Source organism: Callithrix jacchus, chromosome 21 (genome assembly GCF_049354715.1).
Source record: "Callithrix jacchus isolate 240 chromosome 21, calJac240_pri, whole genome shotgun sequence".
Classification (NCBI taxonomy): domain Eukaryota; kingdom Metazoa; phylum Chordata; class Mammalia; order Primates; family Cebidae; genus Callithrix; species Callithrix jacchus.
Window position 1 is genome coordinate 1169306 of NC_133522.1, and position 288358 is coordinate 1457663.

The 288358-nt window shown below is 39.3% G+C and overlaps 5 protein-coding genes across 30 annotated transcripts in view; 3 read left to right on the forward strand and 2 right to left on the reverse strand.

The window, feature by feature from the left end:
• Positions 1 to 2112: 2112 nt before the first annotated feature.
• GABRR3 (gamma-aminobutyric acid type A receptor subunit rho3) lies at positions 2113 to 57313 on the forward strand. 4 transcript variants are annotated; one of them, XM_002761293.5, is made up of 9 exons: positions 2113 to 2551; positions 11773 to 11885; positions 21328 to 21395; positions 26853 to 27076; positions 30736 to 30818; positions 31879 to 32019; positions 37925 to 38077; positions 46591 to 46787; positions 52873 to 57313. In XM_002761293.5, exons 1-9 carry the CDS (start codon positions 2334 to 2336, stop codon positions 53170 to 53172), a joined length of 1497 nt encoding a protein of 498 aa, XP_002761339.2. In that variant the 5' UTR covers positions 2113 to 2333; the 3' UTR covers positions 53173 to 57313. The 4 variants fall into 4 exon arrangements, with proteins under 4 accessions (XP_002761339.2, XP_035138857.1, XP_035138860.1 ...); XM_035282966.3 differs by lacking the exon at positions 37925 to 38077; XM_035282969.3 differs by lacking the exons at positions 2113 to 2551; positions 11773 to 11885 and adding an exon at positions 17947 to 18101.
• A 9209-nt stretch (positions 57314 to 66522) lies between these two features.
• On the forward strand, positions 66523 to 111162 carry RIOX2 (ribosomal oxygenase 2). Of its 20 annotated transcripts, none has more exons than XM_054249099.2 (12): positions 66523 to 67015; positions 67147 to 67334; positions 71532 to 72002; positions 77188 to 77307; positions 79687 to 79815; positions 83793 to 83896; positions 87619 to 87721; positions 88452 to 88623; positions 91791 to 91879; positions 93345 to 93434; positions 93888 to 94004; positions 110015 to 111162. In XM_054249099.2, the coding sequence occupies exons 3-12, from the start codon at positions 71571 to 71573 to the stop codon at positions 110030 to 110032; spliced, it is 1374 nt and encodes a 457-aa protein (XP_054105074.1). In that variant the 5' UTR covers positions 66523 to 67015; positions 67147 to 67334; positions 71532 to 71570; the 3' UTR covers positions 110033 to 111162. The 20 variants fall into 20 exon arrangements, with proteins under 20 accessions (XP_054105074.1, XP_078214666.1, XP_035138802.1 ...); XM_078358540.1 differs by having other exon boundaries at positions 66523 to 66572; XM_035282911.3 differs by lacking the exon at positions 110015 to 111162 and adding an exon at positions 94532 to 94806.
• On the reverse strand, positions 94260 to 242198 carry CRYBG3 (crystallin beta-gamma domain containing 3). 2 transcript variants are annotated; one of them, XM_002761299.7, is made up of 22 exons: positions 241914 to 242198; positions 219871 to 219937; positions 185657 to 186048; positions 168450 to 174555; positions 167056 to 167100; positions 166396 to 166511; positions 165269 to 165416; positions 159838 to 159974; positions 158161 to 158275; positions 157226 to 157261; positions 153457 to 153590; positions 150143 to 150269; positions 145162 to 145304; positions 144912 to 145038; positions 143646 to 143678; positions 137989 to 138098; positions 134568 to 134694; positions 110766 to 110905; positions 107737 to 107860; positions 97834 to 97992; positions 96748 to 96907; positions 94260 to 95972 (listed from the first exon to the last, which is right to left on the reverse strand). In XM_002761299.7, exons 1-22 carry the CDS (start codon positions 242060 to 242062, stop codon positions 95884 to 95886), a joined length of 8784 nt encoding a protein of 2927 aa, XP_002761345.5. In that variant the 5' UTR covers positions 242063 to 242198; the 3' UTR covers positions 94260 to 95883. The 2 variants fall into 2 exon arrangements, with proteins under 2 accessions (XP_002761345.5, XP_017822646.3); XM_017967157.4 differs by lacking the exon at positions 219871 to 219937.
• LOC144576571 (actin, cytoplasmic 1) lies at positions 104516 to 105805 on the forward strand. Its single transcript, XM_078358550.1, has one exon. The coding sequence runs from the start codon at positions 104598 to 104600 to the stop codon at positions 105723 to 105725; it is 1128 nt and encodes a 375-aa protein (XP_078214676.1). The 5' UTR covers positions 104516 to 104597; the 3' UTR covers positions 105726 to 105805.
• A 42607-nt stretch (positions 242199 to 284805) lies between the features above and the next one.
• Positions 284806 to 288358, reverse strand: part of ARL6 (ARF like GTPase 6) — a 44588-nt gene continuing 41035 nt past the window's right edge. For 2 of the 3 annotated variants that reach the window (XM_008986428.4, XM_078358551.1), the window contains one exon: positions 284806 to 285325. In XM_008986428.4, the coding sequence (XP_008984676.1) occupies positions 285300 to 285325 (26 nt within the window). In that variant the 3' untranslated portion in view covers positions 284806 to 285299. Of the gene's footprint in view, positions 285326 to 287256; positions 288071 to 288358 lie in introns of all 3 variants that reach the window. The other variant, XR_008478289.2, reaches the window with a different exon arrangement.

Sequence of the window (288358 nt, forward strand, 5' to 3'; positions counted from 1 at the left end):
AGTGTTTAGGATGCCTCAGGGAACAAAGATCACATCTTTGCAGAGTTTACATTCTAGCAGGATTAGACAGATTATGAACAATAAACATAACGTAAATTACATACCACATGCTAAACAGGATGAAAGGTAGGTTGGTAACACAGGTTGACAGAGAAAAGAAAGAATATGGCATTTTATAAAAGAGTGGTCAGGGTATGCTTCATTCAATAAATGATATTTGAGCAAACATTGAAATTTGTTAAGGAGTTAGAGACATAGAGATCCAGATGAACAGTGTGTCAGGTAAGGTTGACAACCAGCGCCAAGGCCTGGGGTAAGGGCGAGACCCCTAACAGAGTAATAAAATGTGTAATGCTTCCCGAATTCATTTAGCATGGAAGAGTTTTTCAGAAATCATCTTCCATGTAGCCAAGAAGTACTTCGGGAAATGTTAGTGTAACTATTGCTTACTAAGGGAAGAGGGGTCCAGGTAATAGTGCCGGGGTCAAAGCGTTGGTGCCCTGGATCTCATAAGAGCACTGAGATGGAAAGTGCTAAAACAAACTTTGACCACAGTGCAGTTTTCCAACAACCAGCCTGACAGTAGCTTAAGATGAGCGACTTCTCTTACACTTCTTCCATTGGCTCCTCAAAGCAGGCTTACCGGCTCAGAAATACCTGAAGAAAATGCTTCCGCATTTCTAAACATTACAGAAATTAAAATGACAACAACACCCATTGGATTAACTAACATCTAAAAGCCTGATAATACCAATGTTAAAAAATATTTTAAGAAATAAGAACTCTCATTCGCTGCTGGTGGGGAAGTAAATTGGTACAAGCACTTTGATAAGCAATATCATTGTGCACAGTAAACTGGAAGGTGTAAAAGTTATTCAGCCTAGTCGTTTTACTTCTAGGTATTTACCCTAAAGAAACTCTTACACATGTGTACAAGAAAATATTTATAAAAATGTATTGCAGGATTATCATAGAAAAATAAGAAACAATGCCCATCAACAAAAATGTGAATAAATACAAATGTCATGTATCCATAATGAAATGCCACATAGCAGTTAAAATGGATTAACTAGAAATTTATTCATCAACATAATAAATCCCTAAGAGTATTGTTGAAAGAAAAAGTAGCTTTCAGTAGTAAAAGTTGAGTATGACAGCATTTACATAAAGTTTTAAAACATGCAAAAGTTTGTACATTATTTATAGATGCATACATATACAATAATAGTATAACTGCACATAATTATAAACACTAAATCAAGGCTAAGAAAAGAAGCAAGGATTTATTACAACATTCTATGTATTTGTAATATTTTACATTAAAATATATTTTAAAGAGGAAAGACATGCTTAAGAAATAGAAGAGGACGTTTTAATGCATGGGCTAAAAGAAGACGTAACTTATACCGAAATAAATAAATATGATAGAGCAGTAACACTGCATACAACGTGTCAAGGGCACAAACTGATTTGAGGAAATTTAAGAATTTCTCTCACAACACTGCGTTTTGGGGAAGAAAATGGTTTTCATTCTTCGTAAGTCCTAGTAATAAGGTCAGCTGTTGCTATGTGGCTCACCTTGTGGTATTCCAGTTAAAGAAGATTAATTTCAATGACACAACCATTTATTGGTGCTTTGCATATGTGAAGTAGAAATATTTTCTTAAATGTTTTCTCTGTGTATGCAAAGCACTTTGAGGAGAGTGTGTGGCCACAATCTAACAGCGACTTTGTATGCTTTGCACACTAACCAGGATTAAGTTTATTTTTATTGACTGGGCTGCTTGCTATTAAATAAACCTTAAACAACATTTGTTATCAATGAAATATATCATCATCTTAAAATATGATTATTTACCTAAAAAAAGATAATTTTATTTTGTGTCTGTACTAAGGCAGTCTGTATGCATTTGGGGAGGAAAAGATTCCTTTCTGGATTAAAAGGAACCATAGGATAAAGGAATCTTAAAATGTGTAATTAAGATTAAATTAATCATCTTTTTTCCCAATAAGCATATTATTTTGCTGAGTCACTAAGTACATTTAAATGATATTGCATTGGATTAAGAGGATTATTGCCTAACCTCACTTCTTTGTTTGCAGAGGACTGCTGCTGAGGGCTTACGGAGTATGGATTGAGCATCACACTAAAAACCATCCTGGGAAAAGGGACCGAAGGATGTAAACTGAAAATTTTTAAAATCTGCTTTGTGTTCCGCAAATTGTTGAAGATCCAGATAGAGATTTGCATATAAATGATGTGGATCAATTTAATCTACTAAGACAAATACAGCATTGAAGACGTCTTTTTCTCCTAATACATTTTCCCTGGCATGCCGTTTATTTTTCAAAACACACCTAAAGAAAACATCGTGATCACAGTGTTAATTGCACCCACCGGCATCCTTTTTGTTTTTTTCGAAGAGATGGTCCTGGCTTTCCAGTTGGTCTTCTTCACCTATATCTGGATCGCATTGATACCAAATGCTTGTGCTGCGTCTAACATCAAGATGACACACCAGCGGTGTTCCTCTTCAGTGAAACAAACCTGGTAAGATGATCATAGTGCAGTCCATGGAATTACTGCCCAGTTTCTCTCACCAGCTGCCTCAGACCTACAGGGAACCTAGAAATGTATCTTTAATGAATGGTAGCACGTTTGTGACCATGTCTGTCTCTACAGATAGCATTCATGCATCGTCATCAATTATCTCTGTTTGACATCTGAAAGAGCAAGATCTTGGAATTTGCTAACATTTGTAAATTTATTTATGCTTATTTATGGAGAAAACAAAGGGTTCGTGTAAGGATCCTCTTTCAGGGAAAGTATTTCTTCAATTAGTAATACATTTATTATGAATACATTAATTACTTGTTTAATGTTTCTTCAAATTCATTTTGAGTAGAAATTAGTCTGAGCACCACCTTCTTTGAATGTCAAGTACTTGTAGGGTACATAGTTTCATGGACTGATGAAATAGTATCAAAGGGCATTAAGGCCATTTGTCTTTCAAGAATAATTTTTGTATGTTTGACATATCCTGAAATCAACACATCATCATTATCTTCCCGTCAATAGTCAGGAGTATGTTTGGATGTGCCAGTAAGGGAGATAGCTATCTGTGACAGTGACCTGTTTATACACCCACTTGCCCAGGTTTTAGCACTAAAAATGCCAGGAATCCCTTCAGCCCCAGGTATACTTGAATGATTTGTCACACTAATACCCATATACTTTTAATGATCAAAGAATGTCTTTGAGAAAGTCTTACCTTTTCAACAAGCACCAGATTTCCAGAAAGACCCAAAAGAAAAAATTGAGGAAGGAAGACTCGAGTCTCGTCTGGTCCACCCTGGCAGCCAATGGGTGTTTTAGCTACATTTCCCCCACATCCCGAGTACATATTATGCATTCACTGTAAGATCAGGAAAGAGAACACAGCATTTTAGTAAATATCTTCTGCAGTCTCCAGTTTAATGACCAAAACCAAAAGAGGTGTGTTACTAGAATACTGATTCCTGCTCTGCGATTAAAAGTCAGGTACCACCTCTCACACTTGCCTTCCATGCTTCTGCTCCCAGGCCGAGACCTGAGATGACACGAAGTTTTGTTCTATGTAACAACTTTCCCAGTCTTCTTCACAGCGATCAGCTAAGGAGGTATTTGGGAACTGTAAGATGATACCACCAGACTCTGTATTTTTTTCAGATAGCTTATTACATTTTATAGTATATTTTATCTAATTTTAAAAATCAATGGACACAGCTTAAAATATTATCTGTCATCCAAAGAGTAGACTTGTACAGTCTGGTGGATGTTTAGATGAGCAGAAGAGAGATGATTATAGTAGCTAATTCATCACACCAGCCCACCATCAGCAGCAGAGTTGTTACAGAAAAAATCTACCATGTGTACTTTTTAGGTGACATTGAAAGAACAAGAGAAGAACATTGGTTCTCTGAGGTGAGGCAGAAATTTTTTTCTGATGTTAAATGCCTCATTTTTCAATCCTATATAAAGGAAAAGAAGAATTTTAGAGCCTACACAAAGCAGACTTCCCTCATAGGAAACACCAGGATTTCGGCCATTTGGGGCCAATCGTATTTGTTGTCACTTCTCTGTATCCTAAATGAAGTGCTTCTTTGAGTCACAAGCCAGAATGGGATTCAGTAACATTTATATCTGCTTCTTTTGTTCTTAAAAGAAGAACCCTCTTGGGTACTGGAGGTTGCATAAACCATCACACTCATCCAGAAGTAGCTACTAAGAATGAAACCCAGGTGTTTTCCCTGAGTGAGCAGAATAATACAGCCAGCCAATTTCTGAGCTGTCACTCAACCACCCTATCATGCAGATTTTAGGGCATTTGACCAAAATACAGTAATTACTGTATGCAGTCATTTTTAGAGTTGGGGCCAGGAGTCTTCCTACCTTACTATGTGAATAGATACTGTGAGGTTCTTTGCCCAACACCCAACCTGATTATCAGCCAATAATTAAGTAATGAATGAATTCATTAATAATTCACTCTTCTATAATGCAAGGGAACTAATAGAGTAAACATGAAAGGAGACATGATCTTTGAAAATTATAAGGGGGATTTATATATCCATTGTTCTGGGCCAGTCTTCATACAATAAGGCTCTTAAATGTTTTGCTTTTAGTTGTTTTCATTCTGAATATAATCTCACTTTTTAATCCAGAGTTTCCCTTCTTTCAAAATCTAAAGAGTTTAAAAAATATATTTATTCAATGATATCTTTTGTTTCCTAAAAACAAAGTAGGGAGGAGTGTGAATAAAGTAAGTTATGGCAGGTGAAAAATGTTCCCCTTTTGCCTAGAGAAGAAATTTTGCTCCCAGATGATGCAAACAGGATTAAGCAAATAGAATCAATGAATATTTATTCATTCTGTCGACAATTATATTGAGTGATATTCATATGCAAGTGCTGAGTTGGGGGCTAAAAATACTATGGGAGCAACGCATTGACTCTGGCCTTGAAAATAATCAGCAGAGTGCTGGAGTCTGTTCAAACTGGCTTGCAAGCTCCAATCAGGAAATTTATCAACTGGCTGTTAAAAGCACACATAGATAAAAATTAAATATATGAGCCTCCAATTAAATTAAATAATTTCTAAAATAAAGGTAGCAAATACTTAAAACTCACCATTTCCTAATGATTTCTCTACATTTTACTATCATCTGTTGTTCCTGAGGTTATTTAGGGCTATTGTATCTGTATGATAGAAATACTACAATATACCATACTGTGCCATTTATACTATACTATACTATACTATACTATACTATACTATACTATACTATACTATACTATACTATACTGTACTATACTATGTGCTAGACACATCTCTGCCATGCATGTTGGTGGCTTGAAATCAGCCATGGTGGGAGTATTTACACCATGGAAATAAAACACTATAAACAGGGGCTCTTTTTCCTGAAGAGGGACAGAAGAGAGTGGCAGAGAATATATGCTTCTCTGAGGGAAACGGCTGGTCAGGTTCAGCCTTCTCTGGTTTTTGTTAGTTTTTTAATTTTTAATTTTTTTCTGAAACGAGGTCTGTTCTGTTGCCCAGGCTGGAGTGCAGTGGTACAATCGTAGTTCACTATAATCTCCAGCACCCATGCTCAAGTGGTCCTCCCACCTCAACCTCCTGAGTAGCTGGAACAACAGCCATGTGCCACTACACCTGGCCAATTTTCTTTTTTTTTTTTGAGAGATTGGGTCTATGTTGCCCAGGCTGGACTCAAACTCCTGGCCTCAAATGATCCTCCAGCCTTGGCCTCCCAAAGTGCTGGGATTACAGGCATGAGCCACTGTGCCTACAGCCTTCTCTTCTTATAAGAGAACTTGAGCCTTGTGTGGCCAGATTTTCTGATTTTTTCAAAAGAAGCAAGAAATCTAGGCTTTTATCTGAAATTGTCCAAGTTAGTATACCATGTGGACTAATAAAAAAAAACGTGTCTGCAGACCAGCTGCTAATTTGGTCTAATTTCCTCATTTCACAGATGAGGAAACTGAGGCTTCATCACTGAGCTTGTGATCTGACAGAGACCCAAGGGAGATGTAGGAACTGTCATGTTTCAACTGAAGCATTCTCTCTGGCTGGCTTTCCCACAGAAATGTTCATCTATCTAGATGTTTTCCCTTTAGGAGAGACAGGCTATTGATAAAGTCAGGTGTGTATTTCCAGAGTTCAGGAGTTAGGCGTTCAATCGAAGCCATAAGATTCACTACATCTAATGCACCACATTTTCCCTAAGACATTTCAAAAACATCCAGCGCGTAGAAATAAACACTGGATCAAGAATTACAAAGATTTTCTTTGTGATGAAAAATTGGACCAACTGATTTTCTCACTGCTCTACCTTATTCCTTTGATTTGCATCTATGTAGGTAGATTAATAGAACATTTTTTGCTTCATTTTATATTTTTCTAAAGAAAAATAGTAAGTCTACAAAACATTTTAAAATTTTGCCTACGTTATTTGGAACAGTTAGCTGAGCTTCAGCGTGCACTGGTCCACAATAAAGTTTGGCTGAGAAAAACGTCCGTGTTATCTAGAGGGCATGCTTCTAGAATGACAAGGAGAATGGAGTGATAAGGTGGAGAGCTTTGACCAGATTCCTATTTGGAAAGAATTCTAAATGGCAAGTCCAATTTGGTCTAGATAATTTATGATACAAATAACAATAGTAATAATGGATCTTTATATGGAAAAAAATACCTAGAATCTCAATTATGCTTTCCTTTTTCCAAGTTCATGTCTAATCCTTATTTATGAAATGACGTGATTTTTTTCATGTTTAAAATCATAGCATAGCAACCATTTTGTAATTCCTTCACTTTCATTTCTCACAGTGCTTCGTAGACACTATAATGGTATTTTTAATCATTTCATATTATTAATTCGAATTAAAGAACAAGAATTACCTCCTTTGTTTTTGAACATTTATTTTCAGGTTTGCATTATTATAAGTAACACCAGTAAATGTTTTCCCACATTTTCCTTTACCAAGAAAATTATAATTTTTCACATTTTTTTTTTACCAAGAAAATTATAATTTTTCTGGAATTGAATAATTGAGTCGAAGCATATGAAATATCCTTATAGTTCTTGAGATGAATTTCTAGCAGAGTTTACCAATATTTAAACTCCCACCTGCAAACTAGAAATATTCACATTTCATCATATTCCTTTTTTTTTTTCTTTTTGAGGTGGAGTCTCACTTTGTTGCCCAGGCTGGACAGCAGTGGCACAATCTTGGCTCACTGCAACCTCCGCCTCCCAGGTTCAAGTGATTCTCTTGCCTCAGCCTCCTGAGTAGCTGAGATTACAGGTGCCCGCCACCACACCTGGTTAATTTTGCATTTTTTTATTGATGGGGTTGCCATGTTGGCCAGGCCGATCTCAAACTCCGGACCTCAAGTGATCCACCCACCTTGGCCTCCCAAAGTGCTGGGATTACAGACAGGAGCCGCTGCGCCTGGCCTCATCATATCCTTCACAGCACAGGCAATAACATTATTTTTTGTCTTTTGCTAATTTGATAGATACAAAATGACAGTTATGGCTTCAATTGGTATCTCACTCTTGACCCCCTCCATTAGATATTTTTTAATATGCTTATTAATTATGTCCTTCCTTGGATAAATACTCTCTTCATGTCAGACCTAGTTCTTTTCAAGTTCCGATTCTAGTTAATTCATCAAATATGTAGGCCTCCAGGCTGGAGGGAAAGCCGTTTTATAAGGCAGTCAACCGAGTGTTTGTGACTGAAGTCAGATGACTTTTTGTCATTCCACTTATAAAACTCCAGTGCAGCTGAATGAGTTAGGTGTATCTTCTTTTCCTCAACCAGTTCTAGTTTTTAATTCTTTGGCTATTATGACCTCCTCAAAGACCCTCTTAGTCCCCCTGAGACCACTCAAAATCTGGCCTTTCCTTCCTCCCAGACCTCTACTTTTTCGTCACACAATCACAGTAGAGTTTCTGCCACTGAGAAGAGGGAGCATAGAAATACGTTTTCTTTGTGTGGTCCAGGAAGGAAAAGGCCCTAATTCAACGAGAAAACTCACACCTATTACCAAGGTTACAGCCCTACTGTTTGTCAGTGTTCATAAGCCTTTGTAGGAAAGGACAAAATGAAGAACGCTGATGACAGGCTCTCCCAGAAACTGACATCTCTTTGCTTGATCCCATCAGGATTCAGACTCCTAGAACATCCTCTCCTGGGACAGAAGAAATCCAAAAGCTGCTTCTCATCAGCTGCTAAACATTATATCATTTATTCTAGATTGGGGGAGAGGGTAGAAGACACAAAGTAGTTTAAGATGAGAACATTCTGAGCTAAACCTGATGCTCCATTCTATAGTGATCCTTTATTAAGCATATTTCCTTCTGTTTTCTTGGTTTTATTTCATCCTTCATTTTATTAACCTTTCTATGTATGCATCAGAGGCCTTCAAACCAGGGTGCCCATGGGGTATGATATATTATACCTCTAAGGGTAGATGTAGATATTTGAGGGGCATGTAGACATGAGTAGTTTTAAAACAGTTTTTGGATCTTTAATTCCTTCTGACCTCTTTCTTAAAATTGATCTATTCACCACCTGCAGTCTTCTTTATTACCACCTTTTAATGATTGCTCTGTCCCACCTGGCAATATGCAGGCATCCCTTTCCCTCCTTCTGAATCCTACAAGTATTTCCAGTGTGTAAGTTGCTGGGTCCAGGCCAGGTGCGGTGGCTCATGCCTGTAATCCCAGCATTTTGGGAGGCTAAGGCAGCTGAATCACGAGGTCAGGAGTTTGAGACCAGCCTGACTAACATGATAAAACCCCATCTCTATTAAAAAATAAAAAATAAACAGCCACGTGAGGTGGCAGGCACCTGTACTCCCAGCTACTCGGAAGGCTAAGCCAGGAGAATTGCTCGAACCAGAGAGGCAGAGGTTGCAGTGAGCTGATACCACACCACTGTACTCCAGCCTGGGTGACAGAACAAGACTCTATCTGGAAAAAAAAAAGTTCCTGGATACAAAGAGATCGTTACAAACGTGTTGAGATAGTGAATGATGCTACACAAAACGTCTTTTTCTAAATGGCAATTCTCTTATTATTTGCTTTTAATAAAATTGAAGGAAGAACCTAATTAGTCAGGTTATAAGCCATTAAAATAATTGTTCAAGATAAATTCTACAGTGTGAGTTTTGAAAAATAAGGAGTTTAAATAATTAAGTTACATTGTTAAAAGAATACTGAAACAAAGTTTCTTCAAATTCCATGTACTTCCACATATATGAACAAACTTTCTCAACATTTTTATCTATAAAGATTTTTTAAAAAGAATAGAATTCCCAATTTTATTCCAGCAATGACTAATATCCATTTGCTGATACACAGAATAATTGGGGAAAATGAATCATCACTTCATTTATAAATACACTTCTGATAAAATTTCATTCTTAATTTTAGTATCAACATTTATACAAATTATGTTTTATTCTACTTGTAATTGTCATAGAAAATTAAAAAGTTAATTTCAATGTTTATACATTTTTCTTAATGCATGATGGAGTGATAAAATTCTATGAAGTAAATAAAATGGAGATACAAGTATTTTTTTAAAATGATAAAAATTTCTGATTTTTAAAGAACTTGTTCAGGTACATTTAAGTACATAATGTGTATATTTAGATTCATTTGATCCACTTAAAGGAATAACATGTTTTATTTGAAATCATCAATATTGAGTAATTTCAAAATATATGATGAAGAAACATAAATGTCGATTTAAATATGTGTGAGGGGAATACACAGATTTTCAAAATTCTTTAAAAGAGTGTTTAAGCAACAGATGCTTTTCGAGAAATAGAAGATACAAAAAAGGCAAAAGCAGATAAATATGGAGCATCTCATTGTGCACCTGAAGAGCCCTCAAGGTGCATGTGCTTTTGCACACTGCCAAGAGAGCATTTCATAGCGGGCTACATCTTAAACCTTCTTGGGATTCTTAATTAAGATTTGTCCTTTCTGGTCTCATGGAGTGGTATGCTTCTGAGCAGACACATTAGTGACATGCCATTTAACTGTATTAAAAGATTATTACCAAAGGGCTTTACAACTTTTCAGGAGTTTTCACTCTTAGTTACATTTCCATTTTTCTTAAAATAGTAACAAGTAGCTACCTTTTATTAAATGTCTACTATTTTCTAGGCCAGTGACTCTCTTGAGAAATTATTATACATGCAAATTTTCATGCCCCAAACCTATTGAATCAGAAACTCTATTATGCCCAAATAGAGCATAATTAGGATGTATGCCAAGGAAGATAATATTTATTTTGACTTGGTGGCTTGAACATAGTAGGCATTTAATAAAAGCTAGCTGCTATTTTTTTTTTAAATAAATAGTTCCTTCTAGCTCCTTGGAAAAACTTTTCTAGTTAATTCTAGATCCATGGAAAATTAGTAGTATGTGTTCAATTATTCATAGGCTATAATGGCTTAACATGTTTAAAATAAAACTCATTGCCTTCTGCCAAAACAGATTTCCCAACCTCCATATTTCTATCAATGATAAAATATACTTCTGTAAACCTCTGATGGTTTCAACCAGAAAGTTCTTTATTGAAAGGCCACACTCAGTGATCTCAGATGCCCGTAAGCCTGGACTTATTTCTTCTAGCACCTGCTCCAGGTTCTGAAATTCTCCCCATCAAAGGCATTTAATTGTGTAAGAAAGTTTACCCACATGTCTTATATTAACATTCACATCAGTTTTCTGGAGAAGACATGTACTGATACAAACGCATATCAGCTATTCAAAATGACTAGGATTCACTTAGGAGAGCCCTCAGGGTCTTGTGTTATTGCTCCTGCTGCCGATGATGCTGCTGCTGCTGCTGATGATGATAATGATCACAGTCACCTTTTTCTGGAAGGAGGAGATGAGCCATCAGGGCAGAAAACAAATCAGGAGGTCCAGCAACTTGCCCAAGCTCACCGACACAGGGAGAGACAGGGCCTCATTCCCAATCAGGACACCTAGTGCCAAGAGGCCACTGCCCACTTTCCTTTGCTCTAGAGAACTGTACACAAAACCAGACATCACCCACTTCACAATTTGACCTGGCATCAGGTCTAAATATTGCCATCCCTCAGGCTCTAGAACCCCCATCGGGAATTCTGCCTGGTACACTCTCAGCCTGCACCCTGTATTTTCTGCTCATTTTATCCTTGTAAAACACTGTCTTCATCTGTTTACAATCTTGCGTTCTTTTTATTTTTTCACTGTCTTAGCACAGAGATTATTCAGCTTCAGTGACCCCCAACGATCACTTAGGTAGCTTGTTCAGGTGCAGATTCCTAGGCCCTGCTTCCTAGGGGACTGACTTAGTTGATCTGGGGCAGGAGTCTGTGAATCTGAGTTTTGATCACCTCCACTCAGGTAATTGGGATTTTCCAGGTTTAAAAACCATATTCTGAGAAATAATACTAGTTTGTGCATTAAGTCCAAACTGAGTTTGTGACTTAAGGTGCCCCCAAATTTGGTTTACCTTATTTGCTCCGTACTTACATAATAAAGAAGAGTTGACAGCTCTTCGACTTAATATGAACTGAGAAAATGAGCTTTTATGTATGTATTTCAGAACATGCTATGTTGAGCACAGATGGCTAACCTAAATCAAAATATGCACAAGCATTTGTATCTCAAAAGTATTTTTTTCCCTTTGGGGGAACAGCAAACAAGAAACTAGAATGAAGAAAGACGACAGTACCAAAGTGTGGCCTCAGAAATATGAGCAACTTCTCCATATAGAGGACAACGATTTTGCAATGAGACCTGGATTTGGAGGTAAGTTCTGTCCTCAAAACTCTTGTTAAAACCCACCGTACTGTCAAAATGGAGGTAAAAAGAACTAAAACAGATTTACAAGAAAAAAACAAACAAATCCATCCAAAAGTGGGAGAAGGATATGAACAGACACTTTTCAAAAGAAGACATATAGGAGGCCAACAAACATATGAAAAAGTGTTCATCATCACTGATTATTAGAGAAATGCAAATCAAAACCACATTGAGATACCGCCTTATGCCAGTTAGAATGGCAATCATTTAAAAATCTGGAGACAGATGCTGGAGAGGACGTGGAGAAATAGGAACACTTTTACACTGTTGGTGGGAGTGTAAATTAGTTCAACCATTGTGGAAGACAGTGTGGTGATTCCTCAAGGACCTAGAAATAGAAATTCAATTTGACCCAGCAATACCATTACTGGGTATATACCCAAAGGATTATAAATAATTCTATTATAAAGACACATGCACATGTATGTTCATAGCAACACTGTTTGCAATAGCAAAGACCTGGAACCAACCCAAATGCCCATCAGCGATAGACTGGACAAGGAAAATGTGGCACATATATACCATGGAATACTATGCAGCCATAAAAAATGATGAGTTTGTGTCCTTTGTAGGGACATAGAAGAATTTGGAAACCATCATTCTCAGCAAACTGACACAAGAACAGAAAACCAAACACCCCATGTTCTCACTCATAAGTGGGTGTTGAACAATGAGAACAGATGGACACAGGGAGGGGAGCATCACACACTGGGTCTGTTGCTGGGGGCAACAGAGGGACAGCGGGTAGGGGGTGGGGAGGTCGGGGAGGGATAACATGGGGAGAAATGCTAGATGTAGGTGATATGCAGGATGGAGGCAGCAAACCACATTGCCATGTATGTACCTATGCAACAATCCTGCATGTTCTGCACATGTACCCCAGAACCTAAAGTACAATAAAAAAATAAATACATAAAAATTAAAAAAATAAAACAAGACCAAAATGCAAGTACAAACTATTAGTTTAAAACAAAAAAAAGATTTTTATAATTATCTTCTCTTTAATGAGAACAATTGATGAGTTCTCCATTTTAAATTGACCAAAAAACTCATCTTTCTACTCTTCACACTCTGGTAAATAGTATGTGTTCCATAAATAGTGAATGGCTATATGTTGCCTATATATCAACTTATTGTTCTGACTAAAATCCTTAAGTCGGATACATGTTATGTATAAAGTCTTATTGAATATTCTTATGAGCTAGAATGCCTCGCTTTTGGGTAGGAACTAGGATGACCAATGCCATGGCTCCCTATGAATGTACTCTGCTGAACTGTCTTTTAAAACATTTTCATCCCTTCTAGCAATCAAGATTGATCCAGTGTTGGAACACCCTTTAATGCACTATCTTATTCCATCCTCACAGTGATGCTATGAAATAGGCACTATCATGATAATATTGCAATGTGAAAACTTGGTCTCAGAGAGGTTAAGAGATTTGCCCAAGGCCGTGATAGCTGAAAGTGGTAGAACTGAGTTCACCTGCGATGGCAGGTGAAGAAGATGGAAGTTCATATCACAGGTACATAACTGGAACAAAGATTTTCTTCTCCTCAGATTGCTTAATGTACACATAGTTGCATCACTGAAGGTATCAAGTTTTCCAACAATACACAGGGGCTGGTGAAATCATCAGGTTAAACTCTCTGGCTTACTGCTAAATCCATCCTGATTCTTCTTTCATTGACAAAGCCTCCAGTTTCCACAATTCCTGAACTGACAACTTTTGAGAGTCCTAGCAATGTGGAGATGAAGGAAGTATAGAAGAGGGTGAGAAGCAAGATCCTCTGGCAGTAGAACAGATACAACCGTCTGATGAATAACTAATCCCATTAAGTGTTCAGGGTTGGGGGATACTCTTCTTATAATGTGGTTGTTACCAGGGAAAGCACTATAGGCATGTGGGTACTGCAGAGAACTAATTTGTTAACAGGCAAAACAAAAAAAGTGTGTTAAATATTCTTATGTTGAGGGTTGGGGATTTTTTGGAGGGGATTTGTTTGTTTTTTCAATTTCCTGAAATCCATTTGGTTCCAATTCTTTTTTTCTTTTTTCTTTTTGAGATAGAGTCTCACCCTGACACCCAGGCTGGAGTGCAATGGTGTGATCTTGGCTCACTCCAACCTCCACCTCCTGGGTTCAAGCAATTCTCCTGCCTCAGCCACCTGAATAGCTGGGATTACAGGCACGTGCCATGACACCAAGCTAATTTTTGCAGTTTTTAGTAGAGACAGGGATGCACCATGTTGATCAGGCTGGTCTCAAACTCCTGACTTCAGGTGATCCGCCCACCTCGGCCTCCAAGAGTGCTGGGATTACAGGCGTGAGGCACCTCACTCTGCCAGTTCTAAGAATTTGACCTTGATTTCATCACGTTTGTGACTCAAACTTTGGTGAACATCAGAATCACTGGGGAGGGGGGGTGCTGAAGGCACAGCTTACTGGGTTCCACCCCCAGAGTCTCTGATGCACTGGATCTGGGCGAGGCCAACGATATGCATTTCTAGTAAATTCCTAGGTGATGTTGCTGGTCTGAGAATCACAATTTGAGAGCCGCTGATGACGTGATCAGCAATCAGATTAAATCTTGGTGAGTTTAATTTTTTGTTTTCCAGAGCATTTTTCACACTTATTGAACCATAATTTAAGATTTCAGAAGCCTTGAGATTAAGCAGGTTTAGAAATGTGTCTCTTTTTTTCTTGAGACTCTATTTTTTAAATCTTTTTAAACTTTCTTCACAGCTTCTCTCATGTATCCATACAACAGTTCTCCCAAACACGTTTAAGCCAGCTACCGTTCTCAATAGACTGTGTTCCCCAACCAAATTTTCCCGAAGTTTTTATAATAGCCTCTACAACTACCACACAGATATTCTGTACTTGGTCCTTGTGATTCTATAAAAGCTCTTCAAAATATTTCCTCTAGCACCATACAGCAGGAATCTCAGCCGATAAATTTGCCGGGCGGTGGGTTTTCGCCCACGAGGGGGCGCCAGGCACACAGGAATGGCTTGAAACTGGCCTCTGCAGCCACAGCTGAAAGGAAGCTCTACCTGATGTATTTTCAACACGAATCCAAAAGGCTGCCCTAATTCCTGTCAGGTTAGATTCCTCAATTAAATTCGTTTCTATCCTAGAGGAAAGGGTTTTTATGGAGATTATTTGAGGCCATGGAAAGCCAGAAAGATTGAAAGAAAAATGACAGTCCTTGAATGCAGACCTTGAACCAAGCGGTCTAGAGGAGGCTTTTCCATCAAAGTGGTCGGAGGACCAGCCGCAGAATCACCTGGAGTTAGAAATGCAGATGCACGGGCCGCAGCCCAGGATTCTAAATGCAAATCTGCAGTGATTCCCCTAAACCCTACAGTTGAGAAGCACTGCTGTAGAGGACGAAGAGCAAACTCTGCTCTTTTATCTGAAAACATGTACACCTCCGTTCTCCATCCCAACCTCGTCCTCACCACCCCCCCACCCCTCCCCCGGAAAAACATGAAATTGAAATTTCCACTCTGCTTGATCTGTCAGAGACGCATTTTAAGATTTGTTTTACATGAAAATGCATTTTTAAAAATACTTTCTTTCCCGAGACGACTTTCTGGGGTTATTAAAAATGCAATTGAAATGTGCTACTTAGTGGCAAGCGGCAAATCATCCCATGATTAAGAAATTTTTCTGACAATCATAGACTGGGGGGAAATGGCATCCACATGGCTTGTGTGTTTAGTCCGTTGGAGCAGAAAAATCCATAAATTCACTCAGAAGTGTCAGTCTGGTAGGTCCGTGAAATACAGCCCTTAACTTTCTCTTGCCTCTCTTGGTCGGAACAGCTCCTTACACCAGTGACCCACTTCTCTGTTCTCACGGCTGCCTTCCTTGGGGAAATCAGACTGCAGGATATAAAAGACAATCTTTAATTTATCTTCTTTCTTTATGCTTGTCCACAACACAAACACAAGCACATACTTCTTTCCTCTTGAGCTAAATGTAACTTCAGCACTTCTCTTGACTGAATGTGTTTTCCTAATTAGCTTTAACATTAAAACCAGCTGCTACTGCAGTGTTTTTTACTTTTATAAAGCATTAGAGGATTAATTGACTCATTATGTGGAAACAGGAGGATATAAATTTAGGAGAGCTTTTTGTTTAACTTGGGTTATAAATTGCAGCTCATTTTCTTTATTTATGTTTTCCCTATCTTTTTTATCTCCCATAACTAAGGGCTTTTTTTTGTTGTTTTAGTTTTATGGATGATAATATCTTTGTTTCTTCAAAGTGAAATCATTTCAGCATGCAGATACCGGCTACAGAGTCAAAACAAAAGTTAAGGTTATAAAAGCTGCTTGTACAGTCTTTACTTGTCAAACCAGAGGACTGTACTGAGAGTCAGAAGGATCTGGCTACTTTCCTGTCATTAACCGGGTTTCAGGCACAGGTTGTCCCCTCTCTGAGTATGCACTCCCTCACGTCAAGTGGAGCTAACATCAGTTTTCTCTAGCTAACAAAGCAGCTATAATGAAAACAGATAATATATTATATAATGAACTTTAAATGCATTATCCAAATCAGATGCATACCTTTTATTTAGCCCTCCTTATTCCAGCCTGCATAAAAACCAAATAGATGGTATATCTTTACCTATACAAAAAAGATAATAAATGTGTGTGCTGCTACTTAGTGATCCTGGGAAATTAACACCATCATCATAAAGGTTGATATTTATTTAATTTTTATTTTAAATGCTTTAGGTACTGAATTAATAAAAGTATCTAAAAATTATTATTTACACTGTTACATTTATTACTGATCCAATAGATAAGGAAGAAGTTGGTTTTAACACATCTGAATGGGGTTAGACTAAGGACTTGACAAGCTTTCTTTCACATAATCACAGCAACCGTATAAAGTAGGCACCATATATTTAGTTCTGTTTTGCAGATTACATGGGGAGTTTGACAGTAACTCAGGTTTATATGGCTACAAATTCCATGGATTTTAATCGATATGCTTTATTCCCACCTTTTATTTGTGACTCAGCCCATTCTTTGTAAAAGCGTGCTCTTTGGAGCCTTTACCCATCTTCCAAACTCTGATTCTGCGTCTTGGTTTCCCACGCTGCTCACTCTCTACTCCCTCGTCAAGAATCCTAGGGCATAATACAATTCCTCAAAGCCATGAATAAGGTGCAGTGGGACATGGAGCTCAAATGAGGCAGAATTGAGGGCCTGGGGCAGTGGCTCACTCCTGTAATCCCAGCCTTTCGGGAGGCCAAAGTGGGCGGATCACCTGAGGTCAGGAGTTCGAGACCAGCCCGACCAACCTGGTGAAACTGTCTCTATTACACACACACACACACACACACACACACACAAATGGCCGGGGGCAATGGCTCATGCCTGTCATCCCAGCACTTTGGGAGCCAGAGGCTGGCGGATCTCGAGGTCAGGAGATCAAGACCACCCTGGCTAACAGGATGAAACCCCGTCTCTACTAAAAATACAAAAAAAAAAAAAAAAAATTAGCCAGGCATGGTGGCGCGCGCCTGTAGTCCCAGCTACTCGGGAGGTTGAGGCAGGAGAATCGCTTGAACCTGGGAGGCGGAGGTTGCAGCGAGCGGAGATCGCTCCACTGCACTCCAGCCTGGGCAAGACTCCGTCTCAAAACCAAACGACAAAAACAACACACACACACACACACACACACACACACACACACACACACACACACACACACACACACACACACTCGCCGGGCTTGGCGCAGGCCTGCACTCCAGCCTGGGCAAGACTCCGTCTCAAAACCAAACGACAAAAACAAAACAAACACACACACACACACACACACACACTCGCCGGGCTTGGCGCAGGCCCGCTCACGCGCACGCGCACGCACACACACACACACACACACACACACACACACACACACACACACATTCGCCGGGCTTGGCGCAGGCCTGCAACCAGCGGCCCGGAAACTGACGTCACACAGTCGCCCGAACCGGAAGGCGGAAGCTGCCGCCGGCCTGAGCGGAACGCGGCTCGAAGGAAAGAGAAGAAATGAGGCCAGACGGCACCCGAGGGCATACATTTTCCGTGCAAATGGAAGAGCTCCTCCTCACCAGGAACAGTGTAGATCTGGAGGACGGAGGGAAGAAATCCAAGGTGTTTCCAGAAACCCATTCCTAACAGACTATGTTTTAACCCCCATCTCAGATCAGCCTTCAGACCACCCTAGGCTCCAGTACTTGGGCAGCAGTGGCATAAGTGTGTCATTGGAGGGTAGTGTTTTGTTTTGTTTCTTTTTTTGAGACAGAGTTTCACTCTTGTCACCCAGGCTGGAGTGCAATGGCGCGATCTCGACTCACCGCAACCTCCGCCTCCTGGGTTCAGACAATTCTTCTGCCTCAGCCTCCCGAGTAGCTGGGATTACAGGCGCGCGCCACCATGCCCAGCTAATTTTTTTGTATTTTTAGTAGAGACAGGGTTTCACCATGTTGACCAGGATTGTCTCGATCTCTTGACATCGTGATCCACCCGCCTCGGCCTCCCAAAGTGCTGGGATTACAGGCTTGAGCCACTGCGCCTGGCCGGAGGGTAGTTTTTTAAGTCTGTCCCCAGGCTTGCAGACAGTCGTCAGCAACTAGGATCTATTTATAAATCAGGGGGTACTAACTGCAAGTTGCTCTCAGCTGTTTTTCTTTTTTTTTTTTTAGTAAATGATGAGAAGCACTGTATCTTTTTCTTTTCCTTTTTTAAAGAGAAGATTGGACAGATTATCTAAATGTACGTAGGATTGGGAGTAGTGGCTTGGAGTCCTAAGGGGCAGGTTTATATTTTTGCTTAATTGCAGTAGTGTTAACATTTATTTTATGCCATTTGTTGACTGCCAATTAGGTTCAGTAACTGTATTTTGTCTAGTCCTCAAACGAGTCACCAAGGCATTACTAGACAAATTTTATAGATCAGGTAGGCTAAGCTTAGAGACGGTACTTACTCTCGCCTATGTAACAGTTGTGGAACTGGTTTCAAACTCTAGCCTATGTGACTTTAATGCTAGAACTTCATTCAGGACATTCTGTCACTCCTTTCCAAATTTTTTATTCCCTTGGAGTGTTGGAATTATTGGGAAGATTTACCCACTGTGAAATACAAGGTAGAGCTAGAAATACAATACAAGAAATTGACAAAGATATTTTCATGAATTTTTATTTTGATTTTTCTACTAATTCAAGAAAAAAGGCACATCCACATAAAAAAGCAGCAGTGCAGAACCCTATGAAGGTATAAGAGTGAGTTGGTCCCAAGTTAATGCATAATCAAAATTACTGTTAAACATTATTTAAGAATTGTCATAACTTGGCCAGGTGCAGTGGCTCATGCCTGTAATCCAAGCACTTTGGGAGGCCAAGGCAGGTAGGTCACCTGAGGTCAGGAGTTTGAGACCAGCCTGGCCAACATGGTGAAACGCTGTCTCTACTAAAAATGCAAAATTAGCTGTGCATGGTGGCACGTGCCCCTAATCCCAGCTACTTGGGAGGCTGAGGCACAAGAACTGCTTGAACCCAGGAGACACAGGTTGCAGTGAGCCAATATTGTGCCACTGCCCTCCAGCCTGGGCAACAGAGTGAAACTTTGTCTCAAAAAAAAAAAAATGTCAAAATTAGTGTTATAAGATGTATAATAATTGATCCAATATGGCAGGAAGGAGATAGTAGTTAAGATGCAACTGAGGTATGCCAGAAGCCTGAGGCAGGAATGTATTTGCATGTCAGCTCTGTGCCTGGCCAATTGAAACCCTTCAAAGTAAAAAAAAAAAAAAAAAATGATGTTGAGGGCATGGACTTGAGAAAGCAAAAAAGGGAATTCGTTAATAAAGTGAAGGTGACATCAGTTAATTATTGGGGGAGTCACAGAGAAGATACAGGGGCTGGCAAGACATACCTTGAGTTTCTAAATGGATATAGTGTTATGCATTTAAAGGGCTGTTGAATTATATGGGTACCTGTCCCATGTAGCATATCCAGGCATTTCCCATCCTCAGCCTCGGTATGGAAGCTTTGTCACCCAGGCTGGAGTGCAGTGGCACAATCTTGGCTCACTGCAGTCTCTGCCTCCTGCATTCAAGCGATTCTTGTGCCTCAGGCTTCTGAGTACCTGTCATTACAGGTACTCACCACCATACCTGGTTGAATTTTTGTATTTTTAGTAGAGATGGACTTTCACCAATGTTGGTCAGGCTGGTCTTGAACTCCTGACCTCAAGTAATCCGCCCACCTCAGCCTCCCAAAGTGCCGGGATAACAGATGTGAGCCACCATGTCCAGCCTAAATCTTTGAATCTTGATTAAAACAACCAGCTTGGATTCATTTAGGCAGGATTTATATTTTCTCAATCATAATTGAAAGCATTTTTTTAAACAAAGGACTATACGGACAATAAGGTTTGAGAATGGCTTATATGGAAAGAGAACATATGAAAAACTGCATATATAAATATAGGAATTATTTTAACACATAAGTACATAAAATTCCCATTGTAAAACTGAATGTTGATGTTACTAACCAGTTTCACCTCACACTGAAAGTGGCAAAATCATTTCTTAGGTGTAACTACGAAACGTCAGTCTAGTCTGGATTCTCTTGGGTGGTCATTCAGGTTTTCTGGGCCCATGAACCTGATTCTGGGCGAGTCACCTGTACGAGTGTCAGCAGCTCTGTCTGAAATTGCTCCAATTCTGAGTCAGTATTTTCTCATCGAATGCATTTCTAAGGATATTTTCTTCCTAAATGCAGCCTGTGGTTGTTGCTGATCTGCAAAGGGGCATTTCTGAATCTGATCTGTGGTGTCCCTGTGTCGCACTGCACTTTCAATCTCAATAAAATTTACCGTGTTCCTCTACTCCACCAACCATGGCACGAATGGAAAAGGCAGATTTTTTTTGACAGCAGAGAAAAGATTCCAAAATTGCCCAGTGTCAAGGATTCTGTGACACTCCCTGACTATAAGATATGACCATTACCATATAGAATACCTAATTCTACGTACTGTTAGATGTGTTTTCAGAACTGTTTTCCTTTTTTAAATCACTAGTAGCTAAAAAGAATAAATTTTTTTTTAAAAAACCAGAGACACCACTCTTATACTATAGAAGGAAAATACTGACATATTCCCAAGCAAATGAGTAATGATTATTGGAATTCCTTTTATTTGCACGTGTCTTTGTTATAATAATTGAGTATATAATAACTGATTCAACAAATAATGGAGAAATGTGTTGTTTAAAAAACTAATTCATTTGCTGTCCAAGGGCATTAATCTTTTTGTTTTGAATGGTTTTAAAATAATTCTAATGCATTTCTCAGCATATTACCCATTCTTCTTTCTGAAGGGTCCCCAGTGCCAGTGGGTATAGATGTCCATGTTGAAAGCATTGACAGCATTTCAGAGACTAACATGGTAAGTTTCTTCATGGGATATCATTGTTCTCAGCAGTGTCAAAATCAAAATCACTAGTGTTTTAATATATGATTTAAATTATGTATGTTATTTATGTCTCCTACTTTGCTTAATAATAGAGTCGTGATTGCTGTGCTCTCTTCTATCCACTTCATTCTACCCTCGATTACAGTTCTCTTTCCTTATCTACTCTTCTGTTTTCCTTAGAATGGTTTTCCAGTGGTAGAACATTGTAGAACATCATGATATATTTACCTGTGCAGCAAGAATTGAGAATAATTGTCTAAAAAGAAGGATGACCGTACTATATAGGTGATATGAAATCCCAGTCATGCATCCTTACCCACAAAACGATAAACAGTTGAACCAACATTGATAGACCGCTTTCACATATGTCAAATGATACTAGTTTTGCTTATCTGAAGACAACCAGTAGCAAAGGACAAAGGATTATTCATGGGACTAAAAATTTAATTAAAATTTTGTCTGTTTCCTTATATTTTTCCAGAAATCTAAAAGAGACCGACATTACTTAATTTTGCAATGAAATGTCTGTATTTTCATAGAGGATTATTTGTTCTATGAAATATCCATAAACTTGAAAGTGATCCCTTATCTTCAACCTTCCTGTTAGCTGTTTCTGTCTTTTATGACATGAAAAACATGCCTTGCTTTTTTGTTTCTTCTTCCCATCCCTTAATCACTTTAGCTGTTTTTATGTTTTAATATTATCAACTGTAATTTTCCATCTCATTTTCTCTATTCCCAATTTAGGGCCACCTTCCTTGTTTACATAATTACCAGAGCCAAGTGATTTTAGGTTTTTCAAGTTTTTTGCTCTAAGAAAGAATAGTTAATACCATGGCTAGCTTATACATACAAGCACCTACATATCTATTTTCAGATGTATTTCCTTTTTACTTACTCTTTTTCCTTTAATTTGTTAACGTAGTTTTGGAGTTTGGTTGAGCCCTCTTTAGTTTGTTTTTCTATCCCAAATAAAGAGTGCCTTTTTAGCTTCAAAATTTCAACGTCTGTGTCCTTTTTGTCTTAGTCCATTTGTGTTACTATAAAGGAATACCTGAGGCTGGGTAGTTTCTAAAGAAAAGAGGTTTGCTTGGCTCCTCGTTCTGCAGGCTGTACAAAAAGCATATCACTACCATCTGCTCCTGGTGAGGGCCTCAGGAAGCTTCTACTCATGGTGGAAGGTGAATAGGAGCAGGCATCACATGGCAAGAGAGGAGGAATGGGGGTGGAAGAGATACTAGGTTCTTTCAACAACCAGCTCCTAGTGGCAGGGTGAGGAAGGAAGGGGACTGTCATGGGAAAAATCGAGAACTTATTCATTACTAAGAAGATGGCTCCAAGCTATTCCTGAAGGATCTGTCCCCAAGACCCAAATACCTCCTGATATGGTTTGGGTCTGTGTCCCCACCCAAATCTTGTCTTGACATGTTGAGGGAGGGACCCTGTGGGAGGTGATTGGATCATGGGGGCGGTTTCCCCCATGCTGTTCTTGTGATAGTAAGAGAGTTCTTATGAGATCCAATGGTTTACAAGTAACAGTTTCCCCTGCACATGTTCTGTCTCTCTATCTCCGGCTGCTTGTGAAGGTGCTTGCTTCCACTTTGTTTTCCACCGTGATTGTAAGTTTCCTGAGGCTTCCCCAGCCATGGAGAACTGTGAGTCAATTAAACCTCTTTTCTTTATTAATTACTGAGTCTTAGGTGGTTCTTTATAGCAGTTTGAAAATGGACTAATACACCTCTCATCAAGCCCCATCTCCAACATTGGGGATCAAATTTCAACACAAGATTTGGAAGGAACAAACATTCAAACTCTATCACTCCTTCTTGCCTAATGGCTCTGTGTACTTATATTTAAATTGCTTTTTCCATCTCATTTAATTCTACTCAGTTGCTGTTTTTTCCATCATCTTCTTTAGATCCACCTCTTCTGTTCTCTATCAATACTACACCACCTTCAAGTGTTAGGCCCTAACTGGTACCTACTAGTAAGATACAGCATATAAATATGTTTTGGTTTGGTTTCAATTTTGGATTTGGTTTAAATTTTAGTGTTTTTTCTCCATTCTACCAAAAGTTTTAAACAATTTAATTTTTGGGCCAGGAGCAGTGGCTCAGCCTGTTATCCCAGCACTTTGGGAGGCCATGACGGGCAGATCATTTGAGGTCAGGAGTTCAAGACCAGCCTGGCCAACATGGGGAAACCCTGTTTCTACTAAAAATACAAAAAAATTAGCTGGGCATGGTGGCACATGCCTGTAGTTCCAGCTACTCCGTAGGCTGAGGCAGGAAAATTGCTTGAACCTGGGAGCTGGAGGTTATAGTGAACCAAGATTGCCCCACTACACTTCAGCCTGTGTGACAAAGTGAGACTGCATAAAAAAAAAAAAGAAGAAGAAGAAGAAGAAGAAAAATCAATGTTTGAGTGTCTTTAGATAGGGCCTGTTCCCCCCAAGTTGTCCTGGAAGCCGTGCCTTGCTTTTCTTCTCTTGATTCAGCCTGCTTCTTTGACTAAAAGTTGCCCACCTGGTTCTTGGAGTCATTCGAGATTGCAGCTCTTATCCGGATGCTTGTTATCCTCTGTTTTCTTCTTTAAAGATGGCAGTCTGCTTTGCTGTTTGTTTTTTTAATAAAAGCAACAGAGTGCCTCTTCCATCAATTGGGAGGAGTTATTTTCTTTTCAAACTTCATTTTCCATCTGAAAAAAATTAGTTTGTTGTTTATCCAATCTACTCATTTGCTGGCCATTTTTATGTACATGAATCCTTGAATTTCATTCCATTTTCTGGAATATTTTACATGTGTGTTCTTAGAAACCTTTCAAAAGCTTTTATATATATGCTTTGGAATAAGTATTGTTGCTATATAAACTGTAGCATATATAGTAATTTTCAGAGTGTTTAATTTTAAAATTTAGATTCTGGACCAGGCACAGTGGCTCACGCCTATAATCCCAGCACTTTGGGAGGCCGAGGCAGGTGGATCACGAGGTCAAGAGATCGAGACCATCCTGGTCAACACGGTGAAACCTCGTCTCTACTAAAAATAAAAAAATTAGCTGGACATGGTGGCGTGCGCCTGTAGTCCCAGCTACTCGGGAGGCTGAGGCAGGAGAATTGCCTGAACCCAGGAGGCGGAGGTTGCGGTGAGCCGAAATCGCGCCATTGCACTCCAGCCTGGGTAACAAGAGCGAAACTCTGTCTCAAAAAAAAAAAATTTAGATTCTATGTATTATTTTTGTAATAATGCAAATACCACAATTAAGGATAAAATGAGAGAGACAGAAAGTGAACAAACAGGGATCTGCTAAAGGAGCAGGGCCTAGAAAACATCAGTCACTAAAATCAAATCATCTTTTCATCTGTATCCTTAATTCATATTTTTATTTTTAGCAATTCTTCCAAATCACTAACTGAAAGACGTTCTAGAAAAGTCTAAACACCATCTTCTGTGACCCATTACACCTTGTTTCAGTCTGTGAACTCTCAACTAATGGTCTGCCTTGTCCTTATCATTATCTAATTCAATATTTATTTCAGTTCAACATAGGTCTTAAACATTCATTTTGCCCCTCTACACCAAAAGGGAATAGCACTCATAGGACTCACTACTCGAAAAAGACTGGTTTATAAGATTTTGATCCTTTCCTACCCAAAGTCAGCTCCTACTGGTACTTCCACCAAGCCTGTTGTGCGCTGAGAACAAGTTTTATTTCCCCTGTCCTGACATCATATTGAAGTCATTTCTGAATGACCCAGTTTGCATCTAAAATCCTTATTGTCTCTAACAAGCAGCACCCAAAACTGGGTATCATCTTTACTCCCTGAATAAGGTTAGCTTTGCTAGTCTGTATCACATAAAACTGGACTGGGTTCACATGCCCAGTTTGAAAATGCTTTCTTGTTGTCAGGATTCACCCTTTTTCCCTAGTGTATGTGTGTTTGGTTGGTTTTGCTTCTCATTTATCATCTTTCTACTGTCTCTTGTCCACCCTAACTTCACTTTCGATCCATCTAAGTTTTGTATCATTCTCCTTCCAGAATGCCGTTCGGCTTGCTCCTGGTGATTGATATTGCCAGCAAGTAATGATTTGCTGTATCACAAACACGCACCCACGTCTGCTATTTGACTCCATAAACTCAAATGTTTGCCTAGTGACCTTTAGATCAGACCAAGCATCTAATTCTAAGTATATGCTTATTAAGGCACTCTATGCAGTAACCCACACAAGTCCCTGTATTATGTTAATGAATGAATCATTCTGTTTATTTGCCCTCACCCTAATCCAAAATTACGCATGGCTAATTAATGGTTCCCAGATTAATCCAGAGCCATAAATCAATATAGCTCTATTCTGAACCTAGAACACACTAGCTCATAATTAATGGGTGACTCATTCAGAGTTTACTGAAATGTATCCCTTGTTTGTATAATAAATGCCAAAGTTCTAGCATATGCACTAGTTCAAGAAAAATTTGATTATCGTTGGAAAATAAAAGAGAGAAGTAAGCAATTGTGAAATAGTAAGAAGTTATTGTGGTTGTCCAGCAGCCAACAATTTGGATGAAGCTAGGGGAGTTTCTCTTCAAACAACCAAATATTTGGAATATCTAAGAGCCAAACAAAGCTCATATTATTAAGTGAATAAACTTTTTTTTTCTACTATAATGCTAGTACAGTTTTTTCCTCTCAGCAATTCATTCTTACAATACAAGAATGAACATTAACGATTCAAACCCCTGAGCCATACTGAATCAGAATATCTGGGAACTAACTTCTGGGAAATGTGCCATTTCTACAAACTTCAAAAATTATTCTTTGCACATTAAACTTGGAGAACCACCATTTTACAACATGCTTCCTGTCTCAAGCTGAGGACAATTCCTGACTCTGTCCTAGGACTTCTGTCCTATTGCTTTACACGAATAGCTCTAATAAACATTTGATCCACATTTTTGTGGGACTATAGTTTATTCAATTTGGGAAAACTTCTTTAACAAAAGGAACGTGAGCATCAGTACAAAATCAATTTTAAAAATGAATATTCATAATGAAAAAAAGCAATCAATAAAATAATAGACAGTAAAATAGTAAAGTTTCAGGTTCCTTTCTTCTGAGATCTCTTTAGGTGATTTACTGGAATGCTTGCACAGAAATGCTGCCCATTTATAACCTGGTTCCCTTTCCCCAACTTGAATATTCTATTATAGCTCCCAGAAATTCTTAACATTCACCAGAGTTCATGTGAAAGAAAAGCTGAAAGCATAACCTCCTTAGCTTCATCCTAGATCGATCTGAAACTACAATGTTAGCCATTCACTTATAAGTCATTAACACCCATGAGGATGAGTCCTGGGACTAATAGTGTTGAGTGGTCACCCTGAACCATATTCCTACTGGTTTTGATTGGTTTCTTCTTCTCTCTGTCTAGGACTTCACAATGACTTTTTATCTCAGGCATTACTGGAAAGACGAGAGGCTCTCCTTTCCTAGTGCAGTAAACAAAAGCATGACATTTGATCATAGATTGATCCAAAAGATCTGGGTGCCTGATATCTTTTTTGTCCACTCTAAAAGATCCTTCATCCATGATACAACTATGGAGAATATCATGCTGCGTGTACACCCTGATGGAAACATCCTCCTGAGTCTTAGGTAAGGAGAGCTGCCTACTGCCTTTGGCTTTCTTGTACTGCCGCTATCTGCACCAAAACTGATGATTCTAGCTTCAGATAAAACTCACAATGTTGCTATCTGTTTAATGTTTCTAGAGATTGGGACACAATCATAAGATGTGGTTTTTCCCTAGTTCTAACATCGAGTTTGAAATAAAAATGATTTGCTGTTCTGACTATATCCACTCTGGGTATATGTTGGTTGGACAAATAGTGAAGCTGAATTATGGAAATCCTAAAATCTGGCACACAATTTTATAGGCAAACAAGCCTGCTTTTCCTTCTTTCCAACTCCATGCGAATGCTGCACTCCACCAAGCAGTTTTGGAACCTTGGATTAGTTATACAATTTTTCTTAATTATCTCCTTCATTTTTCATGGGAAGGCATAGCTATCATTCAAGCTAACACCAGTTTGCTTTCTTTTACTTTGCTTTTAATTTAAAATGTGCATTCCAACACTTTGCTATAACAGCGCTTCCTCTTATATGTTCCATAGTTTCTTTTAGTCACATGAGTCCTGTGCATATTGAGTGGGTTATGACAGATAATTACTGTAAATGTTTAGTAAACCCAAGCAACTCAGCTTTTTTTAAATGTCTACTAACCTTAGAAACATTCTAAAGTAGGCTGAACAAATGATAGATATTTCTGTCCTAACTTCTGGAACCTGTTATCCTATATGACCACGAAAAAAAAAAAAAAAAGGAAGGAAAGGAAGGAAGGAGAGAAAGAGAAAAGGATCCTTGCAGATGTGATTAAGTTAAGGATCTTGAAATAGGTAAGAAATTATCCTGGATTATCTAGGTGGGACTTAAATGCAATCTTAAGTTTCCTTATAATAGAAAGGCAGAGGAAAATTTCATGTATACAGAAAAAGAGAAGACAATGTGTCATAAGCCAAAAAATGCTGGCAGCCACCAGAAGCTGTAGGACAAATGGATTTTCCCCCAGAGCTGCTAAGAGAGAAGGGCCTTATGACACTTCGATTTCAGCCTCATGATACTGATTTCAGAGTTCTGGCCTCCAGATCCGTGAGAGAATAAATTTCTATTGTATTAAACTACCAAATATGGAGTAATTAGTTATAGCAGCAATAGCAATCTTATGTAGATTGTTTTTGCTCGTTAAAATACCTCAGCACAGAGCTGTTGCCAGGCATTGTATATGTGCTGTCAATTTTTTTAAAAATGCAGTTAAAGGAAAATACCACTTTCAATGATTTTTTTTTGGTGGGGGGGTATGGTAGGGAAGAACAGGATCTTACTGTGTCATCCAGGCTGGGGTACAGTGACACAATCTCAGCTCACTGCAGCCTCTGCCTTCTGGGTTCAAGTGATTCTCCTGCCTCAACCTTTCCTGAGTAGCTGAGATTACAGGTACCCACCACCATGCCCAGCTAATTTTTATATTTTTAGTAGAGACGAGATTACACCATGTTGGCCAGGCTGGCCTCGAACTCCCGACCTCAAATGATCTGTCCAACTCGGCCTCCCAAAGTGCTGGGGTTACAGGTGTGAGCCACCATGCCTGGCCTCAATAGGACTTTTAAATCAGGAGTAGCATAGGATTCATAGGTACTGGAGTCAAGCCTCAGTAGGAATCGGGAGCAGAACGGCACTATCTGGACAAAGAATCAACCATTTTAAATTAATTTTGGTGGGGGGAGTAAAGAATTAACTCAGTCGATTTTTCTTACCCTGCACATTCCAGGAAATATTTGGCCCTTGCCAGCCTCCTGTGGGGTAACCCCTAACCCCTTGGAATATCCTAACTGATAAGAGTATTTTTATTTACTTGGAGGCTGGGGCTGAGCCCGATAGTTTCTGCTAACAATGTGATTTATAGTGGAGGCTTTGAGCCACTGGATATCAGCTTGACCTCTGGAAGGGCTGGAGACTAAGGTCAGCCATGTGGGTTGCCAGTCAGTACTATGTGGCTACTCTCAATTAAAAGTATGAGTATCAAGGCTTGGGTGAGCTTCCTTGGCTGGTGATGTCCCAAGGGTGTTGTCACATATCATTTCTGAGAGAATTAAGCACCATCTGTATAACTCCATTAGGAGAGGACAACTGGAAATGTGTTTCTGGTCTCTCCTGGACTCTGCCCTGCCCTGTGCTCCTTTTCTGCTGTTGATTTTCTTTTTTTTTGAGACGGAATTTTGCTGCTCTTACCCAGACTGGAGTGCAATGGCACGATCTCAGCTCACCGCAACCTCTGCCTTCTGGGTTCAAGCAATTCTCCTGCCTCAGCCTACCGAGTAGGTGGGACTACAGGCACACACCACCATGCCCAGCTAATTTTTGTATTTTTAGTAGAGACGGGGTTTCACTATGTTGACCAGGATGGTCTCAATCTCTTGACCTCGTGATCAACCCGCCTTTGCCTCCCAAAGGCGTGGGATTATAGGCGTGAGCCAACGCGCCCGGCCTCTGCTGTTGATTTTCATCTGTATCTTTCCATTATTATATAGGTAACCAAGAGTAAAACAGCTTTGCTGGGTTCTGCAAGTCCTTCTAGTGAATCACTGACCTTGAGAGTGGTCTTGGAGATCCTCTAACACAGGAGGAACTCAAAATTTTTGTCAGCACAGCTCTTCCAGCCAACAGCAGAGCCAATCTAAGCCCAGAGCCAGATCCCCCGGTTCTGGGACTCGTTCTGACACCACCTTGCCTCCCAGCCTCTTTTATCCTTAATTCATTCACATGTACTATGAAGGAAGTGGACTGAAACACCTCAGAGGGCCCCTTCTAGGTTTAAAGTACTAGGAACACACCAAAATGAATATGTTTTGTGACACAAAGTAGTCCTTGGCTTGATGTATTGTTGCATGACTATTGACAGTAAAATTAGCCCACAGAAGATGAAATGGTCCTGCTCCTCTGATTAACTCAAGGACACCACAGGTAGGAGCATCTGTTGCCTTTGTGTTTTGCAAACCTGCTCAGGGGCCTTTTACAAACCTTTGATCTGCTATTGTGGGTACCAAAATTTCTACTTTGAGGCAAGATCATAGTACAGCAGCCTCTGCCTGAAGCCAGGAAAACTAGGAGGATATAAAATTTGAAAAAACAGTTCTTATCAGTATGCAAGCCTTTTGGCTTAATAGCACCTGAATTATACATTGTACACATAGATCTATAACTAAGAATGCTCCAGGCTTTTCACCCACTACTGGAAAGAGGATTTCCTCAGGTAAACTTTCTTTGTAAAGGAAACCTTTACCTACAGGTTTTTATAGCCACCATCCCAACCCTTTGTTACTATAGGCTATTTATGTGGGAATCTTCCAGAAAGCAAAAAATATTCAAATCTATTTAAAAGTCTTCTTACTTTAAAGTGTGTTTTTCTAGAGACATCAGAGCCAGAAAATACAGAGGGGGCTGATCAGGAAATGATGAGCTCAGAAGCAGGTATGAGAGCTGAATTCACTCACTGAATCTGTGGCTTAAACAAATCATCTACCCTCTAGAGTTTGCTTCCTTGCATATAATTTGGACAGAAGATAACACTGCCCGTTTTGGATTATTCTTGAAAGATACACAGAATGGACAAACAATAAGAAAGTTTCAATGTTGCATGCTCATTTGGCCAGATGGTTGAATGATCTGCAGTATTCTTTTTCTCATTCTCTTTGTAGGATAACGGTTTCTGCCATGTGCTTTATGGATTTCAGCAGGTTTCCTCTTGACACTCAAAATTGTTCTCTTGAACTGGAAAGCTGTAAGTCTCACTTCCTGGTGGAGTGAGTACATCATTTGAACACATCATCACATATTTACATGTAAATAAGCATGCTTTTAACAAGCATTTTAAAATCTTGATATATTTATCCAAAATCAAAACAGTTGTGGGGTTTTTTTTGTTTTGTTTTGTTTTTTTTGTGGGGTTTTTTTGGTTTCTGTTTTTTATGAAGGTTTTGATGGCAGTTTGTCTGTTAAAGAAGATTTGGGGGGAAAGTATTTTGATAATTGTATATCCTGCAGTTTCCATAATAAAGGAACAGCTCCCTAAAAAGGTCTATTCTTGCTAATGTTACATAGATTGACACAGACTTTCCACATTTGGAAAGCTCTGGAATTAATGTTCTCAGATGAATCACAATCCTTCATTAGGTAGACTTGGGTTCCCTAGAGAAATCTAGCTCTAGACATAGACACCCTTTATCAAAACCTCATCACAGGGTATCTGAGCTGTCAATCACTTTTACCCATCAGCTATTTTTGATACAAGATCTTAAAAGCTGACTGCAGTTTTTGAAAATGTGTCTAAAATGCTGGGAATCTCAATAGATGTCTACTCCCGAATACTCTGCCCTAAATCCATTAGAAACTTTTTGTACCACTATTTGACTTCAGAAAATTTCTTATAAGATTGGCCCATTTTGGAATTTCATCCAAGGAAACGAAAAACAACGAGGGACTAACAGGCTGGAGTCAGGCCTGTGACAGTGAGGGGATGCTATGGTGTCACTCTGACGTCTGGCTTAGTACTCTAAGAGAATGCACACAAATATGGGAGCAGCTATCTGGGGAGTTGTAATTCATTGTGTGGGCACAAGATCAACATTATACTAGTCATCAGGGTCTAACTTTTAGAGATTCTTTTCTCTTTTCCTAAAAGTGTGTGTATGATCAGTTCATTGGCAAACATATTTTTGTCACCTAATATGTTACATATCATTGGACTAGGCACTAGGGACACAGAGCCACATAAAACATGGTTATAGAACTCATCAAGCTTACAAGAACTGACTCCACTTACAAGTATTTTCATGTTTTAGATGCCTACAATGAGGACGACCTAATGCTGTATTGGAAACACGGAAACAAGTCCTTAAATACTGAAGAGCATATTTCCCTTTCTCAGTTCTTCATTGAAGAGTTCAGTGCATCTAGTGGATTAGCTTTCTATAGCAGCACAGGTACAGCATGTTACATGGGTAATTCATCAGCATTTATTGGACATCTACTGTTTGCAAAGCACCACAACCTGTGAAAAAACCGAATCCAAGCGATTGTACCCTTTGGCCAAGACCGTCATTCCTGTCCTTTACAGGGAGCGACCTCCATCTTTGCACACCTCATTTCTCTCCTGATCATGCACCCATCTCTAACAAGATGCCTTTCTTCCATTCCTGACTCCTCAGTCTCAATACAGCAGACTGAGTAATCTCTTTGGAACAGGAAGTTCAGAATTCTTTCCTATTCTAAACTTTTCAGTGTCTTTCCGTCACATTTACAACAAAATTGAAGTTTCTCAACGTGATCAGTCTTCTGCCTGATGTGGGACTCACCCACTCATCCTGCCCCTCACCACCTGCTATTCTTCTGACACTGGCCTTCTTGCTTGCCCACCTCATTCCATCAGCAGAACCTCTGCCTGGCCATCTCCTCCCTCTGCCTGGAAAGCTTTCCCCCAATGTTCTCATGACCAGCTTCCTCACTTCAGTCAGTGCTTTCTTCAAAGAGCTTCTCAAACAGTGCTTTCCTAACCAAACCAACCTGTGTAAAACAGGATTCCTTTCTCACCATTCCCCACCTCCGTCATCACAGCACCTACCATCACCTGAAGTATGCACTCATTTGACTGCTGTATTGTCTGAGTGCCTCACCAGGAAAGGGATGGGGAATCTGTCTGCCCTGCTCACCATTTCTTCTGCAGCACCTGGAACGTGCTTGGAACATGATAGATGCTCAATAAAAACCAGCTGAGTGAATCCATCCATAAAGTGCATTGTTGCCCCAAACAAAAAGCCCATCCAAAACTGGGCCTGTAGAGTACTCTTTACTATGACAGATGTATTTCTGAATTGACAAGTTTTATCCAAGACAGCTTTTAAAGTTATTTCTGATCTCCATTGAAGTTGGAAGCAGCCTCCTGTTCCCCTCGACCCTCCTCACCCTCCACTATCATTCCCCTGCTGGATAGTAATATTCTGGGTCATTGTAGGGCGAATCCATATAAAATGCCATTTCAGATTCAATGAAGCCATGCTTAGACCAGCCGGAAAGTGTACCAACAGCTGTCCCTGAGTTTCAGAGCTGTCCTGGCTAGAATGCTTTTACCTCCTCTGCCTTGATGGTGGTTCCTTTTCTCCTCAAAGATTCTCTACTCTGTTCTTAGATCTTGGAGAGTAGTTATCAAAGTTTTATCTAAAAACCTGCATCTTTAAGAGAGAAGTCGAAGTTTACATTGCAGAGAAGTTAAATGATTCTCTAGGAGCAGCAGCTATTTAGCTGTTTAGACCCAGAAGAAATTCTCTGTTTTACCCCGTTATTTGTCTGCATGGCTTGGGATTCAGCAAATGATGCTATCAATTTTAATCGTGTTTATTGCCTTTTCTGATTATATAAGTAACACATATTAATTTGTTTTGATCACTGATATATCCCTGGCTCATGGTACATGCTCAAAGGCTAATTATTGAATGAATGAAAAAATGTTAGACAATTTGAGGAGACCTCAGAAAAATTTAAAGGAAAATCTCTTCATAATCCTACCTCGTAGAGATAAACTGTATTATTATTTTGATATATTTTTCTGATCCTCCTCCTTCTCCTTCTTTTCTCACTTTGCCTTTCTCTATATGAATAAATATAAGCATATATTTATCAGGACTTTTAATGTTTTTCATTAATGCTAAATTAAATTAATATTTAAATAGAATGTATGCAATGAACAACCATGATATATGTGAAGTATAATTTATAAGATTTTTAAAATTTTACTATTGCTATGATGAAATAACTTTGGCATATGATACATTATAAATAGATATTTGCAATGTTTAATGCTAATATGATGTACTATATATGAAGCATAGAAATCCAAAAGAATTGTCTCCTGCACAGAACGTATACAAAATGTACTATAATAACAATGGCATTTCTTTAGCTTTTGAAGCACCATTATCTATTAACATATATACAACCACCTTCTTAACAAGAAGTTAAATTTTACTTCAAAATTCTGATTTTATCACTAAGTCATTCCATTTTCTCTCCTCTAATCTTATTTGTGCTTGTCAGACTTTTTGAGCTCTACCACGCGGGTCCAACACTAGCTGATTTTTATCTTTTTCTGGTCATGTTTTAGAATCTCTCCAAAGCCAGACAAAATGTTGGCATTGAAAAACTTGCTGCTCACAAAGATGCTTACATTTTAAAATGAACTTACATATCCCGAACATTGAAATGTAGTTATATTTTTAAGAAATAGCATTTTGGTTCCTTAGAAAATGAAAAAGTATATATCATTAGGTTCAAATGTACATGCTTTGTGTAGCATGAGATGGAGAGTTATCCATAATACGTTACCATTTTTTTTTAAAGCAAGTTACAGAAGAATACATTTTAAAATTCCCATACTTGTTATTGAAGAAAGTATTTATACATATTTATAAGTGTTTATATACATATGTGTGCATATCGTGTGTGTGTGTTTGTGTTAAAAGCCTAGAAGGATTAACAATAGATACCTCTAAGAAGTAGGTATAAATTGGGGAAATTTTCAACACTTGTATTTTTTAATTTGTTCCAATATACTCTTTTTTTTTTTTAATGACAGAAATTTAAATGGGCTCTGAGAATAGGAAAAATGCAGAAGGGAAACATTTTGGGAGTAGTATTCAAATATCAAATTAATAATCGTATCTGGGTTTATTTGACCATCCCTTAGGTTTCAGAAAGATTACATTTAGAAACTTATTTTAGTTCGTGAGCATGTGAGAGTTCTGCCTCACATCATCCATGAATATCTTCTGACAGTCAAACTCAAGTGTCTTTTTCAGACTGGTTTCCTGTTTAAGTATTTTAGCTTCCTCAAAAATAATTTTTGATTTTTTTTTCGCTCCTATTTTTACAAGTACCAGCCACAATCACCACTCCCAAATCAGCTCTGTGGAAAAACTATACACCTGATTCTGGCTATAAGAGCCAAAAATACAGTTATAGGACCTTAGTTTCCATTTTATAGCTGAACAACAGGGTCTTTGCAAGCAGGTGAGGGATTCTGCCTCCTGATCTCTTTCTCAAAATCATGCACTATTAATTTACAAAGAAAAGAAGAAGTGACCCCTGCCCCCAAAGGATACATTGAATAGTTATTCTTTATCATAGCATAGTCTAGTGGCGGAATATGTTAAGTACTATAAAGAGACCAGGGAACCAAAAAAAAGAAAAAGGGAGGAAAAAAAAAAGACCACCTAAACCCTGTGTCCATCATTTATTAGCAATGTGACCTTGGACAAGTTGCTTAATCTCTCTAACCCTCTACCTTCTCATCTTTAAGTGGGTTTCATAATACTCATGTAGACATCATAGGGTTGTGAGGATACATGATGTCATATAATCAAGTACCTTAGGATGTTGTCTGCCAGATAGTAGATGGTCAATAAACATTAGTTAGTAGCTGTCATGATCACGCTATTTTCATCCACGTTGTCTTGATCCTAGTTTCAAAGTGCCATTGAAGGTGACTATCTCTAGGTATAAAAACCTTCTTCATTCTTGTCTTGGGACTCACTCCCCAGTTACTGGCCCAGTCTTCCATTTCCCTGGCTACCAACTCTATAGCCCTTTTTTCTCTTTTATTAACACCTCTTCTTTCTACTGTATGGCAAGCTGATGGAGGCAGATGTACCCGCCCCCATCCAAAATTTAGTTCAGATGCAAAAACTGATGATGCCATGCACATGGCAAATGGGCATAAGGTGATTTATTTATTACTCACATAATGAGGCTTTCTAGAGAGAGAGGGACAGGCTCCCTAGCAGGTCCGAAAATGGCTTGAGAGAACAGGCAGGGGCTACTGGCATGGGTTTTTGTGGTAGCTAGGGGGTGCAGCTAGGGTGAAGGCTGCCTGTTGTAGGACAAGATGCATGCTTTGAACTTCTCACAGGTGCCAAAAAAGAGAGACCTAGGCTTTTTATTACTTGTTTAGATGTAGCACAGAAAGAGAAGTTGGGCTTGAGAGCTTTTAGCAGTCAAACATCAAAAATAGAATCAGACTCTTTATTGTACTACCCAAAATGAGGCCTTCCTGTCTTTCCAAGAAAGCACCACCTTTCCTGAGAGAGAAATGGATCCCCATGACCTGCAGGTTCAACTAAAATACCACCCCTAGTCTCGAACCACAAGGCAGAGCAGCAGTTTCGCTTCCTGGTTACTCCACCCCACCCCCACTCCACCAAAAAAAAGGACAACTGTTTTTCAGAAAATTACGAATAAAGGATGTAGATAACTAATTCTGTTTCAAGTTAATAATGAACAGAAAACCATATACCTTAATACTGTCTTCCTTTTGAATTGCTTTCACAGGTTTTCCTTATTTTAACCTCACAATAATTATATGAAGTAGCAAGGTCAGATAGCTGTTACTGTACTCTGCAGCCATCACTGAAACTCTCAGTTGTACACAGTAATAAACTGGGCTGTGACATAGGTGATACAAGACAATGAGAAGCTTAAAAACAATATACATTTTAACTTTATAATGTACTATGTGATGTATCTTTTATTACTCCTGGTAATAAAATTGTTTGGTATTTCTGAAGCATATATCAACTGACAGAGAGAAGCTTGGAACTAGGTAAGGAAAAGAAAGATAATGAGCATTTAATTGAGAATAGGATTCTAGAAGTAGAGTCTGCCAGTTCAATGTGGGTTGGCCAGATGTATTCCAAATGCCTAAGTACTTGACGTCATCCATCTAATAAGTTTGCCATCTTAGGTTACTAAGAAATTACTGCTGAGACTAGTAGAAGGGTTTTCCAACTCTGCAATACCTGTGATTTTTCTTTTATAACTTTTGACCTATAGTCCCTGTGTTTTGAATAATGTTATCTGAAAGTAAACAGCATTTATCACAGAAAAAATAATCCTGCTTATTCATAAAAGATGTATTTTCATGTTACCTCATTCATTGCCCTATTTTAGTAAAGATTTAACAAGATTGACACATAGTTTTTGTGAAATAAAGCAAGGTGATATAAATTAGAAATGTATTAGAAAAAAAAGGAAAAACCAGGATAGGGTATTACATATAACCTGGTGTGTGGTCATTAAAGAGTGGTGCTCAGAGAGGTCTTGCCGATGTCTGAAAATTTGACGTTAAACTTCCTAGTAGTCAATGGGAGAGGTAAACCTGAACAAAATATGTGTGTGGATGTGACCACAAATGGTGCTTTTAATTGGCACAATTAATATTACCAACATGAGTTTATATAATTTAAATAAGATGCAAAGAAACGTCATCATTTGGTTACTTTTTTGTAGATTTGTCATACACAAATTATGGTATTCATGAGACTTTAAAATTATAAAACTAGCTTATGGATGCCATTTTCTTTTCCATTTGAAGCCCTAGCTTTCTCCATCCCAGGTCAAAATCTAATGACCCACTGCCCACTGTGAATCTTGTCATTCAGATAAATGTTTCTTTTCATTTGTTGTAGCTAATAAATGGTCTGTTGGCTCTTTAATGCCATCATTGGTCGTGTATTGAGGACTTTCCTTCTTGCAGAAATGCCGCAACACAATGTATTGTGGAGAAAGGTCTTTAGAGGCCATCCCACAAAATATAACCGCTATTCATCCCTGAACTGTAGGTGTGGAAGTTAAAGAGGATCTTTGAGTCACTTAATTAAGCACACTGTAGTTCAGCTGGTTTAACAAACGCTGATGGAGTGCCAGGCCCAAACGTGGAGATGAGGATATCATGTTCCATGTCCCCAAGAGCTTGGAGTCTAAAGAAGCACATCATTTCACTAAGCGCAGTGTTTCTAAGAGGAAGCTTGCTCTAATGAAAACTTTGGCTTTTTTCCATAGGTTGGTACAATAGGCTTTTCATCAACTTTGTGCTAAGGAGGCATATTTTCTTCTTTGTGCTGCAAACCTATTTCCCAGCCATATTGATGGTGATGCTTTCATGGGTTTCATTTTGGATTGACCGAAGAGCTGTTCCTGCGAGAGTTTCCCTGGGTAAATCTCTCCCCATCTTTATAAAATGTTCACATGGAAGAAAGTTCAAGGGAGGTAAATAAAATGGGTGATACATGGAGAGGAAAAGAGAATGGTGGTTTAGTAGGGATAGTCAGAGATGAACATCTAGGTTGCAGTATTTATCTTGACGTCTTCAAGAGCAAATTGTAATTGAGTTATTTCCTTGGGAACCCAGATTTTAAGTATGAAGGCTTTGCTGACTGACCTGCAGCTGGATGATAGTAAAGAAAGAGGGTGAAATTATGAAGCATAAACAGCCTCACTTTTAAATCTTGTCTCTTCTTTTTTAAGAAAATCTCCCCATGCTTTATGTAAGTCCATTTAGTGTTTCATGACAAACCCTTACATCACAGAAAGGGAGACATTCAAAGTAATTCACACTATACTGTTAGTGTATTAATAATAAATTACCTCGGTGGGTTAACAAGAACATGGAGGGGATACTTGAATTTGAAAATATGAATACTAATTAGAAATTAGGACTTAACCAAAAGGCCAAAATCAGAAACAACCACAGAGGAATTTCAGGTGCAGTAGCACATTAGTTGGCAAGAGATTTTAGGTGGAGAGACGTTGCCAGCCTCATTAAGTCACTACACAGGGGTGATTATCTACACCATCTAGCATGCTGTATGCCTCTGTCACACACGCTGATTTATGGGAGCCATTTCAGACCCACTTAGCAGTTACTGGGATCTTAGAAAGCAGAAGGTGCCAACCTAAGAACTTAGATGACACGTTACTTAATAAGAACCCAAGAGATAATTCCACTTGCCTCTTTTGCTGGTCAGGGCAGAACCCCCTCATTTTATCTGATGTTGTTCTTTCATTTGTAGTGCTCTATCTAGAGAGAAGATTGTTATTATTATAATAATTGTTACAATTATTGTAATTATCACACAATTCATTCCAGAAAGGGTGGTTTGTAAGTTAATGTTCACAAATTATATGCGTGCTTCAAAAGATCATTTGAAATACATAAATTATTAATATTAACAATTTGCTCACCTCCTTTCCCTATTAAAAGATTCAATTTACAAGCATTTGAGACTTGAATATCTTCAAGGAAAAAAATACCATCTGAAGAAGTAATTAAATTATTTGGACTGTTTCTTCACACCAGAGCGTGTGCCTGACCTCAGTACTGCAGTGTGGCAGCATAGACCCAAATACGAGACCGAGGGCACATTTCCAGCCCTCGAAACACAGAGAGAAAAGCTCTAAGTCTATAAAGGTTTATGAACATGATTTTCAGTCAGATTTCTGAAGTTGACTGCTCTGCTCTTATACTGTGAAAACGACAGCAATAAGAGCTACTTCCATGGAAGGTTGGAGTGAATTGAGAACAGTAAAACACTTTTAAGACACCCTTGAAATTATCTGCTTCTTGCAACCACGTCTGATCCCTTAGGGTTAGGAAATTGCTATGCAGATTTATGTAAAATGCATGCAAATCAGAAGTGTCCCTCTCCCACTTTGAAAAAAAATTATTTTAATAAGAGAACAGTACTGTTTCTATAGAAGTGTTACCCTCTCAGGCTTTTGCTTCCTTCCACCCTCACATTTTTTTTCAAAGATACTTTGCTCTCTGCTTCCCTCGCTCTTTGCAAATGCTGTGCTACCCAATTCTCTGGAAGGTTCTGTGACTATCTCTTCATCTGGCCCACTTGCCTTTTCTTATTTGCTTCCTTCCTTCATCTTCTCTACAGCATTTGACATTATTAGGCTCCTCTGCAAATCTAGGACCAACTTTAGTGGTCAAGAATTTCAGCCTCATCTTCCTCATCTGCAAAATGAAATTATTAATACTACCTGTTAAAGGTCATTATGAGAATTAAATGGGAGAATTAATCTAATCATGTCAACTGCCTAGCTTGATGCCTGGACAAAACCAACCACATACATAATGCATTAGTTTTCAATACTCTCCAATAGTCTGGTTTTCTCCTCCTGAAGACTTTCCTTTTCTCTTTACTGCCTTTTCCACTCCTTAAGTATGAGTAACTCCCTCCCAAGGGTCTGCTCACTTTTGACTCTTATCTAGTGGAAGAAACTTTTATTCCAACTTCTGTCCCTATATAAGTATATGCTATTTGGATACTTTCAGTTGTATGCTGCACTTCACCTGCAGTACTACAAGCATTCAGCCTGTTTAGAATCAAGTCTTACCTTGGGAACCCAGACTTCAGGGATGGAGGATGTCCCACCTGACCTGTAACTGGATGATAGTAAGGAAAGAGGGTGAAAGTAGGAAGCATAAATAGCCTCACTTTTAAATCTTATCTTTTCCCTTTCTAGGTACTCTTCCATGCATTACCCAAGTCCATTTAGCTTTTCCTGACAAACCGTTACATCACAGAAAAAAAGAACCTTCAAACAAATTCACACTATACTGTTCATTTCTTCATAATAACTTACGTTGATGGGTTAGCAGGAAAGCCACTTATTCTCTTCACCTATTCTCTTTCCTTATTCTCTTCAGGGCCTCCCGGTTTGTCCAGCCTTTCATATCTGAAACCTCAATTTCCTTTTTAATCTTTAGCAGTGATCCTCAAACTATGACCTCAGGACGCACTTACACTCTTAAGAGCTAATGAGGACCCTAGAGAGCTTTTGTTGCTGTGGGTCATGTCTATTATTATTAGCCATATTAGATGTTAAAATAGAATTTGAAAACGTGTTAATTTACTTAAATCTAGGAATAATCAACATTGTAAGTTAACATGATAACATATTGTATGAAGCGTAATTATTTTTTATAAACAAAAAGTTTAGTGAGAAGAGTGGCATTTTAAAACATTTTTGCAAATCTTTAATGTCTGCCTTTATAGAGGGCAGTATGGATTTTTATCTCTGTTTCTTCATTTATGCTATTGCAATAGGTTTTGGTTGAAATATAGGGAGAAATCTGACCTCATCAGATACATAGTTTGAAAAAGGAGTAGTATCTTAATAGTCTTTCCAGATAATTGCAGATAGCTTCTCTTCACATGACACCAAAACTCAGCAAGTCATAATTTCTTAAAAGTTTAGTTGCAATGTGCTATCTGAAACCATGTCAACAAATATTTTCTACTCTGTTAGATTAGAATCCATTGGTCTACCTTATACCTTGAATAGACTTTTCCCTGATGCATTGGTCGTTTGGAAAATATTGGTTCACTGAGTTATTCAGATCTTCAAAATGTTTACATAATTCATTATACTGATTTGGATCATAATCTCAAAAGACACAATACCGAATGCCATAATCCTGAATGTTGAAATCCTGAAAGATCAAAATCCCTCAGGTCTAAATCCCTAAAGTCTAAAATCTCAAAAATCACAATCACAGGATAATTGCACCATGTTAGGCCAGTCCTTGGGCAGTATCTTTATGCAATTGCCTATAACTTACCGCTGCTTCATAAATGAAATTTTCTTTTTAGTTTTTGGTCTCTTTTTCTTATTTTTTTTTTTTTTACTATTTTTATTGTCAGAATTATATTTCTTATAATTTTCTATGCTACGTATTTTATCTTTGCATCATTTCTAGTAGTGGAGATATAAAGTTAGACTATTAGGGAGTTCGAATTTGTATTATGCCTTTTTGCAAATTTAGCTCCCTGAAAGTGCATTTTCACATTAGCTTTGTAAGTATTGTGCATGTATGTAAAAATGTTGGAACTTTCTCAATAAATGAAGATATGTCATTTTTGTACATCTGCATTTGTGAAAGATAAAATTTCGTGAGATCTCAGCTCTTTGGGTGACTGCATATGTGGTTTTTGATCAATCCTCAGAGACTTAGGTTGTCCATCACGGTGTTTGAGATGACCACAGTTATAAAGCCGGGTACCCACAATAACCCACCCTAGTGATATGCGGTTATGTTTCCGTTTTGACCTGTTTCTGTATCAGTATGGTTCATCTGCTCATAACTGCTATATCTCTGCAACTGTAGTCAGTATACCTGAGTGTTTATGCTTACAGAAATACGTTTTTTTATTGCCTATTTTACTGTGTAAAGTGGCTTATGAAGTGTCGTGTCATTTTTTATGTTTCTTGAATAAATTACCTTTTTAAAATATAAATATGTTTTACATTTTTCAAAATTATTTTTTAGAACCATATTTTCAGGATTTTGATCTTTCAAGATTGTGATTTTTAGTATTTTAGACTAGAGATTTTGATCGTTGGGGATTTCAACATTTGGGATTATGGAATCTGGAATTGTGTCCTTTGGTATTGTGATTGGTTCCTCCTCCCCACCTGTTTTTTTCTGTCAAAATCCTTCCATCTCTACATGGCTGAAAACCTTTAGTGATGACTCCAAGCACACATGGTCTCTCTCATCTTTGAAAACACGACTCTTCATATATCTCCTAAGTAGCTTACTTCCTCTATTTCATGTTTTGCTGTGGGGCAGGAGTGGCTTGTCTTTTGACCTCTATTAGGATGTGAGCTCCTTAAGGACAAGGGATCACTATTACGATTTTTGTTGTTCCTTCAGTGGGTAGCGCAGTGTCCTCCTGCACGTATTTCATGTTCGATAGGTAGTTGTTAAGTTGCCGGTGTGTAGTCCAGCATATTTTTAGTTGCTAACTGGAAACAATAACGGATGACTCATTTGCTGGTGAAGACCCTCCCACATTTGCCATGTTTCGGGTAAAAAACAGTAGAGGGTGCTTAGCATTTAGAAGTATGTTCTGTGTTAGGCAATTCTTGGCCGGGCGCGGTGGCTTACACCTGTAATCCCAGCACTTTGGGCGGCTGAGGAGAGCAGATCATGAGGTCAGGAGATCAAGACCATCTATGAAGCTTAATACTGTGAAACCCCATCTCTACTAAAACAAAAAATTAGCCGGGCATGGTGGCACATGCCTGTAGTCCAGCTAATAGGGAGGCTGAGGCAGGAGAATCGCTTGAACCCAAGAGGCAGAGGTTGCAGTGAGCCGGGATTGTGCCACTGCACTCCAGCCTGTGCGACAGAGTGAGACTCTATCTCAAAAAAAAAAAATTAGCTGGGAGTGGTGGTGTGTGCCTGTAATCCCAGCTGCTAAAGAGGCTGAGGCAGGAGAATCGCTTGAATTAAAGGTTGACAGATGAAATATCTGTCGGAGGTTGCAGTGGGCCGTGATTGTGCCACTGCACTCCAGCCTGGTGACAGAGTGAGACTGTCTGAAAGAAGAAAAAGTATGCACTGTGATTAGGCAGTTCTCATAAGAGATAATAGCTACCATAACTTGGAATGTATGATGGGTCAAAAATACTATTATGACTCTCCATTAAATTTGGTATGGAGAGAATGTGAGACAATTATGTAGTTGTTCAAGGATATTTAAATATTATACTTTCTCCTCTCATTTTCACTTCCTCATCCTTTTCTTGCCTCCATCATTCTTGCTTGATCCCTATGCATGACGTATTCTATTCTCTATAGAATGCATTAAGTAATGGACTCATTTACTGTAAAACAGATATGGCAGAGGAAGCTTTCAGGCCTGTAGTTACTCTCAAAGAAAAATCATCTCCTAACAGAGGATATGCCATATATGCTTGGAAAAGGGAATACTTAAGGAACTGGATAAGAGCAGCTCATTTAAGCATCACAGAGATACCAGAATTTCTACTGACACTTATTTGTACTCTTATACCACCTTCATGGGAAAATGGTTATTAGTTTCTGGTCATAGAGTAATGTTGGAATGTCAGGCCACCTTCATTTCCTTCATATCATGTAACATTTTCTTTCTGCCTAGGCCTATATGAAAAATATTTTTACTCACTTGAAGGTGAATATAACACCCCCTCCCTTCAAAAGAACTACCTGCAACACAGTTATTGAGGGGTGAACTCAGTGGTGTTATAGTGACGCCCGTCTGCCCCACTGCTTCACCACCATGCATGGCTAAAAATAGCCAATGAAACGGAATGATTAGTAATTCTCCCCAGACTAACGTGTTCTTAAGACCCCATGTATGTCTTTAAAAGTTAGTATGGTGAAGCTGCAAGAGCTCGGAGGAGTTGAGTCAAAGGGTCAGACTAAATAATTTCTCATAACACTTTCCTAACTATGCGTAGCAACATCAGTAGGGGGGAAAGATAATTTTCTAATCCAAACACATGAGCTTCCTTCAATTTAGTGGTTGCTTCATATAATTCAAAACTCCTTTATTGGGATGTTAACTTTAATGGGTTTGGAAGGACTACTATTTGTCAAGATTGATGTATCTTTGAGGGGTGGCTCAAGACATAATAAGTGTATTTAATGTAGCTATAATACTCCTGACTTCAAGTTCTATTGCTTTAGGAATTTATATCTCAGTTTTCTCATTATTCACTCCCCCTACCCAACAATCACTCCTCTCCACTCTAATCCTTTCTTTTTTATTACTCATCTTAAAGAAGGAAAATCCGGAATGCTGGTTTTAAAATAAATAAAGCTATAATAAATTAGTTGGAGTAAGTACCCTTTTAAAGAAAATGATTAATGGTTTATTGCTCTCTGGCAAATATAGATAGTGCAGTTCCTTTTTATTTGCCCAGTAGTTACCAATTTCAAATACATGATGAGACCAAACAAACTTGTGTGTTTGTTCTAAACCCTTATTTTGTCCACTAAGCTCCTTATTACTGTACATTGAGGAAAACATTCAGTTCTATCTTTTTTATCTTAGAGAACCAGTAGAGAAGACCTTAAAAATTTTTCAAACAAATGAGGTTGGCACTAAGTGGGAATATTAGTTCATGATTCCTTCACTTCCTGCCAGTAAAATCTTGAAGACAGTAAGGCATTGCCCCTTGGCATAATTCTGCACTCTGAACAGAATTTGCATTCTGCTCTGACATACAAGGTAATTCCTTCGCCACTCTCAGCTTCTATTTCTTTTCTGCAATGTGTGTCTAATTATTTACCTAGATGTGTGATGGGTAAATATTTGATAAAAGCAAGCAGGTTTTATTTAATAATCTTGGCTTCTGCTATACCTGTAATGTTAATAAAAATTCCATGCTTAATACAATTCCATGCTTCATGTTTATTCCTTGCTTCATGTTTATGTAGCACGTATGTTTTAGAGCCAGACAATGCAGACATCACTCTCTGATCGTACCATTGTTGAGGGAGACCTGGGACTTGATGAGGTAATGGCCTGTGTTCAATGTTAAGAGCTGGAATAGCATTTAGGTTTCTTATTCTGACATTCAAATCGTGTGAAGGTGAGAGCCCAAGTCCTCCCATGGTACTGTCAAATTGCCAAGTTGTGTCGATCTTGATCATACAAACTTAAAAACTTTGTTTGGAATAGAATGACTCTATAGAATTGTTACTGTGTTTGATATGGGGCTCTCTCAGATGAGAGCTTCACAGAATTATTACAGAAAGGATAGAATGTGTTGGTGAAAGCAGTCCACATGCTGTGGCTGTACATTTAGGAGTAAATCACAGTGCTCTTCCTGCTGTTTGGGACTCTGTCTGTTGACATTAAAATGTCCTCACAACTTATAAAAATCATTAAGGATTCCATTTGCACCTCCCTGGTGGGAAATTAAGAAATAAAACCATGCCAGCCAGTGTACATTTCAGATATTTACAATAGTATGCTTTCTCTCCAGGCAGCACTCTTGCAATATCCCTCTGAGAAATAAATGTAGACATGGAATGGCCCTCCCCACAGCCAGCATTTTATTAAGAAAATCTCAGAGCCACTTATTCCTCCATTTCCCCCCAGAACCTTGATCTTCTTAGCTCTGATGATCAGGCCAGAGAAGGGAAGGGGGAAGGCAGCAGAAAGAGAGAAGTAGGGAAGAGAAGAAAAGGGAAGTGGGGGGGGGCAGGGAGGAGAAAGGAGGGGAACAGGGAAGGGACTGCAAGGGAAAAGGTGACTGGAATTCAGCAGTTGCTCGGTAAATGTTTACAATGAACTGAACCCCCCCGGCACACTTAGAATCAGTGGAACTGTAGTTTTGTTAACAAAGGACAAAGAGAATAACAATGATTTTTAAAGTATTCTCTGTGAAAGGATAATATAGAGAATAGCAACACTGGAGAAGAAATCAGCTCCCCGGAAACAGGAAATATTAAAGGTAGACAGAAAGACAGGTTATGAACAGTAACAATTGTGAAGGAATGCGAGAGGTTAGAGGAAATGATTTTAGAATTTTTTTAAGTTGAATACATGTTTACCTTTCTGGGATGCTTAGAAGAGGCCCATCTGAGGATAGAAAATAGAAATGTCAGAGTCTGGTCACTGTGAAGTCTTTAAATGGAGTGAAAAAAATCCTTCTGTACAATAGGGTGAGAGCAAGAAAAAGCAACAGGAAAAAAATCCAGTGAGAATATCTTGTTGGCTTGAGATGGATACTTGGTCAGCGTACACACACCTTCCCTCCTCTTTGTTCTATCCCCAGATGGATATTGTTCTAGAAGACGCACCCCTGGTGTAATTCAGCACCAGACCCTGGAAGTGAATGGTTGTGTCACTAAGCTTGTCACTGTTCTCAAATGACAGGAATCACCACAGTGCTGACCATGTCCACGATCATCACGGCCGTGGGTGCCTCCATGCCCCAGGTGTCCTACCTCAAGGCTGTGGACGTGTACCTCTGGGTCAGCTCCCTCTTCGTGTTCCTGTCAGTCATTGAGTACGCAGCTGTGAACTACCTCACTACAGCGGAGGAGCGGAAGCAATTCAAGAAGACAGGGAAGGTACAGCCTCACTTTGACGATCAGATTCCTTGGGGAATGTAGAAAAGACTACCCTTTTTTTTTTTTTTTTTTTAGGGGGCAGACCCATGGCTGGGCTCAGCTTTATTTATTTTTTCTTTTTTTTTTTTTATTGCATTTTAGGTTTGGGGGTACATGTGAAGAACATACAAGATAGTTGCATAGGTTCACACGTAGCAGTGTGATTTGCTGCCTTCCCCACCTTCACCTATATCTGGCATTTCTCCCCATGCTATCTCTCCCCAACTCCTCACCCCCTGCTGTCCCTCCCTGTGTCCATGTGTTCTCATTGTTCAACACCCGCCTATGAGTGAGAACATGCAGTGTTTGATTTTCTGTTCTTGTGTCAGTTTGCTGAGAGTGATGGTCTCCAGTTTCATCCATTTCCCTATAAAGGATACGAAGTTATCGTTTTTGATAGCTGCATAATATTCCATGGTGTATATGTGCCAGAAAAGACTACCCTTATCTGTCGCCCTCTCTTGACGGTGTTGTAAGCCTTTGTTTTAAGTGCATAAGGTAAGTGAGGGACAAGAGGCAAGTGTCCAGTATGATGACAATTCAGCCCTGAACCTCACTCTCTGCTGGCTGCTTTTCTCATCCTCACTCACCCTCACCAGGAGTTGGTGTGTGTGAACTTCTCTCAATATACTCCCTTTACCCAACTGTACCCTTTGAGTAGAAGGGGTTGACATACAGACCACATTCTTTCAAGTGGATGATGGTGACAATAATAACAGCTCACGTGCAATGGGGGTTCATCAAATATTGGCATCATGCCAACCACCTTACATTTTATGTCAGTTAAGTCTCATAGTAACCCTGGAAGGTCACTGGTTTATTGCCCTTGTTTCGCAGAGGTGAAGTAAACACAGCCGGGTTGTAACTTGGCCAAGGTCACATAGCTGAAGAGGAATCAGGCTTTGCTCCTGGGTCTCCTTGACTTCAAAGGCTGTGTGTGCCCTCTCAACTAATAAATGATATCTCTCCACCGAGAGCCAGCATTTATTTTTGGGGGAGAGTGGTAGAGCATAAAGGGAGGTTGTTTCCCCACAGTATCCTAGAGTCATTTCTAGGATACTGTGGGGAAACAACAGTATCCTACTGTGGTCTCTGGACTCTAAATGTCATCCACGTTTTTTGTGACATTGTTTAATGAATGTAGATAGATTGCTCTCTACCTGCTTCATTTCATGGAGGATTTGGGCACCAGTTTCTTGCTCTTACAAGAACTTACATAAGATATTGTACTTGAGAAACTTAACTGATAAGAGTTATTTCTACTCTACTCTTAAGAGAATAAACACACATATGCACATATACATATGTGCATATACTATATATGTATGCATATACATCCTATATAGAGAGTATCTATACACATACACCCATAACTTCAATGAAATGTATTCACATTGCTTTAAGATTATTTTACATGAACATTTATATACACCAAACATTATTAATATTTTTTATACTTCTGAGAGCATCTCATACTTTCAGAGTATTTTGTTTTGTTTTGTTTTTTGAGACAGTCTCACTCTGTCATCCAGGCTGGAGTGCAGTGGGACGATCTTGGCTCACTGCAACCTCCACCTCCCGGTTTCAAGTGATTTCCTGCCTCAGCCTCCTGAGTAGCTGCAATTACAGGCGTGCACCACCACGTCCAGCTAATTTTTGTATTTTTAGTAGACACTGGGTTTCATCATGTTGGTCAGGCTGGTCTCAAACTCCTTACCTTGTGATCTGCCTACCTCACAGGTAGGCATCCTGCCAAAGTGCTGGGATTACAGGCGTGAGCCACCACACCCGGCCCAGAGTGTTTTGATATCCTCTTCTCACACCAAACCTTCCTGTCAGCCCTCAGTGTAGATCTTGAAGGGACTCTTACCTCTATTTTATAAATGAAAAAGCAGAGTTCTAGTGAAATGAAGTGATTTGCTGACAGATTCTCAGCCAACAGAACTGCAATTGCCATTCAGATCTGGAATGCTCACTTCATCCTTTGATTTTGCACCCTTTGAGTCCAAGCTCTCATAAAGGCTGATTTTGTTTTCTGGCAGATGCTTTCATTTCCTTGCTGGCAGCATGTGACTGTGTTTGCCTGACACGTACGCACACACAGTGAGTGCTATGCAGGTGTAAGGAAACCAGGAGCACTTAGAGCAGTATGTGCCAGCGGTGTATAGGCATCACCTGGGTCCTCGATAAACTCTTAACTCAGGAGGTCTGGGGTGGGACCTGAGACTCTGAATTTCTAATAAGCTACAGGTGTGGCTGCTGCTGCTGATCCGTTTCCCACACTGAATAGCAATGATTTGGATAATCTGTGAAGTGAAAGGTGACAGGAAGAATGTGTAAGGAGGGAAAGAATTTTCTTCATGTTTTATTTTGTTTTTGTACAAGGAGTGGCTAACACAAGAAATAGGCATTGAAGTACTTCTGGCCCGCCTCCATCTAGTCCTTTGACTCAAAATATCTACAACTCCCTGCCCCCATCTGCCACACAACATGTGTTCACACTGCCTGATTGTTTTCTGCTTGTTGATATTGTACACAGTCTTTTTGTGCCACTATGCAAAGTTTCTTTTCAGGTAATAAGCATCCTCCACTTAAAAAATTATTTTTTAATTTTTAATTGTAAAATTACTATAACTTAGATTTTACAGTCTAAACTGTTTTTAAGTATAGTTCAGTAGTGTTAAGTATATTCACACTGTGGTGCAACAAATCTCCTGAGCTCTTTCATCTTGCAAAACTGAAACTCTATACTCATTAAGCGGCAACTCCCCATATTCTGCTCCCCCAGGCTCTGGAAACCACCATTCTAATAATCCTCAGTTATCTCAAAGAAATGCAGTTATCTCAAAGGAATGTCCTATTTGCCATTCATATCTTTGTGGGACAAAATGAAGAAAGAATTGAAGTCAGAAGTGATAGCAGGCCAGGCACAGTGGCTCGCGCCTGTAATCCCAGCACTTTGGGAGTCTGAGGCAGGCGGATCACTTGAGGTCATGAGTTCTAGACCAACCTGGCCAACATGGTGAAACCCCGTCTCTACTAAAAATACAAAAATTAGCCAGGCATGTGGTGGGCACCTGTAATCCCAGCTACTTGGGAGGCTGAGGCAGGAGAATTGCTTGAACCTGGGAGTCTCAGGTTGCAGTGAGCCAGGATCACACCACTGGACTCCAGCCTGCACAACAGAGTTAGAATCTGTTTCCAAAAAAAAAAAAGACATGATGGTAAACCAATCCCACCACATCCCACCAGCCAGCACTATCCACCCTCTACCACCATCCACCAATACCACCACCCACTACCACCACTCACCACCTATCATTTACCACCCACCACCCACCTTCTACCCATAACCACCATCCACCAACACCACCACCTACCACCACCATTTACCACCTATCATTTACCAACCACCACCCACCTTCTACCCATAACCACCATCCAACGCCAACACCCACCACCACTCACCACTCATCGCTTACACCCACCAACACCATATGCCCCTAACCACCATCCACCAACATCACCACCCACCACTACCACCTATCATTTACCAGCCACCACCCACCTTCTACCCATAACCACCCTCCACCAACACCAACACCACTCATCACCCATCGCTTACCACCCACTACCACCATGTGCCCCTAACCACCATCCACCAATGCCACCACCCACCACCACCACTCACCACTCATCACTTACCACCCACCATCACCCTCTACCCCAACCACCATCCACCAACACCATCACCCACCACCCACCATCCACCACCACCACCCACCACCCATCATTTACCACCCACCACCAGCATCTACCCCTACAGCAACACCACCACACACCACCCACTCACCCACTGACCACCACTTACTCCCAGCCACCACTCACCACCTACCACCACCACATCCCCATATCCACCACCACCATGCGCACCACCCAACACCACTGTCAACCACTGTTTACCACCATTCCCAACCACCATCCACCAATACCACTACCATCCACTAACATCACCAGTCAACCACCACTACATCCTATTACCCACCACCATTATCCAACACCATCATCTACCACCATCACCCATACCATCACCACCAGCATCCACCACCACTCACCACCCACCACTACCATATACCCTCATCACCATCTACCACCTACCAACACCACCAACCATGACCCACTACCAACTACCACCGCCACCAACACCTACCACCACCACCATCCCCACTCACCACCACTACCACCACTCACCATCCACCATCAACATTCCCACCTACCACCCACCACTTACCATCATCCATCACCATCCACCACCACCACTTACTGCCACCCACCATGACCAATGTCCACCACTACCAAACAGCACCATCACCACCACCAGACACCAATACCCACCACCACCATTCACTACCAGTACCACCACCACATACCACTGCCACTCACCACCATAACCACCACCAGCCAACACCACCCAGCATCTATAACCCTTCACCACCACCACCACCACCACCACCACCATCCATCTCACATTATTACCATCTACCATCACACACCACTACGACCCAGTACCATCATGTTCACATACACATTCCAACCACCTCCCTCCCCAAGATACTCAGACGGGAAGAACAGCAGGTCTATGGAAAACGTATCCCTAATGTTGATCATTGCTCAGAAAGAGGAAAAATAGCTACTTTCTTTCTTGGCCGGGTGCGGTAGCTCATGCCTATAATCCCAGCACTTTCAGAAGCCAAGGCAGGAGGATTGCCTAAGCTCAGGAGTTCAGGACCAGCCTCAGCAACATAACAGGACCTCGTCTCTACTAAAAATAAAATAAAATACTGTCTCTGCAGATGTACCTGTTATGTGCCCATCTGCAGGGGACGATAAGACACTTTACTCTCCAGGTGCCAAGGTTTGGCTTTCATGCTCTCCATTGCCCGAGCATGGCAGGCCACTCCAAGCCCCTCCGGGCTGGAACTGGTGTCAGGAGAGCCTTGGATGAATCATATGCCCTGGTGCTGGGGTTGCCCCACTCCTCTGAGCTCTTCTTTCTGATCAAGCCCTGCTTAAAGTTCAATAGAAGAGCATGAATTATTTAAAAAATCATCTCAGCGTAGTGGTGTGTGCCTGTAGTCCCAGCTACTCAGGAGGCTAAGGCGGGAATGATCACTTGAGCCCAGGAGGTCAAGGCTGCAGGGAGCTGGAATCACACCACTGTACTCCAGCTTAGATGACAGAGTGAGACCTGTCTCGATAAATGAAAACAAGAAACAAATTTTAATTTAAAACTTAAGAAAATAAAAAGGGACAACATAACTCAAGTATGGGTCTTTGATTAGTTCACTGACTGCACAAAATAGTCTTCATGTCTTTTGAATTCATAAAATATTAGGTTTTAAAATCACGATGAACCAAATACATGTTTTGGCAGAATTTATTTTGCAGCCTCCAGTTTGAATTGTGAATAATCTCATCCAGTTGTAGTCTCTATTTGTTCATTTTTGAACTTCCTTGTAAATCAAGCAGTGATTTTGTGTTCTCCAAGAGCAGTCAGTAACAGCTGCTTTGCACTGCTCCAAAGTAGTGGGAACCGCTGTCTTCCTCAGAGTAAAACCTTAAAGAAAATTTTAGTTTTGATTCAGTCAGGCACTGGAGCCAGAAAGCATTGATTATTTGCTCCTCCCTTCAGAAAAATAAACCAATTTCATGTTGTTTAATGGGCTATGTTAGGGTCATTTATAGGCAATCTTAGGCAAAAATGGGAAGGCCTGGCTAATTTGCATTTGAACGGAGAAGCTAAAATCTTTCTCTATCCCAACCCCAGTTTAAGCATAAATGGATCACCAGATGACATGGTTTTAGTTCTGAACCAAAAAATATATCTCCTGACCGAGAATACTGCTATATTTTCTACAACGAAGAAAAATACATTGAAAAACAAATTGCTGTTTTGATAAATCATATTTAACTTTATTAACATTATTGTAATTCCTATTTGTAAAAGCATATTCAGGACCTACTTTAAAAGAAGTTTTTTTGACAGATTTCTAGGATGTACAATATTGATGCAGTTCAAGCCATGGCCTTCGATGGTTGTTTTCATGACGCTGACATTGACATGGACCAGACTTCCCTCTCTCTAAACTCAGAAGACTTCGTGAGAAGAAAATCGATATGCAGCCCCAGCACCGATTCATCTCGGATAACGAGACGAAAATCCCTAGGAGGACATGTTGGTAGAATCATTCTGGAAAACAACCATGTCATTGACACCTATTCTAGGGTTTTATTCCCCATTGTGTATATTTTATTTAATTTGTTTTACTGGGGTGTATATGTATGAAGGGGAATTTCAGATGTATACCACTTTAAAGCCAGACAATGTTTAAAAACAAAACTCTTGAATATGAGTTGGACAATTCTAGATACAAATGGGAAAGAGGCAGTCACGTCTCCTGCCCTAAAGAAAATTTGAAATCTGACTGATTTATTAATTATTTCCTAGGAAAGTTTGACTCCATAAATGAGAGTCACAGGCATGTGTACTGCAAGAAAAAGATTTCCATTGGGAAGGGCTTTGTAACTACTTCATCTGGACCCTCCTTCTTTCTTAATGAAGTGTTCTTTATTTAACTAGGGAAGAAAACTGGACTGTAACAATAATTCAAGGATATTTTGTTTCTTGGAGTGCCAGTCAAGTGCCAGGTTACCTACCAGAGCTCAACCGTCCTAGGCAAGAACATCCACATCGAGGTGGCATCATTCACACTCACACAGTGGAGAATCCTCTCAAGGATCTCCAATCTCCTTCTCCCATCTCCAGTCAAGTCTTCAATCTTAGTTAAATGTTGTTTCAGGCCAAGCATGGTGGTTCACGCCTATAACCCCAGCACTTTGGGAGGCCCAGGCAGGCAGATCACTTGAGGTGAGGAGTTCAAGACAAGCCTGGCCAATATGGTGAAACCCCCTCTCTACTAAAAATACAAAAATTAGCAGGTATCGTGGCACGTGTCTGTAGTCTGTGCTATGGGGAGGCTGAGGCAGGAGAATTGCTTCAACCCGGGAGGCAGAGGTTGTAGTGAACCGAGATCGCACCACTGTGCTCCAGCCTGGAGGACAGAGCAAGAGTCCATCTCTAAATAAAATAAGTAAATAAATAAATATTGTCGGGCCGGGCGTGGTGGCTCACGCCTGTAATCCCAGCACTTTGGGAGGCCGAGGCGGGTGGATCACGAGGTCAAGAGATCAAGACCATCATGGTCAGCATAGTGAAACCCTGTCTCTAAAAATACAAAAAATTAGCTGGGCATGGTGACACGTGCCTGTAATCCCAGCTACTGAAGAGGCTGAGGCAGGAGAATTGCCTGAACCCAGGAGGCTGAGGTTGTGGTGAGCCGAGATCGTGCCATTGCACTCCAGCCTGGGTAACAAGAGCGAAACTCCGTCTCAAAAAATAATAATAAATAAATAAATAGTCTCCTATGTTTTTGAGCATAAGTGGAGGGGGGAACCTAAATTTCCACTCATTCTTCCCATTCTAATGTTAATACATCAGTCATCAATAATAACATCTTGTATTTTATAGATGATATATTATTTTCACAGCTTCTTAGAGGTATTTAATTAATCGCTTTGTCAACAAGTGTTTGTTGACCTCTATGTGTGCCAGGTACTTTGCTAAGTGTTATGCACTGAAAAATGAATATGAAATAGCATCCTGCCTTCTCTGAGTGCACAGGCAGTAGGAGCAGTAAACTGGAGCTATAAAGCATGTAACAAATGTTAAAATAGATGTATGTACACTGTCTTGGGTGAGTTCTGAAAGCGGGATACCAAAGAAAGAAAAAGAATATCTACAAAGGGATGTGGACTCTCAGTTTATAAACAACTGGAGATGCTTCCAGATACCGTATTGAGTGAAAAAAATTGAATGAAATTTATTTATCCCATAGTAATCTTTAATAACTTTGGTTTACTAAGTAAACCAGGTTAAGTGGGTATTAAACAAATGTTTGTTAAGTAGAAAAATCTCCTATGATCAATGTTCATTTTGCAGATTCGCAGTGTGCATGCTTTTGTTTTGAGTATTTTCTGAACAACATATTTTTGGCCATCTAGGATGTTAATCTGTGCTGTATTCTGAAAATATAATCCTACCAAAATACTACTATTAAATCAAGCTTAAAAACCATTCATTAATAGTTTTTGAAAAGCGTATTTATGGTCTACAATGAAATGAAAAAGGGGTTTAATACATTATATTAGCTCGATTTTGGATAGTATGCTATAAAAATATAATCCTTGGGAAGTTTCAAAAGAATTGGAAAAGTTGTATTAAGAAAAGCCGTTGGCAGGAAATAAGAAATACTCCCATACCTATTTTGATTGCTGGGATTGAATTGAGAGAAATAAATTAAATGGTGTATTACTTTTAGTGTATTTCCTTTTATTTCACCATAAAGTAAATCAAAATAATTTGAATTTTTTTTTGCCAGGCGGAGAGAAAAAAACTTTCTGCTTTTTAAACCAATAACATTGGTTTCGGTTCTCTGTTGTGAATCACGAAGGTTCTAGAAAAGTATCTTCCTCCTGGGTGCAAAATATTAAAAGGAAAATTACTTTTCTGATATGACTTCCCTCACAGGCAGGCTAATTCTGGGATACTTCATTCTATTTTCTTAATACAACTTTTCCAATTCTTTTGAAACTTCCCAAGGATTATATTTTTATAGCATACTATCCAAAATCGAGCTAATATAATGTATTAAACCCCTTTTTCATTTCATTGTAGACCATAAATACGCTTTTCAAAAACTATTAATGAATGGTTTTTAAGCTTGATTTAATAGTAGTATTTTGGTAGGATTATATTTTCAGAATACAGCACAGATTAACATCCTAGATGGCCAAAAATATGTAGCTATTATTTAGCCAAGCACTACAGTTGTATTGCATTCCTGATTTTGACAATACCAGATGTTTTAAAAAGGGACAAATATACAGATGAACAGAATAAATCTATACTGTTCTCTTCATCCAATACTCAGGTTCTTCGGGCGTTTGTGTTTTTTCATATACTTTGAAGTGTAACATTCAATATGTCGAACGCTTCCCCTGGGCGTATTCATTTCCCTGTTTTAAATCAAACGCATCACTGAATACATTTGGCAATTTAGCCTAGGAGAATGGGTCTCGATCACACACACCCACACACTCAGCATTCCTCTGGAGGAGCATTGATGCATGGTTGTTAGCCAATCAAATATAACTTTTGTTAATAGCTAGCAATGCAGGCATTGCATTCTTCAGTAATATATGTCTAACACTGAGCAAGAAAATATGTTTACTGCTCAAGGGAATTATTAGAGCATTTGGAATGAGCTCCTAGGAGTTTTGCCAGTTTTCTTCTCTTGAGATTCGTGGCTCATGAGGACTGTGAAGAGAGGGCTGTTCCCATTAGCTTCATTTCTCCTAGGGAGCAACAAGATTTCTGTTCGGTTCTTACTCCAAGAAGAATGAAACCATGCTTTACCTGAAAAATGTGAAAGTGAAGATAGCATATAACAGTTACCTCATTTTGATTTTCACTTCATTTCCTCATCACAATCCTGAACAGACTGTGCATGATTGTTCACTGAGGGATAAGCCTGGATAAAATGCAAGGATTTCCGAAAATAAGCTGCTTTCTAAGATTAAGAAGAAGCCAGCTAGCTCTGTAAACTGCCTAAATATAGAAATGAGCTATTTTATAGAAACTACTTTGGAAATCCCATGAAATAGTATATTTTAACTTAGTTTTATTGTTTCTGTTCTGGTTAGAAAATAAAGCTTAATTATTAAAAAAAATTTTAAAACCAACTGGCAAAAAAAATCATCTACTCAGAATTAAAAAGTTAACATTTTAATGTATATTCTTAGAGGATTTCTATACATAACTGACATTTTTTCAAATGGAGCCCTTTTGTAAACACTTGTTTATTATTTTAAGCACTTCTATCAAGCACTGTCTGCTGGGGATATTGTAATAAAAGATGGACATGGCTCCTCCCCTTGTTGAACTTACATTATGTTGAGGAAAGTGTCCATTTGTAGCCAGATTTTCTTCTCTGCATTATAAACAACTTCCCATGTCTCTTTCCCTGAAAACCGATTTCTATACACTGCAGAGCTGTCCACTGAATGGGTGTACCATAGTTCATGTAATGCGTCTCCTCCTGTAGGACATTGTTGTTATTTCCTATTGTGTGCTATTACAAGTAGGCTGCAACTAGCAATGTAAAGAACATTTAGAAGTAAAATTATTTTAGATACAAATGAAATGTCTAGCCGTATTCAAATGTCTTCACTTATTTCTTTTCGAAAAATCCCCGTTTGCAACTAGAACCTGCCATGTCAGACTCACTCACAGGCCTGCCTAGAAGCTCTGAGTTAGAGATTACTGCAATTGAAGAACCTTTTAAATTTTTAGTTCATTTTTCCCCATGAAGCAGAGCCTTCTTTATATATCTGCTGGCATTCCCTTTTCATGATGGAAGTTTCTGCATTGTCTAAAATAATTATGGTAAAGCAGTCCTATGTCTAAAATAATTATGGTAAAGCAGTCCTATGTCTAAAATAATTATGGTAAAGCAGTCCTATGTCTAAAATAATTATGGTAAAGCAGTCCTATGCATTGAAAACCTGCTTCTTTCCATGACTGCTGTAACCACTACAAGCCTTTGCCATCTTTCTAAGTCAGAGAGTAAGTGACATTGCAAATACTTGTATATGATTTGCTACAAAATCATAACTTGTGACTACATTGTCTTAATCCTTGCAGGTGGGTTAATCTTCAGGAGTAAGGTCTGTTCTTCCTATTGTGCCACTTATAAGCCTGTTCAAACCACACACACACACACACACACACACTCTCACACAAACACATCCCTGCACATACAATTTTTTTAACATGGAGATGAATGAGAGAAAGGATTACATCTATTTATATCTATTTCTGTAATTATTATTAAGATCAAAATTTTAATGAGCTTAACACCCTCGAAGAAAAAGAAGTGGCATGAAAACTGCTATTTCAACTACAATTCTATACTAGTGCTGCTGTTTCTTGGCAAGGCCTTAGGTAAAGCAGTCAATGTTATATTCCAACTACCTCGTTTATGGAACGGAGCCTACCTCATCTTTCTCTGTAAACACTGCTTTAAAACACTCTATCACACTACAGTGTCTTGCTTTTCCAACTGCAAATTTTTATTTCCTAGATTTAACAGAACTTAACCATATTTTTCTTCTCTTTTAAAGAAACCGTGAAAAACAAAATGCACTGGACATTTAAAAAGATGATTGTATTCAGTTTATTGCAATAGAAAAGGCATTTAATAATGAGAAACACCTCAACGAGAAGGAAGGAGGTCAAGGGCTTCAAAGAGCCAGGTATGCAAGTGAGTCACATTCACTGAGGAAGGGTAGAGGTGGGTCTGATCTTGGAATATGTGAGAGCAGAGTGGTCATTTCTCAGAATACAAAATGTGGCGGGAATTTCCAGACCTTTGCTACTTTCCAGGAACACATGGGCTCAGATGAAGTTCAGCATTATCAGAACCACATTGTCAGCTGTTCCTCCCTTTCAACCCCCGCTGAATCATAACACTATTTTTGGTCAATGATGGGGCCAAGTGTAGAAAAGAGATTTCACAAAGTCACTGAGAAAAAGGTACAATAGTTTTCTTTTCAATATATTGATACTTAGTTTGTCATAGGAAAGACTATTATCAATTGAATTATTTGATATTACTCTTAATCCTAGGATCAATGCAATTCATTATAGAATCCTACTTTATGCAAGAGTGTTTCTTTTTTTTAAGACAGGGTTTCACCATGTTGGTCAGGCTGGTCTTGAACTCTCGACCTCAGGTGATCCACCCTCCTTGGCCTCCAAAGTGTTTGGATTACAGGCATGAACCACCATGCCTGGCCACTGCAAGAGTGTTTCAAAGGCTTTCCACAAAACTGTGCTGCGAGTTGACCGCTCCTTACCTTAGACAATCAAAAATAGGTGAAATTATAATGTCATTAGCAGCTCTTTTGAAACACATTTTGTATTATGAAATAAGCCTTTCTGAAGTTTGAGGTACAAGGCAGTGTCCTTTAAAAGTAACACATATGTTCCAATATTCCAAAACTAGCTAATTCAACAAGGCATCCTAAGTAAGGAAGAAAGTACTTAACATTTACATAATTTCTTTTACTTCATCAGCGATCATTAAGGCAGGTGTTTCAATATTTTGTACTTCAAAGAATGTTATAAACCTAAACCCACACATCAAATAACTTTTTGGAGCAATCACACCACCCAAAGTAACTTAAAATATATTCTTAAAATTAGATTGTATCTTGGGCAAGGTCATATCTAAATTAAATCATGAATCAATGGGAAAGTAGCCTTGGGACCAGCTAAATTGCTTTTAAATAAATATGCAGCTCAGGTAGACAAAAGAGAATGAGAAGGTTTTGTGAAAATGAACTTTAATAACTGAATAAGATTTATAAAGATAATATGAATTAGGAGTAGGTAAGAACAATATGGCAAAAGAAAGACAAGGACAGAAGTTTAAAATGTGGCTGCTCTGCAAAGTGACGTCCTGAGAGTCCCTTAGTGTATCTTGGGGGGAGATTTGAATTTGAAAATAGAATAAACTATATTTGATTATTTGGGATACTATCCTGGTCTATATTAATGGAATCAGATGATTATTGCTTTTTTGTATAAAATATATGCCTCTATGCAATAAAAGCAATTAACTGCATGTTGGTCACCAAGTAATCAATGCAACATGCCACCCTAAAATAATCGGCCCATTTCAAATTGTTCAGGTTATCTGAATTACTTAATTCCATCACGTTATTATTATTTAACCCTTTGATGTCATGGCTGTACTGATGGAACTCCTGGTGAGCTCTACTTCGTTCATGTGGGCTATACGTTTATTATATTGCTGAACTGTGTTTTTTATGAAATAACCTGAACTTGTAGTAGGTGCAGACAGAAAATGGCTTAATTTTTCACCAACTGCTGTCAAACGTACTCTATTGGGTATTCTTTCTCTGCCTTTTGCTGACATCGCAGACAAATCCCACAGCTTTTGGGATACATGAGTTATTTATGAAGACTTGTGTGATTTTAATCTGTTTCCCTACCCTCCAGCCCCAACTAGTTCAGACCTTAACCCGGGACTGAGTACAATCTGCTCTTGAATACAGACATCTCCCCATCCTTCTTCATTCCACCGGGTTTGGAGTAGGGACTCGGGGAGAATTAGGGAATAACTGGAAGAAGTCTCTTTACTTAATGGGATGTCCTTCAGCTCTCTTGGTTTGTTGCTGTTCTTGGTGGCAGGCAGGGCTGAGTATTCAGTTCACCAGGGGCTTCACCCTTGGGTTTAAGGCTTTGGAGTCAACATCTTGAAATTCATAATAATCTAATCTTTGAACTTGTTTTGGGAATGAAGTCTGAAGGAAGAAGGGAGCCTCTGCCCCACCTTGTGGGATGGTTCTGGACCTCTCTTTCTCACCCCCATCTCCTGCCAGGCCCAATACCCTGCTGCTCGCTGCCCCAGGCAAAGGCCTAGACAGATGCAGAGAATGTTGGGATGGGGTGCACATCCCAATGGAAATAGCATTTGTGGCTGGTCATGGTGGCAGCCAACTCTGCCATGGGCTCTCAGCACTACAGTGTGTCTAGAGGGCAACCAGGCTGGAGCAAGGCCCTTGCCCACTCCCTATCCAGGTAATTAGTGTGTCCTGGCTGGTAGGTTGCCATCTCTTGGTGTTCCCCCATCTGCTGAGAGTTGAGAAGATTGATGTCCCCATCCCTGGCCAGGCACAGAAGTATTGGCCCAGTGGCTAGCAGGAGGGAGACCTCGGCAGCCTGTGGCCATGTGCTCCCGAGCACACATGGACACTGTAAACTAAAAATAAAATGTTAATCCCTTACTGATTGAAAGAAACCCCTGTGGGGAAAGGGACCCCAGAAAATTCTTTAAATTGAGTTCATGGCCATGATGGAACTGAAGGTCAGAAAAGCCTCATTATATGCCCCCTCCCTTTTATGGTTTTGACACAACTAACTGCAATTATGGCAAAATGGAGATCTTAAGACAGATGGAACAGACCCTGTGGGAATGAGGCGTCAATATAAACAGGACCTACGGCCATGCCAGGCAAGAGTTAAGTTACTCACCCCTGCACTTAGAGAAAAATCAGCTGTGTTCTAACTGCCGCAAGGCTTTTATTTTTCCCTAGCAGCTAAACAAGTACTAGTCTTGAAATAAGCAATATTAAAACAGTTGCGGCTTAGCACTTCAGTAACTTTCTCCTGATAAGAAGACCACTGACCACAGCCTGGTTCTGGTAGACCACCGACCACAGCCTGGTTCTGGTAGGTTTACGGAGGTTGTGCACTTGCCAGACTTTTGCATCCTAAAAACACCTTTTGAAATACAGAGCCTAATTGTAGTATATTTAAATGTTAAGTCTCCACCTCAGAATGAACATGGTCATATGTTATTAGATACATGCATATTTGTTCCATATGCAAATGTCAGAGCCAGCTTCATGAATATTCATAGCTTTCCCCATAACCTGCTGAGCAGTCTGTCTGGCCAAATGGTTCAGCGTTAAGGTCCCACCTCCTCCCCTGCTCCTTTGAAAGTGCCTATCTTTGGTCTCAGCTAGAGGCATACTTCCCAGCCTGAGGGATGGGCACCTTAAGGGAATAACCCTCTATGAGAAATAAACTCTTCTTTTCTTTCCAATTTTATAACTATTTTTTCTTTAGCAGGGCCCTGGGTGCCCATGAATGTCTGCACTCACCTTCCTGCTCCAGGAAGGAAGCACATTTAGTAGCAAATAGAATATAATCACCCTGGTAGTGAAGACGGAGAGACAAAAGAAGGGAATGGTTTTATCTTTCAGTACCTTTCATGGCACTCTTTTGAAAAGGGGCTCTACATTTTCATTTTGCAATGGGACCCACAAATTATGTAGCAAGCCCTGGTGACAGCTACTCAAATGCTGAAGCTTTCAAGGAATGTAGGGTGTGAGATAAAGGAGCAAATGTCTGCTTCTGGCCAGCCACACCGCCCTTGCTATGAAGAAGCAATGTTTTCTCGTTCTGCTTGTCAGCCTGCCTTCGGAAACCCCTGACTCAGTGACAAGCGCGGCCCCCGAAGAATGCCTTGAAGATGCTAAGCAGGACAGAGCAGATTCCCACATCTCTCCTGAATCACTGCATTTTTAGAAAAGAGAAGTTCAGTGATCCAGCTCTTGCCTCTTCCGTAAGATAACATCTGACAGGATTAATGATGATGCCTCGGTGATCTATAACCAGATGTACTCTTGCACCCAAACTTTGATGAGATTTTGCTTGAACACGCACAGAACCTCCGCCACCTAATGTGTAAGTTACAGGTTGAAACACTGCTTTGGAGCAGTCTAACAGAAGCTCTGAAAGGCTCTCCCTAGTTGCAATCGTCAGTAAGACTCTGAATGAAATTAATTTTAATTCTTTGAAAGTCTAGCTTTTTCTTTAGTTGACAAAGAGAAGGTTGATTTGGAGGTACTGGGTTTCTTGACATTAACCTTGAGGTCTGTGACACATTGCCTGAGACCCTCTGTCTCTTTTCCTGTCTGGGCCAATGGACCCGAGTGCCTCCTGGTCCACTATGCCACTGTTTGTCACTTTTCCACACCAACTACTCAGCCCAGAGGATGCTCAGTGCTCCTTGATGTGATAATCTGTGTGACAGCAGGCTGCCCTCACACTGCCTTTTTGCCTCAGAGTGCTATGATGAGGTCACCAGACAACTCCTTCTTCAGGATGCTCCGGGTGAGAAGCAGCCTCCACATTCCCAGGGTCGTATCTCCAGACTGCAGGAACTTTCCAACCCCAGTAGGATCATCTCTGACAGCAGGCCCAGAGCAGACCAGCAGATTCCACAGCTCAGCAAGCATCAAGTCAGTTACCCTCCTACAGAGAACCCAGGCCTCCCTGCCTGGGCTCTGGAGTCCCTGTCACTTGACTTGGGGGAGGGAGGGACTTGCTACAGAAATTCCAGCTAGCCTGAAAATCTATGATTCCCAAAACTCCCTACTTCCACAAACTTCCCCTAACTTTCCTTCTCCTTGTATAGCCTGAATGTGAGTGATGGTCACAGGACTGTCTCGGGCCTTTTCAGTAAGCCCTACAGGTCAATGCCTAACATCTCCTCTTAAGAATATATTTAAATGTGCTGTTTAACTGCACTACAGTGTGAGATTAAGAGCTGGGGTAGAAGGTACTCCCAGGAGGAATTCAGTAATGTCTACATAAATTTAGGCTGTCTCAACTAGGGGTGGAAGCACAATCAGCATTTGGGGTGTGGAGACTATGGATGCTATGATACAGGCTGCAATGCACGGGACAGCCTCCCACACAAAGAATTACAGACCAGAATGTTGGTATTAGCAAGGCTAAGAAACCCTGCTCTAATGCCAGGTGGCACCCATTAAAATCTTGGTTCTATCTCCATTACTCTGTGACCTTTGGCGAATAACTTAGTTTCCTAGGGCCTCAGTGTCATCACATGTAAAATTTGGATAGTTATAGTACCCTCCTTTTAGACTTTTGTGTGTATTAACAAGTTTGTGTACTCCGTTTTCAAAAAGGGCCTGAAAAATGAAAAGTGGCGTTGAACAAATAAAAAAATAATAATATTGTCTCCAGATTTGGAGATTCAACTGAAATTTCAAGTCAAAATCCCACAGATGTTATTTCACTAGAAGTTATGCCTCTAGGCTTTTTTTTTTTTTGAGATGGAGTCTTGCTCTGTCACCAGGCTGGAGTGCAGTGGTGCAATTTTGGCTCACTGTAACCGCAGCCTCCTGGGTTCGAGCCTTCCGCCTCAGCCTCCTGAGTAGCTAGGACCACAGGGGCGTGCCACCACACCGGGCGAATTTTTTTGTATTTTTAGTAGAGACAGGGTTTCACCATGTTTACCAGGATGGTCTCGATCTTGACCTCATGATCCGCCCGCCTCGGCCTCTCAAAGTGCTGAGATTACAGGCGTGAGCCACTGCACCCGGCCGCTCAGCCACCTCTATGTTTATAAATAATATTTTTCTGTAATTTTCTTTTTCAGCTATTTTCCTTTTCTATATTCAGAAAGTTTATATGAGGTATATTTTTCTCTTTCTTGAAAGTTTTAAAAAAATTCATCAGCAGACCCATCAGTACCTGACTAGTTCCACCTTAGCTGGTCATTTTTAGGTCATTATGATAAAATTTTAAACGAAAATAAGTAAGCTAACGTTGCATCGTGATGCTGCAGGCTCCCCATCCATATATACACTCTGTTAGTCCCCTAGGAAACATTTTAAATAGGAGCTTGTTTGCCTTTTAGCAAACCAAACCAAAGAGTGTGAACAGAAAGCACCTCTGCAGGAGTATATATTTTTATAAGAATCATGGGCAAGTCTACTCCAAGATTTATGATACCACGTTAAGTAAGAAAACATCTCTGTAAAGAAAAGTCATTGGAAAATCCTGTGGCATATTTTTTCACCTGCAAGTGCTGGCTTGTTTGAGAAAGGAGGCCTGCAGAATCATTTAGTTTCAGAAAAGTCATGCAGCCTAACACCAACCTTCCTACAGGCACAGGCAGTCAAAGAAACTGGACTCTAAGCAAGAAAAGAAATGGGGATCTAACCCAACTCAATTTTGTGAACACTGAGTAACTGCTCTGTGAAGGACTCTGTTTGAATTCTCAGAATTAAAGAAGGCATATTTCCTGCTCCCAAGGAGTTTAAACCATAGTTAGATAAATATGCAGATGTAATTCCAAACACTCATGATATGCTTGTTATCAAGTTAAATATATTGACTTCTATGAGCTGTATCATAACGAATACAGTTTTAAAAGACCAGCTGGGTGCAGTGGCTCACGCCTGTAATCCCAGTACTTTGGAAAGCCGAGGCTGGCAGATCTCGAGGTCAGGAGATCAAGACCACTCTGGATAGCATGGTGAAACCCAATCTCTACTAAAAATATAAAGATTAGGCAGGCCTGATGGCAGGTGCCTGTAGTACCAGTTACTCAGGAGGCTGAGGAAGGAGAATTGCTTGAACCTGGGAGGTTCAAGGTTGTGATGAGCGAGATCGTGCCACTGCACTCCAGCCTGGGCAACAGAGCAAGACTCTGTCTCAAAAAAAACAACAAAAAAACCCAAGACCGAAACAAAATACCTCAGCCTGGGTCATTCTTAAACAAATTTGACTTTTCTGATGGTACTAAGAGACCAAGATTATCCCATGGTGACATGACGTCAATTTGAAGGTGCCCTTCTTGATGAGTTGTGTAAATTAAGTGAAGTATGCATGTACAAAAGGCATTTAATTCATTCTATGGAATCATGTTCAAGATATCATATCGGATTTAACAATAATGCCTCTCACATGGAATAGCATTTTACAGTTTTAAAACTCCTTTGCTTATTCCGTCTCACCTGAAGCTCACAGCTTCTTTCTGAGTTAGATGGAATTAACCACTTTTGGAGAAACATAAACAGAGGTCCAAAGACTATTACTTGATAGGCAGCATGGTGGCTATGGTCTGAATGTTGGTCCCCATCCTGGATCCATATACTGAAACAGAATCACCAATGTGATTAGGAGGTGGGGCCTTTGGGAGGACATTAGGTCATGAGGGTAAAGCCTTATAAATGGGATTATAAAGAGGTTCCCCAGAATTGCCTTGCTGCTTCTACCAGTGAGGATGCTGTGAACCAGAGAACAAGCCTCCAAAACTTCAAGAAATCCATTTTTGTTGCTTATAAGCCACCCCGTCTAGGGTATTTTCTTACGGCAGCCCAAGCAAAAACAATGGGCTGTCAAATGACTGTGTAAGTTTGAGCAAGTTACTTAACCTTGATATGTCTGTTTCCTTATATTAAAAAGTTAGGTCAATATAGTGGTATAAATATTAAAGTCATATACAAGAAAGACATAATTTAGCTCTCTACTGGACCAAAGTGAATACAAACACACAGTTTAAAGCAACGTGTGTTTCCTGGAGTTGTACAACACGGTAGCATTATAAAATAAAGCTTTAAAACAAAAACATAAATATTCATCATTTTATAAGTTCTTCAATGTTCATAGAATGATAAATAGAATCAGACTGATTTTTTTCTTCTAATGCCCTTTGAAAATTGGACCACAAATCCTTAAACTTGTGCTAATAGGTTTAAGGTGCCAATAGGTGCTAATAGGCAATCCAGCACTTTGGGAGGGTGAAGCAGGAGGATGCCTGAGCCCGGGAGGTGGAGGTTGCAGTGAGCCAAGATCGCACCACTGCACTTCAGCCTGGGCGACACTCACATACCAAAACATTTTGAGGGAAAAAAAAGGCCTTTTATTTCCTTCCATATGCGTGAACTCGGAACACAGCCTGGTAATCAAGCCTCAGGGGTCCCACCACGTGCGGGCTGGCGTGGGGCAGCTGCCAGGGGCGGGAGCGCCGCCCGGAGCGTGCCCACGCCGCCCCGCCCCCAGCCGCCGCGTGCCCGCGCAGCCCCGCCCCCAGGCACCCCGCCCCCCGCCCCCAGCCGCCGCGCGCCCGCGCAGCCCCGCCCCCAGCCACCCCGGTCCCCGCCCCCAGCCGCCGCGCGCCGCGCCTTGGGCTCGCGGCCGCGCGCAACAGGCCGTGCCGGGTGAGTGAGGCGCTCTCGCTGGCAGCGCGGCGCCGGGACAGGCCGGGTCGTGCGGGATTCCGCGGGGCGCGCGCCGCTGCTTTAGGCACCAGGGCCTGGGTGCGGGTCTGGGGGCCTGCGGGGCCGGCTGGAAGCCTCGGAGGCCGGCGCTGTGGTTGCGGGCCGCGGACGCGCGCCCAGGCGCCCCACCTCCCCGGGGACCTGGGCGGGGTAGGGTCGCGGAAGCCTTGGGCACGGAGGGTCGCACGAGTGCTCTGCTAACGGTCCCGAGTCCGGTGACGAGCGCACGCAAAGTCTGGAGGCTCAGCAGGGACGGTGGTCCCGGCCTCCGCCCGGTGGCGGCAGAACCGCCTGTGCGAGCGCGGCTTCCACGTGGGCTGCGCCGCCGGGCGTGAGATCGGGCCTAACAGACACGCTTTACAGCTGGGAAGCCTGAAGTTCAGGTGTGTGGAAAGAAAGGAAGCTGCATTACATCCTGCTTCCAACCCATTTACCAGCAAATAATTCCACAATGATTGGCCCACAGCTGGGTCGTCCAACAGGTTACAGAGACTAGGTTATTCACTGTTTTCAGGGAGGATATACGGAGGAAGAGGATCTGATCTCACCACTCCTTGGCTGTAAATTTGGTGCCTTGGGTTTCATTTCACTGGGCTCGTCTTTGAGCGGAGGAACCGATTTCCCCAGCTTCTTCCGCTGGCGCTGGTTTTTGCCTCCCGGACATCAAGCTTTGTAACCTCATGGTCACCAAAATACATTGAGGTACAGTCCGTTTTCTCTCTCAAATAAAACTGAAAAGATAACAGCTGATCGCCCCTTTATGTCAATAGGAGAGCCAGTTTTCCCTCTCTGGATTAGCATATCTGTGAGCCAAAAAGAAAGGTTTAAGTCAGACTAGGCAACCTTGTTCCAAGCAGTATATAATTTCTGACAGCCGTGTGTTTAACTGAGCTGCGTTTGACTCTTGTCCTCCGTTAGTGGGCCTGTCATTCGTCTAGAGAGCGTATTATGTTAATGCAGCTTTCTGGGCCCCAGCCCTCAGAAGTGACAATCCAGTGGGCTTGATAAGGGACCCAGAAATTTGCGTGCTAGCAACCTTGCTACTAACTCTAAACTACATTCTGTAAAACACTGCCCAGGGGATGTAGACACTCATACTTCCCTCCCTGCTTTAGTAATAACTACTGATGTCTAAAGTGACTTTTAGTTCTTTCAGTACTGTTGAATCCTGAAGTGACAGCTGCCATCAGAAGAGTAATCCCCACTGCACAAGCCATCTGTTTTCTCCGTAACTGTTTTGTGTAAGGCCTTTGTGATTTGTCTCCAAAATTGTATGCAGACAAAAGATGCAGACGTGAAAAATTCAGCACACACCTTGCCTGGTTCCGGGGATATACAAATCCCTTCCTTCAAGAGCTTCCTTATGTCTTCATGTCCTCAAATATTATAGAAAAGGAGCTTAGGATATCTTAAAAATATAATGACTATCTGTTGCCTATAGTGTGGTTATCAACATTGACTTTTCTTACAGGGTTTATCTGTGGGGTAGTCACCAAGGTATGAACCACAGATCTTTTAATCTTTTTACATTTTAATGCTTATAGTTAACTCAAATGGAAAACAGTTGCTTTTCAAAAACTTTTCTGTGACTTTATAGAAATATTTACTTTTATTGGGGTGGTTTCTGAGGTTTATGGGCAAGCTTGTGTTGGCTCTACTATTATAGACAAAGCATTGTCTTCTTTAATTAACATATTATTGGATTCTAAGATATGTGATTTACTTTTCGCTGTTTCCGAAATTGTGATACGTACCTTAAGACTTTTATATGGTTAATGTAGTAGGATGCTTTATCTGTTCTCCCCTCTGCTCTAGAAAGCTGTTAAAAGCAATGGTTGTCTTACAGTGTGAGTGGTGTGAGAATCAGAGAAATAGTATATTTGCCCAGAAACCTCTAAGCTAGGCTCCAATTAACTGGGCCTCAAATCATTTCAACATGAACACAGAGAAACAAATGATGTAACTTTTGGCAGTATGGGTAGTGAAATTTATATTCTAACGAAAGCAATTGTTATACAGTATTGAGGTTTATTTTGTTAGTGCTCCTAGATGGGAAAGATTCTTTAACTGATTTTATTTTGGCTTAAGTGCTTTGCATTCTTTGTTTAGCCACATTTTCTGGTGAATGTGCTTATACTGCATTCATATATTATGCTTAAAGAAAACAAGCTTTTGGTTTTCATCTTCCTGCTGCTTAAATTTTAAACTGACCAATTGTGAGAGATAAGAAATGTTTGGATGAATATAAAATTACTCTATAGGGTGCCTTTATTAATACAAACCTAGTAAACCAATCTAAGTTTTTAAAAATTAAACGTGAGCAATGTGTTGTGATCCCCAAGACCATCCACAGTTCAGCAATTTGCTAGGAGGACTCTGCTGATTTATTACAGGGAAAAGACACGAAGCACAGTCAGCAAAGGGAAGAGGCACATGGGTGAAGCTCTGGGGAGACCAAGTGCAAGGCTCCAAGTCTTCCAGCGGTTGCACCGGCTGTGCTCAGTTGCTCCAGCCACTAGCTGTGTTGACACTTGTGAAATGTTGCCAACCAGGGAAGCTTGTTACAGGCTCAGTGCCCAGGGCTTTTACTGGAGGCTGGTCACTTAGGCCACCTCTACCTGGCACATTCTGGCGTTTCCAGACTCCCGGAAGGAAAGCAGGTATTAGTATAAACTGTAATGATTGTACATTTTAGGTGTGAGGAGTCACTCCTATCAGTTAATGGTAGTGGAAACTCCCGAGATCTTAAGTTCTCGGACGTCGGCCACCAGCTGCACTTTCAGAGGATAGCAGTGAGGCCTCTGTGGGACCTCCTCTGCATGTGCAGCACTCCCTCCCGAATCCATTTCCTGTCTGTCTGTATTTCTACAGATAGGAAACATCACTTCAGAGTTCCATGCAGTAGCAATGCTGTGTCTCCACGAAGGCTTAATTCTTTCATGGAGAATTCAACCTGGTCTGTTTCACTTAAAGGAAAAATTTTCAGAAAATGTGTCTTCACATACCACCTATCCTAAACACTAAAGTTTACTTTTTTTCCAAGTGTAAAGCTTTATCCCTCTCCTGTAGGATTTTAGTATCCATTTGTATTAGTTTTCCACCACTTCCTGTGTTTCCGTATCAAAAGCAGTTGGTCTTTTGAAGGAACCGAGCTGTTTAGAGAGGTTATCTTGACATTTCCTTCCTTTGTTTAGTTTACATCTGGGTTTCATTCTAAAGTTCTTTTATAAGTTGCAACACAGCACACAGTATGTAACACATCGTTCAGGAAGCTTACTTCCCAGGCCAGAACACTGATTCCACTTAGTCTACAGCGTAGACATGACAATGTCATGGTCATTCAGCTTAGTCTGAGCTGAAATACTGCTTAGTTATAATGACCAAAGAGCAGAAAATGGTATTTTTGCAATTCTGATAACTCACCAAGGTAGGAAACTATACCACTTATAAATAACAAGTCTGAGAAATTTTGGTTTTTATAAGTGCAGTAGTTGTTAACCTTTTCCGGGGGTAAGGACTCCTTTAAGAATCTGCTGAAAGGAATGGAGATCCTTCCCAGGGGGAAATGACTGAGATAGTATTTTGCAGTCTCGGGAAATTTAAATAATTTGAATTACAGTTCTTGGAAACAGATGAGGGAGACCTGCTTTATAAGTATCAATAGTTGTGCTTTGGAGGCAGTTCTGATGGAGCTTTGCAAGGCTTGACCATGTGCCTTCTGCCACTCAGCAGTGTCAGCAGCAGAAGCACCACCTGGGAGCAAGTTAGAAATGCAGAATCTCGGCGGGGCACAGTGGCTCACGCCTGTAATCCCAGCACTTTGGGAGGCCGAGGCAGGTGGATCACAGGTCAAGAGATTGAGACCATCCTGGCCAACATGGTGAAACCCCGTCTCTACTAAGAATACAAAAAAATTAGCTGGGCGTGGTGGCGCGCGCCTGTAGTCCCAGCTACTCGGGAGGCTGAGGCAGAGATTACAGTGAGCTGAGATCACACCACTACACTACAGCCTGAGCGACAGTGAGAGACTCTCTCAGCTCCACCTTGAAGCTAGTGAATCATAACCTCAATCATAATCATTGAGATGCTCAGGTGTTCTGTGTGCATCTTGAAGTGCTGTTAGGGGTTAATGATATTGGTATTATTTAATATCTTATTTCAGTTAAAAATTTATTTTTTTCAAGACTTTAGTAACTACTTCTAGCCTTCACTTTGCAGCCTTTAGGGTTTTTGTTTGTTTCTTTAAATGAAGGGAGTTTCTGATAAAAGTGGCAGTTTTTAGGAATAAGCTGAGAGCTGGAAATGAGGAGGTTCAGGCGGTTAGTAAAGAAGCAGGAGAAGGCAGTGGCCTGCTCCAGCCACCTGGTGACACTGCGGGCCCAGGGCTCCGGGGTTGACCTGCGCAGCAGGTGGGGTGGTGCTGTGGGGAGGAGCACCTGGCAGTGGGCGGCCTCTAGTCAATTGTTTGTAACTCAGAGTACATCTAATTAGATGCGGGCCCTGATGCTGGTGGGAGCCAAATCCAAGATATTTGACTTTGCTGTGTCAATGGCCACAGGCTAAACCTATGACTGGGAACTGCTGAGACAGCTGAATAGTTTTGTCTAAGATAGTTATACTGCCTAATAAATAATGAATACCATGACTGAGTGCTTGTGTAAAAGGAAAACACATTTTTCTTTAGATGAATATGTCATCTGAGTGGTGGTTGAGGCTGAATCATATCCTAGAAGAAATGGCATTGGCTTAAGGCTGTCTCCTGTCCTGGGGGACGTAGCTTTGACCTATGAAGAGTTCTCATGAGGTGTCATGGTCATTCAGCTGTGTGTGGGCCATCAGCTAACACCAGTGTGGGCACGCCTTGTAAACCTAACCATGTGTGTTTTGTTCTTTTGATAGGTTTGCATTTCCTTACTGCTTTATCTTGAAGACAGAACGATGCCAAAGAAAGCAAAGGCTGCAGGGAGTAGGAAGGAAGAAGGGCCGGTTCCCTGTAAGCAGATGAAGGTCGAAGCAGCTGGGGGGCCTTCAGCTTTAAACTTTGACAGTCCCAGTAGTCTCTTTGAAAGTTTAATCTCACCCATCAAGACAGAGACTTTTTTCAAGGAATTCTGGGAGCAGAAGCCCCTTCTCATTCGGAGAGATGACCCTGCACTGGCCACATACTGTGGTTCCCTGTTCAAGCTCACAGATCTGAAGAGTCTGTGCAGCCAGGGGCTGTACTATGGAAGAGACGTGAATGTCTGCCGGTGTGTCGGTGGGAAGAAGAAGGTTTTAAATAAAGATGGCAAGGCACACTTTCTTCAGCTGAGAAAAGATTTTGATCAGAAAAGGGCAACGATTCAGTTTCACCAACCTCAGAGATTTAAGGTAACCAGTTTCCCCATTGCAGAATCCTCATACAATTTAAAGTACTAGCATTTGGCCGCAGATGAACTCAAGGGTGAATATGTAGTTTGATGATGGTTAGGCTCCTGCCAGTTTGAGAAGGAGTAGCACCTCTTTGATCTACATGCATTCTAACTAGGGTTAAGATTATGTGTTATGTTTTGGTTAAACTGTTAGAAACTGCAACAACTCAGGGTCGATGTTCTTGGGTATCATCGAGCTGTAAAAACAATTATATTGCAAGTTTCTAAAGTTATTAAAGCGGCATTAAAACTGCAGGAGGATGTTCTGTGAGCCAGCTTACGTTTCTCTGGATGATGGACGTTTCTGTTTGCTTTGTCACATCACTATAATTTAAGGCATGATAGCATCAAGGTGACAATTTTTCCCAAAGTTGCCTCCCTTTACTGCCTACATCTAAATAGAGCCTTCAGAGCCATGACCAGATCACGGACTAGATACAAGTTCAATAAAGAGACTTCACCCTTAATTACGCCCAAATGGATGGCTTTACGGTGCAGGTACTGGACCTGCTCCTGGTAAGACTTCGTTGATGGAGGAAATCTTTGCTTTGTGAATGCAGAGGACGGACAAATATTTAATTTTTTTTTTCTCTATTAGGGATTGACATTTGGGAAATAATTTGCCTCTTCTCTGCTTGGTTTCTATATTTCTGCAATGCAGATTTAGTATGAGCTAATCTGTTTTCCTCAAGGTTTGAGATCTTTATCTTATCTCATGACAGATGGCCCAGAACAGGTGAGGGCTGTACTGAATTTTAGATAAACTTGTGTTTCCATTCAGAAACCTCCTTCTGTGATTCTTCTTTAAATCAAAATGGCAACACGGGAGGAGAAAGAGAGGGCTTTATGCAGTTCTTTATTGAGAGGAATGGATTCTGGCTTTATTGATGGCTTCTGGGGCTCTGCCATCAGTTACCAATAGTGTTTCCAGTGATTTAACTCGAGGTGGCTTGTTATATCCTACTGGGCTTCATCTGGTGAATGCCCTTCCCTTTCCTTTGTGTCTAAAAGGTTTTGAACCTATTCATACTCTGTATGAAGTGTAAGTACTCAGGTTTTTCCCGACAAGTCCTGGTTCCAATTATTCCATCTTAAGCAATCAAACAAAGTTGAAATGTCCCTGAAATGCTTACCTTTTGGCTTAGGAACTTAAAAAGAATTTACAAATCATTTGTCAGACCAAGTTAGGATTTGAATTCAGAAAATATGGACACAATCGATAAAATCCTTCTCTCTCAATTAGTCCTGGACTAGAAGTAGCACTTTTAAGAGTGGTTTTTAGAAACCTGAGAACTCTAAACATAAATGAATTCAGGGAATTTGATTTGGTTGTAGACCAGCAGAGAGATGGTATTTGGCATATGTGTGGGGTCCATTGTGGCTGTCATTTCTCTTTAGAATCATCTCCCCCAGGGCTTCTCTCTGCTCGTCCACTTAAGCCCTGCACATTCCTCGTCTGGGATTCCAGTGTCAAAGAACCTGTTTCTTTTTGCCTTGTTGACTAGGCTCTGGCTGAGTTTATTAAAGCAGGAAGGATGAGCTTTCTCAGCCCAAATTCAACCCTCAGGCTAGACTAGGATGTGCCCTTTTTTAAAACAAATCTCTACCACCATTACTGGAGAGACCTGTAAGCCATAGGAGCTCACCCTCCTACACTAGAGTCTGAGTTCTAAATACCATATTACGAGGAGGTTTGGTGTCGTGTGTTTCTCTAATAGCATCAGAATAGAGAAAGCCTAGAGGCACTTTATCCCTGGCCAGGTTAAGAGACTTAGAGTGAATGCAGCGCTTTGTTCACTGGGTCTCAAACTGTGCACAGCTTATTAGTATAGTTAGTTTAAAAATGAGTAAGGAGGTAACCAGGGAGGCATAATAAGTTGTTTTCATTTGCTTTGCGTAATCTATATATTAACAGTTCTGGTGACATAAATTATCACAATTATTTGTATTTGGCTTAGCAGACTAGAGTTTACCAAATAATTGTATATATTTTAACTTTTGAACTTTCTAATCGGCAATTGAAATTGGGCAGTTTTTGTGGACTCCGTTTTCTTTTTCTTTTTTTTTTGAGACCAACAGAATCTTGCTCTGTGGCTCAGGCTGCAGTGCCGTGGCACGATCTTGGCTCACTGCAACCTCTGCCTCCTGGGTTCAAGCAGTTCTCCTGCCTCAGCCTCCTGAGTAACGGGGACTACAGGCACACGCTACCATGCCCGGCTAATTTTTGTAATTTTCTAGTAGAGACGGGGTATCACCATATTGGCCAGGCTGGTCTTGAACTCCTGACTTTGTGATCTGCTCGCCTCAGCCTCCTAAAGTGCTAGGATTACAGGTGTGAGCCACGGTGGCCAGCAGTGGACTCCATTTTCTATGTGAAAAAAGTGGAGTTTACAGATGTGACCTTTCCATAGCTATTCCAAGCTGATAAGGGTTTCTGACTCCAAATGTAAGCCTTTTTCCTACCATACTTTGAAAGATGTAAAAATTGAAATTTAGTAGGGCTTTTTGTATATTTGCTTCTGCCTTTCATTGGGCATATACATGGGCTTCTGTGTTAACCATGGCCTTGAGTTTTGATTCTGAGGGGTAGGTCAATGGAGAGAGGCGGTCAAGGAGGTCATAGCCAACCAGGAGAGAGACTTCCGCCTTCTCCCTTAGATTAATGGAGAGAGGCGGTCATAGCCAATCTGGAGAGAGACTTCCACCTTCTCCCTTAGGTCAATGGAGAGAGGCGGTCATAGTCAATCCGGAGAGAGACTTCCGCCTTCTCCCTTTCATTGTTCCAGGTCCTCCTTGGCTTCTCCAGATACCGAGTCTTGTGGTAAAGGAGAAGACAGGTTTCAGCCTTGTTTGTGCTTGAGTCAATGTTAGTAAAGCAGTATTGCTTGTATATTGCTTTGCAATTTAAATAGCTTTTGTGATAAGTTGTTTTATGCTGTTCGCCACAATGTTTGAGTGGGAGTGGTAATATCTTATCTTAAAAATAAACAACTGAGGTCACCTTGCTTGTAATTATAACTTGATCCGAGGTGGTTTGACTCCAGATCGCTTTCTAGTCCACCACAGCTGGCAGATTCAGAAGCTAAAGGTCCAGGTAAAATAGAAAAATTGTGCCATTGGTAGCATTTTCAATAACCTTTAAGAAGAAAAGAGACATATTCATTAGTTACAGATAGTTGGGTTGGGAACCCCAAAATCATTTACACAGTCCCGAAAGACCTCTCATACCATGAAAGAGAGAGAGGCCCTGGTTTTCCAGTGGTTCCAGTTACTGTGGAAAAATAATTACAGAACCAGCTCCTGCTGGCCTTTCCCTGAAAAAAATTAGGCTCCTTTGGAGCTCTGTTAACTCTCTGGAGCTATTCAGATAACATTAAATATTTTTTCTGTGTTAAGTAGAAGCTCTGAGATCTGAAAACAGAAGCCCAGTGATCTGTATGCAGATGTCCTTGGCTAAGTCCATGGCTCACACTTGTAATCCCAGCACTCTGTGAGGACAAAGCAGAAGGATCACTTGAATCCAAGAGTTGGCCTGCCTGGGAAACAAAGTGAGACCCCCATCTCTATACAAAAAGAAAATACCTGGGCATGGTGACATGCAGCTGCAGTCCCAGCTACTTGGGAGGCTGAGGTGGGAGAATCATTTAAGCTTGGGAGGTCAAGGCTGCAATGAGCTGGGATTGTGATCACACCACTGCACTTCCGCCTGGCTGGCAGAACAAGACCTTGTCTTAAAAAGTATTTCTTCTTGTTGACCCAGTTCTTCCCAGTTCTTTCTTACTTGATAGTTTTAATACAGTGGATCCTTTTTCACTCCTGTGGTAGAAGGGACTCCCAAGTGTGGTCATTGCTTTGCTCAGCCAATATTTAAATATGTTGTAGTATAGTATGTGTGTCAGGCACTATACCTTCATATGTTTAAAACTCCAGTCTCTTTGGTGTCCTTTGTAATTTTTCTTTTCTTAAATTATCTGAAAAGTGTGGACTCTGGAGCCACGCTGCCTGGATTTGAATCCTGACTCCATCTTTTACTAGCTGCATGTTCTCATGCCTCAGATTCCTCATCTGTAAACTGTAGATCATGATAGTACCCACTTTAAAGTGAAAGTAATGATAGTACCCTCTTTATGAGGCAGGGTTATTGTGAGGGTTGCATAATTAGTACGTGTAGAGCACTTGGAGACAGTGCCTGGCACATAGAAAGTGCTAATGTCTACATGGCCTAATTGCCCCCTCCCCTTTCTCATCGGTCTTGGTAGACTCAGGCTTCTTTCTCTCTCATGGGAATATATGGCCCATTGCGAGGCCCCTCAGTCTGATGTCTGCTTTGAAGAGTTGACTAGTGGAGAGAGGGAACATTACCCAGCCTGTTATTCCTTCTCTGTCTGTAGCTTGTTCCTGTGTTACCATTTGTGTTCCCATTTCTTTAAATATCCATTTTGTGTAGGCAATTCCCAAGTGTAAATCTTCAGTCCTTAGTTCCTGCCAGAACTTCTGACTGACTTAAAGACATTTCCACTTGGGATGGTCTCAGCACCGCAAACTTAACATTCCTAATATGAAAATTTTTTGTCCTGAAAACTTGTTTTTTTATCAAGTCGTTCAGGTCTCATTAAGTGGAAAGGGGAACTGATTGTCCAAGTCCAAAACCAGGATTATTTTTTCACTCCTGTCCTTTACATTGAGTCCATCAGCAAGTCCTGTCTGTGCCACTGCAGAGTGCGTCCCACTCTTGTACTTCTCTCCACGCCTTTCCTGCCACCCCGGTCACCTCTCACTGGAGCTGCTGCCTGAGAAGCTTCCTCACTAGTATCTCTGACCTCCACTCTTCTACAGTGCATTCTTCATACAGTAGCCAGGGTGAGCTTTCAAAAATGTAAATTGGATTGTATCCTTCCCGGCTTAAAATCCTCCCAGTTGCCTGCCTTGTCAGTCTCCCCTTTATCTGCTTACATCTGTTATATGGTGTTTCTGCACTGGAATGGAAGATTTTTGAGGTCACGGGTATTGGCTCTATCATTGCTTAATTCCCAGTATCTGGCATATAATACTTGTGCAGTAAAGACTTCCTAAGTAATAAGAACATGCTCTTATTTCTAATACATTTTTCACTTCCCCCCTTTCTGTTTTCCTTTTCTGTAAAGGATGAGCTTTGGAGGATCCAGGAGAAGCTGGAGTGTTACTTTGGCTCCTTGGTTGGCTCGAATGTGTACATAACTCCTGCAGGATCTCAGGGCCTCCCACCCCATTATGATGATGTTGAGGTAAGAGAGGGAGAAAATTGCCCCGTATTGGGAAGAATGAGTTGCTTGGCCCGGTTTTGGATAGTTGTCAGGGTGAGTTCACATTATTCTCTAAGGCTCTTAGATCTGTCTTTGTTCTTTCATCTAAATGAAATCCGTATCTCCAGATACTGTACAGAGGTAAATCCAAAGTAAATCCCACTAAACTGGTTTCCCACTTTGTCTCAAAGGGAGAGATTGTTTCCACCCTTAACTAATTTAAACAGCCATACATTCCTTTGAAACAAGCATTTATTGAATTTATCTACAGAAAAGTGTGATTGGCTTTTCCTTTAATTTAACAAAGTATGGTCTTAATAAGGTGAGGTCACAAGTAATCCTTACATCTGCTTTCATTTTGTTCTTTTTCAGTAGCTGCCAAAATTATGTATATATTTTCCATTTGTGAAAATCTTGGGGCAGCTTGAATGAGGGTCCTGGTTTCATTTAAGCATCTTGGCAAGTATCGATTTCAGGCTGATGTGGCTTCCAAAAAAATGTAGCTCTTTGGCTTAGTTGTTTTATTTTTCTACTAATAGAAGGTGTAAACAGAGTTGTTAGTAAAAAGTCCACTTTTGCTACTTTGGTAGCAATTTGACATCAATACATTTCCCCAAAATGTTAGTTTTAATGTTTTTTAATAGAATATTAAAATAACTTTGACTGAATAAAGAATAAAAAACTTGAAGTTTTCCTACCTGCCCAGGCCCTTTCAACATTCAGGATTTAGACATTCGGTAATACCTGAAGCTTGCCTTTTCCATCGGAGATGATGGGCTTTCAGCTGTCTGACAGAAGATTTAAAGGAATGAGATGGTGGGATAAAAGAACTCAGCGAGGCTCTAAGAAAGTGAAAAGAATGAATATCCAGTGTCAGGATTCATGATTCCCTGTTTTTAAAAATAAAATCCGGTAGTGGCAACTTTCATTTAAGTGTTGAATGACATGCATTTTTCATTTTTCATTTTTATTTTTTATCCGAAACTTGTACAGTTGACCCTTGAGCAGTTTGGGGGTAGTGGTGCCAACACCTTGTCCAGTCAGAAATCTGCTTGTAACTTTTGACTCCCCCAAAACTTAACTACTAGTAGGCTACTGTTGGCTAGATACCTTACCGAGAGCATAAATTGGTTCACACCTATTGTGTATATGTGTAATATACTTCATTCTTCAGTAAAGTAATCTGGAGAAAAGTTATTAAGAAAATTAGAGAAAATATAGTACTGTACTGTGTCAACACTGTAAGTTTCGATCATTTGTTTCAAGCTAAATCCATCTGAAATGGTGGGCAGCCACAGCTGCAGGCCGCAATCTGCAGGACACATCAAGCAATGCAACTTTTTCTTGTAATGTTACGACCTTTTTCTGCTTCTCAGGAGGACTTGCAGTAGCAGTGGTGGTGCTTCATGTGGGTCCCTTGGTGTTGTTCAAGGTTTAAGGTGTTGCACTAAACATGATGAAAACGATACAAGAACTGTGAGCGATCACTTTTTACTGTGATACACGGCGCGCTGGAGAGAGGAACTGCTCGCGTGGAGATAATTAGCATCACACTTGAGTTCATGGCAATAGCGATAGGAGGTAGCACAAAATTACTACAGTAGTGCAATGTGTACTCAAGTTAATTTTATGTAGCTATTCCATATTGCTTCTTTAAGTTTGTTTACATTTCTTGACTGCAAGTGGTGCCATGTATTGTCTGGAAGTATTTGTATGGGTAAGTTTTGATAAATTTTAACCTTTTCTAATGTGTGTATCTTTTATGGTAGTAGATGATAGACTAGTATCTACATATGTTTCTATATTTGATGCATTTATACCATTCTTAATTCTTTTGATATGTTTCATTTCTTTTTCAAATTGTTGCAAATCTCCCCCAAATTTTTCAGTATATTTATATAAAAAAATCGGCATATAAGCAGCCTGCACAGTTCATCCCCAGGTCCTTAGGCCAGTGGCTTGTGCCTGCAGTCACTTTGGGAGACCGAGGTGAGAGGATTGCTTAAAGCCAGGAGTTCAAGACCAGCCTGGGCAACAAAGTGAAACCCCATCTCTAGAAAAAAGATAAAGAAATTAACTGGGTGCTGTGGTGTGTGCCAGCTTCCCAGCTATGCAGGAAGCTAGGGCAAGAGGATTTTTGGAGCCCAGGAGTTTGAGAGGCTGCAGAGAGCTGTAATTGTGACACTGCATTCCAGCCTGGGCAGCAGAGTGAGACTGTCCCTAAAAAAGAAAAAAAAAAACCCTGTATTGTTCAAGGTTCACCTATAACATCGTCTAAGCCCTTACAGGGCTACTATTGCAGAAGCACTTTGTGAGTTGTCATGAAGCTCTCTGATGCTCCTGGGCCTTGTGGATCTCTAGGTTTTCATCCTGCAGCTGGAGGGAGAGAAACACTGGCGCCTCTACCACCCCACTGTCCCCCTGGCACGAGAGTACAGCGTGGAGGCTGAGGAAAGGATCGGCAGGCCGGTGCACGAGTTTACACTGAAGGTATGTGGTGGCCATTGTAGTTTTTTCTGTTGCTAAGACAAGTTCAGGCTGAAGGTTTAGAGTTCGTGTGATGGTCCCCATGGGAAGAATGTGTCCCTGGGTCTCAGGGCAGGGTGGCTCTCATTGCCATCAGCCAGTGCATGCAATTTCTGAAGGTGTCTTGGTGGTTGCACTTGGAGAAGTGAGCTAAGGAAGTATTAAGTTTGCTTCCCAATAACCTGTCCTCATGTACAGTTCAAGTTCAACCGGAAGTAAGAGAATTCAGTGAACCACTGACTCTAGAGGAAAAATGGAAACGCTGGCCTTGGGCAGCTTCTCCACATCTAAGACAGTGCTCAGCACAGGGCTGGAAGTTGCTTAGGCAGAGCATAGCCATGGTTCCCTTAGTTTTTTAGTTATTAAAATTCCAGTGTGACTCATTTTTATTATGGTTATATGGCAGACTCTCTCTGCACCTGCTGCATGCAGTTACCAGAACAGCAGTAACCAGGAAAGCTCTTGAGGATCCCTTCTTTGGGGATTCAGGTGACTTGATCATCTTCCTGCTGAGCAAATCTGTCTTTGAGCAGTGAACCTCGATGGGAACGTAGCCAGTCCCCAGCAGGAGAGGTTGTTGAGGAAAAGAACCTTAGAGGGATAGGAGTAGTTTCATAATTCAATTTTATACTCTTTCTTAAAATATGTAACTTAATTTCCTTGAGCAATAAAACAATAGTTATTTTAAACCATTCCAAAGAATCTACCAACCCGATACATTTGCATATACTTACTGTTTTTCTTATGTCTCGAAGTTATAATTAGTCTGTTTCTTTTTTTTTTTTTTAATTGCATTTTAGGTTTTGGGGTACATGTGCAGAACATGCAAGATAGTTGCATAGGTACACACATGGCAGTGTGTTTTGCTGCCTTCCTCCCCTTCACCCACATTTGGCATTTCTCCCCAAGCTATCCCTCCGCAGCTCCCCGCACCCCGCCGCTGTCCCTCCCCTATTCCCTCCAATAGACCCCAGTGGTCTGTTTCTTATTCAATGCTTTGTGTGTTTTTCAATTTTAAAATCCTTGCCTGCTTCCCAGTAACTAAGGGAAGCAAACTCACTTTTTAGGGTAGGCGACTGTGTTATAGGAGACGTAAATCAATAAACAACAGGAAAGGGAACCTTACTGGGTTCACACTTCTAGTCAGTGGGCTGAAACTATGGCCCATGGACCAGAAAACCTGGCCTGCTGCCTGTTTTTGTAGTAGTTTGTTGGAACACAGCCACACCTATTCTTTAAAGTACTGTGTTGACGCTACGCCAGCTGAGCGGACTGGTTGCCACAGAGATCACGTGGCCCACAAACCAAAATATGTGTTGTTTTTACATTTGGCTCTTCACAGAGTCTGCCAACTTCTGCTTTTGTTGCACCATGTTTATAGAGATTCATGGTTGGTTATCTTTAAAGACAGCCATTTATGGTCTTGGAGGTCAGGGCTGAGTTTCTCAGGCTGATGAGCTGGCTACTTGCTCTGCCTGAGAAGGTCAGGCTTCACAGTGGCCTTTAAGTGTAGAGGGTGTGGACTCTTCATACTGTTGTCACACCCATTAAACACTCAGTGAACACTGAGTCTCCTGGAAGGAGAAAGACCACGTTGTACAGGGTTGCGCATGTGAGCTTGTACCCAGCGGGCCTCTTCAGCAAAACCTTGTGTCAGTGCCCAAAGATGAAACAGACTTCGTGGCTGTGGCGGAGGGTGGGGGGGCGGGCATGGGAGAGTGACAGTGGGGGTCCTGGAACCCTTATCTTACACCAGTGGCAGCCTGTGCAGGTCATCTGCAGACCCAGGCCCTCAGGATGAGATCACCCCTGTGATGGAAACTCCACTCTGTGGCTCAGAGATCTGACAGATCTGAGCTTGAATTCAGCTGCTGTCACTTCTTAGCTGTATATCTTAGCATCAAGTCATTCATCCAAGTCCCAGTTTCCTCTTTATTAAAATGGAGATCATGATATTTACCTTGCAGGCTGTGAGGGTTGAAACGTAATATTTTGGTGCCTCCTTTACAATAAAATTCTTTAGAGAAAATATCTGTATGTCTGTCTTCGTTTTGCCGTTGCTACTTGTCAAATGACCACAAACTCAGTGGTTTAAAACAACATAAACTCATTATCTGATGCCTCTGGAGGTCAGGAGTCCAAAGGGTCTCACTAGATGGCTGTACTGCGTTCTTTCAGGAGGCTGTAGGCGAGAATGTTTATTTGCCTCTTCAGCCAGGATGGTGGGGCAAGTGCATATGAAATGAAGGAAACAGTCATGTGCCACTGACATTTTAGTCAACAACAGACTGTAGATGTGACAGTTCTCCCATAAGGTTGTAATGAAACTGAAAAATTCCTATCACGTAGCGATATCGTGGTCATTGTAAAACGTTGTAGTGTTACTCTTACGTGTTTATGGTGACGCTGGTGTAAACAAACCTACTTCTCTACTAGTCGTATAAAAATGTACAGAGGGGCCCTGGGCTTTCCCATTCGTTTACCATCTGACGGACTCACCCGGAGTGAATTCCAGTCCTATGTGGATGTTCCACTTTTTGTTGTTTATACTGTATTTTCACTTGTCCCTGCTGAGGTGTATTTAAGCACATAAACACCATGTTGTTACAGTTGTCTGTTCAGTGCAGGCACGTGCTGTATAGGTTTGGAGCCTGGGAGCAATAGGCTATACCGTGTAATCTAGGGAACAGGCCATCTACCTAGATTTGTACGTATAGTTTGATGTCCCATTGTGAAGTGACGTGTGACTGTATATGTGAGAGTGTCACTCGGGCTGGCACAGACACACTCAGTAATGATAGTTATAATTATCAGTGAAGCATTCACTGGAAGTACTGTCAGTTTGCTGGCATTCAGGGGAAATTTGCAACCAGGATAGCTCTTAAGAGTATATATCATGATATATTCTTGCTTTGAGGAGAATCTTAAACACTTTTTTAAAGTCAGTGTTTCTTGAGCTCTTTCTCCAGGGCTCATGGTCTTAAACGTTGCACTAGACTGCTGCTTGTAGTTGCAGAGAGAAGATGAGCTACCCTCAAGATTCCCTCTTTTCTCTGTGGGTAGCTGCTATACGGAATGTTTTGGCTTGAGTGGGATTACGAAGAAGGTAGCTCCGGGCAGGAGTAATTTAGGGAGAATGTTTTAGTTCAGTCACTTGGAATAGGGTAGAGGCGATTCAGCTGCCCGAGAAAATGATGGATCTTTCATTACATCTGATTTTTCAGTTCAAATAAGGATTGTATAGTTTTTCACCCATTCATCCCAACATTCATTGAGCCGGTGTTGAGCGCTAGGTGCTTTGCTAGGGTAGGTTCTGGGGAAGGCAAGATGGGTAAGATACAGACCCTCCCTAGAAGTACTCGGAAATTATCAGGAGGTGGGGGACTGGCAGGTAAAATGACACAGTCCAGTCACGTGCCCATCATTGCCCTAAGAGTTTTGGAAGCAGCATCTCTAATCCTCAGAATAATCCTGTGAGGTTTGGGGCTATTACCTTCATTTTTACATGTAAAGAAACTGAGGCTTTGGGCAGGTAAGTAAGTTGCCAGATCAGCAGCCAGTAAGTGGCAGTGTCTTTGTGACTCTAGGTTAAAGCTCCTACTGTTAACCACTGAAGCATGCAAGAGGGAGGAAGCAGGCTTCCCAGACACAGGATGTCACCTTCGGTGATCCCTGCGTCAGGCTGGGGTAGTCTCAGGTGAGTCTGGTCTCAGCTTGAGAATGAAAAAAAAAGTGACTTCAGGCACTGAGCCTCGCGTGGATTGTGGTTCACAGTGACAGGCTCACGGACACAGACGCCTGAGCCCAGCATACAGACTAGATGGCAGTTTCTAGAATGGACAACTGAGATGCAGAGTCCATATTTATCTCCTTGAAATAAAGAGGACTGACAAGGAATACTTCTTACTAACTTCTCTCCCCTTTCCTGTTCCTTTCTTTAGCCAGGCGATTTGTTGTACTTCCCCAGAGGAACCATTCATCAGGCGGACACTCCTGCGGGGCTGGCCCACTCGACTCACGTGACCATCAGCACCTACCAGAACAAGTAAACACTGCTTCCCGGCTGCGTGTGCGAGGGCAGCTCTGAGATGTTCAGGAGGGACAGGAGGGAACTACCCCAGGGTTTCTGTGTCCTTTGCTGACTTCCACATTCCTTTGATGTCCCATGAGTGTGACCGGCCCCTCCAGACTTGCTTCTGGGGACATCATGAACCTGACTCTATGTAGGACATGAGGCATTGACCAAATAGAGAGTCCTATAGTTTGGAAACAGAGTCTAGCTGTGGGTGTGTCAGTGTGTCAGTGATGCCAGGCTGCGGTCGGACTCCCTCTTGTTTAAATATGATAAAATATATATGACATAAAACACGCTGTTTTTAAACATTTTAAAGCATAGTTTGACATTAATTACAGTCACACTTGTGCAGCCATCACCACTGTCCATTTCCAACATTTTCATTCCAACAGAAACTCTGCCCGTTGAAATCTCTTGGTCTCTTTTAAGGGTTTCTCTTTTTACAGTCCACGAAATTAAAGTAGGCCAGGCAGTCTGGAACAGCGGGACTGAAATGCATGTTCTGACAGCACTTCATGTTTCATTTCAGCTAGCGCATCCTCACTGAGTGGCAGTGCTTCCCAAAAGCAGCAGCCTTGCTGGTCCAAATCATATTTAAAAACACTAGTCATGTCACGCGTGGTGGCTCACCTGTGTCATCCTAGCATTTTGGGAGGCCAAGGTGGGCGGATTGCCTGAGGTCAGAAGTTTGAGACCAGCCTGGCCAATGTGGTGAACCCTCATCTCTACTAAAAAAATACAAAAAATCAGCCAGAAGTGGTGGTGTGCGTCTATAATCCCAGCCACTTGGAAGGTTGAGGCAAAAGAATTGCTTGAATATAGGAGGTGGAGGTTGCACTGAACCAAGATCATGCCACTGCACTCCAGCCTCAGCGACAGAGTGAGACACTGTCTCAGGAAAAATCAATACTAGTCATGAGCTCTTGCGTTAGGCAGATATGTACTAGACATTGTGTTTGTTGCTGGGAATTCCAGGATTGAATTGAAGCGGCTTTGAGAGAGCTTATACTTTGGAAGTGGTTGTGGGAGAAGAGAGAGTGTGATACATTCTATGGTAGGTTTGCGGAGAAGACTTGGAGCAGAGAGGAATGTATTTAGCTAAGTAGGAGCAGTAGAGAAGGCTTCAGAAGTGACTTAACACCAATGCTGAGTGAGTCTTAATAAAGGGTGAGTAAGTAGGGGTGGGTCAGCAGATCCGAGGAGGAGAGGACATTCTAGGTCCAAGGGACAGCAAGTCCCCTCCTACCTTCAAGGCCAGAACTTGCAGAATAAGTTAGTAAGCATATTTCCCTTTCTTTATCGGACTTTTCAGTGTGAATTTCACCTCTATGTTTAAAAGACTTACTGGAAGAACTAGCCGAGGCCTGGCCCGAGTTTGGTGCTATCTTTGCCCACAAGTAAAAGACCCAGGCTTGTATTAGGGTTCCATTAATACCCTCATCACTGTGGCTAGGTAGATTCCTTGCATCTTAAGGGACAGACAGTCACCAAAGCCAGCACAAGGAGAGCAAGGTCACTGGTGGGCGTGAGTCCTAGAAACTGTGGAATTGCCAGGCTACAGAGAGGCTGGAATCAGAAGTCCATTCTGGATTCAGAGCAGCTCTGGACCAGATAGCTTGGCCCTGTGAACATCCGTGCATCTGCTGGGGTCCTGTCGTTAATGTTTCTCAGCCGTTCCCTCTCCGTCATTCTCTTTTCCATTTCTCTTACTGCCATCAACTGGTTTTCTAGTGACTGGTGTTTTGCTCCCTCCTCCTTCTTTAGCTTCTGTTTACCGTTAACACTGAGCCATCCGTCACCAGTGACTGCTCTGACCTCTCTCTGTCTTGCTGACCCTATTAGTTTTAGCTTCCACTAAGGACCTGACTCACTGTTTCCCAATCCTAAGAGTGAAGGACTGGCTGGCTGCCCCTGGGGCCTATCCATTTCTTCTCCATTCAGCTGGGGCTGGGAAGAGCTTTCTAAATATAGACGTTTCCTGCCTAGGGCTGTGGGTTATCACCATGATCAATGTGTCTAGGCTGGATTTTGACCTGTGTCTTGGTCAGTGACGCTGGAGCTAGAATGGGGGGATATGACTTGAGGATCATTGCTCCCCAGAAATGATGCTGTGCTTTGAGCCTGGTGATCCTTCAGGTACCATAGAAAGGGGAAGATTTGGGGCCTCTCCTAAAACCTGTCAGGGTTCAGGGTCTGCTGTGTGTTGTCCATTTGGTTGTTTTACGGAAGTGAACCCTTGGGGATATTCCTAAATTTTGGGAAGTCCCAGTATCTATTCTGACTCTTAGAAGAGCATTTTTTTTATTTTTATTTTTTTGTGAGATGGAGTTTTGCTCTGCCACCCAGGCTGGAATGCAGTGGCATGATTTCAGTTCACTGCAACGTCCACCTCCCAGGTTTAAGCAGTTCTTTGGTTCAGCCTCCTGAGTAGCTGGAATTATAAGCATGTGCCACCACACCTGGCTAATTTTTATCTTTTTAGTAGAGACAGATTTCACCATCTTGACCAGGCTGGTCTTGAACTCCTGACCTCGTGATCTACCCGCCTTGGCCTCCCAAAGTGCTGGGATTACAGGTGTGAGCCACCGTGCCCGGCCAGAAGAGCACTATTTAACTTCTACTCAATTCCTCCATGAGCTGTTGCTGTATGACTTCCACCCACATAACCCTGCAGAGGAAGCACATATTTTATGCTGCTGAGAGATCTGCATGTGCCCTCCAGGTTGAGATTCAATAAAAGATGCAGGGTTGGATTAAGTCACAAAGCAGTGAGGCCACCAGCTAGTAGATGTCTTGGGAAAAGTGTCTCATGTGGCTTTTGTCCTCCTTTGCAACTTTTCTGGGAGGGAAGCGTAGCAGTGTTAATTTTGCTTACTGAGTGAGAAGTAAAAGTCATTCTGTGAATTTCCATTTTCCACTAGCTGGCAAACTGGTGTTTGCTCCCTCCTATTCCCTAAATCTGCTGGTGACACAGGAAAATTTTAAATAGCTAGGAAATGTTTAAAGAGAGCATCCCCACAGAGAGTGTTTCTTCTACCGGCACACACTTAGGAATGAGCCAATTCCAGATACCCCAGAGGAAGTAACGGTAATTGAATAGGGATGCTTGTCCCTAGATGTTATTTTTAGTCACTGGCTTCTATCCCCTGGTAAAACCATTGCTAGAAATAATTTTTTTGGAATTATTGATGGTAGATATTCAGGAGTAGCATCCCTTCTTGTGACAAGGAAAATGTAACGTACAAGTGTTCAAATAATTACACAGTCCAGAGATCTTGCTGTTCCCCTAAATTTCTGTTGCATTTATTGCATATAACATTTGGTTTTCGGTCCTATAATGACTGTGTAAATTTCCTACAAATCTCCCCTCATAGACACTGTTGTTAAAAATTGGGTCCATTGAACTTGCTGTTTTATGAAGTCTATGATTATTTTTCTGAGAACTTTTAAGAGAAATCGGTATTGAAGCCTAGCTTCCTGCTTTGCAGGTGAGTGTCTGGAATGGGGAGGGAGGAAGCAGGGTCTTAGATTTCCATGCTGAGTAATGTCCAATTAATGGAACTCAAAAATGCCTGGACAGGGAAGCTGAAATCCAATTTGTAGCTCTTGGCTTGATTCGTAATAAGTATTTTATGTATGTTTCGTATATGTTCACTGTTTGGCCTTTTTTTTCCACTTGGTGCATATCCTAGTTCATGGGGAGACTTCCTGTTGGATACCATCTCAGGGCTTGTGTTCGACACCGCAGAGGAAGACGTGGAGTTACGGGCCGGCATACCCCGGCAGCTGCTCCTGGTAAGGAGTAAAGACAGGTGGGAATGAAGGATGGTAGCGGCAGCCCAGGCCAGCTGATGTCCTACCTTAAGGACCCCGGGAGACTTCTTCCCACATGAGCCAGACTTGTCTCCTTTGCTGCACTGCCGAGCTGCGTGACTTGGAGAATGCATGGAGTCCCGTGTGATCCAAAGAGCTGAGATGCTGTGTGGGTAGCTCCGTATTTCACAGTGGCAGTAGCAGGCAGTACAGCCAGGAGAACTGTAGATTTAGCACACGTAAGATTACTAGTTAAGAGAGACGCACCATACTGGAGATCCTGGCCTCGGTGTATTTGTTGGCTTTCCTGTTCTTTCATTACATTTTGAAATGGGAATGCTATTTGATTAGTTTTGAGATGAGTGGGTTAGTGCTGAGTCGAGCAAAGGCTGCTTTCTCTGTCAAGCATTCATCTTAGGACAGTGACTTGTTTCCCAAAAGGCAGAGCTCAGGCTGTACCAAATTTCCAAGGATCTCTATTTCTAGGCAGAATTCTGAAAATTTTTTGCAAACAATAGGCAGCTTAGAATGAACAGTGTTTATAAGGAAATGATGAGATATTCTTAGGGACTCAGGTTGTCCCTTCCCCTTTGGAGTGACATGGATTAATGTCTATGCCAGGTGGTTGGCAGTTTTGCGGTCTACTGTGGAGACTGAGCTGGGCAGTGAGTTCTGCTGGCATCTGGGCCAGGACTCACTTCTGTGTTTCCAGCAGGTGGAATCCACAGCTGTTGCAACAAGACGATTAAGTGGCTTCCTGAGGATGCTTGCAGACCGGCTGGAGGGCACCAAAGAACTGCTTTCCTCAGACATGAAGAAGGATTTCATTATGCACAGACTGCCCCCTTACTCTGCGGGAGGTGGAGCGGAGTTGTCAACACCAGGTGGAGCTTGCTGCTTTCTTATGGGTGGTTAGAGGCTAACGTGGGGTGTTTGAGGTTTTTCTAGGTAGGCTTGTCTTTGAACAGATGCTTTAGTGTTAATGTGAACCTATCCATCCTTAGTATATATGGCCGGGCGAGATGTGCTGCCCTCATCCTTTAGCACCCTGCCTCTTAGAAGTCATTTGCAGAGAACTTGTATTCCAGCATGTTGGTTTTGTCTTTTGGGTGAGAAAAGCCTATGTTTGTAGGTACTGTGGTATTCATAGTCTTCAGGAAGTTTTAAAAATTTGAACATCAAAATAACCTTGTTGGAATTAAGTCAGGGATGGGCGTTTGTGTTGCTTGAAGGAATACCGGAGGCTGAGTAATTTACCTAGAAGTTTATTTAGTTCATGGTTCTGCGGGCTGTACAAGAAGCATGGTACTGGCATCTGCGTTTGGAGAAAACCTCAGGCTACTCACAGTTGAGGGGGAAATGGAGCCGGCATTTCCCCAACACGTGGTGAGAGAGGAAGCAAGAGCAAGGAGAATACCAGGCTCTTTTTAACCCCAGCTCTCGTGGGAACTGGTGGAGCAAGAATTCACTAACTGACCCCGACCCCAGGGAACTTACCTCTTCATGAGGGGTCTGCTTCCTGCAATGTGACCCAAACACCTCCCCTTAGGCTGCACCCCCACACTGGGGGGATCAAATGCGAACATGAGATTTGGACAAACATCCCAATCATAGCGTGGGTAAAATGGTTACCATCAGCCAGTGAGATTCAAGAAACGGCCAAGATTATCATCGACCTTCTCCAAGTCACAGGTGCCTAATTGATGACAAATTAGGTTTAGGCTGCAAATGTTAAAACATACTTCTGGGTGTTATTGATGACTTCCAGATGGATATGTCAATGTCCTATAGCAAAGATCACCAAGAATGTACTCCTGAATTCAGACAAAAGTTGGATGTGTTGACTTGTTGCAGTGGGAAGACCACACACCATTGGGGACCGCAGCGCATCTCAGTAGGTGTGAGTTGGGTGGTTTTGGTTCACGGAAGCAGGGCTTTGCTCTGGATTGATGTCGGGAAATGGAAGGATTCTATGATGAAGTCTCCTGAACGTTATGTGGTAGGCAGGAGCAGGGTCTGAGGCTGAAGTTATCAGTGGTAAAGCAGAAGCAGCCATTCATTAGCCAGACTAGGGATGCTTGGTCAGTGTTGTGATTTGGAATATGTTCTTGCCTTGCCTGAGTTCAGACATGCGTATGTATGGAGTGGTGGTGTTCGGTCTTGACCTATCATGGTCACAGAGTGATTTCTGATGTTAGTATTCTGTGGATTGCCTCTGTTTACCAGGACAGCACCAAGACCTAGCTGTGACTGCCAGACCGGCTTTTTGGCTGCTGTTGGTTCTCAGGGTTGAGTGAAAGGAATATTTCTTTTCTTTTTTTGAGACAGAGTCTTGTTCCGTCGCCAGGCGCCAGGATGGAGTGCAGTGGCGCAATCTCGGCTCACCGCAACCTCTGCCTCCCGGGTTCAAGCAATTCTCCTGCCTCAGGCTCCTGAGTAGCTGGGATTACAGGCATGCGCCACCGCACCCAGCTAATTTTTTGTATTTTGTAGTAGAGATGGGGTTTCACCAAGTTGGCCAGGATTGTCTTGATCTCTAGACCTCATGATCCACCCGCCTTGGCCTCCCAAAGTGCTGGGATTACAGGTGTGAGCCACCACGCCTGGCTGAAAGGAATATTTCTTACTAATTTTTATAAAATTCTTTATCATGACCAAGTGAGAACCACTGAGATAGATCATCTGTAAGGTCCCTTCCAACACTGATTGTATGTTCACTTTTATTATAGTCTTTGGAGGAAGCTGAGAATTTGTTTTTGATTGCATCTATTCAAAATAGCAAACGTTTTAAAGTACACTGTTGAATCTTTAGCAGAACGGTTTGCTTGAACACCAGCTTACAGCCCACACTACTTCCGGGTTATCCTTATCTTAGCTATTATATTCAATAAAGTGACTCTTTCCCCATGCAGATGACCCTGCAAAGCTAGTCTGTTTTTAGTGGCTGCTGTTCCACCAGGGTAAATCCAGTTTGGAAAAAAAGATTATGCTCTGTGGACTTTATTAGATGGATTTTATAAGATACCATGCTTGACCTACATAGACTGAATAATTTACCAGGGTCGCACACCTAGCTGTCGGTGGAGCAGGTCGCACACCTGTTGGTGAGCAGGTCGCACACCTAGCTGTCAGTGGAGCAGGTCGCACACCTAGCTGTCGGTGAGCAGGTCGCACACCTAGCTGTCGGTGAGCAGGTCGCACACCTAGCTGTCGGTGGAGGTGGAGCAGGTGGCACACCTAGCTGTCGGTGAGCAGGTCGCACACCTAGCTGTCGGTGAGCAGGTCGCACACCGAGCTGTCAGTGGAGGTCGCACACCTGGCTGTCGGTGAGCAGGTCGCACACCTGGCTGTCGGTGAGCAGGTCGCACACCTGGCTGTCGGTGGAGCAGGTCGCACACCTGGCTGTCGGTGGAGCAGGTCGCACACCTGGCTGTCGGTGGAGCAGGTCGCACACCTGGCTGTCGGTGGAGCAGGTCGCACACCTAGCTGTCGGTGGAGCAGGTCGCACACCTAGCTGTCGGTGAGCAGGTCGCACACCTAGCTGTCGGTGGAGCAGGTCGCACACCTAGCTGTCGGTGGAGCAGGTCGCACACCTAGCTGTCCGTGAGCAGGTCGCACACCTAGCTGTCGGTGGAGTAGAGCAGTCTTGGTCTCAGGTAGTCCTTCCAGAGCCACATGTTGAGCAAGAAGCTTGTCGAGGATGGAAACTGGAGTGAGTGTTGTGTGCAGAAGGCAGCACAGTCTTACGGGATGCGTTAGCTACTGTGCTTCGATGGTGTTACTGTTACCTATTTATTGTACTTACAAACTTACATTATTATTTACCTGATTCTATGTCTGTCTTCACTGTAAGAATGAGCTCCATGCCGGTGTGAACTATACCGTCAGTACAGTGTTGGGGTGAGCAAATTCTTCAGCTGGAGAGTACGCCATGTCTGGATTTAGCTGTAAATTGTTAATAAAAGTGCTCCCTGTGTGATTGCGTCTGTAAGCAAGTTTGAATCTGCCTGTTTCCTTTCCTGAAGGCCGGCTCTCTCTCTTTGGGTTCTAGGTGGAAAGTTACCGAGGCTGGACAGTGTCGTGAGACTGCAGTTTAAAGACCACATTGTCCTCACAGTTCTTCCAGATCAGGATCAATCTGTGAGTATCCAAGGGGAGGAGGTTGCCTTTCTTTTCAGGGTATTTTTCATCAGAGGCCTCAGGTTATCAAACTAACCACTGGTCTCTGCCCTCCTCCTTTTAGGAACCCAGCTGCATTCAGTTTAATGCCTTTTCTTCAGGTCAGATGATGACCAGATCTCACAGTTCCAGTTCCATATTTTCCTGCCCTCATCCCCAAAGAATCTTCCTTCATTCCCTTTATGTGGTGATTAATGTCTGGTCTTTGCTTCCCATCCTACTTCAGGCCTTATTGTTCTTGCTCGGACAGCCAAAGACCTCACTCCTGAGTTTCCCAGCCTCAGTCCTCCACATTGTGCACATCTGTCTTTCTCTGTGGTTTTGTGGAAATTGCGTCCCCTTAAACGCTGTCCTGTAAATTATGGAGAACAAAGTCTATGTTCTGTAACTTTACTACCTAGCCCGGCGATTCCCCAAACTGGCTAACTGATCATAGAGTCAATTGGAAAGCTTTTTAAAATGAAAAATTCCTGGACTTCATCTGGTCTTGGAACCTTTGCATTTGTGTTTTCATAGAGCTCCCCACACAGTCCTAAGGACCTTGGAACAATCGCATACCGTATAGCTTCACCCCATTCCTCCTCATCCGCTGTCTGAGGAGGTAACCCATGAATGATCAAGGGGGTGAGGGGGCACTCAGCTTTTCCCTATAACCAGATTGTTCCCGCCATCAGGGCCAGACTTGGAATTTACACACACACACACACACACACACACACACACACACACACACACCCCTCAAAAGTATACGTTCCTACATTCCTGTTTTTTTTAAGTGATTCTGATAACCAATTTGAGACACTACACTAGGCTAAGATTTTTTTGCCCTTAACCAAGAATGTTAAGAGGTGACCAAGAATGACTAAAGGCTCTGGAAGAGACGATACACTGCCCTGTGTAAGAGGGGGAGTGAAGGGAGGTAGGGACCATTTGGGAGGGAAGGGTACTGTAATTGAAATGGAGCTTTTATAGATCACACAGCTGGTATTTCTCAGGAGTTAATGCCTTCATGATGTTCATAAATTGTCAGTTTATACCTAGGAATGTCAGATTTTTTTGATTGAAAAAAGAGAGCGCAGGTATGATTAAAAAGAAACTGAGCGTTTCATTGATAAGTTGATACATAAATCATTGCTTTTTCATTAAATCCTGAAGATGCTCTTCCAGGTAGCACTGCAGCTGTTTTAACAACTTAGAATGCCCATTAATTGCCACATACAAATGGTAACCTGTGGTGACTAATGAAGCATAGACGTTGTGTGGATGCACCCACCCACCACGTTTTGCCAAAAGGGTTCTTCCCAGTATTCAGTACACCTCCCTTGAGCACCAAGGCTTTTAAGACTTTTCTTGGTGTTGACCTATTGGAAAAGCTCCCTAGTACTGACACCCTCAGTGATGGCCTCATGCATTTTTTCCCCCAAAGGATGAAGCTCAAGAAAAGATGGTTTACATCTATCATTCCTTAAGGAACAGGAGAGAGACACACATGATGGGAAACGAGGAGGAAACAGAGGTTTGTTCCAACTGAAAACAAACGTCTTTCCTGTGATTGGGGTGGTTGTTGGGAAGAATGGATCATTTTTTATTTCTAGGTAATATGCTTTTTATGGCTGCAGTATGGACGCACCATTTTGCACTACTCAAAGAGCTCTAGTGTGGGAATGATTAAGGCAGACACTTCTGTGATACGTGACAGTTTTAAAACAAACTAGCTGGGCCCTGTAGCTTTATAGGAATGGTATAATATACGGCATTTCAAATGACTAATACCACTTACTACGTAAATTAGGGTGCCTTTTATTACAGAGGTTGGCATCTTTTATGTTATCAAATGGGAATGTATCTAAAATACTCATGAAAGGGCATCAAAAATAATGATGTGTTGAGAATAGATTTACAGGAAAATGCCACTTCAGTGACATAAAGAGTGACATATATTTTGACTAATTAATTTATCCTTTTTCAGTCTCATGGACTTCGCTTTCCTTTGTCACATTTGGATGCACTGAAGCAAATCTGGAACAGTTCAGCTGTTTCTGTCAAGGACCTGAAACTTACTGCAGATGAGGAAAAGGAAAACCTGGTATTATCCCTCTGGACAGAATGTTTAATCCAAGTAGTTTAGTGCCTTTGCAGAATCAAATGCCGACTATTTTATATGCACATATTAAAAGCAAAGACCTGAGCCGAGGCGAAGATGAATTCAAGTTTCCTTACCTGCTTCTCTCCTAACATAAGGCCTCCCTGTTACAGGTGCTCAGCTGGCCCGATGTACTAACAAACAGGGGCACATGAAAACAGCAAATTACCCAGTGTCTCAGAAAATGACAAAACTATATTTTCACAAGTTCATTTAATCCAGTGTGGTAGAAAAGGCACAATTCCAATATATATCCTTTAGAATTGAATGTCGTTAACCTGGCTTTGTTCTTTGGAAGAAACAACTTTAAAAAGCTTTGGCTCTAGAAACAATTTAAACAATTAACACAATGAAGAAAAAGTTAAAAATTTTTTTTTTACAATGAAAATATACATACCTTTGTGTATAGACAAGCCCCCACCCATTAAAGTTATCCTGTAACATAAATTTTATTAAATACTGCCCCACAGATGAGAGGCACTTAACACCTATGGACAAAAGGGAGTTACAGAGGCTGCTTACAAGATGGAGAAAAGCCTGGGATTGAAGGAAGAAAAAACTCAATATTTACATGGAAAGACTAAGTCTATAAAAAATAAAATAGTGGGTCTTTGAGTTTAAAATAGTCACTGTTATTTTACATTCTAAAGTGCATATAGGTTAATATTTAAAAAAATATCATTGAAGAATGTAATCTTTTTTTTTTTTAAATAAAAATAGAGCATTTTTCTGCTTTCGGGTGAAAGTTGGGGATAAAAGGAAAGTTGTCTTAATGGAAGTTTCAATCCAATTCAACAGGGAAAACTGCTTGTGAATTGTGCAGTAAAAGGTGGTAATGACTATTGGAAGCTAAGTCAAAGCAATTTCCTACCTTACTGGCATAAAAGTTATTTAAAATGGGAGTGAAAAAACTGAGGTTTCCATTATTTAGTAGATAAAAAATCAACTCTACATTTACTTGAAAAGATGGTAAGGTCGAGGTTCAAATGCTACTTCGTTTTAATTAGGACATTTGAAATTTCTCTTGAGGCCAAAAAAAAGAAATGATGCTTCTCCTTAACTCTAGGATCAAGTGTCAGCAGAGAGACAGGCAACCACTGTCGTGGAGTCTTGTCACCTAAAGGGATGTCTTGGTTAATACATAAGAGTGCAAGTTCGGCCTTAGATATTTGTACTTTTTTTAGTTGGAAAGACTGAGGAAATAATGGCTGCAGAAAACACTTCACTACTTGTGCCTTATTCCAAAGAAGCTGAGGTCCCTGCCTGGGCTTAGTTACAAGTATAAACACTTACAAGGTGCGCTAGTTATAAAGCCGCAGTATAGAAACCTTAAAGTTTATGTAGGAAGGCTTAATATATTTTCAGATGTTGGTAAAAAATTACTCATCTGTTTGCAAAAGTATAACTCGACCTATAGGAATCTGTTTCTGTATGCTTTGTACTTAGACAAGCATCTAGGTAGGCTAGTCATAAACAATACGGGATAACAGCATCAGCAGTGTTCAATACATCAGGAGGAGGATTCACGTTTGGTGGATAGGAGAGAAAATACACACTTAGGAAACTTGCTCACCACAGCTGGAGATCACGAATAGAACCTTTCCCAGACATCACCATATTTTCTTCATAGGAACACTGAGTAATGGCAAGAGTATTTTGAGCTTTTCCATGGTTAAGAGCGATAGTCTCAGATGTTGGAGAAAATGTTCATTCTGCTCAGTGATCCAGGAGTGTGAAGACAGTAGCTTCCTTTCCACATCCACAAGACAATGACAGATGCGAGTCTCCTCCTCCTCTGCTCTTTCTAGGGACGGTGGTTCTCTCACAATATTTCAATGTCCCATTTCTGTGTTTCTTCTCCCTCCAGGGGCTGATTTACAATTACATGAGTCTTGTCACAATAGTTTCCTCCTAAAACAGAAATTCCAAAAGAAAAGATTATTTGTTCAGGCCGGTGCTTAGCAATTCACAATTTTCACAAGCTTCTGTTCCGCTCACCCTTTCAGTGGATTAATGTGCCATTTACAAAGAAGTCTGAAATGGGAAGCTGAGTTTCAACAGGCTTAGCCATTATTCACCCAAATTGGACCTTATTATGACTCAAATTGAAATATTAAAAGGCATAATACATGATTGTGTAAGTGGGGCCTTACAATGCAATTCTTCAGAGCAAAGTGCTCTGAGAGAACGCTGGCTGAATGTCAGGTACTGTGTTTTTGTTTCTGCACCAACAAAACTGTGACTAACCCAATTAAAGCAACAGCCATGAATAATATTGGCCCTGACCTTGCTGAATTCAAAAACAAGGTTAATTGATACCTACCATAAATTCTAGCTGAGGGTTTTTAAGGGCCATAGCAATTCCTGGCAAAAAACTAGGTATGTTTCTAAGAAACAGATGACATTCATTTTATGGTTTATGGTGCTTCAAATTTAGAACTGTTCTGAGTTCATGTAGCAAATGAAAGTTTTACAACTGTACTAATGAACAAAAACCCTCGGCTTTGTTGTTTGGGTTTTGCTGCTGGTTGTTTTGTTTGTATAACTGTGTATCTTGACTTTTTTCAAGCATAATTTTAAATGACTTAACACTTCTCTTATAAGGATGTCCTTTACCCAGAATGAGGACATCTGGAACTGAAACTAATACCCAGGGACACAGAATTGGGTGTCATCAAAGGCCCACCTTTAACATCAAGGACAAGTTGATCACTGAGATAAGAGCTGATAGTTCCGTTTTTATTCAGTCTCCACTTCTGCCTGAATTGCCCGTGTTCAGTCCATAGAGCTACTTTAGCTCCAGGTGTGTCTCGGCCACCAATCACATCAAGACACGTATCACTGGCCTAAAAGGGTTAAGAAATGATTAACTGGCAGTACTATGTTTGCTAAAGTTGAATTTCCTCCCTTTTCTTTTTAGGTAAACAAATCATAGACATGAAGTGTGTGTGTCTTATCTAAAAACAATACTAAATAGTATAATTTCAGCGAGCCCTTCTGAATGTCTTCTTTATGGCTGTGGGTAGGAGACGGTAGAGAAATAAACCTACTGAAATAGAGGTACTTGTTTTTAACAGGATGGCTACATCTGACAACAGATGTTGCAGAAAGATTTGCTGGATTGGAATTAAATGTTAAGTCCCTGTTTGCGTAAAATGTATTATGTTGAGCTTGGTTTTCTTATGAAAACATTGGATGATGGGCTAAAGATATCCGACAATAATTACTTTTAAATGCTTCTCATTTTTGAAGCATGAGAAAAAGTAAGTAATCCACTGGTGACACAATAAAACACAGACTTAATGTTTTTAAACTAGGGTTCTATTTCCAGTGCATTAAACATAACGGAGGGGGTTATTTTCCAATAACAGCTTTCTTCTACTGCTACTTCATTGTGTATTTTGAGTTTCCACATATTTAGAATCACAGAGACAGCTGATTGTATCAGGGCCATCAAGTAACTTACAAAAGCACACTGTCCAATATTAGATCTGGTGACTTATACCACTGGTTGTAAAAAAAAAAAATCACTTAGTTATATCCAGAGTATGTGATGACCTTTGTGTTTACCTAAAAATTGAAACTGGATTTTCTAGATCAAAAAATTAAGTCAATTTTATTTGAATATTTTAATAATATACATGGCAGTATTTTTATAATCAACACCTGTTTCTATGAAGTTACACTGTTATATCATGCTAGTTTGACAAAATTCTAGTTTTCAAAAGAAACTGAATGGAAAGTGGTATACCATATCAGTGGGATTGCTTACCTTGGATTTAAAGATACCTCGGCCGTAGTGCCAGATCTGAGTATTCTTTCCACTATAGGGAGAAAGGCACACAGATGTTGCCCTGGTATCTGCTAGATTTCCAGTGACTGTCAGATATTCATCCATGGCACGGTTCTTTATTCTGATGTACACTGCAGGCTATGACAGGAGAGAAACAGCCATTTAGAAATAAACTTTTGAATCTGGAAGTGAATCTTTCTACAGGAGGAAAGCTGCGAGGGAAGGTGAGAAATAACGATCTTAGTTATGATCAGTTTCACTCTTACTCCCTTTTGTAAATATGCATACATTAATATGGTAAATTCTTAGCCCACGGACCACAAAGCTTAAATTGTACAATCTCTCACATTTTTTGAAAAGTGCCCTTTTGAATGACAAAAGTTTCTTTCATTAGAATCCCATGTGGCGAGGAGTGGGGCAGTAAAGAATTCGGGACTTGATGAGTTTCATTCAATAACTAGTGTGTCCCAGCTGTGCTGAGGGAGGTAGGGGAGTTAGAACAAGGGTAAGGTATTACCTACAAGGGATTTTCTAGCAACTTCAGAAAGACAAGTAATCAGACGTACTGTGAAGCTAAGCCTACATGCTGGAAGTTGGCTTGGAGGTCTTGAAAAACCCAGATAGTGGAGGGCCCTAGTAGCTGTAGCTGTGATTACTCTGTTTACATAAGACCTTTATAGTTCTTCAAAAGTAGAGACCATATATGTTTAATGACTATACTCAGGTATTCAAAAATTGGGTAACAAAAGACTTCATCTCCTTGGCCTGGAAGCTTTAAGATACACTTAAAAAGCTTTAAAATATTAAACCTGGGACCTGCCTCTAAGAAGAAGAGCTAATATTCATTGTACACATAGTATGTGTAAGCAGCATGCTAAATGTGTTCTGTGCCATTATGTTATTTGTTAGAATAACCACAAAAACCTTTTAAGAAAGTACAAGTATGACCCTAGTTTTGCAAATAAGGTGAACACAGATGTAAAGAAGCCAGATTCCTCTTAATCAGGATGCTCTCAGACCTGTGCTGAAATGCACTAGTTGCTCTTAGGCACAGGGAATAAGAGACAATTCCAAAGGTGGAGGTGTAAGACAATGAAAGGGCAGGGCACATAATCGAAGCACAACAATTTCAGCCCTATGACTTAGGCCTCCAGGACACCCAACATCCCCACCTTTGGTCATCTCATTGCCATCCCAATTAGAACCTTGGCTGAGTAACAACAAATGGTCTCTTCAGAGAGCACTTTCATGCCAAAAAACGTAAGTGCTAGGTAAATGCAGCATCGTCATATGGTAAGAGCACCAATGAACAGTCTCCTGTTTTTGAAACTTTTGATAGCTCAACATGAGGCCAACAGAATGTTGGTAAGTAAGGCTTCCTAAGGAAGTACACATTCTCTTCTTATAAGCCATTAGAAGAACAAATTATCTGGCCATTTAAAGTAGGTGAACAAGCCCTCTACTTGGCAAAATGTTTTAAATGTTTCAAGTCTCTACTTCCAACATTAACAGTGCAGCAGTACCATACGTAAATGCCTGTAACTTAGCCTGATCTCCCGCTGCAATTATTCTTGAGACTTCAGTATATTTTTATTACATTTTCATTACCTTGTACATGTAAAAACAGGCATGACCTTCACAGATGACAGTGTTCCAATTACTTTAGAACCAAACATCAGTTTTAATCAATTAACTCAAGCAAGGTACTAATTACCCTTATTACACATTTGTAGTCTGACTCCTCTGTAATTATACTTAAAAACACTGATACTCATTCTAAGTACCTTAGTGACTTCCTAACTCCCAGCCTTAAAGAGGATCACATTTTAATTAGTCCTGAATTTCTAAACAAGAATATGAACTAAAGCAGTACCAATAATCTTACCACAAATTTAAATGTGACCCACAAACTACTGTTTTAGGAACTCAGAATTCCTTTGTTGCATTTCAAAACTGTGACCTAAATAAACAGGAAAAATCTATTAAAATATTATTTTGAAATTAAATGGTTAATGCGAATAGGAATCAGGTAGTTCCTAAAGCACAATGAAAGAAAACAGCATACTATTCTGGTTTAAAAAAAAAAACTTCCTTGTAAAAGTAGAGGTGGCTTTTTAATTGTACTTTAGGTTCTGGGGTACATGTGCAGATCATGTCAGATTGTTGCATAAGTACATACATGGCAATGTGGTTTGATGCCTCCATCTCCCACATCACCCACATCTGGTATTTCTCCCCGTCTTATCCCTCCCCGACCTCCCCACCCCCTCAGTGTCCCTCCTTTGGCCCCCTGCTACAGACCCCAGTGTGTGATCCTCCCCTCCCTGTGTCCATGTGTTCTCATTCAACATCCGCCTATGAGTGAAAACATACGGTGTTTGATTTTCTGTTCTTTTGTCAGTTTGCTGAGAATGATGGTTTCTAGATTCATCCATGTCCCTACAAAGGACACAGACTCATTTTTTATGGCTGCATGGTATTCCATGGTGTATATGTGCCACATTTTCCTTGTCCAGTCTATCCTCGATGGGCATTTGGGTTGGTTCTAGGTCTTTGCTATTGTAAACAGTGCCACTGTGAACATTCATGTGCATGTGTCTTTATACTAGAATTATTTATAATCCTTTGGGCATACACCCAGTAATGGTGTGGAATAGAAATGGAATAGACCTAGAATAGAAATGGAATTTTTATTTCTAGGTCCTTAAGGAAGTGCCCATCTTCCACAATGGTTGAACTAATTTACACTCCCACCAACAGTGTAAAAGTGTTATTTCTCCACACCCTCTCCAGCATCTGTTGTCTCCAGATTTTTTAATGATCGCCATTCTAACTGGCATGAGGTGGTATCTCAATGTGGTTTTGATTTGCATTTCTCTAATAATGAGTGATGATGAGCATTTTTTCATATGTTTGTTGGCCTCATATATGTCTTCTTTTGAAAAGTGTCTTTTCCTATCCTTTGCCCACTTTTGGATGGGTTTTTTTTTTTCTTGTGAATCTGTTTTAGTTCTTTGTAGATTCTGGATATTAGCCTTTGGTCAGATGGGTAGTTTGCAAAAATTTTTTTCCCATTCTGTTGGTTGCCAGTTTGCTCTAATGATTGTTTCTTTGGCTGTACAGAAGCTCTGGAGTTTAATTAGGTCCCATTTGTCTATTTTAGCTTTTGTTGCCAGTGCTTTTGGTGTTTTAGTCATGAAGTCCTTGCCTATGCCTATGTCCTGAACGGTTTTGCCTAGGTTTTCTTCTAGGGTTTTTATGGTGTTAGGTCTCATGTTTAAGTCTAATCCATCTGGAGTTAAATTTTAGTGTAAGGTGTCAGGAAGGTGTCCAGTTTCTGCTTTCTGCACATGGCTAGCCAGTTTTCCCAACACCATTTATTAAACAGGGAATCCTTTCCCCATTGCTTTTGTCAGGTTTGTCAAAGATTGGATAGTTGTCGATGTGTGGTGTTGCCTCCAGGGTCTCTGTTCTGTTCCATTGGTCTGTATCTGTTTTGGCACCAGTACCATGTTGTTTTGATTACTGTATAGCCTTGTAGTATAGTTTGAAATTAGGTAGCGTGATGCCTCTGGCTTTGTTCTTTTTGCTTAGGATTGTCTTGGCTATGTGGGCTCTCTTTTGGTTCCATATGAAGTTTAAGGTGGTTTTTTCCAGTACTGTGAAGAAGGTCATTGGTAGCTTGATGGGGACAGTGCTGCATCTATCAATTACTTTGGGCAGTCTGGCCATTTTCATGATATTGATTCTTCCTAACCATGAGCATGCAATGTTTTTCCATGTTTGTGTCCTCTTTTATTTCCTTGAGCAGTGGTTTCTAGTTCTCCTTGAAGAGGTCCTTTACATTCTTTGTTAGTTGTATTCCTAGGTATTTCATTCTCTTTGTAGCATTTGTAAATGGCAGTTTGCTCATGATTTGGCTCTCTGTTAGTATTGGTTTATAGAAATGCTTGTTGATTTCTGCACATTGATTTTGTATCCTGAGACTTTGCTGAAGTTGCTCATCAGTTTAAGGAGATTTTCAGCTGAGATGAACGGTCTTCTAAATATACAGTCATATCATCTGCATATAGAGACAATTTGACTTCCTCTTTTCCTAATAGAATACCTTTATTTTTTTTTTTCCTGCCTAATTGCTCTGGCTAGAACTTCCAATACTATATTGAATAGGAGTGGTAAGAGAGGGCATCCTTGTCTAGTGCCGGATTTCAAAGGGAATGCTTCCAGTTTTTGTCCATTCTGTATGATATTAGCTGTAGGTTTGTTGTAAGTAGCTTTTATTGTTTTGAGATATGTTCCTTTGATACCTAGTTTATTGAGAGTTTTTAGCATAAAGGGCTGTTGAATTTTGTTGAAGGCCTTCTCTGCATCTATTGAGATAATCATGGGGTTTTTGTTTTTGGTTCTGTTTATGTGGTGGATTATGTTTATAGACTTGCGTATGTTGAACCAGCCTTGCATCCCCGGAATGAAGCCTACTTGATTGTGATGGATAAGCTTTTTGATGTGCTGTTGCAGTCGCTTTCCCAGTATTTTACTGAAGATTTTTGCATCTATGTTCATATTGGATATTGGCCTGAAGTTTTGTTTTCTTGTTGAGTCTCTGCTGGGTTTTGGTATCAGGATGATGTTGGTCTCATAAAATGATTTGTGAAGGATTCCCTCTTTTTGGATTGTTTGGAATAGTTTCAGAAGGAGTGGTACCAGCTCCTCTTGGTACGTCTTGTAGAATTCGGCTGTGTATCCGTCTGGACCTGGGCTTTTTTTGGCTGGTCGTCTATTTATTGCTGCCTCAATTTCAGCCGTTGTTACTGGTCTGTTCAAGGTTTCAACTTCTTCCTGGTTAGGCTTGGGAGGGTGCAAGTGTCCAGGAATTTATCCATTTCTTCCAGGCTTACTGGTTTATGTCTATAGAGTTGTTTGTAGTATTCTCTGATTGTAGTTTGTATTTCTGTGGAATCAGTGGTGATATCCCCTTTATCGTTTTTTATTGCATCTATTTGATTCTTCTCCCTTTTCTTTTTTATTAAACTGGCTAGTGATCTATTCTATTTTGTTGATCTTTTCAAAAATCCAGCTCCTGGATTTATTGATTTTTTTGGAGGGTTTTTTGTGTCTCTATCTCCTTCAGTTCTGCTCTGATCTTAGTTATTTCTTGTCTTCTGCTAGGTTTTGAGTTTTTTTGATCTTGCTCCTCCAGCTCTTTCAATTTTGATGATAGGGTGCCGATTTTAGATCTTCCCTTGCTTCTCACGTGAGCATTTATTGTTATAAATACCCCTCTAGACACTGCTTTAAATGTGTCCCAGAGATTCTGGTATGATGTGTCTTCGTTTTCATTGGTTTCAAAGAACATCTTTATTTCCACCCTCATTTCATGGTTTATCCAGTTGACATTCAGGAGCCAGTTGTTCAGTTTCCATGAAGCTGTGCGGTTCTGAGTTAGTCTTAATTCTGAGTTTTAATTTGATTGCCCTGTGGTCTGAGAGACTGTTTGTTATGATTTCCGTTCATAAAGCAAGTTCTTAACGACCTACAGAGAGACTTAGATGCCCACACAATAATATTGGGAGACTTTAACACTCCGCCTTTAATATTAGACAAATCAACGAGACAGAAAATTAACAAGGATATCCAGGACTCGAACTTAGATCTGGACCAAGCGGACCTAATAGACATCTACAGAAATCTCCACCTGAAATCCACAGAATATACATTCTTCTCAGCACCGCATGGCACCTACTCTAAAATTGACCACATAATTGGAAGTAAATCACTCCTCAGCAAATGCAATGGAGGTGGCTGTTTTACCCTTTACCACAGAATCTTGAACAATAGGCAGGGACATCCTTCTTCCCTAACAAGCAACCACCATTCAAAAATGAGGAACAGGTTTTCAGTGTTGAACTTGACTACTAAAGTCCCTAACAACAGAGGGTCAGCGTTATTATGTAGTTAGTAAAAGCTACACTGAATTCCTACCTCTACTCTGCTTCTGCCAATGGCTTTCCAGTGGGCTTACTCCCCATCCCACATGTCAGGAGTAGGGAATGAGCAAGATATAAGTAAAGGTCCCGAGATCCTGTACCACACACTCTCTTCCAGGAAAGCCACTAATGTTTCAGAATCGTTCAAATGAACATCTCTGATTCTTTCAAGGGACATTGTGAATTAAAAAAAAAAAAACAACTTTCAAAATGAGTGTATTACCACAGTAATATGAGCCAGTGCCATATCAGACTGTTTATATACATTATCTTATTCAACTGTCACAGCAATGAGATGTAAGCAGTGTGATCCCTGCTTCACCAGTGAGAAAACTGAGGTGCCAAGAAATGAAGTCATTCACCAGGTTGCACTGCTTACAAATGGCAGAGCCAGGATTTGAACCAACAGAACTCACAAGTGGTGGGATGAGCATTGTGTGTGCGCACATGTGCATGTGAAGAGGGCTAGAGAAGACCACTTAGGTGAATATTTTATTGCGAGCATTTATTTTACATTTAAGTAAGGGTTAAACGAGTGTTAGGTCAGAGCATCGGCACCAGCGTTTAGATCCACTAGGCTACATTCAGCTCAGTGCCTGAAATAGGTGGTTCTCTCTAAGTGCTGATCTAGCCTGAGGGAAAGTAGAGTGCGGCTGCTTAAGAACAGGTTTTAAGGCCGAGACCGCGTCCGCCCCGCGAGCACAAAGCCTCGCCCTTGCCGTTCCGTCGCCCGTCCACACCCGCCGCCAGCTCACCATGGATGATGATATCGCTGCACTTGTTGTCGACAACGGCTCCGGCATGTGCAAGGCCGGCTTTGCGGGCGACGATGCTCCCCGGGCCGTCTTCCCCTCTATCGTGGGGCGCCCCAGGCACCAGGGCGTGATGGTGGGCATGGGTCAGAAGGACTCCTACGTGGGTGACGAGGCCCAGAGCAAGAGAGGCATCCTGACCCTGAAGTACCCCATCGAGCATGGCATTGTCACCAACTGGGACGACATGGAGAAGATCTGGCACCACACTTTTTACAACGAGCTGCGTGTGGCTCCTGAGGAGCACCCCGTGCTGCTTACTGAGGCCCCCCTGAACCCCAAGGCCAACCGTGAGAAGATGACCCAGATCATGTTTGAGACCTTCAACACCCCAGCCATGTATGTGGCCATCCAGGCTGTGCTTTCCTTGTACGCCTCTGGCCGTACCACTGGCATCGTGATGGACTCCGGTGACGGGGTCACCCACACTGTGCCCATCTATGAGGGGTATGCCCTCCCCCACGCCATCCTACGTCTGGACCTGGCTGGCCGGGACCTGACTGACTACCTCATGAAGATCCTCACCGAGCGCGGCTACAGCTTCACCACCACAGCTGAGCGGGAAATCGTGCGTGACATCAAGGAGAAGCTGTGCTACGTCGCCCTGGACTTCGAGCAGGAGATGGCCACGGCGGCCTCCAGCTCCTCCCTGGAGAAGAGCTATGAGCTGCCCGATGGTCAGGTCATCACCATCGGCAACGAGCGGTTCCGCTGCCCTGAGGCACTCTTCCAGCCTTCTTTCCTGGGCATGGAATCTTGTGGCATCCACGAAACTACCTTTAACTCCATCATGAAATGTGACGTGGACATCCGCAAAGACCTGTATGCCAACACAGTGCTGTCTGGTGGTACCACCATGTACCCTGGCATCGCTGACAGGATGCAGAAGGAGATCACCGCCCTGGCACCCAGCACAATGAAGATCAAGATCATTGCTCCTCCCGAGCGCAAGTACTCAGTGTGGATTGGTGGCTCCATCCTGGCCTCGCTGTCCACCTTCCAGCAGATGTGGATCAGCAAGCAGGAGTATGATGAGTCCGGCCCCTCCATCGTCCACCGCAAATGCTTCTAGGCGGACTGTGACTTAGTTGCGTTACACCCTTTCTTGACAAAACCTAACTTGCGCAGAAAACAAGATGAGATTGGCATGGCTTTATTTGTTTTTTGTTTTGTTTTGGTTATTTTTTTTGGCTTGACTCAGGATTTAAAAACTGGAACGGTGAAGGTGACAGCAGTCGGTTGGAGCGAGCATCCCCCAAAGTTCTACAATGTGGCCGAGGACTTGATTGTGTACATTGTTTTTTTTTAAGTCATTCCAAATATCGTGAGATGCATTGTTACAGGAAGTCCCTTGCCCTCCCAAAAGCCACCCCATTTCTCTCTAAGGAGAATGGCCCAGTTCTCTCCCAAGTCCACACGGGAGGTAACAGCATTGCTTTTGTTGTAAATTATGTAATGAAAAAAATTTTTAAATTTCGCCTTAATACTTTTTTTATTTTGTTTTATTTTGAAAGATTTTAGCCTCTGGCTACCCCTTTTTTGTCCCTCGAGATGTATGAAGGCTTTTGGTCTCCCTGGGAGTGGGTGGAGGCAGCCAGGGCTTACCTGTACACTGACTTGAGACCAGTTGAATAAAGTGCACACCTTAAAAAAAAAAAAAAAAAAAAAAAAAAAAAAAAAAAAAAAAAGAACAGGTTTTAAAGTGTAATAGACGTGGGTTCAAATTCTGGTTCTGACACTTGGATGACTTTTGTCAATGTACTTTTATTGACAGGTAGGAATCATCCCCATTTTCTAGTTGGAATTGTATTCTCTCAGAGCCTTATTATTCCAACTAGAAAATGGGAATAATAATTCATGCCTCAAAGGACTGTTGTCGGAATAAAGCAAGAAAGTGTTCTAACGCGATTAACGAAGGTACCAATGGCGCATCCATGGGCCGTCACCAACAGTGTCATGGAAGGCTTTCCACCTTCCATGAAACGTCCCCACTACTACACATGTTGATCCTTCCCTTCTCTGAACCAGGGACGGCCTGTGGCTTTTGGATAATTATGCATTGTTTTGCATTTCATGTTACTGCTTTGAGTTGGACATGTTTTGCCCAACAAAAAATGTAAGCTCTAATAATATCAGCAGAAATCACATCTATCTTTATAGTTTCCATTATACTTTGCATAATACCATTCATCCATCCACTAATATATTCACTTTCATTAAACAAATAGTTCCTGAGCACCTACAATACTCCAGACATTGTTTCAGGCACTAGGGGTGGAGCAATGAGCAAAACACTCACAGCCCCTGGCTTCACAGGGTTTTCTCTGGACTGGGAAGGACCCTGATCCAGCCATAATGCTATGGTTATAAACTGCACACAGTGTTTTTGTAGAAAAAGAACCCCAGGTTTTTATGATCTAATTTAGACTGGGAGAGAAGGTGGGGGAGGCATTCTTGAAGACCTGACACTTAAGTAGAATTTACAGGGATGAGTAGTCAAAGAATAAGGAAGAACTATACACAGAGGCGCAGCCCATGTTGAAAGTCTTAGTGGGAAAGCAACTCTGTACTTTGACGCATGTGATGCAGCATGTGAGAGATGAGGCTGAAGAAGCAAGGGCGGGTGGAGGGCATATTGTATTCCAAGTGCAGTGGGAAGCTTTTGAATGGAAGACTGACAAGCAGTAGGTGTGCAATAAATACTATTTTAATTAAATTGCCAGGATCCTGAGTATTATATAAGTAGGAAGGGGAATATCCAAATGCTTAGAAAGTTAAACTAGTATAGTATCAAAGTTCATTCCTGTTACCGAGGTTTGCCACAGAACTGACAATATCTTAGTTTTCCGTGAAAAGAGAACATGGCCAATGAGGCTTTGGACTGAAAACTGAAACCCAATGTTGAGTTTAGATAAAATCTTACAAATTGGTCAAAATATGTAAGATATCCCCATCCTAATTCACTCCTCCTACCACGTAAATGGAAAGCTAAATTAAATGGCCATTATTTCAGATGCTGTGGTTTATGATGTTTCTACCACAAAGGCAAGCTATTCGGAGTCTTACGGTTCTTTTCTCCTTACCTGCTTCATAGGACGGAGGGAACCAATTGTTTTCCATCTGCTGAATGCTGTCCAGTTTGGGATCTCATTAGGCCTTAGTAGGATTTGTCTTCCCAAGAAATTGGATCCTTCATAAGCTATCCATCTATGAAAACAAGAAAGAAAAAAGCAGTGTACTTCAAAACAAAAAAAGCAATATCTCATCAAAAATATCTGCACTTTGCCTTATAGGGTTCATAAACTTGTAGGTTTGCAGATTTTTTAAACTGCACATTTTTTCCTAACGAAAATCAGGGAGGTGTAGAAAGCCCAGTGGCCTAGACTCGGAATATTTGGATTCCAATTACAATGCTGGTTTCTTCTTCCAAAATGAATGCAAGGTTTCCTCCATCTCTCAAAGTCTATATTCCTCTGAAAACACTTTTTTCACAGCATTTTAACATTCAAAGGCAGACCATAACCTCCTATTAACCAGCAGAAACACACTCTTCTGCCCCTATAGTCATTACCACATGTCCTTCAGGGGCTCCAGGTGGGGCTCCAGTAAACCCTAAAGACATATCTTCTTCCACTCCTCCCTCCACAGCTTCCCTGAAGCCACCAAGGACTACTTAGAATTGTCAGCAGAAGTTCTCTATCACACTCTTGCTTCGAGGCCCAGCTCTTTGAAAATCCTCCCCCAAACCCTTGCCTTCGACCCTGGCTGTATTTAAGTGTGTAAAAGTACACTGGAGGCGTGTCTGGAGTCTCAAGACTTATTTAAGGGACACAGTCATGCCGATTGCTTTAAGGATTGGCTACGGCTGCTCTTGTACTACCATAGCAACTTCATATTACGACACAGTCAGATGACCCACAAACTGAAAAGACTATCTGGCTCTTGACAGAGACAGTTTGCCGAGCACCACTTTAGGTGATTACTAAGCTTGATGACTAATGCTCCGGAGTCACTAAGAGGACCTGAAATTCTCAGCAGGACTGACTCCAAGTCAGTGAACACAGTGCTTTAAGCAAGTGTGTGGAGGATGAGGGATGAGCGGCTGCCTTGCTATGTTTTGATAAAGCACCTGGAATTGGGGCAGAGGTTGTCCTGGCTTGCATCAAGGGAGGCATAACCTTGTGGATGAGGCAGAGAGCACCAGCAGCAAGCAAGGCAGTCTGCCAGTCAGATGGACCAGAGCTCAGGAACAGTGCCGCCCGGGGTTTAGGACAAGCTACAAAGGGTTGCTAGTGCTGCCATGGCAGCAACTTCAGCCCCTCGAGTTTACAGATAGAAACTTCTAAAACTGACCAAGTGCAATATTCCTTAGGGACTAGTACTTTGGGTACTGCAGGAAAAGATACCAACTTGTGCATAAGTCGTGGGGAGAAGGGAAGAGCTGAGGAAAGCTTGATGTATTTAGAACTATGAAAGCTTGGGTAGAGATGACTGACTCAACCTGACCACCACTAAGAAAAGTTCCCCTTGCTCCCCACAACTGGGATCAGAGTTGGCCAAATTATGGAGAGATGAAAGACGAATGGCCCATTCTTGACCCCATCCTTGCCTACACAAATCTAAAAAACCAGACAGTGCAGAGGCAGGTCAGCATAACCACGGACAGGCTTAGCCGCCTCTCCAGCCACAGATTCTTTAAACAGGCAGGGAAGTTTCAGTTATAAAATCTAGGCAAGATTTTAGGAAAACGTACCTAATTATTTATTGATTTAAATGAACTCCACAGTTGGAAAACTGTGTGGGATGGTACATTTAAGCATGGCTGTCATCATCGCAGTCCAAAGATGTGGCATAGCATGGGGATTAAAATAAACCAAACCCAACTTGTCCCTAAGGGAAGTGAGCTGTACAGTAAGTAGTGTCCTGTAACCTAGGGAAATCCTTAGGCAGCCTCCGTGTTCTGTTAAAGAGAATTTGGAATAAGCCAAAGAGAAGAACTAAGAAGGTCAAGATAAAATGGCACCAGGATTCCAGAAAAAATAAGTTTTCAGAAGTGAGTCAAACATCAGTTTCACTCAGAAGAGTAAAGGAAAGAACTGTATTAAACTGTTGTGAAAGATCTGTATCACAGGGATGTGAAATTCAGTTCAAATGGATTTAGTTAATTGGTAAATAATATATTGGAACCTTATGCTTAGACAGAATAAATCCATTTGTTTGAATAAACATCAAACCATTTAAAATGCTTTGTAGAAGAAAATTTAAGCTATTATACATGTGTGTAATATAAAAGCCATTTATTGCAATAGTGTAATTTTCAACTCCACTTACATTACTGGTTTTTTCTTTCTTTATTCACAGATACTTAAGCAGAGCTGATTATCACAGAATTTCAAAGCCACAGAAAAACTTTTAAAGCCATTTTTGTATTAATCATCACGAGTTACGTGCATTGTTTTACTTGACGTTTGGTACTGGGACACTAACAGAGCAGGAGGGGGGGCTACTTCACATGCGAGACTCTTCAGAAATGGCTTTAGAGGCAGATTTTCCAGGAAGCAAACAGAGCTTCAACTCCAAGGCCCCTCACTTGCAGGCTTCTCACCATTTCTCTCCTAAATATTCACATTCATATCTAATATTTGTATCACAATTTTAATTTTTTTTCTAAAGGCAGCTTTCTAATTTGTAAAAGCAAAGACCCGTGGATCTATCCTGACTGACTGATAACCTAAATGAGAAACAATACTGGTAGGTAGTCCACAGAAAAGCGTGGAGGACTGCTCTAGAATACACAAGCTATTAAATCAAACAACACCAGCACACTTTGTCTTGCCGGCAGTCATGTGCCTAAGTAGAAAACGGTCTTAACCGAAGTCAATGAGATATTGAAATTTCTTCTGAAAAGAAAGTCAGTTCAACGGGGTAAAGTCATCTGATTGACCTACTCTATGACATATGCTCTGATCATCTATGGCGGTCCTTCTCTCCCAAAGAGCTCTTCGTCAAGACCACCTGAATGCTTCTACTACATAGTGGACTTGGTTTGCAGCTGTGCAACTCTGTCTTAAACCAGTGACTGAACCCGACCAAGCCTTTCTCCCATACTTACAGTCCACTTTTTACCCACACAGACTGGGTGTAAAAGTGCAGGTCCTTGTTCAGAACAGAGTTCACAGCCTCTTCTAGATGTAACTCTCTTCCCTCACAATGTTCCAGAGCAAAAAGGCTGATGGAGGGTTCTTCGAAAACCTATTAGCACAGGGAAAAAGATCATCATACAGAGAGACCATATTTCAGTGACATCCCAGTCTGAACACTGGGTACCCTGGACCCACCGCATTCTCAAATGCATGGAGATTACTGCTCTACTCTCTAAGGTCGCTATAGCCAAAACTTCACTGGAGAGGTTTGATTCTATTAATAATTTTTACTCACTTTTTTGTAAATTAAAATTCAAGTTAGCAGACAAGCAATCAATCTCATAATAAAAACAGACATAATAAAAAGAGACCCATGATTCCAAATTGCATATTAAGGTCTTGTGGTACTGAAATATGAACCATAATTAGTCCTATCAATGCTTTTGGATGGCAACAGAATAAATAAGGAATGGAATAGCACCCTTGTTTCTAGGAAGTCACAGGAGCAGTCACTAGGAATGCAAGACTTTGTGGTGGTAAGCTCTTACAATATTGCTAGGAGGAAGAATAACGGCATTTTTAATGTAAAATAATAGCTGAAATGCACAAGAATGGTGATTTCTGAGTTAAAAGTATTTCTTCAACCCATCATGTCATGAAAGAATAGACTCAATATTGTTCTTTTTCATTCATTACAAGACACCACGTTAAGACACTTCGGGGGGGATGACAAAACAAGGCACTATCTATCCTTGTGTCTGGGGCATTACTAACGACTAGCTAAATTAGAACTGCACAGACATTGAAATGTAATCCAGCACCGAAAAAGATATGCTGTGTGACAGTCCTCAGTAGAAGGCTGGATTATTTTTAGCAGGAGGGAGCAGGAATCAAGGAAGCTTCATGGATGTGGTGGCTTGTGAGCGCAGTCTCAAAGGATGCAGTGGATCTGGAAGGAAGGTGATCAACAAAGGGCAAGCACTGCGTGCAGAGCAAGGCGACAGGAACACGAGGGACGTGCCGGGGGAACACGGGAAACAGCCACAAGCCGCAAGCGCTCCCACAGTTTGTTGTGGTGGGTTGCACTGCCTGCTCCTCCCCCCACACTGATGGGGCAGAGACAGACCTACTCCCACTGGAGAGTCCCTGAAGGCTTCTGAATGAAGGACTAAGAGTGGGCTGAAGCAACTGCAACTCGGTACAAAAGAAGCAAAGCACTAGCACAGGGGCAGTGGAGAGTCCAGAGCAGTAAATGAACAGGCAGAAACAGCAGGCTCTCACAGTGACCCTCACAAGTGACCTGCTTATACTTGCATAAGAGCAGAATGACTTATCAAAGAGATTTTCTCTGCAGCAGCGTTTACAACAGTGAAGGATGGGGAATGATTTAAATGCCCATCAAGAGAGGGCTGGTTACATAAATTACGGTACATGCACAGAAGAATTGTATACAGCTGTAAAAAAGAATGAAGAGCTCTGTGAAAGATCACCAAGATATATTCTTTAGAAATACACACAAAGGATAGTAGAAAAAACATATTTCATATACTACCATTTGCAGAAAAGGAAAATTTCTGTGCATATAACATATATATGGACTTGTACGCACAGAAAAATTTTTCTGAAAAATACAAAATAAAACTGGTAGCCATGTCTACCTGCTGGGAAGACTGCACGAGAGAAGATCAAGGGCACAAGCGGGAGAAGAGTTTCTTCACTAAGTGCCTTTTGGTATATTTTGACTTTTGAACGATGGGAATATTTATTTTAAATTGGTATTATTAATTTTAATTATTACACGTTTGCATTGTGTATACGTAGTTTTTAATGGCCTTCAGGAAATCTGTCTGGCAACAACGTGCGTGAAGAATAGAAAGAATGGAAGTAACAGCACGAGTACTGGTAGAATATTTGAGGTCAAAGAAAAATAGTTCCAGACCTAAAACAGGGGTCAGAGGGAAGGTTAGGAGTAAGGGATGGCCAGGGAAACTACTAATATCACAATGATAAAACAGACATGCTAGCTAAGGCCAACAAATGGAATCAGTGAGGAAAAGTCACGGTTTGGGAGATGCTGGTATAATTTGTCATATATAAAGAAATAAGGGAAAAAAAGCATGCCCAGATGTCTTAATGTTGAGATGGAGGCAGGATAATCTTAACAGAGATGTCCAACACACACTGGACCTTTTGATCTGGAGTTCAGGGAAAAGACCAGATTTAGAGATGTTGAATTTGGGAATTCTCCGAATCTGGGTAACACTAGAGCCATGGGTAACCAAATGGAAATGTAAGAAAACCAGAATTGCGCTGACATAACAGTGGGTGATGATGAAAGATGGGAGGTGGAAGTGACTGAACAAGTGAATCAGGAGAACACAGCCAAAACAGAACCCCTTTAAACTGTAGAAGTGAAGGAGGAAAAGAATTATAAGGAAGACCTCCCCACGGCATCAAATTCTTTCCATGCTGAAGAAGAAGGGGACTGAGATAGGGCTGTTTGGAGCTGACAATCAGAAGGCTGCCGGTAACTTTTATGAGCGCTGTTTCGGCACCATGTCAGAAATGAAGTTAAAATCTAGGTTATAAAGGCTGGAGAGTAAGTGGTGAGAAACTGTACAGGCTATAATAGGTATACAGACTATTTACTAGAAAAATTTGGCGAAGAGCAGGAGGGAAACGGTAGTGGCCTATGAGCCTGCTTTGTGGAAGGCAGTAGTGGAATAGAGAGAAGGTGAATAATGCAAGGCAGAAAGGACGTTCCAGGGAAGGAGGGACAGGTACAATCCATTGCTTCCCATCAGTTTATGAGGAAAAAGATCACTTTGGAAAGGATGAACTCCTCCTCTGAAATAAAAGGAAAGTTAAAAAAAGAATGCCAAGAAATTTGCATTTAAAATCAGGAAACGTGTGGTAAGTTCCTACAGTGGCAGAAATGTTGTGTATGGAGACTCTCCAATATGGCGGCCACTAGCCACATGTGACCTGTGTGACCAAGGGACTGAATTAATTTAATTTAAATAACCACAGGTGGCTAGTGCTATGGTGTTGGATACTATAGATTTAGGGGTTAGAGGATACTGGCAAACAATATAACAATTGCTGTGTGTAGTAAGACCATAAGCTAAGACGGAAAGGCTACCTAGGAGCATTGATTTTCCCTCAGTAGACATCACTGACTGCACCAGGAATAAAAACTCATCTCTAATCACTGACTTATTAAGGTGGCCACAGGCAAGATTGGCCACCTCTTCTGCTATCTGCAAAACAAAGTGGAAGCATCTCAACAGTTTATAAAATAAACTGAAAGCAAGCCGACAAAAAAATTCACTGCCCCGACTATATGGTGGATTGTTTTCAGTATCTTCACCCTCAAGATTTTTAGAAAGCATTCCACCTTAAGTTTTAACACACATTTCCTTGTTGAGTTGCTGATTAGTGAGGAAGAGCAGATGGTAAGGAGCCTGGCCAGGGCTCCCAGTCAACAATCCGCAGCACTCTCCCCAGAGAAAAGCTTGCTGGGGTAAAAGCAACAGACATCAACATCAAGAGCGTTTACTGCTCACATGATGTTAACTGTTTTATATCCCAGAGGAAGAAAATATTCAAAAGCCTTTTATGAGAGTGTAATTTAAATGCTAAGCATTATTCTAAGAAAAATAGACCTGTGTACATTTTTCCTCTTCCTTTTGCAGAACGCCTACAAAGATATTTTTCAAAAGGCTGGCTTTGTCACTGCAACTCCCTTAAATTCAATCCCTTGATTCTAGCAATTCTACCTCTAGAAATGTATGTCAGGGAAAGATGAAAAGCTTGATGGACAGAACAAAAAATGTGTAAACCTCTATGTTTTTAAAAATAATGCTTCAGGTATATTGAGGAAAAAAATTGTGTAAGATGACAGGCAATATTTTAAACATTTTAACAGTTCATATAAATTAGTAAGGGTACTCTAAGAGACCTGTTGGACGAATGGGCAAAGAAGGTAAGCCAATAGCATTAACCAAAGAAGAGATACGACTAATAAATCAATGTGGAAAAATATCCCACCTCTCTATTAACAGCAACAAAAGGATATTACTATGTGGTCCAATTATCAAATTTTACATTTGAGAACATCTATTGTTTTGAAGCTTTGATTTTTTTTCTACTTTAATTATTTAATTTATAAATATACTTGAATTATAAATGTATATAAAGGTTAGGGAGATTAGGAAGGTCAACACAGTGCTAATCTGGACAGAATGATGGGGGTGGTTAATAACCTTTTGGGAAAAAAGGGTGCTGAGGAACTATTAATATCTCAAAATCATATTTTTCTAATACAGTTCCCTAATATGAGAATAGGAAGAGAGATAAACTATTGATAAGTCTTTAAAACTGAAGATGACACAGTAATCCGAACTTTCCAAACATAAAAAAAAAAACAAATTTTATTATAGTTGATTACAGCTCTACAAACGTCTTGGCCTTGGTCCATGTTAACTTAGAAGCTGGCCAGCCATTTGTGGCTAAAGGCTCTTCTTAGATGTCAGCGGTTAACAAGACATTCCTGCTGGATTAAGTCTAAATCATGCAAAGAGGAAACAATTTCTAAAAAAAAGATGTGGTTGTGAAAGAAAAAGAATACTTGACTAAATTGTATAAATGAAAATTTCAATAAGAAAAAAGACAAAACTCGTTGTTCCTCTTCATCCCATCAACTAAAATAATAATTTAAGTGACAAAAACAGTAGAAATTAACATATATGGCACTTAATATGTGCTGGGAATTACTGACCTAAGTTATATATCTATTTCTCTATCTAGCCATAGATAGATATATGCTCAATACCAATTCACTGTTCTTTAATCCAAAAAGCTTTAAAATCAGAATTTTTCCCTAGTCAACAAAACTCAACCTGAGTAAACTGAAGTCTATTTATAATAGTACCCAATTTGTGCAGCTGTGCATAACTTTCACTATAGGAATAGAAATATGCTTAATTAGGGGTTAGCCCAGAATCCTGCTGGGCGTGTTTCCTTATGGGCCATAGATGAATCATATTACTGATTAAAATTTGAAAAACTTTAAATCCCAAAATACATTGTTTAGGGACTGTAGAACTGTTTTCTCATTTATTTTCTGTTTTGGAGTTTATGTGCAGGGTTGTTACATGGATAAATTGCATGTCATAGGGGTTTCGTGCATAGATTATTTCATCACCCAGATAACGAGCATAGCACCCAATAGGTAGTATTTTGATCCTCACCCTCCTCCCACCCTCTCTGCTCACGCAGGCCCTGGTGTTGATTTTTCCCTTCATAGTGTCCATGTGTATTTAACATTTATCTTCCACTTATAAGCGAAAACATGCCATGTTTGGTTTTCTGTTCTTCTGATAATACGCTTTAGATAATGGCCCCCGGCTGCATCCATGCTGCTGCAAAGAACATGGTATCTGCTTTTTTATGGCTGCATCGTATTCCATGGTGGCTATGTACCACATTTTCTTTATCCAAGCCAACACTGATGGGCATTTAGGATGATTTCATGTCTTTGCTACTGTGAATAGTGCTGCCCTGAATATATATGTGCATGTGTCTTTATGACAGAATGATTTATATTCCTTTGAGTATATACCCAGTAATGGAATTTCTGGGTCAAATGGTAGTTCTAAGTTCTTTGAGAAGTCTCCACACTGTTTTCCACAATGGATGAACTAATGCACATTCCCAAAACAGTATAAACATTCCATTTTCTCCACAATCTCACTAGCATCTGCTATTTGTTGACTTTTAGTAAGAGCCATTTGGACTTGTATGAGATAGTATCTCACTGTGGATCTGATTTGCATCGCTCTACTGATTAGGGATGTTGATGCTTCTTGGTCATACGTATATCTTCTTTTCAGAAGTGTCTGTTCATGTCCTTTGCCCACTGTTAAATGGGGTTGTTTTTTTGCTTGTTGCGTTGTTCCTTATTTATTAGACTTTTGTTGAATGCATGGTTTGGGAGTATCTTCTCCCATTCTGTCGATTGTTTACTTTGTTGATAGTTTCTTTTGCTGTGCAGAAGCATTTTAATTCAGTCCCATTTGTTAATTTTTGCTTCTGTTGTAATTGCTTTTGGAGGTCTCCTCATAAAATCTTTGCCAGGGCCTATGTCCAGAATGGCATTTCCTAGGTTTTCTTCTAGAGTTTTAACACTTTTACATTTTACATTTGAGTCTTTAATCCATCTTGAGTTGTTTTTTGCATATGGTGAAAGCAAGGGGTTCAGTCTCAATATTATGCATAACAACTAGCCAATTATTCCAGTACCATTTACTGATAGGGAGTCCTTTCCCCATTATTTGTTCTTGTCAATTCTGTCAATGATCAAATTTTTGTAGATGTGAGGCTTTATTTCTGAGTTATTTAGCCTTTTCCATTGGCCTGTGTGTCTGTTTTTGTACAAGTACCATGCTGTTTTGGTTACTGGAGCCTTGTAATATAGTTTGAAGTTAGGTGGCATGATGCCTCCAGCTTTGTTCTTTTTGCTTAGGATTGCATTGGCTATTTGGGCTTTTTGGTTCTATGTGAATTTTAGAATAATTTTTCCAAATTCTGTCAAAAAATGTTGGTCCTTTGATAGGAACAATATTGAATCTCTAAATATCATTTGGGCAGTATGGCCATTTTAATGACATTGATTTTTCCTTGATTCTTCCTATCCATTAGCAAGGAGTGTTTCCCTTTGTTTGTGTTGTCTCTGAGTTCTTTCAGCTGTGTTCTGTAATTTTCACTGTAGAGATCTTTCACCTCCCTGGTGAATGGAATTGCTTTCTTGATTTGGCTCTCAGCTTGAACATTACTGGTATATAGAAATGCTACTTATTTTTATACATTGATTTTTGTATCCTGAAGCATTACTGAAGTCAACTATCAAATCTAGGATCCTTTGGGCAGAGACTATGGGGTTCTCTAAGTACAGAATCATATCATTTGTGAAGAAAGATAGCTTGACTCCCTCTTTTCCTATTTGGATGCTTTTTACTTCTTTCTCTTGTGTGCTTGTTCTGGCTAGGACTTCCAGTACTGTGTTGAACAGCAGAGGTAAAAGTGGGCATCCTTCTCATGTTCCAGTTTTCAAGGGAATGCTCCCAGCTTTTCCTCATTCAGTATGATGCTGGCAATGGGCTTGTCATAATGTCTCTTATTATTTTAAGATATGTTCTTTCAATGCCTAGTTTGTTCAGTGTTTTTATCATGAAAAGATGTTGAATTTTATTGAAGGCCTTTATAAATCTATTAAGATAATCATGTGGTTTTTGTTTTTAGTTCTGTTTATGTGATGAATCACATTTATTGATTTGTACATATTGAACCAGCCTTGCATCCCAGGAATAAAGTCTACTTGATTGTGGTGGATTAACTTTTTGATGTCCTGCTGGATTCAGTTTGCTAGTACTTTGTTGAGGATTTTTGCTTTTTTGCTCATCAGGCATATGGGCCTAAAGTGTGTTTCTATCAGGTTTTGGTATCAGAATGATGCTGGCCTCATAGAATGAGTTAGGGAGGAATCCATCCTCCTTGATTTTTGGAGTAGTTTCAGTAGGATTGGCACCAGCCCTTCTTTATACATCTGGGAGAATTCAGCTGTTTATCTGGTTGGTAAGTTTTTGACTGCTGATTAAATTTAGGTGCTTGTTATTGGTCTGTTTAGGGTTTTAATTTATTTGTGGTGCAATCTTGAGAGGTTGTATGTTTCCATATATATATATATATATATATATATTCTATGTTTTTTAGTTTGTATGTATAGAGGTACTCATAATAGTCTGTGAGGGTTTTTTTGGTATTTCTGTGGGGTCAACAGTGATGCCCCCTTGTAATTTCTGAATGTGTTTATTTGGACCTTCTCTCTCTTTTTCTTTATTAGTCTAGCTAGCAGTCTATCAATTTTATTCTTTCAAGAAACATAACTTCTGGGTTTGCTGATCTTTTTTATGGTTTTTCACATCTCAATTTCATTCTGTTCAGCTCTGATTTGAATTATATCTTATCTCCTGCTAGCTCTGGGGTTGGTTTGCTCTTATTTTTTTATAGTTTTTCTAAGTGTCATGTTACTTTGAGATCCTTCTAACTTTTTGATGTGGGTGTTTAGCCCTATAAACTTTCTTCTTAACACTGTTGTAATTGTGTCCCAGAGATTCTGATATGTCGTATCCTCGTTTCCATTAGCTTCAAAAAATTTCTTGATTTCTGCCTTAATTTCATTATTTAGATAAAAGTCATTCAGGAGCAGACTGTTTAATGTCCATGCAATTATATAGTTTTGAGAGACTGTCTTCTATGGATTTCGATTTTTATTGTACTGTGGCCCAAAAGTGTGTTTGGTATGATTTTGATAGATTTTGTTAAGAATAGGTTTATGGCTGAGCTTGTGGTTGATTTTAGAGAATGTACCATGTGCATATGAGAATAATGTGGGTTGTTGGGTGGAGTGTTCTGTAGATGTCTATTTGGTCAAGTGTTGAGGAGTTTAGAAAACCCACATCTTTGTGGGTTTTCTGCCTTGATGATCTGACTAACACTGTCAGTAGGGTGTTGAAGTTTGTCATTATTATTATGTGATGAAGTCTCTTTGGAGATCTCTGAGAATTTGTTTTATGAATCTAGATGTTCCTGTATGCGATGCATATATATGTAGGACAATTAAGTCTTGTTGAACTGAACCCTTTATCATTATGATCATAGTTGGTTTAAAGTCTGATTTGTCTGAATTAAGAAGAGCAACTCCTGCTCCTTTTTGTTTTCCATTTGCTTGATAGATTTTTCTCCATCTTTTTACTTTGAGCCTATGGGTATTACTGCATGTGAGATGAGTCTCTTGAAATAGCATACAGTTGGATCCTCTTTATCCAACTTGCCACCCTGTGACTTTTAAGTGGGGCAGTTCGCCTGTTTACATTCAAGGTAATATTGATATGTGCAGATTTGCTCCTGTCATTGTGTTGTTAACTAGTTGTTATGTAGACTTGATTGTGTAGTTGCTTTGTAGTGTCAGTGGCCTATATGTACTTAAGCGTATTTTTGTCACCATACTGTGTCCAGGTTTGTCAGTCAACAAAGGCTGAAACCATCTGGAGCACAGCAAGCCTTAGTGGATGGTAATGCTCCACTGCAGCTGTTCGCATGCCAAACTCTCTAGGCTATGCGCAGGCTGGAGTCCTGGCCCTGCCAACTCTTCAAGCAGTTCTCCCAGCCAGCTCAACTTCGGTGCAGGTTGTGGCGTCTCCTGCAGCTAGCATTCTGGAGGTCCAGGGCAAGAGTGGGTCACTTCACACCTATTTAACTCACTCCTTCCTCAGGAGCCCCTTGGGGGCAAGGAACAAGTAATGGTTCTTGGCAACCTTGTACAGGGTTCCCAGCTCCATCCTTTTTGTGAGTCCAGGGTCTACATATTGGTCTTTCATTTCCATGTTTAGCACTTCCTTAAGGACCTCTTGCAAGGCAGGTCTGGTGGTAATAAATTCCCTTATCATTTGCTTGTCAGAAAAAGCGTTTTATTTTTCCTTCACTTATGAAGCTTACTTTGGCTAGATATGAAACTCCTAGTTGGAATTTCTTTTCTTTAAAGGTACTGAATATAGGCCCCCAACCTCTTTATGGCTTACAGGTTTTCTGCTGAAAGGGTCGACTGTTATCCTGATGAGGTTCTCTTTATAGGTCACCTGCTCCTTTCTCTCAAGCCATCTTTAATATTTTTTTCTTTTGCACTGATCTTGGAGAATCTGATGACTATGGGTATAGGGGATGGTTGTCTTCTATGGTATCTCTCAGGGATTCTCTGAATTTCCTATATTTGAATGTCAACTCTCTAGTGTGGCTGGAGATATTTTCATGGGCAGTGTCCTCAAATATGCGTTCCAAGTTGCTTGCTCTCTCTCCCTCTTTCAGGGATGAGAGTTGTAGGTTTGGTCACTTAACATAACCCCATATTTCTCAGAGGTTTTGTTCATTCTTTTTGCCTTATTTTTATCTGAATGAGCTGATTCAAAGAACTGGTCCTCAAGCTCTCAGAGTCTTTCTTCAGCTTGGTCTATTCTGCTATCAACACTTTTGATTGTCTGATTGTATTACGAAGTTCTTGTAGTGAGTTTTTCAGCTATACCAGATCAGTGGTATGGCTTAAAATGGCTACTTCATCTTTCAGCTCTCGTATAGTTTTACTTGACTCCTTGGATTTGGTTTCTACTTTCTCCTAAATCTTGATGATCTTCATTGCCATCCAGATTCTGAATTCTATGTCTGACATTTCAGCCATTTCAATCTGCTTAAGAACCATTGCTGGGGAGCTGGTGCAGCCATTTGGATATAAGAAGACACTCTGGCTTTTAGAATTGCCAGAGTTCTTTTGCTGATTCATTCTCATTTGTGTGGGCTGGTATTCCTTTTTATTTGAAATCGCTGTCATTTAGATGGGATTTTTTGCATTATATTCTTTGATGCCCTTGATGATTTGACTGTAGTATGATCTTAGGGTTCAGCTGACTGGTTTAATTTCTGGTTGATTTCAGGGGACCAAGGCTCAGCTCAGCACTCCTGGGTTGTGTGCTGTGTGCTGTAATCCTGGCAAATAGGACTACGGGCTTTGTTCTCTTGCCCTCAAGGTTAAGTACCTCTTGCGCTAGAGGGGCTGAGGTGTTCCTGGTCCACTGGCAACCACACACCAGAGCAGGGTGCTGGTAAAAGTGCTTCACTGGGGCAATGACATCAGCGTGTTCCAACAGAGCAGTGTGAGAAGGCTGTAGGCAGGTGTGCAATGGGGAGGCTGCAGGTGGGCATGTGCTGGTGGGGGCTCTTCTGCAGAAGCTCTCTAATGGTTAGGCTGGGTCTGCTGGTGAAGGAACTATGGCAGTGGCTTCTGGGAAGCATCATGGTTGGGCTGTGAGGCTGTGCTGCAAGTCGGTGTGGCTAGGCAGGAACTCTTGGAGAGGCTGGCAAATGGGAGACCCATCCCACTGGCAAGACAGTCCTGTTGCGTCCAGGTCTCACAGTCAACAGAGGCCGAAACCATCTGGAGCACGGCAATCCTTAGGGGATGGTAACGCTCCACTGCAGCTGTTCGCATGCCAAACCCTCTAGGCTCTGCGCAGGCTGGAGTCCTGGCCCTGCCACTCTTCAAGCAGTTCTCCCAGCCAGCTCAACTTCGGTGCAGGTTGTGTCTCCTGCAGCTAGCATTCCGGAGGTCCAGGGCAAGAGTGGGTCACTTCACACCTTTTTGACTCACTCCTTCTTCAGAAGCCACACAAGTAATGGTGCTTGGCAAACCTGTACAGGGTTCCCAGCTCCCTCCTCTGTGAGTCCAGGGCCTACATCTTCTCCCTGTCCACTCTCAAGGGCTTATTTCCAAAGATCTGCTCAGTGAGCATTGGTCTTTTTTATTTTGGGGGTTACACAGTAAGTGTAGACATCTGTGGGATACATATTTTGATACAGGCATGCAAATGTAAATAATCATATCATGAAGAATGGGGTATCCATGCCCTAAGCATTTATCTTTTATGTTACAAACAATCCAATTGCAATCTTACTTATTTTTAAATGTGCAATTAAGTTATTATTGATTATAGTCACCCTGTTGTGTGATCAAATAGTATATCTTATTCATTCTATCTTTTTGTAACCATTAACCATACTCCCCACACCCCCTCTACACTTCCCAGCCTCTGGTAACCATCCTTCTATTCCCCATGTTGATGAGTTCAATTGTTTTGATTTTTAAATCCCACAAATAAGTGAGAACCTGCAAAATTTATCTTTCTGTGCCTCACTTATTTTACTTAACATAATGATCTCCAGTTCTATAAATGCTGCACATGACAGGACCTCATTCTTTTTTATGACTGAATAGTACTTCAGTGTGTACATGGAATACATTTTATTTTTATCACATCCACAGATGAATCTGTGGATGAATAAAGAAAATGTGTGGATGAACACAAGATGAATAAATGTTCCATAGATGTCTATAACACAATATGAACAGATATTCCACAGATGAAAAAAGAAAATGTTACATGTACAGTTGGATGCTTCCCAATCATAGCTATAGTGAACACTGCTGCAACAAGCATGGGAGTGTAGATACCTCTTTGATACACAGTTTTCCTTTCTTTTGAGTATATACAGCAGTGGGATTGCTGGATCATATGGTAGCTCCAATTTTCAGTTTTTTGAGCAACCTCCCAACTGTTCTCCACAGTTACTGTATTTACTTACATTCCCACCAACAGTGTAAAGGGTTCCCTTTTCTTCACATCATCAGCATTTGTTATTGCCTTTTGGATACAAGCCATTTTAAGTGAAATGAGATGATACCTCATTGTAGGTTTTTTTTTCCTCCAAGACAGAGTGTCTTGCTCTGTCGCTCAGGCTGAAGTGCAGTGGTGCAATCTCAGCTCACTGCAACCTCCACCTCCCAGGTTCAAGTGATTCTCCTGCCTCAGCCTCCCAAGTAGCTGGGATTACAGGCATGCACCATCACACCCAGCTAATTTTTGTATTTTTAGTAGAGACGGGGTTTCACTATCTTTGTCAGGCTAGTCTCGAACTCTTGACCTCATGATTTGTCTGCCTCAGCCTCCCAAAGTACTTAAATTACAGGTGTGAGTCATCGTGCCTGGCCCCACCTCACTGCAGTTTTGATCTGCATTTCTCTGATGATCAGTGATGTTGAGCACTTCTTCATACGCCTGTTTGTCATTTGTGTGTCGTCTTTCGAGAAATGCCTATTCAAATCTTTTGCCCATTTTTTGATCAGATGGTTAGATTCTTTCCAGTTGTTTGAGCTCCTTATATACTTTGGTTATTAATACCTTGTCAGATGGGTAGTTTGTAAATATTTTCTCCCATTCTGTGGGTTGTCTCTTCCCTTTGTTGACTGTTTTCCTTTGCTGTGCAGAAACTTTTAACTTGATGTCATCCCATTTGTCCATTTTTCCTTTGGCTGCCTGTACTTGTGGGGTATCGTCCAAGTTTTTGGCCAGATTAATGTCCTGGAGATTTTCTCCAATGTTTTCCTGTAGTAGTTTCATAGTTGGAGGTTTTAGATTTCAGTCTTTAATCCATTTTGATTTGACTTTTGTATATGGTAAGAGATAGGGGTCTAGTTTCATTCCTCTGTGTATGGATATTTAGTTTTCCCACATGCTGTTCTTGATGGCCTAGACTCTCAGTAGATGGAGCTGTAACTAGCTACATCTAGTAGGCCATCTTAGCTCTTCTCTGCTTTGTTCTTAACTCATTTAGTCCTTATAATTTACCTTCGATGTGGGTACTATTATTATCCCTGCTTCAGAGATGAAGAAGAGAGGCACAGTTGACATTTGAATCCAAGACAGCAGAGATTGTGTTCTTAACCCCAAAGCTATTGTTCTAAAATGTTCTAAATACCATTATCTTATAATGTAGAACATCTCTGGTTGGCAGGTGTAATATTAGACGGGAGATCTGACTTCATCTTGCTTAGCTATCATCTATGATCCATTCTTACCTATTCCACTGCTAAACAAATGTGTCCGCCATCTAAATTTGAAGTGCTGAGACCTTGGTACAATTACTTTGCTAGGACTACATTTATATCAACAGATCCACAAAATAACTGGATACAAATTAAAAAATCTATATAATACTATTTTTTTCAAATTAAAAAAACTAAACAGACTTGCACTTTGGCACTGTATAGTTCTTTGGGGTTCAAGTCATTTGTACTGAAAAAGTGTTGATAGCTTCAAGGTTACATTAATTGGTTAGGCCCTAAATAGAATATATACTTTTAATTTAGAAATATTTTGCAATCAGCCACTGAGAACAGCCCTATTTGTACAGCCCCAAAACATCAATACGCCCCAATCTTTGCCAAATGAACCAATGCTAAAAAAACTAAGTGGAATTAGACTGAATTAAAGAAAATTAACCATCATGCATACCTCAAATAGCCTTCAATTCCAAGGAAATACCAAACAGTATGCTGATAAAAAAAGTATTTGAAATGATAAAAGTTTAATTGAAGGCTCATAGATGTCCGGTAAGACTCTAATCCAGAATTTTAGACTTGGCCTACTTAAAACAAAATCATATAAATACCTCAGCCTTTCAAGACTCAGTGTTGAATAACAAATATTAATTAACTATTGTCTATGAGCTATTATAATATTGTTGAGTGTATATCATGGGCCAAATAAAGGCTTTACATGTACCAGTTCATTTAACTCTCATGTCTTATTAAATGAGAATGTTGAAGCTTAGAGTGGTGAGAAACATGTCCCCACGGGGGCTGGGAGCAGTCACTCAAGCCTGTAAATCCCAGCACTTTGGGAGGCCGAGAAGGGCAGATCACAAGGTCAGGAGGTCGAGACCATCCTGGCTAATATGATGAAATCCCGTCTCTACTAAAAATACAAAAAATTACCTGGGCATGGTGGCACACACCTATAATGCCAGCTACTCAGGAGGCTGAGGCACAGAATCGCTTGAACCTGGGAGGCAGAGGCTGTAGTGAGCTGAGATTGCGCCACTGCACTCCAGCCTGGTGACAGAGCAAGACTCAGTCTCATAAAAAAAAGAAAAGAAACACACCCAGGGTCACTCAGTTAACAGTTATTAATGGTAGAGTCAGGACTTGAACCAAGAAGGTCTCTAAGACACTCAAACCAAACTCTTTACTAGTAAACTATAATCCTTTTCAGAGCCTCTCTGATTTGGTTTAGAAAGTCAGTTTCAATATGGGTTTATGTTTCTTACTCGTCTTTGTTTCCTTCTTTTTTAAAAAAATTGATACACTTCAAAAATAATAAATAACACATATGAGCATGCACTTAAAACCCACACATAGTACATTTTAATTTTACTGTATTTGCATCAAAGTTTTAAAATAAATAAAACATAACAAATTCAGATGAATTTAAACTTCCAACTCCCCAAGGTGACCACTATGCTCAAGTTGTAATTTTTTTCAGCTTATATTTTTATATTTCTATTAATGGTTATGCATCTTTTGTTTTTAAAATTTACAGAAAATGTATTCTACTGTAACATCTTTAGTAGCCTGCTTTTCTGGCCTACTGTGTTTGAAATTTGACTCTTCATACATGTAGCTCTCCAAATCATTGTAAACTACTATATTTCATTCCTTTATAGGAATGTGTGGTTATTTGTTTCATCCATCAGAGCTGCAACAGATGTCCTTATTTCCCCACCACTGTAATGAACACTTCTTTCACTAGCTATGTATGAATAATCTGACTTCCCTGCAACTAAGCCAAACCTTAGTATTTTCAGATTTTAAAATCTCTGCAGCTAGAGTAAGCTAATGTTACCTCCTCATTGTTGTAAATTTTATTTCCTTGATCACTAGTGACGGTTAAGGATGTCCTGAGCCATTTTTCCCCCTCTTCTATAAACTGCCTATTTACATCCTCTGTTGGTTTTTGAAATGGATTTTTCTGAATTGGTTTGAAAGAGCTCTTCTAATTATTTTATTCATTTACTTGTTTGTAGAAATGGACCAGCCACATCCAGGCTCATCTGGAATACCTGGCCTCAAACAATCTTCCCATGTCAGCCTCCCAAAGCACTGGAATTACAGGTGTGAGCCACCACAGCCAGCTAAGAGCCATTCTTATATTCGTACACTAAACCATTGAAGGTTATATAGAATGCAAATATATTCTGTGGCTTGCTGTGGCAGTCTGAATAATTAATGCCTCTCCCCATGCACCCCAAATGTTCACATCCTAATTCTTAGAACCTGTGAATAGGCCACCTGACATGGTAAAGAGGTACTTTACAGATATGATTGAGAATTAAGGACCTTGAGATGGGGACAATCATCTGGATTGCTCAGGTAAACCAAATGTAACCACCAGGGTCCCCATAAGAGGAAGGTAGGAGGGTCAGAGATAGCAGATAAACAGCAAAGATTGGAGTGAGGCACACTGAAGATGAAAGAAGGTCACGAGTTAAGGAATGCTGGTGGCCTCTAGAAGCTAGAAAAGGTAAGGAAATGGGTTCTTCCTTAAAGCTTCCCAGATGGAATGACTGCCAACACCTTAATATTACTGCAGTATGACCGATTTCAGACTTCTGGCCTGTGGAAGTGTAAGACTGTGAATATCTGTTATCTTAAGCTACTAAGTTTATAGAAATTTGTTGCATCAGCAATAGGAAACTAATACATCTGGTTTCACGTTTTACTTATTCATTTGTGCTTTTTCTGTTTGAAGAAAGCCATCCTACTCAAGTATCATCAGGATAGATTCCTATAGTTTCTTCTAAGTTGTAAAGTTTGCTTTTCACATTTAGTTGTTCACATCTGGAACTTATTTTTGTGTTTGGAGGAAAGCAGGATTCTAACTATGTTTTTCCATGGAATGGGTCAACTCTCTCAACATTATTTATTTAACAGTTCCTCACAGCTCCACTGAAATGCTGTTGTCTTCCAAATACTGTTATTATATAGGTCAGTCTCCATGCTACCCTATTCCCCGATCCCATTTGCCTCCCCTTGTACCGGCTCCCACTAATTATTACTGCTGTATAAACCAATATATATTTGGTAGGATAAGTGACCCTACATGTTGTTCTTAAAAATTATCGTGGCAATTTTGGACCCATTATCTTTTTCAAATTAATCTTAGGATAAGCTTGTCATGTTTTACGCCCCACCTCCACCCTCAAAGGGACAGAACACTATTAAGTGTTTTGCCTGAAACATTAATTTGGGGAAGACCATGTCTTTACAATATTGAGCCTTTTTACCTATAAAAGATTGTATCTCTCCAAAGTTTACTTCCTTTAACAGGCTTTATAATATTCCTAGGAAAACACTTACTGCCTTGTATTAGATTTATTTCTAAGTGCCCTTAATTGCTATAGTTTAATTGCTATTTATCTTCTGCCCTGAAACTTTTAGCCCTAACAATTTATCACTTATACCATAGATGCTCTTGCCAGTCTTGTTTCTTCCTTTTTTAAATCTTATTTTATTTTTTAGATTAATTTTTTTTATTAGCTAGAATTTTAGAATACTGAATAGCAGTGGTGACAGGGAGACCTTTGCCTTCTGCCTGAATTTAAAGAGAGTTGTTTCAAAATCTCATTGTGAATTGTGATGTTTACTGTAAGTTTTTGTTGCCTTTCATTTTCAAAATGTGCATAATAGTTGATACCATTAACTATCTATGGGTTCAGCTAAAAAGTTTAATAGTAACCAAATTCTTCTACACTTTATAAACTCATTCCATCTTTTCATTCTGAGGCTGGATTTATAGTCTCTCTCTATTTGTAGCTATGCCTCTTATTCAGTATCCTTCCACAGAATGAATCATTGTCTTGCCAATTCTTATTCTACCTCTTAAGATCATTTATGCCATCACAGTCTTAATTTCATCTGAAGTTTTTCTACAGCCTCTTGTTATAATGTTTCTTTAGTTTTGCCTGCTAGGAGCTGCCAGGGCTGGATTATTATTTCAAAGCAGCCAAACTTCCATTCCAAGGCCCCAGTAGAGAAATTAGAGAAGCAACCAGCTAACACTGCTCCCATGGAAAGGCAATAAAACAGGTTAGCCCACACGCTCCTGGTGCAGTGCTTAATGTTTTATGCAATAGTCTGAAAGTTGCAGTTACATCCATCTTAGATCAATCAACAGTTGCTCATGTATCTTGCTCCTGTCTATATATGCCATTATTCTTTTAATACCCAGTCTGACTTTAAAGCATTTCATTAATAGCTAGCAGCTGTAAATTACTTTTTTTTAAAAGTTAGATTCCCTGCCATCCCCTGAATTCTAAAGCTACCAATATAACACTGTGAATAGATAAGACACAAACCTATAGTTAGACCAAAGCACAACCCCTCTTATGGAGGAGCTGAAGTAGAAGAACGAACTTGACACAAATACTGCCTATATATTTTAGGCATGACTGAGTTTATTTAGTCCACTTATTACATAATGGACTCGATATTTTTACAGCATTGTGCTAAGTAGAGGGGACATAAGGGTGACGGAATTCAAAGCTCCATTAACTATAAATCATGCCCTCAATAGCTTTACAGTTTCACTAAGTGTGATGAAAAGGAGAAAGTGAAAAGCATCTTAAGATGCAGAGAAAGAATATTCAGGACAGACAAAAGTCACTTTAAGAAATGAGGATCATTGAAGGCTTCCTAGAATTGAGGTCCTTTAAATTAGATATCAAAGAATTTAGAAAGAAGAGAGAAAAACTTCATTCTATGTTTCCACATAACATAGAGGAAGTTTAAGGAAGATACAGGGAGTGGGGAGGGAAAGCTTGTAAACAGGATCTATGAGCAATAATATTGGAAAGGTAGGACCTGATGTCAGGTCTGGGCCTTATGGGAAGGTTACATGCTCAAAGCTGCAAAGAATAAAAACTGAAAAAGAAAGAGGCCAAAGGAAGAAAATTAGTTATGTACCCATCACAATAGTTTTAGAAAGAATAAGGCACTAAACTTAGTAATGGTAGTGGAAAGGGGATAAGAGGAAAAGCTTAAGACATCTAATGGGGCTGGGTGTGATGGCTTACGCCTATAAGCCCAGCACTTTGGGAGGCCAAGGCCAGCGGATCACTTGAAGTCAGGAGTTTGAGACCAGCCTGGCCAACATGGTGAAACCCCATCTCTACCAAAAATACAAAAATTAGCTGGGAGTGGTGGCATGTGCCTGTAATCTCAGCTACTTGAGAGGCACTGAGGCATGAGAATTGCTTGAACCTGGGAGGTAGAGGTTGCAGTGAGCCGAGATTGTGCTACGGCACTCCAGCCTGGATAACAGAGCCAGATTCCAACTCAAAAAAAAAAAACAAAAAACCACACATATTATGGGGTAGAATAACTAATACTGAGAGCTGCTGATTGGATGATTTAAGTCATGAAGTAGGGAGAATCAAAGATGAAGACTAATGGTAAGACCAGATGATGGGAGGTAATGAAGATGGCTTTCAACAGAAACAGGGCAGAAAAGAACGAGTCTGTGAGGGAAAATGGGATGCAGGCAAAACTTACTGAAGACCCATGTCGAATCCGGGAATGGAGCTCAGGAAAGAACTGACTATTGCTTACTCTAGATATCTGTGAATCATCTACACTGATGGAGGCAAGAGCTGATGTTACGATAATGAAAATTTCCAAACACAAGAGAGAAAAGGCCAAGAATAGGTATCTGAGAAACATTACACTTGAGAGGCCAAGAGGAAGATAACATTTGGATTTGATGATGAGTTTGTTATGCTAATTCTGTTTATTCAATATTCAGTACTTAGCACAGTATTTAGTAAATAGTTGGTGTTCAGTACTTTAGAGTGAATACATATATAATGCATCTTCAGCAGTGGTGTTATCATGCAGCATTTGTGATATTTATATAATGAATTCAGCTGGATGGTGCAGTGGCTTGCACCTATAATCCCAGCACTTTGGGAGGCTGAGGCAGGTGGATCGCTTGAGCCCAAAAGTTTGAGACCAGCCTGGGCAACACAGTGAAACCCCATCTCAACCAAAAAAAAAAAAAACTAGCCAGCATGGTGATGAACACCTGTAGTCCCAGCTACTTCGGAGGCTGAGATGAGAGAAAGAATTCAGCCACCTTAAACATTTTTCTTTGATTAAAGCAAAATAAAATACCTTTAAACTTTCTTCTACAAAATTACTAATCAGATGTGTTTTACATTCATAGAACCCTACACTAATGCCTCAAGCATCATCTTAGGTCTTTTTATCACCTTACTGATCTTTCACACCCCATATGATTATTTCTAAATATAGAAAACTTTGGTTTCAGCCCTCATACAACAATTCAGCTTCGTTAGTGATATTCAATCTCTTTCATCTTAAAAGGTCTTCTTGTAATCACTGCTAAGCAATCAAGCTATTACCAAACCAAGGCTGCTGAAAACTTTAAAGAGAAGTTAATAGAAAGCCATTCCACTATGGTTTAAGATAGATATATAGGCATATTATTAGACACGTAATTTTCCAGATACATATCTCTGTGAAGAGCCTATGAAACCCTGGGTTTTAGTTCACTTTCCTAATTCTAGGCCACTTAATTTGTTACTTTTTTTCTCAAATGATTATACAGAGCTATCTTAGTATGATTAAATCTCCCTATATTAAATTACTTGATGATTTTAGAATTCTAAATGAATTCTGAAAGAGAACTGGGAACCATATTCTGAGGCAGACTTTTCTACTTGTCTACCATATACTTCATCTGACAGCCACCAAACCACCTCCAGACTGTCACTAAAAATTCATCTCAAGTTTTTTAAAGGAAGTTAGCTCTGTTACAGTGGCAGGCAGAAATTATTAAAATTGCATCTCCTCTCATTTTCTCCAAAATCTAGTAACAGAGGTTATACATCTCTGGAAGATTGTATTACTGTTTGAATACACTTTGTAAACTTCATCCCTGCCCCACTTATGTCAGGCTTGTTCTCATGACTTGCTTTTGGAAACAGAATGTGAGTGGACACAATGATGTGTGCATGGACAAAATGAATCTGAGCAGAAGCTTCAAATGTGACTCTGTGATTGTGACCTTGATCCCTCTTTCCCACTGCCATGAAAATAGTCATGTCCCTAATTGGAGGTGCTCCCATTAGCCTGGTCCCAATGCAAAGCACATAAAAAAGTATATCTAAAGCCAACTCACAAGCCTCAAGTGGAGGCCAAACAACTGTCTTGCCATTTCTGAGACAAAATATGAAAATGAAATGAACATTTGTTTTAGACCATTAGGATTCTGGAGACTGTTGTGAAAGCTAATACATGATCTTATTCCCTCTGACTCTGTGAATCCTAAAGCCAGATCAATTCTTTTTCAGATCCAATTAGAAATATGACCAGGATACTTATTTGAGACAGAACTGGAGGCTGTCCATGATTTGAAAATACCTGTTCTAACAGTTTCTTTACAGAAAAATTAACTGAGATACAGATAAATTAAGAGATCTGACTATGGTCATATCAGTTAGAAGCAGAACTACGAACTGTGCTCCCAGCTCCATGCACTGTAAAATGACTGCAACACCGCAAATTATGTGTCAGTGGCCCTCTAGAATGTAACCTTTACCTGTACCAACAGAATTTAGCCTGGAGCAGCAAACTGTCATTTTCAAAATACACTGATATTCTATAAAGATGAAGTCTTAAGACTCCTCAATATTATACTATTATGACACGTAAGCACCAAGCTGTAGCATATCTGGAAATACCAACTGCAGGCAACATCCTTAGAATTCTGAAGTTTTAACTAACAAAAGCAAAAGCAAAGGATTAGCTCATACTTACATAATGTCGACTTAATTACACAGAAACATTTCCTAGAATGAATCCAGAATTACACTGGATTGTGGCATAGATAGGAAATCCACAAAAAATGCATATCAATTCCTAAGTAAGAATATAGTTGGGAGAATCACAGAAAGAATCAGAATGAATCAGAGAAGCAGAATAGGTAGGGTACCTAGCCCTGTCCAGGGAAAGGAGACAGAATCTGGAGGATGTAAGCAACTGGGACCTAGAGAGTGAGAGAACTCTCTTTTGAGAGGAACGTTAGCCTACAGGCTAATCTCAAAGACTTCTACCTTATTTTACACAAATCTTATGCTCAACAAATAACCTCCTGATGACTAATTCAGTTTCTCTTGTTCTTCCAGAGAGGGGAAAAAAAATGCCAAGGACAGAATTCTCGAGCATGCCAGTCACTAGAATCCACTTATTATAAAATACTAAATTGAGCTTCTGGTTTACATATCAATCTTCCTACATCTGATTAATTTAAAGCTTTGGCACCTCTGCTGAGGTGTCTTCATGGTTAATCTGCAGATCTTTGTAGGATATTCAAACTCCCTCATACTCCTACCATTTCAACAGCAAACCTGCTGTCATAACACATCTTCACAAAAGATGTTTCAAATATTTTCAATATATTATGAATAGGCAATAAGATAACTAATATGCTACCCTTACATAAACTGAATATACTCTAAACCATTCTTGAAGTGAAAAGTCTATAGATTTCAAGTCCTTCCCAACAGGCACCTTCGCTTATGCTGCCTGGAGTCCACAGGACCAAAACTAAAGACACGCAACCGCACAGGACGACTTATGTGAAAACATTTCTTTCTGTTTATTTTCACTCCCCAATTTTTCATTTTACACTTCATGAATCTACAGGAATTATGCCTCTTCACAGAAAAATAGTAACACTCATTAATTCTGACCCTGTTTCTAAAATGCCCTCCCTAGAAATTTTGTTAGTTTAGTTCACTGAATTAAGAGTTCTCCAAACCCTTTCAAGATGTTGCTTTCAAATTTAGGCCTCTATCTTTTGCTTTTATAGTTAACACCAAATAAATATCAGTCTACTGATTTGGCCACTGAAAATGGTTTAAAAAAATTACTTTCCAGTAAACATGGACCACCTTCCAATGTCTTTTCCAGCATTATCGAAGCCTCAGAGACTTGCCAGACCGCATTTTCTTTTTTTTTTAACCAGCTTTACTCCAACCCACAAGAAGTATTAGTAGCCACTTATTCTTTGCAAGTTGGTATTTCAGAGCCATTGAGAGAGACCAAGAACACTATTTATATTCTTGTTCTTAGCGTTCTTAGCCAAGACTCTATAATTAGTCTGATACCAAGAATACTCTATCCAGGAATGCCTTGTGAAATAGGACTACAGTGCTTAGGGTGAGATCAAAGATCCTGAGTATGGCCATTATCCCTGGAGTCAGCTCTGATGGAAAGGTCTGAGTCACTATTACTATTATGTAGAGTTTCTAATCAGCTCTGTGTAAAACTCGAGCTTTGACCAAACATGTCCCCAAGTAACCGTCATAACTAGATATCTTAAAAGTATCCCAGATCCTCACTAGTTCCTCTGCACAGATCCTATTGACCAGGGGCCCACAGTTGATGTCCTGGAGTTGTGATTGTTTTTCTCACATTTCAAATTCTAAATAAATGTGGTGAAAAGGAAAACCTACTTACTCTATAAATAAGGGCCTCAAGGTGACCCAGATCATTCTGCTCACACCAGACAGAAAAGCCCTGGTTCCACAAAACAAGGTTTGAAATTACTGTCTGTGGTGGCCCATGTCTTAAAGTAACAGAGTTAACCTTAGGAGCAGACAAACTGTCATGTGACTTACCTAGAATAATAAAGTGGTTATTTTTATGTTTAATCAGCTCTAACAATAACAACCATGGTGCTAACAGCTAACATTTAAATGAGAGCTCACCATATGCTGTGCACTTTATAAGCATCATCTCACTTCATATCCCAGTGGCCTTGTAAGTACTGTTATTTTATTTTCATTTTTACAGATGAGGAAGCCAAGTAACTGTGCCAATGTCACTCAAATTGATTAAAGTATCAAACTGGAAGTTAAGTCGAAGCCTATATTGTTTTAGTTCTTGAGTTTTACATCCCCATTTTTTTAAAAAAGTAGAATATCAATATTACATTTTGGTTGGATTTAATGACTGAACCTCAATTTTACAATTGACCAATGAATTATTCATATTTTTGAGATGGAGTTTCACTCTTGTTGGCCAGGCTGGAGTGCAATGGCATGATCTCGGCTCACTGCAAACCTCTGCCTCCCGGGTTCAAGCAATTCTCCTGCCTCAGACTCCAACTTCATATTATCATCTGTGGTAATTAAACTGGACAAGAAAAGGAGTCTCATAAGTATACATTTTGCAAAGTACTTACATAGTCAATGGGCTTGAGAGATTTGACTGTAGATGCTGGGCAGCCGCAGGAAGTAAGGTCAGCATAGAGGCCTTCTTCTAACACACAGTGATTAACAAACATGTCTTCTTGGTAATACAGGAGCCAGCTAAAAGCCAACCAGTAAGACACTCAGTCAAATTGCAATCACTTGGCAGTTTAGGCTCATTATCATGCTGTGGGAACTGGGGTAGGGGTTGGGCATAGCAGGTAGCGCAGAGCAGCACCACACCAGCTTTAAAAACAAAAACACACCAGCTACCACTATCATTCCCTGACTGCTTATGATGTGCCAGGCACGAGGTGAGGCACTTTACATTTACTATTTCATGGTGTCCTTAATAATCTAAGAGTTCGGAACATCCTCATTTTATAGGCAACAAAAGTAAGGATTAGGAAGGAAAGGTGATTTTCCCACGGTTCCTCAAACTACTCAATGATAGAGAGAAAGTCTGAAATAAGACGATGCCTGCTTTAATCTAAAGACATTCTTTTTATTTAGTGCTTGCAAGATAGTGCTCTGGGATTAGATTATGGTGATTATTAAGTGCCTGAACAGATTATAAGTTCTTTTTGGGAAAAATTAAAAAATTTTGTATTCAGTTTAGATGAGAATAGAAGATAGGTCTTTTAAAATCACACAAGAGTATATAAAACCTACAAATCTGAAAACTAATGGAAAAATTTAAAAAGAAATAAACCGCTTAGAATCTTCAATACTGAGTTATCTTCAGTACAGCATTCATCAAAAGATTGCTTAACACATACCCTTTTGAAAAGAAGGAGCCTAAGGGAAAAATTAAATGGCTGTTACTAATTTAGTTTTGGTGTGGTTAAGTTCTAGCCCTGTATTTTAAGATCACCAGGACTACTCTTGTTAGACCAGTTCAACTTTGGATAACCGTAGAAATGCTGTTGTGACATCATAATTTACTGTCATGTCTTCTACTGTAATAGGCATTTTAAAGTCAACATTTATCAAAGATTTCTAATGTGCCAGGCATAAAGCTAGCTCATTATTTTATTTAGCCCTTATACGACTCCTTTGAGGTGGGTACTATTATTACCTATCCTTTACAGGTTCAGAGAGGTGACCCATTTTGCCTAAAATTACATAGCTAGAAAATGGTGGAACTGGGCTCAAATCCAGGTCTCTCACACATTCCAGGTGCTTACACAATTCCCATAGTTCTTGTCTTCTTTTCTTATCCTGCTGTCGTATATTTCCTACATGAAGAGATATGTGTGACTAGTTTGTCCTAGAACTCAGTGTCAAGAAAAAGACATTTTCCTCCAGAAAATCTTCAGTGCTTCTCATTAACAGACGATGATCCTAAATCTTGTAAGATATTTTCTTTTATCTTAGTGTAGAAGAAACTCAGAACCAAATAATAGTAACAAAATTATTTCAGGTCGTTGGTATGTATATTTCTTATTAGAGTTGCAGATTTCTACTTAACTCACAGTGCCCTACTTTATGTGTTTTAATGTTGTAAAACTCTCATTTCCTTTTCAGAGTTAAGTATATAAACAAAAACAAATACAAGGAGGCTCAAGGCAGAAGAGCCATAGGAAATAGGAGAAGGAAAGGACTGCTTGATTTAGGGTTAATTAAGAAGATTAACAGAAAGAACGGAGTGGACTGAACCTTAAAGGATATGTCTGAATTATTACTAAGCAGGTGTCACAAATGTACGTAACTACAGGAGACCACAGAGATAATGCAGATGAGTAGTGTAACAGGTGGACACAACTTGGGAATGGTGGGGACTATGGTAGGCTAGAAAGCACATATGCAATCTATTCAGTTACTGACGAAGGCAAAAGCTTTCCCCGAGTCTTAAAATCGCCTGATTTTTAAAGAAAAGGTGGAAAACAGCTTCTTCTGAAAAATATCCTAAACATAAGTATTATTAATACAAATTTTTTTTTAACTTGGCATACATGCCAAACAAACGACATCTGCTGGCAAGATTTACCAGAGACCTCCAGCCCTTGGTATGAAGCCGCCGTCAGCAAACTGCGGCATGTGGGCCAAATCTGCCCCACTGCTTGTTTTCAAACAGCCCATAAGCTAAGACTGGTTTTCACATCTTCAAAGGGCTTAAAAATTTAAAAGAAGACTATTTCATGGCATGGAAATTTACATGTAATTAAAATGTCAATGTCCGTAAATAATGGTTCACTGGAACACAGTTGTGCCTATTGGTTTGTGTCCGGCTGCTCTTGTGCTAACCCTACCAGCAGTGTTGAGAGCAGCTGGGACAGAGCCTGTGGAAATCACAAAGTAAAAAATATTCACTACGTGATTCTTTATAGTCCAAGTTTGCTGACCCATGGGATACAAGGGAAGGCTTTGGAAAGTGACTATTAGGAGAGAGGAGAACAGGATGGGAAATGGATCGGGAAAAGGGGGCTAGTTGAGGCTAAGGTCTGGAAAAGAAAGAGTCTGAACTTGATTGGACTGGTACTGGAAAATGGCTGGGAATTAAAGCATTAGTAAAAATATTAAACTAGATCTTGGGACAAATAACTGGACTATGATTTGTTTGGAGTAAACACTAGAAATAAGATGACACTGAAATACAGGGTAATTAACATACTGAAGTTTTTCCAAGTGAAAAATAGAAGGCCAGGTCTCTCATGATTCAAGGAAGGAAAACTGACAAACCCCAGATATTTTAAAGGAAGAAAAGACAGACTTTGATAGGTTATTAGGAAGATGTTTGATACACAGAGATGCCACAAACTGTACAGTTAAAAATAGTTAAAATGGTAAATTTTGTTATTAATATTTTAGCACAAGAAAAAAATTTGTAGAATATATTCTAGCTGTGGGACTCACATGCAGTTTCATATACATATAAAATATATATAGTATATTGTTGCAACTGGAAGAATATTAGATTCAGAGATAAGAAGAAAAAACCCAAAGCAATCAAAGGTCTGAAATTTGGTATATAATCTTGGAAAACTCTAACTCTGAACCTGGTTTCCGCATCTGTGAAATGGGGATAATGAATACTTTGTTAAAAGGTTAAAAAAATTAGGATTAATATGTCTTACTTGGATAAAAACACCAGGTATTTTTATAGCATTCTACTATGCTAGACAGTAAATATGCAAAATAAACATCCAAAATATTTAGGAAATAATATAAGATCACAGTGACAGACAAAGTCAAAATGCTCCCTAAGTTGGTTAATCAGCATTCTGTGTCTTGGTATTCTATCATAGCTCAAAATACAAATTAAGCAAAATTAATATAGACCCGTTAGCAGGTAACCAATGTCTGTTGAAGAGAAATTTTAAAGATTCACTGTGCATGCAAAAAATAAATTTATATAAATTTAAAAAATTAGTTATTAAATAACAGCAGAAAACACTTAATAAGCATACTTACCAACCTCGAAGAACTTTAAAAGAATATGGCATGAGTGAAGTCAAATCAGCAGTTTCTTCTGTAAAATCTAAACATTCACCTTGGAACCCTGGTTTACTGAATGCTTTGAGCTACAAGAACAACAACACAACAGTTAAATTTTAAAAATGGTCTTAGATGATCACAAGCAAATAAAAGCCTTTAATTTCATGAATTTATAAAATGCGGCAAAATAGTAAACTCATTTTTAGTCGATTATCAATGAATTCATGTTAAGGATGATGATATGCTCCTTAAACCTGCTTTCTCACGTTTCCAGGAATGGAATGTCACTGTTTATCATTTTTCTTGCCTCTCTTTCACCAAATTGTGGGTACAGAGGCCTAGAAAACAATTCTACCTATAAGAGTACATCGGAGTCCTTCTTCCACTAAAATGTGGTCTTTTATTCTCTCAAACAACCATTATGCCCTATGTTGAGGCTAGATGTATAAAACAAGAAGCAATTTAGTGCTAAACATGAAAGAGGCTTAGATTAGTGTGAGGCTACATGGTATGCTGCTTCTCTCCCTAGCTCTTCCTGATCCCCAGTTAATATGAGGAGAAGAGAGCACGAGCGCATGCCCATAAGCAAGAAGAGCGCCCATGAGAGCGCAGGAGCAGATGGCAGAGGAGATAATAATGACGGGATTAGTGGAAGATTTATGGTGAAGAAAGAAAGATATCTGTGTCATGTATTTCAGCTACAGCCTTCGGTTTTCTGATAAGAATACCTGAAATGTACAGCTTACAGTTACGTACAATTACATTTCTACTTTAGTCCTTTTTGTCGAAAAAAATCCATGAAATCTCAACTATAATTCCCTTTAGACCAGATATATAATAATTTGCAATTCCAGTAGCCTTGAATGCACAATAGGAATGAAAAAACTTAAAAGCTCTGCAAAAATTTCATAATACACTGGAGACCTGGAACAACATGGCCTACAGTTCCACCCTGCACTGACAGGCCTGCACTAGGGCACAGAAGGCATCATAACAAACCATCTGCAGCATCATCCTTCCTTCTGCTCATGCTGTCATCAAGGATACAGCTTTTTTGAGCAGCCAGTGTTCACCTCCCTTGTCTTCCAAAAGGCCTTTTCTTAGAAGAATTGTTTCTTGGCTATCTCATTCTGCTCCGACCTTACTTATCTGTTATCAAAGATCAGTCAAAATCAGGGTGGTGAGAAAACGAATTCCCCCTGACCATCTGTGGCTTGCATAACACCACTTCATATTAGGAAACCACAATGTATTTGGAGCATTCAAACACCAACGGACTTCTTGCCTTAAGGAGATGTGGTCCAGCAAGTTTCTGTTTTAGTCCTTCTAGAAGATACAGAGGACAGCAAGGAAAGGAAGTCCAAACCGAGACATACTTAGGTCTCATGTTTTATCTGTTGTCATTAAAGATGTCTAAAATGTGAAGCTAAAAAGCAAATCACTTTCAACCTCCAAAAACAGAGAAATTTCTCCCGCATAGAAATACCATCTCATTAAAAATCAGAAAAGCCATATGAGAAGAGACACATGTTGTCTCGTTCACTACTTGCATTCCCAGTTTAATTAACTGTATACTGCTGAGTTGAAGATTCATACTTCAACATTTTCACAATGAAGCCATGAAATGTCTAATCCTGGACTACTGATAATGCCAGTTAAGCATATTTCAGATGGTATATACAGTAGCTGCCTCCATTTTTTTGTCTCAGTCTTCATACCCAGAAAATTTATTTAAAATTTATATGTACATGCAGAAATAATGTTATCAAGTATCTCTTGATGGGTTAAAATAGTCTTTGTCCAAATTTTAAAACCTGGCTTAAATGCTTATCTGAGTTTACTAAATGAGATAGAGTGTCTGATTCACCCAGAATTAGACCAACTCTACAAAAACATGCATTTTGATCACCTTATCAATCCTCAAAATAGAACAATTCTCATAATAATGTCCTGAGGAGCATCCATACAGAAACCAACTCTGATCTTACTGATTATAATAATTAACTTGTAGTTTCTACACTTGGTGCAATTAAGTGACAGACCCTTGGAGAAATTAAGTCCTAGGAAAACTAGCTGGATAAACGACCATGTTAGCTTCCTTTAGAGATCCATGGATAACAAGTATACAAAATAACTCTTAATACTAAGGCACATAGTCAGACAAACGAGAGATGAGATTTTTCCAAACTCTACCCATCCTCTGTACCATGCAGGTACCAGCTCCCCAACGGGTAGGAGATGTGATCCAGCAAGTCTGTATGTATGGAAGCAAATTTAAAAAGCGTCCCTGTGGTTTGCTTTTCTTAGAACTACCATTTGAGCGAAATTATCTCCACTCTATTAAGAAGATTTTACAGAAATGCTTTTTGCTATGTAATTTTCATTTATACTATATGCTAATAATATGTGGTAATAGATCTTTAATATGGCAAACTATTATAAAGTGCAATGAACTGACAAAACACTGAAGCTGTGCCGACTTATTCTACAATATCAGCATTATTTTTAATGTAATTTTATTTACTCCAATACTAAAATAATTTCTATGAGAAATTTTTACCCCTGTCTAAGTAAGACCTTCTCTAGCCCTTTGGGCCTCCCTCATACAAATATGTTGATTATTAAGGAAAAGTCTTATTTCCATTCTTCTATTACATCCCATCTTTCTCATACTGTAGTGTTATAATTTCTCATATCGGTTATATATTCTACAAATGATTTCATTTCCATTATTAATCATAAAGGCTTTCTTTATTGAAATAATTCTTCCTAAGTAGTTGTGACTTGACTCCTATAAAAATGATCTAGTTAAAAGTGCCACAAAGAAGTAAACTGCTCGTGAATCTTACTGTATTTGCCTAAAACTGTCATTTTCCTAACCGCCATACACGAAAACAGTAGCAACAATTATTACGGATCCTGTGATCACTTTAAAATCCAGTGAGGCTAAAATATCCAATATAAAAAAATATGCAGTTGCTTTTCTTGTTGAAAATCATGCATAAAATGGAACAGGGGCTCAATATTTAAGTAAATCTAAATTTTTAATTAAATCTCGAAATGGACTTAAAAAAGATTCTAGAAACAAAAGGTACTTGGCTGAGTCAATGGGGAGAACTGGTTAGATTTCTAGAGAATGATGCCTAACTAAAACTTCCTCTGAAAACTAAATTCACTGTTAAAAGATTTAATCTAGTACTAGATTTCAGATAGTCAGGACTTGCAATAAGAGAGATGATGACAATATGAAGATAATACATATTCTTTTTGGTTTCTGTTTTGTTTGGGAGGAAAACAAAAAAATAAAATGTCGCTTGCTAATGGTGAAGAACTCTATAGCGATCCTGTATATCTTGAGTTGCTAATTAGACATAGTGACCAACCTTCAGCCTTTGGAGAAAAACAATCTTCTTAATAAAAGGTGGTGTTCTCTGCATGTTCTCACTCATAAAAGGGAGCTGAACACTGAGAACACATGGGCACAGAGAGGGGAACACCACACAGCAGGGCCTGCTGGGGAGTGGAGAATGAGGGGAGGGAACTTAGAGGACAGGTCAATAGGTGCAGCAAACCACCATGGCACACATATAATGTAACAAACCTGCACGTTCTACACATGTATCCCGCTTATTTTTTTAGAAGAAATAAAGACAAAAAAATTAAAACAAAACTTTGCTAATCTCAAAACAAAAAATAAAATTAAAAGGTGGTGTTCCACCAGTATCTCAGATAAGCCATATCTCATCATAATATATTTCCAGAACAGTCAGCAACAGTATTTTTATGACTATAGATTCACAATGTATATTAATCCCTATACACATACACTTTCTGGCCTTTCCCTCTTAGGTTGCTTAAGGTTCCCCTTAAAATTACCAGCATAAAAAAATTCCCTCTCTGACTTGAGCTCTGAAATGAAACTTCCTCCTCACTCCTCAGAGAGGAAAAAATCAGTACCCCAATTGAACACAGCATCTGTATTGCCAATCTGACTGTTTTAACTACTGCCTGTTGAAAAGAAAATACTTTCTAGTTATTCAAAGGAACCAGTGTGTCAGCCAAGATTCATTTGTTTAAATAAGTATAAACAAAAAAAGATGTCTGAAAATTTGGTCCACTGAAAATAACAAGAGCTTTGAGGGTAGGTAAACAAAGAAGCCTTTGTTCAATGTGTTACCAAATATCCAGCTATCATATACCTGTCAGAAATGCTTATTTCACAAGGCAATAACTGAGCCATACCCAGAAAAATGAAGTGGAGCTGATTTCACTGGGCGTTTTCTGCTGCTTCCTCTCTTCAAGTTAGACTGGAAATACTATAAAGAAAATCCTCCCAGGAATCTGCCCCAAACAAGGAAGTCCATTAAAAAAGAACAAGGAGGTAGGAGCAGAAGAAACAGAGATTTTTAAAAATGGGACTTTTTATCTGTACTTAGAAATCAAAAATGTGCAGCTTGAAATAACTTTTCTTTCATATATCTATCCATGTTATTTTCATTCATGTGAAAAAATACTTTAAAAATCCACAGTTGGGAGTTTTCAAAACTTCAAAATAAAGATCTGGCAGGAAGTGTCTCTAAATACAACAACTCAATTATATTCACAAAGGAAATGTTCCGAGTAGGCCTGAGCTAGTCAGAAAATAATAAAACCTGAAAGCACTGTGAATGTAAACATGGTTAAACTAAGCTGGTCTGAAATAAACACTGATATGAATATGAAAAATATACACATTCAGAGAAAAACACTGAGGATTAGGTAAAGGCAGCTAATACTAAAAAAAATTTAGTATTTACGAAATATTTAAGAGTAATTACTATATTTGGCTTTCTGACAACAATTTTTCTGAATTTGTAATTTAAAATAAAACAAAGGAAGCAATGCCTCTCACCCCCTCTTCCTTCTATAGTTGTACTGCTCATATCATGGTTATGTCTTTCTTTGATTTAAAACCCTGAAAATGTGGTTTTGTCAAGTCCAATCCACACTAGGAATGTCTCTTTTGCTACTTCTAGTTGTGTGCATGGCACTACTTAAATTATGAATCTCAGATTTATTGTCTATAATTGGGAGTAATACTAACCTCATGGACTTATTAGCATTGTTAAATAGGCACAATTTCTAGCCCTCAATAGAAAATGAACAAATATTAGGCTCCAAAATATTGCCCAGTCCCCTTCAAACCATTAATAGGGAAGAAATGAATATACGGCTTCAAGTTCACTAGCTCAGAAACATTTGAGGTCGGTATTAGAAATACATGTACATAATAAGCATCCTAAGACAGTGACTTCTCCATGGTAAGTTTGCTCTTCCAGAGATAAATATAATATTCTATAAAGAATGTGATGCTGAAGAAAGAATGGGCAATGGGAAACAAAGAGTGGCAGAAGTTCAAAAAGTGGTCAGAGCTACAGCTCTGTCAGGAGAAAACAAAAGAAAGTATGACACCCAGTCTATACACACACTGACAAGAGATGTGAATTCTTCTGCTCATAGGTACCAAGCACAATATACTCTGCTCTTCCAGAGAGACAAAAAATTTATCTGCAGAAAAGAGAAAGATTTGATAGAAAGGGTATAAATGCTTTTAGTGAACAATTTAACAATTATAAGAATATTTTTAAACATACCAAATGTGGAGGTTCATTTATCCCAAGTGGTTCCTGAAAAACATTAAAGCATTTTCAAAATTGTAATCACATAATCTTAGCTGTCTTTTTGAAAGTTCTGAAAATATCCTTTGAAAAAAAAATTGCTTTCCTTTTCATTGTTTTTTTTTTTTTTTTTTTCTTTTCTTTTTTGAGACAAGGTATTCATTCATCTGTTGTCCAGGCTGGAGTGCAGTAACACACTTTCAGCTCACTGCACTCTTGATCTCCAGGGCTCAAGCGATCCTCCCAACTCAGCCTCCCATGTAGCCGGGACTACATTCATGTGCCAAAATGCCCAGTTAATTTTTACTTATTTTTTTGTAGAGATGAGGTCTCACTGTGTTGTTCAGGTTTGTCTCGAACTCCTAGGCTTTAGCGATCCTTGACCTTGGCCTCCCAAAATGCTGGGATTGCACACCTATGCCATTGCACCCAGCTTGAAAAAATATTTTGATGATTTGATCTGTTTATGAGACTCTTTGAACTGGCTATTGCTCTCAAATAACCTACTGAATTCTCTTATAATGATTTTAGTATTTATAACTAATTCATTTTGAGTAATATTGTAGCTGGAAGACAAATATGGCCTAGTGCCCATTACAAAGAAGGAGTGTGAATTTCTGAACATTGTCTCGTGGGAACTCTTATTCTGCAGCATTTGTTATTATCCAAACTGACCACACCCTTCTACAACTTCATGAATTTGCATATAAGGAGATTATTCCTTGTTTGTGAAATGCCCTTTCTGCCTAGAAAAACTGCTTTTATCCCTTAAGCTAGCACTCAATTCACCAAAACATCCTCTTCTGCGGCAAGGTCTTCTATTCCCCAGGCACTGAGTGTTCCCTTTCCCTGCTCCCCTGCACTGCCTACACACTTCATTTTCCCACTAATCATACTATCATTAATTGTCCATACATCTATCTCCCCTAGGAGACAGAAAACCAACAGGACAGTCTTACTCAATCTTTATTGCCAGTGATTAGCGTAGTGACCAACACATCAGAGACACTAAATAAATGCTGTTGAGTGAATGAACTGATCAAATCACAGAGCCTTCTCATTCATGTGTTAGTATCTATTAGCTCTCTATGGACTCTATCGAAATTCAAAGTAAGATTGCATTTTCTTTCTATAAACACACATGACATAATTCGACAACTCCACTTTTAGAAACTGTTTTCCACATACTCGGTTGCAGACTATTACATAACGCAGCATTGGCTATAGTCATACTTCACTCACCAGCTGGATTGGTCGTATCGACATGATTATGTTATTTGATCCTCCCCAGTCAAAAAAGCATTTGTATTTCCCTTTTTCTAAAATGTATTGTTCTCCACAGAAGAACTTTTGCTGGTAGGCAACCCATCTAGTAGGGAAAAAAGAAAAAAAAAAAGAAGTGATATACAATCAAGCAAACAAAAATTTAAAAAAATTTTTTCTTTAAAAACCAAAGAATCTCTCAAGGTTCTTAGTTTAGGGGGCAACTTACACGCCACTTTTAACATGAATGGATCTTGTTTTACTGCCAAAGCCAATTTCTTCCAAATCAGAAATTTCCTGATTTGTAATGTCAATAAACTTCCCACTTTCTAGGTCAGATTCAAACAGTGTGACAGAAGATTCTATAAAATTCTAAAAGGAGAAAGAGAAAAGTTTAAGAAAATATACATATTCTGTTTTATGGACTGCTATTATCTTAGCAAAATATCACATACTCGTGGGGTAATTTTCACAGAAATAACTCCAAGAATTTTAAATGGCCCTGGAATCATTTTTTAGCTATTACTCCCATGTAGTTTAAAGGAAAAAAATCAGTCTGAATTTACTTTTGTTGGGAGGATACTACATTTTTATACAAAGCTGTCATGAGTGGATTTCTGGGGCTCACAGGCTATCATATACAACACTAATTGCAAAGGAAACTAGTCTCACTTGTGCCTAAGAAACAAAAACTACATGAAACAAAAGTAAATAAATAGTGTACTGTGGCCATGTGTGACAGGATTTTATGAGCTTAAATATAATAGGAAAAATATAATTTGCTTAACAAAAAATGCTCATTAAAAAATCAAATAAGAAATTTAAAAAAAGTATAGTGAGTCAACATTTAAAACAAAGATATCTTAGAAAATCTCTATGACTCAAATAGATAAATTGTCAAAAGGCAAAGACAATTCATTAAAAATAAAATAACAAATATGCAAATGTTTAATTTCATGAGTAAATTAAAGAAATTTAAACTAAAACAATTAGATACAACTTTCATTTCTTAAAGAAGTATCTAAAAGTCCAGTTATGTCAAACTATATTGCTGGTGGAAACAAGAATTAAATATCTATTTTATAAAAATGCCTCAAAACACAGACTAAAAAGAAACTGTTTATGCTCTCTGACCCTGAAATTCCTTTTTGAATTAAGAAAAGTCTCCTAAGGGAATTAAATGATGAGCAATTTATATGCAAAAATGCACTATTTACAATAGTGAAGTTTGTAAACAATGTAAATGTCCAAAAGATGGTTTAATAAACCTTTTACTTAATCTGTCACTTGGTGGAATGTTAAATATAATTAAGAGTTTTTAACAAACTAACAGAACTAAGTCCTATAAGGTTATTAGATTACTACCATTGCTGCTTTTCTACACAATTATGTAACTGCCAAAGTCACCTAGATTTAAGTGTAGCTCTTCTGCTTGAGAATAAGGAACAATGATGGAACGAACTTAAAAACTGTATTCTATTTTACATTGTAAAGCACTTGGATAAATTAGTAGTAAGTAAAATCTCAGGTACAATACTTCCGACTATTTTTTTATATTATACTTTAAGTTCTGGGGTACATGTGCAGAACGTGCAGGTTACATAGGCATACATGTTCTATGGTGGTTTGCTGGATCTATCACTTCATCACCTACGTTAGGCATTTTTCCTAATGCTATCCCTTCACTATTCCCCCACCCTCTGCTATGCCTCCCCTACCCACCCACTCCCCGACAGGCTCCAGTGTGTGATGTTCCCCTCCCTGTGTCCATGTGTTCTCAATGTTCAACACCCACTTATGAGTGAGAACATGCAGTGTTTGGTTTTCTGTTCTTCTGTCAGTTTGCTGAGAATGATTGGTTTCTAGCTTTGCAGGGACATGGATAAAGCTAGTACTACCTACTATTAAGAGAACACTACTGAGCAATTGCTTCAGACCCAAAGATAAGTCATAAGGACCAGTAATTTGATTACTTTTAAATTCTATAAAATCCCAAAGCTGAGTCCCTGCATTACAATCTCCAGAGGGCAATGTGATATGAGACATTGGTGGAGATCTCATGTATCCATTAATTTAGGAGAAAAAATGGTCTCTGCTGCATATCAACCTGACATCAAAGGTCTGAAAAGAGGCCTAAAGTCTGAAAATCACAACAAAAGCAAATATAAAGTTAATCTATAACTGAGGAAAAACAAGCACACCAAGAAAGTGTTATGGAGGACATCAAGGAATAAAAATTCCTTAATCCCTGGCCCCTAAATACTCTTACATTCCTTTTGGTCCTCTCCTTAAAAAAAAAAAAAAAAAAAAAAAAAAGCAACTCCAATGTATTTGGATGACTCATTTGGAATTAGGAACACATTTCTGGTTGTCCTCTCCAACGCACTCCATGATACACATCACATTATCCCTAAGGAACATGTCTAGTATTTGACCTTAGTAAATCCAGAGTGTTCCATACACTGGAGCCAGGACATTTGAAAACTGTATTATTCAGCTCTTCTTTCTGTCCTCTAGTGTAGTTTATATTGCTTCAATGGGTATCTTAAATGCAGTGCCTCACTTTTCCCCAGGCTGGAGACATGTGAGCCTCTGCATGCGGTAACAATGTCTCACATCAACTCTATGTATTATCTCATAGAGGGCTGTCACAACTACAAGAACATTAAGAACTCCTTTCCAATTAAAATGCTATATCTGGGGAATACACGATTTTTAAGTATAATTTGATAAGCAAGTTTTTATATTTTAAGTATAATTTGATAAGCAAGTTTTTGAAGCATTTTCACAATATGTACATATTTTATGTTGTCTAAATACATGTAGTTTTTTTAGTATATTTCATCTGAAAATATTTTAGTGAACTTAAACGTAAATGAGAAAGTGTCTGAAGTCATGTATTTATTATATCTGTATATTGGTCTGTGATGTGACCCTATATTTATAGCTACAAATGAAATGCTAATAAGTCTTTGACTGAATGAAATCCAGTTTTTTATTGTTAAGATAATTTTAAAGTCTAAGCATTTTGGAACAATAAAAAATGGATAATATGACATGGGCTCTAGAGTAAGACAGACTTGCCCTCAAATCACAGGTCTACACTTGGGCACAGTACCTAACCTTAGTTTCTCTATCTCTAAGATAGGAATCATAAGTCTCCAATTCATAGTCTCTGTGAAGATTAGCACAAATCTGCATATAAAGCCATTAGTAAGTACTTGATAAGTGTTAAGATTATTATGAGGATTATAATAACATGTTTAGCTGTGAGGTAACAACTCATAGTTTAAAAATTTTTTTACCCAGGCTGGAGTGCAATGGCGTGATCTTGGCTCACGGCAACCTCAGCCTCCCGGGTTCAGCCAGTTCTCCTGCCTCAGACTCCTGAGTAGCTGGGATTACAGGCATGCGCCACCGTGCCCAGTTAATTTTTTGTATTTTTAGTAGAGATGGGGTTTCACCATGTTGACCAGGATGGTCTCGATCTCTTGACCTCGTGATCCACCCGCCTCGGCCTCCCAAAGTGCTGGGATTACAGGCTTGAGCCACCGCGCCCGGCCGTTTAATTTTTTTTTAAATCTAATTTAAGGAGAACAGAAGAGAAGATATTCCTTGAAGGGTATTTTTACTTACATATTAAAAAAAGAACCTGTCATTTTTGTACAGGCCCAAAACTTTTGTTTGCAGTATTAATTAACATGTTCATTTCTGCTATTTTTTCTATTATGTATGATAGCCTCTGTCTATATCAAATATCTATCTCCTAATTATTTAGCTATGTGGTTGCAGTATTTATAACTTTTCACATTTTCTACTACTGGGGGATTTCAACCAGTGACCTGGGGTTTTGGTCTTTTGTTATACTTGTTTTAGTTAAAGTCATCTTTAGAAGACACCATCAAATTCAGTGCTGAACATTTCTAGCATTAGCAATACTCCCACCCAACTTTTTCTTAAATAAGTTGGGGGAAAATTTTAAATTATTCAATACTGGGTGGACGGTGCTTTGAGTCATGACCCATGATTTCCTCGGTGTATGTGGTCATAATGACCTAAAGTGTAAAGAAGGCTCTGTCTTGCTTACCTTTTAGATATCAAGTAAGACATGGCTAAGTAAAGAAAATCCATGGTCCTTGTGTGTTAGAACGGTGGACTAAATACGTCACAAATTATTTATCTGTAGCTCAAGAAACACCAGTGCCCAGTCTTCAGTAGACTGTTCTGGTTTTTTTTCAGGTAGAATTGATTTCCAACTCATTTGGTACAGTCACCAGAAAGACCTTTCTAAGCCATTAATGTAATCATGCTTACTAGGACTAAAATCCATCAACAGTTCATGGTCAACTCAAGAAAAAAAAAATCTAAACTCCTCAATATGGCCCTTCATTATCTGGCTTTAGACTGTCTTTCCAAAGCTCTCCCTAACATCCCAACTTACCCACATTTCCCTAAACATATCAAAATTTTGCTTACATGAGGGTTTCTCAACCTCAGCACTGTTAATATTCGGGACCCTGTAATTCTTTGTTGTTGGGGGTTGTCCTTCACACTGTAGGAGTTTGGCAGCAACCGCTGCCTCCACCCTCTAGATGTCAGTAGCACCCCTGCTCCAGATAGGACAATCCAAAATGTCTCCAGACACTGCCAAAAGCCCCCTGAGGGGTAAAGTCACCCCCAGTTGAGAATCAACAGCTTTTAGCCTTGACTTTACACATTAACATGTTAATCTCTTGCTAAACAGGTGCCTACCTTTTTCCTTCACCCTGTTCTAGAACTTCTTCACTTGGTTAACTCTTTTGAACTTGAAGTTTCAGCCAGCTGACGTCTTTTCCAACTGACCTGCTGCAGACTCTGAGTACTTGGTACTTAATACAATCATATCCAAACAATACCAAACATTTATATAAGTGCTATCTTCCTTACCAGACTGCCTGCTCTGTGAATGTGGGGGCTGAGTCTGGCCACTCCTAGCATCTAACAAAGAAGGTACTCAGAAAATGATTACGGAAACAACAGATGAAATGTTAAAAAAAACCCGTAATAATCATGGCAGTTAAGAAAAATAGGCAACTTGGAGAGGCAGTTCAGGTTAATGCTCTTGGTGTTAGAAATATTTTATAATCTCATGTTTTATCAGGAGTCATGTTCAATTTTTGTGAAAAGGTTTTTTAAAAGGTAGAAAATTAAGGATAAGGAAGTTAACTCACAGCTTGCAAGTACCGGAAAGACAAGATAGGGCCATTTAATGCACCACAAGCATGACTGTCTTCGAAGTCTCCTTCTTCAAGCAGAAACTGCTGGCCTTTAAAATGTTCTTTTTCATAGGCAACCCACCTAGAAATAGAGGGGATACCAAAACGACCCATTAATAAAACTCCAGTCAAGAAAGCAACACAGAGACAATCAAGATAAAGCTCTTAGTGGTTCATCTCCATTTTCTAAAAGCAACACATTTGTTTCGTTTTCATTTACAAACACAGACAAATGGTGTGTGCTTCACAGACCAATTTTCATAATTTGGAGACTTTTCCCAACAAAATGTTAATTATAGAACTGCAGCAGAGCCATGATTTTTAAATGTTTGTGGTGTGACTTACACTTCAGAGAACAGTGTGCCACGTAAATATAACACGAAGTGTGTACAGCCAATGAGAAAGGATACTAATTTACATAAAGATCCAAAGGTAATCATTTTTATTTTACTAATTAAGCCATTCTGGAACGACAGAATGACTTTTACATGAAACATTTATTCAGGGTTTAAATCGTGAGAATCTGTCACCAGGCTTCAGTTCAAAAACAAAATATAAGATGGTTTAGCAAAGAGGAACCAGGAAATTCCACTGAGCTGCTATTAGCCCCAGGCCCTACATGTACACAAGGACTTCGGTAAATACTTACAGGTGGGAAATGTTGGTCCCACACTTTCTTGACTTCTAATCTAAAACTATCAGTACAAGATACTGACAAATACCATTAGTTATCAAGCTCCTCCATGAAACTTACCTTTTAATAAAGTAATCCACAGTATCTAATGCAGTGTGGGCATACATGGCTCATAAAACAAGTTGGCTTCAAATCTGCCTTTAGCAACACAGTGTAGTTAGGCTAAGATGCCCTCCCATAGTGCTGATTCCAAAGATGACTATTTCTGAGCTCCAGGGTTAGGAACTTTGGAATTCAGGAGTTCGACAAAATAAAGCCTAGGAGGGCTGCCTACTACTGCTTTTCCTTTCTTCACTCTTACTGTGGTTGTGAAGATATAGAAAATATTCCAAATAATTGTTTTCATAGGGGACAAATAACAGCCATTAATTGTTACTCCCTCTACCCTTTCTGTAAATACAGGTATGATAGTGGGGCAGAGGGTCCAAGTGAATTGGAATAAACCTATAAACCTATTTATACATGTCAGCATATCTGTAATATATAAATCAACTAACATTATTTTATTCTTAAACTATTATAAAAAAATTAATTTCACAAAACAACTTGTAAATTCTAAGCTTTCTTTTATGTCAGTGTGGCTACTCAAAACATGCTTTTATTTATATCTGAATGGGAAAAGAAATAAAAGGTATAAAAGAGCTTAAAGGATAGATTAGGATTTAAGAATTTATTATATGACAGTCCAATAATCATGTATTCAGTTTTTCTTAATAGACTAAGTTTTGATTAAGATTCAATTAACATATCATCTGATATATTTAAAGGAAGGTATCATCTAAGAAACCTTAAGAAGCATTAGCTTTACCTTCCCCAGATTCCTCAAGATGGTACAAGGATGGGGTCCATGCTACCTACAGATACAGCTGAACAACAAAACCAAAAAATGGTAAAAGTTGTGAAAAAATAATCAGCTATTCCTCTTTAAATGGAGACATCACATCTTTCTCCTGCAATTTTCAGATAAAAATGAAAGTGCGTATCCTGCATTACAAGTCATGTTTGCTGAGGAGTTTAACAAAATAGCTATAAAAAAAACCCTTAAAGAATAGCAATACATATCACACAGTTTTAGCAGATAATTTTCTATGCAGCAGAAAATTAGTTTTAGCCTAAGTCAGTGTAGTTAATAGGAAAAACATTTAGATCTCAAGCAAAAATATGTTATAGCAGGGTTAACAAGAAACATGTGTGTTCACAAACCAGACAGTACTACAAACAAACAAATAAAAATGTGTTTATCCAAACCATATTTGTTCTTCAAGACCCAAAGTTTTTAAATTGAAAGACAAGGAAGTAAGTGATTAATAATATGTCAGACCAGGCTGGATGCAGTGGCTCAGCCTGTAGTCCTGGCACTTTGGGAAGCCAAGGTGGGAGGATCACAAAGTCAAGAGATTGAGTCCATCCTGGCCAACATGGTGAAACCCTTTCTCTACTAAAAATTACAAAAAAATTAGCTGGGCATGGTGGCATTGCCTGTAGTCCCAGATACTCAGGAGGCTGAGGCAGGGGAACTGCTTGAACCTAGGAGGTGGAGGTTGCTGTGAGCTGAGATTGCACCACTGCACTCCAGCCCGGCATCAGAGCAAGACTCCATCTCAAAAATAGTAAGTCAGATTAATAATTGATATAAGCTATATATCCAGCATATATAATCTCTTACATTTTTATTTTGACTGGTATGGCTATCATTTAATTTATTGCCTGAAATTGCAAAGTCTAGATCTCTAAGTATGGACCCTTGAGTGGTCTTAGACAAGTCACTTAACTTCTGTGAATAAAATATCTTAGTAGCATCTTTTACTAGAGTAGCTATTAACAAAATTATATGATGTTACTGCAAATATCAAGAGATACTGATACTTAAACTAATGTTCCAAAATAACCAATGTATCAACATGGAGTCAACAGAATGTTTCTAGAAGGATTACAGCATTCGGTTGACAATGATAAATAATGAGGACAGTTTCTTCTTCATGGTTTCACCTACCAGGATATGAATATAAAGGTACATCCAAGGCCCATCATAGATTTGGGGAGTTTCTGGCCCAGTAACTGCTAAGACTGGGATGGTAGCAAAGATGGTCACACTTGGGTTTGTATCCAGGGGTTCCTACAGGGCTTCCTCAAAAGCAATTCAGGGCCCGGGGGCAATGTCAAAAACACTCGACTTTGGAAACACACAACCCAGATCCCTTTTTTCACAAGGGAAGGCTCACTGCCAAGGTTCTTGGTACTGATCAGCAGGATAGTAGATAAAAACTGGGGCTCTCATTCGTGTTCATAACCTGTGAAAACCTAATTTTATTTTGCAATTCTTACCGTCCATACTGTGTTCCGAAATACAAAGTGCTGAAGTTTTAGAAACTATTTTCTATATTTAATATATCTCAAAATCTTTAATACAAACAAGAGTCCACAGAAAACCATAAGTAACTAATTTTTTCTACTTTCCGTATTACAGAAGGAATGAATGTTTTAGATTAAAAACAGATTGTCTTTGCTTAGCACACTTTTGTGCTGACCTTCAAAAATAGACTACTAGTGCAAATATTAAAAATATGATACTTACACTCCACCAATGACACGGATTGATCCGATTCTGTGAAAATCTCCATCATTTTTCAAAAAATTAGGAACAGAATCTATATGTTCACTAAACTCTTTAGCCTGTCCATGGAAGTGAGGTTTTTCATAAATAATAACCTGAAAAATTATTTAACATGTTTATATTTTAGTACAGATATATATATATATATATACTTCAGTTGACACCAAAGACAACAAAATGTACAGGGACTACTATCTTTTTTTTTTATTGATACAAGGAAATTTCGAAAAGTTCATGGAAAAGGTGTATTATAAAAAACTATGCATGGATTGCAAACTTTTATGCACCAAAATCAACTCCTACTAACATGTTATAACACATCTGAACAGGACCTAATTTGAGTTACTAAGAAGAATAAAACATTAGTTTGAAAAAAGCCCCTATAAGAGCAATACAAATTCTGATAAAATTGAAGCAAGAATAAACAAATTTATGGTGAAGCTTGGGTAGAAGAATGATGAAATCATTGATGATTTAAAAAAGTCTATGGAGACAATACCCCAAGGAAATCAGAAGTTTACACAGAGATAACTCATTTAAGAAGGGACGAGCTGGTGTCGAAGATGAAGCGTGAATCATCAGACCAACCATGTCAATTTGAGAGGAAAAAATTCATCTTGTTTGCACCCTAATTGAAAAGGACTGATGATTAACAGCAGCAAGAGCCAATACCACAGATATCTCAACTGGTTCAGCCTGCACAATTTCAACGGAAAAATTAGAGTTGAGCAAACTTTCCACTCCACAGGTGCCAAGACCATTATGCTCCAATCAGCTGCAAACAAGAGCAGAGCTTTCACATGAAAATTTAAACAAGTGGGATAAAGATCCTAAAGCACTTCTTCAAAGAATTGTAACAAGAGATGAAACATGGCTTTACCAGTATGCTCCTGAAAACACGGCACAATCAAAGCAATGGCCACCAAAAGGTGGAAGCGATCCAGTCAAAGCGAAAGCAGACCGATGGCAAAAGTGCGGCAACGGTCTTTTGGGATGCTCAAGGCATTTTGCCTGTTGGTTTTCTGGATGGCCAAAGAACAACATCTGTTTATTATGAAAGTGTTTTTAAAAAGTCAAAGCTTTAGCAGAAAAAAACCCAGGGAAGCTTGACCAGAGAGTCATTCTGTACCACAGCAATGCTCCTGTTCATTTCTCTCCTTAAACGAGGGCAATTTCGCAAGAGTTCCCATTCAAAATCATTAGGCATCCACCTTACACTCCTGAACTGCCTCCTGCTGGCTTTCATCCCCTAATCTTAACAAAAACTCTAAAGGGAACCCATTTTCCTTCAGTTAACAATGTAAAAAAAGACTGTGTTGACATAGTTAATTCTCAAGACCCTCAGTTCCTTAGAGATGGACTAAACAGCTGGTATTATTGCTTATGAAAGTATCTTGATGATGATAAAGCTTATGATGAAAAATAAGGTCTATATTTATTTTTATATTTTAATTCCATTTAATTCCAATTTTTCCATGAACTTCCCCTCATATATATTTACAGTATAGCTGAATGTTGAATATTCACAAGGAATATGTGACGTTATCACCATAAAGGTAAAATACCTTATTTAATAATAAGTTTCTCTCATAATAATATACTTCTGTGTGATTACATTATTTTGGTCACCCAAATACTAGGAGCATCTTACAGGTAAACTGCCTAATAACTGATTCTTGAATTCTCTTTATAAGGATATCCGTGTGTTTGGAATTTAATATAGACCTTCCTTCTACTTACTTAATTTCCTCTAAAGAACTCTCTTGAGATTCCAGGGTGTAACAATAAATTATCTATTGACTTTTCAGAGTACATACTGTTTCTTAAAACACTAACTGCTTCTATAGTCTACTACTCATTGAGAAGAAATGGACATGCAAATTCTGGAATTAAAATATAAAACTTCCTAAAAAATAAGAAATTATTGAAATATATTATTTCTAGAGGTTGGATATTTGATTTAAACCAAGGGGATGCAATACATATTGTCAGAAACTAATTTCTGGCATTTAACTTACTTCAAATTTGGATTGGGATATTATTTCTCTTATTATTTTGCTGGTTTTTTTAACTCCTCGAGTAGCGATAACAGCATTTATCTATCCACATTCTCTCACTTGGTCCTATTTGTGAGTAATAGAAGAATTTGTGCACAAATGCCAACTCAAAGACCCCATGCTTAAAAACACTAAACCAAAAAGATTATAGCTTCCTTACAACTAAAAACTGATGATATCAGGGAAACAGCATATAGTACTGATCCTGCACTTGTCCATATGTTAGGTTTACACATGTATTTGAAATGACCAAGTTTTATTTGGGTTTAATACATGTTACATATGCTGACCACATTCAGACCCAGTAAGAAATAAAAATTCTTTGGTGAGTAAGCCACAGATTAGTATCAAACAACTTGTAAACTGTGATTAACCATCCATTCATATACACCTAGAACAGGTCAAACTGCAAATGTCCAAGGAAGACCCAGCCTGTCAGCACTGAAGTTCTGATTCACCAGACTAGGAAACTGAGACAGAAGGCATTCAGACAGCATCACAGCTAATTCTATATCTTTTATGGCTTGCAACCTTGACTGCAAATAGAACCACCCAGGACTCTTTGGAAATTGTTGACCACAGCCCAAACTAATACAGTATCTCTGGAAGTGCAGCTCAGGCTTAGGACTTTTTAAAAATTCCAATATATATAATTCCACCATACAAAGTATATTAGATACGCTCAGATACAGAAGTTTTAAAAGACTCCATCTATGTGGTTTAGAGAATGGAAGTCAGTTCCATAAATTAGAAAGCCCAGAAATGGGAGAGTTGAAGGAGTTATGTCTTATTTTAGAGAAGAGGAAGACAAATGGATCCCCGCTTCCATACTTGCCTCTGGAGGTGCTGTAACCTAATTACAAGGAGGCCTGTTTGCATCTTTTATCACTGTACTGGTTCTCCTTCTCTCTCTCTCTCTCTCTCTCCACATATTTTGTAATTCTGTTTCCTCCTTTCCTTCCCCAAATGTGCTTGATGCTGGCGCCACTGCCACCATTTTCATTGCCTCACCTGTACTCTTCCACTTGAATACTTATACTTACAAATTGCCATCTATCCGATAAGAGCTACCTGCACCTCCTTTCCATCAGCATTGATCACTTTCCTGAGCATCACTCCCAAATGCCTGCTAGATATGTCCACTTGAATAACTAGCTGCTATCTCAAGTCCCCTCCCCTTAAACAAAAGTCAAACCTATCACCTTTCCACCCTGTAGCAGACATCTAGTGAGTCTGACTGATTTGTTGGTACAGACCTCCATCTTTGCAGACTGATCCCACTCTTCATTCATAGCCATAGGGTGGGCCCTCAGCAAACATTTTGTGCATTCACTTCCCACCACCCCAAAATCCATTAGCTATGTATTATCCACATGTGGAGGTACTTTTACTACAATAATTCAAAATACTTAGGGGTCTATTAGGGGAAAAAGGGGAGGGCCAGTGGGAGGGGGAGGTGGGGAGGGATAGCCTGGGGAGAAATGCCAAATGTGGGTGAAGGGGAGAAGAAAAGCAAAGCACACTGCCATGTGTGTACCTACGCAACTGTCTTGCATGCTCTGCTCATGTACCCCAAAACCTATAATCCAATAAAAAATTAAAAAAAAAAAAAAAAACTTAAATATTAATACTGAGACTCTTTAGCATTCTACAAAAATCATTTCAAGACTTACCTTTAAGTTCATGGGCATTTCCACTTTCAGTCCACCCTAATGACAAGATAGTTTAATATTAGGCAGGTAAATATTTAAGATATTTGAATGTAATATCTGAAAGTGATATATGTAGGCTATATAAAAATATAATCAAAGAAGGTTACACACCAGTCAAATTTAAATTGTGGCAAATTTTAAATTTTAAATACAGAACTCTATAGCAGTCAAAACCAAGTTATACTGTTCCTCGTCAATGTAGATGGGGGCAAGAAATCTTAAGGAGATACTTTCCAGATTACAATTACTATGAGGAAGGAAACTGAGCTTTTTAGTCCTTGAGTACACTTGACCAATTAAGATTTAATCCCACTCAGATTGTCCCACAAAGAAGACTAACGTTGCTAGTAAACTCTCATTCAGCAGAGTAGATTTCTTAGCCAGCTAATCCAAAGGTTTTCCCTACAGTTATTTGGGGTTCCTAAATTAGAACACTGAGCTAACCATGCTAACCCTTCCAAGTTCTCCCAACTCTTTTTATCATATGCACATGCCGTGTCTTTGTGATCTCAAGGTCGTATGGCATAAAAAGTAACTATTTCCTTACAAAAACCCTAATTTTGTAGGTTTTTTTTGTTTCTAGTCCTACTCTACATTGTGATATTTCTTAAAATGTTTTAGTTTGTCCCAGTGGCTATGTTTATAAAGGGCATGGACTAATCAAAAATGGTTTATCACATAGCCAATGTTTAACCGAACAGTTTGCCACTCAAATAAATGTTTGCAACAAAAAAGAAATACTGTAAATACTGAAGGCACTACAGTATAATAAAAGCTTGCCAATTCAGTAGTACACATATTCGCTTCTTGAAACTGAGATGCATGAGCAACCATCATGGTGATTTTTGATTCATGGGTGCTTGGGAAAAGGAATACTTCTTTTTAAATTTGCTTACCATCTGAAGCGGATGTAATGATTTCATTTCTGCTGTAGAAATCTCAAAGAGCCCATGGTCTTCCTCCAGAACTGTAGCTTGCCCCTTAAAATTAATATCTGGGTAGGCAAGCCAACTATATAAAAAATAGATAAAGTATAATAGTACTGCTTTAGTCTGGTTCTGTAAGTAAAAAGGGCTACCAAAAAAAAAAAAAACTCTCCATCAGAGAATTACACTAATAAAATACACTCAAAGTGAGAGCCAGACATTATATAACGATAACAGTTACCATGTTATTAAGTATGTACATTCACATATTATCTATCCTATAAGTCTAATATGTTTCCAATCATTAGGCATTACTTTTCTTATAATTTTCCGATACCTAAAACATGTGGCACCTTTAATTCAAGTGAAAAATAATTAGAGAATCTAAACCAATTTCACTATATTTCCTTTTGTTTTTAACTGGAACAATCAGAGGTAGGGATTCCACAAGATGTTTTACATTTTGACCCAAACTTTTAGAATCAGTATCAGTTCTACTGGCTGCCTAAGGAAGAGCATTTGCAATAAGATTCCCTAAAGACCCATCTTCCAGCTAAGCTTGATAATTACAGACATTTCTCATGGATAGGACCAATTACCAGCCTACCCAAGAGTTCTTTTTTTTTTATTATTTTTAAGAAGGAGTTTCACTTTTGTTGCCTAGGCTGGGGTGCAAATGGTGTGATAATTGGCTCACTACAACCTCCACCTCCCTGGTTCGAGAGATTTTCTTGCCGCAGCCTCCCAAGTAGCTGGGATTACAGGCATGCACCACCATGCCCAACTTATTATTATTGTATTTTTTTTAGTAGAGATGGGGTTTCTCCATGTTGGTCAGGCTGGTCTTGAACTCCCAACCTCAGGTGATCTGCCTGTCTCGGCCTCCCAAAGTTCTAGAATTACAGGCATGAGCCACTGTGCCCAACCAGCCTGCAAAGAGTTCTAATTCACAAGTAGGGGAGACAAAAAAGTTGTCCTACAGTGACCCCAAAATTGTATACCAACCAACATCAGAGTAAACAAAAAGAGTGAGAGAGCAGAGGGCTCCATGTTGAGCCAGATATCCACAGGCTTTGGAGTCGAGTCAATCTGGGAATGAACTAAGACTGAACTTAGGCCCACGGTCCTACAGATACCTCTGGAACTAGACAGGCCTAGTATCAAATCCATGCTTACCAGCTACTAGCCTGGGACAAATCACTCATCTGTGAGAGTAACACCATCTGCCTTGCAGGAATAGAGGAGTCATAAACAAAAAAAAGCCATATGTGCTTGATACCACAGAGACATTCAGTGACTATTAGAATGGAGATACTCTAGAAATAGTTCAGGCTCCAGAATGTTAGGCCAGGGACACGCTTTTATTTCTCAATCACAGGATTTGTTGGATGAAAAGACAACGGATCCATATACCAAGAAGTATATCTCAGAATTCTGCACCTGCTACTGTGAGTCACATATCAAAGCTCTAATTAGATTCAAAGAAATAATCTTTTAATCCCTGCACTAGTCTTTCTTGGGTAGCTGAGAGTATAAGCAACATTAACTAGAAACTTTAGAAATATGTATGTCATCTACTGAAATATGAAACAAAAAGTTAACTTTGGTAGCCACCAGTCACTATAATAAAGAGGAACTGATACGCACACTCCTGACTTCACAGTGAAGGACACAGATCTGGACACATTCAGTTCTTCCAAATTGGGGACTGCTCTCTGTATGTAGATAGGACGACAGGCTGGGTCCGACTGTGGGCAAAGCTCTATCTCTGGAATGCTGCAGTCCTGAAAAAAAATAATTTGGCTTTGAAATCATAGATGGACACACAGTCTAGTCTTCTGAATGCCCTGGACATACAGTTACATTATTCTCATTATTGAGCTCAATTTATTCATAAAGAAAACAAAGGAAATATTATTTTTCTCACACTTTTTTTAAAAAAATAAGTTCTTCTAAAAAGTTATGTTGATAACATGAAAATTATAAATTTTATGGAAAAATTATTGTCCCAATTTTTCTGCTTTGGTTTTTGAATATTTGTTCTATTAAGCAATGCTTAGAGTTACCAAACTATCTGAGTTCAGAGTTCAGAGTTACCAAACTATTTGAGTGCCAAATATCTGTAAGCCTTCCGTGTTAGAAGTATAACAAAGACATAAGGGAGGAAGAGAGTTAAACAAAAGGTGATCTCATGGGGGATATAAAAAAAAAATCAGTAGAGAGGCACTACCCTCTTCAGTGTTTATCTAATTTACATTGACAAAAGAAATAGTAATTAGAGGTGAGGGTACAGGAAATCTGTTTTCCTCCCTGTAGGACTCCATTTCCTATTGTAAGTAGGTTTGAAGAAGAAAAGCATTATGAAATTGACCCTCTACTCCATCACAGTCTTAAAAAATTACACACCCATTGTCTGTGAGATCTTCCTTCAAAATTTCCCTTGTGCGGATCTCTTCTTACATGTCCACTGTCACAGCCCTTGGTTAGACCCAAACTTTGATTAGAGGCCTGCTTACAACCACCAGTCAAACACTACCAACTACTCTTTAGACAGCTTAGCTTGTTAGAATATCACTTTTCTCATGAAACTCATTGGCTTCAGACCCAAGCACATCGAATTCATGTTCCTGTTTGTCTTTCTATATCAGGGCACCAAACTAGTGATCCACACTGACTTCCTACAACTCTGCAGTCATTTTGGTCTCCATGCTATCCCCACTTCCACTCCAGCCTCTGTAAACTTTGCAGATGTTTCCCCATCTTAACTAAAGAAAGAATGCTTTGTATTCTTACTTTCAAAAATCTCTCCTAATAGTGAAGTTCTAACTCAAAAAAAAAAGATCTCATCCTTTCTTAGGGAATCAAAATTACAATTATTTTTTCCCTTCTCTGAAATTACAGATACACTTCTATCTGAACACACTATCTCAATACTCATGACTGTTTAAGGATACAACTCGCTACAACTCAACTTTTAGTAATTATCCCCTATGACATGTGAGATTTGAATGCATATGCTTTAATAAAATAGGTAAATATAATAATGGAGGTAGCATTTATAAAAGACTGAACAATTCTATTTAAGTTTTGCAATTCTAAAAGTGTAACATTCTGATTTTTCAACCTTTCTCCAAGCTGAATTATTAATCATTCTTATTAATATACAAAAGCAAGTGAGTTCATACATCTTGTTTACAGAAAATTGGTTCTAAAATGCAAAATGCTAAAGAAGCGTAATCTAAAATATCCTTTAAGTATAAAAGTATGCTTTGTGCTAAAGTTTCATTTCAAAAATAAGCAGAAATGTCTAGAACAGTAATCCTGTCAATCCTTAAGGCTCTTTTGTATGCTATTAATAATGGAGTTCTAGTAACATTATTTCAAATACTGCCATGTTAATGTTCCCCCAGGGATCTGAGTTACAGTAACAAAATACATAACTAACTGTCTCACACAAACAAGTTTCCTCTGCATTGTGTTGTACAAACAATGTTTGGGTGGTGTACTCTAAAAAGGGAAAAGCTCAGAAGCATTCAAGTCTACAACCACACAGATGGAAACAGCATAATAGCAACAGTTTAGTGATCACTAAACAAAGGAAAATAAACAAAAATGAGAGGGTATGTGTTCTCAGCTATCTTTACTAGAAACCTAATTTTTGCTCTAGTTGACTGAAAAAGATTTCACGGTTAAGTTCTATCTTGACAGTGGCTATTCACAGAAATAGCATGCTTTGCAAAATGTAAGTATAATTCTTGATGGACAAACAAAGTCAAATACCAGCAACTGAAGGGCACTTCATAGTAATGTGGCAACAATAAACAATTTAAGTCTATATGGCTTCCTTGCTTGCTTTTGTAGTCCTGCTACACTTCCCAAATATATTAATGAAATTTACAAACTTACACTATTATGGCAATTAGTAAGAATCAACACAGTTTTATAGTTATAGTTAACAAAATCACAGTTAACAAATAGTAAGAAAATCTATTTGTCTCTACCTTACATAAGATACCTCCATCCTGGATCTAACAACAGACCTTGCCATAAGAAAAATGTCATATCCTTAAAAAAAATCTTAAATACACAGTAAACATAGTAATATGCAGTATTCATTTATTCTAATTTTATAAAAGAAAGCATTTGAATAAAGATTCACCACATTACTGCCTTCAGCCCCAATTATTTTCCCTGGAGACAAAGACAACCCTTAACTGGAATCTACAGTTACTGGTAACTAAAGGAACCTGCTATGTCTGTTTACAGCAGAGTGAAGACATCATGAGAGAATTATCTTGAAAGGACATTAAAGTCCTGTCTACACCGATGAAAGCGACCAATATAAAGATGATTTCAACAAGGTATAGTTGGCATAGGATAGGCAGAAGTGAATCCAGCATGGAAACAACCACCATGAAAGTGAAGCAGCAACAGGCAGCATTTTGACAACACTGGAAAAAGGAAGCAGTTTGATGGCTAATTATTACTTTGTAAAGTATTTAAAACAGTGCTTATGCCTCTTCCATTCAATGCTCAATCCTTTTATTTTCCTTCCGCACTAAAGGTTGTTAACCTGTTGACACATGGGCACTAACACTACAACTAAAAATAATGATTCTGAGAACAAACACTGGAAGGGGGGAAAAGTACAAGCCTGACTTGCTCTTTCTTATAATATATTCTAAGCAAATGGTGGACGTGCAAATATCCATTCAAATATCTATATGCTCACCAGATTGAATCTGTTTGATTTTATTGTTTGTTTTTAGGGGGCGTTGAGAGAGGTGGCTGTTTGCCATATATTACTCATTTTTTTCCCACTAGGCCTTGGCATGATGCCTGATTCCATAAAGAAGGTACAAAACCACAAGTTATATAAATCTTAGAAGAGTCCAGTTGCGAACTAACTAGTCATTTGTTTTTTTCAATTTTCCAGTGAGTTAATCAAGTGAGCATTCAAATTGTTATTTGCAGAACTGAATTGATTGCAGTTAAATCTTTTAATAAAAGTGGACAGTCCTCTCTCCACTTCAGCCATCTTATTCTCCTTGCAGTACCCTAGGCCACCAAAGCTCACCTCTGCATCTGACAAAACTGGCTCTGCCAGGAACTCCCTCATATCTCCCAGACTGCTTTACTCCTGTTTGTCCTTGCAAGATTCTAATCAGGTGTCACCTCCTCCAGGTGACATACCTCTTTCCAAAGGTGAGTTCCTTCTTCTCCTATATGTCCTAACACAGGACACATGTCCCAGAGGGCCCTGGAGAACATTTCTCACATCATATAATCATGTGACACAGCTGCTCTCCCCCGTCTTTAAGCAACCTGAAGGAACCATCTCACTTGTATTTCTATTCCCTGTGCACACCACAATATTGGCTCAAAAGCAGACACAGATATTCGTAAATATAGGTTTGTTTACAGTTTTGCAGACAGTATTGATGAATATAAAATACATGCAGACACCCTTTATGAAAACTTGAGTTTTTCTATAGGCTGCATTTAATATCTTTGAATGCTATAAGCCACTATCAAGAGTTTAATAATAATCCAAATCATGATGGTTTATTCTCAGTTTATTCTTTCATGTATATAAATTAAATCTCCATAACTTGAAAACTACATATATCCATGACTGTCACATGAGTAACTACTGTATCACATATTCTGTTACTGCTGAAGGAAATCTTAAAAATACATGTGAGGAGAATTCTGTCCTTATCTGAGATGTTCTTCTCACTAATTAACCTCTGCTCTATACTACCACAGAACTTCTTACAAAGTATTTTATTATATTGGAAGACCTTCCTCATCTTAGTATTAATATTTTCTAAACAGAAAAATAAAAAACAATACCTTCCCTTCCTATTCTAATCCTCCCTTGTCTTATTTCCTCTAACACACACACATGCATGCACACACATGCCTATACCAAGCAGTAGCAATCTACACTCGAAAAAGATATATCTGGAAATAATGGCTCTAAGATTCCTGAATAGCATACTCCTGCTTAGGAACAGTGTATACTTATTAGGAGTACTCTATAAAGCTATGCTATTATTACTGTTTTTTTTTTTTATTACTGTTACTGAAACAGAGTCTTGCTTTGTCACCCAGGCTGGAGTCCAGTAGCGTGACCTTGGCTTAGCGTGACCTCTGCACCCCTGGTTCAAGCGATTCTTCTGCCTCAGCCTCTGGAGTAGCTGGGATTACATAACCCTGATAATTTTCGTATTTCTAGTAAAAACAGGGTTTCACCATGTTGGCCAGGCTGGTCTCAAACTCCTGACCTCAAGTGTTCTACCCACCTCAACCTCCCAAAGTGCTAGGATTACAGGTGTGAGCCACAGCACCTGGCCAATACTATACTCTTACATACTACTATAGTAAGAGTATTACAGTAGGAGTAGTATTATTATACTATTATAGTAAGGTATTATAGTAGGAATATACTATTCCTATTAGCATATTTTAATAGCAATAGTATACTCCTATTAAAATATATATGGTGCATTATGCAACATTTTATATATATCATATATATATATATATATGATATATATATACACACACACACACACACACACACATATTTTTTTTGAGACCGAGTCTCATTCTGTTGCCTAGGCTGGAGGCTGGAGTGCAGTGGCATGATCTCGGCTCACTGCAACCTCCACCTTCTGGTTCAAGCAACTCTTGTGCCTCAGCCTCCTGAGTAGCTGGGATTATAGACATGCACCACCACGCCCAGCTAATTTTTGTATTTTTACTAGAGACAGGGTTTCATGATGTTGGCCAGGATGGTCCTGGGCTCCGGACCTCAGGTTCTGGGACTACAGGCATGAGCAACCACACCTGGCCCATGTAACATTTTATAAACTAGATTACCTCTGGTTAATGTTTTTAATTCCCATTCAGTCTACGTGCGTAAATTCAAAAGATTATCAATATGATAATGAAGATGAATAACTGCACAAAAATTAGCAATCATTTGTAAACACTGCCAGGCCACAGCATTGCTTTATTATATGAAAAATAAAATCAAATAAAAAATAGGAGAAAAATCTACCGTTGTTACCTTTAAGACTCGTTTGATAGAACCCAGTACAAAGTTTCTTTGTGGATGCCTTCTGTTCTGAAGAATCCAGTCACGATTTAACACCTTTTCCCCTTCTTCTAGCACACATTTCTGACCTCGGAAATGTGGTTTCTCATATAAAATCCAGCTAAACAAAGAACAATGCAATGATAAGTTATATTTAATTTTCTAAGAAATAAGGCATAAAATAAATGATACTTGGTAAGTCACAGACCATTTTACCTACTTAAATTTTTTAAGCTGGGATATCTTCCATTATTAACATATAACCCTATTTTTTGAAACAATGATATATGCTAATTTAAGTATGGGTGAATAGTAAAGAAAAAATAAGAGTGCATATACCTTGGAAATAAGAATATTTTCTGAATATAGTACCACAATATATTTCTATGTCTATATTTATGTAAGCATGTTCTTTATAGATGTGGTCTATACAAAACTGTACAGCTGTATTAAAAACAATAGTGCCACAATTCCAAATCACACTTCTAATTCTCCCGTTCCTGAATAACACAGGACACATGTCCCATTTTGTTATATGAAGACAAGATTACACCATATGGTTTACTACGTGAATACTGACCTGGGTAGCATAAACACTGGTTAGATAAATTCTAGCTCCAGCATGTCCATGGGACATGGTCCTTAATAAATAAATGAGGCTGCCCCTCATTTTCAGACCATACAAAGATTCCTTCACTTCTTGACCAAGGCAGCTATACAAACAACTTTATGTGGGCTTCACATTCCTCAGCATCCCACAAATTCTCAACTCATTTTCAAAGCTATTCAACTGAAGCAATCAACCAAACTTGCCAAATGTATCCTGCTAATAATGCAGTTACAGAATGGCATTGATTGTATAGACTAGGTCTTGCAACTTACTGCTGGCTTAAACACTAAAAAAGATTGTATTTTAGGCCATCGTAAATAAAGAGAACAATTAAGTTATAGCAGAATAATAATAATGTTTTAAAACATTCAGTTGAAAAGTAGAGGAAGGAGAATATGACTTAACACAAAATAGAAAAGAAAAGCATGAACAGGAATAAGACATATTTAATTTCAGAAAACATGCTATAAAATTTTAAGAGACTTCTTACCAGCCCCTTACAACTTTTATCAGAACTCCATTTGGAAAAGCCCATGAGGTAGCATCGGGAATATTACAGTAGACTTCTTGTTTATATTTTCTTTCACGGAGATCATAGATAACCATCTGCAACACAGTAAATAGCAGTAAGTAGTTACGATAATTAATTTTTAGAAAGTATTTTAAATTCTAAAATGTCCTAGAACATAGAAACAAATATCTTAAATGTAGAAAAGCAAATGTTACTTTAGATGTTAAATCCTTGAAAAAAATCATTTTCTAAGATACTTAAAAGTATGTATATTAGGCCAGGCGCTGTGGCTCACGCCTGTAATCCCAGCACTTTGGGAGGCCAAGGTGGGCAGATCACAAGGTCAGGAGACAGACAGCATTCTGGCTAACACCATGAAACCCCATCCTACTAAAAATATAAAAAAATTAGCCAGGTGTGGTGGGGCGTGCCTGTAGTCCCAGCCACTTGGGGGGCTGAAGCAGGAGAATTGCTTTGAACCTGGGAGGCAGAGGGTGCAGTGAGCTGAGATTGTACCACTGCACTGAAGCCTGGATGACAGAGCAAGACTCCATATCAAAAAAAAAAAGTATTTATATTAAATTCCTCAAGCCTAACAGTTATCTAATCTTTATCTTAGTTTGAGAAAATTATGCTTACCTTCCCAGGTCTTGGGTTACATCTCAGAATTTCTTTGTCAACATTCTGATATAATAGAAGTGGAAAAGTAAGCTTTTAGAAACATTGGTGAAAAGATGAATAATTCATTTTCTTAACAGTCACGTATGCAATTTATCACATATTTAGTTAGTGACCATTATAAGTGAAGTGCTTCTCTAGACACAAGGGATATAAATACAAATATATAGGAAATTAACATGTTGTCTCTGCCCTCAAGAAGTACATTGCTTAGAATGGGTAAACAGATAATCACATACATATAACTCTTCTAAGCAGGGGGACTAAGTTAAATCCACAGGTAAAATACAAGGAAAACACTGGGTTATGGAAATGGCACCAGCATAGAGGTGAGGGCACAGAGAGGTTCGAAGAGGCTTTTCTGAGGAAGTGGTAGTAAGAGATCTTGAAAAACAACATTTCAGTGAGGGGAAATGTGGCAGGTTGCGATGGAATAGTGAAGAAAAATTTTAAGAACAGAATCATACTGAGGAAAAGTACATTGGTAGGAAACACAGAGTGTGTACCCAGAGTGTGGGGAGACAAGGTTGGTTAAAACAGAATTTGGGGGCCTTAGAAAGCAGAGTTAAATCACTTTCCACTTGATTTGGTAGGCAGTGGAGAACCATGAAAGAAACATTTCTTCAGATCCCAGCATTCCTTTTAAAATGACTTTGCTTTGCAAGGTTTGGTTGGCCTTCAAGTATTACTGTTTGCCCCGAAGTCTGTTTAAGGTAAAAACACAGGCCTTGGACATTCTGTATCTTTATCTTGAAAGTACCATGATCTTGGGAATGCCAGAAAGGAAAGTCCCATATATTTAATAAATATTCTACATTGAACATTTAACTATTTCTAAATTAAAGAAAAATGTAATTGAATTTCAAAACATTTTGAATTTCAGCTATAATGTTTTCAGTTCTTTTTGTTTGACTGAGGTTGCTCACTGCCCTGCCTTGCATGAACAATGCGAGTTGTTGTAGTGAGAGGCTGCGTCAAATACTTAAAAATTTTACTCAACAAAAAGATTTTTCATGAGACTAATAAGCTAAATGCAAAGTGACAATTTTCTCACAGTACCTTGAGAAATTTATGAGGTTGTCCCCTAATTTAGTTTGAAAAATATTAGCAAAAGACTTCAAAATAACCTTTCTCCAGTATTATGCTTTTTTAAATTCTGACCAAGCAATTTTGTTTTCTAAATAGTCCCGCTAAAATACATGAGTTATGATGTATTTCAACCAAATAAATCTGACACTTTTATGAAACAAACTTTATACAACCTCAAAACACTGATTTTCTTAATAAGCCTTTAGATAACTTCATGATCCAAAGCTTTAATAATTATTATTAATATAATAAACAAAATAACTTACTTCTGTGAATGGGCTCAATCTGCCTGGATTGTCTTGAACACGGAAATGCTTTGACACTGGTTCTTGAAAAATCCCACCAAATCTGGCTCCTTTTTCTGAGGAAGTCTGCAGATACTGATGATAAGCACTCTTTAAAGAAGAATGTAGTTTAGAAGTAAGGTCAGATTTCTGAAGAAATGAGGTCTTTTCTGGCCACAGACCAACTTGTAGACTGGAGGTAGTAGGGTCATTTGGCATCACATATGAATTTTTAGAGATTTGAATGCTTTCCTGGTCATCAGGGAAAAAAGTGATGGAAGGATCTGGCAACCGGAAGGTAACATGCTCTCTCCTTCCCGCCCTCAAATCTCCTTTATCCAATGCTGCTGCTTCCTCCTCTTCCTCCTCCTCAGCTCCCTCTCTGTCATCTTCATCAAAATTCATCTTTAAACGCTCTGACACTGACTGGAGAAGGGATAACACAGACGAGGACTGGTTTTCACTCTCTCTTGATTTCCTGGGGCCTTGGTGACCAGGTGAAACCTCACTGGAGAGAATGTCCTCCTGTGAACTGTCATCCTCATAGATGGGAGACAAAGCTAAAGGATAAATTTTGTACCTTTTGGCCTCCACTGATAAGAACATTTCTGAACTATCACTATCAAATGTCTCACCTAATTTAGTACCTTTTTCAAAGTGATGCACAAGGTCAGTTCTACTCTCAGACCTTTCGCATGCCAGAACAGGGATGCTGTCGAGGGATGTATCAGGAAACAGGACGGGCTGTGTTCGCCTTGCTTCTGTGGAAGCATATGTGTCCTCCTCTTGAAGGGGCTCTTCGTATAATATAGTAAAGGAAGAATTTTCTTGCTCATCTTGAGAAACAAAAGCTAAATTATATTTTTCACCACTATAATCCGGCTCTCTCCTCTTGTCATATATTCCAGTAAGAGACATTCTTTTGTCTAGCCTTCCTATGGTATCCCCAGGTTGAAAATCTGGCATTGGTGGAGCTGGGTAGCCCTCATAATCCTTACTTAATGTAGGTGATTCATACCCCCTGAAATGTGAAGCAAGTCTACTTCCATGTGCTATCAAGCCTTCTATTTCAGTAGGCTCTTCCTTTGTGTCTCCAACACTCCCTTCCGCATACTCTCGTGTTTTACTTTCAAATGCAGGAGGCATGGCCCCCACTTGTGTAATGCTCAATCCCAGTCCTGTTCCATGTATTTTCTCAATGTCTACCACTGTGGGTAACACTTTGTGTTTCTCAGTATTCTCACCACCATCTTCTGGGGATGTTTTTTCCATTTCTGTCACAGAGGGTATGGACACAGTTGCTCCAATAGTTTCCTTAACATCTCTCTTGCATGCTTTTTCCATTTCTAAGGGGACAGGTGTGACCTTGTGTGCTTCCTTCACTTTTAACACACACGGTACCATTTCAGTATTCTTAACGACCTCTTCAGCAGTCTTTGCATACGTAGCTTCCGTTTCCAATACAGGTCTCTCAGTGTTACTGGTAATCCCTTTGGCATTTTTTGGGTAAGTATTTGCTACTTCTAATGCAATGGGCATTTCTAACCCCATAGGCATCACTTCAGCCTTTGCAATATCCCCTTCAGCATCCTTTTGGCAAGCACTTTCTATTGCTAATGTAACAGTTATCACTTCAGCCTTTTCACTAATCCCTTCACCATCTTTTTGGTAGACATTTGCCACTTCGGACATGGACACTGCCCCAGTCTTGTCAATATCCCCTTCAGCATGCGTTTGGTAAATATTTTCCATGTCTATTGTAACAGGTGTCATCTCAGTCTTTACAATATCACCTTCAGCATCCTTTTGGTGGATATTTTTCACTTCTGGCCTAATAGGTATCACCACAATTTTGCCAACATCTCCTTCAGTATCCTTCATCTTATAAGCTTTCTCCATTCCTAAAATGACAGGTGATCCCTCAGGTTTTTCAATACACCTCTCTGCATCCATTTGGTATACTTCTCCCATTTTAAAAACGTTAGCTTTTGGCTCAGTTTTTGTGACATTCAATTCAGCATCCATTTTATATGTTCTTCCCATTTCTAACATAGGAGGGACTGCCTCGTATTTCACAATATTCAGTTCAGCATCCTTTTTGTTTGTTTTCCCCGTTTCTAACATGGAAGGTGTAAGCTCAATTTTCCCCATATTTATTTCATTATCCTTCTTGTGTATTTTCCCTACTTCTGACGTTGCAAGGGGTGTGCTTTTACTGTGTCCTGGCAAGTTTTTTTCAGATATACATACAAAGCTATCAGACAAACTACTTTTAGATGTACTAGGTGCATGGATGTCGTCATTCACAAGTGGAGGCCATTTGAAATTTAATACAAGAGATCTTCCATCCTCTGTCTCAGTTTCATTATCATCCACATACCCTCTTTCCATTGTCTCATCATAGTCCTCGCTGCAAATTAAATGTGTTTTTACCCCATCATCTAACTGTTCGTGTGACATGTCTTCAGCTAGTAAAACCGTATCTGATTCCTGCAAATTTATACTATCAGACAGTCCAGCTATGTTTCCAGAAAATGGGGATTTTTGGTAGAGAACAATTTCTCTCCCCTTAATTGACTCTGTGCCACTAGCTAAGTCACTTATGGAGAAGAATTTACTTAATACTTTATTTTCACTAATTTGTGTGCTTTGATTTACTGGCTGTTCTGATACCAAGAACTCTCTAACTACATCATGTGGCTTAACACTACCACTGTTCAGAATTTGTGAAGTATTAGCCTGAAGTTCAGAATCCCGAGTATCCTCAGTATCTTCAAAAGCATCATTTCTCAATTTTTCTTGAGCTACATAAATAATCTCATTAACTAATTCCCTAGCTTTATCTTCTAACAAACAAGATACATTCATACTATCAGGATCAACAAGAAGACTCTTCTCACCAACTGTCGGTGAAACACAGGGCTTCTCTTCGACTTCTGACTTGTTTTCCACGCCCTGCTCTTCTAAACCCTCTGTCTGTTGGATCTCTGTTAGTGTCACTTCTGATGGGTTTTTCTCAGAGTTGTCTTCTTTCAGGGTATCCAGATTCATTATACCTTCTATGGCTATAAGCTCCTGGCAGGTACTCACTGTGTGTTTAAATATTAGCTCTTCCCTGACAGAATTAAAGACCTCATCAATCAATGTATTGGCCTTTTTGAGTAAATCACTTTTAACACCTGAAAGTTGGTCACGTGCTCTTCTCCTGGCTTCTAAGTGCTCAGTGGAGGCTTCAGAACAATGTTGGTCTGAGCTGTTAACTGCCGCTGCAGGCCCAGCAACTGCTCCAATCTCTGCTTCCGTGGGATTGTCATATTGGGCAGCGGTTAGGAAATCAGGAGATATCTTCCCAGTATAAATCCCCGAACGTTCCTGAATCGGGGTCACTTCTGCCCAAATTGAGATAGGTGTTTCAAATTCCAAATGAGCAGAGTTAGGGCACAACAGGTTAGTTAAGGGGGTACCTTCATGTGTGAGATCTTTGGTAACTTGTATAGAATTAAAATTACTTTGTGGCTTATGTGAATTTATTATGCTAACTTCTTCAGGGTAACTAGAGGAAGATGACAGACTATCAATACCACCATTTAAAAAATGAATGTTCTCTTTCTTTCTGTAAGATGAGGATTTCTTTTCTGATCTCAGCAAGGAAGGTACATTAAGAAAGCTTGAGTCCTCAGATGCAGAAACATTTTTTTCCAAGCTGGTATCAGAATCGAGAAAAGGTGAATTAACTTTTGTGCTGCCAGTTTCTTGGAATTTAGGGGAAATATTAGTTAAGTTGAGTTCTGCCATTTCTGAGTGACCAGAAATCTTTTTAGTCCCACAAATATCCAAAGATTGATGAATCATACAAGTGCTAGCTTCACAATTCTGTGCCATCTGCCTACCAACTTTCTCATCATGAACAGGTGGTAAAATCTCAGATATATTACTTTGGAGAAGAGCAGGAGGAGAGCATAAAGCATCAGCCTCTGTTTCTGCTATATCTTCATATTTGGAGGCAGCAGGAGAAAGCTCAGCTTGGCATTTCTCTTTAAGGCCAGCATCTAAACACTTCTCTTCAATCTCATTATGACTAATTGATTGAAAACTTTTGTCCTGTTTAACTTCTAGAGACGTTAATTCTGATAAAATAGGCTTTTCTGGCACATGGATAATTCTCAATAGAAAAGAAGACATTTTATCCTGAGAAATGTCTCTTGACTCTGCTTGTGAAAGAGATATTTTGGACAAGGATACAGTTTTTCCTCTTCCAGAATGTGACTCAACAAGAACATTGTTCTGATCATCAATTTCAGCTTTTGATGCAATTTTAGCAATGTTATCAGTTTTGGCTTCCAAGGAAAGAGAATCAGACTTCCCTGTTATGGTTGTATTTGCTTTTGTGTTTGAGGACATTAACTCTACTCTGTTAGGGTCTTGAGATAAAATGGAACTGCAGTCCTTGGAGCTTCCAGAGTCGAAGCTCAATAGCTCCATCCCACTTAAGTCAGGGCCACTGGCTTCAGAACTTGGAAGAACCTGGCATTTTTCACTATTGGAAAGAACGTCCTTGGATTCAAAAATTACAGATGTATATTCAAGGGAAAAGGAAGGAGAAGGACTCTTCCTGCCTGCATCCTCAACAGGATTTTTCACATTTTCTTCTTTACACTTACTAGGCTGATAGGAAATACCAACAATGTTGACATTCCCAGTTTCAATGGGCACAGGAGAACCCTCATTCATTAAATCAGGAATATCCACCTTGCTCAGTATCTCATCTCCAGAAACAAAGGTAGGAGGCGAAATATTGAAATTTAGATTTTTACAGTCAAGGCTAAGAGATGTTTTAGCATCAGGTGATACTTTGGCTTGCTGAGGACCCTGAGACTCAAGAGGAGTTTCTGAAATGTGACTTCTATTCAGTTCAAATTTCAGCTCAGGTGCATTTTTATTTCCTAAGCATGCTGCAACTGCTGATTCACTGATGTAATTTACAGAGCCGAGGTCTTTTTTATTCCTTCTAGTATAAGGAATTGTATCACATGACCTAAAATCAAGCTTTTTGGCTTCGGTTTCAAAGAACTGGTCAGTATCTTTGGGTAACGACTCAATTTTATCTACTGGGGCTTTTACATGACTTGAAGCTATGGGTTCACCAGCTGAGGCACTTTCTGTTTCTCGCCTGATTTCTCTAACAGCCATATTTTTGTGTGAGTCTTGGGCAGATAATCCCTTTCCTTCATTTACAAGTTCTGTGTCTGTCACAGCACGTCTCTGAAGAGCAGTGGCAGCTTGCTTTGATGAGTTACCCACGGTTTGCTTGTCAGAACACTTACTCTCTGGCAACGGCAGATCTTCATGCCTAATTGAATTATTTGGACTTGGCAAATTTGTACTTTCCTGTTCAGTAGTGTCACTCCCATCAGATTTACTACAAGAGAAATCAGAAATAGCAGGGCCCTGAGGCTCAACAAGCTCTTCTCTTTGCACTAGTGTCCTATTACTCATCACAGAGCTGTTTTCTTTTGTTGTATTTTCTGTTGTAGTTACTCTCTGAAAATCTGGGCTGCAAGGGACTTTGCTACTGTTAATTCCTGTAAACAATGCTGAACATAACAAATTTCTGTTAGTCTGAGAAACTGGTTCACAACTTAAATGGTGCTGTGAGTCAGATTCTCCATCATAGCTGGAGCTCGTCAGAGAAGGGGATGACCTATTTCTCTCAGTACCTCTCCACACATTTTTATTTAAAAGATTATTGGAAGAGGCAACAGTCTGCAGTTCTGGGTTATTTGTCAAAGAACTGTCTGTATTGAGACTTGTTTTGCTACAATCAGAGTCTTCGAATGGGCCTTCAAGTAGATTTCCATTCACAGATGAGTCTGTACTAGTTGATGACAACACTGGCAATATCCCAGCCTCAATCTCACGTCCAGGGTCAACATGTGTGTTTGCACTAGAATCAGAACTTTCATTTTCTCTGTCCAAGGTATTCACAGTTGCCAAGCCCATCTGCTGCGTTAAATATTTCCTAATGTGTCTCGGGCCTCGATATGTTGCATATGTTACTGAAGGTTTCTCTGGTTTACCATCGATTTGTCTGTAAAAAGAGAGCATGAAGAGTATCAAGAAATATAATAATACTTTATATAATCCCAGCAACTGTGGTAAAAGTACATCTTTTAAACACTACTTCACTTAATATGTAACAATTTGGGGAGTGAATCCTAGAATGCTTAAACTTATCTTTATTAAAAATAATAAAAATTTAACAAGCAGCACCTGAATGTCAATGCAGCATGAAGACTGTCTCAGCTCTTTAGAATTGCTCCTTCTTACCTGATTACATACATACCTCTGACTGTGGTTAAAAGACTATGGGCTGATGAGTCCAAGCCTTGGGTTCCAGTTCTGATCTCAAAACAGTATCTGACTCTAAGTAACCAGATTGACTTTGGGCCTCTTATTACTACAAGTTTAGGGATACATCACTGTTTTCTCCACCACATTAAAGCATCATAATGACCTTCTATTCCTTTACTCTTAGAGGTGAATTTGAACAGCAATGTTTAGCATGTAAGTTGGAAACATTTTAAAGAAAAACAGATGGCAAGATATCTAGACCATAGTAAGCACGCATTATGTAACTGTTAACTCAATAAATGACAAAACTGCATTAAAATTCTCTGTGTTCAGTTCTTCAAATATTCAATTTGTGTGGTGAGCATTAAACTGCTTGAACAATTGTAAAAATCAAAATAGATGTCTAGAGCAAGTATAGAGAACCAACCAACCAGTCTACAGATCCTGATCCTCTCAGCACCCAGTTTTCTTTGGAGAATCTACCTCTGGGAGTTCTCACACTGTGCCATGCCATCTTGTAGCCAATTAAGCCAATTACACACACTGTTCTCTGCCCTTAATGCCAGAATCAGTAGGAAACTCTAATGTCCTCTAAGACTCAGCACACAAATCGTGTCCACTGCAAACCTACCCCTCTACTACTAAGATGGACAGTTAGTCTTTGATCTGTGGGTGCACAGAGAACATTTACCACATTAAGCATAAAGATCTGTGCACTTATTTATCTTCTCCACTAGCCTGGTGGCTATTTGAGGGAAGGTCCTGTGTCTTAATCATCTTTCTAAGTGCCCCACACAAGACTTGGCAAATTGTATATGCCTAATACCGTCTCGTGAATTAATGAATAAGTAAAGCACTGATGCTTAGTGCTAAGAAATCTATTTTAAACGAATGTCTTAATTCTTACATGTTATCATCAAAATGTTTTAAATTTTGAACTCTAATTACCTTTCACTTTCCTAACTATAAAATTATGCCATGCACTTGTATGTTCATTGCAGCACTATCCACAATAGAAAACTATGAAACCAACCTAGCTGCACCAATGGTAGACTGCATAAAGCAAATGGGGTACATAGACGCCGTCGAGTACTACGGAGCCACAGAAAAGAAGAAAGTCACGTCCTTTGCAGCATAATTACATAATGAATGCAGGTGGAGGCCATGACCCTAAGTCAATTAATGCAGGAACACCAAATCCCACATGTTCTCACATATAACTGGAAGATAAATGTTGAGTACAAATGGACCCAAAGAGGGAACAATAAACACTGGGGCCTCCTTGAGTGGTGAAGGTAGGAAGAGGATGAGGACTGAAATACTACCTTTCAGGTACTATGTCCATTACCGGGGTGACGAAATGATCTGCACACCAAAGCCTCACAACATGCAACTTATCCATGTAACAAACCTGCAGATGTAACCCTGATTCTAACAGTTGAAATTATTTTTTTAAGTAAGGTAGAAAAATCTGGTATGTGTTCTACTTGATTTTTTCTGATTAGACATATGATTAACCAAAATATTACTATGAAATACATAGGAATAATTTAAAAATTCAGTTATCAGTATTCCAATAGCTGAAAAATACATTTTATTGACAACTTTAAAGCAGTTACATTAAGAATTCTAGATTTGTCTAATTGATAAAAGAGAAAGTATATCTCTTTTGACATGTGAAACTTCACCAACTCTGTCTCTTAAATACTTCTTGACTTTTAGCTGCAATATTTCATCCTATTTATCTCTTGGATCCTTAAAATACTGACACACCACTATTGTAAAAAACTATGTTAGTTATATTCATTTATTTTCACTGTCCATTATAGAGCACTAAAGCAGATGCATAAAGAAAAATTTTATCTTGCAAAAAATGGGTCTTAGTTGCTGCATGAATTTCAGGCTACATCAAGTACTGTTATGAAACAAAATCAAAACTTGAATGAGACAGCATTATTTGACATTTGGGTCTTCCCTCATTGTTATTTTTAAAAAATCTAATCCTCATGAAGACACAGCCCAATGTATTGTTTTTCTTAATCTCTCTATGTAAGCCTCTTACATGGAAACAACTATGACATAAATAATAAAAATCTGATGGCAACTTCTATGTGTAAGAAAAGTAAGTACAAAATTGTGTTCTTACATAGGAATCTTCCTATTGTTATATGCAATATGGAAAAAAAGTTTTGTGCCATTTTCTGTTACATAATGTAGTGAAACTTCATACCAATTTAAATGATGTATCACGTTTTACTCAAAGTAAGCTCTATGATAATAGGATCATTAAACACTCAATTTGTAACTACCAACAAAATCCCAAAAGTTAAACGAATGAATGGTGAATATATAAATAAAACAATGAAATAAAAAAGTTGGATAAGGCAACCAGTCCCTGAAAACATGTAAGAAGAAAAAAATAGGTAAATTAATGCTATTAGTAAAATACCATATCAAAATACATAAGGTACTCAGAAAATACAAAAGCCTTTCAGAACAACATATGAAGATACAGAAGCCTGAATAAATGACAGGTATTTTCTCTCAAAGTTTTAACATTTCATACCTAAAACCTACTGTTAACAGACTGCAATGTTTCTTTTTGCAAAAGATCACAAAAATAATTCTGAAGAAATCAATACCAAGCAATGTTCATGGTCAATGGAAATAAGAGATAAGGATCAGAAATTTATTCTAATGTAGTAAACTTAGGTCCTCTTACAACCAACTCTGTCTTAGCCAAATGTCAAAGTGTTTTATCCTGCTTCAATGCAATTTTTGATCTAAAAGGACTTCTAATAGACCACAGAAAACTCCAGTAAACTTCTAACTAACATGCAGCACTGGAAGTGGAAATATTATATACTTGTCATTAAAATACACATTCTTTAGACTAAACAACTATATTATATATTTAAAGAACGGGAAATCAAAGTTACAAGTTCAGCTTCATATATTATAGTCAGTCCCTTCAGGTACTAACGAGTTACACTCCTCTGCCATTTTTTTTAATTCCCCCATTTTTAAAAGGTTAAGTCATGCCACAGTTTTTTTTAGTTAATTCTTTCATGGAGTGTAGTTGAGTCCACACAATTAAATAATAAGAACATAAAGTTGTCTTTTAATTTTTAATTTTTCCCGAGTAAACAGAAATGCCAAAAAGCCTATATCTAAAAATAAGCTGAAGATGGAAAACTACAAATTACAAAACTTTTTTCCACATTGTATTTAACAGTGGGAGGATTCATATGCAAGAACAGAATTTTGTACTTAGTTTTCTTTCACATGGAAGTTATCATTGCATTTTTATTATGTATTTATATCATTTGTAGTTTCACAAGCTAAACAGAGAAAAGGGAGTATCACTTCATGCATGCTGTAATTATACATAGGCTCCAGAGCTTATGCTACATACCAAAGGTACACAATCCAAAGAATAGTAAGAAAAAAAGTAAAATATCTCAAAATTTCAAATATTTAAGGAAGTGGGTATACATGTTGAAAATCTGAAAAGGATTTACAGATTTTAGTCCAATACGTAATTACTATGTGAGGGCTTATTAAGCCTCTCAGTAATACATACAGCTATGCTCTATGCTAGATAAATTTTATACACTTGACACTACAAAGGTCAATCAAAGGCTTGTATCATTCTTCAAAGAAAATTCCATAATAGCAGCCTGAAAGTAATAGCTAGATGACTAAGCTACTTCATTTTTATTTTTTTGAGATGGAGTCTTGCTCTGTCACCCAGGCTGGAGTGCAGTGGCACGATCTTGGCTCACTGCAACTTTCACCTCCCAAATTCAAGTGATTCTCCCACCTAAGCCTCCTTAGTAGCTGGTATTACAGGTACGCACCACCACACCTGGCTAATTTTTTATGTTTTTGGTAGAGACGGGGTTTCATCATGTTATCCAGTCTGGTTTTGAACACCTGACCTCAACTGATCTGCCTGCCTTGGCCTCCCAAAGTGCTGTGATTATAGGCGTGAGATTTATTTCCTTTCAAATTACAAGGAATATCTTTCTGCATAATAGAAGAAGCTTTTTAGCTTTTCTATGGAAAGAAAAGCTGCAAATCCAGCAAATAAAAAAAAAAAAAATCACGAGAGCTTTCAGAGAAGAGTTTATCATTATGCATATGTTCCTGTGAAAAACAGAAATAGAACTTAAGAAAAAACTAACCCAACAATAAAGTAGCTTACTATGTAAACTACATCAGAAACATGAATTAATAGACAGAAAACAATCTAAAAATATTGCCAAACAGGTTTCATAAAGGTTTTATGGATATTAAAAATAAAATGTGTATGGTCAGTTATATATAGAAACAATGACAAAACTATTAAGTGAAGATCAAATACTTACATTGCCTTTTGGTGGTTTTTTTAAAAATTCACTTCACATAATAGGTACAGGCTGAACATTCCTAATCTGAAAATCTGAACTCCAAAATGCTCCAAAATCCAAAACTTTTTGAGCACCAACATGACATCACAAATGGAAAATTTATCTTTTTTTTTCTTCTTTCCAACTTTTATTTTAGGTTCAAGGAGTACATGTGTGTATTTGTCAAATGGATAAATTGCATGTGACAAGGGTGCAGATAGTTTTGTCACCCAGAAAATCAGCATATTACCCAATGGGTACTTTTTTAATCCTAATCCTCTTCCCATCCTCAAACAGGCCTTGGTGTCTATTGCTCCCTTCTTTGTGTCCACATATATTCAATGTTTAGCTCCCACATAGAAGTAAGAACATGCAGTATTTGGTTTTTCTGTTCCTACATTAACCCATTTATGCCAAAGTCTGCAATTTTTCCAGTGTGAAAAAATCAGACCTTGGCAATGATCTTGAGCAGTAGGATATAAAGAACTCTCGCATGCTTAGCGTTCCAATAATGAAACACTACGCATAAAGGAGTTAATTCAATTAGACAATGGACTCTCACTCTGTCTATGTTGCTATAAAGGACATGATTTAATTCTTTTTAATGGTTGTGTACTATTCCATGGTGTTTATGTACCACATTTTCTTTATGCAGTCCACCACTGATGGGCATCTAGATTGATTTCATGTCTTTGTATTGTGAATATTGCTGCAATGAACAGATAAATGCATGTGTCTTTATGGCAGAATGGTTTATATTCCTTTGGTGATATACCTAACAATGGAATGGCTGGGGCAAATGGTAATCTAAGGTTTTTAAGGAATGTCCACACTGCTTACCACAATGGCTGAATGAATTTACACTCCAACCAGCAGTGTATAAAGATTCCCTTCTCTCCACAACCTTACCAGCATGTTGTTTTTTGATGTTTTGATAATAGCCATTCCAACTGATGTGAGATAATATCTTACTGTGGTTTTGATTGGCATTTCTCTAATTATTAGTGATATTGAACATTTTTTTCTTAGGCTGTTTGGCCAAGTATATGTCTTCTTTTGAGAAGTGTTTGTTTATGTCCTTTTGATAACTGCTAGCCATATGCAGAAGATTAAAACTGGTCCCCTACCTTTCTTTCACCATATGCAAAAATCAACTCGAGACAGACTAAAGACTTAAATATAAAACCTAAAATTACAAAAACCCTGGAATAAAACCTTGGAGCTACCATTCTGGACACTAGCCTTGGCAAAGACTTCATGACAGACTTCAAAAACAATTGCAACAACAACAAAAAAATTGACAAGTTGTACCTAATTAAACTAAAGAGCTTCTGCACAGCAAAAGAAACTATCAACAGAGTAAACAGAACCTACAGAATGTGAGAAAATATTTGGAAAACATGCATCTGACAGAGGTCTCATATCCAGAATCTATAACTCAAACAAATCAACCAGCATCTTTGCTTTCCGACTGTTCAATGTACACAACTTTGTTTCATGCCCCAAATCATTTAAATTATTGTAGTTTCCTATAATAACTCAGGCTATGTGTAAAAAATGTAAATGAAGCATAAATGAATTTTGTGTTTAGACTTAGGTCCCATCCTCAAGATATCTCATTACATCTATGCAAATATCCCCCCAAAAAGTCTATAATCTGAAAAAAATAAAAAATCTGACACATTTCTGGTCCCAAGCATTTTAGATAATGGATACTCAACTTGTAATAACTTGTCTAAATTCTGAAAACTGTAGTAATGATAATAAGAAAAACTGTGTTTGACAGTATAGTCTGCTATACAGTATAGGATATTTTATTACCTTGTTTAAGCTATTAACCTTTTATAATACACCTTGATTCACTTTTTTTTTTTTTTTTTTTTTTTTACGGAAGTGCTGTATTAAAGGATATATTGATAGATTTTAAAAGATGTTACACAATTACTTTCAAACGTTTCTAGCGATTCACAGTGCCACAAATGGCCTTTGGTCCAGTGGACAAAATAAGCCCCATTGAGAAGATGATAATCTTTTATCTTAAGCAAAGATACAAAGATGGTGAGGGAGTTTGCCACACAGTTCACTGGGAAAACTATTCTAGGCAAAGAGAACAGACAGTACAAAGACCCTGTGGCAGAAGCACATCTGATGTGTTCAAGGAACAACAAGGGGGCTGGGCCAGTGTACCTGAAGCAAAATGAGCAAAGGGAGAGTAGGAAGTGGGAAGGCCAGAGAGATTGATGGGAGGGTAGAGCATGTAGGGCCTAACAGGCTTTGCTTTTACTGTGAGTGTGGTGTGGAGCTCTTGCAGGGTTTTGAGCAAAGGAGTAATACAATCTGACCTGTTGTAAAAGAATCATTATAGCAGCTCCACTGGGAAAAAAAATGCTGTAGGAAGCAAAATTGGAGCCAGAAGACCAGTTAGGAGATTATTGCAATAAGCCAGAACAGAAAGGGAAGCAGCCGAGACCAGGATGGGAGCAGCAGAGGTGGTGAGAAGTGGTTGGATTCCAGGTATGTTTTGAAGGTAGAGCCAATGAGATTTGGTGATGGATTGTACATGGGATGTAGGAAATGGAGAAGAGTCAGGATTGACTCCAAAGACTTTGCCTGGAGCAACCAAAGGATGAAGTTACCATTAACTGAGATAGGGAAGACTGTAGGTAGAGCAGATTTGGGGAGGCAGAATGGTCAGGAATTCCTGTTTGGTCATGTCAAGTTCTTTTTTTTTTTTTTAATTCTGGGGTGTAGTTAATGGTAATGTGCCATTGTTAATTTCTTAGTTTTGACAAATGTACCATAGTTGTGTAAAATGTTAATATTTGGTAAAATTGGGTGAAGGGTCTATGGGAGCTTAGATTAGATTTGTAACTTTTAGATTCATACCTTTCCTATAAATCTAAACTTCCAAAATAAAATGTTTATTTTTAAATAAACTTTTTTTTTTTTTTTTTTTACACTCATGTGCCTGCATTTCCTGCAAAGACCTTTTGAGGGTAGGTTCTTTTTTTTTTTTTAATGAACATTAGTGTGCATGTGTCCTTATAGTAGACTCATTTATAGTCCTTTGTCTTTTTTTTTTTTTTTCCAGTGGGATGGGAGAATCACAAGGAATCAGGTGTTCAGATTGAGGGTAGGTTCTTTTTTTTTCTTTTTTTTTGTAATGAACAGTAGTGTGCATGTGTCCTTATAGTAGACTCATTTATAGTCCTTTATCTTTTTTTTTTTTCCAGTGGGATGGGAGAATCACAAGGAATCAGGTGTTCAGAGGAATGTATTGAGTAGAGGTGAGGAACTAGGATGTTGAAAAATAAAAAAAGGAGAGAAGGAGAGGAAGAAAGAGGAAGAAAAAGAGGGAGAGAGAACAGGAATATTGCTTCATACTAAAAATGGGTATTAATAATGGCCAATCAATATTTTGTGTATTTAAAATGGAGAACTCTATAAATATTTATTGAGTTTACTTGTTCCGGATCTGAGTTGAAGTCCTGGATATCCTTATTAATTTTCTGTCTCGTTGAGTCTAAATCTCGTTATGGGTCTTATGTATCTGGGTATTAAGACCTCTTATTGTTGCATTGACCCTTTTACCACTGTATCTTTGTTGCTTTGAAAAAAAATCACTTTTTTTTAAGTAGGAACATTCATCCATGAGAAAGGCAATGAAAAAAATTAATTCATTCCTCCTTATATTAAAAAATTGAAATGTTTATATGTGACACTGAAATCTCCTAGTAACTGCAAAAGTATAGGCTCTTTTATTTTTTAATTTATATGTAATAATTGTACATACTTATGGCATACAGAGTGATATTTTGATACAGGTATAGAATGTGTAATGATTAATTCAGAGAAATCAGCATAACCATCACAAACATTTATCATTTGTGCTGTGAACATTCAGAGTCCTCTCTACTAGCTGTTTGATAATATATGATCAATTATTAACTATAGTCATCCTACAGTACTACAGAACATTAGAACTTACTCCTTCTATGTAGATCTAGCTATAATTTTATATCCATTAACCATCCTCTCCCTATAAGCTCTTTATTTTAAATAACATTTTATATTTGAAATATTCTCATGATCATGAATAAAAAACTTAAATATATCATTGCTTTTAATAATTCATATCACAGAGCCAAAATAACTTAAAAATGAAATCCAGATTCTCAAAATTATCATTAATAAATAATTCTCTACATAGATTATCTAAATAACATCTAAAATCAGTTGTAAGTTGTAATCCTACGGTCAAAATGAACTATTGCCAAAATGGTATTCACCTCTTAAATTATAATTCTTAAGCATGTTGACAGCTGTCAGGAAGTCACTGAAACTGTAATTCTAAGCCTGAAGGAAGCCGGCATCACAATCAAACTGGCAGTCGGGTGGTTTTTTTCCTTTCCTCCTAAACGAAGGAAAGGAAAAAACATTGGTGAAGAAAAAAGAATGGTGAAGGAACCAGCATTCTTTGTTGAGGAGATTTTGAAGAATTGCCTTAAGCAATTACTGTATTAACAAGGAGGGCTTTAATAACAAGAAATAAGAGCCAAAGTATCCTCCCCACCCTCTTTTTAAAAAATCAACTAGTACCAAAGAAAAAAATCTGACCAAACTAATCAAAATCAAAGGAAAGGAAAAAGTACAAGATTCCCATTCTACCCAATTCCCATAATAGCCTCAAAATTATCACCATTTCAAATTACTTTAAAATGCCAGATGTCAAACGTGAGCACACAAAACAGTTATCTAGGGAGGTTGTTAGAATACTGCTGGGCCCCACTCCTGCAGAGACTGTGCTTCAGTGGATCTGAGAGATAATGTGCATTTCTAATGAGGTCCCAGGTGAAGCTGCTGCTAGGCTCCAAGGACCACACTTGGAATCCTATTCACATGCTGTGGATGCAGCACTACTGAGCCACTTTTCTGCTGCTGGACATTGATTCCCAAACATTCGTTCCTATAATGTTTGAATGAACACTGTATATTATCAGAAATGACCCACACACTTAAGGTTCTTGACATATATTGCCAATTGAATTTCTAAAAAATGCTACCAATTTATACTGAACTCCTAACAGTGTATACGAGTGCCATCTACCCTGCTGGTGAGTTGGTGTCTAAACTGCTTATCAGTTAAAGCATTCTCTTTCATTCTTTTCCTGCATATAATTTTCTCATTTTTCATTTAAATTTATTATTGCTTATGTTATTTGACATAAGAGTTTGAATACTGAGAATAAGTTTTAATCTACTGATCTCTTTCTTGATACCTTCCATTGCTATTATGCTCAGAAAGTCATTTCTCACCAAAATAAAAATGTATAAATGTTGCTTTTAATTTTTATGATTTTTAACATTTTTAACTATCTTAATTTACTTTCATACAAAGATGAGGAACACACAATGCCATCACATTCTAGATATCAATTACATATGTGAGAGACCATTTCTAAACTGTCTACTCTGTTCCATTTAAATGTCTACCAAATATTACATCAGTATGACACTGTTTCAAATACCACAGCTTTATCAATACCTTTTAACTTCTGGTGGAACAAGCCCCACAAATTATTCTTGATGGACAAATTCTAATCTAGTTTCACAGAGCTATAAGATGGGTCTATGCCTATATCATAAGATTGCTAAGAGGAATTAACAGAAAGTACCTAAATGAAGACACCTGGAAACTATAAAGAACTGCATAACTAACTACAAGGTACTACTTATTTCTGACCACAGTATTATTGATGGCTTCTTCAAATAATAAGTTCTCACGCAGAGGTAAAAGTAAAATCAATACAAATGAATACTTTTATGTCACACAAATACCAAATGGACTCAACAATGTTATAAACATTCCATAGGTACAAAATATTCCTTCTAGCTCATTTGAGAGTAAAAGAAAAAACAAGTTGGTGTGTGTTTGCTAAACAAAGAAGAAAAGGGTGGTAAAGTGCTTCTTCAAGCAACATTTTAGTTCCTTAGAGCTGTGTAAAGGTTCATAAAGCTAATTTCATGAATAGAGTCCATTTAATTGCATTTCTTAACTGCTTTAATTAAATTTTACAGAACAAAGACACTGACAGAATAAGAATACAAACCAGAGGACCATTTCCCTGCCCCCTCCAAAATGCACATATTAAATATATTGCCTGTCCTGACACAGGAGGAATTCCAGCAACAGAAAACATTACCATTCAGGGAAAAAAATAAATATTTTACTAAGACAAATTTAGCAGCAGGTCCTAGATTACCTTTATGATTCTCTGTACCATGATTGATTACCTGTATGGTACAGAGAATCATACAATTTTTTACCCAGTAGTAGGGACATTACAGAATATCTTTCCAATCCCATCAATTAATAGGATTAAAACTAAAGCTCAAAGTTAGGTCCAAAAAACTCAATTTTTTGGTTCAATTAAATTTTAAACTTACTTTAGCAAATTAGTGGTTTCTTGTTCACTGTCTTGAGTTGTATCCAAAGAAAAAGCATCTGAGAGTTCGGATGAGTTGGAGTCTTGTTCTTCTGTTGGATGTGTCTGGGATCTCAGGGAGCCACTGAAAATGTCTCTCTCCCTTTTGATCCCTTCTTCATGATGGTCACTGGGATTCTGTAAATTTTTCTCAGTTTTATCATGGTCATCTTTGAAAGAAGACTGCTTAGCTTCTCCTAGAGATGATCTTCCTGAGATATTGAATAAGTTACCAAGAAACTGAAAAAAGCTTTCTTTTGGCTGTCTGTCACTTTCTCCTATTTTGGGATCTTCCTGAACTGGAAAAGTGACTGGCTTCTCAGTATGGTTCCTTTTTTCCTCACTTTGGAGAATCTTTGAAAACAAAACAGACAATAATAAGCATCGTTATTTAAATAATAAAGCAGACTGAGAACTATTACAAAACACACTGTGTAGACACCAGGGATGCGTTTGTGAATAAGACTAATGGCTTCCATCCTTTGGGCAGTTCACAATCTACTGAAGAACATTGTAAGCATGACCTTTAAAAAGCTGTGTGGTAAATGTCATGAGGGGAGAAGTACTGCACACATGGGAACCCAGAACGGGAGTAACTAGTCCAAACTAAGGTAACTTGGAGAATGCTTCCCAGAGAAAGAAAGTGCACTCTTTGAAGGGGACAGAAAAAGTGACTATGTGATGCTTATGCATCTGTGTGCGTGTTTAGTGAGGTGTCAGCTCCTAAGGGAGTTTAACACGACTGGAGGTTAGGGTATGAAAATGACAAGAGTGAGGTAAATATGTAGAGAGAAGAGACCACAGTAAACCTTATGTGTACTTAAATCCAGCCTTTATTTTACAGAGCTAAGGGAGAATATTTCAAATACTTGGTACTGTATATAAGAACACCTCAACAGACCTCATCACTTCAGCATTATGTTAACCCATGAAGCTGGCACAATATGTAAAATTATTCAAGATGAGGAAAAGACAGTAACATGGTACTTCAATTCAGAGAAAGAGCCCACTTGTGGGCCTTCAAGGTAAATATTAACATTACGTATCAAGTCCTGATACACAATGTTAATACAAACCATGGATAGCATCGGGCATTCTTGAAGACAAACACTTCCAGAAGTCCATTTTGCCTGCTCATAATTAAGTTACTGGTAAAGCAAACTCATATCAATGCATGCTTTGTGTAAGGAAAAATGGAGCTGCTCTGTCAAAGTGCATGTTGGCATTCCACTTTGCACTATTTCCAGATTCTAAAAAGCTTTAGGCCCATGAGCCAACTCACCCTGCCTTCCAAACATGCTCACTCACATACTTGTAAAAAGAATGCCCACCCTACAGTATCTGGCACCTGTTATGCTCACTAGCCCTTATAAAAGGAAAGCTCAGGTGTGAGCCGGAAAACAATCAGAACACCAAGGCAAAACCACCTTAGGGCACTGTAGGTTCACATGACAACATTTTATGAGAAACTGATCTTCAAGAAGGCAAGAACATCACAGTTATAATGTCATTTCTTCACCTCATTCCATGTCATTTTTTCCACTCATCCAAGTTCAAATTCGTATAAAGAAGTATTTAACTAACCACTAAAAAAGATTCAGCATATGAAAGGTGGAGAATATGTTCAGAACCTATTAACTCAGCAAACTGATTGCAAGCAAACTATCTATATCTATATACATGGGTTTTTTTTTTTTTTTTTTTTTTTTTTGAGACAGAGTCTCTGTCACCCAGGTTGCAGTGCAGTGGTGCGATCTCAGTTCACTGCAACCTCTGCTTCCTGGGTTCAAGTGATTCTTCTGCCTTATCCTCCTGGGTAGCTGGGATTATAGGCATGCGCCACCATACTTGGATAATTTTTGTATTATTTTTTTTTTTTTTGAGACGGAGTTTCGTTCTTGTAACCCAGGCTGGAGTGCAATGGCGCAATCTCGGCTCACAGCTACCTCCGCCTCCTGGGTTCAGGCAATTCTCCTGCCTCAGCCTCCCGAGTAGCTGGGATTACAGGCACGCGCCACCATGCCCAGATAATTTTTTGTATTTTTAGTAGAGACGGTGTTTCACCATGTCGACCAGGATGGTCTCAACCTCTTGACCTCGTGATCCACCTGCCTCGGCCTCCCAAAGTGCTGGGATTACAGGCTTGAGCTGCCATGCCCAGCTCGCAAGCAAACAATATTTTTAAGTTTGTTCCCACCTTCACGTCAAAGGGGATTTCTGAGTAAGCACATGGCATTTTTTGATGTGTTAGGATTTAATATATCTTGTGAGCCTCTACATTGAGAATATCACCAGCCTTCTAGAGACACTACAGGTCTCACCTCTCACCAGTTTCAACTACAATTTAATTCCACTTGTCTCCACTTTACCTGTCCAACCTTCTGCTCATTCTGAGAGCTGGCACTATAAGTCACCTGTGCCCTCTACTCATATAAGCAGCATAAACGACCTCTCAGTTTGGCAGCAGAAGATACGCTAGTTGACATTTTGAAAATGGTCATTTATATGAAGATATATATTTTTTGTTAATAATTTGATTTGCAATTTTTAGCCACAGTATTTCTCCCTGGGTCAAAAAGAACACCGGAACATGACAAGAACAGTGTTTAAATCTTTTCTGTAAGTAGTATGAAGTGGCTGATCATCTTATGTAGCCACTTGAAGAAAGCAAACTACAGGCTGCTCATTAAAATATCATAAATACTCTTAAAATGCTTTAGAAATTTGCAAAAGAGTCCTATATAATCTAGGCAATGGTTTAAAAGAAGAAAAATGAACAAGATCACTACTTTCAACTTCATTAAAATGTCAAAACAGTAATTTTTGTCAAAAAATGTATTTATCTCACTATTATTTTCACTTACTCATTCCTTTCAAAGTGTAAAAGGTTGCTTTCCAAATGAGAAAGATACATTTTGTGAAATTAATAAAAGATTTTACATTTAACCTTTTTAAAGTTGTTTATAATTTTTTAAAAATCATGTTTCTCCTTCCCCTCAACTGTCTGCTTCGTTGCTATTCCAGAATCCCTGTAAGTTTACTAAAGAGTATTTTTAGTTCCCTTAAATGTTTTGGTTGATTAATTTTTTCCCTCATAATCTTATGAGAAATATATATTAGTAATTAAAACACCTTCAACAACAAAAAAGTTTCTGCATTTACAAACAACCAGAAAAAAAAACACACTGCTATTCAAAGTAAACACCTGCAATAAATGATGTATTTATAGAATTAAAATTTTCTTTGATCCAAAGCAGCTATTCTTCACCCTCAACCTGGACAAGTCAGCCTGGCTACCGGCCCTCATTATGTGGGTCCTATATCCATCTGCCAACAAGACTGTCTACCATTATAACAAGGAGTGAGCAGAACAAAAGCACTCAGGACTCAAGCAAACACTAACAAAATATTCATTCTAGTTGCTCTCCAAGATTTGGCTATAATGTATATAACATATGAATGCTACTGATGAAGGCATGTGAATCTTTGGAATTTTCAATGTTTTTCCTTCATGTTCAATATGTTGTAATGCAGTACCCTTAGTCCAAATACATTTATCTATCTACTCTCTTTGTTACGTTGGGTCCCAATACAACAAAATACAGAAAAGCATTATGTATACTGATTAATAAGATTTAGCTGCGGTCTTAAAGGAGCTTACAATCTAGGAAAATACTCATCATTATATTAGTATCACTGTGGGGGGCTTACAAGAGATATGAACACAATGGAAGCCATAATTAACTAGTGGGGATGTAGAGAAATGATCTTCTTTGCACAGAAGATAACGTTTGAGCTTAATTCTGATGAGTGTTAAGAGCATTCTAGACACAAGCCATGGTGCACACAAAGACACAGAAGTTTGATATATGTTTACTATGGCATAGATGTGGCTGAAGAAGATTGGAGCTCAGAGGATAAAGAGTTTGATAAGATCCCAGTTAGAAGTGCTGGGTTAGGAATAATATGATCACAGATAACTGAGTTATCTAAATTGGACAACAATTTGAGTAGGTAAGCAAAAAAAAAAAAAAAAATGGACATGGAAAATACAAAGGGAGGTGAGGATTAGGGCTCTGGGTGAAAGGAAAGTAGGGCAGCAGCAAACTATTTAGTTGTCAAACATGAAATATTTGGTCCCTTGATATACAAGTTGACATGTCTGATATAAACAGAAATACAATTGAAGAATGCAGTTTAGCAATACACAATGTAAGCAGGAAGAAAAGAGTAATCACCAGAAGATCCCTATGGAAAAAAAGATTAATAGGCAAAAACAGTGAAAAGAAAAAACCAGTGAAAGAGATGGAGGAGGGCAAAACCAGACCAGGTCTGTCTCTCTAGAATACCACAGATCTCCAAAGAAATAAAGAACACTTCAAAAGGCAGATGGGAGTAAAGAATGCCAAATGCCACTGTGAGCTCAAGAAAGATGAGGAGTATCTTCCTCATTGGTCTTCAAAAACATCAGCCACACAGCCACCTTGGGGATTTTGCCTTTACTTTTCTCTGTTCTTAGAATGTTCATCCCCAGATGCCTATATGACTCACTCACTCTCACCTCCTTCAGACCTTTACTTGAAAACCATTTCATCAATGAAAATTCTCTCAGCATGATCTAAAATAGCAGACCCCTCCACTGTAAAACTGCCTATCCTCCTTCTGTTTTATTTTTTCTCCTTGTACTTACTATTATAGTAAATACACACATCACATGCCTACAACATTTAATATGCGTTTCTTCCTTTAGGATGTAACATCCACAAAGGCAAAGATGTTTGTCTATTTTATTCACTGCAGAATCTCTACCACCTTGAAACATGCCTGATCATAAGAGGTGCTCAAATGTTTCTTAGTGTAATAAATGAAGAAATTGAAAAGCGCCAAGAATGCAGGAGAAATAGTCGTAACAGTTCAAGAATTCCTGAGTTCAGTCCAAAACTTGAGGTGCTAAACAGTGAGTAGCTAGCAAGGAAACAGGAATAGTCAGAAGTAGACGGGAAAACTTTTCAGAGATTTTATACTAGATTTTGTCAAAGACGTTTTAAGTTCCAAGACAAAACTTACTGATCTGTGCATCAGCTACATTTGTTGGAAAGGTATAAAGGGATGGTATAAAGGGATGGATGACAGTTTCCAGAAGGAAAGGCAGGAGGTGATGATATGAAGAGAACAATATAATTTCTAATACTTCTAACAAAGACAATGCATTAGCATTGGAGAGAAGGATATTTTCTCTACCAAGTAAAGTGGCAAGGAGAGTGGCTAAAGCCTTATAAATTCTGTAAGTGAAAAGACAGTAAGGGCCAACAAATGGCTCTGACATCAGTAAACTGAAAGGAGAGAAAAGCTGAAGGAGAAACATAAAGGTAGGACTAAGATTTGGGTTGTCAAAATTTAGAGGATTTGTAACAATGTTTCTGGGAAATTCAACCCCAAATGCACAGGTTAAAACTATGTAAACAAAAAAGCAGTTAGGTTCAATGTAACTTTAAACTATTTATTCATTCAATAAATAATCACAAGACACTACTCTAGGCATTTAGATGCAACAGTGAAATGTACCAAAATCCTTTCTTTTATGGAACCCACATTCTAGTGATGTCTGAACTTTTTGGCAGGTTTAATTAGCATTATTTTGTCATCTCCTTAAGCACCCTTTGGCATGTGATGGGGGTTGCGGCAACTGGTATAGCAAACAAGATCAACGTGTAGACAATGCTGCCCTGCCCCTTGAGCAGTGAAACTGCTAAGCATCACATGTGCACTACTCCAACAGGGCCCAAAAACAGGCTGCCAGGAGCCCGACACTACCAGTGACTGTGGCCTCTTCATCAGTAGAGCTGAATGGCATACACACACCACCCAGAAACTGGTAACACGCCTGCCAGGTGACTACTGTCACTGATGATACTGCCCCCAGCAAAACCAAAGCCATATCACTGCCTCCACAAACCAACATAGTCTAGGACACTGAGGCACTCACAGATGTTGACGACAGACAAAAAAAAAAAAAAAAAAAAAAAAAAAAAAATTATATTGTGACTACTGTGCCTATCTAGAACCAAATCCAAAGCCAGACACCCTGTATGATATCTACTAGAAAAAATCTTTCCCTACAAAAGCTACTACATAAAATTGAAGGAGGGCTGGGCGCGGTGGCTCAAGCCTGTAATCCCAGCACTTTGGGAGGCCGAGGCGGGTGGATCACGAGGTCAAGAGATCGAGACCATCCTGGTTGACATGGTGAAACCTCGTCTCTACTAAAAATACAAAAAATTATCTGGGCATGGTGGCGGATGCCTGTAATCCCAGCTACTCGGGAGGCTGAGGCAGGAGAATTGTCTGAACCCAGGAGGTGGAGGTTGCGGTGAGCCGAAATCGTGCCATTGCACTCTAGCCTGGGAAACAAGAACGAAACTCCATCTAAAAAAGAAAAATTGAAGGAGATACTCATTGCACCAGATGAACAATGTAGGGACACATGACACATGAAAAAGCAACAAATGTGACACAAAGGAATACAATAATTCTCCAGTGGCAGACAACCAAGAACAGAAAATCTATGAAATGCCTAAAAAAGAATTCATAATAATAATATTAAGGAAATTCAGCAAGATACAAAAAAAAATGCAGAGAGACAATTCAATAAAATCAGAAAAACAATTTATGATATGAATGATAAAGTCAAGATAGGTATCATAAAAAACAAATCTTTAAGCTGAAAAATTCAGTGAATAAAATATACAATGGAGAGTATCAATAATAGATTAGATCAAGTAGAAAAAACTTCTGAACTTGAAGAAAGGCTTTTTTAAATACTCCAATCAGACAATAAAGAAGAAAGGCTTTTTAAAATGATCCAATCAAACAATAAAAAGGAATAAGGAAAGCCCAGGAAGAAAAGAGATGGGAAAAGGCATAGAAACCCTGTTTAATGAAATAATAGCTAAGAAGTTTCCAAGTCTTGGAAGAATATAGACATCTAGATCCAGGAAGCTCTAAAGTCCTCAAATAGATTCAACCTTAAAAGGTTCTTCCCAAGGCACATTATAGTCATAAGTCAAAATTTAACAGAGAATTCTAAAAATAGAGAAAAGTGTCAAGCCACATACAAGCGAATCTCCATCAGAATAACAGCATAACAGCATATATCTCAGCAAAAACCTTATTTGCAACAAAAGAATGGAATGATATATTCAAGTTGCTGAAAGAAAAAAAAAACTCAACTAAAAACATCATACACGGCAATGCCATCCCTCGGAATGAAGGAAATATAAAGTCCTTTCAGGACAAACAAAAACTGAGAAAAATCATCACCACTAGGTAGACTTTAAAGAAATGCTTAAGGGTGCCCTACAGTTGTAAGCAAAACAATAACTACCATCATAAAACTATAAAAGCATAAAGCATAAAGCTCACTGACAGAGAAGATACAGAAATGAGATAAAGTAATCAAACCTTATCATGATGGAAAACTACAAAGATAGATAAGCAATAAGGAACAATGTATATATACAAAATGATCAGAAAATAATTAACAAAATGACAAGAGTAAGTCCTTATCCATCAATAATAACCTTAAATGTAAATGGTTAAATTCCCCAATGAAAAGACATAGTTTATCTGAATGAATAAAAAACCAGGACTCAACTATATACTACCCGCAAGAAACTCACTTCACATACAGAGACACACATAGAATGAAAGTAAATGGATGGAAAAAGATATTCCATACAAACGGAAGCCAAAAGCAAACTACAAGTCAAAAACGGCAAAAAGAGACAAAGAAGGTCATTATATAATGATAAAGGGATCCATTCAGCAAAAGGATGTAAAACTTGTAAATATATATGCACTCAAGACAGGAACACCCAGATATAAAAAGCAGATAGTATTAGACCCAATGGGATAGACCCCAATATAATAATAGTTGGGAACTTCAAAATCCCACTCTCAACTTTGGACGTATCTAGACTAAAAAAAAAAAAACTTAAGGAAATAGCAGATTAAATTTCATTATAGACCAAACAGACCTAACAAACATTTATACAAATAGCTGCAGAATGCACAGTTTTCTTATCAGCAAATGGAATATTCTTCTGAACACACTTTGAGGCCACAAATTAAGTTTCAACTTTTTTTTTTTTTTTAATGAAAATCATACCAAGTATTTTTTCTGACCACAATGGAATAAAACTAGACATCAATAACAAAAGAAACTTCGGAAACTGTACAAATACATGGAAATTAAACAATATGCTCTTGAATGACTAATGAATCGATAAAAAAGAAGATAATTAAAACATTTGTTTCAACAAATGAAAGCAGAAACACAATATATAAAAACCTATAGGATACAGCAAAAGCAGCAGAAGAGGGAAGTTGATAGCAACAAACATCTACATCAAAAAAAATTTTTTATTTCAAATAACAACCTAACAATACATCTCAAGAAACTAGCAAAGCAAGAATAAGTCAACCCTCAAATTAGAAGAAATAATCAGAGCAGAAATAAATGGCATTCAGACTAAGGTATAATACAAAAGAGCAATGAAACATAAAATTGTTTTTTTATAAAAATAAAATTGATAAACCATTGGACTAAGAAAAAAGAAAAGACCCACGTAAAATCAGAATTGAAAAAGAAGACATGATGACTGATACCATCATAATACAAAGGATCATCAGGAATTTTTATGAATAATGATAAGCCAACAAATCAAAAAAACCTAGAGGAAATGAATACATTCCTCGACATATACAATCTACCAAAATTGAAGCAAGAAGAAATAGAAAACCTGAACAGACCAATAATTAGTACCAAGTTAAGTAATAAAGTCTCCCAACAAAGAAAAGCCCAAGACTGCACAGCCTCACTGTTGAATTCTAATAAACTGTTAAAGAGCACCAATTATTCTCAAACTATTTCAGAAAAATGAAGGAGACAGAATTCTTCAAAAATTCATCATGCAAGGCCATCATTATCCTGATACCAGAACCAGACATGAAAACACACACACACACACACACACACACACACACACACACACTACAGGCCATATCCTAGAATAACAAGATGCAAAAATCTTCAATAAAATACTAGCAAAGCAAATCCAACAGCACACAAAAAAGATTGTGTACCATGATTTAGTGGAAATGATGCAAAGAGAGGTCAACATACACAACTCAATAAACATCATATCAACAGAATAAAGGATAAAAACCTTTTCATCATCTGACACAGAAAAACATTTGATAAAATTTACTACCTCTTCATGATAAAAACTCTCAACAAGTAAGTATATAACGAATGTACCTCAATGAAATAAAAGCCATATATGACAAATCCACTGGTAGCATCATACTAAATGTCGAAAAGTTAACACTTTTCCTCTAAGATCTGGAATAAGACAAGGATGCCATTCTTACTACTTTTATTCAATATAGTACTGGAAGTCCTAGCCAGAGAAATCAAACAAGAGAAAGAAATAAAGGACATCCAAATTGGTAAATAGGAAGTCAAACTATCACTGTCGGCTGATACGGTCGTATTTCTAGAGAACCCCAAAGACTCATCCAAAAAGCTCCTACATCTGATATGTGAATTCTGAAAAATTTCAGGATATAAAATCAATGTATACAAATCAGTAGCACTGCTACACCCCAACAATGACTAAGCTGAGAAACAAATCAAGAACTCAGTCCCTTTTACAACAGCTGCCAAAAAAAAAAAAAAAAAAACACCTTAGGAATATACCTAACAAATGACGTGAAAGATCTCTACAAAGAAAACTACAAAACACTGCTGAAAGAAATCACCAATGATACAAACAAATGGAAACACATCCCATGCTCATGGATGGATAGAATTAATATTGTGAAAATGTCCATACTGCCAAAAGCAATCTACAGATTCAACGCAATTCCCATCAAAATACCATCAACCTTCTTCATGGAACTAGAAAAAAAAAATCTTAAAATTCACATGGAACAAAAAAGAGCCTGCATAGCCAAAGCAAGACTAAGCAAAAAAACGAATCTGGAAGCATCATGTTACTTGACTTCAAACTACACTACAAGGTTATAGTTACCAAAACAGCATGATACTGGTATAAGATAGGCATGCTGACCAAAGAAATAGAATAGAAAACCCAGAAATAAAGCCAAATACTTACAACCAACTGATCTTCAACAAAGCATACAAAAACAAAGTGGGGAAAGGACATCCTATTCAACAAATTGTGCTGTGATAATTGGCAAGCCACATGTCAAAGAATGAAACTGAATCCTCATCTCTCACCTTATACAAAAATCAACTCAAGATGGGCCCAACACTTAAATCTAAGACCTGAAACCATAACAATTCTAGAAGATAACATCCATAAAACTCTTCCAGACATTGGCTTAGGCAAAGAATTCATGACCAAAAACCCCCAAAAGCAAATCCAACAAAAAACAAAGATAAATACATGGGACCTAATTAAACTAAAAAGCTTCTGTACAGCAAAATAAATAATCAGTAAACAGATAACCCACGGAATGGGAGGAAATCTTCACAAACCATGCATCTGACAAAGGATTAATATCTGGAATCTAGAAGGAATGCAAACAAATCAGCAAGAAAAAACAAATAATCCCATCAAAACGTAAGCTAAGGACATGAATAGACAATTCTCAAAAGAAGATATACAAATCAACAAGGATATCCAGGGCTTGAACTCAGACCTGGAGCAAGCAAACCTGATAGACATTTACAGGACTCTCCACCCCAAATCCACAGAATACACATTCTTCTCAGCACCACATCACACCTACTCTAAAATTGACCACATCATTGGAAGTAAAGCACTGCTCAACAAATGCAAAACAACTGAAATCATAACAAACAGCCTCTCAGACCATAGTGCAATCAAGTTAGAACTCAGAATACAGAAACCGAACCAGAACCGCACAGCTTCATGGAAACTGAACAACTGGCTCTTGAATGTTGACTGGGTAAACAATGAAATGAAGACAGAAATAAAGAAGTTCTTCGAAACCAATGAGAACGAAGACACAACAAGCCAGAACCTCTGGGACACATTTAAAGCAGTCTCTAGAGGAAAGTATATAGCAATAAGTGCCCATATGAGGAGAATGGAGAGATCCAAAATTGACACCCTATCGTCAAAATTGAAAGAGCTAGAGGAGCAAGATCAAAAAAACTCAAAACCCAGCAGAAGACAAGAAATAACTAAGATCAGAGCTGAACTGAAGGAGATTGAGACACGAAAAACCCTTCAAAAAATCAATAAATCCAAGAGCTGGTTTTTTGAAAAGATCAACAAAATAGACAGACCACTAGCCAGATTGATTAAAAAGAAAAGAGAGCACAACCAAATAGATGCAATAAAAAATGATAAAGGGGAAATCACCACAGATTCCACAGAAATTCAAACCATCATCAGAGAATATTACAAACAACTCTATGCACATAAACTAGTAAACCTGGAAGAAATGGATAAATTCCTGGACTCCTGTGTCCTCCAAAGCCTAAACCAGGAGGAAGCTGAAACTATGAATAGACCAATAACAAGGTCAGAAGTCGAGGCAGCAATTAAGAGCCTACCACTCAAAAAAAGCCCAGGTCCAGACGGCTTCACAGCTGAATTCTACCAGACACACAAAGAGGAGCTGGTACCATTCCTTCTAAAACTATTTCAAACAATTCAAAAAGAGGGAAGCCTTCCCAAATCATTTTACGAGACCAACATCATTCTGATACCAAAACCCAGCACAGACCCAACAAGAAAAGAAAACTTCAGGCCAATATCCAGGATGAACATAGATGCAAAAATCTTCAATAAAATATTGGCAAGCTGATTGCAACAGCAAATCAAAAAACTTATTCACCATGATCAAGTAGGATTCATCCCGGGGATGCAAGGCTGGTTCAACATACGCAAGTCTATCAACGTAATTCACCACATAAACAGAACCAAAAACAAAAACCACATGATTATCTCAATTGACGCAGAGAAGGCATTTGACAAAATTCAACAGCCCTTTATGCTAAAAACCCTCGATAAACTCGGTATCGATGGAACGTATCTCAAAGTAATAAAAGCTATTTATGACAAACCAACAGCCAATATCATACTGAATAGGCAAAAACTGGAAGCATTCCCTTTGAAATCTGGCACTAGACAAGGATGCCCTCTCTCACCACTCCTATTCAATATAGTACTGGAAGTTCTAGCCAGAGCAATCAGGCAAGAAAAAGAAATAAAGGGTATTCAAATAGGAAAGGTGGAAGCCAAATTGTCTCTATTTGCAGACGACATGATAGTATACCTAGAAGACCCCATCGCCTCAGCCCAAAAACTCCTGAAACTGATAAGCAGCTTCAGCAAAGTCTCAGGATATAAAATCAATGTGCAAAAATCACAAGCATTCGTCTACACCAATAACAGACTTGAAGAAAGCCAAATCAAGAACGAACTGCCATTCACAATTGCTACAAAAAGAATAAAATACCTTGGAATACAACTCACAAGGAACATAAGGGACCTCTTCAAGGAGAAGTACAAACCACTGCTCAACGAAATCAGAGAGGACACAAACAAATGGAGAAACATTCCATGTTCATGGTTAGGAAGAATTAATATCGTGAAAATGGCTATACTGCCCAAAGTAATTTACAGAATCAATGCTATCCCCATCAAGCTACCATTGACTTTCTTCACAGAACTGGAAAAAACCACCATGAACTTCATATGGAACCAAAAGAGAGCCCGCATAGCCAAGTCAATTCTAAGCAAAAAGAACACAGCGGGGGGCATCACACTACCGGATTTCAAACTATACTACAAGGCTACAGTAATCAAAACAGCATGGTACTGGTACCAAAACAGAGATATAGATCAATGGAACAAAACAGAGACACCGGAGGCAACACAACATATCTACAACTATACAATCTTTGATAAACCTGACAAAAACAAGCAATGGGGAAAGGATTCCCTGTTTAACAAATGGTGTTGGGAAAACTGGCTAGCCATGTGCAGAAAGCAGAAACTGGACCCCTTCCTGACACCTTACACTAAAATTAACTCCAGATGGATTAAAGACTTAAACATAAGACCTGGCACCATAAAAACCCTAGAAGGAAATCTCGGCAAAACTATCCAGGACATAGGAGTAGGCAAGGACTTCATGAACAAAACACCAAAAGCATTGGCAACAAAAGCCAAAATAGACAAATGGGACCTAATGAAACTCCACAGCTTCTGCACGGCAAAAGAAACAGTCACTAGAGTGGATCGGCAACCAACAGAATGGGAAAAAATTTTTGCAGTTTACCCATCTGACAAAGGGCTGATATCCAGAATTTACAAAGAACTCAAACAGATTTACAGGAAAAAAACAAGCCCATTCAAAAGTGGGCAAAGGATATGAACAGACACTTTATGAAAGAAGACATATATGAGGCCAACAATTATATGAAAAAATGCTCATCGTCACTGGTCATCAGAGAGATGCAAATCAAAACCACATTGAGATACCATCTCACGCCAGTTAGAATGGCGATCATTAAAAAATCTGGAGACAACAGATGCTGGAGAGGATGTGGAGAAAAAGGAACACTTTTACACTGTTGGTGGGAGTGTAAATTAGTTCAACCATTGTGGAAGACAGTGTGGCGATTCCTCAAGGCCTTAGAAATAGAAATTCCATTTGACCCAGCAATCCCATTACTGGGTATATATCCAAAAGACTATAAATCGTTCTACTATAAGGACACATGTACACGAATGTTCATTGCAGCACTGTTTACAATAGCAAAGACCTGGAATCAACCCAAATGCCCATTGATAATAGACTGGATTGGAAAAATGAGGCACATATACACCATGGAATATTATGCAGCAATCAGAAATGATGAGTTTGTGTCGTTTATAGGAACATGGATGAATCTGGAGAACGTCATCCTCAGCAAACTGACACAAGAACAGAAAATGAAACACCGCATATTCTCACTCATAGGCGGGTGATGATAAATGAGAACACATGGACACAGAAAGGGGAGTACTAAACACTGGGGTCTATTGGGGGGAAAAGGGGAGGGCCAGTGGGAGGGGGAGGTGGGGAAGGATAGCCTGGGAAGAAATGCCAAATGTGGGTGAAGGGGAGAAGCAAAGCAAAGCACACTGCCATGTGTGTACCTACGCAACTGTCTTGCACGCTCTGCTCATGTACCCCAAAACCTAAAATCCAATAAAAAATTAAAAAAGAAAAAAAAAAAAAGAAGATATACAAATGGCCAACAAACATTATGAAAAAATGCTCAGCATCACTAATTATCAGGGAAATGCTAATCAAAACCACAATTGTGATACCACAATATTTGATTATGGCAAGAATGACCATAACTAAAAAAGTAAAACATCATGGAGGCTGACATGGATGTGATAAAAGGAGAACACTTTTACACTGCAGTGGGATTGTAAACCAGTACAACCATTATGGAAAACAGTATGGAGATTCCTTCAAGAACTAAAAGTAGATCTACCATTTGATCCAGCAATCCCAGAACTGGGTATCTACCCAGAAGAAAATATGTCATTATATGAAAAAGACACTTGCACTTGCATGTTTACAGCAGCACAATTCACAATTGCAAAATTATGAAATCAGCCTAAATGTCCATCAGGCAGTGAGTGGATAAAGAAAACGTGTGTGTGTGTGTGTGTGTGTGTGTGTGTGTATACACACACCATGGAATACTACTCAGCCATAAACAGGAATGAAATAATGGCATTTGCAGCAATTTGGGTGGAGTTAGAGGCCATTATTCTAGGTGAAGTAGCTCAGGAATGAGTGAGAATCATATGTTCTCACAACTGAAAGCTAAGCTAGGAGGATGCAAAGACATAAGAATGATAATAACGGACTCTGGGGACTTGGGAGGAAGAGTGGGAAGAGAGTAAGGGATAAAAGACTACACAATGGGTGCAGTGTACACTTCTTGGGTGATGGGAATACCAAAATCTCAGAAATCACCACTAAAGAACTTATCCATAAAACCAAAAACCACCTGTGCTCTCAAAACTATTAAAATAATTTAAATAAAAATGGACAATTAATCTGAATAGACATTTATCAAAAATGACAGTCAACAAGTATATGAAAAATGCTCAACATTGCTAATTATCCAGGAAATACACTTGAAAACCACAATGAGATATCACAACCCAGTTAGAATGGCTATTAACACAAAGACAAAAAATAGCAAATGCTGGTGAGGATGCAGAGAAAAAGGAACTGTTATACACTGTTGGTGGGAATATAAATTGGTACAATCGTTATGAAAAACAGTATAGCGGTTGCTCCAAAAACCAAAAATAAACTACTGTAGGATCCAGCAATCCCACTTCTAAATATACATCTAAAGAAAAGGAAATCAGTATGTCAAAGAGATATCTGGACACCCATGTTTACCGCAGCATTATTTACAACAGCCAAGTGTAAAATTAAGTGTCCAGCAACAGATACATGGAAGAAGAAAATGTGGCTTATGTACACACAATGAAATACTATTCAGCCATAAAAAAGAAAGAATCTCCATCATTCGCAGCAATGCAGATGAGTCTGGAGGACATTATGCCAAGTGAAATAAGTCAGGAAGAAAAAGAAATACTGCATGGTCTCACATATGGAAGCTAAAAAAGTTGATCTCATAGAGGTAGAATGGTGCTTACTAGAGGCTGGGAAGGGTAGAGGAGGGGGGATAAAAAGAGGTTGGTTAATGGATACAAAATTTAACCTAGATAGAAATAAATTCTAGAGTTCAGTAACACTTTAGGGTAACTATAGTTAACAATTATTCATTGTGTATTTTTAAATAGCTAAAAGAAAAAAAATGGAGTGTTCCTAGGAAATGATACATGTTGAAGTTATGGATATGATAATTACCCTGATTTGATAATTAAACATCATATGCTTCTATCAAAATGTCACTCAGTACAGCATGGATATGTGCAATTATTTCTCAATTTTTATGTGTCAATTTTTTCAAAGCACTTGAGTAGAAAACACAGAATGGTCGAGTAATTATTCCTTTACTGTCTCTAGCCCCTGGCTTGGTCCTCCTTTCTACCCCAGACTTTGGCTTCATTGTTCACAACAAAGACACCCTGACTACCCACCCTGACTCCCCACCCCACCTGGGTTCCCTGGCACTCTCAATTCAAATGCCCTCCACTTCCACTCCCCACTTCCCTGTCCCTTTGACTAACCCTCGCCTTCATCTTGACGCATAACTGTGCCCTCAGACTCTGCATCTCAGGCATTCCCCAGTTTTCACACCTGCTCATCTTTCCAGCTCCTTTACCCAATTGTCCTGGGTGTACCCATCACACCAGTTCTCCTGCCTCATCACAGCTTCTGTCCTGATTCTTACTCTGTCCGTTTCAGTTCCCAAAAATGTTCCTATCTTTTCTATCCAGATCTCAAATATGGCCAATTACCTCAAAGCCTCTTTCTTTTGCTCCTTGGTCAAGCCTATCAGGAAAACTCCAGATTTCTCTTTTCCAAATAGGTGAATGAGTCTCACTTTAAAAATGTGCAGGGATATGCAGAGCTATACAGATTCAGGATGCAATCATTCATGATTTACAGCTTCAGCACAAAATCCGTCTGCAACCCCCCATTTTTCACAGCAGCTATTTCAACCCTTTCTCACATTCTTTTAGCCATCCCCTCAACTATCCCATTCACTCGCTCAGAAAACTATCAGAAAGAGTATGTCAGAAGAGCTCAGAAAGTCTTGTTTTTTCAGAGAGACCCTCCCTCACAGATCTGACTCCACCCTCCTCTACCTACATCACAGCAGAAACAGCAGCAGCAGCATCTAGCCCACTGTCTTCACTGGCCGTTGCAATGAAAGGAGGAACGATTCCACCTCCCAAAGCTAATTCCTCCACGAAGGCAGCACCAGTTCATAATCCTTGGTGTCCCTCAGGAACCTCAGTTGCTGACCTGGCCCTTCTGTGAGCTTCTACCATTCAAAAGCGTATCTAGGGACAGCCTTCTCCTCTGTCCTCATCACTAACCTCCTTAGAAAGGAGTTACCAATCCTCCCCATCTTCTTTCCCTTTACTCCCAATCACTTCCTAAGTCCCAACAATTAGGCTATCTCCCCAATAATGCTAACCGTGACTTTTCAGAGACACCATTCTAATGACTAATCAATCCAGTGAACTGTTCTTCTGTCTTGACCTTACATGATGTGTCTGCAGAATGTGAGACTGAATCTCTTCCTGAAAACCATTCTTCCTTTAGATTCCATGGCATCACCCTGAGGTTTCCCTTCTGAATATTCTCTCCATCTCTTTCCCATTCACTTCTTTTTTTTTTTTTATACTCATTTCCTTCTTTTTTTTTTATTTTTTTTATTATTATTTTTTTTTAAATTTTTTATTGGATTATAGGTTTTGGGGTACATGAGCAGAGCATGCAAGACAGTTGCGTAGGTACACACATGGCAGTGTGCTTTGCTTTTCTTCTCCCCTTCACCCACATTTGGCATTTCTCCCCAGGCTATCCCTCCCCACCTCCCCGTCCCACTGGCCCTCCCCTTTTCCCCCCAATAGACCCCAGTGTTTAGTACTCCCCTTTCTGTGTCCATGTGTTCTCATTTTTCATCACCCACCTATGAGTGAGAATATGCGGTGTTTCATTTTCTGTTCTTGTGTCAGTTTGCTGAGGATGATGTTTTCCAGATTCATCCATGTCCCTACAAACGACACGAACTCATCATTTCTGATTGCTGCATAATATTCCATGGTGTATATGTGCCACATTTTTCCAATCCAGTCTATTATCAATGGGCATTTGGGTTGATTCCAGGTCTTTGCTATTGTAAACAGTGCTGCAATGAACATTCGTGTACATGTGTCCTTATAGTAGAACGATTTATAGTCTTTTGGATATATACCCAGTAATGGGATTGCTGGGTCAAATGGAATTTCTATTTCTAAGGCCTTGAGGAATCGCCACACTGTCTTCCACAATGGTTGAACTAATTTACACTCCCACCAACAGTGTAAAAGTGTTCCTTTTTCTCCACATCCTCTCCAGCATCTGTTGTCTCCAGATTTTTTAATGATCGCCATTCTAACTGGCGTGAGATGGTATCTCAATGTGGTTTTGATTTGCATCTCTCTGATGACCAGTGACGATGAGCATTTTTTCAAATGATTGTTGGCCTCATATATGTCTTCTTTCGTAAAGTATCTGTTCATATCCTTTGCCCACTTTTGAATGGGTTTGTTTTTTTCCTGTAAATCTGCTTCACTTGTTTGTAAATTCTGGATATCAGCACTTTGTCAGATGGGTAGACTGCGAAAATTTTTTCCCATTCTGTTGGTTGCCGATCCACTCTAGTGACTGTTTCTTTTGCTGTGCAGAAGCTGTGGAGTTTCATTAGGTCCCATTTGTCTATTTTGGCTTTTGTTGCCAATGCTCTTGGTGTTTTGTTCATGAAGTCCTTGCCTACTCCTACGTCATGGATAGTTTTGCCTAGATTTCCTTCTAGGGTTTTTATGGTGCCAGGTCTTATGTTTAAGTCTTTAATCCATCTGGAGTTAATTTTAGTGTAAGGTGTCAGGAAGGGGTCCAGTTTCTGCTTTCTGCACATGGCTAGCCAGTTTTCCCAACACCATTTGTTAAACATGGAATCCTTGCCCCATTGCTTGTTTTTGTCAGGTTTATCAAAGATTGTATAGTTGTATGTATGTTGTGTTGCCTCCGGTGCCTCTGTTTTGTTCCATTGGTCTATATCTCTGTTTTGGTACCAGTACCATGCTGTTTTGATTACTGTAGCCTTGTAGTATAGTTTGAAATCCGGTAGTGTGATGCCCCCCGCTGTGTTCTTTTTGCTTAGAATTGACTTGGCTATGCGGGCTCTCTTTTGGTTCCATATGAAGTTCATGGTGGTTTTTTCCAGTTCTGTGAAGAAAGTCAATGGTAGCTTGATGGGGATAGCATTGATTCTGTAAATTACTTTGGGCAGTATAGCCATTTTCACGATATTAATTCTTCCTAACCATGAACATGGAATGTTTCTCCATCTGTTTGTGTCCTCTCTGATTTCGTTGAGCAGTGGTTTGTACTTCTCCTTGAAGAGGTCCCTTACGTTCCTTGTGAGTTGTATTCCAAGGTATTTTATTCTTTTTGTAGCAATTGCGAATGGCAGTTCACTCTTGATTTGGCTTTCTTTAAGTCTGTTATTGGTGTAGACGAATGCTTGTGATTTTTGCACATTGATTTTATATCCTGAGACTTTGCTGAAGTTTTTTATCAGTTTCAGGAGTTTTTGGGCTGAGGCAATGGGGTCTTCTAGGTATACTATCATGTCGTCTGCAAATAGAGACAATTTGGCTTCCACCTTTCCTATTTGAATACCCTTTATTTCTTTTTCTTGCCTGATTGCTCTGGCTAGAACTTCCAGTACTATATTGAATAGGAGTGGTGACAGAGGGCATCCTTGTCTAGTACCAGATTTCAAAGGGAATGCTTCCAGTTTTTGCCTATTCAGTATGATATTGGCTGTTGGTTTGTCATAAATAGCTTTTATTACTTTGAGATACGTTCCATCGATACCGAGTTTATTGAGGGTTTTTAGCATAAAGGGCTGTTGAATTTTGTCAAATGCCTTCTCTGCGTCAATTGAGATAATCATGTGGTTTTTGTTTTTGGTTCTGTTTATGTGGTGAATTACGTTGATAGACTTGCGTATGTTGAACCAGCCTTGCATCCCTGGGATGAATCCTACTTGATCATGATGAATAAGTTTTTTGATTTGCTGTTGCAATCGGCTTGCCAATATTTTATTGAAGATTTTTGCATCTATGTTCATCATGGATATTGGCCTGAAGTTTTCTTTTCTCGTTGGGTCTCTGCCGGGTTTTGGTATCAGGATGATGTTGGTCTCATAAAATGATTTGGGAAGGATTCCCTCTTTTTGGATTGTTTGAAATAGTTTTAGAAGGAAAGGTACCAGCTCCTCTTTGTGTGTCTGGTAGAATTCGGCTGTGAACCCATCTGGACCTGGGCTTTTTTTGTGAGGTAGGCTCTTAATTGCTGCCTCAACTTCAGACCTTGTTATTGGTCTATTCATAGTTTCAGCTTCCTCCTGGTTTAGGCTTGGGAGGACACAGGAGTCCAGGAATTTATCCATTTCTTCCAGGTTTACTAGTTTATGTGCATAGAGTTGTTTGTTATATTCTCTGATGATGGTTTGAATTTCTGTGGAATCTGTGGTGATTTCCCCTTTATCATTTTTTATTGCATCTATTTGGTTGTTCTCTCTTTTCTTTTTAATCAATCTGGCTAGTGGTCTGTCTATTTTGTTGATCTTTTCAAAAAACCAGCTCTTGGATTTATTGATTTTTTGAAGGGTTTTTCGTGTCTCAATCTCCTTCAGCTCAGCTCTGATCTTAGTAATTTCTTGTCTTCTGCTGGGTTTTGAGTTTTTTTGATCTTGCTCCTCTAGCTCTTTCAATTTTGACGATAGGGTGTCAATTTTGGATCTCTCCATTCTCCTCATATGGGCACTTATTGCTATATACTTTCCTCTAGAGACTGCTTTAAATGTGTCCCAGAGGTTCTGGCACGTTGTGTCTTCATTCTCATTGGTTTCGAAGAACTTCTTTATTTCTGCCTTCATTTCGTTGTTTACCCAGTCAACATTCAAGAGCCAGTTGTTCAGTTTCCATGAAGCTGTGCGGTTCTGGGTCGGTTTCTGAATTCTGAGTTCTAACTTGATTGCACTATGGTCTGAGAGGCTGTTTGTTATGATTTCAGTTGTTTTGCATTTGTTGAGCAGTGCTTTACTTCCAATGATGTGGTCAATTTTAGAGTAGGTGTGATGTGGTGCTGAGAAGAATGTATATTCTGTGGATTTGGGGTGGAGAGTTCTGTAAATGTCCACCAGGTTTGCTTGCTCCAGGTCTGAGTTCAAGCCCTGGGTATCCTTGTTGATTTTCTGTCTGGTTGATCTGTCTAGTATTGACAGTGGAGTGTTAAAGTCTCCCACTATTATTGTGTGGGAGTCTAAGTCCTTCTGTAAGTCATTAAGAACTTGCCTTATGTATCTGGGTGCTCCTGTGTTGGGTCCATATATGTTTAGGATCGTTAGCTCTTCTTGTTGTATCGATCCTTTTACCATTATGTAATGGCCTTCTTTGTCTCTTTTGATCTTTGTTGCTTTAAAGTCTATTTTATCAGAGATGAGAATTGCAACTCCTGCTTTTTTTTGCTTTCCATTAGCTTGGTAAATCTTCCTCCATCCCTTTATTTTGAGCCTTTGTGTATCCTTGCATGTGAGATGGGTTTCCTGGATACAGCACACTGATGGGTTTTGGATTTTTATCCAATTTGCCAGTCTGTGTCTTTTGATTGGTGCATTTAGTCCATTTACATTTAGGGTTAATATTGTTATGTGTGAATTTGATACTGCCATTTTGATTCTAAGTGGCTGTTTTGCCTGTTAGTTGTTGTAGATTCTTCATTATGTTGAAGCTCTTTAGCATTCAGTGTGATTTTGGAATGGCTGGTACTGATTGATCCTTTCTATGTGTAGTGCCTCTTTTAGGAGCTCTTGTAAAGCAGGCCTGGTGGTGACAAAATCTCTGAGTACTTGCTTGTTTGCAAAGGATTTTATTCTTCCTTCACTTCTGAAGCTCAGTTTGGCTGGATATGAAATTCTGGGTTGAAAGTTCTTTTCTTTAAGAATGTTGAATATTGGCCCCCACTCTCTTCTGGCTTGTAGTGTTTCTGCCGAGAGATCTGCTGTGAGTCTGATGGGCTTCCCTTTGTGGGTGACCCGACCTTTCTCTCTGGCTGCCCTTAGTATTCTCTCCTTTATTTCAACCCTGTTGAATCTGACGATTATGTGCCTTGGGGTTGCTCTTCTTGCGGAATATCTTTGTGGTGTTCTCTGTATTTCCTGCAATTGAGTGTTGGCTTGTCTTGCTAGGTGGGGGAAATTTTCCTGGATGACGTCCTGAAGAGTATTTTCCAGCTGGGATTCATTCTCTTCGTCCCCTTCTGGTACACCTATCAAATGTAGGTTAGGTCTTTTCACATAGTCCCACATTTCTTGGAGACTTTGTTCATTCCTTTTTGCGCTTTTTTCTCTGATCTTGGTTTCTCGTTTTATTTCATTGAGTTGGTCTTCGACTTCAGATATTCTTTCTTCTGCTTGGTCAATTCGGCTATTGAAACTTGCGTTTGCTTCGCGAAGTTCTCGTATTGTGTTTTTCAGCTCCTTTAATTCATTCATATTCCTCTCTAAGGTATCCATTCTTGTTATCATTTCCTCGAATCTTTTTTCAAATCTTTTTTCAAGGTTCTTAGTTTCTTTGCATTGATTTAATACATGATCTTTTAGCTCACAAAAGTTTCTCATTATCCATCTTCTGAAGTCTAATTCCGTCATTTCGTCACAGTCATTCTCCGTCCAGCTTTGTTCCCTTGCTGGTGAGGAGTCTTGGTCCTTTCTAGGAGGCGATGTGTTCTGGTTTCGGGTGTTTTCCTCCTTTTTGCGCTGGTTTCTTCCCATCTTTGTGGATTTGTCCGCTGGTCGTCTGCGTAGTTGCTGACTTTTCGTTTGGGTCTCTGAGTGGACACCCAGAATGTTGATGATGAAGTATTTCTGTTGCTTGGTTTTCCTTCTACCAGTCTAGCCCCTTCGCTGTACGACTGTTGAGGTCCGCTCCAGACCCTGCTTGTCTGGGGTGCACCTCTAGTAGCCGTGGCACAGCGAGGGATGCTACCAGTTTCTTTTTCTGCTCTCTTTGTCCCAGGATGATGCCTGCCTAATGACAGTCTTTTGGATATAGAGGGGTCAGGGAGCTGCTTGAGGAGACAGTTTGTACTTTATAGGGGTTTAATTGCTGAGCTGTGCACTCTGTTGTTCATTCAGGGCTGTTAGGCTGCTATGTTTGATTCTGCTGCAACACAGCTCATTAAACAACCCTTTTTTTTTTCTCAAATGCTCTGTGTTGAGGGGTTTGGGCTTTATTTTTGGATGTCTGATCAGGTGTCCTGCCCAGCTATAAGGCAGACTAGCCACTGTTTGGCTGCCGAGGCTCCGCCCTGCTGTTGTGTGATTCGCGCTGTTCCTGCGGGCTCTGCTGTGGTCTCTGCCACGCCCTGCGGCGGAGTCTCTTCGTTGTAGCGTGTTGCCTCAGCAACGGCAGGCTGCGTCAGCAGTGGGCGTGTATCTCAGTAGGGACAGGTTGCCTCGGCAACGGCTGGCTGCGTCAGCAGTGGGCGTGTATCTCAGTTGGGGCGGGTTGCCTCGGCAACGGCTGGCTGCCTCAGCAGTGGGCGTGTATATCAGTTGGGGCAGGTTGCCTCCGTAGTGGTGGACGCCCCTCCCCCACAGAGCGTCTCGGACCGTCTGCCCGGGATAGTTTGAAATCGCGGTTTTGTTCGTCCCACTGGGTATCCCAAACGATCTGTCCCTGCAATCCCCTGGACTGGGCTACTGTGCAAGTCTCGTTCAGTCTCAAGTCCAGCCCTCTCAAGTCTCAGGTTGCCGGTTCAACAAGGCACCCGGACAAGCGCGCCCTGTGGGGATTGCTGGGTAGGGCCGGCCGCTGCCGCCCCGGCTGCCGGCTTCGCCCGGCAGACCTACTGCCTGGCGTCCCGTGTCTTTTTATACTTGGGAGTTTCCCCGTTCTGTGGGCAACAAAGATCAGTCTGGAAATGCAGCACTGACTCACCGTTTGCGAATTCAACGCGGGCTCCAATCCTGGGTTGTTCTCACAGCGCCATCTTGAGTCCCCTCCTCCCATTCACTTCTTATAGGCACCCCTTATGTAACAAGCTCTCTAATTTCCAGCCTAGACCAGCTTTTCCTACATGCTCTTATGAAATCTATTTCCCTCAGACTCGAATATTCAGATGATCCTCATATTTGTATCTCCAGCTCAGACTCCTAAACTGTCAACCAGACATCTGTCTCCATACCTGGATGCTTTACTGGACCTCAAACTCAAAATACCCCAAACTGAACTTGAGCATGCTGTCTCATTGTTTCCTTCTTTTAGAAGGTATAAAATTTCCACTTGTTAAAGTCAGACAAAACATCAGGACACCATCACCATGACCTTGCCCCTAGAATAGTGTTATTAGTGGTCTAACTGGAATCCTTGCTTCCACATCTGTTATCCCTCACTCTACTCTCCAGAGAAAAGCCACAGCAACCTTCTAGAAGCCAAATATGATCATTCTTAAAGTCCTCCAAGCCAGGTGTGGTGGCTCATGACTGTAATCTCAGCAGTTTGGGAGGCCGAGGTGGGAGGATCACCTGAGGTCAGGAGTTCAAGACCAGCCTGGCCAACATAGCCAAACTCCATCTCTACTAAAAATACAAAAATTAGCCGGCATGGTGGCAGACACCTGTAATTCCAGTTACTCAGAAGACTGAGGCAGGAGAATCACTTGAACCCGGGAGGCAGAGGTTTCAGGGAAGCAGAGGTTGCAGGGAGCCAAGATCTCCCCACTGCACTCCAGCTTGGGCAACAAGAGCAAGACTACAACTAAAAAAATAAAAAATAAAAATATAAACCCTTCAATGGCTGAGTTTTGCCATCAGAATAAAATCCAAGCTCCCTGGCATTGCCCTCAAGGTCTTGGTGGATCTAGCCCCCGTACCTTACTCTAATTTCATCTCATCACTCACAATGCTTGCAACACCTACTGCCTTCATAAACATTACTATTCATTCTTTTCTCCTTCCTCTCTCCCTTCCTACCTTTCTCTTTCTCACATTATCTTTGCACAGTGCTATTCCCACTGCTGGGACTTATTCCCTTGTTCTCTTTGCCAGGAAAATTCCTTCCCCAATTCAAGTTTTTCAGGATGGAAATTACATTTACATTCTTCCAGTGTATAGCTCTAACATCCTATGTCTGCCTTGACACCACAGGATATAGGGAAACAATAATCTTACATACGTTCACCGTAAGTAGGACTATTACCTAAATTATTCATGGTTACTAAAATCTGGCATTCATAAACTAAAAGCCACTCCTTATTAAATAATTCTAGTTAATGTTCTACTAAGCATCTAGCCGCCACATATTACTTGGAAAAGTTGCCAAAAGTTGAAATTCCACCAACAATACTTGATATTTCCAATTTTGAGAAAAATACTTTATCAGTTTATTATTGCTACTATCTTAAATTATAGCTTAAATGATGTTTTTTGAGATGAAGTCTCGTTCTGTCACCCAGCCTGCGATGCACTGGTGCAATCTTGGCTCACCACCTCTGCCTCCTGGATTCAAGTGATTCTCCTGCCTTAGCCTCCCAAGTAGCTGATATTACAAGCACACGCCCACCATGCCTGGCTAATTTCTGTATTTTCAATAGAGACGGGATTTCGACATGTTTGTCAGGCTGGTCTCCATCTCCTGATCTCAAGTGATCCTTCGGCCCCAGCCTCCCAAAGTGCTGGGATTACAGGATGATGCTAAAATCTTAAAATCAGTGCCTTTATAATGGATTTCATTTGTGGTGGACTGTCTGATTAACTCCTTAGTGACTACTGATATATATTCATGTCAATATTTTTCAATAAATGGATTTTACAAGTTATGTTAAGGTGTAAAGAACTGTTTATACTCCTATTGTTAAAGTAATGTTGCTTCAAAGATAACATTAGATCGTTATCACATAATTATTCTTTTCACTAGAAAATGACAACAGGCAAGGTGTGTGGGCAACCACTTTGCCTAAATGTAGCTGGTTAGAGTTTAAAACAACAAGCTATTTGCAACTTTTATATCATCATGCATCAGTGTTAGGGTCAGTTCTAAGATGTAATTAATAAGTTATTACTAAGATTATTTTTAAAGCTAAAATTTTACCTTCTAAAAATGTTCTGGTATAGAATCAGAGTTATATCTGGGGTGTTACTTTCACTGTTTTAAAATCCATATAATTTTTAATAAAAAGATGTAGTTATATGTAGCACACTAAGTGCCCTTAACCACGAGTGACCCAAAAACAGTTACCTCTCATGTATCTCAGAGAAAACATATGGGTGAAAATTGCTGATCTAAATAAGAAAAGAAAGAGTTATACAGTAAAAATGGGTATGAGTATGAAGGAAGAGCTGCTGATGGGCCTTAGTGCAATGAGAAGGGAGGTAAGATACTAGATTCATTCCCAGGTGTCAAGATTGGGTAGTGTGGTGGTACCTCAAGAAATAGCAGGAAGTTGAAATAAAGTTGTTCAACTTTGAGTGTGTCAAACTATACTCAGAGACATCTGAGAGGAGAGGTCCATCGAAGAGCTGGCTTTATCACCCTGGAGCTCAGAAGATATGCTGGGATAAAGGAACATACATAAGCTAGCCAGTCATTGGCTAAGATGCAGGCAGAAATCAAATCAACCAGGGCAGGTATATAAAGTGAAAAGAGAGGAACAAGAAAAGGAATGAGAAGAAAGGCATTCCCTCCTGTTATAAGTATTTCAGCAAAAGCACTGGGCCAGAATAATAAATGCTTTAGATTCTCTAAGAGCTTTCTGGGGCCCACTCTCGTGTTCCAGAATCCATATTTGACACCTATAAAGGCAAACTTTCTCACAAAAATCTAGAGTACATACATGATCCTTCATACTCAGTTTCCATATTGATAAGATATTCCATGATACCACAATGTAGGACCATTGCAGTTATGGATGGTACCTTACAACACAGTCAATTTAATAACTATTAAGATGTCAAGTCTCCAAACTACCATCAGCCACAGTGATAGGCTGAAGCCTGCCAGTCCAATTGGTCATGTGAACAGCACCGTAACACACAGTGCATTTTCCATTTTGCTTATTCCAATAGCACTCACTTTTTTTTTAGAAGCAATCAAGAGGCAAGATTTTGACTTCCAGCTAAAGTTGAATATGGTATGCCTTCTTGTATACACCTTATTCTCAAACATTCTACAGAATCAGTATTTCAAATATCTGCTTTCCATACTATTCACCCAGAATAAATCACCATTTTCAAGCAAAGAGTTACAGTATTTCTAAGTTTTAGCCAGACTTTGTATGGCAAGAAGGCAATCATTTTATTGAGTACCTACTCTGTGTCAGGCATTGTGCAGTACTCAACATGTTATCGCAGTTCATTCCGAAACACCTCTATGTAATAAGGACCCACCCTACTACAGATCAATAAACCAGGGTTCAGAGACATTAAATACATTTCCCAAAGTTTCCAAGCCACCACCTGGAAGATCTGGGATTTAAGTCCAGGCATATCTGGTTACAAAGACTGTGTTCTTTCCATCATTACACATGTAATTTCAAAACTATGCCAAGGAGGTGCCAGGAATGGCAGAGGCAGAGAATAGGGGCTGACTGTGAAGCTCCAGGCAAATCATTCCCACCATCAACAGGAAAACATTGCTGTAATCTATTTATATATGGGGTTGCAAGTACAATTACTGTTGGGGTAAGGGAGCTCTTTGTCTGAAAAAGAGACATATAAAAATCTGTGTGTTAAACTAACATGATATTGCTGCAACTATTTGCACTGCTGAGAAATGAAGACAGCAAGCGCCAGGAGCAATGGTGTATGCCTGTCTGCAGTCCCAGCTACTCAGGAGATGGGGTGAGCAAATTGCTTGAGCCCGGGAGTTTGAGGCCAGCTGGACATAGCAAGAGCTGTCTGTTAAAAAAGAAACAGGCAAGGCACAGTGGCTGATGCCTGTAATCCTAGTACTTTGGGAGGCCAAGGCGGGTGGATCATGAGGTCAAGAGATCAAGACCATCCTGACTAACACAGTGGAACTCTGTCTCTATTAAAATACAAAAATTTAGCTCAGTGTGGTGGCACGCACCTGTAGTCCCAGCTACTTGGGAGGCTGAGGCAGGAGAATCGTTTGAATCCGGGAGACAGAGATTGCAGTGAGCCAAGATTGCACCACTGTACTCCAGCCTGGGTGACAGAGCAAGACTCCATCTCAAACAAACAAACAAACAAAGATAGCAATAGCAAGCAATACTAAAGCCATAAATATTTTAAAAATTGGTTCTATAATTAATTTCCCTTTAACCAAGACAACATTTAACACACATAAATTTGACTACCATTTCACTCTGACTGAGAAAGAGTTGAAAACAAAAAAAGGAAAGAAGAGCTACATAAAATCAAAATATGAACAGATGCATATATTTAAAATAACCATCTTACTACATAATTCTGTATTCTGAATACAGGTATTAATGTAAAGAACAATTAGTGATAATTCTTCTTCAGTGAGATATTCTCGAGCTACAATTCTTTCATTTCTACAGGTTAATTAATAAACAGTGGCAACAAAAAAATGTGATTATTTGTTTTTGTTTTTGTTTTTTTTTTGAGATGGGAGTTTCATTCTTGTTACCCAGGCTGGAGTGCAATGGCGCGATCTCGGCTCACTGCAGCCTCCGCCTCCTGGGTTCAAGCAGTTCTCCTGCCTCAGTCTCCCGAGTAGCTGGGACTATAGGTGCACGCCACCATGCCCAGCTAATTTTTTAGTAGAGACAGCATTTCACCCATTTTGACCAGGATGGTCTCAATCTCTTGACCTCGTGATCCACCCGCCTCGGCCTCCCAAAGTGCTGGGATTATAGGCGTGAGCCACCGTGCCTGGCCTGGTTATTTGTAATAAGTGATTTACTTATCAGAAATAAATTTATGAGTCATTAATATGTGATATTAATATGCATTAGATTGATACTTATTAATTTCATTTTATCTACAGGAATATCACAGGCATACACCAAATACTTCCTCTTAAAAGAATGCTAACCCCTTCACCAAAGTTGTATGATTAGTCATGAGCACCAATTCTAAAATGGGACCAGTGGTGAATTTTATGTAAGGCAGATGCCACGCGATGGAGAAGCTGCATAATAATCATCGATGTATGAGGCCCGGGTTGGAGGTGGCATAACCTGCGGTCCAGATATAATAATTTTATTTAGCTCATCGCCTATTTCTAGAAAAGGACTTGGTGCCATAGTTCTTTTTATGTTTGAATAGGATTTCTTTTTGGTAAATGAAGCTTAGGAATATAGCTTATAAATTCAGTACACGAATGGGAAGAATCATGGTACATAACTCCCTCTGAATTCTCTTGCCTCTGTTCATTACCAGTGGGAGTTGTGTCAAGTGACTTACCCTGAGATTCACTTTTGTCAACTATATAAAAAAGGATACAAATTCTGCTTAACATTGGATAGAATATACACATTGATTTTTTTTCTCTTGAACAAAATACTCTAAAATGACAGCAAAAGGGTGTGTTTTTATTTTGTTTTGTTTTAGTTATAAGTACAAAGACAGGAAGAGAATAGATGTAACAGGAGACACAGTTTGAACGTTTGTCCCCTCACATTGAAACATAGTCCCCAGCGCTGGAGGTGGGGCCTGGTGGGAGGTGTCTGGGTCTTGGGGGCAGAGCTCTCATGATGGCTTTGTGCTGTCTTTGCAGTAGTGAGTGAGTTCTCGTGAGATCTGTTTAAAAGTGTGTGGCAGCTCTTCCCTCTCTCTCACTCTGCTCTTGCTATGTGATGTGTCTTCTCCTTCTTTGCCTTCTGCTGTGATTTCCACCGGAAGCTGAGCAGATGTTGGTCCCACGCTTTCTGTAAAGCCTACAGAACTGTGAGCCAATAAAACCTCTTTTCTTTATAAATTACTCAGCCACAGTAATTCTTTACAGCAATGCAAAAATGGCCAAATACAGCAGGCAAGATATTTCTGAAAAGGTTTAGAAGGCAAAAGCAGATGGAGGCATATTAACTGAGCAGAGAAAGCTTCTACCTAAGTGAATGCAAAAAGTGACTCTGAACCTAAGGGGGAACAAAACAATTCATCCCATAGGTAATCTGAAATGACTCAGCATTTGAAGACACTACGTACCACTTAAGGCAGTGTCAGACATGGGATTAAAACTATGCATTTGCTTGAAAATCTTTAAATTGAGTAGTTGAACCCAAGGGCTCTTCCTTCACTCAAACAGTAAGATAATCCTCCCTACTTTCTACCACCAACACTCCCAAGAAAGAATAAAAACAAAAAGCTAAAAAACATTCTCTGAAGATATTAAGGCTTTTGGAGAAATTGAATTTGAGATCAAAGGAATATCCACAGAGAAATGTCTGGAACATTGATAATCAGTCTGGAGCTCTAGATGGTAAAGACACAGGAGCCAAAAGATGACATCAAAAGATTGGAAGCTATTACCTCAGAGGACTGACACTGAGGAGAACTGCAAACTTAGAGAAACATCTTCACGGAAAACTAGCCAAAAGAAATCAGTGAAGGAAACTGAAGGAAGTAGCCAGAGGTAGGAGTGGGACCAAGAAAGGATAATATCAAAGAAGCAAAGATAAACTAAAGAAAATTTCTGAAAAGGAGAGACAGGCTTGAAAAAAAAAAACTGTTTCAACTGGTTAAACAGAATGAGAACTACGGAAAGGTTCTGAATGTGGTCAGCAAAAGGTTACTGGTGAACATGAATGTACCTGGTTTCATAGAATAGCTTTCATTCAATCAGTGACTACGTACTGAGCATCCATGACACATGTGCCAGACACAGCACAAGGCTTCCAATGTCAGAGGGACTGGAAGAGACACAGGAGTCAGAGCAGAAATCATTAAGAACCGAACAATGCTTAAGACAGACTGCACGAGGAATTTAGAGGTAAAAGGTAGGAGTAAAGCAGAATAACAGACTAAAAGAAAAGGAAGCCAGACACAAAAAGAAAACAAAACATTGTTTTAAGCTTCATATATTTAAAGAGAAACACAGAGACCTGATGCAAACCAGAAGAAGCCAGTGAAGATGGAGGGATTGCAGCAGTCAAGGCGAGGCCCGAGGGAAGGCAGTAAGTAAGGACACCAACACCACCACACACGGTGTGGTCGAGTGGGGGCTTGGGAACTTAGCCCTGCAAGAGAGAAAGGGATAAATATTCATCTGACACAGCTACAAGAGAGCAAGGCATAGCACAAAGTAGACATGAATGAAGCAAGAGTAAGTTTACAAGACAATGGTAGAATGAGGACTCAATTTCTGGAAGCATCTCCAGTTAGATATAAAAACCTTATTAACATAAAATACAAATTCCAGTAGAAGAATAGATGTAAATGTTAGAAGTAGCCACCACTGTTAGCAAAACAGCAAAATTTGTGTAGCCTGTAAGTGGTATTTTACGTATCAAAAATTTTATGATCTCCGAAGTTAATATAAAATGATCTGTTTAAAAATACAATTAATTTTTGTAGCTCAAACTTGTCTTGCAACCAACAGTCTTTGACATCATCACTTGGTATCTCAAGGTCAAATACAAAAAGAACACTATATAAGGTTATGTTTACATAAATCTTCTATGGTTCAGACTCAAGTGGGAAAAGCTGGACATTTTTTCTCTTATCAAAGAAAGCATTATACACTTCAGGTTAACAAGATAAAAGCATGGCAAAAAAATGCCAAATTGTATTGAAGTGCTATGTTTCAGAAAACCTCATTAGAAAGAAAACAAATGGTATGACTTCTGCCCCTTGCTAAATGAAAAATTTTCAGTTGAGACTGTTCAAACAGCAAGATAATAAATGCCGTTGCTAACTTTTTTTAAAAGGCATGGCATTTAAAAAATTGTTGACATTACCAAAATACATATTTGTTATGATGTCTGGTAGCAGCAGTCCCTAAACAACTGGGTCTTTGTGGCTAGGCTGAAGAAATGCTACCAGTAGCTTCCAGAAGGTTTTAAAAAAAAGTTACATGAGCCAGGCACGGTGGCTCACACCTGTAATCCCAGCACTTTCAGAGGCCGAGGTGGGCAGACCACGCAGACAGGAGATTGAGACCATTCTAACAGGGTGAAACCCCGTCACTAGTAAAAATACAAAAAATTAGCCAGACGTGGTGGCACATGCCTGCAATCCCAGATATTTGGGAGGCTGAGGCAGGAGAATTGCTTGAACCCAGGACAGGGAGGTTGCAGTGAGCCGAGATCACACCACTGCACTCCAGCCTGGGAGACAGAACAAGCCTCCATCTCAAAAAAAAAAAGTTACATGAGACGCCGGGCGTGGTGGCTCAAGCCTGTAATCCCAGCACTTTGGGAGGCTGAGGTGGGTGGATCAAGAGGTCAAGAGATCGAGCCATCCTGGTCAACATGGTGAAACCCTGTCTCTACTAAAAATACAAAAAATTAGCTGGGCATGGTGGCGCGTGCCTGTAATCCCAGCTACTCAGGAGGCTGAGGCAGGAGAATTGCCTGAACCCAGGAGGCGGAGGTAGCTGTGAGCCGAGATTGCGCCATTGCACACCAGCCAGGGTAACAAGAGCTAAACTCCATCTCAAAAAAAAAAAAAAAAAAAAGTTACATGAGCTAAAATACACAGGATACCCCAGAAACAAAATGCCATGGTATCCTTTCTATTACGGGATAACTGAGTTTCCATACATAAGTAACTTTATAGGCCTCAATTCACAAGAGAAATGGTCTCATGACTGCATGCTATCTTAGGGGCTGAGATGCCAAAATGAAATTCTCCTCAGCATACAAAATAAGGTAAGAATGGACAGAAAAGCTTGTTAGCATAGCACCCCAGCTATTACATTTTCCAAAGATGTAACTTTCAGGGCCTGTGTAGGTGGAAAACAGCACTACTGCAAATAAGAGGCTGAATTTATCCAAGTTTGAAAACTGAAGATTTATTCTGGTGAAAGTATGTTAAAATAAACCAGCAGGTATAGGCTGAATGGGGAAAGAGCAGAGACCAAGAGAAGAAAAGGGAGCAAGGCACCCAGGAAGGTCTGGTAAAGATCAAGATGAGTACAGAGGCGATGAGGGAATAAGAGACGGAATGACAAAACCGGTAACCACAGAATCTTGGCAGCTGGAGTTCTCAGAAGTAACAGCCTTCCTGTGAAACAACACAAGGGTTAGTTTCATTTATTGCCTTAGAAGGAAGAGTCTTGAGTAGGGTAAGTCAAGGCATGCAAAAACTGAAAAAGCAGCAGCAGTTGTAAAGCCCACGCAATGGCAAACCAGCAGGCTAACAACTGATTGCAGAAGGGAGGCAGGTGAGACATTTTATAAAACCACCAAGAGGAGGGTTTATTAGCCAGATTCACAAAGGAGTGAAGAAAGGTAAGCAAGGTGATCTTCATTTTTTCATTTCAGTAAATATTTATGCTTTATTATAGTGGAGAAGGCAGAAATAAAAAATTAAAACAACTTTGTGTTTATAATGTGTAATGCACTTAGGCATTATATAGTTTTTTAGAATATTAAAAAGTGCCACATATCAGTAATGAAGAATTGACATGATTTTTTGGTCTTTCCAATGACTACACTAATTTATTCTGAAATCCTCAGAAAGATCAAATTTTCTCCTTGACTGTCCCAAATCATGTGAAAAGAAAGCAACTGGGACCGAAAGCCACGACTGTGGGGTAGACACCAAAACATGATCACATACCTAGAAACTGGAAACATCAAATTTCTAGAAAACCACTTACGAATAAAAAGAGAGTTTGCAAGGTTTAGTGATTTTTGAGGATTTTCAACTACTCGTGGAGAATTGTCTATGCAGGTGTGTAGCTTAGCTACTTTTTGCACTTGTCCTCTTAGAGAAGTCAAGAATGACATGCAAGCTAACCAAACACATCTAACACAGAGCAATGACATGGAGAAACAGGTTATTAACTTCTACCCTCCAAAAGCACTATTACTTTACAGCATTTCAGAAAACTCATAAATATCAGAACTTCCTAGGAAAAACAGACATGGAGGTCATAAGATCTGACTTACAGATTAGAAAACAAAGACACAAAGAAATGAAATGCCTCAGCTATAGATTGCACAGTTGGGCTAGTGACAAAGCCAAGAAGACCTTTCGGCACACTCCCTTCCCAGAGCTTCCCCACCGGTCCAGACTCACTTCCCACCTCCTAATGCAAGTGTTCGACAGAACTGCTCTGGATTTCCACAAAAAGTTATTACACAGTGTTTCTTTTGAAATGTAAAATAAGATGACAGAATCTAAAAGAATTCACAGTAATTTAAGGTATCTGCTTGATATAAAATAATATTAATTTAAAACTATACCTTTACTGCGTCTGATGAAAGTACGTTTTCCTTTTTCTGACTTGTGCTCAAGGGTTCATTTTCAACACTGAAAAATAAAAACCACAGTTTCTTTTGAAATTAAAAGAAAATTACTAAACTAAAAGTTTTCTGTATTTAAACCCAAAGTGAAAGGTCCTTTATCTTCAATGCCCAAAGACTGATACACCATGTTATACCAAGGATAAATTGATTTGAATCACTAAACTCAAAAAAATGCATTTAAAAATTTTCATCTAGGCTTCAGATATTTGTGTGAACTCACTGTGCCTCTTATTTTCTTCTATAGATAATCAACATCACAGTAATGATATATCTGAACAAATGAGCACCTGTGTATTACTTTCATAACACTGACAAGTGCTAGTGCTCTCAGATATTATTTACGTGAGGGTTCCCCACAGTCAGATCTTTTTTTAATGCCTATGCTGGGTGTTACTTGGAACAGAATGCATTTCTATTCAGCAAATCACTATAAACGTATTATATTTTTTGTAAAGATGGGGGTCTCAACTATGTTGCCCAGGCTGAATTCTTGGCCTTAAGTGATCCTCCCACCTTGGCCTTCCAAAGTGCTGGGATTACAGGCATGAGTCACTGGTACTCAGCTTCGAGATCTAAATATTTACATCTCTGTTTATACATTATCATGTTTTTATACTTTCATAATCCTAGACAAATTAAGTAGCTTCACTCTAAAGATTATTGCCAAGGACTGTGTTTAGCCTTAAGGATATAAAAATGAGCGGGCCAGGGATTTTGCAAAACTCAGTCTAGTTGGAGAGACTAATACATAAACCTTAACAATACAGTTTCATTAGAATTATAAATGCTAAATGAACAATGTTATAGAGCATAAAAGAAATAAGGAACAACCAATTCTGCCTGTCCAGTAAAGTACCTTCAGAGGAGGTGCAAAAGCATGTGGTCATAGAGAATCAGGCATTTTCCGGACACCAAGTTGTATTTGTTTGCTTTTAATATAAATCTGGAGCACAGAGCTTGCAAAAGATAGAGGTAATCTTCCAAGAAATGAGACTGAGACCAAGAGTTTGTGGATAACAGACTATGAAGACCTGGCCTGACCCGTTACAAAATTTGATCTTTGTCCTATATGCAGTGAGAAGCTTCAGCAAGGGGACAAGAGTAAGCAGGAGGAGAACTGCAAGTGCGCCAGATGTGGAACAGTGGTCACTGGTGGTGAGGGCCCGAGAAAGAGGAAATATCATAGCTCAGATCAAATAAAGGCCGTCCCAAAGCAGATCGGATGGAAAGAGAAGTCACAATTTATGCCATTTAGATTTTTCTATCCATAAAGTCTGTGTTATTAAACACAGTATCCAAGAAAAAATGGTCATGGTCAAAAGACAGAAACAAAAATACATCATGAATACCTGGAAAATACAATGGATTAAAATGTCATAAGTCTAAGACTCCATGCAGAAACACATGGACCGAAGACATACAGCCAGACAGACCCTTAAAGCTTCTAAGTGTCAATAGCAAAAGTATATGTAAAATAAATAAATAAATAAATAAGCTGTGTGTTAAACACATAAAAAATTCTATAGAAAAAAATCAGGAACAAAACAATAGAAAACATTGTACAATACAGAATTGTAACCTGTACATGTGTATAAAATAAGAATGTCTTATAGTTGCTACTTTAAAAGTAAGTTCTTACCTCTTTTTTCTATTTTACGAGTCTTTATCTTTTGCCAAAAGGTTGTTTACAATTCAGTTTTTTTTTAAGTAAATGTAAATTAATGTTGGTCTATTTAAGCTCCAATTAACCAAAAAACCCTGGCAAATACATATAAAAAGATCATGTTAAAAAGATTTGGGGTACAATTAACAATAATGCTGACCTTGGCAGGGTGTGGGGGCTCATGCCTGTAATCCCAGCACTTTGAGGAACCGAGGTGGGTGGATCACCTTAGGTCGGGAGTTCGAGACTAGCCTGACCAACACAGAGAAACCCCATCTCTACTGAAAATACAAAAGTAGCCAGGTATGGTTGGTGCATGCCTGTAATCCCATCTACTTGGGCGGCTGAGGCAGGAGAATCGATTGAACCCAGGAGTTTAAGGTTGCAGTGAGCCGAGATCACACCATTGTACCTCAGCCTAGGTAACAAGAGCAAAGCTCCATCTTAGAAAATAATAATAATAATAATACTGACCTTGACAAGTGAATTCTCTAACTACAATTTATTTTGAATGATCTACGTAAAAACTATCCAAACATACAACATCTAATTTTAGTCTCCTAGTTCATGCTTCAAGATTCCTGAAATTCTGCTTCATTTAGTATGTTTACAGGGTTTTCTATCAACATACTAAGGCTGTAAATGAAAATGGTAAAAGTTTCTTTCCTAATACAAAAGGTCTCCAGAAAATGCAGTTGTGACTTCATGAGATTATGGCAGAACTCAGTTTTTTCAAGTTGCTGTAATTACTTCCAAATACAAACTACAAACACACACACAAATTCCAGAAAAACACAGCAATAAATCAGCATTAAGTATTGAGAAAACAGTGGAAGAATTTAACTTAAAATCACCAAAAGAAATACTACTTGACATTTCTTAAAACTCTAACTTATTTCCTTTAAGTTATGTGATTCTTACTGCTAAACTGAAATTTTAAAATGTGTTGAGTTTTAAAGCAAACAACATATTTTAAAATTTTGGTTGACTGATAAAAAATCAGTGCTCATATTAAAATTTCAACACTTTTCTACATGAAGTATTCTTAGCATAGATAATGTTATTCATGCCCTAGCTGCAGATACAACTGGTACCTAGAACCACCTGACATTACTAGAATATACCAAAGTTTATAGTCCTGCAAATTACTTTATTCTGCCACCCACAGCATCCTCCCCCACACCAATCAACTCTAAATCCTTAGCAGATAATCTATATCAACCAATAATCTCTATCTCTATCTAATCATCTATAATCTATATCCACCAACAGCAAATAATCTATAACCAGGCCAGAAGCAGTGTGGCCTGTAATCCCAACACTTTGGGAGGCCAAGGCAGGCAGATGGCTTAAGATGAGGTGTTCGAGCACCTCATGGGCAACATGTCAACCTTGTCTCCATTAAAAAAAAAAAAAAAAATTAGCTGGTGTGCATCTGTAGTCCCAGCTCTTCAGGAGGCCCCTGTACTCTATCTGGGTGAAAGAGTGAAACCTTGTTTCAAAATAAATAAATAAATATCTATAACCATATATCCATTTGTGCCTGCTTACCTTCAACAGAAAACACTATTACGTTGAGAACAATGTAATAATACACATTAGACTTTTTTTCTTAAGGAGGTAGTACATGAGTCTACTGAAAGAATATGCCAGCCACTCCTATCCTCCAACATACTTCTCTAAAACCATTAAATGGGGAGTAGGGCTGGTGGGAGAAAATTACCCAACAAGAACAAGGTCATTTTCAGTTGATTTAAAAATAAAACAAAACACAACAAAATAAGAACACAGTAGCTAAATATACTCAAAAAACAGTAAATACTTAGATGTCTGCTTAGTACAAATATAAAATAAAAAGATAAAAAAACGTGGGGTGATATTTTCAGTATCTTAAAAAATAAATACAAAGGAAAGAGAAACATGTTCAACTCAAATTTCATAAGAAACTACAATCCATTTCCTATTGTTTGCTCACAATTTAACCCCCTTTGGGACCCAGGGTATTTCAATTAGGAATACTTTTAGAAAGCACACATTTTATTCATGGCAGGGCGTGAAGAACAGAACTCAAAATCACAGGTAGGCACAAATAAAACCACTCTGCATTTCTACATAGCCTCATCTTAGCTAACAGAACATTATGAATTAATGTTAATTAATTAATTTTTCAAAATAGCTCAAATATGAAGGTCAATGGAACACAAAAGTTCCTCATTTTTCAAGCAACTTTATTTGGACCATGGCTGAAAATGAATCCAATACACAGCCATTTAGTTTTTACGTAACTTTCTGCCAGACATAAAATATTTTTCATTGGCAGTGAAAAAAAGGGTGACTTTAACCTTCTGAAGTTCAGATAATTTACATAAAGGAGAGCTCCTAACCTGTTACTTAGGATTTATTCTTTTCCTAAAATTAAATTTTGACAAGATTTCCACTGCAGATAAGCAGCAGAAAACTGGGCCCAAGAACTCACTCACCCACTCAACAAATGAGTAGTGCACACATGTATGTGTCAGGCACTGTTCTTGAGGCTGGGGGTTGCACGATGTACAAACCAGACAGGGTCCTTGCCCTCACTCTTTCAGAACTCATGTCAGTATGCATCAGAATCACCTGTGGCAACTGTTTCTGAAAATGATTTCTGGGCCTGTCCAGGAATCCAACAGGAATGGGGCCTAGGAATCTACATTTTGAGCTACAAATTACCCTTTACCCAAAGTCGTTCTAATGCAGGTGGCCCTCTGACCCCATTCTTGATAAACAATGGTCTGAGAGCGTCTCTATCTTTAGCTGACATCAACAACTGATAGCTGTAGAGGGAAGAGAAAAATCTGGCAAGGAGGATCTCCACTTATTATTTAAATATATTAAGTGTTGCTACTTAAAGATTAGGTAGCAGTTATTTAGAAAACACTAATCATTTTCCAACACTGCTGTTCATTAAAGCTCCTCAATCCAGAAAAGAGATGTCCTAATGAGCGCATACAGCACTGAAAGTACAGAGTGGGACCTGGAAAGAAAAAAATCTCTCAGTCCATACTGCAGAACTAGAGCACAAGGGCAGCTTCCGGGCCTCTCCCAGAGTACAGGTCTCCTCTCCTCCTGTAATGTACCTGTTGGGCACCTCCTCCTCCTATGCCTTTCTCTCATACATAACTGTGACTGCATCAGGAAAATCTGGAAATGGTAAAGACCTGAATACAGCTTCCATAACCATCTTCTGGAGGCTTGCCTACTTCTCTATGAATGCCAGGGTCTACGGATTCTTGCCGTTTCGAGAGAGGAAGCAATCTTTGGTGGTCAAGCCATCACTAGCAGTAATTCAGAGCACCCCCCAATACCAGCTCACTTAACATAAAGTAGTCCCCAATTTGGGAATGCCGTTACATCTAAACAGCACACCCCAGCCCTCTGTCCACAGGGACACTTCTCCACTTCCAGGGCCAATTTACCTTCTCTCCTGTTTCCAACCCTGCTCAAAACTGATGCTGCCTGAAGTTATCCTCCCACTTGAGATTTTCAGTTCTTCTACATGAGGTGTGGTCTACAGCAGAAGAATCAGCAATACTGTTGATAACAGGGAAAAAGAAACAGGGAAAATCTCCCCATCATTTTATCTTCCCTCACTATTGTAAAACTTTACTGGTTCCAGAAGCCTGGTCCACTCAGCAGCACCTTCCCTTCTACCTCAGCTTCATGAGGCCTTTTCTTCCTCACACAGAGTCCACCTGACCCAACTCCTGTGATGAAGTCCTAAAGGTAGCCAGAATCTAGGCTCCCCTTGAAATGTGATCAAGTAATATCCTAGTCTTTCAGGTGACACTTTCCCTTGGACTAAATGAAAAATAATGCATAACAGGACAGGATCTTCACCTATTCACTCGCTCTCCCACTGTCATAAGTAGTAAAATGCTTTGCAACAGCTCAGAATGGACTTCTGTTTCAGACACAGCATCTTGAGGACAAAAGGCACTTCAGTCAAAACGAACGTTTTTGGATCTGATTTTAAAACTATGCAAATTAAAAAGGTTCAGACCAGCTCTTATTAGATCTCTGCCAGATCTAAAATCCCACATTGCTGTGATCTACAACAGATAGAAAGGTGGGAAAAGAAACAGGCAGACTAACCTTGAGGCTTTTCTGGTAAAAAAGATGAGAAAGACTATGGCCAAGAAATCAACTTAGATTAAAACTAGTATGCGGGCATTATACCCAAGAGGCAAAAATGTCTACGGTCCCTTATTTCAAAATTAGAGGACAAAATGTCTAGTGTCCCTTATTTAAAAATTACTAAGACTCCTTCTGGGCCTGTCCTCTACTCCCTTAGACTCCACCTCTCAGCCCTCATATAGGTGCTTAAATATGGCAAGGACTTCATCCCCACACCTTCCCAAAGGATCTGCTCTAGCCGTGGGATCTACGTAACCCTTGGGATATTTTTCTTAGAAACATAGCCTCACATGACAAGTTCTATAATTTTCTTCAATCAACGCTGTACTGCAGGTACATCACAGATTAAACTGACTTTTGTGCACTGGCCTGGAGCCCCATTCAGCAGGTCCAGTGCTATGGGGGAAAAGATAGAGTTCCACACCAACAATCTGCAAACCACCATCTGGAAAACTGTCCATTCGCAAATGGTGTCTGCCAGCGGTAGAGTGGTACTTGTACTTTTTAAATGGCTATTAACAGAATGCAAAACAGGTGGTTATGGCACTATTTCTGGGCTTCAAATTAAAAGGTAACTAAAAGCTGCAATTTTAAGGCACTCAAACAGCATGTGTTTTAGCCCAAACATCTGGCAGTTGAATGATTCCAAAATGCTAGAGAAAAATCAGGAGGAAAGAGGAAAGGTAGGAATGGTTACGAGGCTCTGTTGCTCCACAACTCCTTTTCTCCATAATGGCAGCCCTCTCCTACAATCTGTGTATCTTCCTTGAGGCTGCTTTATTTCCTGTCCCCCAACTCATGCCCTCAAAGTAAGACCCATAATTACAGTTAAATCACAGGCTGCAGAGTGAGAATCTCAGTGCCTCTCAGTGCCTGAGCTGTCTACCACACGTGTGTTGTGAGTGACTGCCCCATTCTTCCCAAGTTCTCCATCCACCTCATAACCTTCAGATTTCTGAATGTTTAACTCACCCCGCAAGATTCAATATCCTGAATCTTTCGCTGCGATGTGAACTCACAGTAGTATTTTCTCTGCTTTCTAAAATGGAGCATTCATTCCTGTATGATTCAACAAGGTGTCCTGAGGACAGGGCACTGGAGACACAAGACTGTGCTCTCCCAGAACTCCCCAGAATCTAACCTTGGCTGACCTCCCCTGCAACTCAAATCCTTCTTCCTCTGTAAATTCTTCCAGACACAGATAAACAGACAATATATGTGTGAATATAAAAACACATTTATACACACATATAAATATATGTCCAAGTGATACTTTCCAAAAGTAAACTCATCCTTTCAACTCCTTACTATGGACTAACAACTGCTACCTCAGGTGGACCCTGGCTCTCTTCCCCGTGTCACTAACACCCACTCCTCCTCTAATTCTGTCTGTCCCAACTGGCATCTGTGCCACGTGATCATGCTCCAGGACCTTTTTTTTTTTTTTGAGACAGAGTCTTGCTCTGTTGCCAGGCGCCAGGCTAGAGTGCAGTGGCACAATCTTGGCTCACTGCAACCTCCACCTCCCGGGTTCAAGCAATTCTCCTGCCTCAGCCTCCCAAGTAGCTGGGATTACAGGCACGCGCCACCACACCCAGCTAATTTTTATATTTTTAGTAGAGAGAGGGTTTCACCATGTTGGCCAGGATGGTCTCGATCTCTTGACCTGCTGATCTGCCCGCCTCGGCCTCCCAAACTGCTGGGATTACAGGCTTGAGCAACCGCACCCGGCCGCCTCAGGACCTTCTAACTGAATGTTCCCTCTGTCCAGAAAGTTCTTTCCTCAGACTTGTTCATGCCCCACTCCCAGATATCATCTGGGTCTTTGCTCAAATGCTACACAACAGAGACACCTTTCGTGACCACTGTACCTGCACCTTATCCTGGACTGACCACTTCCATTATGTTCCATTCCCTCCACATTTTATTTTTACTTCAAAACACATTATATATTAATTTATATAATTTATTTTCTGCCCTCCCCATTAGAATACAACCTGCTTAAGTAGAGACACATTTAGATAAGCAAACAAGATCTGAAAAGTGATGACACAACTAAGTTTTCCTAATCATTACCTTTAAATTTTTTTTTAAATAAATTCACTTTATCAAAGTCTTTACAAAGCTTCCAATACGGTTTCATAGCACCAACAGCCCTTCTTGTTCAAATTTCACTATTTTACACGACAAGTCTCAGTACCAGGTTAACTTACATAACCAAGTTTGAGAGTAACCACACTCACTATTGGGGAGCACACGCCAGTGGAAATAGAAAGGTAGATGTGGTACCAGAGCTCACCAGAGTTCTGCTGCCATTGTCACTGTGACTTACAGAGAGGGTGGGGTGAATTTGTTCAACCCAGAAATTGGGTAATGAAGCTTGATTAAGATGGCCTCTTCTGCAGTAAATCATTTTTGCACATGCTCTGCTTGATCAGCTGAGGGACAGCCACATGGACATGTCCAGTTTTATATTTAAGAGGAATGTCTGGGCTGGAGACATTAACTTGGGAATCTTCTGCATATAGGAGATGATTAAATTTTAAATTATCTTTATAACATATATGTATTATTGTCGGAAATGTTAAAGCACTGTTAAGTGGAAAAAATTCAAGTTCCAAACTCTTAAAGAAGAACTTTCATTTTTTATGAAAATATTTAGACATTAAGATATATATTTAGACACACCCATAGGAAATCATTTGAAAAAATGGTATATGTCTCTGGATGGGTAGGGTTATGAGTGTGCTTTTGCTTTTTGATCCTCTTATAATTTTATACCTGTTTTGTAAAAGCAAATATTACTATCAAAAAGACAAAAAATACAAAGTAGCATAACTGATTAAAAAGAAAGCAAAAACAAGTCAGTGCACAAAAGGCAAACAAATAATAAAATAAGAATACTGCAAATATTACCTAATGTTAATTCCTTCGTAACATAATATATGCAACATTGCCAAATAATATTTTCATTTGCCTACTTAGAATAACGAAACACCATCATTACAATTCACACTTTCAGCTTTTACTGCTAAAAAACACAATGCCATCCTTCCAACCCATGTATGCTCCTTTGTGCCTTGACAAGCAAGACAATAAAAGAGAGCTTACATCTCACCTAATCTATCCCCAGTTATTAAAACATCAAATTCAAAATATTTCATTCTTTGTCATAGAAGCATTGTAGTTACAAGAAACTTAGGATCTGCCACAGAGGTAGAAACCACTTTTTGTATAAATTTTAATAAGAAAGGTAAAAATTTCTAACATACCTTCTAAAAATGACATGAAACGAATACTGGTGAGACCACCCAAATGCCATTTTCATGTCACGTCTCACATTGCCATTTGTGCTGTTTGTCATAAAGAACATATAAAATATTTTTCCTTAACTGTTTTCTATACACATACTGGAGTCCATCTTAGAATTCTGCCTATTACAATTATATTTTTGTTCCAACACGTTACTGGAAATCAGCGCTTAAAAGCATATCTGATTTTAAAAGTATGCAAGTGCTGCGGTTTGGATGTTTGTCCCATCCAAAGCTCATCCTGAGATTCAACCCCCAGTGTTGGAGGTAGGGCCCAATGGGAGGTGTTTGGGTCATTAGGGTGAATTCCTCAGGAATAGATTAATGCCCTCCTGTGGGTGGTGGTGAGTGCCTTTTCACTCTATTAGTTCCAGGAAAACTGGTTGTTAAAAAGAACCTGGCACCTCTGACCCCTTGTTTTTCCCAAGTGATCCTGTACCTTTTTTCCCAAGTGATCCTGTACCTTCCACCATGAGTGGAAACAACCTGACACCCTCATCAGATGCAGATGCCCAATCTGAACATTCCAGCCATCAGAATCAGGAGCCAAATAAATCCCTGTTCTTTACAAACTACTCAGCCTCAGGTATTCCTTGATAGCACACAAAACAGACTATGACATCAAAAAAACCTCTGTTGTATAATCTTTTAGCATTTTTAAAAATTATATTTAAGTTTTAGAGTACATGTGCAGAATGTGCAGGTTTGTTACATGGGTAAACACGTGCCATGGTGGTTTGCTGCACCCATCCCCCCGTCATCTATATTAGGTATTTCTCCTAATGCGATCCCTCCCCTAGTCCCCCACCCTCTGACAGGACCTGGAATATGATGCTCCCTTCCCTGTGTCCGTGTGTTCTCAGTGTTCAACTCCCACTTAGGAGTGAGCAGATGTGGTGTTTGGTTTTCTCTTCCTGTGTTTGCTGAGAATGATGGCTTCCAGCTTCATCCATGTCCCTGCAAAGGACATGAACTCATCCTTTCTATGGCTGCATAGTATTCCATGATGTATATGTGCCAGGCTTTCTTTATCCAGTCTATCACTGATGGGCATCTGAGTTGGTTCCAAGTCTTTGCTATTGTGAATAGTGCTCCAAAAAACATGTGTACATGTGTCTTTATAGAATAATTTATAATCTTTTGGGTATGCACCCAGTAATGGGATGGCTGGGTCACATGGTATTTCTGGTTCTAGATTCTTAAGGAATCGCCACCCTGTCCTCCACAATGGTTGAACTAATTTACACTCCCACCAACAGTATAAAAGTGTTCCTATTTCTCCACATCTCTGCAGCATCTGTTGTTTCCTGACTTTTTTATGATCGCCATACTAACTGGCGTGAGATGGTGTCTCATTGTGGTTTTGATCTGCATTTCTCTAATGACCAGTGATGAGCTTTTTTTCATAAATTTGTTGGCCACATAAATGTCTTCTTTTGAAATGTGTTTGTTCATATCCTTTGTCCACTTTTTGATGGGATTGTTTTTTTCTTGTAAATTTGATTAAGTTTTCTGTAGATTCTGGGTATTAACCCTTTGTCAGATGGACAGATTGCAAAAATGTTCTCCCATTCTGTTGCTTGCCTGTTCACTCTGATGATAGTTTCTTTTGCTGTGTGGAAGCTCTTTAATTAGATCCCATTTGTCAATTTTGGCTTTTGTTGCCACTGCTTTTGGTGTTTTAGTCATGAAGTTCTTTCCCATACCTATGTCTTGAATGGTATTGCCTAGGTTTTCTTCTAGGGTTTTTATGGTTTTAGGTCTATAAGTCTTTAATCTGTCTTGAGTTAATTTTTGTATAAGGTATAAGGAAGGGGTCCAGTCTCAGTTTTCTGCATATGGCTAGCCAGTTTTTCCAACACCATTTATTAAAGAGACAATCCTTTCCCCATTGCTTGTTTTTGTCAGGTATGTCAAAGATCAGATGGCTGGAGATGTGTGGCAGTATTTCTGAGGCCTCTGGTTCTGTTCAATTAGTCTCTATACATGTGTTTTGGTACCAGTACCATGCTGTTTTGGTTACTGTAGTCTTGTAGTATAGTTTGAAGTCAGGTAGCATGATGCCTCTAGCTTTGTTCTTTTGGCTTAGGACTGTCTTGGCTATATAGGCTCTTTTTTGGTTCCATACAAAATTTAAAGTACTTTTTCCTAATTCCGTGAAGAAAGTCAATGTTTGCTTCATGGGGATGGCATTGAATCTGTAAAGTACTTTGGGCAGTATGGCCATTTTCACAATATTGATTCTTCCTATCCATGAGCAAGCAATTATTTCCTCATAGCCATCATTGAGAAGTTAGGTTATGGAGTTCAATTTATATTCAAATAATTTAAAAGTTTGCAACAATGATAATTGTAAAGATTTTCTCGTTATTTCTAGCAAAACAGTACAGGTGAACACATGTTTAACTCTGTCCCATGGAAATGACAGTAAAACTATTAATAAGAGGAAATAAGCCACCAGGCTAAAAAAAAAAAGAGGAAAAACAGGATTCAGGACAAATGAGATTTTTGAAGGAGAGAAACAGGCAGAAAAATAATTTAGAATAAATAAAACCTTTATCATTTCTTTGTGTTGGGAACATTTCAACTCTCTTGTAGCTATTTTGCAATATACTATTGTTATGGCTAATCCCCCTACTGTGCTAACAGTGAAGTGCTAAACTGAAGTGATAACCTAAAAATCCTGATTTGACCATTACACATTGTATGAATGTAACAGAATATCACATATACTCACATTTCATAAATATGTACAATAATTATGTATCAATAATCTTTTCACAAAAAGAATAGATAAAAACTCAGGAACCCATATCCCAAAATATGGCACTTAGACACGCTGAACTGAGCAGCCTCAAGGCCTCTCTGAACTCCACCCCTGTCTTTTGTCTTTGATCTTCTGTCTCTCCCAAAGCACAGAATGAAGTTCTGTTTTCTGAAGTTCTCTTGTCTGCTAAAGTTTAGACCCATCAAAGAAGAAAACAATTACCTCTAATCCCTTCCCTGAGTTTCCTTTAATTGAACTCATGTTACATAAGAAAGACCTACGTCTATCATAACAACTGGACAGATTTCTGTCATAAACCCCAGTCTGCTCTGTGAGCCCAAGAGACTTTGTCCCAGTCCTCTGTTATGTTCTGCAAGCCCACTGAGTTCCCATAAAAATCATTTACTATTCCCCTACAATCATCCACTTTCCTCTCTCCTAAGACGCAGCGTATATAAGCATCTGTACTCTACTGGAATACTTTTTAATCACTCTGTGATTTTTCCCCCTTCATGTTAATAAATTTCTATGTGATTTCTCCTGTTAATCTGCTTTTCATTAGTGAACTAACAAAAGGCAAAAGGGAGGATTTTAACCTTGCATCTACATATGCATGTAACAAAATATCACATTATGCTATTAATATGTAAATTATTATAATCAACAAAGTTTTTAAAAATGGATAAAACTGCCATGCACAGCATTCAGAAGAAGAAGCTATCATTTCAATTTATCCTAACACAACTCCAGAAAAATCTCAAAGACTGCGAGGCCAAGGAAGAAGATGAGGCATATGGCTGGAAATGAAGACTAGCTGAAATTCTGATAGCCCCTACTGGATCTCTAATCCCCAAATTATAACATTTGGCTGGAGCCTAGAAATGTTTAAAAAGAGAAGGCTCCAGACTCTGGAATACCAGGAATAAAAGTACAGAAAGCACAGACCACATATAGGGAGTTTAAATCAAACTCTCCATTCTAAATAGTAAGATGTAAGCCTCTCAAGTGAAAGAGCCAGCCAACTGTCCAGCAAAATGAATTTAGAAGGCACTGTGCAAGGTTCATTACTGTGCACTTGTAGAGTCTACATTGAAAAGAGATTTCAAAATTCACAAAATTCACAAAGAAAAAACAAATCACAAAAATAGGTCCGTAAATCAGACTAGCCTCAGATATCTCAACAATCTAAAATTTAAAAAAAGACTAATATAGAAATGTCTTCAGAAATCTAAATGCAAGCAATTTTCACTTTATACATTTATACACGAACAAGCATTTACTACAGTAGAAAGGTATTTTCAGAAGGGCAAAGACTAAAAAAATTTTATCTAACATGCACCCTTTCTTGTTGGATATATGCCAATAAAAGGGGTAGTTAACCAAGAAAGAGGAATACATGAGGTCCAAAAATAGGTGCTCTCACATAGGGCCGAGTAGCAAAGATCAGTGCATTAACCTTGGGTACTATTAGGCGATACAAATTGCAGGAAGACACAGAGACTAAGAGAAAGGTCTTGGAAGGCATAGAGGTAAACTGGTAGATGTGATTTAATGATGTAGAAAAAGGCACTGAAAGTGGTTTTATAAGTGTGTTTGCGCATCCTAGAAGTAGCAGCAATAAGAAAATGAAAAACAAGGTAATTTACTCCAAGAAAAACAAAAGATCACACAAAGAGAGTAACCATAGTACAGCACTTGGCTTAGCAGAAAACAACAGGTACATATTCATAAAAATCTACCGGTTGATTTAATCTTCCAATTATAATGAGTATTATGGCTGGATGAGTAATGAGATATGGAAGGGTATAAAATACCTAAGTGCTCATCTACCATAACCAGAAGTCAATATATATTCTCCAAAGTTTATAAAACAAGAACAGAAAAGCATTACTTAGACACACGTTCCAAAAGAAACAGCTTAAATGAGATTAAAAGTTTCCTCTGAGTGCCTCAAGCATGGGTTCACATCTGTTAAATGCTCCTACAGTCCCCTACATGTTACCCTGGTACTTATTTCAAGAGAGAAGAAAGACTTGTGCAATGTCTGCCTTCCCCACAAACTGCATGAGTGCTTTGAGACAAAGGCAGTGGTGCACCTTGTTAACTGCTGGATTTTCAGGAGCTAGCCTGGTGCATGACACAGTGACACTAAATTAATCCTTTTGAAACACAGGTGAAGCTTTCAAATCGAATGACCAAAATGTCAGGACCACATGGAGGAGTTCACTAAAGCATTTTCATATGTGACTTTGTCAATAAAACAGAAATAGTTCTAATTTGTAAGGCATATCAATTTTGTACATACCTATCAGCCCATGGAGGTCTGGCGGGTATGCTAATGCTGAGAGAGACCTTAGAGATGAAACCAACTCCCTCGATTTATCACTGAAGACTCTGAGGTTGAACCAGTCCTGGGTCATACTGGAGAGGTCAAGGTGGATGACAGGTGACCACATAAAAGTGAGTTATGTTTATATATTTGTGGCTGTGTCACCTCCACGCAGTTTCACATTAGAGATTAATAATAAAGAAAAGCCTCACTCCTAGTTGTACAAAGTGTCAAAATACAAATTATTCTGCATTACAAAAACTACTTCTATTTATTGATATTCTTAACTGAAACTTTTCTCACTTGAATAAGTTGATGTAGTGTATTCTCTCTTTGGAGGATTTTTGGCAACACAGGATCATAAATTCTCTGGTTTTCTTTTCCTTCTTTTAGCCACAGATATTCACCAGATTTTAATCCAATCTTTTTCTTACTTTATGAAATAGGTAATTCACATAATTTTTAAGTGTACAAAGGCACACAATCATCTTCCTTCTGCTTCTCATCCCTTCACTCAGTTCCCCATAACCGCAAAGTAAGTTATCCAACACAAGTAACAGATTTGTTTCATATCCCACCACTTTTGTGTATACAAATGAAACATATTATACACAATTAGTTGTAGCTTAATTTTTTTTTTTTTTTAATGAAGTTTGACTCTTGTTGCATAGGCTGGAGTGCAATGGCACGATCTTAGCTCACTGCAACCTCCGCCTCCCAGGTTCAAGCAATTCTCAGGCCTCAGCCTCTGGAGTAGCTGGGATTACAGGCCTGCACCACCACACCCGGCTAATTTTTTTGTATTATTAGCAGAGATGGAATTTCACCATGTTGGTCAGGCCGGTCCCAAACTCCTGACCTCAGGTGATCCACTGCCTCGGCCTCCCAAAGTGCTGGGATTATGGACGTGAGCCAGACTTTTTTTTTTTTTTACTGGGAGCTATTTCCTTATCAGTACATAAAAAGCTTTCCAATTCTCTTTGGTAGCTATATGATATTTTATTCTATGGATGTACTATGACTTATCAGTCCACACTGACGGCATTCTACTCTATTTTTCATCTTTTGCTATTAAAACAATGCTGTAATGACTAACTTCTATTGGCCTATTTGCAAACTGTACATGTTCAGTGGAATCCCCAGAGGAGAAATGCTGAGTATGTAGATCTGCAATACTGACAGATCTTGCAAATTTCTCTCCAAAGTGGTATATCAATTTACATTTCCACTAGTCGTGTATGAGAGTTCCAGCTTCCTCACATCAAACTGGGTTTTACTTATCAGATAGGTGAAATATGGTATCTTGCTATAGTTTCCATTTGAAACTCTTTTGAAGGAGACTGCCCCTTTTTTTAATATTTAAATAAAAATCTATAATCTGCATATATGTATACATTTCTTTTCCTCTCCCAACTTTCAGGAGTAAAATTCTTGATTGTCCATAGCCCTCACCCAGTCCATCTGGGCAGATGTCCAGCTGCATGCCATTGTCTTTTGTTTCCATTCCAAACAATTTTCTAAGGGCAGCCTTCTTTTACGAGTCTGCCCAAGTTAAGCAGGAGGAAACTGTCACATAATGCTATAGGCTTTCAATTCAGGAAGGAAAACTTGACTCCTGACTCTACCACCAATACTGTGAGACTTCTGATTAGCTACTGAACCTCCTGAAGCCTTAAATATCTGTAAAAGAGAGTGAAGATACCTCTCTCATACATTTGCTCTGAGGATTAAGTGAATTAATATTTTTAAAGTCCCGAGCTCAGGGCTTGGATCTGAGCCTTAATAGTAGTTTGGTTTTGTCATCGTTAATCGGTTAGGAAAAAAGAAAACAAACACACACACTTGGCTAAGCAGTTGTTTCAGTGCTTCAGTATACTTCCAATTAAAAACTCCTAGGAGTTAAACATTCAGGGACAATCCTGCTGGATGGAGTTGTACCATTACTTGGCCATGTACAACTGCCAAATAAACACCAAGAATGACTTATTACTGGTTGTAAAACTTCGATTTGTTCTCTAACAACATCAAACCATTTTATGTAAGCACTGCCACTTATCTGGAATGTTGATTCTTAAAAGGATGCACTTCTATGCCTCTAACTAGGACTTGCAAATCCTGTGGGGTCAAGAAGGAAAACAAAAGGAACCAAGGGACAGCACTTCCATTCACCTTGAAGGTGCAGTTACTATCCAATTTCCCCCACTATGTTGGCTTGGCAAAGGACACTAAGCAAATCACACTCAGAGAAAAGTTAATGATGTGAGAACATATTTTGAAAGTCCAATTAAAGTTCTCATATGATGTATGACATTCGTGAAACATTACGCTCTGAACGAACAAGTTGCACACTCCAAAGACATGTTTGGTTTATACTGAGGTCATATTAAGAAGAGAGATGTACACTTTTATCTCCTCTATTAATTTTTAAATTCTATGAAAGCAGATTTGGTCATTTATTTTTATATCCACACTGCTTTGCACCATATGGGGGACAGAGCAGCCACTCTAACTTATGGACTGAACAAACTCAAAATAAGTATTACTTCTTTCACTTTTACTTCATGCTGATTCCCTCTTTTCAGCATATAGCCTAGATTATTTTCCTTAATTTTATAACCACCTACAGTTTGTTACTACCATTTTATTTAATAATTAGTAACTAATATTTCTTAATTCTGGGCTTTGGAGTATTTCATCAGACCTCTGGAAAGAAAATATTTTGTCTTGAGGGAATATTTTCTTTTACTTTACAAAACTTGCTATTACCCTTTTTACACATTTTCCACTGTGATTAGTAAAAAAACTTAAAAATGTTATAACTGTCAATAAAGTTAGAAGTTCTGATTGCATAAATCTACTGCAGGTCAATGTGTGATACCCTTGCAAGTGTAACACATTCAGAGCATACAATTGAGAGCATTTCCAATGAATGTTCACAGCAAAAAATAGAATTCCCAAATTAGGCATCTGGTAGACACCCTATTGAACCCAAGAGATGGAAATCACCTTTAAAAGGCAGGCTTTTGATACCCTACAAGAGGTTATATTTTGACTCTGCTGCCAAGAGTACGCTTTTGCCTTGAATTAACCTAGAGGAGCAGAGGTGAACAACATTCCGACCAAATACAGACCCCTGAAGACTTCCTGAATTCTCTCGTCGTCTTCACTACAGAAGGCATGAACTGCTGATGTGGCACACGTATCTCCTATCCAACTAAAGTAGTTACCAATTATTTTCCATTGTGCTTCAAATCAATACAAATGCAATCATCATGACAATTGAGAAACAAAGCTTCCTTTCCTCACATTACTGATGTTGTGGTCAACACTGGTAGTTTAACCTGAAGGCCAACCGCTCTCCCATGCTGGTCATCAGAAGTATTACTGACATTTCTGGCAGTACAGAGTACCTCCCACACCACAGCTCATTAGCATCCTGGCCCCACCCATTCAACACTCCCAGCCACAGTGACAAGCAAAAGCAACCTTCCCCAGGTTTCTAAATGCCCACTTGAAGAGAGGGGAGGGGATCGCCGCTAGCTGAAAGTCACTAACAAGTGCTTTAATGCTCCAATCAACAAACAGAGTCACTCCACACCTGAACTAAGTAAAGGGGACACAAAGATGAAGACATAGTCCCTGCCCTTGAGCCTAGTAATCCTGTCTCATCTTCTTTCCATCAACGACACCGTATTTGGTCAAAGTAACAGCCAAAAGAAATATACCTGAAATGGGCCACACTGTCACCCATTCTAGAACAGAGTAAGGAACAGTCTAATTGTCTCACATATTCAAATGTTTTGAAGGAGCAGAGTTCAGAAGGTGGTGGACAAGATGGGACCACAAAGGGAACCAGAGCTAAGTTCAAATGTCACCTCTCATCTCCTCTCATGATTTTGGGCAAATCTCTCTCCCTCCCACCAACTGGGTGGAGGGGTTTCCAGTTATCCCAACGACCAGAGGAGAATCATGGACACCAGACATCCTGCAAAGGACAAAAGAGTCCAGTTCAAAGAACTGTTCCATTCAAAACACCCATTATTGAGCACTCTCCCAAATTCAGGGTCTTCAGTTGTCAGATGGTAGTAAGTGGACCAACCTCTCACACTGTGTGAGGCTTAAATGATAGGTTGCAAGTAAAAGTACCCAGCCCAGGAGTAAGTGCACAGTCAGCCCTTGATAAATACTGTTCTCATCTTACCATCTCTCTTCACAGTTACAAACATTGCACAGAACCCATTTTAAACAGGTCCATCATGCATGATACAGCCAAGAAACAAAGTTGAGCAATCATTTTCTCAAGGCAGATAAAATAAGGCAGGAATTCCTCCAAGTTGCATAATTCAGCAATATCTGTATAACAGGCTTTTGGAGAAATTCTCTGAACTTTAAATCTAGAGCCAAACCCTTTGTCTAGAAATCTTTATGACCCAGTTCCAACCTGACTTTCTTACTGCTCCTTCCACTCTGTCTCCTTAGAGTATATAGCCCCTAACAGATCAAAAACCTCCAGCAGGCCTTTGCTCAGTCTGGAATACCTGCTCCCTATTCTCTCTCTTCCTAAGTTCTCTTAGTATAGAACATCACCAATTCTTTGAAGACCCAGTTAAAATTACCTCTACCACGAAGCCCCCCCTGGTCTCCCGTATCACTTCTAGTGAGTCCATTCCTTGTATACTCATACACTGGCCTTAACACTGCAACAGTGATTCTCAAACTGGGATCCACAGAACTCTGGGAGTTCTTGAGTTTTCTATGAAAACTTCAATTGCAGTTTTCCTTTTCATATCATCTAAAATAAATTAATATAAGCATTTCCTGGAAATGGTCAACCACCTAATATGAGTATTATCAAGCAATTTGAGTGCCCACACCTAAGTTGGGATATACAATAGTGTTGATGCTAATAGGCCTTCTTTAATTGTGAAAGATTGAGATCGTAACAGCAACAAAGAATACATAATGAGGCATTCTCACCAAGTGAAGCCCGTATAACTCACAGCACACCATAAACACAAAGATTTTCCTATCGTTTAAAACAGCAAAACATTGGAAGACCTGTATAAAGACATGGCAGCTCCCCAAAGACCTGGTGTTCATCCCAATATACATTTGTGAGTAGCCAAAAAACCACTGTCAGGATGTTGCAAATTTGACTTCTACAGGTTTCGGAATTATGTTTTAGTTTATTTTTAAATCTTTTTCTTAAGAAACTCGTAAGGAATTCCATTTTTAAGGAACTTACGTCTTGTTTTATATTTGTACAGAAGTTACATTAAAAAATTTATGTAAATCAACACTGGGATGCAAAAAGGAGACTTCAAAACACAGGTTTTAGAGAATGCATTCCATTTCAAATACATTGAAAAGCCAGGATGCAGACAGTCATCTTTATTATATGTTCAGAGTTGCAGGCACATCTGATACATGTTCACTGACTGAAAAGTAGTCATGTAACTTTCAGTACGTTTCCTTAACCCTGTTTCTTAAGAGTAAGATGGGGATACTGAGAATATAGGTTTGATCAAAGATCATGTTTAATAATATTATTCCAAGTACTTTGGAAACTGTAAAGTCCCAGACATATGACAGGGATTCATATTAATGTTTTCAAGTGGTCTTCTTGGCTTCCTATAGCTCCTAGAGAAAGAATCCCTTTTCTCACTCCTTATGTCTCTACCACACCGACCCCATTTGTCTGCTGCACTCACTCGTCTTCATCTAAAATCACCACTGTAGAAGGTAAACCCAGCTCTCATAATGACAAGTTTTTATGCTTACAAAGAGAAATAGTCAAAATACCCTTTCATTTTGAAATAAGATCACAGTGACAAATTGCAACTCTGTTTTCAATCTTGTTAACATCAGGGTGTGTGTTACTGGGACATTCAGTTCTACAAAGCATTTCCATTTGTGTCATTAAACTTTCAATAAAGGCTTTGTGCTTGTTTATGCCCTTGAAATGAAAGATTTAAGCTCATTTAAAACAGTAAAACACCCACACAAAGGATTATCTGCTATCCTCCTAACATCTGGCAAGTTCCAAAAAAGATGAGAACAAAATTAGTGTTGATATAAGCACAATTAAAATCTTCACTGTTGAAAAGCCACGGTTTGTGCCAACCTGGAGATGAGGAGAATAGAGAAGTGGTAGGTGGACAAGGAACTAGCTGCTGGAGCGGTCAGTAAAGAAATTTGAACTGTCTTAAAATTAGAAGTGCCTTAAAGAAATTAAGAAGTTAGAAGTGCCTAAAAGAAATTCGAAGTGCCTTAAAAAGCCAAAACAGGGCAGAGAGGCAGGATTTCAGGCCATTCATGACATGACCCTGAAATTGACCTGCTCACTCCTTTCTGACACTGACAAGTTCCTAACTTTGCTGCCTACTTGGGATTTCCCTGCAAACTGCGTTCATATTATGCAAGACTGTTAGTGTTGTTACGGTGGTGGCAGGCACCACAGGCTGTGTGCCCACACCAGCAGAACTAGCTGACACCCTGGATGAGATCTGTCAGACTTCAGAACTATTTTTAACTACAGTGTAACTTTGAATGTTAAACTCTCAACAGCCAGAGCAATGATAGCTGAAACATCCCAGGAGAATAACCACTCAATTATCATAGGAGCTTTCTTGGAAACATGTGGTATGTTATTAACAGAAGGTCATAAGAAAATGTGTCATAAGCGGGGAAACTGAGGAACACACAAACAACTAAAATCACATCACAAATCTGAAGAGTAATGGAACTGGCTCACTCTCAGTTGTTTCCTATCCTTTTTTTTTTTTTTTTTTTCAGCCCACCAGGAACTCGAGTCCGAAGTAAACATGGCTTTTGGAGTGTGTCCTTCCAATGAGCATGGTCATTCTACTGCAATCTGGGGGAGGAGATAATGTAAGCCTCCGTGAGTCTAAGGAGGCGAGCCGCATTTCACTAAACCGCTCTTTCTCCTTCATGGGGGATGAAAAGACTCAGAAACAGGCATTTAAATGAGGCATGTCTAAAAACATTTGATTTTTGAACCTGGGAAAGTGAAGGAAAGATAAACGTGTGACAGAGGAAGGGCAGCCTTTGATTACTGAAACCAAGACAGCTGGAAGCGTGAGTTCTGGCATCTGCTTGGGAACTTGAGGCAGATGTTTCTAGGAGAGCCGAGCGATAAAGAAGGGTGGCCTCATTCACGCGTCCCGTCCACTCTGGTGAAAGTCTTGGGAACTCATTCTCTCAATTCCTTTTAAAAACCATTTTGAGAAAACTGAAATAAGCTGGTAAAACAGCAGCTGAGGGGAGACGCCCAAAGCTTTGCCGTTTCCACTTCTGCCCCATCTCCTCCCACGGCAGCGGCGCTGGGATCGCGCCCTGGGTCCCCCGGCGGACGGCTCCGCTCGGCGCCGAGCGTTTCCATCCCTGCGGGCGGAACGCCGGGGGAGTCGCTTTTCCCCAGAGAGCAGGGAGCGTGCGTGGAACTGGAACCCAGTCGCGTCCGGGGAGGGGAAGGTGGGAAGGGAAGAGCGCGGGGCGAGGCGGGGAGCGGGGACACGCGTCCGGCCGCCGGGCGCGAACTTCACCCCGACTTAACCTGCAGAGGAGACGCGAGCGACGCGGCACCGGGACTGCGCGAGGAGGAGGAAACTTCAGCAATGGAGGAAGGAGCAGAGAGTGGCGAGCGAACCGCAGCCTGGCCGGGAGCCCCAGGCCCGCGCGCCCGCACAGCGCCCCCAAGCCCTCCGCGACTCCCACCTGGCAGCGGGCCGGCCCGGAGCGGGAGGCTGGCTGGCCCCCGGCCTGTCCTCCTCTTCCTCTTCCTTGTCCCGGGAAGGGCTCCGGGGAGCGAAGAGCCGGGAGAAGCTGTGCCAGGGGGCGCTGCCCCTCCTCCGGCCGCCGGACATTTCCCGAGGAGACGCCGGCCCGGGGCCGTCCGCCGGGAGCGGCCTCGGTGGTGCCTGCTGCCTGGGGCCCGGCCGGGCGCCGCGGGATGCGGAGACGGCGGAGCGACTCGGCGCGAGCTGCCAGCGCGGCTCAGTCGCTCCCGGGCGGGACAAGCGCGCGCGACGCGCTCCTCGGGCGGCTGCTCCTCCTCCCGCCCGCGCGCGGCGCGGCTCGCCCCGCCCCCAGGAGGAGCCAGAGGCCGCGGCCCCGCCCTGAGCCGGGCGCTACCGCCACCGCCGGGGCGCGAGGGGTCCCCCGACGGCGCGGACCGGAGCGCTGAGGGCACTCGCTCTGCTTGCCACGCTCGGCTCGGGCTTCCGGCTCGTGGGGCTTTGCCCTCCATTACTTTCTGTTACGGCTGCGTTTTCCAGCCTGTAGTCAGAGCACAGAAAGTTTTCAGACTTTGAAAGGGGTTTACATGAACTACAGTTTGTGAAAACACTTGGCCAACGGCGGTGCCAGGGCGTCCCGGACTGCCTGGGAGCCAAACAGCCACCGCGGAGGCCGCCCCAGCCGGGAGGGACAAAGCCGCGTCGCCCAGGACCGGGCCAGGAGCGGGAAGGGGGCACCTGCCAGGCGGTCACCAGCCCCCGGCGCCTTCCGCCGCCTTTCCTTGGCGGGACTTCTAACTGCGCTGCGCGTCGGGATTCTCACGCTCCGCCACGTGTTTCTCTGCGAACTCTTTCAAACACCGCAGTGATGAAAAGTATGGGTTCAGGCTTATCAGTGCCGAAACCTATTTTGCAGTCGTTACACAGATGCCACTGAAATCTGCAAACCGAAGGGTCCAGGCTTGTTTTAAGTCTAAGTACAATAGGATGATTTTTCTTGGTTTTTGATACCCTAGCAGCTAGTACAGGAGATACTGAGAGGCCCCATCACCCCAGGTGTTTTGTTTTTGTTTGAAGGCGAGCTGCCCCTGGGGTGGACATCGAGGAAGTGATACGGCATTTGTTCATTAATAAATGTATACAAGTAAATGAGATAAAATGAAATGTCCACAGGAGAGGGGAACCTTCTTGGAGTAATCTCCCCTCTGGATGCTGGAGGAGAAGGCTGCGCAGGAGTAGACTATCTATAAGCCTCCAGTTCTTTCCACGCCTGCTGGAGGCTACTGAGCCTCCCTGCCACCCCAGGCTGCCTCCCAGAAGCCCTCCAGCTCCCACTGACTGCAACAGAGCCCAGGCACTCACTCTCATTTGTTCTGGCAGGATTTAACCCAATTAAGTTCAGTAAGCCCGGTTTCCATCAATCAGGTTCATCTTAGACTATCCCTCAAGATTAATCCTTTTTTACTCGTTGGTAAATCGTTCCTACTTCTCTGTGACTCTAGTCTGAGAAAACAGAAAAAGACTAAGATAATACACAAGAACAAGACAAGTAAATTTCCCAATTCTAACATTATTTTAGGAGAGCATCTCCATTGAAGACTCACCAAAAAGTTCAAAGAGAATAATAAAGAAAACGGTTTCTTCCAGCTAGAGGGCCCAAATGATCATTTGTCTTCCCATAGTATTATTAAATGACTGTCATATTTGTCCTCCACTTGTACTGTGATCAAACCAGGCCCCAGTGTCTACCCAGAGGATATGTCGTTCAGGAAGGTTTTCCTGGGACAAAAATGGGTGGAAGCCAGTAGGATTTAATTAATGAATTATGGTTTTAATAATATATCTAACAATACTCTGATCTCCACTCCGCGGCAGAACAAAGCACTTAAATGAATGTTAAATACAAATAGTACCATGCCTACACTAAGGCAAACTGCACTTATGAAAAAATAGCTTAAAGCCATAAAACAATGGCCATTGAATTTTCCTTCACTTGCTTTCTGAGCACTTATTAGTTTTCTATATGTTCTACAAAAGTATACATTTTAATGTGATTAAGTAAAGACCACAATCTCTTTCCATGGAGATTTTTCCACTTAGATTTTCTTTTCCACTTAAGGGTTATCGAGAGCATCTGGGAATCTGCTGGGGAATTTCAGTTGGGAATATATTTAGTTTGGACTTAGTGGGATATATTTATGTGGTTTTCAGCCTCTCCAAAGTATAGTTATTTCTTTAATTCCAATTTGTCCATAGTGCAGCTATCTAAGTATTATAACCAAGATGCAGAGCCAGAGGACATACATTCTATGGTCTCCGGCACTGAAAATATGTGGGTAATAGAGGTGAGATAAGATGTGAAAGATACAGCAGTATTAGGTGGCATGTGGAAAATTATTCCAGGCATCAGAAGACAAAGTTTCAACAGGAAGAGTTACCTCCAATTGATATAATTTCTGTCATAGTAATAATATGTTCTATAATATAGTACATAGAACTTTTTTTTTTGAGATAGAGTCTCAATCTGTCGCCTAGGCTGGAGTACAGTGGCGCCATATCGGCTCACTGCAACCTCCACCTCCTGGGTTCAAGCAATTCTCCTGTCTTAGCCTCCCGAGTAGCTGGTACTACAGGCACCCACTTCCACTCCCAGCTAATTTTTGTATTTTTAGTAGAGATGGAGTTTCACCATATTGGTCAGGCTGATCTTGAACTCCTAACCTTAGGTGATCCACCTGCCTCAGCCTCCCAAAATAATTTTTATAACTGTAAGCACATAATTTTTTTCTTTTTGCTATAAGCCACATAAAATTGAATTTATCGGAATTCTTGTTTTTAGGATACAAACCTGTAGCAGTACCACAAGCTGTGTGTGTGTGTGTGTGTGTGTGTGTGTGGTGGAGTGTTGCATGTTTATACAGCCCTTCTATCAATAAATAAGAGCAACAGAACTAGAGGAAATATTGCATTATCTTTTCATTATTATAGAAAATAATGTTATTAAATTATTGTTATATGAAAGGCTATTGAAGAATGCACTACCAAAATATAGGAAAAAGTGATATAGAGTTGTGCAAGGCATTTAGTAAGAAAACTACATTGTTTTTCTAGTCAACCTTTTAAAATTGGTAATTTGTGTGGTTTATGTTTTCATTGAATGTCATCTTCATCTTTGAATCTAATTTTCTTATTTTTAAATCCTTTTTCTTTAAAGAGGACACTCCAAATTGTAAAAACTTCAAATCCCACAAAATCTGGATGGATCCTCTAGTGCATACTATGTGTCAGATACATGCTCGTTCTTAGAGATACAGTGATAGGTAAGACCAAATGCTTGACATCAAGGAGTAAGTTTAATTCGTCAAGATGAGCAAATATGGTAATATGGGAAATGTAGGATGGATCCTCAGATTAGTCTGCAGGGTTCCTGGAAAGCTCACTAGAGGAGATAACTTGCAATATGCTCTCTTCTTCTCTGCCTCATTTTATCACTTGATTTCCACCTATAATACTTTCCATATATTATTATATTAAAATACTATAATTACAGTATTATAATGCAAGTTATAAAACAGGTATTATAATACAAGTTATTTTCAATATAATTGAAATTTTCAATAACTTGTATAATATTTGCATTATAACATATTATAATTAATAATTGTATTATAACTCGTAGCATAATACTGTAATTCAATAACTTGTGTGATACATGAGAAATCCTGAAGTTCATCATACTGTAACTGAATTGCCATTCCCACAATATAAGTACCATTCCCAAAGGTATGAGAATAGAATAAAAGTGTTGATCCTTGAAGCATTTAAACTGCAAGAGTAGTTTAGCAATGCTAAGCTTTTTTGTTCTGAAAAGGCCACTGGGGGATAAACTTCTGTATATATCTTGAAGCACAGTATTTACTGTGTGGCAGGTGGCCCAGGAATATTAAGACAGCTGTCAGCATCAAGGAAAGCACCAGCCCATGAAAAAGGCAAGCAGATGGATTGGGGCACTTCACTAGCCGCCTCCTAGAATAATAGCTGTGCGTGGCCGAATGAGGCAGTGTCATGCTGCCCAGGGCAGCAAAAAGCTATTAGTGAATATGAGCACTCAATTAGGAGGTGGGGTGGGGAATATCCTCTCTTTTCCTTTGTTTGAATGCTCAAATTTTCATTAAGGACCCCCACAACAAATAAGAAAGGGGGGAAATGATGTTAGCAGTTCTCATTGTTACTTTCTAATTACCACGGTTTGTAACATGGGGAGATGACTGTCCTGCTGCTTCAATGAGAACAGATGGTAAAGTTTTTAAGTAATTGGCTATTCCTATTTCTATGAGATGCCTGATGTTTTATTGCATTGTTTGTCTAGTTTTTGTTTGCAGAACATGTGGAGATGGAGATCTTTCAAACACACATCTTTTAATGCTTAACTTAAGTAAAATGTGTTAGCCTGACCTAAATTACATTTACACTTTTCTCCGTTTGATGATACTTCAAAGAAATTAGCTCTTTACAAAAATATAACATTAATATTAAAAATTAAATATATAGCTTTCAAACAGCACAAAATTTGCTAATATTGAAAAACTACTCTTAAAAATGTATAAATAGGAGCAGCATATCTTTGGCAAACATTGATTATAACATGTATTCTAAAAAAGTCGTTTACACCAATTCAGTGTGATGTGTCTTTCTTTTTTTTTTTTTTTTTGAGATGGAGTTTTGCTCTTGTTACCCAGGCTGGAGTGCAATGGCGCCATCTCAGCTCACTGCAAGCTCCACCTCCTGGGTTCAGGCAATTCTCCTGCCTCACCCTCCTGACTAGCTAGGACTACAGGCACGCGCCACCATGCCCAGCTAATTTTTTGTATTTTTATTAAAGACGGGGTTTCACCATGTCGACCAGGATGGTCTCGATCTCTTGACCTTGTGATCCACCCGCCTCGGCCTCCCAAAGTGCTGGGATTATAGGCGTGAGCCACCACGCCCGGCCGATGTGTCTTTTATCTAAGTCAAATACTATCTAAAATATAAGGTCATATGTAAGACATTTTTATTAACGGAGCTTCATAAGCATGACACAGATAATGGCTTAGAACAATAACTTACTATTAGATGAGAAATTCATCCTCTATATTCTATTTTCCCAAAATATTTCATCTGACTTCGTAAACTCTGCACTGTAATATGCACTTCTGATATACAATTTTAAAAGTATTCCATAAAGAACAATTATTTATTAATTTCTGGACTGCATTATATTGGTGTTAATTGTAAATTTTGTTTCTTGGGGCTGTATGAAACAAAGATTTGGAGCAAAACAAACAAAAAACAAAAACAAAAATTGCTGTGAATTGACTTCCTTTTTATCCTATTCTGATGTTTCTCAGTTTACATGTTCCAGACGCTAGAGCTTTCTTATTATGGACACTTGGTTCCCAGTTTGATTTCTTGCAAATGGTTTAAAAACAAGGCATAGAGGCAGCTGCTATTGTGAGCAAATGTTTTCTTTGGGGAGAAGCAGCTGGAAATGCTACATGCTGTCATATAAAATGAACCAATTTACACATGGGAACTTTGCCTAATCTAAAATTGAGATTAACTTTATTTCCCATATGTGAATTTTCTTTGCATAGAATAAAATAGAAATCTATTCACTTTGATTATAATTTATAGTGATGAAATGATAAATATAGTGCTGAATATAAACTTGACATATCTATGGAAATCTTACTCCATTCTGAAAGAAAATGTCAGTTAACAATTTTCCAGAAAAATTCATTTTACAATATTGCTAAAGGTAGTAGCAAAAAAAAATCCATATGGAGCATATAAAACCAAATGTTACTATAGATGACATAATTTTTTTACTTTTTAAAACAGGCAAGTACATTTCTCAATGACACCACTTTCATTTTGAAAGATCTGTAAATTACTTAAAGTATAACTTAACTGGATTTGCAAATAATGAAAAAAAGCACCAGACAGCAACATTTTCCTGAGTTTATCCTACCAATTGAATTCCTTTCTCACCTGTTCTACTCAGCTTTTCATTGGTAAAGGAAAAAAAGGAGTTACGTAAGAAAAGAGGTCAAACAGAAGACAAGAAGTTAGGTTCTCTTCCTGGTTTTGCCCTGACTGTGACCTCTGGAAACTTTATGAATGGGACTGCAGATACTAAAATGTGTTTTGTCTTTTTGTTTTGTTCTTGGTTTAGAGATCGGCTTTACACTCTGTTTCCCGGGCTGAAGTGCAGTGTTGCTATCATACTTCACTGATGCACTGTAGCCTCGAATTCCTGGGCTCAAGTGATTTTCTCACCTCAGCCTCACAAGTTGGGATCACTGGGCACAAGCCATCATGCCTAGCTATATGTCTTTTTAAAATAAAACATATATCAACATGAAAAGATACAGTATTATTTAATGTACTTAGTCACATTTTCACAATTACTTTTCACTTTGAAAATTACTGGAGGCCAGGCATAGTGGCTCACACCTGTAATCCCAGCACTTTGGAAGGCACAGGCAGGAGGATCACTTGAGCCCAGGAGTTTGAGACCAGCCTAAGCAGCATAGTGAGACCTCATCTCTACTAAAAAGAAGAAGAAGAAGAAGAAAAAAAACCAGGTGTGGTAACAAGCACCTGTAGTCCCAGCTCTTTGGGAGGCTGAGATGGCAGGACGGCTTAAGCCCAGGACACTGAGGCTGCAGTGAGTCATGATCACGCCACTGCACTCCAGCCTGGGTGACAGAGCACGAACCTGTCTCAAACAAACAAATAAAAAAAGACCCAAAAAGTTACTGGAAAGGATATTGAGTACCTGATTTGAAAAGGACAATAATTCCTATCTAAGCCCCTGTGATGATGGGGTTTGATCGGACGCTGTAGAAGCCCTCTGTTTAGCAAACAACAATCAGCAAAAGGAATGATATTTTTATAAGCATTCAACAGAAATATTTTTACTGAAATATCAAAGTAAAAAGATAATTCTCAATTGATTTCATATTAATAACCATTCTTAAGTTTTCATTCATTTCTATGTCTATCTTCTATTTTATTTTTCTTCTTTTCGGTTCCCCAAATAAGCTCTTCTAAGTAGTCAGTTTCTACATGTCATTTGGTCTACTTCTCATACAGGTAAATGTACTGACGTACTGCATACTGCTTTTATTATCAAGTACAGAAGACGATTAATGAACAAATTGTTTTTATGAACCTCACAGTTGGTATTAACTTTAAGTAATGCCAAAAATAAGAATGATGATTCCACCTCCATCTGGCTCAACAGAAACTCCACTTCAAATGATCAATTATCTACATCATCAGATGAAACAGCTGACCATACTGCATAAAATCTTTCTCTGTAAAAGCATCAGCCACAATGCAGTCTGAGGAAAATAAACTTACTGAGTTCTGCCATTTTCATTCCAGTACTTCCCACTATGTTTGTATATTCTATAGGTAAATTTGGCCTCTGTAATTGAAGTAAAACCCAGTCTAGTTTAGAACAGGATGTATCCTTTACAAAATTAATTGATTAATTTTATTTCAACTTTCATTTTAGATACAGAGGGCACATGTGCAGGTTTGCTACATGGGAATATTGCATGATGCTGAAGATGTACCTTTAAATAAAATTTAGCAAATGGCTACTGGCAGAACACTTGCTTAGCAGCTCAGTAAGGTAGTTAGAGAAATAACAAATACATACATACATATTTTCTGAAAAGTCTATTAATCACTCTACATTTCGGAAAAGTCTACAAGTCATTCTACATTTCAGGGGGAATAAAACAAAAACAAAAACTTCTAAAATAAAGATCTAGGTAGAATCTAAATCATTGACTCTGTATTCCTTTAGTGTTAACTGCTTTGAACTTGATTAGGGAAGTTTGTGGGAGGAATATATATTGCAAAAAAAAAGCAACAACAAAAATCCCCAATATTCTATCTACAAGGGTATTTTACAGCCATGCACCCATTCAATAATGTTTATTTATTCAATACTTCCAGGCCGTGCCTTTGGAAATTGAAATACCTACTGTGATCTCCCCTTAAGAAGATCAATTTCAGGCCAGGCGTGGTGGCTGATATCTATCATCTCAACACTTTGGGAGGCCGAGGCGGGCTGATCACCTGAGGTCAAGAGTTTGAGACCACCTTGGCCAAGATGGCGAAACCCTATTTCTACTAAAAATACAAAAAGTAGTCAGGTGTGGTGGCAGGCACCTGCAATCCCAGCTAAGAAGGCTGAGGCAGGAGAATTGCTTGAACCTGGGAGGCAGAGGTTGCAGTGAGCCGAGATCACACCACTGCACTCCAGCCTCTGGGACAGAGTGAGACTCTGTCTGGGGAGCCTAGGGGGTGGGCGGGGGAGAAGCTAAATTTCAGAGAAAGAAACACAACTCAACAGCAGTTACGAGATTACAAAAGAGTGTGACAAATATTTACACACACACACACACAAAAACCCTAATTCAGGGCAAAGCCCTAACTTGCTTCAATTCTATGATGAGAGAGATGAGGAACCTGGAAAGCCATAACCCAGCAGAGGTTAGTTCATGAGGTTTGCAGAAAGAAGCCATCTCCATAACACCATAGTGGAGAGTGAAGCAGCAAATGCTGATGCAGAAGCTGCAGTAACTTATCAGAAAATCTAGCAAAGACCGTTGATGAAGGTGGCTACAGTGACACCAGATACTTAACGCAGATGAAAAGCCCTCTACTGGAAGAAGATGCCGTCCAGGACTTTTACTACTGAGAGGAGTAATTAATGTCCGGCTTCAAAGTCTCAAAGGATAGGCTGACTCCCAGGGACTAATCAAACTGGTGACTTTAAGTGGATGCCAATGCTCTTTACCATCCCAAAAATATTAGGACCTTTAAAAATTATGTTAAATCTACTCAGCTTGTGCTCTAGAAATGGAACGACAAAGCCTGGATAACAACACATTTGTTTACAACATGGTTTCCTGAATTTTTCAAGCCCATTGTTGATACCTACTGCTCAGAAAAAGAAAAAAAAAGATTCCTTTCAAAAATCGTCACCCATGAGCTCTCATGGAGATGTACAGGAGATGACTGTTGTTTTCATGCCTGCTAACACAACACCTGTTGCACAGCCCATGGATTAAGGATTAACTTCAACTTTCTAGTCTTATTTTTTAAGAAATAGATTTTATGAGGCTAGAGCTGCCATAGATAGTGATTCTTTTGAGGGATCTGGACAATGTCCATTGAAAACCTTCTGGAAAGGATTCCAGATGCCATTAAGAACATTCATGAGGCCAGGCTCGGTAGCTCACACCTATAATCCCAGCACTTTGGGAGGTCGAGGGGGGCAGATCACAAGGTCAGGAGATCGAGACCATCCTGGCCAACATGGTGAAACCCTGTCTCTACTGAAAAAAAAAAAATACAAAAATTAGCTGAGGGTGTCGGTGCGTGCCTGTAGTAGCAGCTATTGAGGAGGCTGAGGCAGGAGAATAACTTGAACCCAGTAGGTGGAGGTTGCAGTGAGCCAAGATTGCACCACTGTTCTCCAGCCTGGTGACAGAGAGAGAATCCATCTCAAAAAAAAAAAAAAAGAAAAAAGAAAACAAAACAAAAAAACAAAATCATCATTCCTGGGAGAAGGTAAAAATATCAACACTAACAAGAATTTGGAAGAGGTTGATTCCAATTCTCATGGATGACATTGAGGGGTTCAAGACTTCAGTAAAAAACGTAGCTGCAGATGTGCTGGAAATAGTAGCAGAACCAGAATTAGACACAGATCTTGCAGAAGTGACTGAGTGGTTACAATCTCATGATAAAACATGAATGGATGAGGAGTTGCTCCTGATGAACACGGTGGATACTTCGGCTGGAATCTACTCTTGGTGAAGATGCTGCTGTGAACACTGCCGAAGTGACATCAAAGGGTTTCAGATGTTGCATAAACGTAGTTGCTAAAGCAGGGTCGCGGTTTGAGAGGACTGCCTCCGTTCTTGAAAGAAATTCTACGGTGGTGAAAATGCTGTTAAACAGCATCACACACTACAGAAAAATCTTTTGTGAAAGGAAGAGTCAATCATTGTTGCAAACATTGTTGTCTTCTTTTAAGAAATTGCCGGGCCGGGCGCGGTGGCTCAAGCCTGTAATCCCAGCACTTTGGGAGGCCGAGGCGGGTGGATCACGAGGTCGAGAGATCGAGACCATCCTGGTCAACGTGGTGAAACCCCGTCTCTACTAAAAATACAAAATATTAGCTGGGCATGGTGGCGCGTTGTAGTCCCAGCTACTCGGGAGGCTGAGGCAGGAGAATTGCCTGAACCCAGGAGGCGGAGATTGTGGTGAGCCGAGATCACGCTATTGCACTCCAGCCTGGGTAACAAGAGCGAAACTCCGTCTCAAAAAAAAAAAAAAGAAAGAAAGAAATTGCCACAGCCACCTTTTGCAGCCACCACCCTGACTAGTCAGCAGCCACCAACATGAAGGCAAGATCTTCCACTATAATAGCAAAAAGATTAGAGTTTGCTGATGTCTCAGATAATAATTAACATTTTAAGCAATAAAGCATTTTAAAATTAAGACATGTACATCATGGTTTTAGACATAATGCTATTGCATATTTAATATACTATAGTATAAACATAACTTTTGAATGTATTAGGAAGCCAAAAAATCTAAGTGACTTGCTTTACTGCTATATTCATTTTATTGTGCTAGTCAGGAACTGAACCCATGTCTCTGAAGGTATGTCTACACATGGGAACGCGAGGAAGAAGTGCTGAATCATATGATCGGTATGTCTGTACATGGGAACGCGAGGAAGAAGTGCTGAATCATATGATCTGGGCAGGCTGTGTTTGGGGTCCTGGATGGATTTCACAAATCACAGCTCTAGAAGCATGGATGGAAAATTGCAACCAGAACCCAGGTGGAACCCTCTTTAACAGATTCTGAATCTATTGAAACATTCATATTAGGAATATTACATTAGTCAAAAAGCAGTATCAAAGATTAGGAGTGCAAGAGTAGGCCAGAAAAAGAGAGAGAATTAGGTTTTGCTTGCTGTCTGATTCGGTGAGGAAATACAGCAGTGAATGAGTGCTCCTACGTTGTGAATCATCAAATACTATGCGTAATATAAGGACATACAAGAGCTTTGGAATGTTAATATGAAACTACCTTTAAGTGAACTCTTCGCTACATCCTCTTGACCTTCTTTAAAATAACTGCATAATTAAAAAGTAAATGACAGTGACAAGGTATGAGAAATAGGTAGATGGAGAAACAGCTGCACTGATCCTAATGTGACCTACATAATTTGAATTTACAGCCTGAGACAGGTTAGACGAGTAAATCAAGCTGAAGAAGTCTTACTAACAACCATATATCTAATTTAGGACTAGAATCAAGTGTATACAAGAATCAAAACAATCTGACAGCTGTGTGGCACTCTTACATGAATTGCTTTTCTCATAGCTATTACCTGGAATTCACTCAAAAGTTGGTAGGTTGAAAGTATTACTATTATGAAATCCCAAAAGGCACTCGGTCCATCTTTATTATTAAGAGTTAAAGTGTTTATTTTAATTGGTAGCAGTACTGTATTTTCTACAAATTTCAAGATTTATCTATAAATTTCAAGAATTATTTAATTTGTATAGTAAGTATACTTACAATTCCCATATTGGTTTTAATTATCAATCTATTCAGGCATTGTTTTTATGAGTGATACCCTTTCAGGCATTGTTTTTTGAAAATAAATTACTTATCTACTTTTTATTCTAGTTCTTCAATTTGTAAAATTCCATTTTCTCTATATTGTTATTTCATATAAATTTTCTAAATATAATGTTACTTTTGAAAGTATTTCAAACTTACTGAAAAATTACAGAAATAGTATGAAGAACCTCTTTTTATTTCCTGAACCATTTGAAATCATGTTGTCAAAATAATGTCCTGAATAGTTTGATGTGTAACTCTTACAAACATGACCATTCTCCTAAAAAGAACATTAATGAGATAACTGTCAAAACTTAAATGGAGTCTGCAGATAAGGTGATAGAATGTTAATTTCAACATTAATTTCTTGATTTTGAGAGTTGAATTGCAGTTAGGATTTTAGGAGAATGGTGATGTTTGCAAGAGCTCACTAATCACTCGTTACCCCTACCACCTCCCTGGACATCTGATGCAGAAGCTCTCTCACCCTTCTCAAGCTTGAATATCCCATGCCAGGCAACACGGATGCCTTCGTCATCCTACTGCCTTCGTCAACCCCTACCAGGGGTTCCAACAACTGGTGCTAGGCTGCTCCTGCTACTCTATCATCACCTCCCTGCAAAGATACATAGGCGGTTGGTGCCACATGCCATTTTGCATGCCCCACCAGCATTGTGTGAGAATTCCATTGGTTGCATATTCTTGCCAACACAAGGTATTGCCAGTTTTAAAAATTGTAGCAGGCCGGGCGCGATGGCTCAAGCCTGTAATCCCAGCACTTTGGGAGGCCTAGGCGGGTGGATCACAAGGTCAAGAGATCGAGACCATCCTGGTCAACATGGTGAAACCCCGTCTCTACTAAAAATACAAAAACTTAGCTGGGCATGGTGGCGCGTGCCTGTAACCCCAGCTACTCAGGAGGCTGAGGCAGGAGAATTGCCTGAACCCAGGAGGTGGAGGTTGCAGTGAGCCGAGATGGCGCCATTGCACTCCAGCCTGGGTAACAAGAGCGAAACTCCATCTCAAAAAAAAAAAAAAAAAAAAATCGTAGCTATACATGGTAGGTGTATAATGCTAACAAATCATAGTTTTAATTAGCATCTCCCTCATGACTAATGATGTTAAGTATCTTTTCCTGTGAGTATTTATCATTTGACTGTATTCTTTTGTGAGGTGTCTCCTCAGCTGGTTTGCTCATTGTTTGTGGTTGTTGGCTTCTTTCTATTGATATATACGGTCTTTATATACAATACAGGTTCTTTGTTTTATATATATATATACACACACAGTGGATATTCTTTCCTGTTATGTAGTTTGTTTTCCGTTTTTAAAAATTAGATTGTCTTACGCTTTGAAAGAATTTGTAGTTGTTGGGTGTAGTGTTCTACAAATATGAGTTGGGTCTATTTGGCTGATTGATTCAGATCATCTATGTCTACTGTTTTTTGTCTGGTTATTTAGTGATTGCTCAGGAATAGGTATTTAGATCTATTGCAATTTTAAAATTGTTTATTTCCCCCTTTATCTGTCAATTTCTGCTTTATGTATTCTGAAACTTTGTTACTGGGTGCACACACATCTGTGATGAATCATAATAAAATGGCTTTAAGTTTTCTTTACTTTTTGAGACGGAGTTTCGCTCTTGTTACCCAGGCTGGAGTGCAATGGCGTGATCTCGGCTCACCGCAACCTCTGCCTCCTGGGTTCAGGCAATTCTCCTGCCTCAGCCTCCTGAGTAGCTGGGATTACAGGCACGCGCCACCGTGCCCAGCTAATTTTTTGTATTTTTAGTAGAGACGGGGTTTCACCATGTTGACCAGGATGGTCTCGATCTCTTGACCTCGTGATCCACCCGCCTTGGCCTCCCAAAGTGCTTGGATTACATCTCAGTTAATTCTTTTTGTCTTGAAGTCTATTTTATCTCATATTAAAATATGCACTCAAACCTTCTTATACTTACTGCTTCTGTAATATGTCTTTTAAAATACATTTACTTACAACTTGCCTGCATCTTTATATTAAATGCATTTCTTGTAGACAGCAGATTGAAATTGTTATGCTTTTTAAAAATTCATCCTGCTTATTTCAGACTTTAATTGGAGAATTTAATCCAATTGAATGTAATACAGTTATTGATATAATGGTATTGAGAACTGTTTTTTCCTTCTGTAGTTTGTTCCTTTGTTCCCCCTTTACTTATGTGGATTATTTGAATATTTCTTAAATTCCATTTTAATATATTGGCTTTTTAATATTTCTTTTCCACATTTTTAAATGGTTGCTCTAATATACATCTTTAATTTAGACTCTCTGTTAGAGTTAATATTGTATCCGTTCCTGTAAAATGTAGAAGTTTTACAATTGTTTAGGTTCTTTATTACCCCACCATCTTTTTTTCTGATAGTTATCATGTTATTTGTATGAAACCTACATTCATGATTAGCCCCACCTGAATATGTTATTCTTGCATTTAAACATTCACATGTGTTTAATACCCTCGTTAATATGGGTAGTAAAGAAAAAAGCCTTTTACATTTACAGCTGTTTATCATTTCATTACTTCTTGACAATTCGACTTTTCCTTTGGTGTAATTTCCCTCCAGCCTGCAGAATTTTTTCTTAGTTTTCTGTCTTAGAATTCTGGATTAACTTTCATGTTTTTCTTTCAACCCTTTAAAGATACTGTGCTACTGAATTTGGCATAGTTTCTAATAAAAAATCCAATTTTTGATAATCAGTTTGCATACAAACGGATTTGTATCACTGTTACTTGGTAAATAAGGTTTTCTTTCCTCTGGATGTTTTTGATGTTTTCTTTGGTTTTCAGCAATTAGCTTTGCCGTATATAAGTTTGCTTGTTTTACTACATTTCGCGGTTTCTGAGCTTTAAAAATCTATAAATTATGCCTGTCATTTGATCTAGAATGTTTTCAGCTGTTATTTCCTCATAAATTTGCTCTGCTTCGTTCTTTCTTTTCTCTCCCTGTGAGCCTCCAATTGCGTATATTAAAAAAAATCTTTTTCTATTATCCCACAGGACCCTGAGGAACTATTTGTATTTTATTTTTTTGACACAGAGACTCTCTCTGTCACCCAGGCTGAAGTGCAGTCGTGAGATCACAGGTCTGCAACCTCCACCTCCGAAGTTCAAGAGAATCTCCTGCCTAGGCCTCCCAAGTAGCTGGGATTACAGGTGCTTGCCACCACTCCTGGCTACTTTTTGTATTTTTAGTAGAGACGGAGGTTTCACTATGTTGGCTTGGCTGGTCTTGAACTCCTGACCTCAAATGATCCACCTGCCTCAGAACTCCCACAGTGCTGGGATTACAGGTGTGAGCCACTGCACCTGGCCTTCAATTTAAAAAATAATTCCCTATTTATTTTCTTCAGATGGGAAAATTTCTACTGATCTATCTTCCAGCTCACTGCTTCTTTTCACTATCATTTCTATTCTAACATGCCCACACCGAGGTTTTTTAAATGTCAGATGTTGTATTCTCCAGTTCTTTTTTTTTTTTTTTTTTTTTTTTTTTGAGATGGAGTTTTGTTCTTGCTGCCCAGGCTGGAGTGCAGTGGCACGATCTTGGCTCACTACAACCTCCACCTCCCAGGTTCAAGCAATTCTCCTGCCTCAGCCTCCCGAGTAGCTGGGATTACAGGCATGCACCATCATGCCCAGCTAATTTTGTATTTTTAGTAGAGACGGGGTTTCGCTGTGTTGGACAGGCTGGTTTTGAACTCCTGACCTCAAGTGATCCACCCACCTTGGCCTTCCAAGTGCTGGGATTACAGGCATGAGCCACCACACCTGGCCATATTCTCTAGTTCTATAATTTTTATTCTACTTTGCTTTATAATTCTATTGTTTTCTGCTGAAAATGTTCATCTTTTCAATTTATTATAAGCAGGTTTTCCTTTACCTCACTGAGCAGAGTTATGATAGTTGCCTTAGAGTTCTCATCTGATAATTCCATTGGAGTCATCTCAGTGCTGGCCTCCACTGATTATTTTTTCCCTTAAAAATGAGTCAGTTTTCCAGTTCTTCATATGTCAAGTATTTTTGAATTATATATTATTTTGAATATACAGCTGCAGAGATTGTGGATTATATAACTCCAAAGAGTGTTGCCATTTTTTTTTTCATAAGGAAATTAAATTGGTTAAGCTGAGACTGAAAACTTTCCATGAAATATCAGTTCATTTGTTTGGATTTACCTGAAAGCTTCTCTGAGTTTTCCCTGTTTGTGCATAGTTTGGGGCTCAGAGGGAGACTTGGGAAAATCTACAGTCCAGAAACTTATTTATTTTATTTTTATTTTTTGTTTTTGAAAGAGCAGCTTTTTTTACATTTTATTTTTATTTTTTCATTATACTTTAGTTCTGGGGTGCATGTGCAGATCGTGCAGGGTTGTTACATAGCTACACACATGCCATGGTGGTTTGCTGCCTCCATTCCTCTGTCACCTACATTAGGTACTTCTAATGTTATCACTCCGCCAATCTCCCCAACCCCTGCTATCCCTCCCCTAGCTTACCCACCCCCCAACAGGCTTTGGTGTGTGATGGTCCCCTCCCTGTGTCCATGTGTTCTCATTGTTCAACACCCACTTACGAATGAAAATATGTGTTTGATTTTCTGTTCTTGTGTCGGTTTGCTGAGAATGATGGTTTCCAGCTTCATCCATGTCCCTGCAAAGGGCATGAACTCATATTTTTTATGGCTGTATAGTAATCCATGGTGAATATGTGCCACGTTTTCATTATCCAGTCTATCATTGATGGACATTTGGGTTGGTTCCAAGTCTTTGCTATCGTACACAGTGCCACAATGAATATACATGTGCATGTGTCTTTGTAATAGAACAATTTATAATTCTTTGGGTATATACCCAGTAATGGGATTTCTATTTCTACACCCTTGAGGAATTGCCACACTGTCTTCCACAGTGGTTGAACTAATTTACACTTCCACCAACTGTTCCTATTTCTCCACATCCTCTCCAGCATCTCTCATTTCCAGATTTTTTAATGATCACCATTCTAACTGGCATGAGATGGTATCTCAATGTGGTTTTGATTTGCATTTCTCTGATAACCAGTGATGATGAGCACTTTTTCATATGTTTCTTGGCTACATAAATGTCTTATTTTGAGAAGTGTCTGTTCATATCTTTTGCCCAATTTTGATAAGGTTGTTTGTTTCTTTCTTTTACATTTAAGTTCTTTGTAGATCCTGGATGTTAGCTCAGTGTCAGATGGGTAGATTGCAAACATTTTATCCCATCTGTTGGTTGCCGGTTCACTCTAATGATTATTTCTTTTGCTGTGCAGAAGCACTTAAGTACAACTAGATCCCATTTGTCTATTTTGGCTTTTGTTGCCTAAGCTTTTGGTGTTTTAGTAATGAAGTCCTTACTATGACTATGCCTATGTCCTGAATGGTTTTGCCTAGGTTTTCTTCTGGGGTTTTTATCATGCTGGGTTTTATGTTTAAATCTTTAATCTATCTGGAGTTAATTTTTGTATAAAGTGTAAGGAAGGAGTCCAGTTTCTGCTTTCTGCACACTGCTAGCCAGTTTTCCCAACATCACTTATTAAACAGGGAATCCTTTCCCCATTGCCTATTTTGGTCAGGTTTGTCAAAGATCAGATGGTTGTAGATGTGTGGCGTTACTTCTGAGGCCTCCGTTCTGTTCCACTGGTCTATATCTCTGTTTTGGTACCAGTACCATGCTGTTTTGGTTACTGTAGCCTTGTAGTATAGTTTGAAGTGAGGTCACATGATGCCTTCAGCTTTGTTTGTTTGTTTTTGCTTAGAATTGTCTTGGCCATGTGGGCTCTTTTTGGTCTCATATGAAGTTTAAGGTGGTTTTTTTCAGTTCTGTGAAGAAGGTCAATGGTAGCTTGATGGGGATAGCATTGAATCTATAAATTATTTTGGGCAGTATGGCCATTTTCATGATACTGATTCTTCCTAACCATGAGTATGGAATGTTTTTCCATCTGTTTGTGTCTTCTTTTATTTCCTTGAGCAGTGGTTTGTAGTTCTCCTTGAAGAGGTCCTTCACATCCCTTTTTAGTTGTATTGCTAGGTATTTTATTCTCTTTGTAGCAATTGTAATGGGAATTCACTCATGATTTGGCTGTTTGTCTGTTGCTGGTGTATAGGAATGCTTGTGATTTTTGCACATTGATTTTGTATCCTGAGACTTTGCTGAAGTTCATATCAGCTTAAGGAGATTTTGGGCTGAGATGATGGGGTCTTCTCAATATACAAATATGTCGTCCGCAAATGGAGACCATGTGACTTCCTCTTTTCCTAATTGAATACCCTTTACTTGTTTTTCTTGCCCGATTGCTCTGACTATAACTTTCAATACTATGTTGAATAGGAGTGGTGAGAGAGGGCACCCTTGTCTAGTGCCAGTTTTCAAACGTACTGTTTCCAGTTTTTGCCCATTCAGTATGATATTGGCTGTGGGTTTGTCATAAATACTCTTATTATCTTGAGATACATTTCATCATTATCTAGTTTATTGAGAGTTTTTAGCATAATGGGCTGTTGAATTTTGTCAAAGGCCTTCTCTGCATCTATTGAGATAATCATGTGTTTTTTGTCTTTGGTTCTGTTTATGTGATGGATTACATTTATTTATTTGCATATGTTGAACCAGCCTTGCATCCCTGGGATGAAGCTGACTTGATCGTGATGGATAAGCTTTTTGATGTGCAATATTGACCTGAAATTTTCCTTTTTTAGTTGTGTCTCTGCCAGGTTTTTGAACTGGGATGATGTTGGTCTCATAAAAGGAGTTAGGGAGGATTCCCTCTTTTTGTATTGTTTGGAATCATTTCAGAAGGAATGGTACCAGCTCCTCTTTGTACCTCTGGTAGAATTCGGCTGTGAACCTATCTAGTCCTGGACTTTTTTGGTTGGTGGGCTATTAATTGCTGCCTGAATTTCAGACCTTGTTGTTGGTCTATTCAAGAATTCAACTTCTTCCTGGTTTAGTGTTGGGAGTGTGTAAGTGTCCAGGAATTTATCCATTTCTTCTAGATTTACTGGTTTATGTGCATAGAGGTGTTTGTAGTAATCTCTGACGGTAGTTTGTATTTCTGTGGAATCAGTGGTGATAGTCATTTTATCATCTTTTAATTGAATCTATTTGATTCTTCTCTCTTTTCGTTTTTATTAGTCTGGCTAGCAGTGTATCTATTTTGTTGATCTTTTCAAAAAACCAGCTCCTGGATTCATTGATTTTTTTTTGAAGGGTTTTTTGTCTCTATCTCCTTCAGTTCTGTTCTGATCTTAGTTATTTCTTGTCTTCTGCTAGCTTTTGAATTTGTTTGATCTTGCTTCTAGTTCTTTTAATTGTGATGAGAGGATGTCAATTTTAGATCTTTCCTCCCTTCTCATACAGGCATTTATTGCTATAAATTTCCCTCCAGACACTGCTTTAAATGTGTACCAGATATTTTTGGCACATTGTGTCTTTGCTGTCATTGGTTTTGAAAAACATCTTTACTTCTGCCTTTATTTCATTATTTATCCAGTAGTTATTCAGGAGCAGGTTGCTCAGCTTCCATGTAGTTGTGCACTTTTGAGTGAGTATCTTAATCCTGTGTTCTAATTCTGTTGCACTGTGGTCTGAGAGACTGTTATGATTTCTGTTCTACTGCATTTGCTGAGGAGTGATTTCCTTCCAATTACGTGGTTAATTTTAGAGTAAGTGAGATGTGGTGCTGAGAAGAATGTATATTCTGTGGATTTGGGGTGGAGAGTTCTGTAAATGTCTATTAGGTTTGCTTGGTCCACACTGGAGTTCAAGTCCTGGATATCCTTGTTAATTTTATGTCTCGTTGATCTGTCTAATATTGACAATGGAATGTTAAAGTTTTCCACTCTCATTGTTTGGGAGTCTAAGTCTCTTTGTAGGTCATTAAGAACTTTCTTTACACATCTGGGTGCTCCTGTATTGGGTGCATATATATTTAGAATAGTTACTTCTTGTTGCATTGATCCCTTTACCATTATGTAATGCCCTTTTTTGTCTCTTTTGATCTTTGTTGGCTTAAAATCTGTTTTGTCAGAGACTAGAATTGAAACCTCTGCTTTTTTTTTTTTCTCTCCATTTGCTTGGTAAATTTTCCTCCCTCCCTTATTTTGAGCCTATGTGTGTCACTGCACATGAGATTGGTCTCCTGAATACAGCACACCAATGGGTCTTGACTTTATCCAATTTGACAGTCTGTGTCTTTTGATTGGGGCATTTAGCCCGTTTACATTTAAGATTAATGTTGTTATGTGTGAATTTGATCCTGCCATTTTGATACTAGCTGGATGTTTTGCCTGTTAGTTGACACATTTTATTCATTGTGTCGATGGTCTTTACCATTTGGTATGTTTTTGGAGTGACTGGTACTGGTTGTTCCTTTCCATGCTTAGTGCTTCTTTCAGAAACTCTTGTAAGGCAGGCCTGGTAGTGACAAAATCTCTCAGCAATTGCTTGTCCATAAAGGATTTTATTTCTCCTTTGCTATGAAGCTTAGTTTGGCTGGATATAAAATTCTGGGTTGAAAGTTATTTTCTTTGAGGATGTTGAATATTGGTCCTCAGTCTCTTCTGGCTTGCAGGGATTCTGCCAAGAGATCTGTTGTAAGTCTAATGGGTAACTTTGTGGGTAACTTGACCTTTCTAGTTGTCCTTAGCATTTTTTCCTTTATTTCAGCCCTGGTGAATCTTGATAATTATGTACCTTGGGGTAGCTCTTCTTGATGAATATCTTTGTGATGTTCTCTGTATTTCCTTGATTTGAATGTTGGCCTGTCTGGCGAGGTTGGGAAAGTTCTCCTGGATAATATCCTGAAGAGTGTTTTCCAACTTGGTTTTATTCTTCCCATCACATTCAGGTACACCAATCAAACGTAGATTAGGTCTTTTCACATAATCCCATATCTCTTGGAGGCTTTGCTCATTTCTTTTCACTTTTTTCTCTGATCTTGCCTTCACATTTTATTTCATTGAGTTGATCTTCAGTTTCTGATATTCTTTCCTCTGCTTGATCTATTTGGTGATTGAAACTTGTGTATGCTTTGAGACATTCTTGTGCTGTGTTCTTCAGCTCCATCAAGTCATTTATTTTCTTCTCTGAGCTGGTTATTCTAGTTAGCATTTCCTCGAGGTTCTTAGTTTCTTTGCACTGGGTTAGAACATGCTCCTTTAGCTCATAGAAGTTTGTTATTACTCACCTTCAGAATTTTAGACTCCCATTCTCTAGATCTCTCCTTTACCATATCCTCCTCCCTTCACTCTTCAGAGGCTTGGTTGCCCCATGCACTGTCATTTTTTTTCTTTAGGCCATAGAAATGGCAGGCTTTCTGTCAGGGTTTTAGGCCCCGAACTGTGATCACAGCCTCAAGTTCTCTCTCCCAAATCAAAACTCACTTTATGCCTTCACCTCCTACCAAGTATCAACTCTCCTGCTAATTACATCTAATTCTGCTCATTTTCAAAATCACTTAGGTAGTTTGATTTCTTGTTGTCCAGAATTTATAGCAATCATCTGTGTGAGGGTTGGTCTGCTGGAAAGTATTTCACTATACTAGAAGCAGAATTCGGTCTAAAATTTATTTTCACAATAATTAAAAAGAGTACTGAAATGCAACTAATTCATGAACCTTCAGGATACAAAATCAATATACAAAAATGAGTTGCATTTTTATACACTGTTTATGGATTAGAAGAGAGACATCAGAAAATAAACTACCTTCTTCATATTATAATAACCAATTTAATTATTTTATATAATAAACCAGAATTTGCATTCACTACACTTTTATTTTATTTCGCTATTAGTGAACCCATTTTCAATCACTGCTATTTAATTTTAATTGGCTAAATGAGCTAGTGAGCACTGATACATATAAAGATACTATCTTATTATATTCATTCAAAAAGTGAATGAAAGATTGATTACCAGATATAGGGTGATGGGGAGGAAGGCAGCAAATCGCACTGCCATGTGTGTACCTATGCAATAGTCTTGCATGTTCTTCACATGTACCCCAAAACCTAAAATGCAATAAAAAAAAAAGATTGATTACAATTAAAATTCTTTTATTTTGAGGTACTTATATTAACTGTGAGTACTGTTCAGTTCTCCAACTTTTCTTTACATTACCTACTGTACATTCTACATTAAGATGGGATACAGTATGCCATTTAATCTTTACATAAGATTAGGAAGTGAAATTATCAGTACTGTCAAAATCTGGCCATTCCAGATTTCTAAAATGTGAATTTCTGAAGCAAAACCCACAAACTTGTAAAAACTTTGGAGACCTCATTACAGTTTGAAACACATTGCCTTGGCATTTTTAGAGAATGAATGTTCTATGAAACTTTAGGGCATCACTTCTACTAATAGGATATAATTTCAAAGTAGATATACAAACAAATACAAATTTTAATACTTTTATTCTTTTAATTTTGTAAAATATCACCCTTTTTTCAGTTCTAAATGTTTCCTGATTTAAGCATATGTAATTCTTATATGTTTACATAGGTGTCTACTAGACCAAGTTCTTCATAATAAAAAAAAAACTTTGATGCTCCTGTTTATTTTCTCTCTCATTCCATGTGTCTGTCTTCTGACTGGTTCATTTACTATGGCCAACCAAAGCTCTAGAAAAATATCCCCAGATTCCTAGATACTGCCATAGAAAACTGGTTTTCCAATATAGAGTGTCCTCTATTTGTAGTAGCAGGAATTACCTAATAACTAAATCAGGATCAGGAGACAAGAGCATAGAAAATCAAACCAAGGAGACTGATCCGAGATGGCTGACTGCTAACATCTCGGGACTGCAGCTCTCAGTGAAGGCGCGGAGAACCAGAGGACGCCACACTTTCAGACAAATTCTGGTCGCTCACGGAGCAGAAGATCCCCAGTGGAGGAATCACACAGGTCACCAGCGTGACTTTCGTGGCCGGCGCAGCGGTTCCAGCGGCGCCTCTGCGCGGCAGCTCTCAGAGCAGAGTAAACAGGTTCGGAGGACCCACAAGGGCCCCCAGCACGACACCAGAGCCTGGCGCAGTGGCTGTGATGGCACCTCGGCGCGGCAGCGCTCGGCGCAGAGTAAACGGGACCGGCTCCCCTTCTGACCGAGGTTTGGAGACCCAGGAAGGCGGAGTCACCCACTACGGACACAAGAAGGAAGCCAGACAAGAGAATCCTGGGCAGAAAAGCACCATCAGTTTTAACGCCGCTGCTCTGGCCCTAACTAACAACCTGGACGCCCACTCAAGAGACCTAATCTGAAAGTTGGTAAATTCCAAGACCACATAAGGATAAATTTACAATGACAGGAAGAAACCAGCGTAAAAAAGCTGAAAATACTCAAAGTCAGAACGCCTCTCCCTCTAAAGATGATCACAGTTCCACATCAACAATGGAACAAGGCTTGATGGAGAACGAGCGCATCCCAATGCTAGAATATCGCTCAGGGAATGGATAATAACAAACTTCGGTGAGTTAAAAGAACATGTTGCAGCCCAACGTAAAGAAACTAGGAACTTTGAAAAAAAGTTTGATGAAATCCTATTGAGAACAGACAACTTAGAGAGGAGTATGAGTGAAATAATGGAACTGAAGAATACAATACAGGAACTCTGAGAAGTATGCACAGGTTTAAACACTCGAATTGTTCAAGCAGAAGAAGGGATATCAGAGGTCAAAGTCCAACTTAATGAAATAAAATGCAAAGAAAAGATTAGAGAAAAAAGGACAAAAAGGAATGAGCAAAGTCTCCAAGAAATGTGGGACTATGTGAAAAGACCAAATCTACGTTTGATAGGTGTACCTGAATGCGATGGAGAGAATGAATCCAAGATGGAAAATACTCTTCAGGAAATTATTCAGGAAAATTTTCCTAAACTAGCAAAGCAGGTCAATATTCAACCCCAGGTAATACAGAGACTACCACAAAGATATTCCTCAAGAAGAGCAACCCCAAGGCACATAATTGTTAGATTCACTATGGTTGAAACGAAGGAGAAAATACTAAGGGCAGCCAGAGAGAAAGGTCAGGTTACCCACAAAGACAAGCCTATCAGACTCACAGCAGACCTCTCAGCAGAAACTCTACAAGCCAGTAGAGAGTGGGGCCAATATTCAACATCCTCAAAGAACAGAACCTTCAGCCCAGAATTTCATATCCAGACAAACTAAGCTTCACAACTGAAGGAAAAATAAAATCTTTTATGAACAAGCAAGAACTACAGAGATTTTATTACCACCAGGCCTGCTTTACAAGAGCTTCTGAAAGAAGCATTACACACAGAAAGAAACAACCAGTAGCAGCCCTTCTAAAAATATACCAAAAAATAAAGAGCACCAACATAAAGAAGAATTTACATCAACGAATGGATAAAACAGCCAGTTAACATCAAAGGGCAGTAACCCTAAATTTAAATCGACTAAATCCCGCAATCAAAAGACACAACCAAAACCCAACGGCATGTTACATCCAGGCCTGTTTCACAGGCAAGGATACACAAAGACTCAAAACAAAGGGATGGAGAAAGATTTACCAACCAAATGGAGAGCAAAAATAAATAATAAATAAATAAAAAGCAGGAGTTGCAATTCTTGTATCGGATAAAATAGATTTTAAAGCAACAAAGATATAGCGGTAAAAGGATCAATGCAACAACAAGAGCTAATGATCCTAACACCCAGATACATAGAGACTTAGACACAATGAGACAGAAAATTAATAAGGATATCAAGGACTCGAACTCAGATCCGGAACAAGTAAACTTAATAAATATTTATAGAGCTCTCCACTTCAAATACACAAAATAAACATTCTAGTCAATACCACATCACACATACTCATAGGTTTAAATGAAACATTGATTGGCCATTATTAATACCCATTTTTTTAAAGAATAAAGCAATATTTCCACTCACTCTCCCTCTTTCTCTTCCTCTTTCTTCCTCTCCTTTACTCATTTTTTTCTTCTTTCCTTCACTCAAAAAAAAAAAGAAATCAACTTGTAAACCTCTAGATCCAGATCGGCAATGTCTCTCTCATTGCTTGAATTCCTTCCTTCCCTTCCCTCCCTCCCTCCCTCCCTCCCTCCCTCCCTCCCTCCCTCCCTCCCTCCCTCCCTCCCCCCTTCCTCCCTTCCTCCCTCCCCCCTTCCTCCCTTCCTTCATCCCTCCCTTCCTCAAAAAAAAAAAAGAAAAATCAAACCAAGTTCCACTCAAGGCTTAGATCCTCCTGTGGATCTATGGTAGGTTTTTCAAAGAACAAGCTTTTTGCTTATTGATGTTCTCTGTTTTATTTTCAGTTCATTTGTTTCTGCTCTAATCTAATCTAAGAAAACATTATTTATTTTCATGTTTTCTTTCTGTTTAAATTGCTCCTCTTTTTGTAGTTTCTTAACATAGAAGCATAGATGATTGGCTCGAGATTTCCTAATGAAATGCTATAGATTTCCCTTTGAGTGCTCTTGGCTGCATTGCACATATTTAATGTTGCATTCTCATTTTTGTTACTTACAAATGTTTTAATTTCTTGAATCATCCTTTTTGATCTGTGGATTATTTAAAAATGTGTTTAATTTCTAAGTGTTTGGAGATTCTTAAATGTGTTATTGATGTGGTTTAATTCCTTCATGGTTAAATAACATACTTTGTATGATTTCAATTGTTTTGAATCTACTCACGTCTGTTTTACAGCCAAGGTCTATATTTTATAGGCACTTGAAAAGAGTATTATTGTTTTGTTGTTGTTGGATTGAATGACTTATAGAGGTCAATTAGATGTAACCGGTTGATAGCCTTTTATGTTCTTTTATATCCTTGCTGATCATGTTTATAGGTTATACAGATCACTAAGAGAAAGGATTAGTGAAGTATCCAACAATAATCACAGATCTATTCCCATCAGTCTATCCATTTTTTCTTCACATATTTCGAAGCTGTTTTTAGTTGCATACACATTTAAAATTGTTTTCTTCTTGGTGATTTGACCCTTTTATCATTTTGCAATGAACCTCTTTATTCCTGAAATTTCTCTATGCTCTAAAATCTACTTGATCTGATGTTACTGTAGCCAGCCCAGCTTTCTTTTGATAGTAAATATTTTTTCCACCTTTTCACTTTTTGCTTACATATGTAATTATATTTGAAGTAAATCACATGTAGATAGCATAAAGTTGGGTAACTTTTTAATCAATTCAATCTCTTTTAATTTGTATGTTTAGACCATTTACATTTAATACCATTATCGATATGTTTGGATTCAGGTCACCATTTTGTTATATGCTCACTCTTCTCTTCTTCTGCCTTCTTTTGGATCATTTGAACATATTTTAACATTTCATGTTAGCTTATCTATGACGTTTTGACTATATAATTTTGAACAGTTTTAATGGTTTCTTTAGACATTATAATACACACATCAAACTTTTCAGTCAAGTTGGAAAACATATTTTTCTACTTCAAAAATTAGGTGGCACCATCCTAACCCCTTTACTCTGTCATTGTCTTACATGTCACATCTGCATACATTAAACCCTCCATAACTGCAGTATTTTAAACAACAAGCATATTTTAAAAACACAATGCTGTTTTAAGCTTCTTTCCAATATCACTCCCCTCCTGTTGGAAGAACTTCCTTTGGCCATTCTTTTAGAGAAGGTTTGGTGGCAATAAATGTGATTGGTTTTGTTCTGAGAGATTCACTTCACTTTTATTCCGAAAGGTTATTTTTATAGAATATTTTATAGAAATTTTATAGTTATTTTTATAGGATTCTGGGCTGACAGTTACTTTTAACACTTATAAAATTGTGGGTCACTTCCTTCTGTCTTCTATGATTTCTGATGAGAAATCAACAATTGTTTGAATCATGTGTCACACAGTCTCTGAGGTTCCATTCAATTTTTTTTCTGATACTCAGATTAAATGATTTCTATAGATCTACCTTCAAGATTTTCAGAATGGTAGGTAAGTGAGCACTGATTTCCATTTCAAGTTACCTGCTTGAGGGACAGGGATGAAGCTGGAGACCATCATTCTCAGCAGACTGACACAAGAACAGACAACCAAGTACTGCATGTTGTCACTCATAAGTGGGTGTTGAACAATGAGAGCACATGGACATAGGGAGGGGAACATCACACACTGGGGCCTGCCGGGGGGTGGAGGGGCTAGGGGAGGAATAGCAGGGGGTGGGGGGATTGAGAAGGGCTAACATTAGGAGAAATACTTAATGTAGATGATGGGGGATGGATGCAGCAAACCACCATGGCATGTGTATACCTGTGTAACAATCCTGCACATGTATCGTAGAACTTAAGGTATAACAAAACAAAAAATAAAATAAAGTTACCTGTTTGATTAGCCCCTAAAAAGAGCCAGCCTGTTCTTTGAAGCCAGACACTGACTTCTTTCTCCTCTCTAATAACAAAAGTCCTGGATAGCACTTCTTCCAATACAGGGCTGTTTCATCTCCACTGAGAACCTGTTGTTAATGTAGCCAGACTTATCACCGATCCTCACTAGATTTTCTGGATAACTTGCTGCAACTTCGGCATCAACATTTGCTGCTTCACCAGGTGCTGTTGTTATGGAGGTGGCTTCTTTCCTTAAATCTCATGAACCAACCTCTGCCGGCTTCTGACTTTTCTTTTCCAGCTTCCTCACCTCTCTCAGCCATCGCAGAGTTGAGGAGAGTTAGGGTTTTCCTCTGGGTTAGGCTTTGGCCTAATGGAATGTTGTGGCCTGTTGGATCTTCAGTCCAGACTATGAAAGCTTTTTCTTTATCAGCCATCTTGTTTCACTTATCATTTATGTAGTCGCGCTTTTCTTTCGAGTTTTTTCTTTGCATTCACAGCTTGGCGACTTGTCACAAGAGGCCCAACATTTGGCCTCTGTTGGCTTTTGACGTGGCTTTCTCACTAAGTTTAATCATTTCTAGCTTTTGACTTAAAGTGAGAGATATGCAAGTGTTTCTTTTACTTGAACACTTACATGCCATTGTAGGGTTCTTAATTGGCCTAATTTCAAAATTATTGCATCTTAGGGAATAGGGAGGCCCAAAGAGAGGGAGAGAAATGGGGAAGGCTAGTGTGTGGAGCAGGCAGAACATGAACATTTATCAATTAAGTTTGCAGTTTCATATGGGTGAGATTCATGGCACTCCATAATAATTACAACAGCAAAGACCACTGATCACAAATCATCAAAACAAATACAATAATAATAATAGTAAAGTTTTAAGTATTGTGGGAATTAGCAAAATGTGACACAGAGAAAAAATGTGAACAAAAGGTGATGGAAAAATGGTGTTGATAGACTTGCTTAACACAGGGTTGTCACAAACCTTGAATTTTTAAAAACACAGTATCTGCAAAACAAAAAAGTGAAGCTCAGGGGTTGCTGGCAAGATGGCTGAAAAGGAACAGCTCCAGTGAGAAGCTCCCAGCGAGACTGACACAGAAGGGAGTGATCTCCACATTTCCAGCTGAGGTACCTGGTTCATCTCATTTTGACTGGTTGGACAGCGGTTGCAGCCCAAGGAGGGTGAGCTGAAGCAGGCTGAGGCGTCATCTCACCTGGAAAGTGCAAGAGGCCAGAAAACTCCCTCTCTTAGCCAAGGAAATCCATTAGGGACTGTTCCCTGCACTCCGGCCCAGATACTGGGCTTTTCCCATGGACAACCCACAGACCAGGAGATTCCCTCTGGTGCCTACAACACCAGGGTCCTGTTTTTCCAGCACAAAACTGGGAGGCCATTTGGGAGGACATCGAGCTAGCCCCAGCAGTTTTTTTTTTTTCATACCCTGGTGGTGTCTGGAACACCAGTGAGACAGAACCACTCAGTCACCTGCAAAGGGGGCTGAAGCCAGGGAGCCAAGTGATCTGGCTTGGTAAGTCCCATCCCCATGAAGACCAGCAAGCTAATATCCACTGGCTTGAAATTCTCCCAGCCACACAGGAGCCACACAGCAGTCTGAGCTTGAGCTGGGACATTCGAGCTCTGTGTAGGGAGGGGTGTCCACCATTGCTGAGGGTCGAGCAGGCAGTTACATTACAGTGTAAACAAGGTCACTGGGAAGTTCAAACTGGGTGGAGCCCACGGCAGCTCAGCAAGCCCTCTGCAGGCAGAAAAAAGGCAGGAACCCATCAGGAACTTATAAATAAAGATCCCACCTTCTTGGGACAGAGCACCTGGGAAAAGGGGCTGTTGTGGGTACAGCTTTAGCAGATCCCTGCCTGGAAGCTCTGAAAAGACCAGCCGATCTCCCAGCACAGCACTCCAGCTTGGATAAGGGACAGACTGCCTCCTCAAGTGGCTCCCGGACCCCCGTGTATTCTGACTGCGAGACACCTCGCAGTAGGGGCCAACAGACACCTTATACAGGAGAGCTCTGGCTGGCATGTGGCAGGTACCCTTCAGGGATGAAGCTACCAGAGGAAGGAACAGGCAGCAATATTTGCTGTTATGCAGCCCCTGCTGGTGATTCCCAGGCAAGCAGGGTCTGGAGTGGACCTCTAGCAAACTCCAGCAGACCTGCAGCAAGAAGGCCTGACTGTTAGAAGGAAAACTAAGAAACAAAAAGAAATAGTCTCAACATCAACAGAAAGGACGTCCACTCAAAGACCCCATCCAAAGGTAACCGACTTCAAAGACGAAAGGTAGATAAATCCACAAATATGGAAGAAATCAGTGCAAAAAAGGTGAAAATTCCAAAAGCTAGAATGTCTCTTCTCCTCCAAGGGATCACAACTCCTCACCAGCAAGGGAACAACACTGGATGAAGAATGAGTTTGACAAAAACTTCTCCAAGGTAAAGGAGCATGTTCTAACCCAATGCAAGGAAGCTAAGAACCTTGAAAAAAGGTGAGATGAAATGCTAACTAGAATAACCAAGACAGAAAAGAACATAAACGAGTTGAAGGAGCTGGAAAACACAGCATGAGAACTTTGTGAATAAAACACGAGTTTTAAGAGCTGAATCGATCAAGCGGAAGAAAAGAATCAGATTCAAGATCAACACAATGAAATAAAGTGAGAAGACAAGATTAGATAAAAAAGTGAAAAGAAATGAACAATGCCTCTAAGAACTATGGGATTACTTGAAAAGACCAAATCTACGTTTGATTGCTGTACCTGAAAGTGACAGGGAGAATAAAACCAAGCTGGAAAGCACTCCTCAGGGTATAATCCAGGAGAACGTCCCCAATCTACCAAGGTAGGATAACACTCAAATTCAGGAAATGCAGAGAACGCCACAAAGATACTTCTTGAGAAGGGTGACCCCAAGACACATAATCGTCAGATTCACCAGGGTTGAAATGAAGGAAAAAATGCTAAGAACAGCCAGAGAAATGTCAGGTTACCCACAGATGGAAACCCATCAGACTCACAGCACTTTTCTCAGCAGAAACCATACAAGCCAGAAGAGAGTGGGGGCCAATATTCAACATCCTTGAAGCAAATAATTTTCAACCTAGAATTTCATATCCAGCCAAATTAAGCTTCATAAGCAAAGGATAAATAAAATCCTTTATGGACAAGCAACTGCTGAGAGATTTTGTCACCACCAGGCCTGCCTTACAAGAGCTCCTGAAAGAAGCCCTAAGCATGAAAAGGAACAACCGATATCAGCCACTGCAAAAACATATCAAATTGTAAAGACCATCAACACTATGAAGAATCGGCATCAACTAACAAGTCAAATAACCAGCTAGCATCATAATGACAAGATCAAATTCACACATAACAATATTAATCTTCAATGCAAATGGGCTAAATGCCCCAGTTGAAAGACAGAGACTGACAAATTGGATAAGGAGTCAAGACCCTTTGGTGTGCTGTATTCAGGAGACCCATCTCACATGCAAAGACACACAAAAGCTCAAAATAAAGGTATGAAGGAATATTTACCAAGTAAATGGAAAGCAAAAAAAAAGCAGGGGTTGCTATCCTAGTCTCTGATAAAACAGACTTTAAACCAACAAAGTTCAAAAAAGACAAAAGGGCATTACATAATGGTTAGGGGATCAATGCAACAAGAAAAGCTAACTATCTTTTTTTTATTGCATTTTAGGTTTTGGGGTACATGTGCAGAACATGCAAGATAGTTGCATAGGTACACACATGGCAGTGTGTTTTGCTGCCTTCCTCCCCTTCACCCACATTTGGCATTTCTCCCCAGGCTATCCCTCCCCAGCTCCCCCCGACCACTGTCCCTCCCCATTCCCCCCAACAGACCACAGTGTGTAGTGCTCCCTTCCCTGTGTCCATGTGTTCTCATTTTTCATCACCCGCCTATGAGTGAGAACATGCAGTATTTCATTTTCTGTTCTTGTGTCAGTTTGCTGAGAATGATGTTCTCCAGATTCATCCATGTCCCCACAAAGGGCATGAACTCATCATTTCTGATTGCTGCATAATATTCCATGGTGTATATGTGCCACATTTTCCCAGTCCAGTCTATCATCGATGGGCATTTGGGTTGGTTCCAGGTCTTTGCTATTGTAAACAGTGCTGCAATGAACATTCGTGTGCATGTGTCCTTATAGTAGAATGATTTATAGTCCTTTGGATATATACCCAGTAATGGGATTGCTGGGTCAAATGGAATTTCTATTTCTAAGGCCTTGAGGAATCGCCACACTGTCTTCCACAATGGTTGAACTAATTTACACTCCCACCAGCAGTGTAAAAGTGTTCCTTTTTCTCCACATCCTCTCCAGCATCTGTTGTCTCCAGATTTTTTAATGATCGCCATTCTAACTGGAGTGAGATGGTATCTCAATGTGGTTTTGATTTGCATTTCTCTAATGACCAGTGATGATGAGCATTTTTTCATATGTTTGTTGGCCTCCTCTATGTCTTCTTTTGTAAAGTGTCTGTTCATATCCTTTGCCCACTTTTGAATGGGCTTGTGTGTTTTTTTCCTGTAAATCTGTTTGAGTACTTTGTAAATTCTGGGTATCAGCCCTTTGTCAGATGGGTAAATTGCAAAAATTTTTTCCCATTCTGTTGGTTGCCGATTCACTCTAGTGACTGTCTTTTGCCGTGCAGAAGCTGTGGAGTTTGATTAGGTCCCATTTGTCTATTTTGGCTTTTGTTGCCAATGCTTTTCGTGTTTTGGTCATGAAGTCCTTGCCTACTCCTATGTCCTGAATGGTTTTGCCTAGATTTTCTTCTAGGGTTTTTATGGTGCCAGGTCTTATGTTTAAGTGTTTAATCCATCTGGAGTTAATTTTAGTGTAAGGTGTCAGGAAGGGGTCCGGTTTCTGCTTTCTGCACATGGCTAGATAGTTTTCCCAACACCATTTATTAAACAGGGAATCCTTTCCCCACTGCTTGTTTTTGTCAGGTTTATCAAAGATTGTATGGTTGTAGATATGTGGTGTTGCCTCCGAGGCCTCTGTTCTGTTTCATCGGTCTATATCTCTGTTTTGGTACCAGTACCATGAGCTAACTATCTTAAATAACTATACACATAATACAGGAGCACCCAGATTCATAAAACAAGTTCTTAGAGACCTACAAAGAGACACAGACTACCACACAGTAAGACTGGGAAACTTTAACACCCCACTGCCAATATTATACAGATCAATGAGACAGAAAATTAACAAGGATATCCAGGACTTGAACTCAGATCTGGACCAAGCGGACCTAACAGACATCGACAAACAGTCTCTCAGGCCACAGTGCAATCAAATTAGAATTCAGGATTAAGAAATTAAACTCAAAACCGCACAACTACATGGAAACTGAAAAAACTTCTTCTGAATGACTACTGGATAAATAATGAAATGAAGGAAGAAACAAAGATGTTCTTTGAAATCAACGAGAATAAAGACACAATGTACCAGAACCTCTGGTACATTTAAAGGAGTGAGTAGAGGGAAATTTATAGCACTAAATGCCTACATGAGAAGAGCGGAAAGATCTAAAATTGACACCCTCTCATCACAATGAAAAGAAATAGAGGAGCAAGATCAAACAAATTCAAAAGCTAGCAGAAGACAAGAAATAAATAAGATCAAAGCAGAACTGAAGGAGATAGAGACATAAAAACCCCTCCCAAAAATCAATGAATCTGGGAGCTGGTTTTTTGAAAAGATCAACAAATAGACACACTGCTAGCCAGACTAATGAAAAATGAAAAGAGAGAAGAATCAAATAGATGCAATAAAAAATGACAAAATGAATATCACCACTGATTCCACAAAATACAAACTACCATCAGAGAATACTGTAAACATCTCTATGCAAATACACTGGAAACTCTGGAAGAAATGGATACATTCCTGGACACTTGCACCTTCCCGAGACTAAACCAGGAAGAATTTGAATTCCTGAGTAGACCAACAAAAAGTTCTGAAATTCAGGGAGCAATTAATAGCCCATAAACCAAAAAAAGGTCTAGGACCAGATGGGTTCAGAGCCGAATTCTACCAGAGGTACAAAGAGGAGCTGGTACCATTCCTTCTGAGACGATTCCAAACAATACAAAAAGAGGGAATCCTCCCTAACTCCTGTTATGAGACCAACATCATCCTTGTACCAAAACCTGGCAGAGACACAACTAAAAAAGAAAATTTCAGACCAATATTCCTGATGAACATTATTGCAAAAATCCCCAATAAAATACTGGCAAACCGAATCCAACAGCATATCAAGAAGCTGATCCATCATGATCAAGTCAGCTTCATCCCTGGGAAGCAAGGCTGGTTCAACATACACAAATAAATAAATGTAATTCATCACATAAACAGAACCAAAGACAAAAACCATGTGATTATGGCAATAGATGCAGAGAAGACCTTTGACAAAATTCAACAGCCCTTTATGCTAAAACTTTCAATAAACTAGATATTGATGGAATGTATCTCAAAATAATAAGAGCTATTTATGACAAACCCACAGCCAATATCATACTGAATGGGCAAAAACCAGAAGCATTCCCTTTGAAAACTGGCACAAGACAAAGATGCCCTCTCTCACCACTCCTATTCAATATAGTATTGGAAGTTCTGGCCAAGGCAATCAGGCAAGAAAAAGAAATAGACGATATTCAATTAGGAAAAGAGGAAGTCAAACTGTCTCTATTTGCAGACAATATGATTGTATATTTAGAAGACCCCATCATCTTAGCCCAAAATCTCCTTAAGCTGATAAGTAACTTCAGCAAAGTCTCAGGATACAAAATCAATGTGCAGAAATCACAAACATTCCTATACACCAATAACAGACAGAGAGCCAAATCAAGAGTGAACTCCCATTATAATTGCTACAAAGAGAATAAACTATCTAGGAATACAACTAACAAGGGATATGAAGGACCTTTTCAAGGAGAACTACAAACCACTCCTCAAGGAAATAAGAGAGGACACAAACAGATGGAAAACATTCCATGTTCATGATTAGGAAGAATCAATATTGTGAAAATGTCATACTGCCCAAAGTAATTTATATATTCAATGCTATCCCCACCAAACCCAAAAAGAGCCCACATAGCCAAGATAATCCTAAGGAAAAAAAAAAAGCAAAGTTGGAGGCATCACACAGAGACATAGACCAATGGAACAGAACAGAGGCCTCAGAAATAATGCCACACATCTACCATCATCTGATCTCTGACAAACCTGGCAAAAAAAAAGCAATGGGGAAAGGATTCCTTCTTCAATAAATGGTGTTGGGAAAACTGGCTAGCCGTATGCAGAAAGCTGAAATGGATCTCTTCCTTACACTTTATACAAAAATGAACTAAAGATGGATTAAAGATTTAAACATAAGACCTAAAACTATAAAAACCCTAAAAGAAAACCTAGGCAAAACCATTCAGGACATAGGCATAGGCAAGGACTTCATGACTAAAACACCAAAAGCATTGGCAACGAAAGCCAAAATAGACAAATGAGACCTAATTAATGTAAAGAGTTTCTGCACAGCAAAATAAACTATCATTAGAGTGAACTGGAAACCTACAGGATGGGAGAAAATTTTTGCAATCTACCCATCTGACACAGGGCTAATATCCAGAATCTACAAAGGATTTTAACAAATTTATAAGAAAAAAAATCCCATGAAAAAGTGGGCAAAAGATATGAACAGACACTTCTCAAAAGCAGGCATTTATGCAGCTTACGCACATGAAGTGCTCATCATCACTGGTCATTAGAGAAATGCAAATCAATACCACATTGAGATACTGTCTCACGCCAGTGAGAATGGTGATCATTAAAAAAATCTGGAGATAACAGATGCTGGAGAGGATGCAGAGAAATAGGAACACTTTTACACTGCTGGTAGGAGTGTGAATTAGTTCAACCATTGTGGAAGACAGTGTGGCGATTCCTCAAGGACCTAGAAATAGAAATACCATTTGACCCAGCAATCCCATTACTGGGTTTATGCCCAAAGGATTGTAAGTATTCTACTATAAAGACACATATGTTTATTGGAGCACTGTTCACAATAGCAAAGACTTGGAACCAACCCAAATGCCCATCCATGATAGACTGGATAAAGAAAATGTGGCACATATACACCCTGGAATACCATGTAGCCATAAAAAGGATGAGTTCATGTCCTTTGCAGGGACATGGATGAAGCTGGAAACCATCATTCTCAGCAAACTGACACAAGAACAGAAAGCCAAGCACCACACGTTCTCTCCTAAGTGGGAGCTGAACAATGAGAACACATGTACACAGGGAGGGGAACATCATATATCGGGCCTGTCAGGGCGTGTGGGGCCAGGGGTGAGATAGCATTAGAAGTACCTAATGTAGACAGCAGGGTGATGGATGCAGTGAACCATCATGGCATGTGTATAACTGTAACAAACTTGCATGTTCTGCACATGTACCCCAGAACTTAAAGTATAATTAAAAAAAAGGGAAGCTCAGTTAAATGAGGTGTGCTCTATTAGGGAGTTGCACTACTGTTTTTTCTTATTGCAGTTCCTTAGCATTCTACCTTAGCATATGACTATACATTAATAGTAATTTAGCCCCTTTAAAAAACAATTTAAAGTCGGGCTAAAGAAAAAAAATACAACATCATGACTTAACTGAATATAAAAATTTCCTTAGAATAAGACACTCTTAGCATTATCACTTTTCTTTCTGTCATGAAATAATCTTCTGATGTAGATATTTTTCTCAGTTAGTTTCTGGGAGGTAGAATATATTAAGAGTGAAGACAGAAATTTAAATAAATATAAAACTGATATCATTAAATTAGATACAGAGTACTGTATAATCGTTAAGACAAATTTAGCTCTTCTTTGAGGTGCCAGTAATTCGAATGTTATATCAAAAGGAAATATAATTGTAGGCTCAATATATATAGTTGCTGCTTGTGTACTCATTCTACTTTAGGGAAAGCCTTATTCATATACAGACTAAGAAGCTGCTCACTTAGTATGATTTGCTTGGTACTGATATCAATGGAGGCTTCCATCTCAGAATTTTCCTCATCTAAGAAAGAGTCTTAGTGTATTTGTTCCCATTCCTCACACAGACAGTTGAATATCTGCTATATTTAAAGATCTTATTAAAAGAAAAAGATTGCCTCTTTTCTTTATATAGACACATACCTCCTTTTAATCAGCAAACGTATCATGATTATTTTTCCAAAGTCCTGTGTTAGACATATATTTTTTAGAAAAGACAAGTTTTGACATTAACAAGATACCATCTTAAAATTCTTTTCATTTGTTCTTAAAAAAATCTTGCCCTGTTATGCATAAATAAAATGAAATTATTCACAGTATGAGGGTTTTACAATGTCAAAAGCAGTGAGCGGTATTTTATGAAGCAATAAACTCACAGAATTGGGGAGCGTACTTAAGATAAAAATTACCCAGCATCTAAAAATAGACTAAAAACACTATCAAATGTATAATAAAGTTCCCATAAATGGCCAGAGGTAAGAGCTGATATATCATATCTAAGAATTACAAAAAACAACATAATTTTTTAAAACCCCGAAAACCTGGTAAGAATAGTATACTTGCAAGACATAACTATAAATCTGCCTAAGAAAGTCCCAGGGAAGAGTTAGTGATCACCAAAGCGTGAGCTTCCTATGACCTTAGGAAGGTGCATGCATCCTGATACACACACAGACACACACACACACACACACACACACACCCCACCCATAGAACCTAATAAGACTGCAAATGTGAAATTGGTTTTAACTCCAGCAGTAATGATCACATTTAACTGGAGGAAACAGAAACCAACTTTAGTAATATAACATTATGATACTTCATAAAGTATTTGGAAGAATTTATAAATATTTCCAAGATATTGTAAGAGGCAGACCAAATTCTGAGTCTAGTCCTTAACGGACCTTTATGTTATTCCTTTAGGCAAATCACAAAAGTTTAGAACACTGAGGCATGACTATGAAATGTTTGTAATGAAGTAAACATTCTTAGCGACAGTAACTTGTTATATAACTGAAAAACACAAATATCTACAAACTGAATTATTAGTGTTTCTACTGCAGGGAAGTTTAAAATTTTCCCTGATCTGTTCATGGATTAACATAAAAAATGCATACACATTTATTTTGTGAAGTCATGTTCACAGGAGTCACACAATATATAAAATCTCAAAGAAATGGCCAGATGACGTTTTTATACCATCCTGAGGTTTCCATCCTAAAGAATAGGGACTTAAAGCTTCTCCCAAAACAGTTGATGGTGGCAACACAGGTTATGGGAGCAGGGAAGAGGAGGCCTGGCCAGCGAAGGTGGTCTGGTTACATAGATGAAACCTCACAGGTAGCAGAATCTGTTAAAGGTGTCAGACTTTCAGTTAATCTTTCCTTGATCCAGACACGGGAGGGCTTCAGAGAAAGCTTGGCTGCATCAATGCATATTTTCTCTACAGAAGAAAATCTTTCCCACAAAAGACAGCTTCTATGGGTTGCTTGTTTGCAGGCCCTCTGCATAGCCTTCTCAAAATACACCAAATAAGTATATTCCGGAGTGAATTATTATAGTTTCCTTCACCATATACATTTCAAGACTATCAATAGTAGCTATCCTTTACCTCAAAATATTGATAAAACAAAACAAAATAAAACAAAAAAAATCTTCAGGAAATCTGAAAATTCAAGCCAGATGCTTGGGGACAATTTGTGTGATTATACTTTTAAAAGTTAACATATTTGATGCTTCATAATATGCCTTATCTCTTGCCATCCATTTAAAGAAAAGGAAGAAAAAAACCCAGAAGGCCATGACTTAATACTTTTCATTCTAAATGGGAAAAAAAAATTTCAAAGAGCATTGCTTTTCAGCAATTTCAATCTAATTTTTCATTTCTAATACAATTATTTAAGAAGGACATAATTTCAAATCGTTCTGTTGGACTTTAGAATAATGTTGAGCTTTGCTGAGAAGCCATGTAAAGGGCAAGAACACAGATTCCAGAGCCAGATCTCGTAGACTCAAAATCAGAGTCTTCCATTTATTTGCAATATGCTGTCCCTTGCCTCACTTTATCATCTGCTGTGGGGTCAACAAGCTCTTTTTGTAAAAGGCATCAGACAGTATACACAGTTTAGGCTTTACAGGCCACATACAGTCTTTTTTTTTTTGAAAATGGAGCTATAGAGCCACATACAGTCTTAACTTTTTTTTTTTTTTTTTTTTGAGACCAAGTTTCACTCTGTCACCCAGGCTGGAGTGTAGTGGCACAATCTGGGCTCACTGCAACCTCCACCTCTTGGGTTCAAGTGATCCTCATGCCTCAGTCTCCTGCGTAGCTGGGACCACAGGCACGTGCCACCATACCTGGCTAATTTTTGTATTTTTAGTAGAGATGAGATTTCACCATGTTGGCCAGGCTGGTCTTGAACTCCTATCCTCAAGTAATCCGCCTGCTTTGGCCTCCCAAAGTGCTGGGATTACAGACATGAATCACCATGCCTGGCCTAACAACTCTTTAAAAATGTAAAATAAGTATTAATGGCAGTACAAAAACAGGTTAGCAGTTTACTGACACCTGATCTATAGAATAGAGATAATATCTACCTCACAAGGTTCTTAAGACAATTAAATGAATACATGTAAAGTGCTTATTAAGTGTGGGCACACTGTAGAAGCTATGGTTATCATTACTACTCTATTTCTAATCGAATGTTATTTTCAAAATATCTAGTATTCCTGGATGGCTTTTTTTTTTTTTTTGAGATGGAGTCTGATTTTGTCACCCAGGCTGGAGTGCAGTGGTATGATCTAGGCTCACTGCAACCTCTGCCTCCCGGGTTCAAATGATTCTCCTGCCTCAGCCTCCTGAGTAACTGGGATACAGGCATGCACCACCACGCCCAGCTAATTTTGTATTTTTAGTAGAGATAGGGTTTCTCCACGTTGGTCAGGCTGGTCTCGAACCCCTGACTTCAGGTGATCTGCCTGCCTCAGCCTCCCAAAGGTGCTGGGATTACAGGTGTGAGCTACTGCACCTGGCTTCCTGGATGATTTTAGCATTACTTGGTGATTTGAAATTTGGAGACAGATTTTTATCTTTCTTGGTTTATTCTAAATTGGCAGAAAAGCAGTTTAACATAGTATGCTGATGAAACTTCTAAAGGTGGCACTGAAATCAAGTGATTGGAAAAAAGAGCCATAAAGGCTCTGAGGCAGGTGAAGCTGAGGCAGGTGAAGTTGGGCAGGAGCATCAATAAGGAGAAAGATGAAAATGTAGTAACTAAGTAACCTGAAACATTCAATTAAACACAGTAACCACTTCTTAATCATTATAGTATTTCTCTCTAGTCACAGATATATGCAAACCTATTTATCTAGGTGACCTTGAAATACCAGTCATTTACTTTTATTTTTTTATTTTTTATTTATTTTTTTTTTTTGAGACGGAGTTTCGCTCTTGTTACCCAGGCTGGAGTGCAATGGCGCGATCTCGGCTCACGGCAACCTCCGCTTCCTGGGTTCAGGCAATTCTCCTGCCTCAGCCTCCCGAGTAGCTGGGATTACAGGCACGCGCCACCATGCCCAGCTAATTTTTTGTATTTTTGGTAGAGACGGGGTTTCACCATTTTGACCAGGACGGTCTTGATCTCTTGACCTCGTGATCCACCCGCCTCGGCCTCCCAAAGTGCTGGGATTACAGGCTTGAGCCACCGCGCCCGGCCCCCCTACTTTTATTTTTTTTGAGACGAAGTTTTGCTCTTGTTGCCCAGGCTGGAGTGCAATGGTGCGATCTTGGCTCACCGCAACCTCTGCCTCCTGGGTTCAGGCAATTCTTCTGCCTCAGCCTCCTAAGTAGCTGGGATTGCAGGCGCGCACCACCATGCCCAGCTAATTTTTTGTGTTTTTAGTAGAGACGGGGTTTCACCATGTTGACCAGGATGGTCTCGATCTCTTGACCTCGTGATCCACCCGCCTTGGCCTCCCAAAGTGCTGGGATTACAGGCGTGAGCCACCGCGCCCGGCCAGTCATTTACTTTTTTGTACAAAGGGAATAATGAGAAAGCAGAAAATAAGTACAAACTTGTTTAAAATGCAATTGCATTTTAATATACCAGAGTTCTAAGCAAGGTGAGTTTGCCTTAAGTATTGCAACTGACTGCATGTTCGTGTTCTCCAAAAATTTCTGTGCTGAAATTCTAACCCCCTACGTGATGATACGTGATGTATTAGGTGGTGGGGTCTTTGGGAAGAGCAACGTGAAGATGTAATGGGATTAGTGCTCTTATCAAAGGACTCCAGAGAGTTCTCCAGCCCTCTTTTTGGCATGTGAGGATACACGAGGAAGATGGCAGAACCAAGAGGGCTCTCACCAGAACCCAACCATGCTGGCAATCTGACCTGAGACTTCCAGCTCCAGAGCTGAAGAAATAAACTTCTGTTCTTTATAAACCACCCAGTCTACGGTACTTTGTTATGGCAACCTGAAATGACTAAGACAAGTATTATCAAGGGTAACTGCGTGTATCTGTGAAAATCACAACATGATATAAAAACTTATGAAGAAAAAAATACCGTTAACAACCAGGAGACAATTTGTAATTTTGAGCAGAGAGCTTAGAAATGAAAAACAAACATAAAACCCAGAGCTTTTGTGATTTATAAAGCACAGGCTGAATAGGGCCGTATACAAATATTCAAATGCAAAACACGCAAGAGGATAAGTTTCAAACATTTTACAAAGTATCATATTCAAATACAGAGCTTAATGAATTAAACTCTGTAACACAGCAATGTCTAGATATGAAAACTTGCTTCAAGCTTTAATAAAATACATTTTAATCGTACAATATGCTAAGCACAAATGCAGTATCTCAGCTTATTCACACTTATATGGCATCCTGTGACTACATGTTGCCCAACTTACTTCTACATAATCTTTACATGAAAATGTGGAGTAGGGGTAAATGTTTATAGGCTAAAAACTAGATTTTGGAGATCATGAAAACAAAGAAATAGCATACTTCTCTTTCTTGTAAATATTTGCATAGGTATGAGCTACTGTATTTTGTGGAATACCAATTAACTTAGTGTCAAAATAGTTTTAAGGACTTTTATCAAAGTCATTTATGTCCAAAGTTTAAAATTTGAGTAGTGGTAATAGCTTTAAAACAAAACAAAACAAAACAAAACAAAAACAACATCAACAACAAGCAAAACGGAAAAAGCAGAGCAGTCTCTGACCTTCCCTGTCATACCTGTCCTGGCAGCTCTCCCAAGTGAGAGTCTCTTCGTCATTTAGTTGTTATTCTGGTGGACACATCTGTATTTCTAACGTCTGTCACACTCTTGAATCATCTAACTTAAAACAGACTGCTTGGTACTGAATCCTAGTACCAGACTTACTAGCTTTGTGAACTTTTGGCAAACTACATAACACTTTAAGGCCTCAGTTAACTTATCTTTAAAATGGACATAATAAAACCTACCATATAGGTTTATTGTGAGGATTAAATGATGTAAAATTCTGTATGTGTAAAACCTGCTTATAATATAATGATCATATAGTAGTAACTATGATTACTTTTATTACTTCCTAATCGTAGGTGAGTGAGGATTTGAATCCTCAATCAGCTCTTTCTCCATCCTCCTAAAATAGTTGTAGCATGTAAGTTTTTAAAAAAATTACATTCATTGTTTCCATCATTATGTCCTTTCTGTATCTGCAACTCTAGATTAATGAGATTTTCATTTTGCATCGTCTAAAACAATTTACAAGAGAGATGGTAAGCTAGCTAAGATGCCGAGCCACTGGAATTTTCTGGATAACTTTCAATTTGCCAAATGCCAAATCCCTGGTATTTCTGGACTATGAGAAACTGGAATATAAAACTGTTACTGTAGCTTTATGTGATTTTATTAAAGACTCTGTGAAACGTATGCCCTTACCGCATTTACTATAACATCTTTATTACTCACTCATCATATTTTTACTTTCTGTTTTCACAGCTACGGACATTTGAGATGGTATACATTGTATATTACAGTTTTTCTTTACAAGCAGTGTTTATCAGGACCAACATCATTGCTCTATATGCTGTTTCTCCGTGATTAAAATGAAGGCTTCTATTCAGAGTTCACAATTAGAAGTGGTCTCTGATTTGTGAGAAATGATAATTTGTGTGCCTGAGATGTATCTAAAGAACATTTATGTAGCAGTTCATGTTCATGAAAAAGTTTGGTAAGTCACAATTTATTTTAACAAAGTGCTATGGTATATTGGAGGCATTTAAAAGGAAAAAACAAGTCAGTAAGAATTATTGATCAGTCAAACATTAATTTACTTTATATCTCTTAATGTGAAGATGCAATATTTTCATCCAGCCAATGAAATAAAAGTAGACACTATCCATGAAAAGGTTCTCAAATTATCCCTCATTAAATTTTAAGTTCTCTGAAGATAACGATATGTCTTATTTACCTTGTATCATCACTGCCTAGGACTATGCCTGACTGGTTGTTATAGAGATGTTCAACATACACTGAATAAATAAATTCAGCTTAACTCAGTCTTGGATCATTTGCAAATGCTTGACAGTAAGACACCCGATACCATACTAATACAGCATTACTATTTTCAGCATAAACAAAGCACACTAGTTGGTACATTACATTTTACATTTTATTGATGGTGACACATAGTAAAAATTGAAGGTATATTAATTACCCATGTCCCTTATAAATGTTTAAGGTTATTTTTCACAAGCACAATTCATACTACAAAGTCATAAACTAAATTTATAAAAAAGACAATTAAAAAATAAAATACTTTAAACATATCATAAATCATGAAGGGATGAGATAGCTTGTAACTCTGACTTTTAAACATTCTACATACAATCAACTGTAGATCTTCACTAAGAAGTTGATAATTCTAGGGAGCCCTTTGGAGGGAAGATTTAGTTTTTAAATAATTAATGGCCAGATTAGCATACCTGAAGTCCTATGTTCGTAAAAAACTCAACCAGAGTCCATAAATGCAAGCAGAAAATTATATTCTTAGATGCATGAACGTCTCTTACAAAATGTAAAGTATTCTGTTTGCCTTCGACAGATGCCTTGAACTGAACGTTGCTGAGGGTTCCAACTATTATCTTTTCATGTCTTCACAGCCTGGATCTGATCTGACAACAAAAAACAAACAACAATTATCAATCTTTATAGGGCAAATCTATTTTCTAAAGTAATCTGAGACAGATCTATACAACACGTTGGAAGCTTATCTATACATTTGCTTTTGTTGTTATGATTTTTTAGAGATAGGATCTTACTCTGTGGCCCAGGCTGTACTGTAACTTCTGGGGTCAAGTGGTCCTCCCACCTTCACCCTCTACCAGCTTCATCTCCCTTCCTCCCTTTCAGGCGCAACTATTTGTAACTCCCTTTTATGTAAATACTTATAACACTTCTTCAAATATCAGTTCCTTCAACGTAATATGAGACATCGGCTCTCTCACATTCCCAGGGCGCTCCTGGGCAACCCTCATAATACTTCTAATAGCCCTGTTCTCCTAACGTAGTAATGTAGTCATTGTCAATATGACGACTATGTGAACTCACAGCTAAGACAGGTGGCAGACTCTGATTACTTTCCCTTTCCTCTTCTACATTTTATCCCTCCTAGAGTTAATAATCGTCTTTCCCACTCCCATCCAACTCATCTGTTTAATTGTCGTATGTATTTAACACTAATTCAATTGCGCTACTCCCATAGTTTAAACCTTTATTACTATGAAATACATTACGTAGTCTATCAATTTCACCTTCCTGAAGAACTCCTCCATAGTCTTATACAACTCTCAAATCTACACTCATTTTTCTCTACACCTGCCACAGTCATTCTGTTATAAAGTCTTCTTTCATTATCATTCTAGGGCCTCCATTAATATCCTGGGGATTCCTTCCCCTACTCTCTTGTGCTGGTTTTCCTGTCTCGTGATCCCTTATTTTTCTCTGTTGGTTTGTTTGATAATGCTGGTACCTAGATATTCCTGTTTGTGAAAAATATTCTTCTCAGAGTCTACCTTAGTTAAAAGCATAGAAACTAAATTCTTGAGATGTTATATATCTTTCTAAAAAGCCCCTTTATTGTTAGTGAGAGCTGGGGAGGCAATGAAACTAAGTGTACTTGATCAATCCTCTTTCATTGGAATACTCCTGCATAGTTTGTAAGTCTAATATTAACATCTAAGAGTATTATTAACTTTTTCCATGCACAGAAAGCCATAAATTGAATACACTTTATTAGTAATATGGGAAGATTTCTTTTTAAAAATACCTAATTTGAAAGTTTCAGGGCAAGAAAACTTACAGTTCTGCAGTAGTTTCTGTTTATTCTCTGACAGTTCCTAGTCTAATTAGGCATTCCTGTTTTTGGGTTGTTCTAGATACACAATTATTGAGACTGTTTTCAAAGACAATAGAATCATACCATTAAGTGTCCATTTAATATTTCACCAAAAAGCTTTTAACCCTAAACTTAATTTAAAAAAATTTTTTGAGACAGTCTTGCTGTGTCACTCAGTCTGAGTGCAACAGCAGGATCTTGACTCACTGCAACCTCTACCTCCAGGGTTTCTGCCTCAGCCTCACAAGTAGCTGGGACTACAGGTATGCACCACCATGCCTGACTAATTTGCTATAATTTTAGTAGAGATAGGGTTTCACTATGCTGGCCAGGCTGGTCTCGAAATCCTGTCCTCAAGTGATCTGTCCACCTTGGCCTCCCAAAATGCCAGGATGAGACACCGCTCCTGGCCCCAACCTCAAACTTTGTAAATAATAAGATTAAATTAGCCCCAAATGAACCAAAGGCCTTCTTATTTATCATACTATGAAATTTCAGAATTCTGGAAGCAAAATGAGATATTCACAGCTAGATTCACATAAATGTCTTTGGCTAACACAAACATATCTCCTACATTTACTGCTATTTGTCTTTTAAAAAGATTTTTATCTCTTTTCAAATCTAGAGAGAGTTGGGAATATGACAATGTAAACTATTTGTTATTACACAGAAAATATAACCAAACCAGCTGGGCATGCTGGCTCATACCTGTAATCCCAGCACTTTGGGAGGCCAAGACGGACAGATTACCTGAGGTCAGGAGCTTGAGACCAGCCTGTCCAACAAGGCAAAACCCTGTCTCTACTAAAAAATACAAAAAATTAGTTGGGCGTGGTGGTGTGTGCTTGCAATCCCAGTTACTTGGGAAGCTGAGGCAGAAGAATCTCTTGAACCCAGGAGGCGGAAGTTGCAATGAGCTGAGATCAAGCCACTGCACTACAGCCTAGGTGACAAGAGTGAAAGTCCATCTCAAAAAAAGAAAAAGAAAAGAAAATGCAACCAAAGCATCTCCTATTTGAAACCAAATGATACACTTTTTAATCCTGTGGACTTAGTTTCTTCCTTTGTTAAACAGGGTGTTTAGGTAAAAGAGTAAATTTTACATTTGTGGGGTGCTTTCTTATGCAAGGTACTTTAACAGTGTCTAATTTAATCTGTATAAAATTTAACATATTTTATTTTTAAAATTTTACAGATTAAGAAAAACTTCACAAGATAAAAGATGTCAGCTAATAGAGAGGTTAATTAGTAAGTAGTAGAGGCCTGTGTGGTGGCTCACACCTGTAATCCCAGCACTTTGGGAGGCTGAGGCGGGGCGGATCACGAGGTGAGGAGATCGAGCGTGGAGAAACCTTGTCTCCATTAAAAATACAAAAAATAATTAGCCGGGTGTGGTGGAGGGCACCTGTAGTCCCAGCTATTCGGGAGGCTGAGGCAGGAGAATCGCTTGAACCTGGGAGGTGGCGGTTGCAGTGAGCTGAGACTGGGCCACTGCACTCCAGCCTGGTGACGGAGACTCCGTCTCAAAAAAAAAAAAGGTAGTAGAATAAATATGCTGGACTCAAAAGCCCAAGTTTTTTTGCTGTTTGTTTGTATTTTTTGCTTTTCTTTTTTTTCACTATTAGTTAGTGCTTCTTATATAAAATAGAGGTACTACTGCTTACCCTGCAGAAAATTGTTAAGGATACATAAAGTAATATGGGAAAACAAGTACACAAAAGTATTTCCAACAATGTGTCCTCCTTATAGAGACTTGGGAGGTAAGACAGATAATGATGGATCAGAAAAGTCAAAGAAACAAAAATTAGGC

Bases quoted from the DNA above. Each gene is read 5' to 3' on its own strand.
- GABRR3 (XM_002761293.5), top strand. From the start codon at position 2,334: ATGCCGTTTATTTTTCAAAACACACCTAAAGAAAACATCGTGATCACA. The intron at 2,552-11,772 runs GTAAGATGATCA...TTGGGGGAACAG, and splicing joins TCTTCAGTGAAACAAACCTG to CAAACAAGAAACTAGAATGA. The intron at 30,819-31,878 runs GTAAGTCTCACT...TTCATGTTTTAG, and splicing joins TTCTCTTGAACTGGAAAGCT to ATGCCTACAATGAGGACGAC.
- RIOX2 (XM_078358535.1), top strand. From the start codon at position 71,571: ATGCCAAAGAAAGCAAAGGCTGCAGGGAGTAGGAAGGAAGAAGGGCCG. The intron at 87,722-88,451 runs GTAAGGAGTAAA...CTGTGTTTCCAG, and splicing joins TACCCCGGCAGCTGCTCCTG to CAGGTGGAATCCACAGCTGT. The intron at 93,435-93,887 runs GTTTGTTCCAAC...ATCCTTTTTCAG, and splicing joins GAAACGAGGAGGAAACAGAG to TCTCATGGACTTCGCTTTCC.
- LOC144576571 (XM_078358550.1), top strand. From the start codon at position 104,598: ATGGATGATGATATCGCTGCACTTGTTGTCGACAACGGCTCCGGCATG.
- CRYBG3 (XM_002761299.7), bottom strand. From the start codon at position 242,062: ATGTCCGGCGGCCGGAGGAGGGGCAGCGCCCCCTGGCACAGCTTCTCC. The intron at 158,276-159,837 runs GTGCGTATCAGT...TTTTTTATATAG, and splicing joins TTCACTGTGAAGTCAGGAGT to TTGGCTTGCCTACCCAGATA. The intron at 107,861-110,765 runs GTAAGTATGGGA...TTGTTTTCATAG, and splicing joins GTGTGGGTAAAAAGTGGACT to ATGGATAGCTTATGAAGGAT.